The following is a 288,358-nucleotide window of genomic DNA, read 5'->3' on the forward strand; positions in this document are numbered from 1 at the left end:
GAGTTCGACCAATCATAGCACTGGATTAATTCCCCCAAAAAGCAAGCTTGAATAAACATGAGGTAAACTACCTGTGCTCATTGACTTTGCCAAAAAACACACGGCCGTTGAGAGACAGAAGGGATAGAGCGGTCAACTGGCGAGATTTCACACCACTTCTGGCCTTAGATGTATCCCTTCTATCCACATCCAGAAGATGCACAGTGACAACAGTGCACAATACGGTCACATAATATGATGGTCACAGAATTTGTTGCAAGGTAGCCAAATCTTGACAGGTATGTTATTTACCCACAAGCACAATGTCTTGCTTTTCCTGTTGCTGATTCATCTCTGTGCAGTGCCAGTGAGCGGTAGAGAGAAGCAGCACATTCTGTTGACCATACCGAAGCTGACTCGCAATTTAATGTGTACAAAACAGACTTTACTGTTATTGAACATGAATGAACAGAGTTCATCTGTAAATATAGACGTAGTTTGTTACTCAGACAGAGGCTTTGTGCTGCATGATACACAGGGGCACAAGGGGCTATGCATCATATGCAGTGCATTGGGGCGCTGGCCGCGCAAGGGGGTGCCATTGTGCTCAAATGTTCGAAATATATTCATAGATTATTCATGCGCACAAATGCTTCCTAAATGTGTGTTTTTCTTTGAGCTATTCTGAAAAATGTGACTGCATTGTTTTATTCACATTTTTAACCAATTTATATGTTGAATAATGTGAGTATATTGACCCCCCCTCAAACCCTGTGTCCCGTCACACTGATAGTATTTAAAAAACAAGATCCGAGGTTGGCAGATCTGCAATATACTTATCTGGAAAGATTTTAACACACCACAGAGTTTGTAAATGGACAGAAACATACTTTCCCAAAAGTTAGTGAAGTAAATGTGAAGCATCACTGCACACCTCTGGCAGATATGAATTGGCTCAGTCTTTGCTCTATAAGTGTGGAAGACCCTTTGTGAATAGAAAGTCATCTGTGATGTATTAATACATTGTCTTATTAACATCTTAATTTGAACTCCATATATGGACATTTTATTGATTGCAAGTTCCTAACATGAATGTTGAGTTTAAACTTTCAAATAAAGATCAGTTTTTGATAGTTGATTGAATATTAATGTAACACAAAGGTAATAGACACGCTAACAAAACATTCTATTCATGTTAAGATGTTAATTCACATGCAGTTTAATATCTTTTCATTCATTGAAAATAAGGCAACAAGACAGTTCCACTTTGACATTGGTCGTTGTGTTGTAGCTTTGTGTTCATCCAAATAAACTGCACTTGATGTATTGCATCCTAAAAGTCAACAACATTAGACGTAGAGTAAGAACTGAACATTCAGATTTGAGCTTATTTAAGTGAAATATGTTAAATTATGTAAATTCATCGTTTTCTTTTTCCTCCTCAAGCTGTCTGTTTCGGGGCAATGCCTCCAACAGTGAATCTGTTTGGTAAGCCATATACTATGATCAAAAATACAAAAGTAGTTCAGTAGAAGTTCAGTTGGCATCTCTACTGTGTCTTTGTTTAAATTGTCATTGTTCTGTTTCTTTTATCTTTCAGTGAGAGGAGGAGTCAGTGCGCTACTGGGTATGATATCAATGTTTTTCATTCCATTAATCTGTGCTATCAAAGGAAATTACTCACCAGAACATTGTTTCTCTGTTGGAATGTTAGGGTACGCTGCAAAGGAGGTCACCGTGGCTGTTATAGGAAAATTGTTTATAAAATAAATGTTTTTTTTTGTGTTTAATTTTTTAATCTAAATAAATAAAAATAAATTGTTAAAATTAAAGGAGGACATGAGTAGTTAATCAAAGTGTAAAACTTGACACTTCCTGTTGCCTGGATGTGGCGCTATAACTTACTGAATATTACCATGCAGATGTGTTCAGGCCGGGACTATGATCACACGTGTGATGTTTGGGGCAGGTCTGACATTGTATGCCTGAGTTATAACTTCCTGTTTCATGGTGAAATGCAAAACTTTGGAATGACGCCATGGAAACCCCTTTAACAAAAAGTCAATTTAGCATCGCAAACGCCTTAAGACTGAAAATATGATGTTGATCTTATCAGAACTCTAGGAAGAGAACTCCAGGCGTGGGCAGAACCGTAAGTATAGTGTAACCCAGTACATTAATTGAGGGTCACTGGTATTAATTAGAATTGGTTTATTCATATCGCTATGAAACTAAAAAGGAAAATAGAAAAACGGAAATAAAATGTATGTTGTTATAATTAAAACAATAGAAAATAGTTTTTGAATTGATTTCTGACTGGTGAGGGGAAAGGTTAGCTTCGCCCCGGTAGAGGATAAGTTTCCAGAAGGATCGGACATCAAGCTGAGACGAGACGACAGTCAAGTGTTGCCAACTTAGCGCGTTTGTCGCTATATTTAGCGAGTATTCAGACCCCTGAAGCGACACATTTTCAAAAAAGCGACAAATCTAACGACTTTTCTGATGTTATTGGAGACTTTTGGAGACTCTCTGAAGTGAAAGCACATATCGTTCTTACTCTTCACAACGAGCAGCGGTGCTGCCGTGAGCCGCGCGCCCGCACCAAAGCACTCACAGGCGGCTCAGTCCTCGTGAAGCAGCCCCTCCCCCAGCTGCAGTCAGAGCAGGAGATGTTCACCCCTCCGCGTCCAGACTGCAAATGATGGCGCGCATGCGCAGAAAGCCGCCGCCGGCTGATCCTGCCCGGGTTTACAATTCAGCATGAAATATAAAATGTTCTTTGTCTAAACTAATTAAATCACCGCAGAGAAATAAATCCTCACACAACCTCAGTCACTTTACTCTCGTCCACTGTGTGTGTGCCTCTCTGTGACATAAGACAAACTAGTTTGCTCACACAATATAGATTAACACAATTTAGACTAAGCGTTTCGTTTTTAAATGTTATGGTTAAAAATGTTCTTATTTTACTGTAAACCATAAGGTTGAAAACCAAACAAGGAAAATAAATTGTATACAAAAACATTTTACCGTTAAAAATGTTCATGTTTTGCTATGTCTTGTTGTGGGTTAAAAACAAAGTCAAAAATATAATAAAAAACGAAGAAGAAAAAACTAAACTCCCCAGAGTGTCTGTTTTACTTTGTTTATATTTTTCACTGTTTAATAAAATACGATTGTGATGGCTAAGAACACACTTATTTAGGTCAATTGATCAAAGTTTCCTTTATATATTATTTCTTAAGGAGAAATTGGGTTTTTGTCTTTAATATTTGGTTTCTGTGTGTTTATACAATTTTTATTTTTTTTCCGTTAATATACACCCAAAAGTATTGTGTAAATTGCATGTTGCTAGTGGGACAACATTTCAGTACTAGAGTGCACGCTAGTGTTTGAATAAATCACTACACAGATACGGGGTTAATATTCTTTATTTAGATATTTATTTAATAGTTTAAACAGTTATGTATCTTACCTGTGCTCCTGCCTGGTTCTGTGGCTGCAGCATGGAACAAAGGTTGGCTATTAAAGGGCGCGGCATTTCCTGATCACCATTATATCCTGGGGCAGGCATTATGGGAAATGTAGTTGGTACTACCCTATGGGTGGGGAGTGTTCATTTAAACTTCTCTGTTAGAATTCATTCTTGTGTTTATTGTAACTATTTGCTTTGTTGCATGTGATTCCATGTATGTGGGGTTTGGTTTGTGTATATTATATATTTTTATTGAGTTTATTTTCTGAACTGAGACCCATGCAATTAGCAAATGGTTTAGCCCATGTGTTCAAATAGGTTGTTCTGTTTTTGTGTGCACCGGTGGATAGTGCATGAGTTGGCGGTTAATAAAGAACCACTATGGTACATTATATGAATGCCTCCTGAAAATTTGTGGAAGAACCCTCACAATGATACTCAATTTACTTCGCTGCTGTCCACCTGGTCTCATTTCACTATGCGTTCTGTCAAGTCAGTTTGAAATTCTGTAATGTTTCCCCTGAATGTGTAGTTTGTAGTTCTTTCTTCATGTAAATTAATATAGTCTAGTTAGACATACGTGTTATGTTCCTTATTGGCTTCTGTAAACGCCATTGAAGGGATTATTTTACTAATTTAGATTAAATGGATGGATATATTAGCCCATATAGACCCATTCTAATAAATTACTACATTTAAAGTTAACTAATATTATCAGATTTTAATAAAAAGATAATTTGACAATACTACTGACCTCAGATCGAAACACGGTAAGGTAAATAGACATGATACAGCAATGAATCGCAAAATGGAGTTATGAGGAAACTGAAGATCTGCAGTCGATAAAAATACTTTATTCCACATGTAACCAATATCATCTATGTTCATGTAACAACTTTATTGTTTTGGATTGGCAACCACAAAAACGCATCGTAATGGTAACGTAAGCAACATTTAAAAACATAAAAACAGACTCGCTTAGCCTACAAAACAAAAATATGCCGCCAGTTGTGCCGCCTGGCCGTCAAAGTTTCATCGCCTGCGTGGTACCAATAGTGTAGGAAAACCATGACGTTTTCTAATACGTAATTACGCACATGCTCAGAACGGATCGTGCAGGTGGAACGGATCGTGTACTGACAGCGTCCATCACAATTACATGCACAATGCACATGGTCAATTATGCAATGTCATCAAGTATGTGATGACATCATTTGGCGACTTTTAGGACAGCCAATAGCAACTTTCCTTACTGAGGAGTTGGCAACCGTCTCAGACGAGAGATTGTGAACAACACGAGAGTGATATTAAATCGAATTAATGATTTAAGAGAGAATGAACAGTGATTATTTAGCGGTAAATGAACAAGCATAGTAGATTTATGAGGTAGCAGTTCTTTAGAGAGCTCGCGTGTGTAGGCCTGTCGCGATAACTACCTTTTGTTGTGCGATATATTGCACCTAAATCTATTGTGATAAGCGATTTTATTGCCATTTTAAGAGCACTGATTATATAATGACAGTATTACAATATAATTGCATACAAATGCAAGTACACTCTTTCAAAGAACAAAGAACGTTTTATTCTTACGAATATTTAGACATTGTCTAAAAATCTTAATTAAAGAAAATCAAATAAATAATAATAAATACACCCTTGTTGAAAAAAGTAGAACAAAACAAAGTTATATTTTTTACAAAGTCGGTTTAGACTTAAAGCATCTCAAAGAGGCACAGATGCCTCAACAGGCCATATCTGCAAATGTATTTTTAATTGTCCGCCAGATTCCGAGAAAGAAATACAGAGTTACGCTATCCGTGAGTGTGCGCCATTTCACACTGTCACGTTTGTATTTGCACTGACGGTCAAATGCATCTGTAACGGATAATTGACTAAATGGATATGATGGTTATATGTTTGGTGAGCTTTTAGGTTAGTTGTGTCGTCACTCTTTTTAAACAAATTCGACATCCTGGGTGCTTCTCATTTCTTATTTGTGCGTCCTCGCTTCCTTTCCTCGTGTCTTAGCTCCACCTCTTCAGGATGCGAGAGAAGGAAGCAAGGAAAAGACGCAAGGACGGAGGAATCGAAGCAAGTGAAATGATATATCCTCGCTCTTTAGCGTCACTTCAAAGCGTCGTCAACTAATGATGACTGTACACCGCTGGATTTAGCTTGCACATCGGGATTCTTGAACATAAGATATAATTATTTATATTGTAACCGTTTCAACCTCCACAAAATACCACATTTGTTCTTATTTTTTACCAGTTATTATTAATGAATTATTGTTGTTGTGATTTCACATACATTGTGTCTTGTACGTGTAAACAATAATGATAATGATTATAATAATAATAATTAAAAACTGTGGCAAGAACACACATTTACAATAACTTTATGCTCAATACTCTCATTTATGTGTGTTTGAATGTTCTGCCATGGTTAGCACTTGGTAGGGATCAGCGGATCGATCCTAAAGTATCGATACTTTCGATACTAGCGTTGTATCAAAAAGATCGATTCTCAATTAAAGTATCGATCCTATCTGTTTTTTTGGTGATTTTGTGATACTTTAATAACAGTAGTACGCCGTATATTATTGAAATATTTACTTAAATAGGAACTGCAATGGGAACTACTTCTTCCGTTGTATCTCCGCTTGTCAAGACAGTGTTCTGTTCGCTCACTCTGTTTAAGGCAAGCAAGCACGTGTGACGCGAAATTAAAGAGTGCGTGGCTGCGGTCATGACTGAAAGAAAAAGAAGTATAATCTGGAGATCATAATCATAATCTAACCCATGAAGAGGAGAATGTCAACATTTACTTGTTTCATCTCAAAAACATAAAGGGTAGAAAAAAGTCTGTGTGACGTGAATTTGTTATATAGCCTACAGTGTTCTCTTTGTTTATTTAATTAATAATGTTCAGTATTTTTTAATAAATGTAAAAAAAATGTCCATTGCAGTTTTATTTAATATGAATGATGATGGCTATCAAAAAACTATATAAAATCCCTCACATAAAAACATTTCATTCTAGTATCGGTATCGGTATCGATATCGACGATACTTGTCTTGAAAGTACTTGGTATCGGATCGGAAGGAAAAAAATTGGTATCGCCCATCCCTAACTTGGAGCAGATGTGAAGTGGGAGGAGAATTTATACGTGCGTCACGTTTAGGCAATAAAAAACTACCGCATATGATAAACCTGTGTATCCTCTCTCATGACTCCTCAGGAAGCCTCCTCGATCCTCGACTCCTCCCGGTGCAATTAGAGAATTGAGATGTCCTTCAATATGGCTGAGCTCGATCGGTTTCCGGGTCATAGGATGGAGGAGCGAGGAGGGATATTGAGAAGCACCCCTGACTCGTTCACGTTAATTGGCTCTCCGCTCTCATTCTGCTTAAAGCCAAAATGTTCCCACAGCGGAGCTGAAGATTGCGGCTTTAAAACCAAATCCATTGGGACTTGTTCTTCCTACTGTCTGTAGTTGCCATGAAACACTTTACAACGCAGTGGCTTCACTTCTCTTCGATAGACGCGCTGCCTGAAGCCACAGAGACCAGACGACGCAGCGCCATCGAGTCAAATGTTGGTGACATTTACTTTTATGTTAAGAATAATATAATAATTCTTATAAAACTCAATCGCAATATATCGCAGCACCAAAAATGATCGACGCATTTCCATATATTGCGCGATAAGTCTATATATATTGACTACAGGCCACCGTGTGAGAAGCGCCTCGTGAAGACTGAACGCGCCGTAGCAGAAACTGAAGAGATGACAGAAATATCGAAGCGTTTCTTTGGAGATTTGCTTTCTTTTGTTCCTTGATCTTTATTTCTCCTCGGTGAGTAATATTTCATTTATGAGAAGTGTTTAATTAATGAGAATCTGGATTTTGTAATTGTAATGTAAACGATACATCGGGAAAGTGAGTAATAATACGAAAATGTGATAAAATATACTATGTGATTGTATGTAGTGATGTTAAATACTGCAGAGGTGTTGAGATTGTGAGTTTTTCTATAATGTGAAGTGTGTGCCATGCGGTGCTAGCTTGCTAGCTCTGCATATAGATTTGTGCTAATCAAGCACGTGGTGATTAGCATGCGTATGTATTTTAATGATTGAAGAGTCATACTGATTGTTAAAAATGTTTATTTGAATGATACACTAATAATTGTGTTTGGCTTTGTTTTTAAGGCCGGGTTTGTTTTGTTTGGTATATTTAGATTTCTGTCCTTCTGTGGATTTCTTATCCCTGGTTGGACTGGCGAGCGCGAGCCATCATTCTGTTCCTGGAAGTCTGTAAAAACGGTTGTGCGAGTTTGTGAGTGGGTAGGACACAACTACACACATTACATTATTTTTTCCTTTTTTAGATTTAACTGGATTTCCCGAAGACGAGCATTTAAGTTTTTCCCTCTTCAAGGACTGAACTGTTTCAGTTGAGAATGAACATTCTTATTTCCTTTTCTTGAACTTGAGACAACAACTGTTGAAATTGAACTTGAAACATTGAGATGTGACATCGGGACATTTTGATTGTATGTCATTTCATTGAGATACTGTCTATTTTTGTCATTTGTGTATTTTATTTCATTTATATAATATCTTAACAACCAACAAAGTGAGAATACATTTAACTTTTATTTAATTAATCGCAGCCCAGTAATCTGAGTGATTTTTTTTATTTAGTTGAATAGATTATTACTATACATTTTGCTGGTTTTTCTTTAGTGAGTTGATACGGAAATCTTCTGAGTCTTGCCCATAGATCTAGAAACTGAGCCGTGTGCTACAATAGGGTATTAAATTAGCCTGTAGGCTAAAAGTGTGATTTATTGTCACAATCTTTATGGTATAACGGAAGCACAATTAGACTGCAAATGTGTATTTATTAGTGTTTATGAAACGGTCAGTTCTGGTCCGTGATTCTGATTGGCTGAGCCGAGTTCTAAGCCGAGATAAAATACCGCGATTTATAAAGACAATTGTTTTTTTCAATAATTATTTACAATCTCACACCGAAAGGCATCTGCATTGGTTTGGTTCGATCAGACGGTCAGTTGGAAAGCCGAGGACTAGTTCACGAAAGTAGGTTTTTGACATTATATGTGACAACTCGCAAACCATTCGATCGTCAGAAGTGGTTCCAGAGGCAAAGTTGTTCAGAATGCGGAGAGCAATCATAAGATATCAATAGTTTGGGTATGTCAAATATCACGTGATACACAATTGTTTATGCACTCCAAAAGCCTTATTTTCGCCCCTGCTACGCGCTTGAACCCTTATGATATTAAGGCTCTTTTGCTGACAAGCTGCACTATTTTAAAAGGTATGTTGGTGGGCCAGCACATAAGGACCTTGATGGCATCTTCTACAGGAATGATGATAAGGTTTATAAGGATAAATGGAACAAGCTGATCCAAAGGTATGGTCGGCCATTTGTTGTACAGAAGGCGCTTAGACTGAATCTTAAGCCATTTGGCTTGTTTTCCTCCAAGGACGCTGAAGGTTTCAGAGAATTCTCTGACTTCTTGAAGGCATGAAGTCATGAAGCTCTTCCTCATGTTAAAGGGCTTGAGACACTTAATGACTGTGATGAAAATCAGAAACTTACAACAAATGACCAGATTGGGCAGCAGAAAGGTGGAACCGTCAGGTCAAACGGACATTGATTGAGACTCGAGACTTTCCAAAGTTTATAGATTTTGTCAATGGAAGCAGATATTTCTTGTATCAATTTCAAACATCATATTTAATTTGACTTTCATTCAATCTGTGGCAAAATATCAATAAATTGAACTGTAGATCCATATAACCAATACGAGATTTCATTTAATGTGTAAACTTGAACATGTTGGACATATTGTTTTTTGAAGAGCCCTGTTGTTTTACGTTTGTTCGTTCGTTGTTATTATTCTCTTAAATTAATCACAATCTTGAAGACCTAAACAAGCTCAAACTCATGAAAATGTGCCCACGCCTGGAGTTCTCTTCCTAGAGTTCTGATAAGATCAACATCATATTTTCAGTCTTAAGGCGTTTGCGATGCTAAATTGACTTTTTGTTAAAGGGGTTTCCATGGCGTCATTCCAAAGTTTTGCATTTCACCATGAAACAGGAAGTTATAACTCAGGCATACAATGTCAGACCTGCCCCAAACATCACACGTTTGATCATAGTCCCGGCCTGAACACATCTGCATGGTCAAATTCAGTAAGTTATAGCGCCACATCCAGGCAACAGGAAGTGTCAAGTTTTACACTTTGATTAACTACTCATGTCCTCCTTTAATTTGAACAATTTATTTTTATTTATTTAGATTAAAAAATTAAACACACAAAAAAACATTTATTTTATAAACAATTTTCCTATAACAGCCACGGTGACCTCCTTTGCAGCGTACCCTAACATTCCAACAGAGAAACAATGTTCTGGTGAGTAATTTCTTTGATAGCGCAGATTAATGGAATGAAAAACATTAATATCATACCCAGTACCGCACTGACTCCTCCTCTCACAAACAGATTGACTGCGGTGGGCATTGCCTCGAAACAGACAGCTTGGGGAGGAAAAAGAACATGATGAATTTACGTAATTTAACTTAAATAAGCTCAAATCTGAATGTTAAGTTCTTGCTGCACCTGCTCCCACAAATGTGGCTATTGTCTTAATCACTTTGGAGGCTTATAAAGAAAAAGAAGAAAATTAACACATAAAACTAAAATGACATAATAACCAAAACAAAGCTCAGATATACTCACCCAAGGATTCATCTGCTTTTTCAATCTAAAAAATAATTAATTTGGCTTAGTGAACATCACAATAGTTGTAAGTTAATAACTTAATAAAATCATTTAATGGATTTTTTTCAGTGGGAAATAATTGATTAAAAATCCAACAGTTAATTACTCTAAAATGTACATACTTATTTTCTCATTAAATAAACTTAAATAATACATTCAATTAACAAATTATATTTTTAATAAACTCTTAATATTTTTCTAATAGTTCTAATATAAATATTTCAGTTAATCTGATTAAATTTTACTTACATTTACATTAATATTACACATGGATAAATTAGTGCCATATACGTTTGTTTTCTTCTGTTCTGTGTATTTAATTTTTTACTTTACAATAGAGTTATCGTATATTTGTCCACATAAATTACAGCAAATTTATAGTAATAAAGTTGTTACTACAGTAAACTGAAGTAAAATTCCTAGATACAATAGTGTTTCTGAACCTTACCACAGATTATCAATTTATTACAATTTCCTTTAGCAATTACTAAAGTTTTTTTTGTGTTCACGTTAACAGGACTTTGAATTTAACGTGTTGTCGGGGAGACGCTTTAGTTTTAGTGTGTCTGACGATAGCTTCACTCAAACAGTAAAATAATTGTAAAATAAACTCTTGATGAAGTTCATGAGTTTAGATCCTCATGTATCCTCAGACAAATCCTGGACCATCGCTCGTGTAATATTTTAAGCTGTGCACCTCATTCACGTATAACCGTCAGATGGCACATGAAATAACAGGATTCTGGGTACTCTGTCTAATGCACCTATTCGTATTATTCTTAGCCCAAACCGATTTTCCGTATCGCAATTATTTTTCAAGTTATGTTACTTGTCCAGTCGGGCAAGTAAAAGTCTCCCTCATTTGCCCAAACAAAACATTCACTTGCCCGGACAAGCGTTAATGTCGAGCCCTGCCTAGTATAATGCAATGCAAGTTGCTTTGGAAAAAGCACCTCAGTCATGACCTGCTGGCACTGAGATTCAAACTGGCAACCTTCTGATCACAAGCCCAACGCTCTAACCACTAGGAATATATATTATGAGATTATTGGAATAAAATAGTATAAATCAATTATAGATATCTTTAATTTCATAATTTCATTGTAGATATAATACATATTGAAAATATTTTCTAATGGAGGTGAACTGAAGAATATGACTAGTCAAAACAGCGTTGTTGATATCTCGAATGAACATCATGACTAGCCAAAATAAAATTGTAGATATCATCATTGCGTGTTATGACTTGTCACACCAATTACAAATACGACGAATCAAGATTACAGAAGAGATATCTGGAGTTTGACTTTTCAAAACTGAATTATGCTAAAAGAGGTTGCCATACTCACTGGTGGATTTGCCGCCGGCTCTTCGGTCACCTCGTAAGGCCAGAAGTCCTCTTCAATGTTATTCATTTTCTGTCATGGAAAAATGTGAACAATAATGTTAGATTGCACTTAATCGTGTGTTCTTAATTGGGAGTTTTACCTTTACAGTATGTCAAATAACACAATATCAACGAGAGGCATGAGAGAGCCTGTAATGTGTGCGGCTCTGGTTTTCACACATGATAGAGCTTGAAATGCACGCGGCTTGAGGAAGACTAGGTTATTGATCATTGTCTAAGGAATTCTGTGTTATTTGTGTTATAACAACGTTTAGCTTTATTGGTCCGGGAATCTATTATGAACCGCTCCATTATTAATGTACGGAGCGGGACAACAGGATGTTTGAATGTTTTGTGGAATACATTTGCGAGAGACTAAACTATTTCTTATACTAAATGAAAACAAAATGTAATATTTCTATTTGCCATAAGTCCTTTTCAGTTATCAAAAGGGTGAGGCAAACACGGACCTTTTCTACAGAAACTGATCCTGCTGTAGTGAGTGACAACAATGAAAAATAGTGTAGAAACCTACTTGACTTATTTAAACAATAATAATCTTACAATTCTTAAAATAAACTGCTCTACACTTTAGTGACAATGCAGCTCTGTAGACCAATTTTATGTCCCCATCAATGTCAAAATCTAATTTACACCCCTTGACCAAACAATTAACTTTAATTATGCAAGAAACCTTGTGCTTTGGTCACCGGAACCACTTGTATAGACTTTATTTATTTAATGACACACATTTTGATCAAACCTGTAATCATTATCAGTGCATCAGTCAATTCAAGCGAGCACAACACGATACGTAACTTGCATCGTGAGAAAATCCAGGCTAACTGCTAAAACTTGTTAGATGCGATTGATGATTATTATATAGCAGGAGCGCTTGTACTGGATTGAGCACTTGTGAAAACAAACAGCTCGTCTCACTTGCATTTGTATGATCGCTCCATTAGCGCAAATGGCGTCACGTCGACTTTAAGGGCCAACGGTCGTTACGGCGTTTAAAGACTTAATAAAAATACGGACAATTATTTTGTACGAAATGTAAACCTGGTATTTACCGGAAAAGACAGCACATAAATGTTATAGCCGTTTACTATGTTTCGGCGAAGAAACAAGGAACACTTCCCCTCAGACTTAAGGGGAAAACGAACAGTTCCCTTCTGTCCTGATATAAATTGATTGGATAATTTACAGTCTTGATATTTTTAATTGTCATTTTTAGTGGATTTATGTTTAATCCAGATAAAAGTGCTTAACCTCAAGTTAAAATAACCTTACCTCAACAATAGCGGTCACCTCTTTTTCAAATGTGAGAGCGCGTCTGTCTGTGCGCGTGTCCTGTAACGTTACGATAACGTTCTCCTTACCATGTTATGATGAATGAAATTGTCTAAAATCACGTGTTATAGATTGTTTGTTGCCCAGAGAACAAAAACTGGGGTTAAATAAATCACAATTTATTAAATTAAACTGCATAAACAACCTTAAACTACATACAAAGAGAAAGAAAATAATAATACCTTTAACACGTAAAACTAATTGGTAAAATTTAATTTTCAAATCATAATATAATTACTATATATTAAATGTAGAATGAGATATATATATATATATATATATATATAAAACTACATAAAAACCTTAAACAACATACAAGTTAAACAAATAGAAAGCAGAAGAATTACAGAAGAGATATCTGGAGTTTGACTTGTTAACACTGAATTATGCTAAAAGAGGTTACCATACTCACTGGTGGATTTGGCGCCGGCGTCTCCTTCACCACATCATATGGCCAGTGATCCTCCTTATTAGGTCAAAATTAAGAAAAAAAACAACAATGAAGATAAATCTCTCTTATACTATATTAATATTAGTATGTATACTGTAATATGAAAATGTTATTTTGTTTTCTTAATTTTGCTATGTCACACTATAGGACACATACAACTACAATACCAGTATATTTTCATGTTAGCTTTTTATTTTTGGCAATTGTATTTGGGTTTCATACATGTGGTGTTATACATCTCTTTCATACATGTGGTGTAAACTTGTAAAGATTATCTTGCATGTACGTGTCATAAACCTTTGTTAATCACAGATCTTATTTTTTGCAATCTTTCGTCATAATAATTCCATAATCCTGCAATCGAATGAGTACGCTGAGTGTTGTTACCTGTGACTTATATATTAAAGAATATGGATTTGTCAGAACAGGGTTCAATGAAAAACAAAAGGCGACACTGATAGTGGAATTTGTTTTCAATCCTCCCATGTTCTCCAATCCATATGAAGAATTCTGATGCAAAACACTCAAAGTCTGTCAAGTTTGCTTAAGTGTTTCACCTTGTGTGAAACTAGTAACTTTGTATTAGCACCTAATGTACTAAATAGGTTGCCATACTCACCGGTGGATTTGCCGCCGGCTTTGGAGGCTGCTCCTCATACGGCCAAAAATTTGTTGTTTTGTAACTTTTCATTATTGTTCACATTTTTCCATGACAGATAATGTTAGATTGCACTTAATCATGTGTTCTTAATTGGGAGTTTTACCTTTACAGTATGTCAAATAACACAATATCAACGAGAGGCATGAGAGAGTCTGTAATGTGTGCACAGATAAATAATTTCTAATAATCACTGCAACACTATCTCGAGCACCGAGAGCTCTTGGTTTACGAAAATAATAAAATATTGCAAGCTATGTTAGAAAAATATTTTATATAAATATAAAAAAAATTATACACATAGAAAACATTTATTTTTTATAACATTTATTTATCACTGCGGCGGTGACCTCCTACTCATGTCCTCCTTTAATTTGATCAATTTATTTTTTAATTACAAAAAATCACAAAAAAAACATTTATTTATTAACAATCTTTTTGATCACAGCGGCAGTGACCTCCTTTGCAGCGTACCCTAACATTCCTACAGAGAAACAATGTTCTGGTGAGTAATTTCCTTTGATAGCACAGATTAATGGAATGAAAAACATTGATATCATACCCAGTACCGCACTGACTCCTCCTCTCACTGAAAGATAAAAGAAACAGAACAATGACAATTTAGACAAAGACACAGTAGAGATGCCAACTAAACTTCTACTGAATCAAAGATCACGATTATTCCAAAGCGTAAATTCATTCATTTCCTTTTACTTTTGTATTTTTGATCATAGTATATGGCTTACCAAAAAGGTTCACCGCGGTGGGCATTGCCCCGAAACAGACAGCTTGAGGAGGAAAAAGAACATGATGAATTTATGTAATTTAAAATTTTTCACTTCAATAAGCTCAAATCTGAATGTTCAGTTCTTACTCTACGTCTAATGTTGTTGACTTTTAGGAAAATCTCGTCAGTTGAGCGCTCTATCCCTTCTGGCTCTCAACGGCTGTGTGTTTTTTGTCAATGAGCACAGGTAGTTTACCTCATGTTTATTCAAGCTTGCTTTTTGGGGGAATCAATCCAGCGCTATGATTGGTTGAACTCTGCTTTTGCTTGATTAGACTACTGCGTACTCCTGAGCTTTACCAGGTTTTTGTGTAGTGTAGAGTGAAAAATCAAAAGCCTACTTTGAGGTCAAAATGTGTACCTGCTACTCAAAATGCATGCAGGTTGTCAGGTCTGATATTGTAATATATTCTATATGATACCCTCACCGTACCATGGTATTGTGAAAACGTAAATACGTCCATGTTGTAAAACATGTTTTGTTCGTAACCTCATTGGATGCCTCTTATGGTGCAACTTGAGTAAAATCTTGGTACTAGTTTGGTAAATTACTCACCTGCGGTACCGAGTCCCATTAATGTGGCTACTGGCTCAACCACTTTGTGTTAATTTTCTTCTCTTTCTTTATAAGCCAAACTCAAATTACATCATAACCAAAACAAAGCTCAGATATACTCACCCAAGGAATTATTTTCTGCTCTTTTTTTTTCGATCTAAAAAAATTAATGTGGCTTAGTGAACATCACAATAGTTGTAAGTTATTAACTTAATAAAATCATTTAATGGATTTTTTTCAGTGGGAAATATATAAATAATTTTAAATATACTTAATAAACTTAAATAAATATAAATTGTTAATATGTGTGGTAAAATAATCTTTTGTTGTGATATAATGACTTCTTTCAACTTTTAATGATAAATTGTCTGCCTAAAACCCTAAAAAGATTCAACTTGAAATTTGTCACTTGAGAATTTAAATATAATTTTTAGGTAATTAACAGTGCTTTTACATTTAAGCATTTCAGAAAATAACCGTTAAATATCATCCAATCAAAATAGAGTTTGCGTCTTGGCTCCAGTAACAAAGGAATTGATTGGTTGGCTGAATATTTTTTTATTTTTATTTGAACAATACATTTTTTTATTTTAAGAAACAAAACTAAACTAAAAAGAAAAAAGAAAACACATCAGATCATTTTCTGGATCACTGCCGCGGTGACCTCCTGTACAACGAGGCCCAGTACCGCACAGCCGCCGCCTCTTACAAAGAGATTTATTGTAGGAGGCATTGCCTCGAAACAGACAGCTGCCGCACCCGCTCCCACAAAAAGGGCCATTGACTCAATTACTTTTGCAGCCAGGGAAGCCTTTTCTTCTGCTTTTGAATTAGGTGGATTTTCCACAGGTGCCTCCTCCTCCTTGTTGTTCTTCATTTTCTCAAGAATACCGAGACGGGTAGCTGCAGCCTAAATTAATGTGGCTTAGTGAACATCACAATAGTTGTAAGTTATTAACTTAATAAAATCATTTAATGGATTTTTTTCAGTGGGAAATATATAAATAACTTAAATAAATATAAATTGTTAATTAAATGTTTAATAAACTCTTAATATTTTTGTGAGTTCTAATATAAATATTTCAGTTAATCAAATTAAATGTTACTCACATTTACACAATTTAAACAGTATATTTAATTCATTTCACAGCTTTCAAATTAACAAATGTAATGAATGGGGCAATCTGCACATTCATACATACCACTAGGTGACGCCCCTTTTAGCTCATTGGCTGATCACATCCTCTCATTGTACACACACACTTCCTGTTTGTTTAGTATTGAAGTCTTTCCTATTTCATTTGTCCATGGTGAAGTATCGTCAGTTTATCAGCGTATGTTGAGGGTTCATGTCATTGTCTTGTTTCTGTTCTGTGTCATGATCATTGCTTGTTTATTGGATTACTGTTTTTTGAAATATCTTATTCTTGATTTCTAGTTTGGACTGCATATCTGATATTTTTACCTCTGTCTGTTAGTAATGTTCATTTTGCCTGCTGTTTTTGGATTGTTGTTAAATTGACATGTTGTGACTGTGTTTTTCTTCCTCATGGAGAAGATAATGTCATCCACCACATTTATTTCACATAGACGTCCAGGATTTCTTTGGAAAATTAGCTCAGCGTAAAATATTTTTCTCCGAATGTACCAAATTGTTCATTTGGCTGCTCTTAATGTTCCTGGCATCTTTCTGATGGATTTGTTGTGATTTCGCACATGGTCTGTTTCACTTTAAAGAAGATCTCCCTGAACCCCATGATGTGGGTTCACAGCAACAGCTTTCAAATGCAAACACCACATGTAGAATAAACTCCAGACCTTTAACATGCTTTATTTATGACGAACATTCAGGGCTTTACTGAAAGTAGTCTGTGTAAACTGAGGCTGCATTTTTCAAAATCGATGTCATACGCATTGGTATTATGCGTTTGTAACAGGTTTAAATTATAACTTGTGTTTTATTTTAAATTCACACAATATCCTTATATTTCTGCTGTATTTTTATGAGTTTTGCGTGACGTCATTGACGTGTTTTGTGCGCTCTAGCTTCAGTCTGCGGGAGATCTGAGCAGAGCGAGGTATGTATTGTGTGCACTCCTGTTCAAAAGAGTGTAAAATAATCACCAATTAAGTGATCGGTTTTGTTAAAATGTAGATGAGTATGTGATCTTCCCTCTTAAAGCTGTTTTTCCTGCACAAGTGAAAGTTTAACCGAGTGAATGCAGTATCACGTTGTGTTGTATGTTAGTGTAAAGTTGGCCTGTGAAGTGTGTCTGCTGATATTTTTTCTATGTTCGACTGTTTGAAGGCTGATAAAACTTGCACTACGTTGAATGCAACAAATATTTACTGTATTTTCATCTCATGCAGGTATGTTTATGAATTGTTTTTGTGATTTCTTTGTGTTCAACCGTATTGGTTCTATAAAATGCTGGAATGTGGGTGATTTAAAGACATATTATTTGAGCTTGGTTAGTGTTAATGTGTGTGTGTATATATATAAATGTATATTGTATTTCACTATTAAACCTGATGTGATATTCATTATTACCATTTTCTTTATTACTGTAAATGAGATTTATCCCTGTACATTGTGAGCTTGCTTCAGTCCACGGGAGGTCTGAGCAGAGCGAGGAGAAGGCTGATTAAACTTGCACTACATTGAATGCAACAAATATTTACTGTATTTTCATCTCATGCAGATAAAAAAACCCTGAACCAGCAATTGGACTCGAGTCTTTATTCATTACATCACACAACGCAGCGTCGTAGTAGCAGAGACATGCGAGTCAGGACCGGTTACACGTTCAGTCTGTAAATAATAAGCTAGTAATGCGGCCTCAATGCTTGATGTCTGTACTGTTTGCTCACCTTACTTGCGTATAGATGTGGGCAGTCTTGGTCAAATCATACCATGAAGTGACGTAGATTTGTGGGGGTTTCAGGCAGATCTGGGTGAGCATTCGCTTTTAGATGGAATGTGTCTTTTGTTCCGACACTAAGGTTTAGTCATTTTACGTGTCTAATACATGCATAGGCAACTTATAACACACCAAAGACACAGAAAAACACGTATTCGTGCCATATGACCCCTTGTTTAAAAAACTCATTTGTAGTATGTGCTTAATTGTTATTTAAGATGTTCAGTGTCAGTGCTAAAAATGTATATTCAAGCTTTTTACGGAACTGTAAAGAAAGGGTATTAAATTATGTAGATTAAAATTGTGGTTTATTGTCACAGTCTTTATGGCATAACGATAGTAAAATTAGACCAAGTGTGTATTTATTAGTGTATGTGTTTGTAACAGACATTTATATACAATTGAGTGTTTAGCCAGTAGCCGCTGTGATCCTGTTACTTTAGAGAGCTGCATCTTAAATCTGTGTTTGTGCCAATGAGCTGACAAAATCTTCAGCTTTTTGAATCAAACATCATATTCTCGCCCTTATGTTGCAGCTCGAGTAGCACCGGATAGACCCTGTGCTGCTGAATTAAACTCGTTTTCTTAGCCGTTGTGGTTGGACTAGTCAGGAAAAACAGCAACATGACGTTGTCCTGTGTATATTTAACCCGGTATGCCTGCGTTTAGCCCCACCAGTCGATCATTGTTCCTATAGGAAAACAACCTAATGAAAAAGATGATGTAGGAGTGTAATGGTGTGATGCAGTTATTAGATTAGATATTCGATGGATGTGGTGTTTGTTTACAAAGATAAATTTCATGCATCATATTTAATTTGACTTTCATTCAATCTGTGGCAAAATATCAATAAATTGAACTGTAGATCCATATAACAATACGAGATTTCATTTGATATATAACTTGAACATGTTGGACATATTGTTTTTTGAAGAGCCCTGTTGTTTTTCGTTCATTGTTATTATTCTCTTAAATTAATCACAATCTTGAAGACCTAAACATGCTCAAACTCATGAAAATGTGCCCACGCCTGGAGTTCTCTTCCTAGAGTTCTGATAAGATCAACATCATATTTTCGGTCTTGAGGCGTTTGTGTTGCTAAATTGACTTTTTGTTAAAGGGAGTTTTTTCTATGGCGTCATTCCAAAGTTTTGCATTTCACCATGAAACAGGAAGTTATAACTCAGGCATACAATGTCAGACCTGCCCCAAACATCACACGTTTGATCATAGTCCCGGCCTGAACACATCTGCATGGTAAAATTCAGTAAGTTATAGCGCCACATCCAGGCAACAGGAAGTGTCAAGTTTTACGCTTTGATTAACTACTCATGTCCTTCTTTAATTTGAACAATTTATTTTTGATAAAAAATGACTAAATAAAAAAATGTAACACTAAAAACAAAAAAAACATTTATTTTTTAAAACATTTATCGATCACTGCGGCGGTGACCTCCTTTGCGACGAAGCCTAACATCCCAACAGAGAAACAATGTTCTGGTGAGTAATTTCCTTTGATAGCACAGATTAATGGAATGAAAAACATTAATATCATACCCAGTACCGCACTGACTCCTCCTCGTACTGAAAGATAAAAGAAACAGAACAATGACAATTTAAACAAAGACACAGTAGAGATGCCAACTAAACTTCTACTGAACTACTTTTGTATTTTTAATCATAGTATATGGCTTACCAAACAGATTGAGGCATTGCCCTGAAACAGACAGCTTGAGGAGGAAAAAGAACATGATGAATTTACATAATTTAACATATTTCACTTCAAAAAGCTCAAATCTGAATGTTCAGTTCTTACTCTACGTCTAATGTTGTTGACTTTTAGGATGCAATACATCAAGTGCAGTTTATTTAGATAAACACAAAGCTACAACACAACGACCAATGTCAAAGTGGAACTGTCTTGTTGCCTTATTTTCAATGAATGAAAAGATATTAAACTGCATGTGAATTAACATCTTAACGTGAATAGAATGTTTTGTTAGCATGTCTATTACCTTTGTGTTACATAAATATAAAAATCAACTATCAAAAACTGATCTTTATTTGAAAGTTTAAACTCAACATTCATGTTAGGAACTTGCAATCAATAAAATGTCCATATATGGAGTTCAAATTAAGATGTTAATAAGACAATGTATTAATACATCACAGATGACTTTCTATTCACAAAGGGTCTTCCACACTTATAGAGCAAAGACTGAGCCAATTCATATCTGCCAGAGGTGTGCAGTGATGCTTCACATTTACTTCACTAACTTTTGGGAAAGTATGTTTCTGTCCATTTACAAACTCTGTGGTGTGTTAAAATCTTTCCAGATAAGTATATTGCAGATCTGCCAACCTCGGATCTTGTTTTTTAAATACTATCAGTGTGACGGGACACAGGGTTTGAGGGGGGGTCAATATACTCACATTATTCAACATATAAATTGGTTAAAAATGTGAATAAAACAATGCAGTCACATTTTTCAGAATAGCTCAAAGAAATAACATGACAACGCATGAATAATCTATGAATATATTTAGAATATTTGAGCACAATGGCACCCCCTTGCGCATCTAAGATACATCTAAGGCCAGAAGTGGTGCAAAATCTCCCAGTTGAGCGCTTTATCCCTTCTGTCTCTCAACTGCAGTGTGTTTTTGGCAAAGTCAATGAGCAAAGGTAGTTTAGATGGTTAGCATAAAGGTTTATTGAGACTTAAATCACCAAGGATTTAGTGACAGCCTAACAAAGAGCGCAACTGAACGAGTTGAAGTTGCATTGACAACAGAGTCTACCACCATCACAGAACACGATGTGTCATGATTCCGTTATTATGACACATGATATCATTATTTTTATTAATAGAAATCTTTGAAAATAACAATATTATATCAGACAAAAGACCACACAAAGAGGAAGAGAAAGAAGAAGAAAAAGCGAAAGAAAATATGTATTTCTCCTCCTCCCTATAAATACAAAATAAACTAAAGGAAAAGAGCATCCTTAAAAACACTGAATGGTTAAAAACAGGCGGGATATTAAGTTGAAAAAACGTCTGCAAACATTTAAACAACTTGACTTTTTTTTGGTTGTTTATTAGCAATACACTGTAAAAACAAACAAGTTAATTCAACTTGAAATAATTTGTAACCTGGCTGCCTTAAAATATTGAGTTGAGTATGCTAAAAGACTTTAGTTGTTGACACATATTAAGAGTTCTTTGAATTAAGAATCAATAGTCGGGGTTAAAATGGTTAAGTGTTATCAACTTCATATTTTTTTGACCAACAATTGTGGCAATTGGACCAACAAGAAAAGAAAGTTGCGCAAACCTTAATTGGAGTAAAAAGAACATCAAATTAGTAAAACCAACAAATGTTTAGTTGTTAAAACTAAGTATCTGGTTGCATACACTTATAATTATTAGTCGTGCAAACTAGATAAAAGAAACAGCTTGTTGAATTAACTTATCTTTTTAAGGCAGCCAGGTTACTTTTTCCAAAATTAGTTGATCTTACTTGGAATGTTAAGTTAATTCAACAGGTTGAACAGTACTGCATAAACATGACTTCCGGACATGGAATAACAAGCAGAATGTTATTTTATTTCATTTTAATTTCCTTTATAAAGTATATTTTAACATTGACATTTCATATGTGCATGTTATGGAAAAATTAAGTAACAAACGCATGTTAAACTACAGCATACGTAAATAAATTACTGCCTTTAAGTGCTGCTAAAAGTGAACACGTACTTTAAATATATGTTAGTCTTATATATGTTAGAAAAAAGATTAGTTTCCTTTACAAGGCAAAGTTTAACATTGACATTTCAAATTAAATTGACACTGCTTAAAAGGACAGTTAACAGACTCATTCTTCAAATGAGTTCCCAAATGTACAAAGTACATGGCTCAGAAAAATTACACAATTCACACTGTAACCTATGCGTTATTACATGAGATTTGTGGGTAACAGTTGGCTGAAACTGATGAAGCAGATATTTTTTGTGCTGTAACAAATGTTTTTTAAGGGCAACTTGTGTCTTAAAAGAACACAAACAGTCACTATAGATGCAAGGTAAGGGGCAAGATCTACTGAAGTGTCTGTTTTTTATCTTATAGTGCCTTATTATTTTGCGTTGGTTGGCAGAAGAATATGGGCAGAGCTTGCAGGTCTACTTCATACGAGTCACAAGATGCTCTGTTGAACTAGCCCAAATCTGAAGAAAAAGAAAAGTCAAAGTTAGACTAGTATATATTTACTTTTTGAGTTAGTGCATATATAACAGCTAAAGGGCTGTATGTAATGTAATATTGTCCTGTAGCTCAGTGGTAAGAGCATTGTGTTAACAATACAAGGTTGTGGGTGTGATCCCAGGGGATGGCAGATACCCACGTATAAATTTATAGAATAATGCAATGTAAGTCGCTTTGGATAAAAGCATCTGCCAAATGCATAAATGTAAATGTCTGCTGCACAGTATTGTCCTTTTGCTCAATTTCAGCCTTTTCAAACGGTTTAAATAAATATTTCGATAAACTCAAAGAGCTACCAATTTTTGCCTTCTGCCAGGAGTAGGCAAACAACATTGGATCACATAAAGTACAAGCGTTTTGTTATGAAAGTATGACTGCTTCGGGAGTGCCTTTAGTTTTACTAAATGAGCAAATCTCATTCATATCCTGCGTTCTCTTGTGGTTTACGGAGCTATAAATGATTCGCTGAAATCTTATATTCGCTAGTGACTGAATAGTTTTACCTGTTCAAACGAGTCATTCGTATCACATGCATGTGCATTTATACTGGCGAACACGTTGTGAACAGTATAACGCTAATTCAATGAAAAAACTGCACATTATGAAACGTTACAACGATGTACAGCACGTTTTACAATTTCAAGAAAATGAACGTACTTTGATGAAAAGGAATTCACATAAACTGCCGTGAAACAAAGCTACTTCTAGCTCTTGTTCTGCGACTCTTCAGCGCCTCACTGGTGCTGATAAAGAAACAGCGCCTCCATTGTGGCGCAACTACAGTTACAAATGACAGTCTGTCTGTTGATCGTCCCGAAATCATTTTCGCAAGAGTGTGAGACGGAGGCGGCTTCTTATTTTTTATGCAGGAAACCCGTGGATGACATATTTCAATAACAGGATGCCACGACCGTAAAATAACAGTGAGCATACACAAAGAAGCAAAACGATGAAGGCACTTCACGGAACTCTGCTCGTTAACTTGGCGAGGACAAGCGTATTTGTCAAACCCTGGAACATGTTCAGCGTTCTGTATACCTTAACAGTGACTTTTACAAATACTATCTGGATATACATTTTTCCTCAAGAACTCATATAGAAGTCAGCCACGGCGCATGGTCACCTGTGTTCTGTGTTGTGGTGAAGGCTCCGCGGGGTTTTTGCAGGGGCCGCTGACTGAGAAGATGTCCTCGTTATGATGACCTCATAAAATCACAAACAAATTGGCGAAAATGAAATACAAAGTTTTGTTCACTTCTCTTCTCTTCACTGTAACTAATATATATATATATATATATATATATATATATATATATATATATATATACTGCATGTGGCCACAACTGAATAAAAAATTAGGGGAACTCATTAACTAGTAAAATAATAGCTTATTCGTAAAACTAGGAACATACATGTGCAGGGTTCTGTAAACACTTTAACGGGAACTTTCACAAATAACAAGATATAAATTTGCACTTACCACGAAAAACCCTTGACCGAAAAAATGGAAGCTTCTCGTCAGTTATAGAGCGTTGTCGCCTGTGATCCGTGTGTATTTTTGATAGGGTTTCCTGACGCAATTATGCAGGGGTGAACGGTGAGTGACGCGCGCAGCTGACATGCTCGGTGGGCGGGGTTTCCATGCCACTCAGACAACTGAGAAATCTTTGTTGAATAAACTAGTCTGATTAAACGGATTAGTTGGACACAGGTAAACTTAATATCTTAAGTACACTCAGCATTTTAGTTGAATATACTTAGGAAAATAAGTTGAGTCAACTAAATCCTCAAATCCTTTTTTACAGTGTAGAGATTGTTTTTAAATCTCAAATTCTAACAAAAATAAATTGCAGTTAAGTGCAGATTTGACAAACTTTTGTTTATTATCGTACACAGCCTTTTATTTATTTATTTATTATTCAGAACATGTAAATAACATTACAGAAAAAACAGGCATGAGTAACATAAACTCCAAAGATGATTAAAGATAAAATATAAAATAAAATAAATGAAAATAAAAAGAGACATTCACAATACGCCGAATACAGATTCATAATATCTTACAATAGACATAGCTTTTGAGTTTTTAACAATTTTATGAGACTTCATTAACAGAATGAGTTCGTTAGAGAAAACCTTGTGTAAAGGAGGAGATTTTGACAATCTACATTTATGAATAAACAATTTGCCATTCAAGATGACGACATTTTGAATATTTTTATCATCATTCTGAAAATAGCAAATAATTTCTTTCACATTCAGTGATATCGTTAGAGTAATTTTTGTCGTACACAGCCTTTATTTTGAAAACGTTTCCTGGTGACGACACATTATCCCGCCTTCCGCTATTGATTGGCTCCTAGAGGCCTTTGTGGTTTAATAATAGAAGCTACAACTTTTTTACGACTTATTATTTTTGGAGTTTGCTATATTTGCTGCCTGCTGCGTAAAATTGTGTTAATGATGAGCCAAGAAATGGTTTTCTACAGGTAGGAAATATTTACTATACACGTTTCTATTGTTTCTGACAAACCAAACGCTATTTTGAACAAACACTATAATACACTAACGTTTATTATAACTCTAATGTTTTCTTTTGACGATCGTTGTTATATTTTTAGGGAAACAATAGCAGCCTTAAAACACATCTCAAGTTATTTGGTCATGATGTGAAAATCACTTGCCACTAGGTGGCGGTAAATAACTGTTTGTTATCTTACGATGGCGCAACATTCATCACAAAACAAACAGTTTGTTTCGTAGTAGTTGAATAAACCAGTGATGTTCTATATAAGGTCTTATATCTTAACGGGTATTTATTTATAACTCCACAGATTTGATTTATCTTGCAGAGGGGACAAACATAAACCCATCTGTAGGAGCCATGTAATGGGAAAGTCATGTGACCTAATGATAATGGGGTGTCATTAATTAAGTGGGGTTAAAACACCTGTTGTGTGTGTGTGTTCACATGGAAGAATGGGGATGAGTGCTGGAGCACATATTTTGTTGACCGTACAAACCTGAGCAAAATAAACCAACATACAAGCCTCAAGACGTGTCACAGAAGTTATTCCTGCACTCAGCTCCTTAGCGGTTTCTGGATTGTTTTTCGTTTGTGCCGCTACACCATCTGTAAAATTATAATTGTATTTTGTTTAGCAATGATGTATTTTTGTCATTGTCTGTGCATTGCACATAGAGTGATTCTCTTAAGACTTATGTGGACAGGTCTGATTTGGATGGATTTTGGTTCAAAGGTTTGTGATGACATAAGGCTTGAGTAGGATGAAAGAATCATTTTTGGGTGACATCTTTCTCGACAATGACTATTTTTAAAGTGGCATTGCACTTCCACCACCTTTATAATGTTTAACTCCTCCAAATCTTTTTTTTACATAAAGCATGAAATATCTAATTAACTGATATTGTATCACGTTGTGCATCTTTTTAAAATGAGTGTAAACAGACAAACAGCTTTTCAATGGAAACTGGTCACTTCACGCCTGGTTAGGACATTGTGTAGGGTCCTGGTGTAACTGGATTGTTCTGATTCTCATATTTCCCGTTTCATTTTAAGCAGAAGATGATGGCTGCCGATGAGGTGTGGAGTGTTGGCTCCCTCTCATTTTGGCAGAAAGGAGCCGTCCAAATAATGCAGCGCTGAAATGAAAATCAATGCCGGAAGAAATGAAACAAGCTGAAACATACATGAAGTCTTTTTGGAGGTAGAAAGTGCAGAATTACTATTTTAAAGGAAAGTTGTCAAGTGATCTGTCTGGCATCATCAAATATTAAGTAGCTATCACTCATACATGATCAACATCATGCGACCCTTTCAAATGTCTCCATGAAAAATAACCACAGATGGTTGGTCGACATCGATATAGGATGTAGCGTGATGTGATGAGGACCACAGGTTAAGAGCTTCTTCAAATAAAATAGCCCGTGTTCCCCTCGGCTCTTCCTGTTTGATGTGTGAAATACATCCACAACTCATCGTTCTCTGCAACGCCAGAGACAGTTCTGTAACGCCGGAGACGCTCTAACATAGTTACATTAATGCCATTATTGTTGTGAGATTACTGTTTTAAGCTTTGGGTGGCAGTTCATTGATGTGCTGGAGAAGGTTTGATGAATTGGCCCTTTGCTCTGTTCTGGTATCGAGGGACACCGTGGATCTCTCTTGATGTCAATCTGTTGTCACACTGAAATGAATGACTGGGGCATAAATGTTAAGGACACACACATGGTGACATGAGAGGCTTGAATTCAACAGCACATAATGTGAAATTATATTCACACGTCGTAGGAAAGAAAAACACCTCCAACACCTGTGAGCAGTGGCGAGTCGTTACTATAGTTTATATAGATCTTGTATTGTTTCAGAGGCCAATAAAATCCTGTCAAAAATAAAGAGAATAATTCAGCTCTGGGCGGTTAATGATATACTGTACTGGATGAGGACAGCCAGAGTGACCGAGTGGCCTTTAAAATGAAATGACAGTGACACAGATGTTCAGATAAAGCCATGACGATTTTCCTCAAGAGTTGAAGTTAATAAAAATCTAAATTAAGAAAATGTCACAGGAACAGATTTTATTTGAGAAAATTTAATTCAGATAAAATCATACGAAACCGGAGGTGATTTAAGAAAATACAGATACATTTTATTATTTAAAGTTTGCAAAATGATGTGGATTTTAAAGCAATGATAAAGTGATTTTTGAGATTACCATATTTGTAGTTTGTCAGTTTTGTATGATGACGTCATCTAGAGGTCATCTGAAGTCTTCATAAGAGTCTGGACGTAAACTGGAGCGGTTTCAATGATCTCTAGTTTCCTCAGGATGGGCAGCCGAGGTAGAAACAGATAAACAGATGAAAAATGGTCAGCGTAGCTGATGTTCTTAACATTTCATGCAAAGATATCATTTACGTGTAATCTGATCGAGACACGTTATGTGAAAGTTTGACTAAAGAGATGTGTCTTTACGTTATATTCAACAGGAAAAGTGTCCCAGACAGGTGCCAGATGTGAAAACGCTTAACCGCCTTAAGTGGATGTGACTAGAAGGACTACCAAAGAGCACAAGGAGTTATGTGATCTTAATGAGCGAGATGGACTGTAGCGTGTTAGAAGTTCGGTTTGGCATCCTGAAAAAGGGTTCATGCGAATAAATGGGAGATGGAAACGCATTTGCCGAATAAATTCCTCCAAAAAGTCATGTAACTGGCTAGTGTATAAATAAGATCCATGTCTGTGCAGAGCGTGTTGTATAAAGATATTGACAGAAACTGCGTGTGATTCCTCCGCTTTATACAGTAATAAAGTCAGGCGTCTGGCAGTTATCAAGTTAGGCGTGTGTCATGTCTGAGCTTCTCAGATATAAACTCAAGCACGTCTTCTTTATACAACGCGCGCCGCGCAGACACGCATCTTCTTTATACAGTAAAGTCAGGATGGTCTTTTTCATACAACGCGAGCTATTATAAAGTTAGGTGTGTGTCATCTGTACGCAAGCTTCTTCATACAGTTATGGTGGATTCACATGTGTAACTGGTCTGTTGTCTGCGTTGTGTATTAAGAAGAGCAGGACAGCATTCGCAGTTTCGCTGATCTTTTATTCCCTGATGTACACAAACAAATATAATCAGCCTCTTAGTGAGAGATGCCCTCGGTTACTCTATAAAACAAATGTGATATACACTTATCACATTCTCATATCACTTTTAGGCCCAGATGCAAAAATATAACTTAAACGGGATGAAATGACAAAAATAACCACACAGATAGGTAAAATAATATTATATACATAAATTAGAGTGAAAAAATAGACATAAAAGCAACAAAAAAAGTTAGGATTAATTAAGATTATCAGGAGCCCAAAATAACCTCACCGCTCCACTTTATAACCAATGCAAAGAGGAAGAGGAGGGGACAGAACAGGAAACTATATGGACTCACGACGTCACACCAATTAAAGGGGAAAGGCACTCACTTCACTTAGGCAGTCTTCAGGTGTATGTAGACAAACAATTTTGTGGGAATTCTCATTAATACGTATATTTAACAGTACACTTTCTGTACCTGTTACACATGGTACGCGGCAGATGCGTTTGTCCAGTTCATTTCCAAAGCAGAAGGGACATTGTTTCAAACCTGGGACAATATCAAGCAGGCTTCTCTCAGCGTTTTGATACTGATTTAAGAAGGGGGTAATTCTGACTATATTTCCATTAGAACGTCAACAATGCGCGTTCACTTTGCTTATTACACAAAGGGAAGCACAGCAGCACACAAACAATGTAAAAGATTATTATTTTGTACAAAAAGATAAAAATCCGGCTTGTCATGTAGATGATCTGCTCGCACGCTTTAACCTCACGCACGAGCAGATGATAAGACAAGAATCATAATCGCGATGATTTTAAGAAATAGCACTTCTGAACAACTGTAAAGGAAAGAAGTGCGCTGTGGATTTATACTAAAAGAAAAGAGAGGATCCTTGCAAAATCAAATGCGGCACAATAATCGTTTACCACGATTATTTAGTTTTTGTAATTGATGAAGGATAAATTTGACGATTATGATTTTTTTCGATTAAGTGCACAGCCCTACCTCGGTGTTACCTGGGACAGCAACCTGTCTTTAGAAAACGTGGAACAAAAGTCACAAAAACAGCCTTCTTCCATCTTAGAAACATTACCAAACTGCAGAATATTCGTTGTAATTCTGATGCAGAAAAAAGATGTCATGCATTTATGACTTAAATACTTGATTATTGTAATGCAACACTTAGTGGTTGTCCTGCTTCAACATTAAACCAGTTACAGTAAGTTCTAAATACACCTGCTAGAGTTCTTACAAGGTTGAGAATATTTGACCACATAACACCAATTCTATCAGCACTATACCGGCTAGCGATTAAATACCGTATATACTATAAAGTACTTCTAATTACCTACTGTATAAAGCATTAAACAGATTAGCTTAGAGATTCTATCACTCTACAAGCCATTACGCTCACTATGATCAGGGGGTAGAGCTTTCTCATATAGATCAATAATAGGTTAAACTATCTAAATTTGCCCCAACACTTTTAGAGTAGTGGTGCCACCTCTGCTTGTGAGTAATCCTAAAACCTTATTTTTTGCTTTGTGCGAGGGGTATAAACCACAGCTGAAGCAGATGCAAAGACAATAAAAAAGTTAAACACAAACAAAACAAACCTATCACAGTACCTCAAACCAAGCATGGTCAACGATGTTTCTCAGATGGAACATATCCTCCCTTACTGGCAAGGGGTTCAGGATAACCCCGCTAGGAAAAGGCCACGTTCTGCATGATTATTGTGTCAAACTCAGACTTTGTGTCAAATCTCAGACTGTCGGCCATTGACTTCAACTAAAAGAGAAGTACAGCAGACATGAATTACCCAACATAAGCAATACTTAAATAAACACAATTTAACAATGATTGTTTAACTAGGAAAATACATTATTGTTATAACCTGAATATTGTTGCTTAATATGTTACACATACACACATGCATATTACATAAACAGAATGTGTATATTGCACTTAATCTTTGTGTGAATAAAACATCTATTGACCAATCAGAATCAATGACTCAAACTATATCATGTTGGAATTAGTGAAGTTAACTCACTATAAAATGTCTTGTTGGGATCCTCATCATCCTCCTGCATCTCCTGACTGAGTAAAATTAAAGGCAAAGGCGGGATTAGATCCCCCCCATCATCAATCAAGTCAAACCCAGGATCATCTGCAGACTGAATATCATCATCGCTCCCGGAGTGGACTGGAGTCTGAAGGCCATCTGCAGGATCTTCCATCTGATATAAACAGTAATATAAGTGGTGTACTGTCTAAATATAAGATATTGACACCTATTGAATTGATAACTTCCAGATTCTACTGTCCCCACTGTCATCATTTAAACATTTGTGATCATTAATTTCCATTATTTTGGATAAAGGATGATTTTTAGATGATGTTGCTATCATTAGATAATTTACAGTTTCCCATAGACTATAAGGCTATGTATAAAATGATAGAATATTAGGGCCACAGAGGAAAAAAAAAAAATTCACAGACTTTGAGAATGAAGTCCTAATATTGTAACCCGTTGTTTTAGAGGACAGTTGTTAAAATGACAGCAATGGTTTCACAAACAAGGACATACTTATACTTATATATGTATATCAGGACTGTAAAAAGAATATGCATCTTTTCCGCAGAAAGAACCAGCCTCATATATGTATGACTTTTTTATTTTTCCTCAGTGTGGCCCTAATACTCTGTCGTATAAAATACACATTCCATATAAATATAAAAACACAAAGTGTAACATTATGTTCCTTTATTGAATAAGGATAAAACAAAGCAGGTAAACCATCAGCTCCTTTCGAAACCGAAGTCACACAGTGACACTACAAGATGGAAAGCACAGAAGCAAAACATATTACACAACTTAAGGATAAATACACATTAAAGGTCTGAATATAACACACCCGCATGTCTGCACACTGAAATAAATGCAGGACAAATCCATACACATCAACGGAACAGACAAATGAAGGGATGCAGAAGCCTCCCCGCAAGCTTGTATTACACACAGTATACAGCACAAACATCATAACAGGCCAAATCAATTCAAAGACAAATTCCTCTGCCACCGCAGGACATATTTAACCAAAATTGAAAGCACATATACTAACTAAAATAATTCAACACATATTGGTCCCTCAGCAGCCGACCACTGTCGTCATCAGGGAAGATTGCCGGATTGTCCCAGTCCATGGCCACATTGTGGAGGACAGCACAAGCCACAGTAATGTCACATGCCCTCACAGGGCTGACCCTTAATTTGTGAAAGCGTGCCTTCAGGAGGCCAAAGGTCATTTCAACTCTGACCCTGGTCCTGGCATGGTTGTAGGCCTGCTGTGCTTCCTGGGGGTCTGTGAAAGGTGTCAGGAGAAAAGGCTGGCAGCCATACCCCCTGTGTCCCACCAACATTCACCTGTCAACATAAAATCTCATCATTACTACCTCATAAACACAATGATATTCTTGACACGGCCATGATGTAAAAAGGGCTTATTAATAGGGGTTGTGTGGCTCACCTTGTGTGGCGCTGATAGATTTCAGAGGCCTGAAAGATTCTGGAGTCATGGACTGAGCCAGGCCATTTTGCCACAACATTGCCTGATCACACAGTCAGCATTGCAGACCATCTGAAATCATAAGATGAGGAATATTAAACCAATCAATGCACATCACTGGCAATGCACAGTGTTCATCAATGGGCAATATCAAAAAGTTATGTTCAGCTGAACATTAATGCTGTGAAAGGATTTCCTATTCACAAAATCCACCTCATGGGCACCTGAGGGGGCTTTTATCCTTACGTGTGTGCAGTCCAGTGCACCAATGACATTGGGGAAACCCGGTCACACAAAGTAATGAGTATCCTACTATGAGTGTTAACAGTTGTCCTGTAATTTGTAGATCCTCTTACCTGCAATCCTATAGAACTCCTCCTTCCCTTGCCACAGAAGACTCTGTGACATCAAAGAGATGAAGACATCTGCTTATGCTTTGATAGCAAGACACACACTCCTTATTGTTCGGCAAATTGTGGCCTCGTTCAGCTGTTCTGTATCAGTATCTCCATTAAAAAAACTTATTTGAAAAGCATTTGAGCAGATCTTTCCATTCTGGGGACAGAACGGATGACAAACCACATGAGAAATGACACCTTCACATTTAGTAAAAACTAACTCGTTTAGTAATTCATTATATTAATACTGAGCCACAGAACTGTGTTCGTTGTTCCAGCCATCTGGTAAAAGATAGTCTAGACAGTCCTGGAGCAGTCAGCTTCATGTGTTCATATGAGATTAAAGGGGTGATTCGCCGGAAATACGTGTTTTTCTTTTTCTTTGGTGTGCTATAAGTTGCCCATGCATGTATAAGACACGTAAAATTGCAAAAATAAAAAGTGTTGGAACAAAAGATGTATTTGATCTAGAAGCGAATGCTCACCCAGACCTGCCTGAAATGCCTTGTGTAACCACACCCCACAAATCTACGTCAGCTCGTGGTATGATTTGACTAAGACCGCCCAAATCTAAACTACCGTCGCCGGTGCAGCCATGTCACGGAGACGATGTGTGATTCATTGTGAAAAGAAATCCTCTTTTTTTGCCCTGCCAAAAGATCATACAACAAAAAACTAATGTTTACATTTGTATTTTCAACACCGTTCCAGAGAAGAGTGTTAATTAATCAGGAACGGTATAATGGTAACTATTAACAAATGTAATAACTAATCAATACAAGTGTTGTAAGGGCTGTTTTGATGACGAAAATCAGCTCCGTATATTTTAAGTTGTTTACGTACTTCGTGTTGGCCTCTAGTTAATTTAGGCTAGACAATTTACAAACATGAAATCGTGAATAAGTATAACGAAAGATATAATTAATTCATATGAATACCTAAACTGCTGGCCGGAAGTAGCACCATTTAACTCATGGGTACGTTGAACCTGATTTCTATGGGCGGAACAGTTGTGGTGACGTATTGGACATGAGCGTGGTTTACACGATCCGTTTCACCTGCACGATCCGTTCTGAGCATGCGCGTAATTACATATTAGAAAACGTCATGGTTTTCTTACATTTTTCTTAATTTTTTTATTGAAATTATCAAGATTTACAAACAAACATGGCTGCATAACATCCGATTCTTCATAATATAATACAGAAAAGACATAGCCTGAGGGAGCAGCTCTTAATACAAACAGGAAATATATATGCAGTCTTAGAAAAAGTAAATAAATAAATTAAATTAAGAAATTACAACATGACATAAGGGGAGAATTCCGTTATTGTTCAGCTATTAATCTCAGTTGGGAAGTATTTTAGGGTATCATATATTTTTTGTGCTTTAGGACCTTTCAACATTTTTAAAGACTTCATATACAGTTAAAATTCATTTAAGAAAAAAAAATTGGGAGAGGATGTCACAATTCTACATACGTGGATGAAGACTTTCGCTAGACATACAATTGTATAGAGAGCTCATCACCCTTGCTTTGCAATGACAATCCAAATGTTATATCGTCCCTAGAGAAAGAGGTTGGGAATGAAGACATCTGTTGCTTGACCCATTTATATACATCACACCAAAATGTCTGTGTCACATTACATGAGAAAAACACATGGTCCGTAGTTTCATCATCATTTTCACAGAATGTACATGTATTATCATCTATACCAAAGCGAAGACTCTTGCGAAGAATTTTTAGAGGGCTAAATATTGTTCATTACTTTGAAGTGTGTTTCTTTCACTTTAGGAGGTATAAGGAGTGTTAGATACATTGTTCTTAGTTTAGTGAATGAGTCTTTATCAAATTTTTGTAGGATGTTATTTTTATTTTGGCTTTTAGGGTAAAGATAATCAGTAAAACATTTTCTAATAGAGTCGGTCGTGCATTTTTTATCCAGAACAAAGATCCCTTGAATTGATAGTGGGGCCAATTGTGGTTGTATCGTATAATATGCCGTAATGTTTCTTGTTAGAAGGACAAAACCTTGGGGTAGTGCTTTATGTCATTTAGAAAAGTCTGATTTTGAGGGTATGAAATTATGTTTGATTCAAAAATTTTATGGTTTTCCTACACTATTGGTACCACGCAGGCGATGAAACATTTAACGGCCAGGCGGCACAACTGGTGGCATATTTTTGTTTTGTAGGCTAACGTTACATAGTTTATTGTTTTTATGTTTTTAAATGTTGCTTACGTTACCATTACGATGTGTTAATGTGGTTGCCAATCCAAAATAATAGAGTTGTTACATGAACATAGATGATTTTGGTTACATGTGGAATAAAGTATTTTTATCGACTTCAAATCTTCAGTTTCCTCAAAACTCCATTTTGTGATTCATTGCTGTATCATGTCTATTTACCTTACCGTGTTTCGATCTGAGGTCAGTAGTATTGTCAAAGACGGTTTGTGTCGTTTTTTTAATTAAAATCTGATAATACTATCCATCCATCCATTTTCTTCCGCTTATCCGGGGCTGGGTCGCGGGGGCAGCAGTCTAAGCAGAGATGCCCAGATATCCCTGACCCTAGACACTTCCCCGGGGTCTCCTCCCGGTCGGACGGGCCCGGCACACCTTTCGGGGAAGGCGTTCAGTAGGCATCCGGAACAGATTCCCAAGCCACCTCAGCTGACCCATCTCGATGAGGAGGAGCAGCGGCTCTACTCCGAGCTCCTCTCGGGTGACCGAGCTTCTCACCCCATCTCTAAGGGATCGCCCAGCCACCCTGCGGAGGAAGCTCATTTCGGCCGCCTGTATCCGGGATCATGTCCTTTCGGTCATGACCATAGGTGAGAGTAGCAACGTAGATTGACCGGTAAATCGAGAGCTTTCGCCACGACAGACCGGTACATCGACCGCATTACCGCAGAAGCTGCACCGATCCGTCTGTCAATCTCCCGTCCCATCCTTCCCTCACTCGTGAACAAGACCCCAAGATACTTAAACTCCTCCACTTGAGGCAGGAACTCTCCACCAACCTGAAGTGGGCAAGCCACCCTTTTCAGACTGAGGACCATGGCCTCGGATTTGGAGGTACTGATTTTTATTTCAGCCGCTTCACACTCGGCCGTGAACCGTCCCAGTGCATGCTGAACGTCCTGGTTTGAAGGGGCCAATATCAGGGGCCTGATAATACTAGTTAACTTTAAATGTAGTAATTTATTAGTATGGGTCTATGTAGGCTAATATATCTATCCATTTAATCTAAATTAGTAAAATAATCCCTTCAATGGCGTTTACAGAAGCCAATAAGGAACATAACACGTATGTCTAAATAGACTATTAATTTACATGAAGAAAGAACTACAAACTACAAAGTCAGGGGAAACATTACAGTATTTCAAACTGACTTGACAGAACGCATAGTGAAATGAGACCAGGTGGAACGAAGCGAAGTAAATTGAGTATTGTATTATATTTAACAGTAAAAATATAAATAAAGTAAAACAAAGCTGCGCAAGCGTGGAACAGATCGTGCAGTGTCGTAAATCGTCGCAAAACAAATTCATCATTTGCGCATGAGCGGTTTCTACAACGTCGTTGTGCGCATGCGCGAACGGATCGTGTACTGACAGTATCATTGCCCTCAGACCAACGGCAGTAATTGGTCCAACCCTACGCCTTTCACAGAAGATATATCATTATAAAAATATCAATGTTTTACTTCACTTATTGATCAGGATGTTAAGAGACTTCCAACCAGCATGACAAAAAACTTTCTGCACTACTCTGCCTTTAAATGCTCAAGTGACAAAAGGGCGCGAAACCTGGCAAGCGGACACGTGCACACGCGCTCTGACAGACTCCGAGGTTATTCTCAGTGGTGACTGTATTGTTGAGGTAAGGTTATTTTAACTTGAGGTTAAGCACTTTTATCTGGATTAAACATAAATCCACTAAAAATGACAATTAAAAATATCAAGACTGTAAATTATCCAATCAATTTATATCAGGACAGAACTGTTCGTTTTCCCCTTAAGTCTGAGGGGAAGTGTTCGTTGTTTCTTCGTCGAAACATAGTAAACGGCTATAACATTTATGTGCTGTCTTTTCCGGTAATTACCAGGTTTACATTTCGTACAAACATTCGTTTTTTTCGTAAGTCTTTAAACGCGACCGTTGGCCGCCATTTGCGCTAATGGAGCGATCATACAAATGCAAGTGAGACGAGCTGTTTGTTTTCACGAGTGCTCAATCCAGTACAAGCGCTCCTGCTATATAATAATCATCAATCGCATCTAACAAGTTTTAGCAGTTAGCCTGGATTTTCACACGATGCAAGTTACGTATCGTGTTGTGCTCGCTTGAATTGAGACAACCTACAATAAATAAAGAGATCAGTGTTTTTCCTACATTGCTCCGCCGAAGCTTTATCGGATCATTGAATGTGATTTATTGAATTTACGTGGATGACGCGCTTTGTGTTGAGTCTCCGAATTTACGTGAATGTTCGGACTTGATTTGGCGCTGCGCAGACCGATCGGCATATGATGTAGAAGTAGGGCGAGACCGTCTGCTTCACCGTATGCTTTTAAAACACACTCACGGAACTTGATGTCATGTGCCGTTCGTTGTGTGCAGCGAACACCGGTTAGTTTGGAGGCAGGAGGATGCCTGTGCACATGTGTGTCGTTCGTGATCGAGCCGGATCTAAGATCCGATTCTTTACAGCAAACGATAAGAGCCGACTCCCGTCGGGGAGAGCCGAATCTTTAGCCGCAGGTGGGGTGGGACACTGGAGGGGCCAATCACATGGGAGGACAGACTAGGATCATACCATTATGTGAACGGAAGGGAACACGTCACGCGCCGATGATAGCGAGTGTAGTGTGTACAGGCAGGTACAGCGCGCGCAAGAGAGAGGCGGGGGAGCCGGATTTAAGTGTAAGCGTGTTGGAAGAAATGAGCGAAAAATGAAAAAGCTGCAGCATCTGCATTTCAATAATATTGAAGATTGTAAAACCCAGTGCAGAATTTGTCAAATGAAAATATTCGTCAGTGCAGGGTCAACAACAAATCTGCGCAGACATCTAAGAACCTCCCACCCATCCGCGCAGCTGGAGAAATCGCATCAGCCCATCCAGGCTTCTTAATGCGAACCTGCACTAAAAAAGTGTCTTAATAGGACAGTTCACTCAAAAATGAAAGATGTGTCATCATTTACGCACCCTCCGGTTGTTACCTATATAAATGTCATTTTAATATTGTAAATATTGTTTATGTTTTTGTTCTGTTGAACACAAAGTAAGATATTTTGAAGAATTTATCAACACAAACAGTTCTGGGGCACCTTTGACTACCATTTAATTTTTCCTTAATTAAATTTCAAATAAATTATGTATTTTGCATTTATTTTATTTGTTTGCTGTGGTTCTGTGTTCAATTACAGTTTTATCCAAAATGTTAAATATAAGGAGTTTCTATAATACGTCAGCAGGTGGCGAAAAAGAGTTGTATTATGTCAACGAACATATTAATGAAGTTTACACAGATAATGATTACAGGCTTTATCAAAATGTGTGTCTCTAATCTACTCATTAAATAAATAAACTAAGTCTATATAAGTGGTTCAGATGACCAAAGCACAAGGTTTTCTTGCATCATAAAAAGTTTATTGTTTGGTGCAAGTTTGATTTTGACATTGATGGGGACATAAAATTGATCTACAGAGCTGCATTGTCACTGAAGTGTAGAGTAGTTTACTTGACTCATTTAAACAATATACTAATTTAACAATTCTTAAAATAGTTTTTTACACTGTTTTCACTCTCATTGTTACACTGTTTATTGCTGTCTACAGCAGGATCAGTTTCCGTAAAAATATACAAGAACATACAACTAGATACTTTTGATAACATACAGTAGTTTTAACAATGCAGGGATAAATGCGTACGACTGAGTGCGTAATAGACCTCTTAAACAGTGCGACCTTAATATAATGCACAACAAATAACATTATCATGTTTTAAAAGCCTAATCACCTGTGACTCTGCCTCTGTGTTTAAAATTAGAGCTTTAGATTGTTTAGATGTGTCATTTTACTTGGCAGCATATGCAGCTGTAGCTCAGACGGAAAGACACACTAAGAAACTATACTGTAGATTGTCAAGCTAACATTTGTCACAGTACCACTAACATCCTATTATATTGTTGGGTGCTTCTCGATTCTTATTTGTGCTTCCTTTTTTCCTTTCCTCGCCTCTTAGCTCCACCCCTTCAGGATGTGAGGGAAGGTAGCAAGGAAAAGACGCGGAATTAAAAGGAGTGAAATGGCATATCCTCGCTCCCTTTAACGTCGTTAATTAATGATGACTGTACAAATTGCATATTGAAATATAAAAAATAAAGTTAAATACTTACCTTAGACAGATGTTATAATCCCCACTACAATAAAATAAGTTAAAATCATGTCTTAAGTGTTCAGAAATGTATACAAGTTATGTCAAATAAATGTTATACATAAATATTAACTATATTAATAAATGATCTATATGAATATTAAATATACTGTCAGAAATAGGTCTACATTAACAATAATGTAATGCTTTATCATCACATTTATGCGTGTTTGAATATGATCTAAAGATGTGACTACGTGCAGGGGGAGGAGAATAATACGCGGGTCATATTTAGTCGATGAAAGACTCATTGCTGTACTATAACACAAACTGCGCTATTTTTCCAGAACACGGTTGTAAAAGATTTTTAATTTCAATTAAATTATTACTGGATAAATAAATGTTGAATAAAATAACTTGTATACATAAAAGCACTGATGTCAGTCTGTGTCTTGCACATATATCTGTGTCTCGCTCATGTCTCCTCAAAAAGCCTCCTCCAGGTGCAATTAAAGAATTGAGATGCCCTTAAAGATGGCTGAGCTCGATAGGTTTCCGGGTCATATGATGGAGGACGGAGGAGCGCGGAAAAGAGATGGCATATTGAGAAGCACCCATAGTTTAACCTCACCTGTGACCCTGCCACCTCTACAACATGACAGGCCTTCTTCTGTCACCTGACCTAACAAAATAATGGATTCCATATTCCAACGCATTTATGGCTTAGATATCTATAGCTTACTATAATCATTACAAATGCCATAAACAAAAGCAATTAAGATATTTTTTTTAAGTTGCCTACTTTGGTTTGTGTTATATTTATAAAAGGTTCATGATCTACATTTTATATAGCCCAAAACATTTAGTTAGACAGAAACATAATTTGGATCATTATTTGGATAAATATTTATTAAAAAAACTAACAGTCGGTTGTCATGATATTCAGCTATATTTAGTTAACCGCATAGATGTAAATAAGAACAGACACAGACTAACGTTTAAGTTTGGAACTCATCCGGGTAATAAGGGATTGTCATGCAATGGGAAAAACATGGTTCCGGAATCAAAATGTGACGCAACTTGTATCTTTTGTCAATAAACTCTTAGCAGGAAAGTTTTTTTACCGGGTAGCCTGATAATCATGCTCATTGTGAAATTGGTGCTTACAACCGAACCGAATCAGCCTACGTCACACGTTAACGAGAGAAAGCAGAACCAATCATAAAGCTACGTGGGTTAGAGAGGCAGGACTACACAAAGGCAGAGCCAATCCTATTAGAGACGTATGCTACGGAGGCGGGACTTATTGCTGTACTACCAAAAACTGCGCTATTTTTCCAGAACACGGTTGTAAAAGATTTTTAATTTCAATTAAATGATTACTGGATAAATAAATGTTGAATAAATTAACTTATACGTACAAGACACAAACGGACATCATTGGTTATATTCACATCTAGATTAATTGTTGGTTGAAATTATTTGTAGGGACAATGTAGTGTTCCCTGAGTATCGACGCCTTTGGTTTGGTAATTTACACATTCATATATTTGTGATTATGTTAAACGTAAAGTTTATGTATTTTAAATAAACAATAGTGCACAGTAGCCTACCTGTAACTGCGCTTTGCATCCGCTTTCTTCTGATTGCTGAACGAGACTCACATGCCTTTCTAGTCTAATCAGTATCATGAGACTCAACAGTGACGTCATGTGGTCAGTGTGGGCGTGTATGGGTTCAAGTAGAAGATCCAACCAATTACACGCCGGAACTGGAATTCTATTGTTGAAAGTCAAGTTTTTTTGCCTTTTTTCCATAATAATTTTTTTCGTGGTGCAAAAAATACAACACAACACAGTAGTTAAAAAAGACAAAATAAGGGCAATATTTAACAAGTAGGCTATAAAATAAAATAAAAACAGGTGAAGAGAAAAGTAAAAACAAGTGACAGTCAAGTAAAGAATGTATAAAGTATACACAAATACAATAAAAGTCTAAAACACAATGACAATGTTCATTTGTCTGTTACGTTCCAATTTTATTATTATTTTCGTAAGAATCTTTACATTGTTGCTAAAACACAACTACACATTATACAAGTACATTCATACTCTATACTTCAATTTAGACCATACATTTCAATGAATTATTTATTATTGAATTATAAATTAATTATATAGTGTTGCAGTGATTATTATAAATGATTTATCTGTGCACACCATTTTTTGTACCAGATCCGCACACATTACAGGCTCTCTCATGCCTCTCGTAGATATTGTGTTATTTGACATACTGTAAAGGTAAAACTCCCAATTAAGAACACATGATTAAGTGCAATCTAACATTATTGTTCACATTTTTCCATGACAGACAATGAATAACATTGAAGAGGACTTCTGGCCTTACGAGGTGACCAAAGAGCCGGCGCCAAATCTACTAGCGAGTATGGTAACTGCTTTTATACTATTTTATTCCAATAATCTCATAATATATATATTCCTAGTGGTTAGAGCGTTAGGCTTGTGATCAGAAGGTTGCCAGTTTGAATCTCAGTGCCAGCAGGTCATGACTGAAGTGCCCTTGAGCAAGACACCTTACCCCTGATTGCTCTGCAGTAATGTGTCACTGTAGAAAACTACTTGTAAGTCGCTTTGCATAAAAGCATCTGCCAAATGAATAAATGTAAAATGTAAATATATACAAGATATCCAAAACTACAATGTAATTTATTTCTAGTCAAATTACAATTGTAGATATCTTGAATTGGATTTTTGACTAGGCTAAACTTAACATTTACATGTATGCATTTGGCAAAGGCTTTTATCCAAAGCAACTTGCATTGCATTATACTAGGCAGGGCTCGACATTAACGCTTGTCTGGGACAAGTGAATGTTTTGTTTGGGCAAATGAGGGAGACCTGATTGCTCTGCAGTAATGTGTCACTGTAAAAAACTACTTGTAAGTCGCTTTGCATAAAAGCGTCTGCCAAATGAATAAATGTCAAATGTAAATATATACAAGATATCTTTAATTAATAATTTTTAAAGATATCCAAAAAAACATTTGTAGATATCTGAAAGTAATTTATTTCTAGTCAAATTACAATTGTAGATATCTTGATTTGGATTTTTGACTAGGCTAAACTTACAGTGCATTATACTAGGCAGGGCTCGACATGAACGCTTGTCCGGGACAAGTGAATGTTTTGTATGGGAAAATGAGGGAGACTTTTACTTGCCCGTCTGGACAAGTAACATAACTTGAAAAATTATTGTGATACGGAAACTCGGTCTGGGCTAAGAATAATACAATAGGTGCATTAGACAGAGTACCCAGAATCCTGTTATTTTCATGTGTCATCTGACTGTTATACGTGAATGAGGTGCACAGCTTAAAATATTACACGAGCGATGGTCCAGGATTTGTCTGAGGATACATGAGGATGTAAACTCATGAACTTCATCGAGAGTTTATTTTACAAGTATTTTACTGTTTGAGTGAAGCTATCGTTAACGTACAGCCCTGACACCAATACAAATCACTGCTTGCCCTTGTGCTATAGTTAATATTCTGTAGGTGGCAGCAGCAGATACTACATTTACATTTAGTCATTTAGCAGACGCTTTTATCCAAAGCCACTTACAAAGAGTTCAGGGAGAAATATGTGACATGTCTTAAAAGAGCAATAGTACATTAGGTGCTAATACAAAGTTACTATTTTCATACAAGGTGAAACACGTAAGCAAACTTGCCCATTCAGGTTTGAAGCTGGTTGACATGTTAATTGCTTAGTTTCATATCAAATCAGTTTGTGCAGGTCACTTTTCAGATAAAAGAACTGAAAATTTCTTATTGCGTTTGCCGTTCACATAAAAAATATTATGCTCCAAAAAATACCACACTGCCTGTTCTGAATGCTTTTGCTGGAAGTAAAGTTAAGTGGAGGAGCCTGATAAACATGCTTGTTTAAACAAAAAGTCATCTGACAGACTTTGAGTGTTTTGCATCAGAATTCTTGATATGGAACCGAGAACATGGGAGGATTGAAAACAAATTCCACTATCAGTGTCGCCTTTTGTTTTCATTGAACCCTGTTCTGACAAATCCATATTCTTTCAAATATAAGTCACATGTAACAACACTCAGCGTACTCATTCGATTGCAGGATTATGGAATGATTATTACGAAAGATTGCAAAAAATAAGATCTGTGATTAACAAAGGTTTATGACACGTACATGCAAGATAATCTTTACAAGTTTACACCACATGTATGAAAGAGATGTATAACACCACATGTATGAAACCCAAATACAATTGCCAAAAATAAAAAGCTAACATGAAAATATACTGGTACTGTAATTGTATGTGTCCTATGGTGTGACATAGCAAAATTTAGAAAACAAAATAATATTATTAATATTAGTATGTATACTGTAATATGAAATAGTATAAGAGAGATTTATCTTCATTGTTAGTTTTTTTCTTAATTTTGACCTAATAAGGAGGATGACTGGCCATATGATGTGGTGAAGGAGACGCCGGCGCCAAATCCACCAGTGAGTATGGCAACCTCTTTTAGCATAATTCAGTTTTGAAGTCAAACTCCAGATATCTCTTCTGTAATCTTGATTCGTCGTATTTGTAATTGGTATGACAAGTCATAACACGCAATGATGATATCTACAATTTTATTTTGGCTAGTCATAATGTTCATTCGAGATATCTACAACGCTGTTTTGACTAGTTATATTCTTCCGTTGACCTCCATTTGAAAATATTTTCAATATGTATTATATCTACAAACGAAATTAAGAAAATGCAGATACCTATAATTGATTTATACTAGGCATAATTCCAATAATCTCATAATATATATTCCTAGTGGTAAGAGCGTTGGGCTTGTGATCAGAAGGTTGCCAGTTTGAATCTCAGTGCCAGCAGGTCATGACTGAAGGGCCCTTGAGCAAGACACCTTACCCCTGATTGCTCTGCAGTAATGTGTCACTGTAGAAAACTACTTGTAAGTCGCTTTGCATAAAAGCATCTGCCAAATGAATAAATGTAAAATGTAAATATATACAAGATATCCAAAACTACAATGTAATTTATTTCTAGTCAAATTACAATTGTAGATATCTTGAATTGGATTTTTGACTAGGCTAAACTTAACATTTACATGTATGCATTTGGCAAAGGCTTTTATCCAAAGCAACTTACATTGCATTATACTAGGCAGGGCTCGACATTAACACTTGTCCGGGACAAGTGAATGTTTTGTTTGGGCAAATGAGGGAGACTTTTACTTGCCCGACTGAAAAAGTAACATAACTTGAAAAATAATTGTGATACGGAAAATCGGTTTGGGCTAAGAATAATACGAATAGGTGCATTAGACAGAGTACCCAGAATCCTGTTATTTTCATGAGTCATCTGACTGTTATACGTGAATGAGGTGCACAGTTTAAGTTTTAAAGAAAGATCAAGCATAACCACAAACTATTGTAAAAAAAAAATTAAAATAAAGGTGTCATGATGAGAAATGTCATGACAAATTAAGAGAATAACAAAAGTATTCAAGAAATAATAAACAAAAGATCCCAAACACACTGTAAAGAATTTCAGTAAAATATTGTTTCAACCTTACCTTAATGTAGGTTATGGTCAATGATAGCAAGTTTTACTATTTAAAGTGCCAAAAGTCCTATAAGAAAAAGAAAACCTTGACATTTTAATTGCGTTACATTTTCAAATTGTTCAGGGTTATGTGCTTAAAGATTTTTTGACAAAAAGAGCAGCATGTCCACTGTCTCTGGTTTAAAGCATGACCGTTGACATGTTACTATATTGCCTGTTGCACTGAAGAGCCTTTCTGACGGTGTGCTTGTGACAGGAACACACAAGTATCGGCGAGCCAACCTGCTTAATCTTGGAAAGTTATCCTGGTGCCGTTCCCACCAGGCCAGGGGATTCTCTTCTCCATCCATTAATGTTGCAGTTATGTAGCTGTTAAGCTCTTTGTTGAGACACTGAACTGATGCTCCTGCTTGCGCTCTTTTCCAAATGACGTTCTTTGCTCATTCAATACCATGTGCAGTGTTAAAATGCTCCCTATTGGTTAAATGTAAAATTGCAGAAACAAACTGTCAAAACATCTTAGTTGCATTTTATCATATTTAATGCCCTTAATCGAAATAAAAGCAGCTTTTGCCATTTGAAAATAACACAAATTGCGATTTCGGTTTTAAAAGGATTAATCGTGCAGGTAGCATCTTGACCACTCAATGAATAAAATTTCAACATCATATCGTAAAATATCCCCATCTCTCTACAATGGGAATCATCCTTTTTTTGGCGTTGCGGAATATCGTAATATAAAGTATTGTTACACCCCTACCTATTACTTACTTCGTACTATTACTTTGGATGTTTTCGAATGTAAAAGCCATGCATACGTCATAGGTAGACCTCATACAAAAGTATAAAATAATAAACAAGACCAGTTCATGACACCTTTAATAGAAGTTTGTATGTTTTCTGCAAGTCCCCACAAAGTTAATTACATTTACATTTAGTCATTTAGCAGACGCTTTTATCCAAAGCGACTTACAAAAAAAATTTGAGCAATAAGCGATATGTCATAAAAGAGCAGTAGTACGATCGATGCTAATACAAAGTTACTAGTTTCAACAAAAGCTGGACCACTACCTGTTTTTTCTCATTTTTTTCGTTTGTCTGTCACAGAAGAGATGGGTTTTAAGTTGTATAAACAGGTGGTGGTGTGGTGCAGGTAGGGAGGTCCATGTTGAAAGTGATGAAGAAGTGGTCAGAAATCTGAAGAGGGGTGACTTTAATGTTGTCTGTGGTGTAGTTACGGGTGTAGATGAGATCCAGCAGGTTTCCTAATCTGTGAGTACCGGCTGTGGCAAGGCGTGTGAGGTCGAATGAGGCGGTGAGAGTGTTGTACTTAGAAGCATAAGGTTTGTCCAGGCCACCATCCTCCGGATAGATGAGAGAAGCACATCTAACTCTTCAATGAAGTTGTGCAGAGGACCTGGGGGGCGGTAAACTACGACAATACTGAGCTGAGTAGGAGAAGTTATATTGACAGCGTGGTATTCAAATGAATAGTTGTTGCATAGGGAAGACAGTGTGGAATATTTTTCAATTATTGTTGATAAGCAAATCCCCCATAAGAGTTTACAGAGCCCTGTTTACAGTGCACTACAGAAAAGTATTTTGTGTTCACTATTATTGCTGACTAAGTTGATGTCCTTTAGTTTGAAAACAGGTGGTAAATAAAAAGTGTTTTATTATTAATAATACATTTGAATTGGAGGACCAGGTTTAAAGATAAAGATTCACAGCTCTACTATTTATTTAAGTGTTTATTCATATGATTTTCTATGGCGGTCATTGGGTGGTACTTGGAACAACTTTTATTAAAGGGGGTTGGTCCTTGATTTGAAAAGTTTGAGAACCACTGACCTAGATGGAATGTAAACATACTCATGAAATCGATCATTTATTTTGAAATATCACACAAAATAGATTTTTTGCATTCTCACAATATAAAATTGAATGTGTTTTTGCAACATTTATTGGGCATATGATGAAAACATTTACGCATACATACTGTACATAAACGTTGCGCTGTAAAGAAACACTGCGTGCCTGTGCACTTTGTTTTAAGCTAAAAGCGCTTTTAATACATTTTGTATTTGTTTAATACATCTATGTGTTAATCATTTGTATATATAAATACTATGTCGCCACTGTGACGTACTTATTATAATTTCTCCAGCAAACAGTATAGACATACTAAATGCAAACATGTGGTGTTTGCATTTGGAAGCTGTTGCTGTGAACCCACATCATGGGGTTCAGGGAGATCCTAATGCAAGTGAAACAGACCATGTGCGAAATCACAACAAATCCATCAGAAAGATGCCAGGAACATTAAGAGCAGCCAAATGAACAATTTGGTACATTCGGAGAAAAATATTTTACGCTAATTTACAAAAGAAATCCTGGACGTCTATGAAATAAATGTGGTGGATGACATTATCTTCTCCATGAGGAAGAAAAACACAGTCACAACATGTCAATTTAACAACAATCCAAAAACAGCAGGCAAAATGAACATAACTAACAGACAGAGGTAAAAATATCAGATATGCAGTCCAAACTGGAAAACAAGAATAAGATATTTCAAAAAACAGTAATCCAATAAACAAGCAATGATCATGACACAGAACAGAAACAAGACAATGACATGAACCCTCAACATACGCTGATAAACTGACGATACTTCACCATGGACAAATGAAATAGGAAAGACTTCAATACTAAACAAACAGGAAGTGTGTGTGTGTACAATGAGAGGATGTGATCAGCCAATGAGGTAAAAGGGGCGTCACCTAGTGGTATGTATGAATGTACGGATTGCCCCATTCATTACATTTGTAAATTTGAAAGCTGTGAAATGAATCAAGTATACTGTTTAAATTGTGTAAATGTGAGTAACATTTAATCTGATTAACTGAAATATTTATATTAGAATTCACAAAAATATTAAGAGTTTATTAAAAATATAATTTGTTAATTGAATGTATTATTTAAGTTTATTTAATGAGAAAATAAGTATTTACATTTTAGAATTTTTTAACTGTTGGATTTTTAATCAATAATTTAAATATTTCCCACTGAAAAAATCCATTAAATGATTTTATTAAGTTAATAACTTACAACTATTGTGATGTTCACTAAGCCACATTCATTATTTTCTAGATTGAAAAAGCTGATGACTCTTTGGGTGAGTATATATGAGCTTTGTTCTGGTTATGATGTAATTTGAGTTTTACGTGTTAATTTTCTTCTCTTTCTTTATAAGCCTCTAAATTAGTAGAGCCTCTGGCGACATTTGTCGGCGCGGGTACCACAGGTGAGTAATGTACCAAACTAGTATCAAAATTGTACTCAAGTTGCACCATAAGAGGCATCCAATGAGGTTACAAACAAAACATGTGTTACAACATGGACATATTTACATTTTCAGAATACCATGGTACGGTGAGGGTATCATATAGAATATATTATAATATCAGACCTGACAACCTGTATGCATTTTGCGTAGCAGGTACACATTTTGACCTCAAAGTAGGCTTGTATGATTTTTCACTCTACACTACACAAAAACCCGGTAAAGCTCCGGAGTACACGCAGTAGTCTTATCAAGCAACAGCAAAAGCAGAGTTCGACCAATCATAGCACTGGATTAATTCCCCCAAAAAGCAAGCTTGAATAAACATGAGGTAAACTACCTGTGCTCATTGACTTTGCCAAAAAACTCACGGCCGTTGAGAGACAGAAGGGATAGAGCGGTCAACTGGCGAGATTTCACACCACTTCTGGCCTTAGATGTATCCCTTCTATCCACATCCAGAAGATGCACAGTGACAACAGTGCACAATACGGTCACATAATATGATGGTCACAGAATTTGTTGCAAGGTAGCCAAATCTTGACAGGTATGTTATTTACCCACAAGCACAATGTCTTGCTTTTCCTGTTGCTGATTCATCTCTGTGCAGTGCCAGTGAGCGGTAGAGAGAAGCAGCACATTCTGTTGACCATACCGAAGCTGACTCGCAATTTAATGTGTACAAAACAGACTTTACTGTTATTGAACATGAATGAACAGAGTTCATCTGTAAATATAGACGTAGTTTGTTACTCAGACAGAGGCTTTGTGCTGCATGATACACAGGGGCACAAGGGGCTATGCATCATATGCAGTGCATTGGGGCGCTGGCCGCGCAAGGGGGTGCCATTGTGCTCAAATGTTCGAAATATATTCATAGATTATTCATGCGCACAAATGCTTCCTAAATGTGTGTTTTTCTTTGAGCTATTCTGAAAAATGTGACTGCATTGTTTTATTCACATTTTTAACCAATTTATATGTTGAATAATGTGAGTATATTGACCCCCCCTCAAACCCTGTGTCCCGTCACACTGATAGTATTTAAAAAACAAGATCCGAGGTTGGCAGATCTGCAATATACTTATCTGGAAAGATTTTAACACACCACAGAGTTTGTAAATGGACAGAAACATACTTTCCCAAAAGTTAGTGAAGTAAATGTGAAGCATCACTGCACACCTCTGGCAGATATGAATTGGCTCAGTCTTTGCTCTATAAGTGTGGAAGACCCTTTGTGAATAGAAAGTCATCTGTGATGTATTAATACATTGTCTTATTAACATCTTAATTTGAACTCCATATATGGACATTTTATTGATTGCAAGTTCCTAACATGAATGTTGAGTTTAAACTTTCAAATAAAGATCAGTTTTTGATAGTTGATTGAATATTAATGTAACACAAAGGTAATAGACACGCTAACAAAACATTCTATTCATGTTAAGATGTTAATTCACATGCAGTTTAATATCTTTTCATTCATTGAAAATAAGGCAACAAGACAGTTCCACTTTGACATTGGTCGTTGTGTTGTAGCTTTGTGTTCATCCAAATAAACTGCACTTGATGTATTGCATCCTAAAAGTCAACAACATTAGACGTAGAGTAAGAACTGAACATTCAGATTTGAGCTTATTTAAGTGAAATATGTTAAATTATGTAAATTCATCGTTTTCTTTTTCCTCCTCAAGCTGTCTGTTTCGGGGCAATGCCTCCAACAGTGAATCTGTTTGGTAAGCCATATACTATGATCAAAAATACAAAAGTAGTTCAGTAGAAGTTCAGTTGGCATCTCTACTGTGTCTTTGTTTAAATTGTCATTGTTCTGTTTCTTTTATCTTTCAGTGAGAGGAGGAGTCAGTGCGCTACTGGGTATGATATCAATGTTTTTCATTCCATTAATCTGTGCTATCAAAGGAAATTACTCACCAGAACATTGTTTCTCTGTTGGAATGTTAGGGTACGCTGCAAAGGAGGTCACCGTGGCTGTTATAGGAAAATTGTTTATAAAATAAATGTTTTTTTTTGTGTTTAATTTTTTAATCTAAATAAATAAAAATAAATTGTTAAAATTAAAGGAGGACATGAGTAGTTAATCAAAGTGTAAAACTTGACACTTCCTGTTGCCTGGATGTGGCGCTATAACTTACTGAATATTACCATGCAGATGTGTTCAGGCCGGGACTATGATCACACGTGTGATGTTTGGGGCAGGTCTGACATTGTATGCCTGAGTTATAACTTCCTGTTTCATGGTGAAATGCAAAACTTTGGAATGACGCCATGGAAACCCCTTTAACAAAAAGTCAATTTAGCATCGCAAACGCCTTAAGACTGAAAATATGATGTTGATCTTATCAGAACTCTAGGAAGAGAACTCCAGGCGTGGGCAGAACCGTAAGTATAGTGTAACCCAGTACATTAATTGAGGGTCACTGGTATTAATTAGAATTGGTTTATTCATATCGCTATGAAACTAAAAAGGAAAATAGAAAAACGGAAATAAAATGTATGTTGTTATAATTAAAACAATAGAAAATAGTTTTTGAATTGATTTCTGACTGGTGAGGGGAAAGGTTAGCTTCGCCCCGGTAGAGGATAAGTTTCCAGAAGGATCGGACATCAAGCTGAGACGAGACGACAGTCAAGTGTTGCCAACTTAGCGCGTTTGTCGCTATATTTAGCGAGTATTCAGACCCCTGAAGCGACACATTTTCAAAAAAGCGACAAATCTAACGACTTTTCTGATGTTATTGGAGACTTTTGGAGACTCTCTGAAGTGAAAGCACATATCGTTCTTACTCTTCACAACGAGCAGCGGTGCTGCCGTGAGCCGCGCGCCCGCACCAAAGCACTCACAGGCGGCTCAGTCCTCGTGAAGCAGCCCCTCCCCCAGCTGCAGTCAGAGCAGGAGATGTTCACCCCTCCGCGTCCAGACTGCAAATGATGGCGCGCATGCGCAGAAAGCCGCCGCCGGCTGATCCTGCCCGGGTTTACAATTCAGCATGAAATATAAAATGTTCTTTGTCTAAACTAATTAAATCACCGCAGAGAAATAAATCCTCACACAACCTCAGTCACTTTACTCTCGTCCACTGTGTGTGTGCCTCTCTGTGACATAAGACAAACTAGTTTGCTCACACAATATAGATTAACACAATTTAGACTAAGCGTTTCGTTTTTAAATGTTATGGTTAAAAATGTTCTTATTTTACTGTAAACCATAAGGTTGAAAACCAAACAAGGAAAATAAATTGTATACAAAAACATTTTACCGTTAAAAATGTTCATGTTTTGCTATGTCTTGTTGTGGGTTAAAAACAAAGTCAAAAATATAATAAAAAACGAAGAAGAAAAAACTAAACTCCCCAGAGTGTCTGTTTTACTTTGTTTATATTTTTCACTGTTTAATAAAATACGATTGTGATGGCTAAGAACACACTTATTTAGGTCAATTGATCAAAGTTTCCTTTATATATTATTTCTTAAGGAGAAATTGGGTTTTTGTCTTTAATATTTGGTTTCTGTGTGTTTATACAATTTTTATTTTTTTTCCGTTAATATACACCCAAAAGTATTGTGTAAATTGCATGTTGCTAGTGGGACAACATTTCAGTACTAGAGTGCACGCTAGTGTTTGAATAAATCACTACACAGATACGGGGTTAATATTCTTTATTTAGATATTTATTTAATAGTTTAAACAGTTATGTATCTTACCTGTGCTCCTGCCTGGTTCTGTGGCTGCAGCATGGAACAAAGGTTGGCTATTAAAGGGCGCGGCATTTCCTGATCACCATTATATCCTGGGGCAGGCATTATGGGAAATGTAGTTGGTACTACCCTATGGGTGGGGAGTGTTCATTTAAACTTCTCTGTTAGAATTCATTCTTGTGTTTATTGTAACTATTTGCTTTGTTGCATGTGATTCCATGTATGTGGGGTTTGGTTTGTGTATATTATATATTTTTATTGAGTTTATTTTCTGAACTGAGACCCATGCAATTAGCAAATGGTTTAGCCCATGTGTTCAAATAGGTTGTTCTGTTTTTGTGTGCACCGGTGGATAGTGCATGAGTTGGCGGTTAATAAAGAACCACTATGGTACATTATATGAATGCCTCCTGAAAATTTGTGGAAGAACCCTCACAATGATACTCAATTTACTTCGCTGCTGTCCACCTGGTCTCATTTCACTATGCGTTCTGTCAAGTCAGTTTGAAATTCTGTAATGTTTCCCCTGAATGTGTAGTTTGTAGTTCTTTCTTCATGTAAATTAATATAGTCTAGTTAGACATACGTGTTATGTTCCTTATTGGCTTCTGTAAACGCCATTGAAGGGATTATTTTACTAATTTAGATTAAATGGATGGATATATTAGCCCATATAGACCCATTCTAATAAATTACTACATTTAAAGTTAACTAATATTATCAGATTTTAATAAAAAGATAATTTGACAATACTACTGACCTCAGATCGAAACACGGTAAGGTAAATAGACATGATACAGCAATGAATCGCAAAATGGAGTTATGAGGAAACTGAAGATCTGCAGTCGATAAAAATACTTTATTCCACATGTAACCAATATCATCTATGTTCATGTAACAACTTTATTGTTTTGGATTGGCAACCACAAAAACGCATCGTAATGGTAACGTAAGCAACATTTAAAAACATAAAAACAGACTCGCTTAGCCTACAAAACAAAAATATGCCGCCAGTTGTGCCGCCTGGCCGTCAAAGTTTCATCGCCTGCGTGGTACCAATAGTGTAGGAAAACCATGACGTTTTCTAATACGTAATTACGCACATGCTCAGAACGGATCGTGCAGGTGGAACGGATCGTGTACTGACAGCGTCCATCACAATTACATGCACAATGCACATGGTCAATTATGCAATGTCATCAAGTATGTGATGACATCATTTGGCGACTTTTAGGACAGCCAATAGCAACTTTCCTTACTGAGGAGTTGGCAACCGTCTCAGACGAGAGATTGTGAACAACACGAGAGTGATATTAAATCGAATTAATGATTTAAGAGAGAATGAACAGTGATTATTTAGCGGTAAATGAACAAGCATAGTAGATTTATGAGGTAGCAGTTCTTTAGAGAGCTCGCGTGTGTAGGCCTGTCGCGATAACTACCTTTTGTTGTGCGATATATTGCACCTAAATCTATTGTGATAAGCGATTTTATTGCCATTTTAAGAGCACTGATTATATAATGACAGTATTACAATATAATTGCATACAAATGCAAGTACACTCTTTCAAAGAACAAAGAACGTTTTATTCTTACGAATATTTAGACATTGTCTAAAAATCTTAATTAAAGAAAATCAAATAAATAATAATAAATACACCCTTGTTGAAAAAAGTAGAACAAAACAAAGTTATATTTTTTACAAAGTCGGTTTAGACTTAAAGCATCTCAAAGAGGCACAGATGCCTCAACAGGCCATATCTGCAAATGTATTTTTAATTGTCCGCCAGATTCCGAGAAAGAAATACAGAGTTACGCTATCCGTGAGTGTGCGCCATTTCACACTGTCACGTTTGTATTTGCACTGACGGTCAAATGCATCTGTAACGGATAATTGACTAAATGGATATGATGGTTATATGTTTGGTGAGCTTTTAGGTTAGTTGTGTCGTCACTCTTTTTAAACAAATTCGACATCCTGGGTGCTTCTCATTTCTTATTTGTGCGTCCTCGCTTCCTTTCCTCGTGTCTTAGCTCCACCTCTTCAGGATGCGAGAGAAGGAAGCAAGGAAAAGACGCAAGGACGGAGGAATCGAAGCAAGTGAAATGATATATCCTCGCTCTTTAGCGTCACTTCAAAGCGTCGTCAACTAATGATGACTGTACACCGCTGGATTTAGCTTGCACATCGGGATTCTTGAACATAAGATATAATTATTTATATTGTAACCGTTTCAACCTCCACAAAATACCACATTTGTTCTTATTTTTTACCAGTTATTATTAATGAATTATTGTTGTTGTGATTTCACATACATTGTGTCTTGTACGTGTAAACAATAATGATAATGATTATAATAATAATAATTAAAAACTGTGGCAAGAACACACATTTACAATAACTTTATGCTCAATACTCTCATTTATGTGTGTTTGAATGTTCTGCCATGGTTAGCACTTGGTAGGGATCAGCGGATCGATCCTAAAGTATCGATACTTTCGATACTAGCGTTGTATCAAAAAGATCGATTCTCAATTAAAGTATCGATCCTATCTGTTTTTTTGGTGATTTTGTGATACTTTAATAACAGTAGTACGCCGTATATTATTGAAATATTTACTTAAATAGGAACTGCAATGGGAACTACTTCTTCCGTTGTATCTCCGCTTGTCAAGACAGTGTTCTGTTCGCTCACTCTGTTTAAGGCAAGCAAGCACGTGTGACGCGAAATTAAAGAGTGCGTGGCTGCGGTCATGACTGAAAGAAAAAGAAGTATAATCTGGAGATCATAATCATAATCTAACCCATGAAGAGGAGAATGTCAACATTTACTTGTTTCATCTCAAAAACATAAAGGGTAGAAAAAAGTCTGTGTGACGTGAATTTGTTATATAGCCTACAGTGTTCTCTTTGTTTATTTAATTAATAATGTTCAGTATTTTTTAATAAATGTAAAAAAAATGTCCATTGCAGTTTTATTTAATATGAATGATGATGGCTATCAAAAAACTATATAAAATCCCTCACATAAAAACATTTCATTCTAGTATCGGTATCGGTATCGATATCGACGATACTTGTCTTGAAAGTACTTGGTATCGGATCGGAAGGAAAAAAATTGGTATCGCCCATCCCTAACTTGGAGCAGATGTGAAGTGGGAGGAGAATTTATACGTGCGTCACGTTTAGGCAATAAAAAACTACCGCATATGATAAACCTGTGTATCCTCTCTCATGACTCCTCAGGAAGCCTCCTCGATCCTCGACTCCTCCCGGTGCAATTAGAGAATTGAGATGTCCTTCAATATGGCTGAGCTCGATCGGTTTCCGGGTCATAGGATGGAGGAGCGAGGAGGGATATTGAGAAGCACCCCTGACTCGTTCACGTTAATTGGCTCTCCGCTCTCATTCTGCTTAAAGCCAAAATGTTCCCACAGCGGAGCTGAAGATTGCGGCTTTAAAACCAAATCCATTGGGACTTGTTCTTCCTACTGTCTGTAGTTGCCATGAAACACTTTACAACGCAGTGGCTTCACTTCTCTTCGATAGACGCGCTGCCTGAAGCCACAGAGACCAGACGACGCAGCGCCATCGAGTCAAATGTTGGTGACATTTACTTTTATGTTAAGAATAATATAATAATTCTTATAAAACTCAATCGCAATATATCGCAGCACCAAAAATGATCGACGCATTTCCATATATTGCGCGATAAGTCTATATATATTGACTACAGGCCACCGTGTGAGAAGCGCCTCGTGAAGACTGAACGCGCCGTAGCAGAAACTGAAGAGATGACAGAAATATCGAAGCGTTTCTTTGGAGATTTGCTTTCTTTTGTTCCTTGATCTTTATTTCTCCTCGGTGAGTAATATTTCATTTATGAGAAGTGTTTAATTAATGAGAATCTGGATTTTGTAATTGTAATGTAAACGATACATCGGGAAAGTGAGTAATAATACGAAAATGTGATAAAATATACTATGTGATTGTATGTAGTGATGTTAAATACTGCAGAGGTGTTGAGATTGTGAGTTTTTCTATAATGTGAAGTGTGTGCCATGCGGTGCTAGCTTGCTAGCTCTGCATATAGATTTGTGCTAATCAAGCACGTGGTGATTAGCATGCGTATGTATTTTAATGATTGAAGAGTCATACTGATTGTTAAAAATGTTTATTTGAATGATACACTAATAATTGTGTTTGGCTTTGTTTTTAAGGCCGGGTTTGTTTTGTTTGGTATATTTAGATTTCTGTCCTTCTGTGGATTTCTTATCCCTGGTTGGACTGGCGAGCGCGAGCCATCATTCTGTTCCTGGAAGTCTGTAAAAACGGTTGTGCGAGTTTGTGAGTGGGTAGGACACAACTACACACATTACATTATTTTTTCCTTTTTTAGATTTAACTGGATTTCCCGAAGACGAGCATTTAAGTTTTTCCCTCTTCAAGGACTGAACTGTTTCAGTTGAGAATGAACATTCTTATTTCCTTTTCTTGAACTTGAGACAACAACTGTTGAAATTGAACTTGAAACATTGAGATGTGACATCGGGACATTTTGATTGTATGTCATTTCATTGAGATACTGTCTATTTTTGTCATTTGTGTATTTTATTTCATTTATATAATATCTTAACAACCAACAAAGTGAGAATACATTTAACTTTTATTTAATTAATCGCAGCCCAGTAATCTGAGTGATTTTTTTTATTTAGTTGAATAGATTATTACTATACATTTTGCTGGTTTTTCTTTAGTGAGTTGATACGGAAATCTTCTGAGTCTTGCCCATAGATCTAGAAACTGAGCCGTGTGCTACAATAGGGTATTAAATTAGCCTGTAGGCTAAAAGTGTGATTTATTGTCACAATCTTTATGGTATAACGGAAGCACAATTAGACTGCAAATGTGTATTTATTAGTGTTTATGAAACGGTCAGTTCTGGTCCGTGATTCTGATTGGCTGAGCCGAGTTCTAAGCCGAGATAAAATACCGCGATTTATAAAGACAATTGTTTTTTTCAATAATTATTTACAATCTCACACCGAAAGGCATCTGCATTGGTTTGGTTCGATCAGACGGTCAGTTGGAAAGCCGAGGACTAGTTCACGAAAGTAGGTTTTTGACATTATATGTGACAACTCGCAAACCATTCGATCGTCAGAAGTGGTTCCAGAGGCAAAGTTGTTCAGAATGCGGAGAGCAATCATAAGATATCAATAGTTTGGGTATGTCAAATATCACGTGATACACAATTGTTTATGCACTCCAAAAGCCTTATTTTCGCCCCTGCTACGCGCTTGAACCCTTATGATATTAAGGCTCTTTTGCTGACAAGCTGCACTATTTTAAAAGGTATGTTGGTGGGCCAGCACATAAGGACCTTGATGGCATCTTCTACAGGAATGATAATAAGGTTTATAAGGATAAATGGAACAAGCTGATCCAAAGGTATGGTCGGCCATTTGTTGTACAGAAGGCGCTTAGACTGAATCTTAAGCCATTTGGCTTGTTTTCCTCCAAGGACGCTGAAGGTTTCAGAGAATTCTCTGACTTCTTGAAGGCATGAAGTCATGAAGCTCTTCCTCATGTTAAAGGGCTTGAGACACTTAATGACTGTGATGAAAATCAGAAACTTACAACAAATGACCAGATTGGGCAGCAGAAAGGTGGAACCGTCAGGTCAAACGGACATTGATTGAGACTCGAGACTTTCCAAAGTTTATAGATTTTGTCAATGGAAGCAGATATTTCTTGTATCAATTTCAAACATCATATTTAATTTGACTTTCATTCAATCTGTGGCAAAATATCAATAAATTGAACTGTAGATCCATATAACCAATACGAGATTTCATTTAATGTGTAAACTTGAACATGTTGGACATATTGTTTTTTGAAGAGCCCTGTTGTTTTACGTTTGTTCGTTCGTTGTTATTATTCTCTTAAATTAATCACAATCTTGAAGACCTAAACAAGCTCAAACTCATGAAAATGTGCCCACGCCTGGAGTTCTCTTCCTAGAGTTCTGATAAGATCAACATCATATTTTCAGTCTTAAGGCGTTTGCGATGCTAAATTGACTTTTTGTTAAAGGGGTTTCCATGGCGTCATTCCAAAGTTTTGCATTTCACCATGAAACAGGAAGTTATAACTCAGGCATACAATGTCAGACCTGCCCCAAACATCACACGTTTGATCATAGTCCCGGCCTGAACACATCTGCATGGTCAAATTCAGTAAGTTATAGCGCCACATCCAGGCAACAGGAAGTGTCAAGTTTTACACTTTGATTAACTACTCATGTCCTCCTTTAATTTGAACAATTTATTTTTATTTATTTAGATTAAAAAATTAAACACACAAAAAAACATTTATTTTATAAACAATTTTCCTATAACAGCCACGGTGACCTCCTTTGCAGCGTACCCTAACATTCCAACAGAGAAACAATGTTCTGGTGAGTAATTTCTTTGATAGCGCAGATTAATGGAATGAAAAACATTAATATCATACCCAGTACCGCACTGACTCCTCCTCTCACAAACAGATTGACTGCGGTGGGCATTGCCTCGAAACAGACAGCTTGGGGAGGAAAAAGAACATGATGAATTTACGTAATTTAACTTAAATAAGCTCAAATCTGAATGTTAAGTTCTTGCTGCACCTGCTCCCACAAATGTGGCTATTGTCTTAATCACTTTGGAGGCTTATAAAGAAAAAGAAGAAAATTAACACATAAAACTAAAATGACATAATAACCAAAACAAAGCTCAGATATACTCACCCAAGGATTCATCTGCTTTTTCAATCTAAAAAATAATTAATTTGGCTTAGTGAACATCACAATAGTTGTAAGTTAATAACTTAATAAAATCATTTAATGGATTTTTTTCAGTGGGAAATAATTGATTAAAAATCCAACAGTTAATTACTCTAAAATGTACATACTTATTTTCTCATTAAATAAACTTAAATAATACATTCAATTAACAAATTATATTTTTAATAAACTCTTAATATTTTTCTAATAGTTCTAATATAAATATTTCAGTTAATCTGATTAAATTTTACTTACATTTACATTAATATTACACATGGATAAATTAGTGCCATATACGTTTGTTTTCTTCTGTTCTGTGTATTTAATTTTTTACTTTACAATAGAGTTATCGTATATTTGTCCACATAAATTACAGCAAATTTATAGTAATAAAGTTGTTACTACAGTAAACTGAAGTAAAATTCCTAGATACAATAGTGTTTCTGAACCTTACCACAGATTATCAATTTATTACAATTTCCTTTAGCAATTACTAAAGTTTTTTTTGTGTTCACGTTAACAGGACTTTGAATTTAACGTGTTGTCGGGGAGACGCTTTAGTTTTAGTGTGTCTGACGATAGCTTCACTCAAACAGTAAAATAATTGTAAAATAAACTCTTGATGAAGTTCATGAGTTTAGATCCTCATGTATCCTCAGACAAATCCTGGACCATCGCTCGTGTAATATTTTAAGCTGTGCACCTCATTCACGTATAACCGTCAGATGACACATGAAATAACAGGATTCTGGGTACTCTGTCTAATGCACCTATTCGTATTATTCTTAGCCCAAACCGATTTTCCGTATCGCAATTATTTTTCAAGTTATGTTACTTGTCCAGTCGGGCAAGTAAAAGTCTCCCTCATTTGCCCAAACAAAACATTCACTTGCCCGGACAAGCGTTAATGTCGAGCCCTGCCTAGTATAATGCAATGCAAGTTGCTTTGGAAAAAGCACCTCAGTCATGACCTGCTGGCACTGAGATTCAAACTGGCAACCTTCTGATCACAAGCCCAACGCTCTAACCACTAGGAATATATATTATGAGATTATTGGAATAAAATAGTATAAATCAATTATAGATATCTTTAATTTCATAATTTCATTGTAGATATAATACATATTGAAAATATTTTCTAATGGAGGTGAACTGAAGAATATGACTAGTCAAAACAGCGTTGTTGATATCTCGAATGAACATCATGACTAGCCAAAATAAAATTGTAGATATCATCATTGCGTGTTATGACTTGTCACACCAATTACAAATACGACGAATCAAGATTACAGAAGAGATATCTGGAGTTTGACTTTTCAAAACTGAATTATGCTAAAAGAGGTTGCCATACTCACTGGTGGATTTGCCGCCGGCTCTTCGGTCACCTCGTAAGGCCAGAAGTCCTCTTCAATGTTATTCATTTTCTGTCATGGAAAAATGTGAACAATAATGTTAGATTGCACTTAATCGTGTGTTCTTAATTGGGAGTTTTACCTTTACAGTATGTCAAATAACACAATATCAACGAGAGGCATGAGAGAGCCTGTAATGTGTGCGGCTCTGGTTTTCACACATGATAGAGCTTGAAATGCATGCGGCTTGAGGAAGACTAGGTTATTGATCATTGTCTAAGGAATTCTGTGTTATTTGTGTTATAACAACGTTTAGCTTTATTGGTCCGGGAATCTATTATGAACCGCTCCATTATTAATGTACGGAGCGGGACAACAGGATGTTTGAATGTTTTGTGGAATACATTTGCGAGAGACTAAACTATTTCTTATACTAAATGAAAACAAAATGTAATATTTCTATTTGCCATAAGTCCTTTTCAGTTATCAAAAGGGTGAGGCAAACACGGACCTTTTCTACAGAAACTGATCCTGCTGTAGTGAGTGACAACAATGAAAAATAGTGTAGAAACCTACTTGACTTATTTAAACAATAATAATCTTACAATTCTTAAAATAAACTGCTCTACACTTTAGTGACAATGCAGCTCTGTAGACCAATTTTATGTCCCCATCAATGTCAAAATCTAATTTACACCCCTTGACCAAACAATTAACTTTAATTATGCAAGAAACCTTGTGCTTTGGTCACCGGAACCACTTGTATAGACTTTATTTATTTAATGACACACATTTTGATCAAACCTGTAATCATTATCAGTGCATCAGTCAATTCAAGCGAGCACAACACGATACGTAACTTGCATCGTGAGAAAATCCAGGCTAACTGCTAAAACTTGTTAGATGCGATTGATGATTATTATATAGCAGGAGCGCTTGTACTGGATTGAGCACTTGTGAAAACAAACAGCTCGTCTCACTTGCATTTGTATGATCGCTCCATTAGCGCAAATGGCGTCACGTCGACTTTAAGGGCCAACGGTCGTTACGGCGTTTAAAGACTTAATAAAAATACGGACAATTATTTTGTACGAAATGTAAACCTGGTATTTACCGGAAAAGACAGCACATAAATGTTATAGCCGTTTACTATGTTTCGGCGAAGAAACAAGGAACACTTCCCCTCAGACTTAAGGGGAAAACGAACAGTTCCCTTCTGTCCTGATATAAATTGATTGGATAATTTACAGTCTTGATATTTTTAATTGTCATTTTTAGTGGATTTATGTTTAATCCAGATAAAAGTGCTTAACCTCAAGTTAAAATAACCTTACCTCAACAATAGCGGTCACCTCTTTTTCAAATGTGAGAGCGCGTCTGTCTGTGCGCGTGTCCTGTAACGTTACGATAACGTTCTCCTTACCATGTTATGATGAATGAAATTGTCTAAAATCACGTGTTATAGATTGTTTGTTGCCCAGAGAACAAAAACTGGGGTTAAATAAATCACAATTTATTAAATTAAACTGCATAAACAACCTTAAACTACATACAAAGAGAAAGAAAATAATAATACCTTTAACACGTAAAACTAATTGGTAAAATTTAATTTTCAAATCATAATATAATTACTATATATTAAATGTAGAATGAGATATATATATATATATATATATATATATAAACTACATAAAAACCTTAAACAACATACAAGTTAAACAAATAGAAAGCAGAAGAATTACAGAAGAGATATCTGGAGTTTGACTTGTTAACACTGAATTATGCTAAAAGAGGTTACCATACTCACTGGTGGATTTGGCGCCGGCGTCTCCTTCACCACATCATATGGCCAGTGATCCTCCTTATTAGGTCAAAATTAAGAAAAAAAACAACAATGAAGATAAATCTCTCTTATACTATATTAATATTAGTATGTATACTGTAATATGAAAATGTTATTTTGTTTTCTTAATTTTGCTATGTCACACTATAGGACACATACAACTACAATACCAGTATATTTTCATGTTAGCTTTTTATTTTTGGCAATTGTATTTGGGTTTCATACATGTGGTGTTATACATCTCTTTCATACATGTGGTGTAAACTTGTAAAGATTATCTTGCATGTACGTGTCATAAACCTTTGTTAATCACAGATCTTATTTTTTGCAATCTTTCGTCATAATAATTCCATAATCCTGCAATCGAATGAGTACGCTGAGTGTTGTTACCTGTGACTTATATATTAAAGAATATGGATTTGTCAGAACAGGGTTCAATGAAAAACAAAAGGCGACACTGATAGTGGAATTTGTTTTCAATCCTCCCATGTTCTCCAATCCATATGAAGAATTCTGATGCAAAACACTCAAAGTCTGTCAAGTTTGCTTAAGTGTTTCACCTTGTGTGAAACTAGTAACTTTGTATTAGCACCTAATGTACTAAATAGGTTGCCATACTCACCGGTGGATTTGCCGCCGGCTTTGGAGGCTGCTCCTCATACGGCCAAAAATTTGTTGTTTTGTAACTTTTCATTATTGTTCACATTTTTCCATGACAGATAATGTTAGATTGCACTTAATCATGTGTTCTTAATTGGGAGTTTTACCTTTACAGTATGTCAAATAACACAATATCAACGAGAGGCATGAGAGAGTCTGTAATGTGTGCACAGATAAATAATTTCTAATAATCACTGCAACACTATCTCGAGCACCGAGAGCTCTTGGTTTACGAAAATAATAAAATATTGCAAGCTATGTTAGAAAAATATTTTATATAAATATAAAAAAAATTATACACATAGAAAACATTTATTTTTTATAACATTTATTTATCACTGCGGCGGTGACCTCCTACTCATGTCCTCCTTTAATTTGATCAATTTATTTTTTAATTACAAAAAATCACAAAAAAAACATTTATTTATTAACAATCTTTTTGATCACAGCGGCAGTGACCTCCTTTGCAGCGTACCCTAACATTCCTACAGAGAAACAATGTTCTGGTGAGTAATTTCCTTTGATAGCACAGATTAATGGAATGAAAAACATTGATATCATACCCAGTACCGCACTGACTCCTCCTCTCACTGAAAGATAAAAGAAACAGAACAATGACAATTTAGACAAAGACACAGTAGAGATGCCAACTAAACTTCTACTGAATCAAAGATCACGATTATTCCAAAGCGTAAATTCATTCATTTCCTTTTACTTTTGTATTTTTGATCATAGTATATGGCTTACCAAAAAGGTTCACCGCGGTGGGCATTGCCCCGAAACAGACAGCTTGAGGAGGAAAAAGAACATGATGAATTTATGTAATTTAAAATTTTTCACTTCAATAAGCTCAAATCTGAATGTTCAGTTCTTACTCTACGTCTAATGTTGTTGACTTTTAGGAAAATCTCGTCAGTTGAGCGCTCTATCCCTTCTGGCTCTCAACGGCTGTGTGTTTTTTGTCAATGAGCACAGGTAGTTTACCTCATGTTTATTCAAGCTTGCTTTTTGGGGGAATCAATCCAGCGCTATGATTGGTTGAACTCTGCTTTTGCTTGATTAGACTACTGCGTACTCCTGAGCTTTACCAGGTTTTTGTGTAGTGTAGAGTGAAAAATCAAAAGCCTACTTTGAGGTCAAAATGTGTACCTGCTACGCAAAATGCATACAGGTTGTCAGGTCTGATATTGTAATATATTCTATATGATACCCTCACCGTACCATGGTATTGTGAAAACGTAAATACGTCCATGTTGTAAAACATGTTTTGTTCGTAACCTCATTGGATGCCTCTTATGGTGCAACTTGAGTAAAATCTTGGTACTAGTTTGGTAAATTACTCACCTGCGGTACCGAGTCCCATTAATGTGGCTACTGGCTCAACCACTTTGTGTTAATTTTCTTCTCTTTCTTTATAAGCCAAACTCAAATTACATCATAACCAAAACAAAGCTCAGATATACTCACCCAAGGAATTATTTTCTGCTCTTTTTTTTTTCGATCTAAAAAAATTAATGTGGCTTAGTGAACATCACAATAGTTGTAAGTTATTAACTTAATAAAATCATTTAATGGATTTTTTTCAGTGGGAAATATATAAATAATTTTAAATATACTTAATAAACTTAAATAAATATAAATTGTTAATATGTGTGGTAAAATAATCTTTTGTTGTGATATAATGACTTCTTTCAACTTTTAATGATAAATTGTCTGCCTAAAACCCTAAAAAGATTCAACTTGAAATTTGTCACTTGAGAATTTAAATATAATTTTTAGGTAATTAACAGTGCTTTTACATTTAAGCATTTCAGAAAATAACCGTTAAATATCATCCAATCAAAATAGAGTTTGCGTCTTGGCTCCAGTAACAAAGGAATTGATTGGTTGGCTGAATATTTTTTTATTTTTATTTGAACAATACATTTTTTTATTTTAAGAAACAAAACTAAACTAAAAAGAAAAAAGAAAACACATCAGATCATTTTCTGGATCACTGCCGCGGTGACCTCCTGTACAACGAGGCCCAGTACCGCACAGCCGCCGCCTCTTACAAAGAGATTTATTGTAGGAGGCATTGCCTCGAAACAGACAGCTGCCGCACCCGCTCCCACAAAAAGGGCCATTGACTCAATTACTTTTGCAGCCAGGGAAGCCTTTTCTTCTGCTTTTGAATTAGGTGGATTTTCCACAGGTGCCTCCTCCTCCTTGTTGTTCTTCATTTTCTCAAGAATACCGAGACGGGTAGCTGCAGCCTAAATTAATGTGGCTTAGTGAACATCACAATAGTTGTAAGTTATTAACTTAATAAAATCATTTAATGGATTTTTTTCAGTGGGAAATATATAAATAACTTAAATAAATATAAATTGTTAATTAAATGTTTAATAAACTCTTAATATTTTTGTGAGTTCTAATATAAATATTTCAGTTAATCAAATTAAATGTTACTCACATTTACACAATTTAAACAGTATATTTAATTCATTTCACAGCTTTCAAATTAACAAATGTAATGAATGGGGCAATCTGCACATTCATACATACCACTAGGTGACGCCCCTTTTAGCTCATTGGCTGATCACATCCTCTCATTGTACACACACACTTCCTGTTTGTTTAGTATTGAAGTCTTTCCTATTTCATTTGTCCATGGTGAAGTATCGTCAGTTTATCAGCGTATGTTGAGGGTTCATGTCATTGTCTTGTTTCTGTTCTGTGTCATGATCATTGCTTGTTTATTGGATTACTGTTTTTTGAAATATCTTATTCTTGATTTCTAGTTTGGACTGCATATCTGATATTTTTACCTCTGTCTGTTAGTAATGTTCATTTTGCCTGCTGTTTTTGGATTGTTGTTAAATTGACATGTTGTGACTGTGTTTTTCTTCCTCATGGAGAAGATAATGTCATCCACCACATTTATTTCACATAGACGTCCAGGATTTCTTTGGAAAATTAGCTCAGCGTAAAATATTTTTCTCCGAATGTACCAAATTGTTCATTTGGCTGCTCTTAATGTTCCTGGCATCTTTCTGATGGATTTGTTGTGATTTCGCACATGGTCTGTTTCACTTTAAAGAAGATCTCCCTGAACCCCATGATGTGGGTTCACAGCAACAGCTTTCAAATGCAAACACCACATGTAGAATAAACTCCAGACCTTTAACATGCTTTATTTATGACGAACATTCAGGGCTTTACTGAAAGTAGTCTGTGTAAACTGAGGCTGCATTTTTCAAAATCGATGTCATACGCATTGGTATTATGCGTTTGTAACAGGTTTAAATTATAACTTGTGTTTTATTTTAAATTCACACAATATCCTTATATTTCTGCTGTATTTTTATGAGTTTTGCGTGACGTCATTGACGTGTTTTGTGCGCTCTAGCTTCAGTCTGCGGGAGATCTGAGCAGAGCGAGGTATGTATTGTGTGCACTCCTGTTCAAAAGAGTGTAAAATAATCACCAATTAAGTGATCGGTTTTGTTAAAATGTAGATGAGTATGTGATCTTCCCTCTTAAAGCTGTTTTTCCTGCACAAGTGAAAGTTTAACCGAGTGAATGCAGTATCACGTTGTGTTGTATGTTAGTGTAAAGTTGGCCTGTGAAGTGTGTCTGCTGATATTTTTTCTATGTTCGACTGTTTGAAGGCTGATAAAACTTGCACTACGTTGAATGCAACAAATATTTACTGTATTTTCATCTCATGCAGGTATGTTTATGAATTGTTTTTGTGATTTCTTTGTGTTCAACCGTATTGGTTCTATAAAATGCTGGAATGTGGGTGATTTAAAGACATATTATTTGAGCTTGGTTAGTGTTAATGTGTGTGTGTATATATATAAATGTATATTGTATTTCACTATTAAACCTGATGTGATATTCATTATTACCATTTTCTTTATTACTGTAAATGAGATTTATCCCTGTACATTGTGAGCTTGCTTCAGTCCACGGGAGGTCTGAGCAGAGCGAGGAGAAGGCTGATTAAACTTGCACTACATTGAATGCAACAAATATTTACTGTATTTTCATCTCATGCAGATAAAAAAACCCTGAACCAGCAATTGGACTCGAGTCTTTATTCATTACATCACACAACGCAGCGTCGTAGTAGCAGAGACATGCGAGTCAGGACCGGTTACACGTTCAGTCTGTAAATAATAAGCTAGTAATGCGGCCTCAATGCTTGATGTCTGTACTGTTTGCTCACCTTACTTGCGTATAGATGTGGGCAGTCTTGGTCAAATCATACCATGAAGTGACGTAGATTTGTGGGGGTTTCAGGCAGATCTGGGTGAGCATTCGCTTTTAGATGGAATGTGTCTTTTGTTCCGACACTAAGGTTTAGTCATTTTACGTGTCTAATACATGCATAGGCAACTTATAACACACCAAAGACACAGAAAAACACGTATTCGTGCCATATGACCCCTTGTTTAAAAAACTCATTTGTAGTATGTGCTTAATTGTTATTTAAGATGTTCAGTGTCAGTGCTAAAAATGTATATTCAAGCTTTTTACGGAACTGTAAAGAAAGGGTATTAAATTATGTAGATTAAAATTGTGGTTTATTGTCACAGTCTTTATGGCATAACGATAGTAAAATTAGACCAAGTGTGTATTTATTAGTGTATGTGTTTGTAACAGACATTTATATACAATTGAGTGTTTAGCCAGTAGCCGCTGTGATCCTGTTACTTTAGAGAGCTGCATCTTAAATCTGTGTTTGTGCCAATGAGCTGACAAAATCTTCAGCTTTTTGAATCAAACATCATATTCTCGCCCTTATGTTGCAGCTCGAGTAGCACCGGATAGACCCTGTGCTGCTGAATTAAACTCGTTTTCTTAGCCGTTGTGGTTGGACTAGTCAGGAAAAACAGCAACATGACGTTGTCCTGTGTATATTTAACCCGGTATGCCTGCGTTTAGCCCCACCAGTCGATCATTGTTCCTATAGGAAAACAACCTAATGAAAAAGATGATGTAGGAGTGTAATGGTGTGATGCAGTTATTAGATTAGATATTCGATGGATGTGGTGTTTGTTTACAAAGATAAATTTCATGCATCATATTTAATTTGACTTTCATTCAATCTGTGGCAAAATATCAATAAATTGAACTGTAGATCCATATAACAATACGAGATTTCATTTGATATATAACTTGAACATGTTGGACATATTGTTTTTTGAAGAGCCCTGTTGTTTTTCGTTCATTGTTATTATTCTCTTAAATTAATCACAATCTTGAAGACCTAAACATGCTCAAACTCATGAAAATGTGCCCACGCCTGGAGTTCTCTTCCTAGAGTTCTGATAAGATCAACATCATATTTTCGGTCTTGAGGCGTTTGTGTTGCTAAATTGACTTTTTGTTAAAGGGAGTTTTTTCTATGGCGTCATTCCAAAGTTTTGCATTTCACCATGAAACAGGAAGTTATAACTCAGGCATACAATGTCAGACCTGCCCCAAACATCACACGTTTGATCATAGTCCCGGCCTGAACACATCTGCATGGTAAAATTCAGTAAGTTATAGCGCCACATCCAGGCAACAGGAAGTGTCAAGTTTTACGCTTTGATTAACTACTCATGTCCTTCTTTAATTTGAACAATTTATTTTTGATAAAAAATGACTAAATAAAAAAATGTAACACTAAAAACAAAAAAAACATTTATTTTTTAAAACATTTATCGATCACTGCGGCGGTGACCTCCTTTGCGACGAAGCCTAACATCCCAACAGAGAAACAATGTTCTGGTGAGTAATTTCCTTTGATAGCACAGATTAATGGAATGAAAAACATTAATATCATACCCAGTACCGCACTGACTCCTCCTCGTACTGAAAGATAAAAGAAACAGAACAATGACAATTTAAACAAAGACACAGTAGAGATGCCAACTAAACTTCTACTGAACTACTTTTGTATTTTTAATCATAGTATATGGCTTACCAAACAGATTGAGGCATTGCCCTGAAACAGACAGCTTGAGGAGAAAAAAGAACATGATGAATTTACATAATTTAACATATTTCACTTCAAAAAGCTCAAATCTGAATGTTCAGTTCTTACTCTACGTCTAATGTTGTTGACTTTTAGGATGCAATACATCAAGTGCAGTTTATTTAGATAAACACAAAGCTACAACACAACGACCAATGTCAAAGTGGAACTGTCTTGTTGCCTTATTTTCAATGAATGAAAAGATATTAAACTGCATGTGAATTAACATCTTAACGTGAATAGAATGTTTTGTTAGCGTGTCTATTACCTTTGTGTTACATAAATATAAAAATCAACTATCAAAAACTGATCTTTATTTGAAAGTTTAAACTCAACATTCATGTTAGGAACTTGCAATCAATAAAATGTCCATATATGGAGTTCAAATTAAGATGTTAATAAGACAATGTATTAATACATCACAGATGACTTTCTATTCACAAAGGGTCTTCCACACTTATAGAGCAAAGACTGAGCCAATTCATATCTGCCAGAGGTGTGCAGTGATGCTTCACATTTACTTCACTAACTTTTGGGAAAGTATGTTTCTGTCCATTTACAAACTCTGTGGTGTGTTAAAATCTTTCCAGATAAGTATATTGCAGATCTGCCAACCTCGGATCTTGTTTTTTAAATACTATCAGTGTGACGGGACACAGGGTTTGAGGGGGGGTCAATATACTCACATTATTCAACATATAAATTGGTTAAAAATGTGAATAAAACAATGCAGTCACATTTTTCAGAATAGCTCAAAGAAATAACATGACAACGCATGAATAATCTATGAATATATTTAGAATATTTGAGCACAATGGCACCCCCTTGCGCATCTAAGATACATCTAAGGCCAGAAGTGGTGCAAAATCTCCCAGTTGAGCGCTTTATCCCTTCTGTCTCTCAACTGCAGTGTGTTTTTGGCAAAGTCAATGAGCAAAGGTAGTTTAGATGGTTAGCATAAAGGTTTATTGAGACTTAAATCACCAAGGATTTAGTGACAGCCTAGCAAAGAGCGCAACTGAACGAGTTGAAGTTGCATTGACAACAGAGTCTACCACCATCACAGAACACGATGTGTCATGATTCCGTTATTATGACACATGATATCATTATTTTTATTAATAGAAATCTTTGAAAATAACAATATTATATCAGACAAAAGACCACACAAAGAGGAAGAGAAAGAAGAAGAAAAAGCGAAAGAAAATATGTATTTCTCCTCCTCCCTATAAATACAAAATAAACTAAAGGAAAAGAGCATCCTTAAAAACACTGAATGGTTAAAAACAGGCGGGATATTAAGTTGAAAAAACGTCTGCAAACATTTAAACAACTTGACTTTTTTTTGGTTGTTTATTAGCAATAGAGATTGTTTTTAAATCTCAAATTCTAACAAAAATAAATTGCAGTTAAGTGCAGATTTGACAAACTTTTGTTTATTATCGTACACAGCCTTTTATTTATTTATTTATTATTCAGAACATGTAAATAACATTACAGAAAAAACAGGCATGAGTAACATAAACTCCAAAGATGATTAAAGAAAAAATATAAAATAAAATAAATGAAAATAAAAAGAGACATTCACAATACGCCGAATACAGATTCATAATATCTTACAATAGACATAGCTTTTGAGTTTTTAACAATTTTATGAGACTTCATTAACAGAATGAGTTCGTTAGAGAAAACCTTGTGTAAAGGAGGAGATTTTGACAATCTACATTTATGAATAAACAATTTGCCATTCAAGATGACGACATTTTGAATATTTTTATCATCATTCTGAAAATAGCAAATAATTTCTTTCACATTCAGTGATATCGTTAGAGTAATTTTTGTCGTACACAGCCTTTATTTTGAAAACGTTTCCTGGTGACGACACATTATCCCGCCTCCCGCTATTGATTGGCTCCTAGAGGCCTTTGTGGTTTAATAATAGAAGCTACAACTTTTTTACGACTTATTATTTTTGGAGTTTGCTATATTTGCTGCCTGCTGCGTAAAATTGTGTTAATGATGAGCCAAGAAATGGTTTTCTACAGGTAGGAAATATTTACTATACACGTTTCTATTGTTTCTGACAAACCAAACGCTATTTTGAACAAACACTATAATACACTAACGTTTATTATAACTCTAATGTTTTCTTTTGACGATCGTTGTTATATTTTTAGGGAAACAATAGCAGCCTTAAAACACATCTCAAGTTATTTGGTCATGATGTGAAAATCACTTGCCACTAGGTGGCGGTAAATAACTGTTTGTTATCTTACGATGGCGCAACATTCATCACAAAACAAACAGTTTGTTTCGTAGTAGTTGAATAAACCAGTGATGTTCTATATAAGGTCTTATATCTTAACGGGTATTTATTTATAACTCCACAGATTTGATTTATCTTGCAGAGGGGACAAACATAAACCCATCTGTAGGAGCCATGTAATGGGAAAGTCATGTGACCTAATGATAATGGGGTGTCATTAATTAAGTGGGGTTAAAACACCTGTTGTGTGTGTGTGTTCACATGGAAGAATGGGGATGAGTGCTGGAGCACATATTTTGTTGACCGTACAAACCTGAGCAAAATAAACCAACATACAAGCCTCAAGACGTGTCACAGAAGTTATTCCTGCACTCAGCTCCTTAGCGGTTTCTGGATTGTTTTTCTTTTGTGCCGCTACACCATCTGTAAAATTATAATTGTATTTTGTTTAGCAATGATGTATTTTTGTCATTGTCTGTGCATTGCACATAGAGTGATTCTCTTAAGACTTATGTGGACAGGTCTGATTTGGATGGATTTTGGTTCAAAGGTTTGTGATGACATAAGGCTTGAGTAGGATGAAAGAATCATTTTTGGGTGACATCTTTCTCGACAATGACTATTTTTAAAGTGGCATTGCACTTCCACCACCTTTATAATGTTTAACTCCTCCAAATCTTTTTTTTACATAAAGCATGAAATATCTAATTAACTGATATTGTATCACGTTGTGCATCTTTTTAAAATGAGTGTAAACAGACAAACAGCTTTTCAATGGAAACTGGTCACTTCACGCCTGGTTAGGACATTGTGTAGGGTCCTGGTGTAACTGGATTGTTCTGATTCTCATATTTCCCGTTTCATTTTAAGCAGAAGATGATGGCTGCCGATGAGGTGTGGAGTGTTGGCTCCCTCTCATTTTGGCAGAAAGGAGCCGTCCAAATAATGCAGCGCTGAAATGAAAATCAATGCCGGAAGAAATGAAACAAGCTGAAACATACATGAAGTCTTTTTGGAGGTAGAAAGTGCAGAATTACTATTTTAAAGGAAAGTTGTCAAGTGATCTGTCTGGCATCATCAAATATTAAGTAGCTATCACTCATACATGATCAACATCATGCGACCCTTTCAAATGTCTCCATGAAAAATAACCACAGATGGTTGGTCGACATCGATATAGGATGTAGCGTGATGTGATGAGGACCACAGGTTAAGAGCTTCTTCAAATAAAATAGCCCCTCGGCTCTTCCTGTTTGATGTGTGAAATACATCCACAACTCATCGTTCTCTGTAACGCCAGAGACAGTTCTGTAACGCCGGAGACGCTCTAACATAGTTACATTAATGCCATTATTGTTGTGAGATTACTGTTTTAAGCTTTGGGTGGCAGTTCATTGATGTGCTGGAGAAGGTTTGATGAATTGGCCCTTTGCTCTGTTCTGGTATCGAGGGACACCGTGGATCTCTCTTGATGTCAATCTGTTGTCACACTGAAATGAATGACTGGGGCATAAATGTTAAGGACACACACATGGTGACATGAGAGGCTTGAATTCAACAGCACATAATGTGAAATTATATTCACACGTCGTAGGAAAGAAAAACACCTCCAACACCTGTGAGCAGTGGCGAGTCGTTACTATAGTTTATATAGATCTTGTATTGTTTCAGAGGCCAATAAAATCCTGTCAAAAATAAAGAGAATAATTCAGCTCTGGGCGGTTAATGATATACTGTACTGGATGAGGACAGCCAGAGTGACCGAGTGGCCTTTAAAATGAAATGACAGTGACACAGATGTTCAGATAAAGCCATGACGATTTTCCTCAAGAGTTGAAGTTAATAAAAATCTAAATTAAGAAAATGTCACAGGAACAGATTTTATTTGAGAAAATTTAATTCAGATAAAATCATACGAAACCGGAGGTGATTTAAGAAAATACAGATACATTTTATTATTTAAAGTTTGCAAAATGATGTGGATTTTAAAGCAATGATAAAGTGATTTTTGAGATTACCATATTTGTAGTTTGTCAGTTTTGTATGATGACGTCATCTAGAGGTCATCTGAAGTCTTCATAAGAGTCTGGACGTAAACTGGAGCGGTTTCAATGATCTCTAGTTTCCTCAGGATGGGCAGCCGAGGTAGAAACAGATAAACAGATGAAAAATGGTCAGCGTAGCTGATGTTCTTAACATTTCATGCAAAGATATCATTTACGTGTAATCTGATCGAGACACGTTATGTGAAAGTTTGACTAAAGAGATGTGTCTTTACGTTATATTCAACAGGAAAAGTGTCCCAGACACGTGCCAGATGTGAAAACGCTTAACCGCCTTAAGTGGATGTGACTAGAAGGACTACCAAAGAGCACAAGGAGTTATGTGATCTTAATGAGCGAGATGGACTGTAGCGTGTTAGAAGTTCGGTTCGGCATCCTGAAAAAGGGTTCATGCGAATAAATGGGAGATGGAAACGCATTTGCCGAATAAATTCCTCCAAAAAGTCATGTAACTGGCTAGTGTATAAATAAGATCCATGTCTGTGCAGAGCGTGTTGTATAAAGATATTGACAGAAACTGCGTGTGATTCCTCCGCTTTATACAGTAATAAAGTCAGGCGTCTGGCAGTTATCAAGTTAGGCGTGTGTCATGTCTGAGCTTCTCAGATATAAACTCAAGCACGTCTTCTTTATACAACGCGCGCCGCGCAGACACGCATCTTCTTTATACAGTAAAGTCAGGATGGTCTTTTTCATACAACGCGAGCTATTATAAAGTTAGGTGTGTGTCATCTGTACGCAAGCTTCTTCATACAGTTATGGTGGATTCACATGTGTAACTGGTCTGTTGTCTGCGTTGTGTATTAAGAAGAGCAGGACAGCATTCGCAGTTTCGCTGATCTTTTATTCCCTGATGTACACAAACAAATATAATCAGCCTCTTAGTGAGAGATGCCCTCGGTTACTCTATAAAACAAATGTGATATACACTTATCACATTCTCATATCACTTTTAGGCCCAGATGCAAAAATATAACTTAAACGGGATGAAATGACAAAAATAACCACACAGATAGGTAAAATAATATTATATACATAAATTAGAGTGAAAAAATAGACATAAAAGCAACAAAAAAAGTTAGGATTAATTAAGATTATCAGGAGCCCAAAATAACCTCACCGCTCCACTTTATAACCAATGCAAAGAGGAAGAGGAGGGGACAGAACAGGAAACTATATGGACTCACGACGTCACACCAATTAAAGGGGAAAGGCACTCACTTCACTTAGGCAGTCTTCAGGTGTATGTAGACAAACAATTTTGTGGGAATTCTCATTAATACGTATATTTAACAGTACACTTTCTGTACCTGTTACACATGGTACGCGGCAGATGCGTTTGTCCAGTTCATTTCCAAAGCAGAAGGGACATTGTTTCAAACCTGGGACAATATCAAGCAGGCTTCTCTCAGCGTTTTGATACTGATTTAAGAAGGGGGTAATTCTGACTATATTTCCATTAGAACGTCAACAATGCGCGTTCACTTTGCTTATTACACAAAGGGAAGCACAGCAGCACACAAACAATGTAAAAGATTATTATTTTGTACAAAAAGATAAAAATCCGGCTTGTCATGTAGATGATCTGCTCGCACGCTTTAACCTCACGCACGAGCAGATGATAAGACAAGAATCATAATCGCGATGATTTTAAGAAATAGCACTTCTGAACAACTGTAAAGGAAAGAAGTGCGCTGTGGATTTATACTAAAAGAAAAGAGAGGATCCTTGCAAAATCAAATGCGGCACAATAATCGTTTACCACGATTATTTAGTTTTTGTAATTGATGAAGGATAAATTTGACGATTATGATTTTTTTCGATTAAGTGCACAGCCCTACCTCGGTGTTACCTGGGACAGCAACCTGTCTTTAGAAAACGTGGAACAAAAGTCACAAAAACAGCCTTCTTCCATCTTAGAAACATTACCAAACTGCAGAATATTCGTTGTAATTCTGATGCAGAAAAAAGATGTCATGCATTTATGACTTAAATACTTGATTATTGTAATGCAACACTTAGTGGTCGTCCTGCTTCAACATTAAACCAGTTACAGTAAGTTCTAAATACACCTGCTAGAGTTCTTACAAGGTTGAGAATATTTGACCACATAACACCAATTCTATCAGCACTATACCGGCTAGCGATTAAATACCGTATATACTATAAAGTACTTCTAATTACCTACTGTATAAAGCATTAAACAGATAAGCTTAGAGATTATATCACTCTACAAGCCATTACGCTCACTATGATCAGGGGGTAGAGCTTTCTCATATAGATCAATAATAGGTTAAACTATCTAAATTTGCCCCAACACTTTTAGAGTAGTGGTGCCACCTCTGCTTGTGAGTAATCCTAAAACCTTATTTTTTGCTTTGTGCGAGGGGTATAAACCACAGCTGAAGCAGATGCAAAGACAATAAAAAAGTTAAACACAAACAAAACAAACCTAGCACAGTACCTCAAACCAAGCATGGTCAACGATGTTTCTCAGATGGAACATATCCTCCCTTACTGGCAAGGGGTTCAGGATAACCCCGCTAGGAAAAGGCCACGTTCTGCATGATTATTGTGTCAAACTCAGACTTTGTGTCAAATCTCAGACTGTCGGCCATTGACTTCAACTAAAAGAGAAGTACAGCAGACATGAATTACCCAACATAAGCAATACTTAAATAAACACAATTTAACAATGATTGTTTAACTAGGAAAATACATTATTGTTATAACCTGAATATTGTTGCTTAATATGTTACACATACACACATGCATATTACATAAACAGAATGTGTATATTGCACTTAATCTTTGTGTGAATAAAACATCTATTGACCAATCAGAATCAATGACTCAAACTATATCATGTTGGAATTAGTGAAGTTAACTCACTATAAAATGTCTTGTTGGGATCCTCATCATCCTCCTGCATCTCCTGACTGAGTAAAATTAAAGGCAAAGGCGGGATTAGATCCCCCCCATCATCAATCAAGTCAAACCCAGGATCATCTGCAGACTGAATATCATCATCGCTCCCGGAGTGGACTGGAGTCTGAAGGCCATCTGCAGGATCTTCCATCTGATATAAACAGTAATATAAGTGGTGTACTGTCTAAATATAAGATATTGACACCTATTGAATTGATAACTTCCAGATTCTACTGTCCCCACTGTCATCATTTAAACATTTGTGATCATTAATTTCCATTATTTTGGATAAAGGATGATTTTTAGATGATGTTGCTATCATTAGATAATTTACAGTTTCCCATAGACTATAAGGCTATGTATAAAATGATAGAATATTAGGGCCACAGAGGAAAAAAAAAAAATTCACAGACTTTGAGAATGAAGTCCTAATATTGTAACCCGTTGTTTTAGAGGACAGTTGTTAAAATGACAGCAATGGTTTCACAAACAAGGACATACTTATACTTATATATGTATATCAGGACTGTAAAAAGAATATGCATCTTTTCCGCAGAAAGAACCAGCCTCATATATGTATGACTTTTTTATTTTTCCTCAGTGTGGCCCTAATACTCTGTCGTATAAAATACACATTCCATATAAATATAAAAACACAAAGTGTAACATTATGTTCCTTTATTGAATAAGGATAAAACAAAGCAGGTAAACCATCAGCTCCTTTCGAAACCGAAGTCACACAGTGACACTACAAGATGGAAAGCACAGAAGCAAAACATATTACACAACTTAAGGATAAATACACATTAAAGGTCTGAATATAACACACCCGCATGTCTGCACACTGAAATAAATGCAGGACAAATCCATACACATCAACGGAACAGACAAATGAAGGGATGCAGAAGCCTCCCCGCAAGCTTGTATTACACACAGTATACAGCACAAACATCATAACAGGCCAAATCAATTCAAAGACAAATTCCTCTGCCACCGCAGGACATATTTAACCAAAATTGAAAGCACATATACTAACTAAAATAATTCAACACATATTGGTCCCTCAGCAGCCGACCACTGTCGTCATCAGGGAAGATTGCCGGATTGTCCCAGTCCATGGCCACATTGTGGAGGACAGCACAAGCCACAGTAATGTCACATGCCCTCACAGGGCTGACCCTTAATTTGTGAAAGCGTGCCTTCAGGAGGCCAAAGGTCATTTCAACTCTGACCCTGGTCCTGGCATGGTTGTAGGCCTGCTGTGCTTCCTGGGGGTCTGTGAAAGGTGTCAGGAGAAAAGGCTGGCAGCCATACCCCCTGTGTCCCACCAACATTCACCTGTCAACATAAAATCTCATCATTACTACCTCATAAACACAATGATATTCTTGACACGGCCATGATGTAAAAAGGGCTTATTAATAGGGGTTGTGTGGCTCACCTTGTGTGGCGCTGATAGATTTCAGAGGCCTGAAAGATTCTGGAGTCATGGACTGAGCCAGGCCATTTTGCCACAACATTGCCTGATCACACAGTCAGCATTGCAGACCATCTGAAATCATAAGATGAGGAATATTAAACCAATCAATGCACATCACTGGCAATGCACAGTGTTCATCAATGGGCAATATCAAAAAGTTATGTTCAGCTGAACATTAATGCTGTGAAAGGATTTCCTATTCACAAAATCCACCTCATGGGCACCTGAGGGGGCTTTTATCCTTACGTGTGTGCAGTCCAGTGCACCAATGACATTGGGGAAACCCGGTCACACAAAGTAATGAGTATCCTACTATGAGTGTTAACAGTTGTCCTGTAATTTGTAGATCCTCTTACCTGCAATCCTATAGAACTCCTCCTTCCCTTGCCACAGAAGACTCTGTGACATCAAAGAGATGAAGACATCTGCTTATGCTTTGATAGCAAGACACACACTCCTTATTGTTCGGCAAATTGTGGCCTCGTTCAGCTGTTCTGTATCAGTATCTCCATTAAAAAAACTTATTTGAAAAGCATTTGAGCAGATCTTTCCATTCTGGGGACAGAACGGATGACAAACCACATGAGAAATGACACCTTCACATTTAGTAAAAACTAACTCGTTTAGTAATTCATTATATTAATACTGAGCCACAGAACTGTGTTCGTTGTTCCAGCCATCTGGTAAAAGATAGTCTAGACAGTCCTGGAGCAGTCAGCTTCATGTGTTCATATGAGATTAAAGGGGTGATTCGCCGGAAATACGTGTTTTTCTTTTTCTTTGGTGTGCTATAAGTTGCCCATGCATGTATAAGACACGTAAAATTGCAAAAATAAAAAGTGTTGGAACAAAAGATGTATTTGATCTAGAAGCGAATGCTCACCCAGACCTGCCTGAAATGCCTTGTGTAACCACACCCCACAAATCTACGTCAGCTCGTGGTATGATTTGACTAAGACCGCCCAAATCTAAACTACCGTCGCCGGTGCAGCCATGTCACGGAGACGATGTGTGATTCATTGTGAAAAGAAATCCTCTTTTTTTGCCCTGCCAAAAGATCATACAACAAAAAACTAATGTTTACATTTGTATTTTCAACACCGTTCCAGAGAAGAGTGTTAATTAATCAGGAACGGTATAATGGTAACTATTAACAAATGTAATAACTAATCAATACAAGTGTTGTAAGGGCTGTTTTGATGACGAAAATCAGCTCCGTATATTTTAAGTTGTTTACGTACTTCGTGTTGGCCTCTAGTTAATTTAGGCTAGACAATTTACAAACATGAAATCGTGAATAAGTATAACGAAAGATATAATTAATTCATATGAATACCTAAACTGCTGGCCGGAAGTAGCACCATTTAACTCATGGGTACGTTGAACCTGATTTCTATGGGCGGAACAGTTGTGGTGACGTATTGGACATGAGCGTGGTTTACACGATCCGTTTCACCTGCACGATCCGTTCTGAGCATGCGCGTAATTACATATTAGAAAACGTCATGGTTTTCTTACATTTTTCTTAATTTTTTTATTGAAATTATCAAGATTTACAAACAAACATGGCTGCATAACATCCGATTCTTCATAATATAATACAGAAAAGACATAGCCTGAGGGAGCAGCTCTTAATACAAACAGGAAATATATATGCAGTCTTAGAAAAAGTAAATAAATAAATTAAATTAAGAAATTACAACATGACATAAGGGGAGAATTCCGTTATTGTTCAGCTATTAATCTCAGTTGGGAAGTATTTTAGGGTATCATATATTTTTTGTGCTTTAGGACCTTTCAACATTTTTAAAGACTTCATATACAGTTAAAATTCATTTAAGAAAAAAAAATTGGGAGAGGATGTCACAATTCTACATACGTGGATGAAGACTTTCGCTAGACATACAATTGTATAGAGAGCTCATCACCCTTGCTTTGCAATGACAATCCAAATGTTATATCGTCCCTAGAGAAAGAGGTTGGGAATGAAGACATCTGTTGCTTGACCCATTTATATACATCACACCAAAATGTCTGTGTCACATTACATGAGAAAAACACATGGTCCGTAGTTTCATCATCATTTTCACAGAATGTACATGTATTATCATCTATACCAAAGCGAAGACTCTTGCGAAGAATTTTTAGAGGGCTAAATATTGTTCATTACTTTGAAGTGTGTTTCTTTCACTTTAGGAGGTATAAGGAGTGTTAGATACATTGTTCTTAGTTTAGTGAATGAGTCTTTATCAAATTTTTGTAGGATGTTATTTTTATTTTGGCTTTTAGGGTAAAGATAATCAGTAAAACATTTTCTAATAGAGTCGGTCGTGCATTTTTTATCCAGAACAAAGATCCCTTGAATTGATAGTGGGGCCAATTGTGGTTGTATCGTATAATATGCCGTAATGTTTCTTGTTAGAAGGACAAAACCTTGGGGTAGTGCTTTATGTCATTTAGAAAAGTCTGATTTTGAGGGTATGAAATTATGTTTGATTCAAAAATTTTATGGTTTTCCTACACTATTGGTACCACGCAGGCGATGAAACATTTAACGGCCAGGCGGCACAACTGGTGGCATATTTTTGTTTTGTAGGCTAACGTTACATAGTTTATTGTTTTTATGTTTTTAAATGTTGCTTACGTTACCATTACGATGTGTTAATGTGGTTGCCAATCCAAAATAATAGAGTTGTTACATGAACATAGATGATTTTGGTTACATGTGGAATAAAGTATTTTTATCGACTTCAAATCTTCAGTTTCCTCAAAACTCCATTTTGTGATTCATTGCTGTATCATGTCTATTTACCTTACCGTGTTTCGATCTGAGGTCAGTAGTATTGTCAAAGACGGTTTGTGTCGTTTTTTTAATTAAAATCTGATAATACTATCCATCCATCCATTTTCTTCCGCTTATCCGGGGCTGGGTCGCGGGGGCAGCAGTCTAAGCAGAGATGCCCAGATATCCCTGACCCTAGACACTTCCCCGGGGTCTCCTCCCGGTCGGACGGGCCCGGCACACCTTTCGGGGAAGGCGTTCAGTAGGCATCCGGAACAGATTCCCAAGCCACCTCAGCTGACCCATCTCGATGAGGAGGAGCAGCGGCTCTACTCCGAGCTCCTCTCGGGTGACCGAGCTTCTCACCCCATCTCTAAGGGATCGCCCAGCCACCCTGCGGAGGAAGCTCATTTCGGCCGCCTGTATCCGGGATCATGTCCTTTCGGTCATGACCATAGGTGAGAGTAGCAACGTAGATTGACCGGTAAATCGAGAGCTTTCGCCACGACAGACCGGTACATCGACCGCATTACCGCAGAAGCTGCACCGATCCGTCTGTCAATCTCCCGTCCCATCCTTCCCTCACTCGTGAACAAGACCCCAAGATACTTAAACTCCTCCACTTGAGGCAGGAACTCTCCACCAACCTGAAGTGGGCAAGCCACCCTTTTCAGACTGAGGACCATGGCCTCGGATTTGGAGGTACTGATTTTTATTTCAGCCGCTTCACACTCGGCCGTGAACCGTCCCAGTGCATGCTGAACGTCCTGGTTTGAAGGGGCCAATATCAGGGGCCTGATAATACTAGTTAACTTTAAATGTAGTAATTTATTAGTATGGGTCTATGTAGGCTAATATATCTATCCATTTAATCTAAATTAGTAAAATAATCCCTTCAATGGCGTTTACAGAAGCCAATAAGGAACATAACACGTATGTCTAAATAGACTATTAATTTACATGAAGAAAGAACTACAAACTACAAAGTCAGGGGAAACATTACAGTATTTCAAACTGACTTGACAGAACGCATAGTGAAATGAGACCAGGTGGAACGAAGCGAAGTAAATTGAGTATTGTATTATATTTAACAGTAAAAATATAAATAAAGTAAAACAAAGCTGCGCAAGCGTGGAACAGATCGTGCAGTGTCGTAAATCGTCGCAAAACAAATTCATCATTTGCGCATGAGCGGTTTCTACAACGTCGTTGTGCGCATGCGCGAACGGATCGTGTACTGACAGTATCATTGCCCTCAGACCAACGGCAGTAATTGGTCCAACCCTACGCCTTTCACAGAAGATATATCATTATAAAAATATCAATGTTTTACTTCACTTATTGATCAGGATGTTAAGAGACTTCCAACCAGCATGACAAAAAACTTTCTGCACTACTCTGCCTTTAAATGCTCAAGTGACAAAAGGGCGCGAAACCTGGCAAGCGGACACGTGCACACGCGCTCTGACAGACTCCGAGGTTATTCTCAGTGGTGACTGTATTGTTGAGGTAAGGTTATTTTAACTTGAGGTTAAGCACTTTTATCTGGATTAAACATAAATCCACTAAAAATGACAATTAAAAATATCAAGACTGTAAATTATCCAATCAATTTATATCAGGACAGAACTGTTCGTTTTCCCCTTAAGTCTGAGGGGAAGTGTTCGTTGTTTCTTCGTCGAAACATAGTAAACGGCTATAACATTTATGTGCTGTCTTTTCCGGTAATTACCAGGTTTACATTTCGTACAAACATTCGTTTTTTTCGTAAGTCTTTAAACGCGACCGTTGGCCGCCATTTGCGCTAATGGAGCGATCATACAAATGCAAGTGAGACGAGCTGTTTGTTTTCACGAGTGCTCAATCCAGTACAAGCGCTCCTGCTATATAATAATCATCAATCGCATCTAACAAGTTTTAGCAGTTAGCCTGGATTTTCACACGATGCAAGTTACGTATCGTGTTGTGCTCGCTTGAATTGAGACAACCTACAATAAATAAAGAGATCAGTGTTTTTCCTACATTGCTCCGCCGAAGCTTTATCGGATCATTGAATGTGATTTATTGAATTTACGTGGATGACGCGCTTTGTGTTGAGTCTCCGAATTTACGTGAATGTTCGGACTTGATTTGGCGCTGCGCAGATCGATCGGCATATGATGTAGAAGTAGGGCGAGACCGTCTGCTTCACCGTATGCTTTTAAAACACACTCACGGAACTTGATGTCATGTGCCGTTCGTTGTGTGCAGCGAACACCGGTTAGTTTGGAGGCAGGAGGATGCCTGTGCACATGTGTGTCGTTCGTGATCGAGCCGGATCTAAGATCCGATTCTTTACAGCAAACGATAAGAGCCGACTCCCGTCGGGGAGAGCCGAATCTTTAGCCGCAGGTGGGGTGGGACACTGGAGGGGCCAATCACATGGGAGGACAGACTAGGATCATACCATTATGTGAACGGAAGGGAACACGTCACGCGCCGATGATAGCGAGTGTAGTGTGTACAGGCAGGTACAGCGCGCGCAAGAGAGAGGCGGGGGAGCCGGATTTAAGTGTAAGCGTGTTGGAAGAAATGAGCGAAAAATGAAAAAGCTGCAGCATCTGCATTTCAATAATATTGAAGATTGTAAAACCCAGTGCAGAATTTGTCAAATGAAAATATTCGTCAGTGCAGGGTCAACAACAAATCTGCGCAGACATCTAAGAACCTCCCACCCATCCGCGCAGCTGGAGAAATCGCATCAGCCCATCCAGGCTTCTTAATGCGAACCTGCACTAAAAAAGTGTCTTAATAGGACAGTTCACTCAAAAATGAAAGATGTGTCATCATTTACGCACCCTCCGGTTGTTACCTATATAAATGTCATTTTAATATTGTAAATATTGTTTATGTTTTTGTTCTGTTGAACACAAAGTAAGATATTTTGAAGAATTTATCAACACAAACAGTTCTGGGGCACCTTTGACTACCATTTAATTTTTCCTTAATTAAATTTCAAATAAATTATGTATTTTGCATTTATTTTATTTGTTTGCTGTGGTTCTGTGTTCAATTACAGTTTTATCCAAAATGTTAAATATAAGGAGTTTCTATAATACGTCAGCAGGTGGCGAAAAAGAGTTGTATTATGTCAACGAACATATTAATGAAGTTTACACAGATAATGATTACAGGCTTTATCAAAATGTGTGTCTCTAATCTACTCATTAAATAAATAAACTAAGTCTATATAAGTGGTTCAGATGACCAAAGCACAAGGTTTTCTTGCATCATAAAAAGTTTATTGTTTGGTGCAAGTTTGATTTTGACATTGATGGGGACATAAAATTGATCTACAGAGCTGCATTGTCACTGAAGTGTAGAGTAGTTTACTTGACTCATTTAAACAATATACTAATTTAACAATTCTTAAAATAGTTTTTTACACTGTTTTCACTCTCATTGTTACACTGTTTATTGCTGTCTACAGCAGGATCAGTTTCCGTAAAAATATACAAGAACATACAACTAGATACTTTTGATAACATACAGTAGTTTTAACAATGCAGGGATAAATGCGTACGACTGAGTGCGTAATAGACCTCTAAAACAGTGCGACCTTAATATAATGCACAACAAATAACATTATCATGTTTTAAAAGCCTAATCACCTGTGACTCTGCCTCTGTGTTTAAAATTAGAGCTTTAGATTGTTTAGATGTGTCATTTTACTTGGCAGCATATGCAGCTGTAGCTCAGACGGAAAGACACACTAAGAAACTATACTGTAGATTGTCAAGCTAACATTTGTCACAGTACCACTAACATCCTATTATATTGTTGGGTGCTTCTCGATTCTTATTTGTGCTTCCTTTTTTCCTTTCCTCGCCTCTTAGCTCCACCCCTTCAGGATGTGAGGGAAGGTAGCAAGGAAAAGACGCGGAATTAAAAGGAGTGAAATGGCATATCCTCGCTCCCTTTAACGTCGTTAATTAATGATGACTGTACAAATTGCATATTGAAATATAAAAAATAAAGTTAAATACTTACCTTAGACAGATGTTATAATCCCCACTACAATAAAATAAGTTAAAATCATGTCTTAAGTGTTCAGAAATGTATACAAGTTATGTCAAATAAATGTTATACATAAATATTAACTATATTAATAAATGATCTATATGAATATTAAATATACTGTCAGAAATAGGTCTACATTAACAATAATGTAATGCTTTATCATCACATTTATGCGTGTTTGAATATGATCTAAAGATGTGACTACGTGCAGGGGGAGGAGAATAATACGCGGGTCATATTTAGTCGATGAAAGACTCATTGCTGTACTATAACACAAACTGCGCTATTTTTCCAGAACACGGTTGTAAAAGATTTTTAATTTCAATTAAATTATTACTGGATAAATAAATGTTGAATAAAATAACTTGTATACATAAAAGCACTGATGTCAGTCTGTGTCTTGCACATATATCTGTGTCTCGCTCATGTCTCCTCAAAAAGCCTCCTCCAGGTGCAATTAAAGAATTGAGATGCCCTTAAAGATGGCTGAGCTCGATAGGTTTCCGGGTCATATGATGGAGGACGGAGGAGCGCGGAAAAGAGATGGCATATTGAGAAGCACCCATAGTTTAACCTCACCTGTGACCCTGTCACCTCTACAACATGACAGGCCTTCTTCTGTCACCTGACCTAACAAAATAATGGATTCCATATTCCAACGCATTTATGGCTTAGATATCTATAGCTTACTATAATCATTACAAATGCCATAAACAAAAGCAATTAAGATATTTTTTTTAAGTTGCCTACTTTGGTTTGTGTTATATTTATAAAAGGTTCATGATCTACATTTTATATAGCCCAAAACATTTAGTTAGACAGAAACATAATTTGGATCATTATTTGGATAAATATTTATTAAAAAAACTAACAGTCGGTTGTCATGATATTCAGCTATATTTAGTTAACCGCATAGATGTAAATAAGAACAGACACAGACTAACGTTTAAGTTTGGAACTCATCCGGGTAATAAGGGATTGTCATGCAATGGGAAAAACATGGTTCCGGAATCAAAATGTGACGCAACTTGTATCTTTTGTCAATAAACTCTTAGCAGGAAAGTTTTTTTACCGGGTAGCCTGATAATCATGCTCATTGTGAAATTGGTGCTTACAACCGAACCGAATCAGCCTACGTCACACGTTAACGAGAGAAAGCAGAACCAATCATAAAGCTACGTGGGTTAGAGAGGCAGGACTACACAAAGGCAGAGCCAATCCTATTAGAGACGTATGCTACGGAGGCGGGACTTATTGCTGTACTACCAAAAACTGCGCTATTTTTCCAGAACACGGTTGTAAAAGATTTTTAATTTCAATTAAATGATTACTGGATAAATAAATGTTGAATAAATTAACTTATACGTACAAGACACAAACGGACATCATTGGTTATATTCACATCTAGATTAATTGTTGGTTGAAATTATTTGTAGGGACAATGTAGTGTTCCCTGAGTATCGACGCCTTTGGTTTGGTAATTTACACATTCATATATTTGTGATTATGTTAAACGTAAAGTTTATGTATTTTAAATAAACAATAGTGCACAGTAGCCTACCTGTAACTGCGCTTTGCATCCGCTTTCTTCTGATTGCTGAACGAGACTCACATGCCTTTCTAGTCTAATCAGTATCATGAGACTCAACAGTGACGTCATGTGGTCAGTGTGGGCGTGTATGGGTTCAAGTAGAAGATCCAACCAATTACACGCCGGAACTGGAATTCTATTGTTGAAAGTCAAGTTTTTTTGCCTTTTTTCCATAATAATTTTTTTCGTGGTGCAAAAAATACAACACAACACAGTAGTTAAAAAAGACAAAATAAGGGCAATATTTAACAAGTAGGCTATAAAATAAAATAAAAACAGGTGAAGAGAAAAGTAAAAACAAGTGACAGTCAAGTAAAGAATGTATAAAGTATACACAAATACAATAAAAGTCTAAAACACAATGACAATGTTCATTTGTCTGTTACGTTCCAATTTTATTATTATTTTCGTAAGAATCTTTACATTGTTGCTAAAACACAACTACACATTATACAAGTACATTCATACTCTATACTTCAATTTAGACCATACATTTCAATGAATTATTTATTATTGAATTATAAATTAATTATATAGTGTTGCAGTGATTATTATAAATGATTTATCTGTGCACACCATTTTTTGTACCAGATCCGCACACATTACAGGCTCTCTCATGCCTCTCGTAGATATTGTGTTATTTGACATACTGTAAAGGTAAAACTCCCAATTAAGAACACATGATTAAGTGCAATCTAACATTATTGTTCACATTTTTCCATGACAGACAATGAATAACATTGAAGAGGACTTCTGGCCTTACGAGGTGACCAAAGAGCCGGCGCCAAATCTACTAGCGAGTATGGTAACTGCTTTTATACTATTTTATTCCAATAATCTCATAATATATATATTCCTAGTGGTTAGAGCGTTAGGCTTGTGATCAGAAGGTTGCCAGTTTGAATCTCAGTGCCAGCAGGTCATGACTGAAGTGCCCTTGAGCAAGACACCTTACCCCTGATTGCTCTGCAGTAATGTGTCACTGTAGAAAACTACTTGTAAGTCGCTTTGCATAAAAGCATCTGCCAAATGAATAAATGTAAAATGTAAATATATACAAGATATCCAAAACTACAATGTAATTTATTTCTAGTCAAATTACAATTGTAGATATCTTGAATTGGATTTTTGACTAGGCTAAACTTAACATTTACATGTATGCATTTGGCAAAGGCTTTTATCCAAAGCAACTTGCATTGCATTATACTAGGCAGGGCTCGACATTAACGCTTGTCTGGGACAAGTGAATGTTTTGTTTGGGCAAATGAGGGAGACCTGATTGCTCTGCAGTAATGTGTCACTGTAAAAAACTACTTGTAAGTCGCTTTGCATAAAAGCGTCTGCCAAATGAATAAATGTCAAATGTAAATATATACAAGATATCTTTAATTAATAATTTTTAAAGATATCCAAAAAAACATTTGTAGATATCTGAAAGTAATTTATTTCTAGTCAAATTACAATTGTAGATATCTTGATTTGGATTTTTGACTAGGCTAAACTTACAGTGCATTATACTAGGCAGGGCTCGACATGAACGCTTGTCCGGGACAAGTGAATGTTTTGTATGGGAAAATGAGGGAGACTTTTACTTGCCCGTCTGGACAAGTAACATAACTTGAAAAATTATTGTGATACGGAAACTCGGTCTGGGCTAAGAATAATACAATAGGTGCATTAGACAGAGTACCCAGAATCCTGTTATTTTCATGTGTCATCTGACTGTTATACGTGAATGAGGTGCACAGCTTAAAATATTACACGAGCGATGGTCCAGGATTTGTCTGAGGATACATGAGGATGTAAACTCATGAACTTCATCGAGAGTTTATTTTACAAGTATTTTACTGTTTGAGTGAAGCTATCGTTAACGTACAGCCCTGACACCAATACAAATCACTGCTTGCCCTTGTGCTATAGTTAATATTCTGTAGGTGGCAGCAGCAGATACTACATTTACATTTAGTCATTTAGCAGACGCTTTTATCCAAAGCCACTTACAAAGAGTTCAGGGAGAAATATGTGACATGTCTTAAAAGAGCAATAGTACATTAGGTGCTAATACAAAGTTACTATTTTCATACAAGGTGAAACACGTAAGCAAACTTGCCCATTCAGGTTTGAAGCTGGTTGACATGTTAATTGCTTAGTTTCATATCAAATCAGTTTGTGCAGGTCACTTTTCAGATAAAAGAACTGAAAATTTCTTATTGCGTTTGCCGTTCACATAAAAAATATTATGCTCCAAAAAATACCACACTGCCTGTTCTGAATGCTTTTGCTGGAAGTAAAGTTAAGTGGAGGAGCCTGATAAACATGCTTGTTTAAACAAAAAGTCATCTGACAGACTTTGAGTGTTTTGCATCAGAATTCTTGATATGGAACCGAGAACATGGGAGGATTGAAAACAAATTCCACTATCAGTGTCGCCTTTTGTTTTCATTGAACCCTGTTCTGACAAATCCATATTCTTTCAAATATAAGTCACATGTAACAACACTCAGCGTACTCATTCGATTGCAGGATTATGGAATGATTATTACGAAAGATTGCAAAAAATAAGATCTGTGATTAACAAAGGTTTATGACACGTACATGCAAGATAATCTTTACAAGTTTACACCACATGTATGAAAGAGATGTATAACACCACATGTATGAAACCCAAATACAATTGCCAAAAATAAAAAGCTAACATGAAAATATACTGGTACTGTAATTGTATGTGTCCTATGGTGTGACATAGCAAAATTTAGAAAACAAAATAATATTATTAATATTAGTATGTATACTGTAATATGAAATAGTATAAGAGAGATTTATCTTCATTGTTAGTTTTTTTCTTAATTTTGACCTAATAAGGAGGATGACTGGCCATATGATGTGGTGAAGGAGACGCCGGCGCCAAATCCACCGGTGAGTATGGCAACCTCTTTTAGCATAATTCAGTTTTGAAGTCAAACTCCAGATATCTCTTCTGTAATCTTGATTCGTCGTATTTGTAATTGGTATGACAAGTCATAACACGCAATGATGATATCTACAATTTTATTTTGGCTAGTCATAATGTTCATCGAGATATCTACAACGCTGTTTTGACTAGTTATATTCTTCCGTTGACCTCCATTTGAAAATATTTTCAATATGTATTATATCTACAAACGAAATTAAGAAAATGCAGATACCTATAATTGATTTATACTAGGCATAATTCCAATAATCTCATAATATATATTCCTAGTGGTAAGAGCGTTGGGCTTGTGATCAGAAGGTTGCCAGTTTGAATCTCAGTGCCAGCAGGTCATGACTGAAGTGCCCTTGAGCAAGACACCTTACCCCTGATTGCTCTGCAGTAATGTGTCACTGTAGAAAACTACTTGTAAGTCGCTTTGCATAAAAGCATCTGCCAAATGAATAAATGTAAAATGTAAATATATACAAGATATCCAAAACTACAATGTAATTTATTTCTAGTCAAATTACAATTGTAGATATCTTGAATTGGATTTTTGACTAGGCTAAACTTAACATTTACATGTATGCATTTGGCAAAGGCTTTTATCCAAAGCAACTTACATTGCATTATACTAGGCAGGGCACGACATTAACACTTGTCCGGGACAAGTGAATGTTTTGTTTGGGCAAATGAGGGAGACTTTTACTTGCCCGACTGAAAAAGTAACATAACTTGAAAAATAATTGTGATACGGAAAATCGGTTTGGGCTAAGAATAATACGAATAGGTGCATTAGACAGAGTACCCAGAATCCTGTTATTTTCATGAGTCATCTGACTGTTATACGTGAATGAGGTGCACAGTTTAAGTTTTAAAGAAAGATCAAGCATAACCACAAACTATTGTAAAAAAAAAATTAAAATAAAGGTGTCATGATGAGAAATGTCATGACAAATTAAGAGAATAACAAAAGTATTCAAGAAATAATAAACAAAAGATCCCAAACACACTGTAAAGAATTTCAGTAAAATATTGTTTCAACCTTACCTTAATGTAGGTTATGGTCAATGATAGCAAGTTTTACTATTTAAAGTGCCAAAAGTCCTATAAGAAAAAGAAAACCTTGACATTTTAATTGCGTTACATTTTCAAATTGTTCAGGGTTATGTGCTTAAAGATTTTTTGACAAAAAGAGCAGCATGTCCACTGTCTCTGGTTTAAAGCATGACCGTTGACATGTTACTATATTGCCTGTTGCACTGAAGAGCCTTTCTGACGGTGTGCTTGTGACAGGAACACACAAGTATCGGCGAGCCAACCTGCTTAATCTTGGAAAGTTATCCTGGTGCCGTTCCCACCAGGCCAGGGGATTCTCTTCTCCATCCATTAATGTTGCAGTTATGTAGCTGTTAAGCTCTTTGTTGAGACACTGAACTGATGCTCCTGCTTGCGCTCTTTTCCAAATGACGTTCTTTGCTCATTCAATACCATGTGCAGTGTTAAAATGCTCCCTATTGGTTAAATGTAAAATTGCAGAAACAAACTGTCAAAACATCTTAGTTGCATTTTATCATATTTAATGCCCTTAATCGAAATAAAAGCAGCTTTTGCCATTTGAAAATAACACAAATTGCGATTTCGGTTTTAAAAGGATTAATCGTGCAGGTAGCATCTTGACCACTCAATGAATAAAATTTCAACATCATATCGTAAAATATCCCCATCTCTCTACAATGGGAATCATCCTTTTTTTGGCGTTGCGGAATATCGTAATATAAAGTATTGTTACACCCCTACCTATTACTTACTTAGTACTATTACTTTGGATGTTTTCGAATGTAAAAGCCATGCATACGTCATAGGTAGACCTCATACAAAAGTATAAAATAATAAACAAGACCAGTTCATGACACCTTTAATAGAAGTTTGTATGTTTTCTGCAAGTCCCCACAAAGTTAATTACATTTACATTTAGTCATTTAGCAGACGCTTTTATCCAAAGCGACTTACAAAAAAAATTTGAGCAATAAGCGATATGTCATAAAAGAGCAGTAGTACGATCGATGCTAATACAAAGTTACTAGTTTCAACAAAAGCTGGACCACTACCTGTTTTTTCTCATTTTTTTCGTTTGTCTGTCACAGAAGAGATGGGTTTTAAGTTGTATAAACAGGTGGTGGTGTGGTGCAGGTAGGGAGGTCCATGTTGAAAGTGATGAAGAAGTGGTCAGAAATCTGAAGAGGGGTGACTTTAATGTTGTCTGTGGTGTAGTTACGGGTGTAGATGAGATCCAGCAGGTTTCCTAATCTGTGAGTACCGGCTGTGGCAAGGCGTGTGAGGTCGAATGAGGCGGTGAGAGTGTTGTACTTAGAAGCATAAGGTTTGTCCAGGCCACCATCCTCCGGATAGATGAGAGAAGCACATCTAACTCTTCAATGAAGTTGTGCAGAGGACCTGGGGGGCGGTAAACTACGACAATACTGAGCTGAGTAGGAGAAGTTATATTGACAGCGTGGTATTCAAATGAATAGTTGTTGCATAGGGAAGACAGTGTGGAATATTTTTCAATTATTGTTGATAAGCAAATCCCCCATAAGAGTTTACAGAGCCCTGTTTACAGTGCACTACAGAAAAGTATTTTGTGTTCACTATTATTGCTGACTAAGTTGATGTCCTTTAGTTTGAAAACAGGTGGTAAATAAAAAGTGTTTTATTATTAATAATACATTTGAATTGGAGGACCAGGTTTAAAGATAAAGATTCACAGCTCTACTATTTATTTAAGTGTTTATTCATATGATTTTCTATGGCGGTCATTGGGTGGTACTTGGAACAACTTTTATTAAAGGGGGTTGGTCCTTGATTTGAAAAGTTTGAGAACCACTGACCTAGATGGAATGTAAACATACTCATGAAATCGATCATTTATTTTGAAATATCACACAAAATAGATTTTTTGCATTCTCACAATATAAAATTGAATGTGTTTTTGCAACATTTATTGGGCATATGATGAAAACATTTACGCATACATACTGTACATAAACGTTGCGCTGTAAAGAAACACTGCGTGCCTGTGCACTTTGTTTTAAGCTAAAAGCGCTTTTAATACATTTTGTATTTGTTTAATACATCTATGTGTTAATCATTTGTATATATAAATACTATGTCGCCACTGTGACGTACTTATTATAATTTCTCCAGCAAACAGTATAGACATACTAAATGCAAACATGTGGTGTTTGCATTTGGAAGCTGTTGCTGTGAACCCACATCATGGGGTTCAGGGAGATCCTAATGCAAGTGAAACAGACCATGTGCGAAATCACAACAAATCCATCAGAAAGATGCCAGGAACATTAAGAGCAGCCAAATGAACAATTTGGTACATTCGGAGAAAAATATTTTACGCTAATTTACAAAAGAAATCCTGGACGTCTATGAAATAAATGTGGTGGATGACATTATCTTCTCCATGAGGAAGAAAAACACAGTCACAACATGTCAATTTAACAACAATCCAAAAACAGCAGGCAAAATGAACATAACTAACAGACAGAGGTAAAAATATCAGATATGCAGTCCAAACTGGAAAACAAGAATAAGATATTTCAAAAAACAGTAATCCAATAAACAAGCAATGATCATGACACAGAACAGAAACAAGACAATGACATGAACCCTCAACATACGCTGATAAACTGACGATACTTCACCATGGACAAATGAAATAGGAAAGACTTCAATACTAAACAAACAGGAAGTGTGTGTGTGTACAATGAGAGGATGTGATCAGCCAATGAGGTAAAAGGGGCGTCACCTAGTGGTATGTATGAATGTACGGATTGCCCCATTCATTACATTTGTAAATTTGAAAGCTGTGAAATGAATCAAGTATACTGTTTAAATTGTGTAAATGTGAGTAACATTTAATCTGATTAACTGAAATATTTATATTAGAATTCACAAAAATATTAAGAGTTTATTAAAAATATAATTTGTTAATTGAATGTATTATTTAAGTTTATTTAATGAGAAAATAAGTATTTACATTTTAGAATTTTTTAACTGTTGGATTTTTAATCAATAATTTAAATATTTCCCACTGAAAAAATCCATTAAATGATTTTATTAAGTTAATAACTTACAACTATTGTGATGTTCACTAAGCCACATTCATTATTTTCTAGATTGAAAAAGCTGATGACTCTTTGGGTGAGTATATATGAGCTTTGTTCTGGTTATGATGTAATTTGAGTTTTACGTGTTAATTTTCTTCTCTTTCTTTATAAGCCTCTAAATTAGTAGAGCCTCTGGCGACATTTGTCGGCGCGGGTACCACAGGTGAGTAATGTACCAAACTAGTATCAAAATTGTACTCAAGTTGCACCATAAGAGGCATCCAATGAGGTTACAAACAAAACATGTGTTACAACATGGACATATTTACATTTTCAGAATACCATGGTACGGTGAGGGTATCATATAGAATATATTATAATATCAGACCTGACAACCTGTATGCATTTTGCGTAGCAGGTACACATTTTGACCTCAAAGTAGGCTTGTATGATTTTTCACTCTACACTACACAAAAACCCGGTAAAGCTCCGGAGTACACGCAGTAGTCTTATCAAGCAACAGCAAAAGCAGAGTTCGACCAATCATAGCACTGGATTAATTCCCCCAAAAAGCAAGCTTGAATAAACATGAGGTAAACTACCTGTGCTCATTGACTTTGCCAAAAAACACACGGCCGTTGAGAGACAGAAGGGATAGAGCGGTCAACTGGCGAGATTTCACACCACTTCTGGCCTTAGATGTATCCCTTCTATCCACATCCAGAAGATGCACAGTGACAACAGTGCACAATACGGTCACATAATATGATGGTCACAGAATTTGTTGCAAGGTAGCCAAATCTTGACAGGTATGTTATTTACCCACAAGCACAATGTCTTGCTTTTCCTGTTGCTGATTCATCTCTGTGCAGTGCCAGTGAGCGGTAGAGAGAAGCAGCACATTCTGTTGACCATACCGAAGCTGACTCGCAATTTAATGTGTACAAAACAGACTTTACTGTTATTGAACATGAATGAACAGAGTTCATCTGTAAATATAGACGTAGTTTGTTACTCAGACAGAGGCTTTGTGCTGCATGATACACAGGGGCACAAGGGGCTATGCATCATATGCAGTGCATTGGGGCGCTGGCCGCGCAAGGGGGTGCCATTGTGCTCAAATGTTCGAAATATATTCATAGATTATTCATGCGCACAAATGCTTCCTAAATGTGTGTTTTTCTTTGAGCTATTCTGAAAAATGTGACTGCATTGTTTTATTCACATTTTTAACCAATTTATATGTTGAATAATGTGAGTATATTGACCCCCCCTCAAACCCTGTGTCCCGTCACACTGATAGTATTTAAAAAACAAGATCCGAGGTTGGCAGATCTGCAATATACTTATCTGGAAAGATTTTAACACACCACAGAGTTTGTAAATGGACAGAAACATACTTTCCCAAAAGTTAGTGAAGTAAATGTGAAGCATCACTGCACACCTCTGGCAGATATGAATTGGCTCAGTCTTTGCTCTATAAGTGTGGAAGACCCTTTGTGAATAGAAAGTCATCTGTGATGTATTAATACATTGTCTTATTAACATCTTAATTTGAACTCCATATATGGACATTTTATTGATTGCAAGTTCCTAACATGAATGTTGAGTTTAAACTTTCAAATAAAGATCAGTTTTTGATAGTTGATTGAATATTAATGTAACACAAAGGTAATAGACACGCTAACAAAACATTCTATTCATGTTAAGATGTTAATTCACATGCAGTTTAATATCTTTTCATTCATTGAAAATAAGGCAACAAGACAGTTCCACTTTGACATTGGTCGTTGTGTTGTAGCTTTGTGTTCATCCAAATAAACTGCACTTGATGTATTGCATCCTAAAAGTCAACAACATTAGACGTAGAGTAAGAACTGAACATTCAGATTTGAGCTTATTTAAGTGAAATATGTTAAATTATGTAAATTCATCGTTTTCTTTTTCCTCCTCAAGCTGTCTGTTTCGGGGCAATGCCTCCAACAGTGAATCTGTTTGGTAAGCCATATACTATGATCAAAAATACAAAAGTAGTTCAGTAGAAGTTCAGTTGGCATCTCTACTGTGTCTTTGTTTAAATTGTCATTGTTCTGTTTCTTTTATCTTTCAGTGAGAGGAGGAGTCAGTGCGCTACTGGGTATGATATCAATGTTTTTCATTCCATTAATCTGTGCTATCAAAGGAAATTACTCACCAGAACATTGTTTCTCTGTTGGAATGTTAGGGTACGCTGCAAAGGAGGTCACCGTGGCTGTTATAGGAAAATTGTTTATAAAATAAATGTTTTTTTTTGTGTTTAATTTTTTAATCTAAATAAATAAAAATAAATTGTTAAAATTAAAGGAGGACATGAGTAGTTAATCAAAGTGTAAAACTTGACACTTCCTGTTGCCTGGATGTGGCGCTATAACTTACTGAATATTACCATGCAGATGTGTTCAGGCCGGGACTATGATCACACGTGTGATGTTTGGGGCAGGTCTGACATTGTATGCCTGAGTTATAACTTCCTGTTTCATGGTGAAATGCAAAACTTTGGAATGACGCCATAGAAAAAACTCCCTTTAACAAAAAGTCAATTTAGCATCGCAAACGCCTTAAGACTGAAAATATGATGTTGATCTTATCAGAACTCTAGGAAGAGAACTCCAGGCGTGGGCAGAACCGTAAGTATAGTGTAACCCAGTACATTAATTGAGGGTCACTGGTATTAATTAGAATTGGTTTATTCATATCGCTATGAAACTAAAAAGGAAAATAGAAAAACGGAAATAAAATGTATGTTGTTATAATTAAAACAATAGAAAATAGTTTTTGAATTGATTTCTGACTGGTGAGGGGAAAGGTTAGCTTCGCCCCGGTAGAGGATAAGTTTCCAGAAGGATCGGACATCAAGCTGAGACGAGACGACAGTCAAGTGTTGCCAACTTAGCGCGTTTGTCGCTATATTTAGCGAGTATTCAGACCCCTGAAGCGACACATTTTCAAAAAAGCGACAAATCTAACGACTTTTCTGATGTTATTGGAGACTTTTGGAGACTCTCTGAAGTGAAAGCACATATCGTTCTTACTCTTCACAACGAGCAGCGGTGCTGCCGTGAGCCGCGCGCCCGCACCAAAGCACTCACAGGCGGCTCAGTCCTCGTGAAGCAGCCCCTCCCCCAGCTGCAGTCAGAGCAGGAGATGTTCACCCCTCCGCGTCCAGACTGCAAATGATGGCGCGCATGCGCAGAAAGCCGCCGCCGGCTGATCCTGCCCGGGTTTACAATTCAGCATGAAATATAAAATGTTCTTTGTCTAAACTAATTAAATCACCGCAGAGAAATAAATCCTCACACAACCTCAGTCACTTTACTCTCGTCCACTGTGTGTGTGCCTCTCTGTGACATAAGACAAACTAGTTTGCTCACACAATATAGATTAACACAATTTAGACTAAGCGTTTCGTTTTTAAATGTTATGGTTAAAAATGTTCTTATTTTACTGTAAACCATAAGGTTGAAAACCAAACAAGGAAAATAAATTGTATACAAAAACATTTTACCGTTAAAAATGTTCATGTTTTGCTATGTCTTGTTGTGGGTTAAAAACAAAGTCAAAAATATAATAAAAAACGAAGAAGAAAAAACTAAACTCCCCAGAGTGTCTGTTTTACTTTGTTTATATTTTTCACTGTTTAATAAAATACGATTGTGATGGCTAAGAACACACTTATTTAGGTCAATTGATCAAAGTTTCCTTTATATATTATTTCTTAAGGAGAAATTGGGTTTTTGTCTTTAATATTTGGTTTCTGTGTGTTTATACAATTTTTATTTTTTTTCCGTTAATATACACCCAAAAGTATTGTGTAAATTGCATGTTGCTAGTGGGACAACATTTCAGTACTAGAGTGCACGCTAGTGTTTGAATAAATCACTACACAGATACGGGGTTAATATTCTTTATTTAGATATTTATTTAATAGTTTAAACAGTTATGTATCTTACCTGTGCTCCTGCCTGGTTCTGTGGCTGCAGCATGGAACAAAGGTTGGCTATTAAAGGGCGCGGCATTTCCTGATCACCATTATATCCTGGGGCAGGCATTATGGGAAATGTAGTTGGTACTACCCTATGGGTGGGGAGTGTTCATTTAAACTTCTCTGTTAGAATTCATTCTTGTGTTTATTGTAACTATTTGCTTTGTTGCATGTGATTCCATGTATGTGGGGTTTGGTTTGTGTATATTATATATTTTTATTGAGTTTATTTTCTGAACTGAGACCCATGCAATTAGCAAATGGTTTAGCCCATGTGTTCAAATAGGTTGTTCTGTTTTTGTGTGCACCGGTGGATAGTGCATGAGTTGGCGGTTAATAAAGAACCACTATGGTACATTATATGAATGCCTCCTGAAAATTTGTGGAAGAACCCTCACAATGATACTCAATTTACTTCGCTGCTGTCCACCTGGTCTCATTTCACTATGCGTTCTGTCAAGTCAGTTTGAAATTCTGTAATGTTTCCCCTGAATGTGTAGTTTGTAGTTCTTTCTTCATGTAAATTAATATAGTCTAGTTAGACATACGTGTTATGTTCCTTATTGGCTTCTGTAAACGCCATTGAAGGGATTATTTTACTAATTTAGATTAAATTGATGGATATATTAGCCCATATAGACCCATTCTAATAAATTACTACATTTAAAGTTAACTAATATTATCAGATTTTAATAAAAAGATAATTTGACAATACTACTGACCTCAGATCGAAACACGGTAAGGTAAATAGACATGATACAGCAATGAATCGCAAAATGGAGTTATGAGGAAACTGAAGATCTGCAGTCGATAAAAATACTTTATTCCACATGTAACCAATATCATCTATGTTCATGTAACAACTTTATTGTTTTGGATTGGCAACCACAAAAACGCATCGTAATGGTAACGTAAGCAACATTTAAAAACATAAAAACAGACTCGCTTAGCCTACAAAACAAAAATATGCCGCCAGTTGTGCCGCCTGGCCGTCAAAGTTTCATCGCCTGCGTGGTACCAATAGTGTAGGAAAACCATGACGTTTTCTAATACGTAATTACGCACATGCTCAGAACGGATCGTGCAGGTGGAACGGATCGTGTACTGACAGCGTCCATCACAATTACATGCACAATGCACATGGTCAATTATGCAATGTCATCAAGTATGTGATGACATCATTTGGCGACTTTTAGGACAGCCAATAGCAACTTTCCTTACTGAGGAGTTGGCAACCGTCTCAGACGAGAGATTGTGAACAACACGAGAGTGATATTAAATCGAATTAATGATTTAAGAGAGAATGAACAGTGATTATTTAGCGGTAAATGAACAAGCATAGTAGATTTATGAGGTAGCAGTTCTTTAGAGAGCTCGCGTGTGTAGGCCTGTCGCGATAACTACCTTTTGTTGTGCGATATATTGCACCTAAATCTATTGTGATAAGCGATTTTATTGCCATTTTAAGAGCACTGATTATATAATGACAGTATTACAATATAATTGCATACAAATGCAAGTACACTCTTTCAAAGAACAAAGAACGTTTTATTCTTACGAATATTTAGACATTGTCTAAAAATCTTAATTAAAGAAAATCAAATAAATAATAATAAATACACCCTTGTTGAAAAAAGTAGAACAAAACAAAGTTATATTTTTTACAAAGTCGGTTTAGACTTAAAGCATCTCAAAGAGGCACAGATGCCTCAACAGGCCATATCTGCAAATGTATTTTTAATTGTCCGCCAGATTCCGAGAAAGAAATACAGAGTTACGCTATCCGTGAGTGTGCGCCATTTCACACTGTCACGTTTGTATTTGCACTGACGGTCAAATGCATCTGTAACGGATAATTGACTAAATGGATATGATGGTTATATGTTTGGTGAGCTTTTAGGTTAGTTGTGTCGTCACTCTTTTTAAACAAATTCGACATCCTGGGTGCTTCTCATTTCTTATTTGTGCGTCCTCGCTTCCTTTCCTCGTGTCTTAGCTCCACCTCTTCAGGATGCGAGAGAAGGAAGCAAGGAAAAGACGCAAGGACGGAGGAATCGAAGCAAGTGAAATGATATATCCTCGCTCTTTAGCGTCACTTCAAAGCGTCGTCAACTAATGATGACTGTACACCGCTGGATTTAGCTTGCACATCGGGATTCTTGAACATAAGATATAATTATTTATATTGTAACCGTTTCAACCTCCACAAAATACCACATTTGTTCTTATTTTTTACCAGTTATTATTAATGAATTATTGTTGTTGTGATTTCACATACATTGTGTCTTGTACGTGTAAACAATAATGATAATGATTATAATAATAATAATTAAAAACTGTGGCAAGAACACACATTTACAATAACTTTATGCTCAATACTCTCATTTATGTGTGTTTGAATGTTCTGCCATGGTTAGCACTTGGTAGGGATCAGCGGATCGATCCTAAAGTATCGATACTTTCGATACTAGCGTTGTATCAAAAAGATCGATTCTCAATTAAAGTATCGATCCTATCTGTTTTTTTGGTGATTTTGTGATACTTTAATAACAGTAGTACGCCGTATATTATTGAAATATTTACTTAAATAGGAACTGCAATGGGAACTACTTCTTCCGTTGTATCTCCGCTTGTCAAGACAGTGTTCTGTTCGCTCACTCTGTTTAAGGCAAGCAAGCACGTGTGACGCGAAATTAAAGAGTGCGTGGCTGCGGTCATGACTGAAAGAAAAAGAAGTATAATCTGGAGATCATAATCATAATCTAACCCATGAAGAGGAGAATGTCAACATTTACTTGTTTCATCTCAAAAACATAAAGGGTAGAAAAAAGTCTGTGTGACGTGAATTTGTTATATAGCCTACAGTGTTCTCTTTGTTTATTTAATTAATAATGTTCAGTATTTTTTAATAAATGTAAAAAAAATGTCCATTGCAGTTTTATTTAATATGAATGATGATGGCTATCAAAAAACTATATAAAATCCCTCACATAAAAACATTTCATTCTAGTATCGGTATCGGTATCGATATCGACGATACTTGTCTTGAAAGTACTTGGTATCGGATCGGAAGGAAAAAAATTGGTATCGCCCATCCCTAACTTGGAGCAGATGTGAAGTGGGAGGAGAATTTATACGTGCGTCACGTTTAGGCAATAAAAAACTACCGCATATGATAAACCTGTGTATCCTCTCTCATGACTCCTCAGGAAGCCTCCTCGATCCTCGACTCCTCCCGGTGCAATTAGAGAATTGAGATGTCCTTCAATATGGCTGAGCTCGATCGGTTTCCGGGTCATAGGATGGAGGAGCGAGGAGGGATATTGAGAAGCACCCCTGACTCGTTCACGTTAATTGGCTCTCCGCTCTCATTCTGCTTAAAGCCAAAATGTTCCCACAGCGGAGCTGAAGATTGCGGCTTTAAAACCAAATCCATTGGGACTTGTTCTTCCTACTGTCTGTAGTTGCCATGAAACACTTTACAACGCAGTGGCTTCACTTCTCTTCGATAGACGCGCTGCCTGAAGCCACAGAGACCAGACGACGCAGCGCCATCGAGTCAAATGTTGGTGACATTTACTTTTATGTTAAGAATAATATAATAATTCTTATAAAACTCAATCGCAATATATCGCAGCACCAAAAATGATCGACGCATTTCCATATATTGCGCGATAAGTCTATATATATTGACTACAGGCCACCGTGTGAGAAGCGCCTCGTGAAGACTGAACGCGCCGTAGCAGAAACTGAAGAGATGACAGAAATATCGAAGCGTTTCTTTGGAGATTTGCTTTCTTTTGTTCCTTGATCTTTATTTCTCCTCGGTGAGTAATATTTCATTTATGAGAAGTGTTTAATTAATGAGAATCTGGATTTTGTAATTGTAATGTAAACGATACATCGGGAAAGTGAGTAATAATACGAAAATGTGATAAAATATACTATGTGATTGTATGTAGTGATGTTAAATACTGCAGAGGTGTTGAGATTGTGAGTTTTTCTATAATGTGAAGTGTGTGCCATGCGGTGCTAGCTTGCTAGCTCTGCATATAGATTTGTGCTAATCAAGCACGTGGTGATTAGCATGCGTATGTATTTTAATGATTGAAGAGTCATACTGATTGTTAAAAATGTTTATTTGAATGATACACTAATAATTGTGTTTGGCTTTGTTTTTAAGGCCGGGTTTGTTTTGTTTGGTATATTTAGATTTCTGTCCTTCTGTGGATTTCTTATCCCTGGTTGGACTGGCGAGCGCGAGCCATCATTCTGTTCCTGGAAGTCTGTAAAAACGGTTGTGCGAGTTTGTGAGTGGGTAGGACACAACTACACACATTACATTATTTTTTCCTTTTTTAGATTTAACTGGATTTCCCGAAGACGAGCATTTAAGTTTTTCCCTCTTCAAGGACTGAACTGTTTCAGTTGAGAATGAACATTCTTATTTCCTTTTCTTGAACTTGAGACAACAACTGTTGAAATTGAACTTGAAACATTGAGATGTGACATCGGGACATTTTGATTGTATGTCATTTCATTGAGATACTGTCTATTTTTGTCATTTGTGTATTTTATTTCATTTATATAATATCTTAACAACCAACAAAGTGAGAATACATTTAACTTTTATTTAATTAATCGCAGCCCAGTAATCTGAGTGATTTTTTTTATTTAGTTGAATAGATTATTACTATACATTTTGCTGGTTTTTCTTTAGTGAGTTGATACGGAAATCTTCTGAGTCTTGCCCATAGATCTAGAAACTGAGCCGTGTGCTACAATAGGGTATTAAATTAGCCTGTAGGCTAAAAGTGTGATTTATTGTCACAATCTTTATGGTATAACGGAAGCACAATTAGACTGCAAATGTGTATTTATTAGTGTTTATGAAACGGTCAGTTCTGGTCCGTGATTCTGATTGGCTGAGCCGAGTTCTAAGCCGAGATAAAATACCGCGATTTATAAAGACAATTGTTTTTTTCAATAATTATTTACAATCTCACACCGAAAGGCATCTGCATTGGTTTGGTTCGATCAGACGGTCAGTTGGAAAGCCGAGGACTAGTTCACGAAAGTAGGTTTTTGACATTATATGTGACAACTCGCAAACCATTCGATCGTCAGAAGTGGTTCCAGAGGCAAAGTTGTTCAGAATGCGGAGAGCAATCATAAGATATCAATAGTTTGGGTATGTCAAATATCACGTGATACACAATTGTTTATGCACTCCAAAAGCCTTATTTTCGCCCCTGCTACGCGCTTGAACCCTTATGATATTAAGGCTCTTTTGCTGACAAGCTGCACTATTTTAAAAGGTATGTTGGTGGGCCAGCACATAAGGACCTTGATGGCATCTTCTACAGGAATGATGATAAGGTTTATAAGGATAAATGGAACAAGCTGATCCAAAGGTATGGTCGGCCATTTGTTGTACAGAAGGCGCTTAGACTGAATCTTAAGCCATTTGGCTTGTTTTCCTCCAAGGACGCTGAAGGTTTCAGAGAATTCTCTGACTTCTTGAAGGCATGAAGTCATGAAGCTCTTCCTCATGTTAAAGGGCTTGAGACACTTAATGACTGTGATGAAAATCAGAAACTTACAACAAATGACCAGATTGGGCAGCAGAAAGGTGGAACCGTCAGGTCAAACGGACATTGATTGAGACTCGAGACTTTCCAAAGTTTATAGATTTTGTCAATGGAAGCAGATATTTCTTGTATCAATTTCAAACATCATATTTAATTTGACTTTCATTCAATCTGTGGCAAAATATCAATAAATTGAACTGTAGATCCATATAACCAATACGAGATTTCATTTAATGTGTACACTTGAACATGTTGGACATATTGTTTTTTGAAGAGCCCTGTTGTTTTACGTTTGTTCGTTCGTTGTTATTATTCTCTTAAATTAATCACAATCTTGAAGACCTAAACAAGCTCAAACTCATGAAAATGTGCCCACGCCTGGAGTTCTCTTCCTAGAGTTCTGATAAGATCAACATCATATTTTCAGTCTTAAGGCGTTTGCGATGCTAAATTGACTTTTTGTTAAAGGGGTTTCCATGGCGTCATTCCAAAGTTTTGCATTTCACCATGAAACAGGAAGTTATAACTCAGGCATACAATGTCAGACCTGCCCCAAACATCACACGTTTGATCATAGTCCCGGCCTGAACACATCTGCATGGTCAAATTCAGTAAGTTATAGCGCCACATCCAGGCAACAGGAAGTGTCAAGTTTTACACTTTGATTAACTACTCATGTCCTCCTTTAATTTGAACAATTTATTTTTATTTATTTAGATTAAAAAATTAAACACACAAAAAAACATTTATTTTATAAACAATTTTCCTATAACAGCCACGGTGACCTCCTTTGCAGCGTACCCTAACATTCCAACAGAGAAACAATGTTCTGGTGAGTAATTTCTTTGATAGCGCAGATTAATGGAATGAAAAACATTAATATCATACCCAGTACCGCACTGACTCCTCCTCTCACAAACAGATTGACTGCGGTGGGCATTGCCTCGAAACAGACAGCTTGGGGAGGAAAAAGAACATGATGAATTTACGTAATTTAACTTAAATAAGCTCAAATCTGAATGTTAAGTTCTTGCTGCACCTGCTCCCACAAATGTGGCTATTGTCTTAATCACTTTGGAGGCTTATAAAGAAAAAGAAGAAAATTAACACATAAAACTAAAATGACATAATAACCAAAACAAAGCTCAGATATACTCACCCAAGGATTCATCTGCTTTTTCAATCTAAAAAATAATTAATTTGGCTTAGTGAACATCACAATAGTTGTAAGTTAATAACTTAATAAAATCATTTAATGGATTTTTTTCAGTGGGAAATAATTGATTAAAAATCCAACAGTTAATTACTCTAAAATGTACATACTTATTTTCTCATTAAATAAACTTAAATAATACATTCAATTAACAAATTATATTTTTAATAAACTCTTAATATTTTTCTAATACGTCTAATATAAATATTTCAGTTAATCTGATTAAATTTTACTTACATTTACATTAATATTACACATGGATAAATTAGTGCCATATACGTTTGTTTTCTTCTGTTCTGTGTATTTAATTTTTTACTTTACAATAGAGTTATCGTATATTTGTCCACATAAATTACAGCAAATTTATAGTAATAAAGTTGTTACTACAGTAAACTGAAGTAAAATTCCTAGATACAATAGTGTTTCTGAACCTTACCACAGATTATCAATTTATTACAATTTCCTTTAGCAATTACTAAAGTTTTTTTTGTGTTCACGTTAACAGGACTTTGAATTTAACGTGTTGTCGGGGAGACGCTTTAGTTTTAGTGTGTCTGACGATAGCTTCACTCAAACAGTAAAATAATTGTAAAATAAACTCTTGATGAAGTTCATGAGTTTAGATCCTCATGTATCCTCAGACAAATCCTGGACCATCGCTCGTGTAATATTTTAAGCTGTGCACCTCATTCACGTATAACCGTCAGATGACACATGAAATAACAGGATTCTGGGTACTCTGTCTAATGCACCTATTCGTATTATTCTTAGCCCAAACCGATTTTCCGTATCGCAATTATTTTTCAAGTTATGTTACTTGTCCAGTCGGGCAAGTAAAAGTCTCCCTCATTTGCCCAAACAAAACATTCACTTGCCCGGACAAGCGTTAATGTCGAGCCCTGCCTAGTATAATGCAATGCAAGTTGCTTTGGAAAAAGCACCTCAGTCATGACCTGCTGGCACTGAGATTCAAACTGGCAACCTTCTGATCACAAGCCCAACGCTCTAACCACTAGGAATATATATTATGAGATTATTGGAATAAAATAGTATAAATCAATTATAGATATCTTTAATTTCATAATTTCATTGTAGATATAATACATATTGAAAATATTTTCTAATGGAGGTGAACTGAAGAATATGACTAGTCAAAACAGCGTTGTTGATATCTCGAATGAACATCATGACTAGCCAAAATAAAATTGTAGATATCATCATTGCGTGTTATGACTTGTCACACCAATTACAAATACGACGAATCAAGATTACAGAAGAGATATCTGGAGTTTGACTTTTCAAAACTGAATTATGCTAAAAGAGGTTGCCATACTCACTGGTGGATTTGCCGCCGGCTCTTCGGTCACCTCGTAAGGCCAGAAGTCCTCTTCAATGTTATTCATTTTCTGTCATGGAAAAATGTGAACAATAATGTTAGATTGCACTTAATCATGTGTTCTTAATTGGGAGTTTTACCTTTACAGTATGTCAAATAACACAATATCAACGAGAGGCATGAGAGAGCCTGTAATGTGTGCGGCTCTGGTTTTCACACATGATAGAGCTTGAAATGCACGCGGCTTGAGGAAGACTAGGTTATTGATCATTGTCTAAGGAATTCTGTGTTATTTGTGTTATAACAACGTTTAGCTTTATTGGTCCGGGAATCTATTATGAACCGCTCCATTATTAATGTACGGAGCGGGACAACAGGATGTTTGAATGTTTTGTGGAATACATTTGCGAGAGACTAAACTATTTCTTATACTAAATGAAAACAAAATGTAATATTTCTATTTGCCATAAGTCCTTTTCAGTTATCAAAAGGGTGAGGCAAACACGGACCTTTTCTACAGAAACTGATCCTGCTGTAGTGAGTGACAACAATGAAAAATAGTGTAGAAACCTACTTGACTTATTTAAACAATAATAATCTTACAATTCTTAAAATAAACTGCTCTACACTTTAGTGACAATGCAGCTCTGTAGACCAATTTTATGTCCCCATCAATGTCAAAATCTAATTTACACCCCTTGACCAAACAATTAACTTTAATTATGCAAGAAACCTTGTGCTTTGGTCACCGGAACCACTTGTATAGACTTTATTTATTTAATGACACACATTTTGATCAAACCTGTAATCATTATCAGTGCATCAGTCAATTCAAGCGAGCACAACACGATACGTAACTTGCATCGTGAGAAAATCCAGGCTAACTGCTAAAACTTGTTAGATGCGATTGATGATTATTATATAGCAGGAGCGCTTGTACTGGATTGAGCACTTGTGAAAACAAACAGCTCGTCTCACTTGCATTTGTATGATCGCTCCATTAGCGCAAATGGCGTCACGTCGACTTTAAGGGCCAACGGTCGTTACGGCGTTTAAAGACTTAATAAAAATACGGACAATTATTTTGTACGAAATGTAAACCTGGTATTTACCGGAAAAGACAGCACATAAATGTTATAGCCGTTTACTATGTTTCGGCGAAGAAACAAGGAACACTTCCCCTCGGACTTAAGGGGAAAACGAACAGTTCCCTTCTGTCCTGATATAAATTGATTGGATAATTTACAGTCTTGATATTTTTAATTGTCATTTTTAGTGGATTTATGTTTAATCCAGATAAAAGTGCTTAACCTCAAGTTAAAATAACCTTACCTCAACAATAGCGGTCACCTCTTTTTCAAATGTGAGAGCGCGTCTGTCTGTGCGCGTGTCCTGTAACGTTACGATAACGTTCTCCTTACCATGTTATGATGAATGAAATTGTCTAAAATCACGTGTTATAGATTGTTTGTTGCCCAGAGAACAAAAACTGGGGTTAAATAAATCACAATTTATTAAATTAAACTGCATAAACAACCTTAAACTACATACAAAGAGAAAGAAAATAATAATACCTTTAACACGTAAAACTAATTGGTAAAATTTAATTTTCAAATCATAATATAATTACTATATATTAAATGTAGAATGAGATATATATATATATATAAAACTACATAAAAACCTTAAACAACATACAAGTTAAACAAATAGAAAGCAGAAGAATTACAGAAGAGATATCTGGAGTTTGACTTGTTAACACTGAATTATGCTAAAGGAGGTTACCATACTCACTGGTGGATTTGGCGCCGGCGTCTCCTTCACCACATCATATGGCCAGTGATCCTCCTTATTAGGTCAAAATTAAGAAAAAAAACAACAATGAAGATAAATCTCTCTTATACTATTTCATATTACAGTATACATACTAATATTAATAATGTTATTTTGTTTTCTTAATTTTGCTATGTCACACTATAGGACACATACAACTACAATACCAGTATATTTTCATGTTAGCTTTTTATTTTTGGCAATTGTATTTGGGTTTCATACATGTGGTGTTATACATCTCTTTCATACATGTGGTGTAAACTTGTAAAGATTATCTTGCATGTACGTGTCATAAACCTTTGTTAATCACAGATCTTATTTTTTGCAATCTTTCGTCATAATAATTCCATAATCCTGCAATCGAATGAGTACGCTGAGTGTTGTTACCTGTGACTTATATATTAAAGAATATGGATTTGTCAGAACAGGGTTCAATGAAAAACAAAAGGCGACACTGATAGTGGAATTTGTTTTCAATCCTCCCATGTTCTCCAATCCATATGAAGAATTCTGATGCAAAACACTCAAAGTCTGTCAAGTTTGCTTAAGTGTTTCACCTTGTGTGAAACTAGTAACTTTGTATTAGCACCTAATGTACTAAATAGGTTGCCATACTCACCGGTGGATTTGCCGCCGGCTTTGGAGGCTGCTCCTCATACGGCCAAAAATTTGTTGTTTTGTAACTTTTCATTATTGTTCACATTTTTCCATGACAGATAATGTTAGATTGCACTTAATCATGTGTTCTTAATTGGGAGTTTTACCTTTACAGTATGTCAAATAACACAATATCAACGAGAGGCATGAGAGAGTCTGTAATGTGTGCACAGATAAATAATTTCTAATAATCACTGCAACACTATCTCGAGCACCGAGAGCTCTTGGTTTACGAAAATAATAAAATATTGCAAGCTATGTTAGAAAAATATTTTATATAAATATAAAAAAAATTATACACATAGAAAACATTTATTTTTTATAACATTTATTTATCACTGCGGCGGTGACCTCCTACTCATGTCCTCCTTTAATTTGATCAATTTATTTTTTAATTACAAAAAATCACAAAAAAAACATTTATTTATTAACAATCTTTTTGATCACAGCGGCAGTGACCTCCTTTGCAGCGTACCCTAACATTCCTACAGAGAAACAATGTTCTGGTGAGTAATTTCCTTTGATAGCACAGATTAATGGAATGAAAAACATTGATATCATACCCAGTACCGCACTGACTCCTCCTCTCACTGAAAGATAAAAGAAACAGAACAATGACAATTTAGACAAAGACACAGTAGAGATGCCAACTAAACTTCTACTGAATCAAAGATCACGATTATTCCAAAGCGTAAATTCATTCATTTCCTTTTACTTTTGTATTTTTGATCATAGTATATGGCTTACCAAAAAGGTTCACCGCGGTGGGCATTGCCCCGAAACAGACAGCTTGAGGAGGAAAAAGAACATGATGAATTTATGTAATTTAAAATTTTTCACTTCAATAAGCTCAAATCTGAATGTTCAGTTCTTACTCTACGTCTAATGTTGTTGACTTTTAGGAAAATCTCGTCAGTTGAGCGCTCTATCCCTTCTGGCTCTCAACGGCTGTGTGTTTTTTGTCAATGAGCACAGGTAGTTTACCTCATGTTTATTCAAGCTTGCTTTTTGGGGGAATCAATCCAGCGCTATGATTGGTTGAACTCTGCTTTTGCTTGATTAGACTACTGCGTACTCCTGAGCTTTACCAGGTTTTTGTGTAGTGTAGAGTGAAAAATCAAAAGCCTACTTTGAGGTCAAAATGTGTACCTGCTACGCAAAATGCATACAGGTTGTCAGGTCTGATATTGTAATATATTCTATATGATACCCTCACCGTACCATGGTATTGTGAAAACGTAAATACGTCCATGTTGTAAAACATGTTTTGTTCGTAACCTCATTGGATGCCTCTTATGGTGCAACTTGAGTAAAATCTTGGTACTAGTTTGGTAAATTACTCACCTGCGGTACCGAGTCCCATTAATGTGGCTACTGGCTCAACCACTTTGTGTTAATTTTCTTCTCTTTCTTTATAAGCCAAACTCAAATTACATCATAACCAAAACAAAGCTCAGATATACTCACCCAAGGAATTATTTTCTGCTCTTTTTTTTTTCGATCTAAAAAAATTAATGTGGCTTAGTGAACATCACAATAGTTGTAAGTTATTAACTTAATAAAATCATTTAATGGATTTTTTTCAGTGGGAAATATATAAATAATTTTAAATATACTTAATAAACTTAAATAAATATAAATTGTTAATATGTGTGGTAAAATAATCTTTTGTTGTGATATAATGACTTCTTTCAACTTTTAATGATAAATTGTCTGCCTAAAACCCTAAAAAGATTCAACTTGAAATTTGTCACTTGAGAATTTAAATATAATTTTTAGGTAATTAACAGTGCTTTTACATTTAAGCATTTCAGAAAATAACCGTTAAATATCATCCAATCAAAATAGAGTTTGCGTCTTGGCTCCAGTAACAAAGGAATTGATTGGTTGGCTGAATATTTTTTTATTTTTATTTGAACAATACATTTTTTTATTTTAAGAAACTAAACTAAAAAGAAAAAAGAAAACACATCAGATCATTTTCTGGATCACTGCCGCGGTGACCTCCTGTACAACGAGGCCCAGTACCGCACAGCCGCCGCCTCTTACAAAGAGATTTATTGTAGGAGGCATTGCCTCGAAACAGACAGCTGCCGCACCCGCTCCCACAAAAAGGGCCATTGACTCAATTACTTTTGCAGCCAGGGAAGCCTTTTCTTCTGCTTTTGAATTAGGTGGATTTTCCACAGGTGCCTCCTCCTCCTTGTTGTTCTTCATTTTCTCAAGAATACCGAGACGGGTAGCTGCAGCCTAAATTAATGTGGCTTAGTGAACATCACAATAGTTGTAAGTTATTAACTTAATAAAATCATTTAATGGATTTTTTTCAGTGGGAAATATATAAATAACTTAAATAAATATAAATTGTTAATTAAATGTTTAATAAACTCTTAATATTTTTGTGAGTTCTAATATAAATATTTCAGTTAATCAAATTAAATGTTACTCACATTTACACAATTTAAACAGTATATTTAATTCATTTCACAGCTTTCAAATTAACAAATGTAATGAATGGGGCAATCTGCACATTCATACATACCACTAGGTGACGCCCCTTTTAGCTCATTGGCTGATCACATCCTCTCATTGTACACACACACTTCCTGTTTGTTTAGTATTGAAGTCTTTCCTATTTCATTTGTCCATGGTGAAGTATCGTCAGTTTATCAGCGTATGTTGAGGGTTCATGTCATTGTCTTGTTTCTGTTCTGTGTCATGATCATTGCTTGTTTATTGGATTACTGTTTTTTGAAATATCTTATTCTTGATTTCTAGTTTGGACTGCATATCTGATATTTTTACCTCTGTCTGTTAGTAATGTTCATTTTGCCTGCTGTTTTTGGATTGTTGTTAAATTGACATGTTGTGACTGTGTTTTTCTTCCTCATGGAGAAGATAATGTCATCCACCACATTTATTTCACATAGACGTCCAGGATTTCTTTGGAAAATTAGCTCAGCGTAAAATATTTTTCTCCGAATGTACCAAATTGTTCATTTGGCTGCTCTTAATGTTCCTGGCATCTTTCTGATGGATTTGTTGTGATTTCGCACATGGTCTGTTTCACTTTAAAGAAGATCTCCCTGAACCCCATGATGTGGGTTCACAGCAACAGCTTTCAAATGCAAACACCACATGTAGAATAAACTCCAGACCTTTAACATGCTTTATTTATGACGAACATTCAGGGCTTTACTGAAAGTAGTCTGTGTAAACTGAGGCTGCATTTTTCAAAATCGATGTCATACGCATTGGTATTATGCGTTTGTAACAGGTTTAAATTATAACTTGTTTTATTTTAAATTCACACAATATCCTTATATTTCTGCTGTATTTTTATGAGTTTTGCGTGACGTCATTGACGTGTTTTGTGCGCTCTAGCTTCAGTCTGCGGGAGATCTGAGCAGAGCGAGGTATGTATTGTGTGCACTCCTGTTCAAAAGAGTGTAAAATAATCACCAATTAAGTGATCGGTTTTGTTAAAATGTAGATGAGTATGTGATCTTCCCTCTTAAAGCTGTTTTTCCTGCACAAGTGAAAGTTTAACCGAGTGAATGCAGTATCACGTTGTGTTGTATGTTAGTGTAAAGTTGGCCTGTGAAGTAGGGATGCTCCGATCCGATATTTGTATCGGGTATCGGCGTCGATACGTCATAAAATTCTAGATCGGGTATCGGTGCAATTTGTCACCGATACCCGATCTGACATAAAATTTGTGCTAGACGATGTAAAAGTTCATGGAGACACCGGCGCTTAAACTCTCTCGTGGGCGGCTGCGCATTGCGCAACGTGCGACATCATACGCTAGCAACGTGTGACATCATACGCTAGCAACGTGCGACATCATACGCTAGCAACGTGCTCTGTACGTAGTGCACGTGAACAAGTGAACATATAGCAGCGAACAGCATGGAGCGAGCCAAAATATCTGTCATTTGGAGTTATTTTACAACAGCTACGCCAATAAGTTCCACCGCTTTCATTGTTATGGATGGGCAACCGCTGTCCGTCGTTGCGAATAATGGCTTCAGACTCCTTATAAACCACCTGGAGCCGCAGTACGACACGCCGAAGCGTAAATATTTATCTGATATTTATCTCTACCTGAACTGTACCGAAAAGTCTGCAAACACATATCCGAAAAAATTAAAGATGTCAATGCGGTGAGTTTTACAACAGATATCTGGAGCTGCGACGTGTCCACCGTGTCGCTTTTAAGTTTAACCGCACAATGGTTGGATGAGAATTTTGATGCCACAAAATGCCACGTTAAATGCAACAAACATGTGCAGTTTTACTCAGCTAGGGAAGCTAGTGTTTTATTCATCTGTTTCTGTGTTGGATGTTAAATTTTATTTTCACTAAACTTTAGTTTAGTTAAGTGGACTTTGCTTTACTGACTAAAGCATTAAAAAGATCTGATTCATGTTACTTTGAATATCTAAAGCAGTAAAGCTATTACTTTTTTGCTCAATTTCAGCAGCTTTTTTTTTGCGAATTGATTTTTTAATTATTTTTGCACTTTCTTAAAAATTATTAAGAGATTTTGTTTCCATTTATTTATACCCGTTTATCAAGCTAGTGAAGCTGTTGTTATATTCAGCTGCTTAATTTGCACTTTAATTTTGAATGTCTTGTCCAAAGATAGTGAACACTTTTGTGTTATTTTTCATTTGTTTTGCTGGTTTAATAAACTATTTACTAAATTTGTGAATCATTAGTTTGTTATTTTGTTTTACGGGGTCAGGAAATTTATGTTAAGTCGAGCCTGATGTCTTGCACAGCAAATTTTTACCTTAGTATCGGATCGGTACTCGGTATCGGCCGATACTGAATCTCAGGTATCGGAATCGGTATCGGAAGCAAAAAAGGTGGATCGGAGCATCCCTACTGTGAAGTGTGTCTGCTGATATTTTTTCTATGTTCGACTGTTTGAAGGCTGATAAAACTTGCACTACGTTGAATGCAACAAATATTTACTGTATTTTCATCTCATGCAGGTATGTTTATGAATTGTTTTTGTGATTTCTTTGTGTTCAACCGTATTGGTTCTATAAAATGCTGGAATGTGGGTGATTTAAAGACATATTATTTGAGCTTGGTTAGTGTTAATGTGTGTGTGTATATATATAAATGTATATTGTATTTCACTATTAAACCTGATGTGATATTCATTATTACCATTTTCTTTATTACTGTAAATGAGATTTATCCCTGTACATTGTGAGCTTGCTTCAGTCCACGGGAGGTCTGAGCAGAGCGAGGAGAAGGCTGATTAAACTTGCACTACATTGAATGCAACAAATATTTACTGTATTTTCATCTCATGCAGATAAAAAAACCCTGAACCAGCAATTGGACTCGAGTCTTTATTCATTACATCACACAACGCAGCGTCGTAGTAGCAGAGACATGCGAGTCAGGACCGGTTACACGTTCAGTCTGTAAATAATAAGCTAGTAATGCGGCCTCAATGCTTGATGTCTGTACTGTTTGCTCACCTTACTTGCGTATAGATGTGGGCAGTCTTGGTCAAATCATACCATGAAGTGACGTAGATTTGTGGGGGTTTCAGGCAGATCTGGGTGAGCATTCGCTTTTAGATGGAATGTGTCTTTTGTTCCGACACTAAGGTTTAGTCATTTTACGTGTCTAATACATGCATAGGCAACTTATAACACACCAAAGACACAGAAAAACACGTATTCGTGCCATATGACCCCTTGTTTAAAAAACTCATTTGTAGTATGTGCTTAATTGTTATTTAAGATGTTCAGTGTCAGTGCTAAAAATGTATATTCAAGCTTTTTACGGAACTGTAAAGAAAGGGTATTAAATTATGTAGATTAAAATTGTGGTTTATTGTCACAGTCTTTATGGCATAACGATAGTAAAATTAGACCAAGTGTGTATTTATTAGTGTATGTGTTTGTAACAGACATTTATATACAATTGAGTGTTTAGCCAGTAGCCGCTGTGATCCTGTTACTTTAGAGAGCTGCATCTTAAATCTGTGTTTGTGCCAATGAGCTGACAAAATCTTCAGCTTTTTGAATCAAACATCATATTCTCGCCCTTATGTTGCAGCTCGAGTAGCACCGGATAGACCCTGTGCTGCTGAATTAAACTCGTTTTCTTAGCCGTTGTGGTTGGACTAGTCAGGAAAAACAGCAACATGACGTTGTCCTGTGTATATTTAACCCGGTATGCCTGCGTTTAGCCCCACCAGTCGATCATTGTTCCTATAGGAAAACAACCTAATGAAAAAGATGATGTAGGAGTGTAATGGTGTGATGCAGTTATTAGATTAGATATTCGATGGATGTGGTGTTTGTTTACAAAGATAAATTTCATGCATCATATTTAATTTGACTTTCATTCAATCTGTGGCAAAATATCAATAAATTGAACTGTAGATCCATATAACAATACGAGATTTCATTTGATATATAACTTGAACATGTTGGACATATTGTTTTTTGAAGAGCCCTGTTGTTTTTCGTTCATTGTTATTATTCTCTTAAATTAATCACAATCTTGAAGACCTAAACATGCTCAAACTCATGAAAATGTGCCCACGCCTGGAGTTCTCTTCCTAGAGTTCTGATAAGATCAACATCATATTTTCAGTCTTGAGGCGTTTGTGTTGCTAAATTGACTTTTTGTTAAAGGGAGTTTTTTCTATGGCGTCATTCCAAAGTTTTGCATTTCACCATGAAACAGGAAGTTATAACTCAGGCATACAATGTCAGACCTGCCCCAAACATCACACGTTTGATCATAGTCCCGGCCTGAACACATCTGCATGGTAAAATTCAGTAAGTTATAGCGCCACATCCAGGCAACAGGAAGTGTCAAGTTTTACGCTTTGATTAACTACTCATGTCCTTCTTTAATTTGAACAATTTATTTTTGATAAAAAATGACTAAATAAAAAAATGTAACACTAAAAACAAAAAAAACATTTATTTTTTAAAACATTTATCGATCACTGCGGCGGTGACCTCCTTTGCGACGAAGCCTAACATCCCAACAGAGAAACAATTTTCTGGTGAGTAATTTCCTTTGATAGCACAGATTAATGGAATGAAAAACATTAATATCATACCCAGTACCGCACTGACTCCTCCTCGTACTGAAAGATAAAAGAAACAGAACAATGACAATTTAAACAAAGACACAGTAGAGATGCCAACTAAACTTCTACTGAACTACTTTTGTATTTTTAATCATAGTATATGGCTTACCAAACAGATTGAGGCATTGCCCTGAAACAGACAGCTTGAGGAGAAAAAAGAACATGATGAATTTACATAATTTAACATATTTCACTTCAAAAAGCTCAAATCTGAATGTTCAGTTCTTACTCTACGTCTAATGTTGTTGACTTTTAGGATGCAATACATCAAGTGCAGTTTATTTAGATAAACACAAAGCTACAACACAACGACCAATGTCAAAGTGGAACTGTCTTGTTGCCTTATTTTCAATGAATGAAAAGATATTAAACTGCATGTGAATTAACATCTTAACGTGAATAGAATGTTTTGTTAGCGTGTCTATTACCTTTGTGTTACATAAATATAAAAATCAACTATCAAAAACTGATCTTTATTTGAAAGTTTAAACTCAACATTCATGTTAGGAACTTGCAATCAATAAAATGTCCATATATGGAGTTCAAATTAAGATGTTAATAAGACAATGTATTAATACATCACAGATGACTTTCTATTCACAAAGGGTCTTCCACACTTATAGAGCAAAGACTGAGCCAATTCATATCTGCCAGAGGTGTGCAGTGATGCTTCACATTTACTTCACTAACTTTTGGGAAAGTATGTTTCTGTCCATTTACAAACTCTGTGGTGTGTTAAAATCTTTCCAGATAAGTATATTGCAGATCTGCCAACCTCGGATCTTGTTTTTTAAATACTATCAGTGTGACGGGACACAGGGTTTGAGGGGGGGTCAATATACTCACATTATTCAACATATAAATTGGTTAAAAATGTGAATAAAACAATGCAGTCACATTTTTCAGAATAGCTCAAAGAAATAACATGACAACGCATGAATAATCTATGAATATATTTAGAATATTTGAGCACAATGGCACCCCCTTGCGCATCTAAGATACATCTAAGGCCAGAAGTGGTGCAAAATCTCCCAGTTGAGCGCTTTATCCCTTCTGTCTCTCAACTGCAGTGTGTTTTTGGCAAAGTCAATGAGCAAAGGTAGTTTAGATGGTTAGCATAAAGGTTTATTGAGACTTAAATCACCAAGGATTTAGTGACAGCCTAGCAAAGAGCGCAACTGAACGAGTTGAAGTTGCATTGACAACAGAGTCTACCACCATCACAGAACACGATGTGTCATGATTCCGTTATTATGACACATGATATCATTATTTTTATTAATAGAAATCTTTAAAAATAACAATATTACATCAGACAAAAGACCACACAAAGAGGAAGAGAAAGAAGAAGAAAAGGCGAAAGAAAACATGTATTTCTCCTCCTCCCTATAAATACAAAATAAACTAAAGGAAAAGAGCATCCTTAAAAACACTGAATGGTTAAAAACAGGCGGGATATTAAGTTGAAAAAACGTCTGCAAACATTTAAACAACTTGACTTTTTTTTGGTTGTTTATTAGCAATAGAGATTGTTTTTAAATCTCAAATTCTAACAAAAATAAATTGCAGTTAAGTGCAGATTTGACAAACTTTTGTTTATTATCGTACACAGCCTTTTATTTATTTATTTATTTATTATTCAGAACATGTAAATAACATTACAGAAAAAACAGGCATGAGTAACATAAACTCCAAAGATGATTAAAGATAAAATATAAAATAAAATAAATGAAAATAAAAAGAGACATTCACAATACGCCGAATACAGATTCATAATATCTTACAATAGACATAGCTTTTGAGTTTTTAACAATTTTATGAGACTTCATTAACAGAATGAGTTCGTTAGAGAAAACCTTGTGTAAAGGAGGAGATTTTGACAATCTACATTTATGAATAAACAATTTGCCATTCAAGATGACGACATTTTGAATATTTTTATCATCATTCTGAAAATAGCAAATAATTTCTTTCACATTCAGTGATATCGTTAGATTAATTTTTGTCGTACACAGCCTTTATTTTGAAAACGTTTCCTGGTGACGACACATTATCCCGCCTCCCGCTATTGATTGGCTCCTAGAGGCCTTTGTGGTTTAATAATAGAAGCTACAACTTTTTTACGACTTATTATTTTTGGAGTTTGCTATATTTGCTGCCTGCTGCGTAAAATTGTGTTAATGATGAGCCAAGAAATGGTTTTCTACAGGTAGGAAATATTTACTATACACGTTTCTATTGTTTCTGACAAACCAAACGCTATTTTGAACAAACACTATAATACACTAACGTTTATTATAACTCTAATGTTTTCTTTTGACGATCGTTGTTATATTTTTAGGGAAACAATAGCAGCCTTAAAACACATCTCAAGTTATTTGGTCATGATGTGAAAATCACTTGCCACTAGGTGGCGGTAAATAACTGTTTGTTATCTTACGATGGCGCAACATTCATCACAAAACAAACAGTTTGTTTCGTAGTAGTTGAATAAACCAGTGATGTTCTATATAAGGTCTTATATCTTAACGGGTATTTATTTATAACTCCACAGATTTGATTTATCTTGCAGAGGGGACAAACATAAACCCATCTGTAGGAGCCATGTAATGGGAAAGTCATGTGACCTAATGATAATGGGGTGTCATTAATTAAGTGGGGTTAAAACACCTGTTGTGTGTGTGTGTTCACATGGAAGAATGGGGATGAGTGCTGGAGCACATATTTTGTTGACCGTACAAACCTGAGCAAAATAAACCAACATACAAGCCTCAAGACGTGTCACAGAAGTTATTCCTGCACTCAGCTCCTTAGCGGTTTCTGGATTGTTTTTCTTTTGTGCCGCTACACCATCTGTAAAATTATAATTGTATTTTGTTTAGCAATGATGTATTTTTGTCATTGTCTGTGCATTGCACATAGAGTGATTCTCTTAAGACTTATGTGGACAGGTCTGATTTGGATGGATTTTGGTTCAAAGGTTTGTGATGACATAAGGCTTGAGTAGGATGAAAGAATCATTTTTGGGTGACATCTTTCTCGACAATGACTATTTTTAAAGTGGCATTGCACTTCCACCACCTTTATAATGTTTAACTCCTCCAAATCTTTTTTTTACATAAAGCATGAAATATCTAATTAACTGATATTGTATCACGTTGTGCATCTTTTTAAAATGAGTGTAAACAGACAAACAGCTTTTCAATGGAAACTGGTCACTTCACGCCTGGTTAGGACATTGTCTAGGGTCCTGGTGTAACTGGATTGTTCTGATTCTCATATTTCCCGTTTCATTTTAAGCAGAAGATGATGGATGCCGATGAGGTGTGGAGTGTTGGCTCCCTCTCATTTTGGCAGAAAGGAGCCGTCCAAATAATGCAGCGCTGAAATGAAAATCAATGCCGGAAGAAATGAAACAAGCTGAAACAAACATGAAGTCTTTTTGGAGGTAGAAAGTGCAGAATTACTATTTTAAAGGAAAGTTGTCAAGTGATCTGTCTGGCATCATCAAATATTAAGTAGCTATCACTCATACATGATCAACATCATGCGACCCTTTCAAATGTCTCCATGAAAAATAACCACAGATGGTTGGTCGACATCGATATAGGATGTAGCGTGATGTGATGAGGACCACAGGTTAAGAGCTTCTTCAAATAAAATAGCCCGTGTTCCCCTCGGCTCTTCCTGTTTGATGTGTGAAATACATCCACAACTCATCGTTCTCTGTAACGCCAGAGACAGTTCTGTAACGCCAGAGACGCTCTAACATAGTTACATTAATGCCATTATTGTTGTGAGATTACTGTTTTAAGCTTTGGGTGGCAGTTCATTGATGTGCTGGAGAAGGTTTGATGAATTGGCCCTTTGCTCTGTTCTGGTATCGAGGGACACCGTGGATCTCTCTTGATGTCAATCTGTTGTCACACTGAAATGAATGACTGGGGCATAAATGTTAAGGACACACACATGGTGACATGAGAGGCTTGAATTCAACAGCACATAATGTGAAATTATATTCACACGTCGTAGGAAAGAAAAACACCTCCAACACCTGTGAGCAGTGGCGAGTCGTTACTATAGTTTATATAGATCTTGTATTGTTTCAGAGGCCAATAAAATCCTGTCAAAAATAAAGAGAATAATTCAGCTCTGGGCGGTTAATGATATACTGTACTGGATGAGGACAGCCAGAGTGACCGAGTGGCCTTTAAAATGAAATGACAGTGACACAGATGTTCAGATAAAGCCATGACGATTTTCCTCAAGAGTTGAAGTTAATAAAAATCTAAATTAAGAAAATGTCACAGGAACAGATTTTATTTGAGAAAATTTAATTCAGATAAAATCATACGAAACCGGAGGTGATTTAAGAAAATACAGATACATTTTATTATTTAAAGTTTGCAAAATGATGTGGATTTTAAAGCAATGATAAAGTGATTTTTGAGATTACCATATTTGTAGTTTGTCAGTTTTGTATGATGACGTCATCTAGAGGTCATCTGAAGTCTTCATAAGAGTCTGGACGTAAACTGGAGCGGTTTCAATGATCTCTAGTTTCCTCAGGATGGGCAGCCGAGGTAGAAACAGATAAACAGATGAAAAATGGTCAGCGTAGCTGATGTTCTTAACATTTCATGCAAAGATATCATTTACGTGTAATCTGATCGAGACACGTTATGTGAAAGTTTGACTAAAGAGATGTGTCTTTACGTTATATTCAACAGGAAAAGTGTCCCAGACAGGTGCCAGAAGTGAAAACGCTTTACCGCCTTAAGTGGATGTGACTAGAAGGACTACCAAAGAGCACAAGGAGTTATGTGATCTTAATGAGCGAGATGGACTGTAGCGTGTTAGAAGTTCGGTTCGGCATCCTGAAAAAGGGTTCATGCGAATAAATGGGAGATGGAAACGCATTTGCCGAATAAATTCCTCCAAAAAGTCATGTAACTGGCTAGTGTATAAATAAGATCCATGTCTGTGCAGAGCGTGTTGTATAAAGATATTGACAGAAACTGCGTGTGATTCCTCCGCTTTATACAGTAATAAAGTCAGGCGTCTGGCAGTTATCAAGTTAGGCGTGTGTCATGTCTGAGCTTCTCAGATATAAGCTCAAGCACGTCTTCTTTATACAACGCGCGCCGCACAGACAAGCATCTTCTTTATACAGTTATAAAGTCAGGATGCTCTTTTTCATACAACGCGAGCTATTATAAAGTTAGGTGTGTGTCATCTGTACGCAAGCTTCTTCATACAGTTATGGTGGATTCACATGTGTAACTGGTATGTTGTCTGCGTTGTGTATTTAGAAGAGCAGGACAGCATTCGCAGTTTCGCTGATCTTTTATTCCCTGATGTACACAAACAAATATAATCAGCCTCTTAGTGAGAGATGCCCTCGGTTACTCTATAAAACAAATGTGATATACACTTATCACATGCTCATATCACTTTTAGGCCCACATGCAAAAATATAACTTAAACGGGATGAAATGACAAAAATAACCACACAGATAGGTAAAATAATATTATATACATAAATTAGAGTGAAAAAATAGACATAAAAGCAACAAAAAAAGTTAGGATTAATTAAGATTATCAGGAGCCCAAAATAACCTCACCGCTCCACTTTATAACCAATGCAAAGAGGAAGAGGAGGGGACAGAACAGGAAACTATATGGACTCACGACGTCACACCAATTAAAGGGGAAAGGCACTCACTTCACTTAGGCAGTCATCAGGTGTATGTAGACAAACAATTTTGTGGGAATTCTCATTAATACATATATTTAACAGTACACTTTCTGTACCTGTTTCACATGGTACGCGGCAGTTGTGCGTTTGTCCAGTTCATTTCCAAAGCAGAAGGGACAGTTTCGAACCTGGGACAATATCAAGCAGGCTTCTCTCTGCGTTTTGATACTGATTTAAGAAGGGGGTAATTCTGACTATATTTCCATTAGAACTTAAACAATGCGCGTTCACTTTGCTTATAACACAAAGGGAAGCACAGCAGCACACAAACAATGTAAAAGATTATTATTTTGTACAAAAAGATAAAAATCCGGCTTGTCATGTAGATGATCTGCTCGCACGCTTTAACCTCACGCACGAACAGATGATAAGACAAGAATCATAATCGCGATGATTTTAAGAAATAGCACTTCTGAACAACTGTAAAGAAAAGAAGTGCGCTGTGGATTTATGCTAAAAGAAAAGAGAGGATCCTTGCAAAATCAAATGCGGTACAATAATCGTTTACCACGATTATTTAGTTTTTGTAATTGATGAAGGATAAATTTGACGATTATAATTAATTTTCGATTAAGTGCACAGCCCTACCTCGGTGTTACCTGGGACAGCAACCTGTCTTTAGAAAACGTGGAACAAAAGTCACAAAAACAGCCTTCTTCCATCTTAGAAACATTACCAAACTGCAGAATATTCGTTGTAATTCTGATGCAGAAAAAAGATTTCATGCATTTATGACTTAAATACTTGATTATTGTAAGGCACTACTTAGTGGTCGTCCTGCTTCATCATTAAACCAGTTACAGTAAGTTCTAAATACACCTGCTAGAGTTCTTACAAGGTTGAGAATATTTGACCACATAACACCAATTCTATCAGCACTATACCGGCTACCGATTAAATACCGTATATACTATAAAGTACTTCTAATTACCTACTGTATAAAGCATTAAACAGATTAGCTTAGAGATTCTATCACTCTACAAGCCATTACGCTCACTATGATCAGGGGGTAGAGCTTTCTCATATAGATCAATAATAGGTTAAACTATCTAAATTTGCCCCAACACTTTTAGAGTAGTGGTGCCACCTCTGCTTGTGAGTAATCCTAAAACCTTATTTTTTGCTTTGTGCGAGGGGTATAAACCACAGCTGAAGCAGATGCAAAGACAATAAAAAAGTTAAACACAAACAAAACAAACCTATCACAGTACCTCAAACCAAGCATGGTCAACGATGTTTCTCAGATGGAACATATCCTCCCTTACTGGCAAGGGGTTCAGGATAACCCCGCTAGGAAAAGGCCACGTTTTGCATGATTATTGTGTCAAACTCAGACTTTGTGTCAAATCTCAGACTGTCGGCCATTGACTTCAACTAAAAGAGAAGTACAGCAGACATGAATCACCCAACATAAGCAATACTTAAATAAACACAATTTAACAATGATTGTTTAACTAGGAAAATACATTATTGTTATAACCTGAATATTGTTGCTTAATATGTTACACATACACACATGCATATTACAGAAACAGAATGTGTATATTGCACTTAATCTTTGTGTGAATAAAACATCTATTGACCAATCAGAATCAATGACTCAGACTATATCATGTTGGAATTAGTGAAGATAACTCACTATAAAATGTCTTGTTGGGATCCTCATCATCCTCCTGCATCTCCTGACTGAGTAAAATTAAAGGCAAAGGCGGGATTAGATCCCCCCCATCATCAATCAAGTCAAACCCAGGATCATCTGCAGACTGAATATCATCATCGCTCCCGGAGTGGACTGGAGTCTGAAGGCCATCTGCAGGATCTTCCACCTGAAATAAACAGTAATATAAGTGGTGTACTGTCTAAATATAAGATATTGACACCTATTGAATTGATAACTTCCAGATTCTACTGTCCCCACTGTCATCATTTAAACATTTGTGATCATTCATTTCAATTATTTTGGATAAAGGATGATTTTAAGATGATGTTGCTATCATTAGATAATTTACAGTTTCCCATAGACTATAAGGCTATGTATAAAATGATAGAATATTAGGGCCACAGAGGAAAAAAAAGAAAATTCACAGACTTTGAGAATGAAGTCCTAATATTGTAACCCGTTGTTTTAGAGGACAGTTGTTAAAATGACAGCTGTGGGGCATTTCGTGGAAATGTTCTTCAGTATGGATTCACAAACAAGGACATACTTATGTATATATATCAGGACTGTAAAAAGAATATGGATCTTTTCCACAGAAAGAACCAGCCTCATATATGTATGACTTTTTTATTTTTCCTCAGTGTGGCCCTAATACTCTGTCGTATAAAATACACATTCCATATAAATATAAAAACACAAAGTGTAACATTATGTTCCTTTATTGAATAAGGATGAAACAAAGCAGGTAAACCATCAGCTCCTTTCGAAACCGAAGTCACACAGTGACTCTACAAGATGGAAAGCACAGAAGCAAAACATATTACACAACTTAAGGATAAATACACATTAAAGGTCTGAATATAACACACCCTGTTTGTCTGCACACTGAAATAAATGCAGGACAAATCCATACACATCAACGGAACAGACAAATGAAGGGATGCAGAAGCCTCCCTGCAAGCTTGTATTACACACAGTATACAGCACAAACATCATAACAGGCCAAATCAATTCAAAGACAAATTCCTCTGCCACCGCAGGACATATTTAACCAAAATTGAAAGCACATATACTGACTAAAATAATTCAACACATATTGGTCCCTCAGCAGCAGACCACTGTCGTCATCATGGTAGCACTCTGGGGGCCCTCTCCTCCTCAGGCAGGCCACATTGTGGAGGACAGCACAAGCCACAGTAATGTCACATGCCCTCACAGGGCTGACCCTTAATTTGTGAAAGCGTGCCTTCAGGAGGCCAAAGGTCATTTCAACTCTGACCCTGGTCCTGGCATGGTTGTAGGCCTGCTGTGCTTCCTGGGGGTCTGTGAAAGGTGTCAGGAGAAAAGGCTGACAGCCATACCCCCTGTGTCCCACCAACATTCACCTGTCAACATAAAATCTCATCATTACTACCTCATAAACACAATGATATTCTTGACACGGCCATGATGTAAAAAGGGCTTATTAATAGGGGTTGTGTGGCTCACCTTGTGTGGCGCTGATAGATTTCAGAGGCCCGAAAGATTCTGGAGTCATGGACTGAGCCAGGCCATTTTGCCACAACATTGCCTGATCACACAGTCAGCATTGCAGACCATCTGAAATCATAAGATGAGGAATATTAAACCAATCAATGCACATCACTGGCAATGCACAGTGTTCATCAATGGGCAATATCAAAAAGTTATGTTCACCTGAACATTAATGCTGTGAAAGGATTTCCTATTCACAAAATCCACCTCATGGGCACCTGAGGGGGCTTTTATCCTTACGTGTGTGCAGTCCAGTGCACCAATGACATTGGGGAAACCGGTCACACAAAGTAATGAGTATCCTACTATGAGTGTTAACAGTTGTCCTGTAATTTGTAGATCCTCTTACCTGCAATCCTATAGAACTCCTTCTTCCCTTGCCACAGAAGACTCTGTGACATCAAAGAGATGAAGTCATGTGCTTATGCTTTGATAGCAAGACACACACTCCTTATTGTTCGGCAAATTGTGGCCTCGTTCAGCTGTTCTGTATCAGTATCTCCATAAAAAAAAAACTTATTTGAAAAGCATTTGAGCAGATCTTTCCATTCTGGGGACAGAACGGATGACAAACTGTCTGTGTTCGTTGTTCCAGCAATCTGGTAAAAGATAGTCTAGACAGTCCTGGAGCAGCTTCATGTGTTCATATGAGATTAAAGGGGTGATTCGCCGGAAATACGTGTTTTTCTTTGTCTTTGGTGTGCTATAAGTTGCCCATGCATGTATAAGACACGTAAAATTGCAAAAATAAAAAGTGTTGGAACAAAAGATGTGTTTGATCTAGAAGCGAATGCTCACCCAGACCTGCCTGAAATGCCTTGTGTAACCACACCCCACAAATCTACGTCAGCTCGTGGTATGATTTGACTAAGACCGCCCAAATCTAAACTACCGTCGCCGGTGCAGCCATGTCACGGAGACGATGTGTGATTCATTGCGAAAAGAAATCCTCTTTGTTTGCCCTGCCAAAAGATCATACAACAAAAAACTAATGTTTACATTTGTATTTTCAACACCGTTCCAGAGAAGAGTGTTAATTAATCAGGAACGGTATAATGGTAACTATTAACAAATGTAATAACTAATCAATACAAGTGTTGTAAGGGCTGTTTTGATGATGAAAATCAGCTCCGTATATTTTAAGTTGTTTACGTACTTCGTGTTGGCCTCTAGTTAATTTAGGCTAGACAATTTACAAACATGAAATCGTGAATAAGTATAACGAAAGATATAATTAATTCATATGAATACCTAAACTGCTGGCCGGAAGTAGCACCATTTAACTCATGGGTACGTTGAACCTGATTTCTATGGGCGGAACAGTTGTGGTGACGTATTGGACATGAGCGTGGTTTACACGATCCGTTTCACCTGCACGATCCGTTCTGAGCATGCGCGTAATTACATATTAGAAAACGTCACGGTTTTCTTACATTTTTCTTAATTTTTTTATTGAAATTATCAAGATTTACAAACAAACATGGCTGCATAACATCCGATTCTTCATAATATAATACAGAAAAGACATAGCCTGAGGGAGCAGCTCTTAATACAAACAGGAAATATATATGCAGTCTTAGAAAAAGTTAATAAATAAATTAAGAAATTACAACATGACATAAGGGGAGAATTCCGTTATTGTTCAGCTATTAACCTCAGTTGGGAAGTATTTTAGGGTATCATATATTTTTTGTGCTTTAGGACCTTTCAACATTTTAAAGACTTCATATACAGTTAAAATTCATTTAAAAAACAAATTTGGGAGAGGATTTCACATACGTGGATGAAGACTTACATACAATTGTATACAGAATACTATAGCTAGACATACAATTGTATACAGAGCTCATCACCCTTGCTTTGCAATGACAATCCAAATGTTATATCGTCCCTAGAGAAAGAGGTTGGGAATGAAGACATCTGTTGCTTGACCCATTTATATACATCACACCAAAATGTCTGTGTCACATTACATGAGAAAAACACATGGTCCGTAGTTTCATCATCATTTTCACAGAATGTACATGTATTATCATCTATACCAAAGCGAAGACTCTTGCGAAGAATTTTTAGAGGGCTAAATATTGTTCATTACTTTGAAGTGTGTTTCTTTCACTTTAGGAGGTATAAGGAGTGTTAGATACATTGTTCTTAGGTTAGTGAATGAGTCTTTATCAAATTTTTGTAGGATGTTATTTTTATTTTGGCTTTTAGGGTAAAGATAATCAGTAAAACATTTTCTAATAAAGTCGTTCGTGCATTTTTTATCCAGAACAAAGATCCCTTGAATTGATAGTGGGGCCAATTGTGGTTGTATCGTATAATATGCCCTAATGTTTCTTGTTAGAAGGACAAAACCTTGGGGTAGTGCTTTATGTCATTTAGAAAAGTCTAATTTTGAGGGTATGAAATTATGTTTGATTAAAAATGTCATGGTTTTCCTACACTATTGGTACCACGCAGGCGATGAAACATTTAACGGCCAGGCGGCACAACTGGCGGCATATTTTTGTTTTGTAGGCTAACGTTACATAATTTATTGTTTTTGTTTTTAAATGTTGCTTACGTTACCATTACGATGTGTTTATGTGGTTGCCAATCCAAAACAATAGAGTTGTTACATGAACATGGATGATATTGGTTACATGTGGAATAAAGTATTTTTATCGACAGCAAATCTTCAGTTTCCTCAAAACTCCATTTTGCGATTCATTGCTGTATCATGTCTATTTACCTTACCGTGTTTCGATCTGAGGTCAGTAGTATTGTCAAAGACGGTTTGTGTCGTTTTTTTAATTAAAATCTGATAATACTATCCATCCATCCATTTTCTTCCGCTTATCCGGGGCTGGGTCGTGGGGGCAGCAGTCTAAGCAGAGATGCCCAGATATCCCTCACCCTAGACACATTTCCGGGGGGACATCGAGGCATTCCCAGGCCAGCCTTGAGACATAGTCCCTCCAGCGTCTTCCCCGGGGTCTCCTCCCGGTCGGACGGGCCCGGCACACCTTCCGGGGAAGGCGTTCAGTAGGCATCCGGAACAGATGCCCAAGCCACCTCAGCTGACCCCTCTCGATGAGGAGGAGCAGCGGCTCTACTCCGAGCTCCTCTCGGGTGTATTGGGATTATGATGTTTTATGTATTATAAATTCATGTTTACTGTTGTTTTACTGTTAAATATAATGATATGAGTATGTCCATGCTGTGCTGGGTTCTTTGTCTTGAAAGCTAGTTGGCAGAAGTGTGTAACATGAGCTCTGAGGAATGCAGAAGCAGGGTCTCAGATAACAAGTGTGTGAGTGTACGTGTGTGTGTGTGTCAATCGCATCTCCCGGCAGGACCGGCTATTTTCAAAATGTTTTGCAGGAACCAATGGTTGGGGGAGAATGGAGTCAGATTTACATGTCCCGAGGTGATTGGTTCCGGAGGATTCAACGCCCGCCCGATGAAGGGGAGGAGCCCGAAGAGAGAATCGACGTCACATATTTTATAAATACTTGTAACCCAGAAGTGTGTATTCAGTTGTTCGGCTCATTATATATGTTTGAGTGACAGCCCCAGCTGGAAGAAGCTTTTACATCTGATAATAAATTCTACTTAAACTTATTGGGAAAACGATCTCTTTGACTTTTCTTCAAATTTTGAACACGCAGGACTCTAGTTTAAAAAGTCCGATAGTTGGTGACCCGTCGACGTGGTTTGTAGACAAAGAGAAGTTTTGGCGCCACATTTCGGCGGACCCTGTGGGGGAGGAAAAGATATCGAGACGATTCAGATTTAACACAAAAGGCCGGCTAAAATACATAAGGTAAGCAGAAAACCTGTTATTTCGAATTCTGCTATTGGATATACTAAATTTCTGTGTTAAATTTGATGAACATCTCGATGAATAGACGAGTAAAATTGAAGTAAGGAAAATCAGATTTAAAAGCTTCTTAATAAGGGTTAGAGTCCCTGGAATTAAAACAAGTTGGAATCTTGTCTAATAAGGGTTAGAGTCCCTGAAATTAAAACAGTTAAAGTCTGTTGGGAAAGAAATCCCGTGATCGGCGTATCACAAATTCATTTAGGTTAAAGTCCTTCGGAGAAGAGATCCGTAAATTATTTACTAGTTTGATTTTATTTGTATGAATGGTATTGGTGATGAAAGTATTTAGACGTGGTGTTTAGTTGAATGCATAAGTGAACGGAAAATTTGCACGTGGTGTGTGTGGGCTTTGTGTATGTGTATAATTTAAGTTGGGGTAAGGAGACGATCGTAAAGAAACTAGTAGGAAAGTTATATTGAATACATATATATATATATACAAGTAAATAAATATAATAAGAATGGCAGAGTTTCAAAAGGAGTGTGATGAACACGAATGTCCGACCGTATTAGCGCAATGGCAGAGTATCGCTGAGATGATGATAGCACAGGCTGAACCAAAATCCAGGAAAGCGAGACAAAGAGAAGTTGAGGAATGTTGGATAGAATTGTGTGATAATTATGCATGGACGAAAGAGGCAGAGACATTTAAAGTGCCCCTGGCCCCGAAAATAAGAAATATGGAGAAAAAGGCTCATTGTAGGTTAGTCAGACATAAAGGTGATGAAAAAACGATTAAATGGTATAATGCAAGTAGATATAAAAGTAAAGGGTGTGACTTAGAAAAACATTTAAGAAAATGGAGTCGTCTTGCCCTCGTGGCGACAGCTTTATCACCTATTAGACAAAGGAAAGAAGGGAAAGCTACAGACGATGATGTTAGACTGAAAGTGAAGGATGGAAACAGAGAGACCCAGTCACTAGCACCGCCCCCTGAACAGTACCGCCCATTGTATCCGCCTCTTGCTCCGCCTCTTGCTCCGCCTCTTGCTCAGCCCCCACCCTACATCTCACCAAATACGACTCACAGCAAACAACAGGTCGTGCTTGAGGTACGAGAGGGAGTTTTAGACTGTAATTTAAAAGAATTAGAAGAACTTCGACAGGAAGTACAACATCTGGGCAAGGTAGTGACAGAACAGGTACATGCGGCACAAGCTCAGGTGAATGAGACAATGCGCCACATGGCAGAAAATATGGAACTTCCAGAGGGAAGTGATGGTAGTGAGAACGGAGTAGGAAGTGAAGATGAAAGGGGAAGTTGTAGAGCAGCTGGCCCTATAGAAACAACAGGTCAGGCCCAGGGCACGATGCATACAGTATGTATTAAGGGAACGATGGTAATGGATGAGGAGCCAATAGCAAAACGAACTAGGGGAAGGGAAAAAGAACAGCAGCTGTCTAATTTTTCAATTGATCATTGCCCCCCTAACGTACCAGAGCAGAGAGAGCAGGCAATGAGTCATCATACTAATCAATTATATCCAGGCGTACAAGCCCCATTGTTAGCAAAGAGCACTGGGGTGCAGTACCAGCCCTGGTCACACAGTGACATGACTGCTATTTCCAGTAAACTTCCTCCAATTACATCAGGGGGCTCTAAGTGGTTGAGTAAATTAACGGCCTTGAGTCATGGTACCGTTTTGGCTTTGGGTGACATAAGGTGTCTGTTGGGTCAGATTTTGACAGCCTCTCAGATGGGGAGTTTTGAACTCGAAGCCCAAACATTACAATATCCAAATGATCTTGATTTTTCAAAAGTAATCACAATGGTGGGCAGGGCACTCGGTCGATTGTACCCATTGCCACCCACCGTATACCAAAACATAAAGTTTCGCATAAAACCAGGTGAGACAGGTGCAGCATATTATTTCAGGTGCGCTGCTGAGTGGGAACAGATGGTGGAAGAAAATAGTTTAACCAACCCAATTACACGAGACATATTCAGAGCAGCAGTCATGGCAGGTGCCCCTAGTGGTGTTAAACAAATAATGGAAAATAACCCTGACATTCCAATTGCTAGTAACGAAATATGGGAAAGGCATTTAGTCCACCACACAGATAGGGCTGTAGAGAAAACAGGAAAAGAGGAAGAACAATTAGAAAAGATAAAAATAGAGTTGTTAAAACTACAGTTAGAACAAGCAAAAAATGAGGGAGGGACAAAAAAGAGTAAGCAGATGCCACAACAATCCTATCAGCCACCCCCTTACCAATATAACGGCCCACCCTATGGTACAGACGCCCATGCAGCAGGTGGGAGGGGAAATAGACAAAGGAGCAATTGGAGGGGTAGTAATAGAGGGAGGGGGTCTTATGGAGGGAGGCAGCAGGGCGAGGGAAATTGTTACGTGTGTGGTGAGGCAGGCCACTGGATGAGAGAGTGTCCACAGCTTTCAGGTCAGTTTAACGGACCACCTGCGGAGGGATGGGGTCCTCGAAGAGGTGGTGCCGGTGGTCGCGGCAGGGAACCACAAACCCCATACAACCCGGGGCAATACCCTCCACCACCCTCCAACCTACAGGTGCCGATGTTCCCGCCATCGGGCCCGGAGGATGGAGCGAGCAGTTATTGAAGGGGCCCCCAGAGAACTGAAATGAGGGCTAGGGCCGAACCTCTCATTTCGTTAATGGTAAACAACAAACCATTAAAAGCTCTGGTAGACACCGGAGCCACCTATTCGACTGTCACAGGCGGCATAAAACAATCTGATCTGAGTGACAAAACTGTGACAATAATCGGGTTCTCTGGGGGAAGTGAAAGCTTGAAAATGACACAACCATTCAAAGTAGAAGTGGCAAATCAATGTTTATCACACTCGTTCCTTTTCTCCAGCAATGCTCCCATTCCTCTTTTGGGTAGAGATTTATTAATAAAATTAGGGGCTAGCATTTTGTGCTCAGCAGAAGGGGTAATAGTTACATTTCCAGATGGTACAACCATTAACTGTTCCCTATCAGGTAATACGACAGACAGCCAGTGGATGCTGACCTCGTGTGGGGAGGAGGAGGCAGCTGATCTTTACTGGGTAAAATTAGATGATGACGCACAGTGGGGCACCACAATGGAACTGTATAACAAATACCGTTCATGGATTTCAAATTTAGATATCTATTTACCCCCCATAGACCCATTGCATTGTACATTGTTTTATGACAGAAATGACATAACCATTTATGAAGACATGTTTCAGGAAGTGGAGGGAGACAGATGGGTGTTGGAGGGAGCTGGAATTTTTGTGAGTAAAGAAGGAGTGATGGCTCCAGTGAAGCTGACAGAAGAGCAGTTAAAATGGTATGAGATGGCAGACACAGCAGCACCTCACATATCGTTAGCCTTACACCCAAGCCATGAAGCCAGGGAGCTAGGTAAGATTACAAAAACACTGTTGGCCACCCAGGATTGGGAGCCCACGGAAAAAACAGATGTTAAATATTCACCTAAACACAAAGCCTATTGGATAGAAGGTGCCACACGAGACACTGGAGCTCTAGAGCATGTGCAGGTTTCTAGATTCCATGGCAGGGAGCTGTCAGATAGTGTAGGAGCACCAGACATCATAAAAAATTTACCTGAGGATCTTTGGTCTCAGGGCCCAACAGATGTAGGTTTTTGTAACATGTCTCCAGTTTACTTTCAGTTAAGCACACCTGACCCCATCTGGATTCCACAATACCGCAACAAACCTGAGGCGGACGAGGGTGTGGCCGCAACAGTAAAAGGTCTCCTAGAGAGGGGTGTTATTACACCATACAAATCTAGGTGGAACACACCTATTTTTCCGGTGCCGAAACCAGGCACGAATAAGTACAGGTTGGTACATGATTTGAGAGCAATCAATGCTGTTGTGGCTACACCATCGTTAACAGTGCCTAATCCGTATACTGCACTCTCTGTGATAACACCTGAGCACAAGTGGTTTACATGTATTGATTTGGCTAACGCATTTTTCTGTATCCCTTTAGCAGAGGAATGCAAGGCGTGTGTGGCTTTTACATACAAAGGTTGTCAATATTCTTACAACAGATTACCCCAGGGGTTTGTTTTATCACCAGGAATTTTTAACCATGCATTAAAACAACAATTACAGGACTGTAGTTTGCCTGGAGACTGTGTGTTGATCATGTATGTTGATGACCTCCTTTTAGCAGCCAAAACAGAGCAAGGATGCCTGGAGGGGAGCGAAGCTGTGTTAAGACAATTACACAAAAGTGGCTTCAAGGTAAGCAAGGAAAAGCTGCAATTTTGCAGACCTTGTGTTACATTTCTAGGTCGCATGATCACCCCAGAGGGCTCCACGCTAACTGTAGCCCATAGACGAGGAATTTTGAGTCATCCAAAACCAACCACGGTTAAAGAGATGTTGTCATTTCTAGGCCTAACAGGGTATAGTAGACACTATATTCCAATGTATGTTTCATTAACAGCCCCTTTGAGAGATCTTGTAAAACAACAGGGTATGAAGAATTTGAGAGCAGACATTGAGTGGACACAGGAAGCTGAACGGACGTTCATTAACCTGAAACAACAGATGGCACATGCAGCTAATCTCAGCAGTGCCGATTACAGATCACCATTTCACTTAGACGTCTCTGAGACAGGGTCAAGTGCACATGGGGTACTTTATCAAAAAGACCAGGGGGGCAGAAAAGTGTTGATGTATGTTAGCATGTTGTTGGACAGTGTAGAACAAAGACAGCCACCATGCAGCAGGTTTGTCGCAGGATTGGCAAAGATAGTGAAGAAAACGTCTCACATCGTTATGGGCCACCACCTAATTGTTTTAACCACGCATTCAATCGCATCTTTTGTTAATTCTGAATCATTCACATTTTCCCCTTTACGACAGCGACGCATTGCAGCAATTTTGCTCGCCGACCATATCATATACACGCATGAGGGCATTAACATGGCAGATTTGGTGGAGGAGGGAGAACCACACGACTGTGCACCGATCACAGAGAGGGCATCAGTGGTCAGACCAGGTTTGTTTGCAAAACCATTGACTGGCCCCGAGCCAGTCATGATTTTGTTCACTGACGGGTGCTGTTTCAGGGCGGAGGACGGAAGTTTGAAAGCGGCTTATGCAGTGGTAGAGCAGGTAGGACAGGAGATGATTACGAGGGATGCAGCAAGGTTAGAGGGGAAGCAGTCAGCACAGAGGGCAGAAATGATAGCAGTGATCAAAGCCTTGCGACATACTGGTGGACACCGTGTAAACATCTATACTGACTCTGCTTATGTTGTTACAGCTATACACGTAGAAATGCCGTTGTGGAAACGTTGTGGCTTTATCACTTCGTCAGGTCGACCAATAACACATGCATGTGAAGCCAGAGACCTTTTAGAGGCTCTGATGATCCCCTCAGAGGTGGCAGTGATTAAATGCGCTGGTCACTCTAAGGTGGATAGCTCTTTGAGCAGAGGCAATGACGCAGCAGACTTGGCGGCAAAAGCTGCTGCTGGTTATGTGTCCTCGCAGATGATGTGCACATCAGAGAGAACATCTAATGATTTATTGCCGAGATTCACAAGGGAATACCTTTGTAAAGAGCATCAGCGCTGTACCCCTGAAGAAGTCTCTGTGTGGGCACAACATGGAGCTGTTCGTGCCTCTGACGGACTGTGGCAAGCTCCGGATGGACGTCCGGCGCTCCCAGCGAGTCTGTGTCATTCCATCATGGTAGAGGTTCATGGAGTGAGCCATGTCGGGGACAAACAGATGATGAGAGCGCTTGAATATTGGTGGCATCCTTTTTTAAAAGCTATGGTCTCAGCACATGTGAGCACGTGTGAAGTTTGTCAGGGATATAACGTTAAACCCACGATTAAACCAACAAGGGGTTCGTTTCCTTTGACCGGTGGTCCGGGGGATGAAATCGTGATTGATTTCACAGACATGATCACGAGGATACAGGGTAAGCGTTATCTTCTGGTAATCGTAGACTATTTCACTGGATGGCCTGAAGCTTATCCTGTAGGCAGAGAAGACAGTACGGCGGTGATAAAATGTTTAATAAATCATTATATACCTCGTTATGGCTTCGCCCGGCGTTTACGATCGGATAATGGCAGTCATTTCAAGAATGAACATTTGCGAGTCGTCGAAAAGGCCCTAGGCCTCAAACATGCATTTGGTGCAGTCTGGCATCCTGCCAGCCAAGGTAAGGTCGAACGAATGAATCTCACCCTAAAACTCAAATTGGCTAAAATCTGTGCACAGACAAAACTAAATTGGTTGTCAGCTTTGCCATTGGCCTTAATGTCAGTAAGATCATCTGTTAACCGAATCACAGGATTCACCCCTTTTGAATTGTTTACAGGTCGGCAGTTTCCAGGGCCACGGAATGCACTGTCGGATGCCATTGTGACACCATTATCTCACGCTGTCTATTTTGATAAACTGACTGCTCTCATTAAGACTTTTTCATGCCAGGTCAATCCATCTCCAGCAGCAGACCCCGCTCCTACGACGGTACAGTGGGTGAGGCTGAGGACGTTCAGGAGAAAGTGGAATGAGCCGAGGTGGTCGAAACCCCATAGGGTGACAGCAAGGACATCACACTGTGTTCGATTGCAGGGCAAGGGTGACACTTGGTTTCATTTAACCTCATGTGTAGCTTGTGACCCCCCCTCAAGGGATCTTGCAGAGACACGGGTGGACCTGCGTAGACAGGTCCAAGAGAGGGAAGGAGAATCAGAGGCTGAAGAAGCCACAGGTGAAATCACAACACCACCAGTACAATAACAATTGCAAATCGTTCACAAGACAGGTGTTCCAGGTGAATGTGCTGTGACCAAAGAGAAGGACAGTAGAATCATTTTCCAGTGCAATAAATTTTGAGTGAATACTCACGGAGGTGGAAATACGTATTACCATATATTCTTTATAACCATATTATATATTGTTCTTATTGTGATTCTCATATTTATTATTTTCATATATCTATTGTTTTTCATATTTTTTAATATTTACTATTTTTTATACCTTTATATTACTATTGTGATTTTTATATTGTCATTCCTTACTATTTTATTTTGTGTGATTTTAACCATTTATATTTTTCCTTAATTGCATATTCCCATTAAGTATACTGTGTGTTTAACCATTTTAATTTCCAAGAGTGTGTTTATTATTCCTTTAAAGTCCAAGAGAGGGCAACAAAATGAAGCTGTGGGAAAACTGTAAGCTGTCGGGGATCCTATTAATAATTTCAGGAGTTATAGTAGGAATAATTTTTAGCCTAACTAAGGGTCAGGAAGGCAACAACACCATATCAAAATCGAGACACAAAAAAGCCATAGCCGATACGAGGTTACCATGTGAACAACTCGTAATTAACTATGTTTGGGGTAAGACTACATCATTTACTTTCGACCTATGCGCTGTCATAAATTGTGGGGGAAAAAATAGCTCATGGAGGGGGTACAATATATATATATGTATGGATGGGAATATGGACAGTGTTTGTAAGGTGTCCCAGTCTAGGCAAACCTATAGGGGTGAATGGTGTCCATCATGGAATAAGGTAATCGCATATACAGGTGCTTGGACTCCGGAACAACCTAGCCTTTGGACCCGTACCTCGGCAAAATTTGATTTAAAAATGCAGAGAGATTACAGTGCAAGTCAAAATCCACTCACCCTTTCAATATCCACCAGAACGGGATCAGCCAATTATACAGGGGAGTTTTTCCTTATAATGGGGGTGCACAGCCCAGGAACAGATAAAAAAGCAGTAATAAAATTTGTTATAGACAGTTCACCTGAGGAGGAAAGAAATGAGACCGTAGCTGAGCCATTATCGGTAGGACAAAAGAATGGAGTGGTGGAAATAGATTACACCATGTTAAAACCAGAAGATATGATAGAGAGAGCTACAGGATATGGGGAAAATAATTTGTGGCTGGAATGGATAATTACCACAGCCAGAGAACAGAGGTTAGACGATTGTGTTGGATGTGCTAATGCAAGACCACATTTATATATTGAACCAGCCCCGTTGTACCAAAATGATACGTGGGGCTATGAGTGTATGCTGGCATTGACACGGATGGCCAGTCCAAAAAATTGTACCACATTGGCAGCAATATTCCCACCAATAACCAACCTTTCACGGGCAGGTCCATTTACACCGAAGAAAGCAAATTATACCTGTTTTGATATTAAACGTCTATCACCAACCAGCAACCTGGGGGAGATAAATAAGGAGTGGTGTGATCACATCATAGTGGATAATGGGACTGAAATAGGTACGTGGGCTAGAGCAGGTTTGTATTATTATTGTGGAGATCGAAGATTGTTTACTAGGATACCTGAGAAGGCAAAGGGAGTGTGTGCTTTGGTAAGACTGGGAGCCCCAATAACTCTGATAGGTGACAGAGCAGTCAGAACGGAAACCATAAATTCAGCAACATTGACAAGAAGACGTAGGAGACACATCATAAAACAGAGAGCAATAGGTTCAAGTGTAGATTTATCATTAAATAGCCCGACATACATTGATGCGATAGGCATTCCACGAGGTGTGCCGGATGAGTATAAACTAGCAAACCAAGTGGCAGCAGGTTTTGAGAATATACCCATAATAGCTGCCCTTTTTCCAGTCACCCCAAACAAGAATGTAGATAGGATTAATTATGTACATTATAATGTGATGAGGTTAGCGAATATGACAAGGGATGCCGTAGATGGTTTAGCGGAGCAGCTAGCACCAACTTCACTGATGGCTATACAGAACCGTATGGCTCTGGACATGCTGTTGGCAGAGAAGGGAGGAGTATGTGTAATGTTTGGTGATCTATGTTGTACGTACATTCCCAATAATACTGCCCCAGATGGAACAGTGACGAGGGCATTGGAAGGTTTGAAAACTTTGTCTATAGAAATGAAGGAACATTCAGGAGTAAATAATCCTATAGGAGATTGGCTAGACAAAACATTGGGAAGATGGAAAGCAATAGTAATGTCTATTGTGATGTCTATAGGGGTATTCATAGCAATTTTGATTACGTGTGGTTGTTGTTGCATTCCTTGCCTTAGATCACTGTGTAATCGTTTAATAGTTTCAGCTATTGAGAGACCGGAAAGCCCCAAACCATTTAATATGCCGTTGTTATCCAGCTATACTGACGACCCAGAGGACCAAGAATTTTGACCTCTGTCGAGGTCAAGAGAGGGATTATTGGGATTATGATGTTTTATGTATTATAAATTCATGTTTACTGTTGTTTTACTGTTAAATATAATGATATGAGTATGTCCATGCTGTGCTGGGTTCTTTGTCTTGAAAGCTAGTTGGCAGAAGTGTGTAACATGAGCTCTGAGGAATGCAGAAGCAGGGTCTCAGATAACAAGTGTGTGAGTGTATGTGTGTGTGTGTGTCAATCGCATCTCCCGGCAGGACCGGCTATTTTCAAAATGTTTTGCAGGAACCAATGGTTGGGGGAGAATGGAGTCAGATTTACATGTCCCGAGGTGATTGGTTCCGGAGGATTCAACGCCCGCCCGATGAAGGGGAGGAGCCCGAAGAGAGAATCGACGTCACATATTTTATAAATACTTGTAACCCAGAAGTGTGTATTCAGTTGTTCGGCTCATTATATATGTTTGAGTGACAGCCCCAGCTGGAAGAAGCTTTTACATCTGATAATAAATTCTACTTAAACTTATTGGGAAAACGATCTCTTTGACTTTTCTTCAAATTTTGAACACGCAGGACTCTAGTTTAAAAAGTCCGATAGTTGACCGAGCTTCTGACCTCATCGCTAAGGGATCGCCCAGCTACCCTGCGGAGGAAGCTCATTTCGGCTGCCTGTATCCGGGATCTTGTCCTTTCGGTCATGACCCAAAGCTCATGACCATAGGTGAGAGTAGGAACGTAGATTGACCGGTAAATCGAGAGCTTTCGCCACGACAGACCGGTACATCGACCGCATTACTGCAGAAGCTGCACCGATCCGTCTGTCAATCTCCCGTTCCATCCTTCCCTCACTCGTGAACAAGACCCCAAGATACTTAAACTCCTCCACTTGAGGCAGGAACTCTCCACCAACCTGAAGTGGGCAAGCCACCATTTTCAGGCTGAGGACCATGGCCTCGGATTTGGAGGTACTGATTTTTATTCCAGCCGCTTCACACTCGGCCGTGAACCGTCCCAGTGCATGCTGAACGTCCTGGTTTGAAGGCGCCAATATCAGGGGCCTGATAATACTAGTTAACTTTAAATGTAGTAATTTATTAGTATGGGTCTATGTAGGCTAATATATCTATCCATTTAATCTAAATTAGTAAAATAATCCCTTCAATGGCGTTTACAGAAGCCAATAAGGAACATAACACGTATGTCTAACTAGACTGTAGTTTGTAGTTCTTTCTTCATGTAAATTATAAAGTCAGGGGAAACATTACAGTATTTCAAACTGACTTGACAGAACGCATAGTGAAATGAGACCAGGTGGAACGAAGCGAAGTAAATTGAGTATTGTATTTTATTTAACAGTTAAAAATATAAATAAAGTAAAACAAAGCTGCGCAAGCGTGGAGCAGATCGTGCAGTGTCGTAAATCGTCGCAAAACAAATTCATCATTTGCGCATGAGCGGTTTCTACAACCTCGTTGTGCGCATGCGCGAACGGATCGTGTACTGCAGTATCATTGCTCTCAGACCAACGGCAGTAATTGGTCCAACCCTACGCCTTTCACAGAAGATATATCATTATAAAAATATCAATGTTTTACTTCACTTATTGATCAGGATGTTAAGAGACTTCCAACCAGCATGACAAAAAACTTTCTGCACTACTCTGCCTTTAAATGCTCAAGTGACAAAGGGGCGCGAAACCTGGCAAGCGGACACGTGCACAGACAGACGCGCTCTGACAGACTCCGAGGTTTTTCTCAGTGGTGACTGTATTGTTGAGGTAAGGTTATTTTAACTTGAGGTTAAGCACTTTTATCTGGATTAAACATAAATCCACTAAAAATGACAATTAAAAATATCAAGACTGTAAATTATCCAATCAATTTATATCAGGACAGAAGGGAACTGTTCGTTTTCCCCTTAAGTCTGAGGGGAAGTGTTCCTTGTTTCTTCGTCGAAACATAGTAAACGGCTATAACATTTATGTGCTGTCTTTTCCGGGAAATACCAGGTTTACATTTCGTACAAAATAATTGTCCGTATTTTTATTAAGTCTTTAAACGCCGTAACGACCGTTGGCCCTTAAAGTCGACGTGACGCCATTTGCGCTAATGGAGCGATCATACAAATGCAAGTGAGACGAGCTGTTTGTTTTCACAAGTGCTCAATCCAGTACAAGCGCTCCTGCTATATAATAATCATCAATCGCATATAACAAGTTTTAGCAGTTAGCCTGGATTTTCTCACGATGCAAGTTACGTATCGTGTTGTGCTCGCTTGAATTGAGACAACCTACAATAAATAAAGAGATCAGTGTTTTTCCTATATTGCTCCGCCGAAGCTTTATCGGATCATTGAATGTGATTTATTGAATTGACGTGGATGACGCGCTTTGTGTTGAATTTCCGAATTGACGTGAATGTTCGGACTTGATTTGGCGCTGCGCAGACCGATCGGCATATGATGTAGAAGTAGGGCGAGACCGTCTGCTTCACCGTATGCTTTTAAAACACACTCACGGAACTTGATGTTATGTGCCGGTCGTTGTGTGCAGCGAACACCGGTTAGTTTGGAGGCAGGAGGATGCCTGTGCACATGTGTGTCGTTCGTGATCGAGCAGGATCTAAGATCCGATTCTTTACAGCAAACGATAAGAGCCGACTCCCGTCGGGGAGAGCCGAATCTTTAGCCGCAGGTGGGGTGGGACACTGGAGGGGCCAATCACATGGGAGGACAGACTAGGATCATACCATTATGTGAACGGAAGGGAACACGTCACGCGCCGATGATAGCGAGTGTAGTGTGTACAGGCAGGTACAGCGCGCGCAAGAGAGAGGCGGGGGAGCCGGATTTAAGTGTAAGCGTGTTGGAAGAAATGAGCGAAAAATGAAAAAGCTGCAGCATCTGCATTTCAATAATATTGAAGATTGTAAAACCCAGTGCAGAATTTGTCAAATGAAAATATTCGTCAGTGCAGGGTCAACAACAAATCTGCGCAGACATCTAAGAACCTCCCACCCATCCGCGCAGCTGGAGAAATCGCATCAGCCAATCCAGACTTCTTAATGCGAACCTGCACTAAAAAAGTGTCTTAATAGGACAGTTCACTCAAAAATGAAAAATGTGTCATCATTTACGCACCCTCCGGTATTATAAATGTCATTTTAATATTGTAAATATTGTTTATGTTTTTGTTCTGTTGAACACAAAGTAAGATATATTTTGAAGAATTTATTAACACAAACAGTTCTGGGGCACCTTTGACTACCATTTAATTTTTCCTTAATTAAATTTCAAATAAATTAACTATTTTACATTTATTTGATTTATTTGCTGTGGTTCTGTGTTCAACTACAGTTTTAACCAAAATGTTAAATATAAAAAACATTCTATACTACGTCAGCAGGTGGCGAAAAAAAGTTGTATTATGTCAACGACCGTATTAATGAAGTTTACACTGATAATGATTACAGGCTTTATCAAAATGTGTATCTCTAATCTACTCATTAAATAAATAAACTAAGTCTATATAAGTGGTTCAGATGACCAAAGCACAAGGTTTTCTTGCATAATAAAAAGTTTATTGTTTGGTGCAAGTTTGATTTTGACATTGATGGGGACATAAAATTGGTCTACAGAGCTGCATTGTCACTGAAGTGTAGAGTAGTTTACTTGACTCATTTAAACAATATACTAATTTAACAATTCTTAAAATAGTTTTCTACACTGTTTTCACTCTCATTGTTACGCTGTTTATTGTGGTCTACAGCGGGATCAGTTTCCGTAAAAATATACAAGAACATACAACTAGATACTTTTGATAACATACAGTAGTTTAACAATGCAGGGATAAATGCGTACGACTGAGTGCTTAATAGACCTCTAAAACAGTGCGACCTTAATATAATGAACAACAAATAACATAATCATGTTTTAAAAGCCTATAATCACCTGTGACCCTGCCTCTGTGTTTAAAATTAGAGCTTTAGATTGTTTAGATGTGTCATTTTACTAGGCAGCATATGCAGCTGTAGCTCAGACGGAAAGACACACTAAGAAACTATACTGTAGATTGTCAAGCTAACATTTGTCACAGTACCACTAACATCCTATTATATTGTTGGGTGCTTCTCGATTCTTATTTGTGCTTCCTTTTTTCCTTTCCTCGCCTCTTAGCTCCACCCCTTCAGGATGTGAGGGAAGGTAGCAAGGAAAAGACGTGGAATTAAAAGGAGTGAAATGGCATATCCTCGCTCCCTTTAGCGTCGTCAATTAATGATGACTGTACAAAATGCATATTGAAATATAAAAAATAAAGTTAAATACATACCTTAGACAGATGTTATAATCCCCACTACAATAAAATAAGTTAAAATCATGTCTTAAGTCTTCAGAAATGTATACAAGTTATGTCAAATAAATGTTATACATAAATATTAACTATATTAATAAATGATCTATATGAATATTAAATATACTGTCAGAAATAGGTCTACATTAACAATAATGTAATGCTTTATTATCACATTTATGCGTGTTTGAATATGATCTAAAGATGTGACTACGTGCAGGGGGAGGAGAATAATACGCGGGTCATATTTAGTCGATGAAAGACTCATTGCTGTACTATAACACAAACTGCGCTATTTTTCCAGAACACGGTTGTAAAAGATTTTTTATTTCAATTAAATGATTACTGGATAAATAAATGTTGAATAAAATAACTTGTATACATAAAACCACTGATGTCCGTCTGTGTCTTGCACATATATCTGTGTCTCGCTCATGTCTCCTCAAAAAGCCTCCTACAGGTGCAATTAAAGAATTGAGATGCCCTTAAAGATGGCTGAGCTCGATAGGTTTCCGGGTCATATGATGGAGGACGGAGGAGCGCGGAAAAGAGATGGCATTTTGAGAAGCACCCATAGTTTAACCTCACCTGTGACCCTGCCACCTCTACAACATGACAGGCCTTCTTCTGTCACCTGACCTAACAAAATAATGCATTCCATATTCCAACGCATTTATGGCTTAGATATCTATAGCTTACTATAATCATTACAAATGCCATAAACAAAAGCAATTAAGATTTTTTTTTAAGTTGCCTACTTTGGTTTGTGTTATATTTATATAAGGTTCATGATCTACATTTTAAATAGCCCAAAACATTTAGTTAGACAGAAACATAATTTGGATCATTATTTGGATAAATGTTTATTAAAAAAACTAACAGTCGGTTGTCATGATATTCAGCTATATTTAGTTAACCGCATAGATGTAAATAAGAACAGACACAGACTAACGTTTAAGTTTGGAACTCATCCGGGTAATAAGGGATTGTCATGCAATGGGAAAAACATGGTTCCGGAATCAAAATGTTACGCAACTTGTATCTTTTGTCAATAAACTCTTAGCAGGAAAGTTTTTTTACCGGGTAACCTGATAATCATGCTCATTGTGACTTGTTGACAGAGCTTTGGCGAAATTGGACCTTACAACCGAACCTAATCAGCCTACATCACACGTTAGCGAGAGAAAGCAGAACCAATCATAAAGCTACGTGGGTTAGAGAGGCGGGACTACACAAAGGCAGAGCCAATCCTATTAGAGACGTAAACTACGGAGGCGGGACTTATTGCTGTACTACCAAAAACTGCGCTATTTTTCCAGAACACGGTTGTAAAAGAATTTTAATTTCAATTAAATTATTACTGGATAAATAAATGTTGAATAAATTAACTTATACGTACAAGACACAAACGCACATCAGTGGTTATATTCGCATCTAGATTAATTGTTGGTCGAAATTATTGGTAGGGACAATGTAGTGTTCCCTGAATATCGACGTCTTTGGTTTGGTAATTTACACATTCATATATTTGTGATTATGTTAAAAGTAAAGTTTATGTATTTTAAATAAACAATAGTGCACAGTAGCCTACCTGTAACTGCGCTTTGCATCCGCTTTCTTCTGATTGCTGAACGAGACTCACATGCCTTTCTAGTCTAATCAGTATCATGAGACTCAACAGTGACGTCATGTGGTCAGTGTGGGCGTGTATGCGTTCAAGTAGAAGATCCAACCAATTACACGCCGGAACTGGAATTCTATTTGTTACCGTCACTTTTTTGTTCTACAGTTTTTAGAGAAATGCATGACATGAATTAAACGTAATAAAGTCGTTTTTCAAACATAAACCAACAACAAATAATATTGAAATAAATGATACAAAATGCACACAAAACACACGCGCTTGCATATACAGTTTAATAAGTATTTGCACTGTACTGTATTTGTTGAAAGTCAAGTATTTTTGCCTTTTTTCCATAAAAATTTTTTTTCGTAGTACAAAAACACAACACAGTAGTGAAAAAAGACAAAATAAGGGCAATATTTAACAAGTAGGCTATAAAATAAAATAAAACCGGGTGAAGAGTAAAGTAAAAACAAGTGACAGTCAAGTAAAGAATGTATAAAGTATACACAAATACAATAAAAGTAAGTCTAAAACACAATGACAATGTTCATTTGTCTGTTACGTTCCAATTTTATTATTATTTTCGTAAGAATCTTTACATTGTTGCTAAAACACAACAACACATTTAAATACAAGTACATTCATACTCTCTACTTCAATTTAGACCATACATTCAATGAATTATTTATTATTGAATTATAAATTAATTATATAGTGTTGCGGTGATTATTATAAATCATTTATCTGTGCACACCATTTTTTCCCAAAATTCATTTGCACTTGTAATCTAATCAAAAACATTAGTCCCTAAGTTTTATTGCTAATTTTGTTGTGACTTCTGTCTTGTCTGGTCGCTGTCTGACAGTAGAGGTGTGTGGATGTTTTGTCGAGCACGTGCTCACCGTTGTTTGATGGCAGGTCACATGCTCAGTGTCTACATCATTCGCCCGCCCTTGTGTTTCCCTGTTAGGGCTTTCCCCTCACCGGTGATTCACTTAGTTTTCACTCGCTCACCTGCTGCTGCCCATTTTCATACCAGTAATCATTTCACACCGGTTCCCTATTATCACTCAGTAGTTTTTCTCTTTATTACCCTTCTGTGTCTCTCGTCCTGTGTCTGACCGTTGCATGATAACTGGCCAGTTCAGACTGCCGTAGGTCTAGCGTGGCTAGTTTATTACACATTGTCAAAGCCTTAGTTCTTGTCCTAGTCAAAGCCAGGTCTTGCGCTCGTCTTGGTATTTCCCTCCCGTGCATCTCGAGGAAGTACTTACCTTTAGTCTCCACTGCTCTGTCACTCCTCTCCATAGTTCCCAGCGGGTGTCCAGAACCGCTCTCGCTGCTCTATCAGTGAAAACTCAAGCCCCGCCGCACATGATGAACTCTCTGGCACGAGGGGAAACCAGAGCCGCACACATTACAGACTCTCTCATGCCTCTCGTTGATATTGTGTTATTTGACATACTGTAAAGGTAAAACTCCCAATTAAGAACACATGATTAAGTGCAATCTTACATTATTGTTCACATTTTTCCATGACAGATAATGAAAAGTTACAAAACAACAAATTTTTGGCCGTATGAGGAGCAGCCTCCAAAGCCGGCGGCAAATCCACCGGTGAGTATGGCAACCTATTTAGTACATTAGGTGCTAATACAAAGTTACTAGTTTCACACAAGGTGAAACACTTAAGCAAACTTGACAGACTTTGAGTGTTTTGCATCAGAATTCTTCATATGGATTGGAGAACATGGGAGGATTGAAAACAAATTCCACTATCAGCGCTCGCCTTTTGTTTTTCATTGAACCCTGTTCTGACAAATCCATATTCTTTAATATATAAGTCACATGTAATAACACTCAGCGTACTCATTCGATTGCAGGATTATGCAATTATTATGACGAAAGATTGCAAAAAATAAGATCTGTGATTAACAAAGGTTTATGACACGTACATGCAAGATAATCTTTACAAGTTTACACCACATGTATGAAAGAGATGTATAACACCACATGTATGAAACCCAAATACAATTGCCAAAAATAAAAAGCTAACGAAGATATACTGGTACTGTAGTTATATGTGTCCTATAGTGTGACATAGCAAAATTAAGAGAACAAAATAACATTATTAATATTAGTATGTATACTGTAATATGAAATAGTGTAAGAGAGATTTATCTTCATTGTTGTTTTTTTCTTAATTTTGACCTAATAAGGAGGATTACTGGCCATATGAGGAGGTGAAGGAGACGCCGGCGCCAAATCCACCTGTGAGTATGGCAACCTCTTTTAGCATAATTCAGTTTTGAAAAGTCAAACTCCAGATATCTCTTCTGTAATTTTGATTTGTCGTATTTGTAATTGGTATGACAAGTCATAACACGCAATGATGATATCTACAATTTTATTTTGGCTAGTCATAATGTTCATTCGAGATATCAACAACGCTGTTTAGACTAGTCATATTCTTTCGTTGACCTCCATTTGAAATTAAGAAAATGCAGATACCTATAATTGATTTATACTAGGCATAATTCCAATAATCTCATAATATATATTCCTAGTGGTTAGAGCGTTGGGCTTGTGATCAGAAGGTTGCCAGTTTGAATCTCAGTGCCAGCAGGTCATGACTGAGGTGCCCTTGAGCAAGACACCTTACCCTGATTATTCTGCAGTAATGTGCCACTGTAAAAAACTACTTGTAAGTCGCTTTGCATTAAAGCGTCTGCCAAATGAATAAATGTAAAATGTAAATATATAAAGATATCTTTAATGAATCATTTTTAAAGATATACAAAAATACATTTGTAGATATCTGAAAGTAATTTATTTCTAGTCAAATTACAATTGTAGATATCTTGAATTGGATTTTTGACTAGGCTAAACTTAACATTTACATGTATGCATTTGGCAAAGGCTTTTATCCAAAGCAACTTACATTGCATTATACTAGGCAGGGCTCGACATTAACGCTTGTCCGGGACAAGTGAATGTTTTGTTTGGGCAAATGAGGGAGACTTTTACTTGCCCGACTGGACACGTAACATAACTTGAAAAATAATTGTGATACGGAAAATCGGTCTGGGCTAAGAATAATACAATAGGTGCATTCGACAGAGTACACAGAATCCTGTTATTTCATGTGTCATCTGACTGTTAAACGTGAATGAGGTGCACAGCTTAAAATATTACACGAGCGATTTGTCTGAGGATACATGAGGATGTAAACTCATGAACTTCATCGAGAGTTTATTTTACTGTTTGAGTGAAGCTATCGTCAGACACACTAAAACTCAAGCATCTCCCCGACGACCCGTCAAAATAAAAGTCCTGTTAACTTGAACACTCAGACGAAAAAATACTGTAGTATTTGATAAAGGAAATTGTAGTAAATTGATCATCTGTAGTAAGGTTCAGAAACACTATTGTATCTATGAATTTACTTCAGTTTACTGTAGTAACAACTTTATTAGTATAAATTTACTGTAATTTGTGGACAAATATACGGTACCTCTATTGTATAGTAGAAAATTAAATGCACAGAACGTAGAAAAAAATAAAACAAATTTAGGTAAACAAAAACGTATATGGCACTAATTTATCCATGTGTATGTAATATTAATGTCGTTAGTCAGTTTCCTGCCTATAAATGTGGTGGATGACATTATCCTCTCCATGAGTGACATGTCAATTTAACAACAATCCAAAAACAGCAGGCAACATGAACATAAATAAAAGGCAGAGGTAAAAAAATCCAATATGCAGTCTAAACTGGAAAACATATTAAGAGTTTATTAAAAATAAATTGTTAATTAAATGTATTATTTAAGTTTATTTAATGAGAAAATATGTACATTTTAGAGTAATTAACTGTTGGATTTTTAATCAATTATTTTAATATTTCCCACTGAAACAATCCATTAAATGATTTTATTAAGTTAATAACTTACAACTATTGTGATGTTCACTAAGCCACATTCATTATTTTTTAGAATTCAAAAGCAGAAGAAACAGCTTCCCTGGGTGAGTATATCTGAGCTTTGTCTTGGTTATGTAATTTGAGTTTTATGTGTTAATTTTCTTCTCTTTCTTTATAAGCTGCAAAAGTAATCGAGCCAGTGGCCCTTTTTGTGGGAGCGGGTGCGGCAGGTGAGTAATGTACCAAACTAGTACTCAAGTAGAACCATATGAGCAAAACATGTGTTACAACATGGAGGTATAAACATTGTCACAGTACCATAGTACAGTGGTGGTATCATATAGAATACATTACAATATATTACAATATCAGACCTGACAACCTGTATGCATTTTGAGTAGCAGGTACGCATTTTGACCTCAAAGTAGGCTTTTGATTTTTCACTCTACACTACACAAAAACCTGGTAAAGCTCCGGAGTACACAGTAGTCTTATCAAGCAACAGCAGAGTTCAACCAATCATAGCACTGGATTAATTCCCCCAAAAAGCAAGCTTGAATAAACATTCACTCTCATTTTGTCCTGTATTACAATAATTCTGTGACCATCGTATTCTGTGACCGTGGTAGGCTCTGTTTTTAATGCAACTTCAACTCGTTCAGTTGCGCTCTTTGCTAGGCTGTCACTAAATTCTTGGTGATTTAAGTCTCAATAAACCTTTATGCTAACCATCTAAACTACCTTTGCTCATTGACCTTGCCAAAAACACACTGCAGTTGAGAGACAGAAGGGATAAAGCGCTCAACTGACGAGATTTCACACCACTTCTGGCCTTAGATGTATCCCTTCTATCCACAACCAGAAGATGCACAGTGACAACAGTGCGAAATACGGTCACATAATATGATGGTCACAGAATTTGTTGCAAGGTAGCCAAATCTTGACAGGTATGTTATTTCCCCACAAGCACAATGTCTTGCTTCTCCTGTTGCAGCAGATTCGTCTCTGTGCAGTGCCCGTGAGCGGCAGAGAGAAGCAGCACATTCTGTTGACCATACCGAAGCAATTGAATGTGTACAAAACAGACTTTACTGTTACTGAACATGAATGAACAGAGTTCATCTGTAAATATAGACGTAGTTTGTTACTCAGACAGAGGCTTTGTGCTGCATGATACACAGGGGCACAAGGGGCTATGCATCATATGCAGTGCATTGGGGCGCTGGCCGCGCAAGGGGGTGCCATTGTGCTAAAATATTCTAAATATATTCATAGATTATTCATGCGTTGTCATGTTTTTTTCTTTGAGCTATTCTGAAAAATGTGACTGCATTGTTTTATTCACATTTTTAACCAATTTATATGTTGAATAATGTGAGTATATTGACCCCCCCCCCCCCCCTTAATTCACATGCAGTTTAATGTCTTTTCATTCATTGAAAATAAGGCAACAAGACAGTTCCACTTTGACATTGGTCGTTGTGTTGTAGCTTTGTGTTTATCTAAATAAACTGCACTTGATGTATTGCATCCTAAAAGTCAACAACATTAGACGTAGAGTAAGAACTGAACATTCAGATTTGAGCTTATTTAAGTGAAATATGTAAAATTACGTAAATTCATCATGTTCTTTTTCCTCCTCAAGCGGTCTGTTTCGGGGCAATGCCCACCGCGGTGAATCTGTTTGGTAAGCCATATACTATGATCAAAAATACAAAAGTGAAAGGAAATGAATGAATTTACGCTTTGGAATAATCATGATTTTGGATTCAGTAGAAGTTTAGTTGGCATCTCTACTGTGTCTTTGTCTAAATTGTCATTGTTGTGTTTCTTTTATCTTTCAGTACGAGGAGGAGTCAGTGCGGTATGTGGGGATTTTAATGTGTTTTAGAAGTGCTATTACATTTAATATGTTTCATATGCATTATTACTTTTATTCATTCATATGCTTCATATGCAGTATTATTCTATATGCATCATTACTTTTAGAAGTGTTTTATTATTCTATTACTTGCGTATAATAACCCTTAACCTCAAATAATGTGTTGGAGTTAACCATGAAAACTTAAGAGTTGATACTGAGTGTACTCTGAGAGGAAGTGTGGGTTTCGAGAGCATGCAAAAGGGGAAGTAACAGGAGACAGCTGAGGTCTCAGAATATATGCATGCAACTGTGAAACGCCAAAAAAGGAGAAAATGTACACACACACATATTCTATTGTCTGACCTTTTAAACTATGTTGTTGCTGGGTAGAATTGGGCTGTGTAGGTTGTCATTTAATGTTTTGCAGACATTCTGAGAACGATGGGGTGAGAGCTGATTGGACTAATACCAGGCAACACGTCACCGGTCCACAGAGAAGATAGACGGCGTGAAATAACTATAAATATGATGCGGAACTGTTTTCCGGGGTTGTTTTTTCTGTAAAGACACTTTGTCTAAGGCAACCCAACGGCTGTTGTATTTTTTGAATCTTCTGATCAATAAAACTTCAAGATTTACTTTGACTGGCCTCCCTCCAATTTTGAACACGCAAGAACACATTTAGAATGTTCTATAGGTGGTGACATCCGACGTGATTGGAGAAAAGGGGCATTTAGAAGAATTGTAAAAGTCGGGGATTGACCGAGAACTGGGACGAGATAACTTTGAGTCCAACACACGGCCGACAATATAAAAGGTAAGCAGAAAACCTGTTTAAACTAATTTCTGCAAATTGAATATTCCAAATTCATGTGTTGAATTTAAAAGTATATCCGTGTCATTGATTACAAAATAGAAATTGTTGATATTTGTTGATCAGAATAAAAGGAGGGTTTTAAACATTTGAAGACGAGGTTAGATTCCTGCGTCACAATAGTTAAGAAGAGAACTATTGTTGGTTTTGAATATTTGAAGACGAGGTTAGATTCCTGCGTCACAATAGTTAAGAAGAGAACTATTGTTGGTTTTGAAGACGGGGTGAGAGGCCCGCGTCACAATAGTTAAAGATAAAACTATTGTTGGAAAATACTTTTGGGACGCCTACACGTAACCAGTCGTGAGTACGCCAAAAGATAAAATTATTGTTGGGAAATACTTTTGGGACGCCTACACGTAACCAGTCGTGAGTACGCCAAAAGATAAAATTATTGTTGGAAAATACTTTTGGGACGCCTACACGTAACCAGTCGTGAGTACGCCAAAAATAAGTAAACTGTATATATATATTGAGAGTTTATTCTGTAATGAATATTATTATACAAAAAGTATAGTAAAACATAAGTAAATTGTGTATATTTAGAGTGTATTGTGCATTGAATATTATTTTAAAAGAATAGTGAAAGACAATTACAGTGTATATATTGCTTGTGTATTGTGCAGTGAATATCAGTTTGTAGAATGTTTGAGTTTGAGAAAGAATGTGAGAGAGACGGGTGTGTCCCGATAACTACACAATGGGGGAGAGTAGTGGATATGTTGATGGCTCAAACGGAACCAAAAAATCATAAGAAAGAAAATAAGATTTGGGAATGTAAATGGAGTCAGATGTGTTTGGAAAATTTATGGCAGGAACCAGATAAATTATCAATCAGATTAGCGCCAAAGGTCAGAGAAATGGAAAAGAGAGCGCATTTAAAATTGGCTAGACATGTTGAAGAGGCAAAACATGTGAAGTGGGTAGGAAAGAACAAACACAAAAATGAGGAAGTAAAACTAAGAGAAGATTTACGTTTGTGGACACGTGTTGCTCTCACAGCAACTGCTCTGAGTCCCAAGAATAGCACAGACCGTGTGCACTCGGCAAAGTCACAGAAAGAACTGGTGAGGAAGTCAGGAAGTGAAAGTGCCAGTATCTCATGTCGTGTAGCCTCCGCCCCCTTATATCCTGATCTGAGCAAACTGCAGCCTCCGCCCTATGCACCAGCAACACAACAAGTTCAAGTTAATGTGAAAGAATCAGTGGTAGAGGCAGACATAGCTGAGTTTGAGGAGTTGCAAAGCCAAATTAAGAGATTGACTGCACAGGTAGAACAAGTAACGAGCAGACAGGAAGCATCTCAACACAATGATGAAGAAGATGAGGATAGAGAGGAAAAGGGCTCGTGTAAAAATAGCAACATTGAGTCACCATCAAAGGAATGTAACATAGTCATTAAAGGGACTATGACGGCCACACCTGTGGCGCATAGAACAAGAAGCCACCACCAGCCCACTAGTAGCCAACACACCCCACCCAGAGATAGAGAGTGGGATGCTGAGCATCCAGTAGGGGGCCAGCCAAAAAGGACGGGTGGATATGACCTCAGTGCCCTCTCACCACTCCCAATTAACAGAGCAGCAGCACAGTATGACGACGAGAATGAAGAAAGCGATATGGCACGCGCACAACTGATGGCAGGGAACGCACTAAACATGCCCCTAGTACATGGTACTGGTGGTGTACAAAAGTATCAACCTTGGAATCACAGTGACATGACGGCTGTGTTGGCAAAGTTGCCCCCCATTACGTCAGGGGGAGGTAGATGGCTTACAAAATTGATGGCATTATGTCATGGCACCACCTTGGCGGTAGGGGACTTACGATGCCTTTTGGGTCAAATTTTCACTGTCTCACAGATGGCAGATTTTGAAAACGACGCAGATATAGAAGCATGTAAAAACGACACATTGTTTGTGACCGTCAGCACATCAATCTCCAAGGCCCTGAGGGCAAAGTTTCCAACTCCCCCAACAGTGTACCAAAATATTAAATTTCGCATTAAACCTGGTGAGACCGGAGCAAGTTATTATTTCAGATGTGCAGCAGAATGGGAACAGATGGTCGAAGAAAATAGTTTAAACAATCCAATCACTCGTGACATATTCAGAACTGCAGTAATGACCGGGGCTCCCAATGGTGTTAGGCAGGCAATGGAAAACAATCCTGACATTCCTGTAGCGAGTAATGAAGTGTGGGAAAGACATCTAGTTTTCCACATTGACAAGGCAGTAGAGAAACAGGATCAAGAGGAGGAGGAGTTAGAAAAAACAAAACACCAATTGCTAAAAATACAATTAGAATTGGCGAAGGCCAGTAACAAAAAACCAAAACAAATGCCACAACGTCCTGTGAACAGTGACTCTGCCGTGCAGACTGGTACACAGGCCCAGCAGGGGCTTCAACCCATTCCCCAGTTCCAAACTTATGGTCAGGGCAGTGTCCAGCCATTCAAACCAGGCCCCGAGCCTATGAGACCGTGGGGAGGGTATAGGCCACGGGGTAATAGTGGATGGGGTAGGGGAAGATCTAACAGGAGAGAAGTGCGCCAGAGGGGTGCATGTTTTCAGTGTGGTGGGACTGATCACTGGATGAGAGAATGCCCAATGCTCGGGGATAGCCAGTTTACGGGACCACCTGCGGGGGGATGGGATCCTCATAGAGGTGGTACCGGTGGTCGTACCAGGGGACCACAGACCCCACGAAACCCGGGGCAACAGCACCCGTCTCCCCACTCGATTCAGGCGCCCATGTACCCGACCTGGGGCCAGGGGGAAGGCGCGGGGGATTGTTGACGGGGCCCACAGAGAACAATCATGAGGGGTTTGGCTGAGCCTCTCATGAAAATAGTGGTTAACAACAGACCACTAACAGCTCTGGTGGATACCGGAGCAACATACTCCACAGTAACGAGGGGCACAATCACTGACAAAGACGTAAGTGATAAAACTGTCGGAGTTATGGGGTTCTCTGGTGGGTTCGAACACTGGCCTCTAACTTTTCCCCTTACCACAAAAGTGGCAAATCAGTGCCTCTCACACTCATTTCTGTACTCCACAAATGCACCTGTTCCCCTGTTAGGTAGAGATTTGTTGATAAAATTGGGGGCAAACATCTTATGTTCACCGGAGGGTGTTACTGTCACATTCCCAGACGGCGCCAGAGTCGACTGTTCGCAGGCACAGAGTAGGCACGGCCACCAGCAGGTCCTGTTGGGAGGGCCTCTAAAGGAAATGGCCGATATATATTGGGTTGAATTACATGACTCTCCAGCAGGGGCCAAAGCAATGTACGCCACTAATTTACCCTGGATCAAAGATTTGGCCGTCTATTTGCCACCCATTGATCCCCTACATTGTACCCTATTTTATGATCGAAATGACAATGTCACATATCAGGAAATGTTCCAGGATATTGAGGGACAGATGTGGACACTTAATGGGGATGGGCTGTATGTGGGAAAAGAGGGGGTAGTAGTCAAGATTGCATTAACTGAAAAACAACAGAAATGGTATGAAATGACACAAACAGCAGCACCTCACATTTCCATGGCACTGCATCCAGGCCATGAGGCCAGAGAACTAGGAGCCATGACTAAAAGGTTAGCATCAGTTACCGATTGGGAGCCCTATGACATTCCTGGGGTTTGGGTGTCGAACACATCTAACTCGTATTGGGTACCTGGGAAAACCACAGATATGGGCGTGTTAACACATCTCCAAATTAAAAGAAGCCACGGTCGCGAACTAACGGACGGTCCCGGTGCTGAGCAGCTAATCAGCCGCCAGCCCGTTGGCCTCTGGTCACAAGGCCCAACGGATGTTGGCCTTTGTAAGATAGAGCCAGTCACATTTCAGTTAACGTCACCGGAGCCTATTTGGGTTCCACAGTATCCTAACAAAAGAGAAAGCGAAGAAGGCATTGCCCCAACTGTTAAAGGGTTGGTGGAAAAAGGTGTCTTGACTCCATGGCATTCGCCATGGAACACCCCAATTTTCCCTGTTAGAAAACCAGGCACCGACAAATACAGACTGGTACATGACTTGCGTAGAGTAAACAGCATAGTTGCCACGCCAACAATGCCTGTGCCAAACCCGTACACCGCAATCTCAAACTTGACCCCGGCTCACCAATGGTTTACATGCATTGACCTGGCCAACGCCTTTTTCTGTATTCCCATCGCCGAAGACTGTAAATCGTGTCTTGCTTTTACATACCGAGGGTGTCAATACTCTTATAATCGACTGCCGCAGGGTTTCATTTTGTCGCCAGGGATCTTTAACCAAGTTCTTAAAGACCAATTACAACAGTGTGCGTTACCTGACGATTGTGTTCTCATAATGTACGTTGACGACCTTTTGCTGGCGGCCACAACCAATGAAGATTGTTTGAACGCCACAGATGTTATTTTGAAACAGTTACATGTCTCCGGATTTAAAGTCAGCAAAGAAAAGTTACAGGTTAGCAGACCGTCTGTTACCTTTATGGGCCGTTCAATCACAGGCCAGGGCACGACTCTATCCGACCGCCAACGTGACGGCATTCTGTCACATCCAAAACCGCAGACTGTAAAGGACATGCTATCCTTTCTGGGCTTGACTGGGTTTAGCAGAAATTACATACCAATGTATGTAGCAGTCACCCAACCATTACGTGACATGGTGAAAGAGCAAGGTATGCGCAATGTTCAAGCAAAGTTGACATGGACCCCAGACGCTGAAGCAGCATTCATTAAGTTGAAAGGGGAGCTTTCACATGCTGCATATCTACACAACCCTGAATACAGTAAGGGTTTCTTTCTTGATGTATCTGAAACAGGAAACAGCGCACATGGTGTACTTTTCCAGAAGATGCCAGGCACCAGACGCGTACTCATGTACATCAGCGTTCTCATGGACACGATTGAGCGACGCCAGCCGGCCTGTGCCAGGTTCGCAGCTGGTTTGGCAAAGATCATTGAAAAGACGTCACATCTTGTGATGGGTCATCAACTGACAGTCCTGACCACACATTCTGTCATGTCATTTGTCAATTCCGCATCTTTCACATTTTCGCCCTTGAGACAGAGAAAACTGTCGAAATGTTTGACAGCGCCAAACATCACTTACACACATGACGGCATCAACATGGCTGATCTGTTCACCACGGGAGAGCCACATGACTGTGCACCCATCACTGACCTGGCGTGCCGTGTCCGTGAAAATCTGACCGCCACGCCGATTGTTGGACACTCGGACGTGATCACATTGTTTACGGATGGTTGTTGTTTCAGAGCTCATGATGGCTCTTTGGTCTCAGCTTATTCAGTAGTGCAGCAAACAGATGACGGGTATATAACCAGACAAGCCGAAAAGATAACAGGGAAACAATCAGCACAGAGAGCGGAGCTTGTCGCTGTTACACAGGCATTGAAAATCGCAGGCCAAGGCAAAGTCAATATTTACAGTGACTCAGCGTATGTTGTTGGTGCAGTCCATGTCGAGCTTGCTGTTTGGCAAAGGTGTGGCTTCGTCACCAGCTCTGGCAGACCAATAGCACACGACCTCGAAGCACGTGCTCTGTTGGAGGCATTGCAAATCCCAGAAGCAGTCGCCGTCATAAAGTGTCAAGGCCATTGCAAAACTGACAGTGTAATAGCAAGGGGTAATGAGGCTGCTGACTTGGCTGCCAAAACAGCTGCAGGCTATCAGGTGACCATGATGGTACAGACTGACAGTTCATATGTGAAATTGTTACCATCTTTCAGCAGAGAAACACTTGTGGCCGAACATGGCAAATGCACACCAGAAGAACTGTCAACGTGGACAGAGTATGGGGCCCTGTGCGCACCAGATGGTCTGTGGCAGGCCCCAGATGGCAGACCGGCATTGCCCATGAGCCTGTCACGCTCAATCATGACCCAAGCACACACTATGTCGCACGTGAGTTCAAAACAGATGATGAAAACATTGCAGTATTGGTGGCATCCCTTTCTCACTCAAATGGTATCAGGTTTTGTACTCTCATGTGAAATTTGTCAAGAGCATAACGTCAAGCCATCGCTAAAACAGCTGAGGGGTGTATTTTCACCGGTGCATGGCCCAGGGGAGGAGATTGTTATTGATTTCACAGACATGGTAGAGAGGGTGCAAGGGAAAAGATATCTGTTGGTGATGGTTGACCAATTCACGGGTTGGCCTGAGGCTTTTCCCACGGGAAGGGAAGACAGCACTGCAGTCATTAAGTGTCTCATCAATCAGTACATCCCGCACCACGGTTTTCCTCGGCATATCCGTTCGGATAATGGATCACACTTTAAAAATGAGCACCTACAAGTTGTGGAAAAGGCACTGGGCCTAACGCATGCATTTGGGGCCGTTTATCATCCAGAATCGCAAGGGAAGGTGGAACGCATGAACTTAACACTGAAACTTAAATTGGCTAAAATCTGTGCACAGACCAAATTGACATGGCTCGCAGCTCTTCCATTGGCTTTAATGTCTGTACGTTCGTCTGTCAACAGAATCACTGGCTTTACACCCTTTGAATTGCTTACAGGTCGCTCATTTCCAGGACCATCGACGCCGCTGAAGCCAGAAGCCTGTGCACCAATTTCACACTGTGTTTATTATGACAAACTGACTGCTATGATTAAACATTTCTCCCAGCAGGCTCCAGTTGACATTGCCGAAGGGCCCATTCCGGCCCCGTCAGAGTGGGTTCGCCTAAAGAAGTTTCGCAGGAAGTGGAATGAGCCACGCTGGACTGAACCCCTGAAAGTCACAGCAAGGACGTCACATTGTGTTCGCCTATTGGGGAAAGGCGACACCTGGTATCATTTGTCATCTTGTGTTAATTGTGATCCACCAAACAGGTCGTTGGCTGAAACTGCGGTGGACCTGAGGATTCAGGTCCAAGAGAGGGAGGGTAACAGCGAAGCAGAACCAACCACAGGGCCATTACAAATTCTGTGTAAAAAAGGTGACATTTTTTCAAGCCCACAGGGTGAACCTCTAGCACATTGTGTGAGTGAGGATTGTGCATACGGAGCAGGTATTGCAGTGACATTTAAAAACAGGTACGGAGTGGAGAAAGTGAAGCAGCAAAACAAAAGAACAGGTGATTGTGCAGTAACTCACGAGGAAGACGGTAGAACTATTTTCCACTTAGTCACTAAAGCAAAATGCACGGACAAACCAACCTATGACAATCTCAAAAAAAGCTTAACACAGATGAGAAATTGGTGTGTCGAACATAAGGTGAAGAGTGTGTCCGTACCCCGGCTGGGGTGTGGATTGGACAAACTAGATTTTCAAAAAGTCCAGAACATACTGAAACAGGTGTTCGAAGGAGTACAGATAGTGATAACTATATACTCATTATAATCAAGAGGTACGAATATTTTAATCATTTATACAATCATTTTTCATATTCAATCATTTTATGCAATTATTTTTCATACTCATTATTGCTGTTGTGATTTTTATATTCTCATATTCATTAACGCATGACCACTTATTCCTTACAGTCAAGTACATTTTGTGTGATTTTAACTATACATATATTTTCTTAATCGCATATTTTCATTAAGTATACTGTGTGTTTAACCATTTCAATATTCAAGAGTGTTTTATTGTTCCTTTAAAGTCCAAAAGAGGGTAACGAGATGAGGCTGTGGGAAAATGGGAAGTGTGCGGGAGTACTCCTTGTCATCACCATCATCATAGTAGGAATAATTTTTAGCCTAACTGAGGGTCAGGAAAGCAACAACACCACATCGAAACCGAGACATAAAAGAGCCAGAGCCGATATGAGGTTACCATGTGAACAACTCGTACTTAACTATGTTTGGGGCAAGACCACATCATTTACTTTCGACCTATGCGCTGTCATAAATTGTGGGGGAAAAAATAGTTCATGGAGAGGGTACGAGGTATATGTGTGTATGGACGGGAATATGGACAGTGTTTGTAAGGCGTACAAGTCTAGGCAAACCCATAGGGGTGAATGGTGTCCGTCATGGAATAGTGTAATAGCATATACCGGTGGTTGGGCCCCGAAAGAACCCAGTCTTTGGACCCGTACCTCGGCAAAATTTGATTTTAAAATGCAAAGAGATTACAGTGCAAGCCAAAATCCACTCACCCTTTCAATATCCACCAGAACGGGATCAGTAAATTATACAGGGGAATTTTTCCTTATAATGGGGGTGCACAGCCCAGGAACAGATAAAAAAGCAGTAATAAAATTTGTTGTGAAGAACTCACATGAGGAAGAAAGAAATGAGACTGTAGCTGAGCCATTATCGGTAGAACAAAAGAATGGAGTAGTAGAAATAGATTACACCATGTTAAAACCAGAAGATATGATAGAAAGAGCCACAGGGTATGGAGAAAATAATTTGTGGCTGGAATGGATAATTACCACAGCCAGAGAACAGAGAATAGATGATTGTGTAGGATGTGCTAATGCAAGACCCCATTTATATACTGAACCAGCACCGTTGTACCAAAACGATAAATGGGGGTATGAGTGTATGCTGGCACTGACAAGAATGGCCAGTCCAAAAAATTGTAGTACACTAGCAGCAATATTCCCACCAATAACCAACCGTTCAAAGACAGGTCCATTTACACCACAGAAAGCAAATTATACATGTTATGATATTACACGTCAAATACCAACCATCAACCTGGGGGAGATAAACAAGGAGTGGTGTGATCAGATAATAGAAGATAATGGGACAAAAATAGGAACCTGGGCTAGAGCTGGATTGTATTATTATTGTGGCGATCGAAGATTGTTTACTAGGATACCCGAGGGAGGAAAGGGAGTGTGTGCTATGGTAAGATTGGGAGCCCCGATAACCCTGATAGGTGACAGAGCAGTCAGAACGGAAACCATGAATTCAGCAACTTTGGCTAGAAGACGTAGGAGACACATCCTCAAAAAGAGAGCAACAGATTCAATTATTGATTTATCATTGAATAGTCCAACGTATATCGACGCGATTGGAATTCCACGAGGAGTGCCAAATGAATATAAATTAGCGAACCAAGTGGCAGCAGGTTTTGAGAATATACCAATAATAGCTGCTATTTTTCCAGTCACCCCAAACAAGAATGTAGATAGGATTAATTATGTGCATTATAATGTGATGAGATTAGCAAATATGACAAGGGATGCCGTTGATGGTTTAGCAGAGCAACTAGCGCCAACTTCCCTGATGGCCATCCAGAACCGTATGGCTCTGGACATGCTGCTGGCAGAGAAGGGAGGCGTGTGTTTTATGTTTGGTGATCTTTGTTGTACTTACATCCCTAATAATACCGCTCCAGACGGATCAGTGACCAGGGCATTGGAAGGATTGAAAACTTTGTCTATAGAAATGAAAGAACACTCTGGAGTTGACAGTCCGATTGGGGACTGGCTAGATAAGGCGCTGGGTAAATGGAAATCACTAATGATGTCAATTGTTGTATCAATAGCTGTGCTCGTGGGAATTTTGGTAACCTGTGGATGTTGTTGTATTCCCTGTATCAGATCATTATGTAATCGATTAATCGTAGCGGCTATAGAAAAAAAAGATCTCGCTCCTCCCCCTTACAGTATGCCATTGCTGTCTGGCGACCAATTAATAGACGACGATGAGGGTGATGACAACGATGAATGCAATTATGTGTGACCTTTTTTTTTTAAAGGTCAAGAGAGGGACACTGTGGGGATTTTAATGTGTTTTAGAAGTGCTATTACATTTAATATGTTTCATATGCATTATTACTTTTATTCATTCATATGCTTCATATGCAGTATTATTCTATATGCATCATTACTTTTAGAAGTGTTTTATTATTCTATTACTTGCGTATAATAACCCTTAACCTCAAATAATGTGTTGGAGTTAACCATGAAAACTTAAGAGTTGATACTGAGTGTACTCTGAGAGGAAGTGTGGGTTTCGAGAGCATGCAAAAGGGGAAGTAACAGGAGACAGCTGAGGTCTCAGAATATATGCATGCAACTGTGAAACGCCAAAAAAGGAGAAAATGTACACACACACATATTCTATTGTCTGACCTTTTAAACTATGTTGTTGCTGGGTAGAATTGGGCTGTGTAGGTTGTCATTTAATGTTTTGCAGACATTCTGAGAACGATGGGGTGAGAGCTGATTGGACTAATACCAGGCAACACGTCACCGGTCCACAGAGAAGATAGACGGCGTGAAATAACTATAAATATGATGCGGAACTGTTTTCCGGGGTTGTTTTTTCTGTAAAGACACTTTGTCTAAGGCAACCCAACGGCTGTTGTATTTTTTGAATCTTCTGATCAATAAAACTTCAAGATTTACTTTGACTGGCCTCCCTCCAATTTTGAACACGCAAGAACACATTTAGAATGTTCTATAGGTACTGGGTATGATATTAATGTTTTTAATTCCATTAATCTGCGCTATCAAAGGAAATTACTCACCAGAACATTGTTTCTCTTTTGGAATGTTAGGGAACGCTGCAAAGGAGGTCACCGCCGCTGTGATCAAAAAGATTGTTAATAAATAAATGTTTTTTTTTGTGGTTTTAATTTTTGTAATTAAAAAAATAAATCGTTCAAATTAAAGGAGGACATGAGTAGTTAATCAAAGTGTAAAACTTGACACTTCCTGTTGCCTGGATGTGGCGCTATAACTTACTGAATTTTACCATGCAGATGTGTTCAGGCCGGGACTATGATCAAACGTGTGATGTTTGGGGCAGGTCTGACATTGTATGCCTGAGTTATAACTTCCTGTTTAATGGTGAAATGCAAAACTTTGGAATGACGCCATGGAAACCCCTTTAACAAAAACTCAATTTAGCAACACAAACGCCTTAAGACTGAAAATATGATGTTGATCTTATCAGAACTCTAGGAAGAGAACTCCAGGCGTGGGCACATTTTCATGAGTTTGAGCATGTTTAGGTCTTCAAGATTGTGATTAATTTAAGAGAATAACAACAACGAACGAACAAACGTAAAACAACAGGGCTCTTCAAAAAACAATATGTCCAACATGTTCAAGTTTATACATCAAATGAAATCTCGTATTGGTTATATGGATCTACAGTTCAATTTATTGATATTTTGCCACAGATTGAATTAGTCAAATTAAATATGATGTATGAAATTGATACAAGAAATATCTGCTTCCATTGACAAAATCTATAAACTTTGGAAAGTCTTGAGTCTCATTCAATGTCCGTTTGACCTGACGGTTCCACCTTTCTGCTGCCCAATCTGGTCATTTGTTGTAAGTTTTTGATTTTCATCACAGTCATTTAGTGTCTCAAGCCCTTTAACATGAGGAATAGCTTCATGACTTCATGCCTTCAAGAAGTCAGAGAATTCTCTGAAACCTTCAGCGTCCTTAGAGGAAAACAAGCCAAATGGCTTAAGATTCAGTCTAAGCGCCTTCTGTACAACAAATGGCCGACAATACCTTTGGATCAGCTTGTTCCATTTATCCTTATAAGCCTTATCGTCATTCCTGTAGAAGATGCCATCAAGGCACTTATGTGCTGGCCCACCAACATACCTTTTTAAATAGTGCAGCTTGTCAGCAAAAGAGCCTTAATATCATAAGGGTTCAAGCGCGTAGCAGGGGCGAAAATAAGGCTTTGAGTGCATAACAATTGTGTATCAGGTGATATTTGACATTCCCAAACTATTGATATCTTATGATTGCTCTCCGCATTCTGAACAACTTTGCCTCTGGAACAGTGCCGCCTCTCCCACCACGCAAATCACGCGCTGTGCGTAGGGCACCAAGTGCTGAGGGGGCACCAAACATAGCCTAATTAAAATTTTTTTTATCTAATATTATTTCATAAGGCTATAGAAAAATTATTAGGCAGGCACATGTATATGTAAAAAAAACACGGCCGAACAATCCCATATCACCCCACAGCACCACCCACCCATGTACGGTCGCGCGGCAGTGCAGGTTGATCGCGCGTGCGCCTGACCGAGTTTGACAGACGGTAGCCTAGGCAACTTATTTGGAAATGGCCCCGAAAAGACAGCAGGAGTCAGGATCAGAGAAAAGAAAGAAGAATCTGCGAGATGATGCCCGTGCATCACTTGCAGGTAAGTCCATGTTTAATCAAATTAAATTCCGGGAATTGTGCATGAAGTGCTCTTCGTTAGAGCGCCCGTCTCCCATTCGCACCGACGTAGGTTCGAGGCCTGTGCAGAGCGGGGCGAGCAACTTTAATTTCGGTGCAGCTTGCAATCTGAATTGAGATTTTACTGTTAAACATTGATAGTTGTTTGTTTTGCTATTCTGTTTACTGAAGAAAAGTTTGCACCTTTAAGGGGGGGGGCATCATAATGGAATTTTGCTTAGGGCACCAAAATGGCTAGCAGGGGCCCTGCTCTTGTTGTGGAAAATTGATCTTGTAGTTTAAAAAAATTGCTCAAACAAAGAAGGTCCAGGTGTCAAAGAGTAAACTTTATTTGTTCGAATCAAACAAAGTGAGATCTTCCCAAAGAATCCAAAGTTACAGTGTTTTCAAGCCCATATTTATAGTAAAACTGGTGCAGGGGGGTTTGTCTGTTACACCAATCAGGCAAATTCCCATTATCTCTTATTTTTAATGACCAATAACCCTATCTCTGCCACCAATAGATCCCAGGCGACAGGATATGTTTTTAATCGTGGAATCTTGGTTGGTGCATAAACAAATAATTCATGTGCCCATATTTGGACACTTTTCCGGTTCTCTTCCGGGAAAACAACTTGGTGAACTCATAATGCATCCTTGGCCATATGCAATAACTCATGAGGCGTCCTTGGCCATATGCAATAAACTGGACTTGTTTAACAAAATGTGTGTGTGGTACGTGCAGGTGTTCTATGTAAAAAGTGTTTTCTGCATGTCACCCTCTAAACTTTATTTGAACCTTAGGCCTCACAGACGTCACTGGATTTTATATTGCTGTAAAACGTTGAAAAGTATTCTTAAACATGCTATATAAGTCAATAATCATTAAACAGGTATACTGATTGTAACATTAGGTCATTAAAACATTTTGGTCATTTGCTCACAACCATCTTGAATTAAATGTGGTTAAATCTGGTTTCTGATTATATCACTAATAAGTAATGTTCTATTCTATTGTTCCTATGAATACTTCTTAATGTGAAACGAAATGATATGTAGATGTAGATTAATATTCAAATGCATGCATAAATGAAGATATATCATTGTGGTTAAATCATTGTGGGTAAATAAGAAACTACTCAATAAAATACTTAATACTCTGGAACCACTTCTGACGATCGAATGGTTTGCGAGTTGTCACATATAATGTCAAAAACCTACTTTCGTGAACTAGTCCTCGGCTTTCCAACTGACAGACTGATCGAACCAAACCAATGCAGATGCCTTTCGGTGTGAGATTGTCAATAATTATTGAAAAAAAACAATTGTCTTTATAAATCGCGGTATTTCATCTCGGCTTAGAATTTGGCTCAGCCAATCAGAATCACGGACCAGAACTGACCGTTTTATAAAAACACTAATAAATACACATTTGCAATCCTCCTTTACTAATAAATTACTAAAATAATCCCTTCAATGGCGTTTACAGAAGCCAATAAGGAGCATTTACTAATAAATTACTAAAATAATCCCTTCAATGGCGTTTACAGAAGCCAATAAGGAACATAACACGTATGTCTAACTAGACTGTAGTTTGTAGTTCTTTCTTCATGTAAATTATAAAGTCAGGGGAAACATTACAGTATTTCAAACTGACTTGACAGAACGCATAGTGAAATGAGACCAGGTGGAACGAAGCGAAGTAAATTGAGTATCGTTGTGGGGGTTCTTCCACAAAAGTTTTTTATTATATTTTTGACTTGGTTTTTAACCTACAACAAGACATAGCAAAACATGAACATTTTTAACAGTAAAAGAGTTTTTGTATACTTTTTATTTTCCTTGTTTGGTTTTTAACCTTATGGTTTACAGTAAAATAAGAACATTTTTTGCCATAACATTTAAAGTCTACATTTTGTTAATCTAGATTGTGTGAGTGAGCTAGCAAACTAGTTTGTCTTATGTCACAGAGAGGCACACACACAGTGGACGAGAGTAAAGTGACTGAGGTTGTGTGAGGATTTATTTCTCTGCGGTGATTTAATTAGTTTAGACAAAGAACATTTTATATTTCATGCTGAATTGTAAACCCGGGCAGGATCAGCCGGCGGCGGCTTTCTGCGCATGCGCGCCATCATTTGCAGTCTGGACGCGGAGGGGTGAACATCTCCTGCTCTGACTGCAGCTGGGGGAGGGGCTGCTTCACGAGGACTGAGCCGCCTGTGAGTGCTTTGGTGCGGGCGCGCGGCTCACGGCAGCACCGCTGCTCGTTGTGAAGAGTAAGAACGATATGCGCTTTCACTTCAGAGAGTCTCCAATAACATCAGAAAAGTCGTTAGATTTGTCGCTTTTTTGAAAATGTGTCGCTTGAGGGGTCTGAATACTTGCTAAATATAGCGACAAACGCGCTCTGAGACCCAGAGCCCAATGTGGAGGGTTCCACTGTTATATCTTATCCTTCCAATTTTATTTTGTTCTGTTTTTGTGTGCACCGGTGGATAGTGCATGAGTTGGCGGTTAATAAAGAACCACTATTGTACATTATATGAATGCCTCCTGAAAATTTGTGGAAGAACCCTCACAATCATACTCAATTTACTTCGCTGCTGTCCACCTGGTCTCATTTCACCATGCGTTCTGTCAAGTCAGTTTGAAATACTGTAATGTTTCCCCTGACTGTGTAGTTTGTAGTTCTTTCTTCATGTAAATTAATATAGTCTTGTTAGACATACGTGTTATGTTCCTTATTGGCTTCTGTAAACGCCATTGAAGGGATTATTTTACTAATTTAGATTAAACGGATGGATATATTAGCCGATATAGACCCATACTAATAAATTACTACATTTAAAGTTAACTAGTATTATCAGATTTTAATAAAAAAATAATTTGACAATACTACTGACCTCAGATCGAAACACGGTAAGGTAAATAGACATGATACAGCAATGAATCGCAAAATGGAGTTTTGAGGAAACTGAAGATTTGCAGTCGATAAAAATACTTTATTCCACATGTAACCAATATCATCTATGTTCATGTGACAACTCTATTGTTTTGGATTGGCAACCACATAAACGCATCGTAATGGTAACGTAAGCAACATTTAAAAACAGACTCGCCCGTGAACGGTTAAACTATGTAACGTTAGCCTACAAAACAAAAATATGCCGCCAGTTGTGCCGCCTGGCCGTTAAATGTTTCATCGCCTGCGTGGTACCAATAGTGTAGTAAAACCATGACGTTTTCTAATACGTAATTACGCGCATGCTCAGAACGGATCGTGCAGGTGGAACGGATCGTGTACTGACAGCGTCCATCACAATTACATGCACAATGCACATGGTCAATTATGCGATGTCATCAAGTATGTGATGACATCATTTGGCGACTTCTAGCGACTTTTAGGACAGCCAATAGCAACTTTCCTTACTGAGGAGTTGGCAACCGTCTCAGACGAGAGATTGTGAACAACACGAGAGTGATATTAAATCGAATTAATGAGTTAAGAGAGAATGAACACTGATCATTTAGCGGTAAATGAACAAGCATAGTAGATTTATGAGTTAGCAGTTCTTTAGAGAGCTCGCGTGTGTAGGCCTGTCGCGATAACTACCTTTTGTTGTGCGATATATTGCACCTAAATCTATTGTGATTAGCGATTTTATTGCCATTTTAAGACTACTGATTATATAATGACAGTATTACAATATAATTGCATACAAATGCAAGTACACTCTTTCAAAGAACAAAGAACGTTTTATTCTTACGAATATTTAGACATTGTCTAAAAATCTTAATTAAAGAAAACCAAATAAATTATAATAAATACACCCTTGTTGAAAAGAGTACAACAAAACAAAGTTATATTTTTTACAAAGTCGGTTTAGACTTAAAGCATCTCAAAGAGGCACAGATGCCTCAACAGGCCATATCTGCAAATGTATTTTTAATTGTCAGCCAGATTCCGAGAAAGAAATACAGAGTTACGCTATCCGTGAGTGTGCGCCATTTCACACTGTCACGTTTGTATTTGCACTGACGGTCAAATGCATCTGTAACGGATAATTGACTAAATGGATAGGATGGTTATATGCAGGGCCGGCCCGAGGCATAAGCGAACTTAGCGGCTGCTTGGGGCCCCCTGGTCAATCGTTTATTTTATTTATTTATTTTTACAATTAAATAACTTAAACAAGTGATATAAATGAATGAACGAATGAATATGAATGAATAAATAATTGAATAATTCAAGACAAGAAAATTCAGATTTCCCGACAACTGCTGCTGTGTCTGCTAGCGTTTGAGTCATGCGCAATAGACATCTCGCGTGCATTGACAATTAGCGCCGGTGCGCAAGTGCGCGTCACTGTAATAAATGGTAAGCCATGTAACAAAAAAGGATGTATCCTCTGGTGCCGAAAAGAGAAAGAAGAAAAGGACAGAAAATGAGAAAAATGAGCAAGATTAGCGGTAGCACAAAGTTTGCTCACGTCACTTCAGGTACCATGATCTTTTATAAGCCATCACCAGAGCTAACGTAAACGTCCCCGCCATCAAAAGTAAAATGTCTCGCATTATTAATATACATTTATCTCGGTGTAGTTCATATATATCATATATATATATATATCAGTTTAAGTTGGTGAAAACAGCCGAAGGGGAACTTAACCTTCTCGGTGAAAGCGATGCCAGCTAGCATTGCTGTGTGTGTTGAAGTGAACGTTAGAAAATATACCTATACCGTGGGGAGACTTCTGTGATGAAAATAGACTTCAATTTTATTAATATGGTGGCGAGTGTTGTAGCAGGGCTATCCTCATATTTATAGGCTGCAGTTATGCGATTTTGAGGTCATTGTTGTACAATTGTCATTGTTGAACCGCTTGCTGTTCTTATGTTTGTGTAGTGGAATAGAAATCTCCCTATAACTCCCCCTGGTGGAGAACTGGCAGTATCTGCCCAGTAAATTTAGTGGTGTCAGGTAACCGGCTGGTGACGAATTACCATGATTGCGCTCTACACTGAAAAAAATAACTTGTAGGATTTACTTAATTTTTTTATCGCAAGTTTTTGCATTCACTTTTGTAAAGTAAATTTTACTCTTGAAACTAAGTAAAAGTTATTTTGAAATTGTGAATAAATCTAAATTCTTTTTTTTAGCTGTATATAATAAGAAGGTTGTGTAAATCTAACTTGATTATTTTAAGTAAAATCTACTCAGTTTTTTTTTTGTAAATTTAATTTGAAATCTAACTTATATTCTTGACCTGTATGTTATAAGAAAGTTATGAAACTAAAAATTGATTTGTTTTGTTGCTGATAACAAAAATAATAATTGGACTCAACTGTATCAAAAAGTATTTAATAAATGCTTTAATTAAATACCATTGCAGCATTTAGTAAAATTTACAAAAAAATTAGCAAAAACATAAAAAAAATTACAAACAAACAACATCAAGAATGTTTTCTATAGCATAATCATGTAACCAATTAAATCAATCTGAATACTGTAAGTATAAGCATCAACACTGGTGGGTATTATAATGCTTCAAAAGTTGCAAACGTTTTGATGCATCTAAAGGACGTGTTTTGCAAGGCCACCTCAGGCAAAAAGAAAATTTAAGGTTACAAATTGATTCCTGAATTCCACCTATTACAGTCTTCCAATCTTATGTGTACAACTGACAGCTCTCTATCAATCTTCAGTCCTTTTGAACTCCTCCCCCTCAATTTCCTGCAATTAGACAAAAAATATTGAGTACACCATATTGTCCTTGCATACATACACACACAATTAAACCGTAACTATAAATAAAGAGAATACATGTGAACTACTATTGACCTCTTTATTATATATTTTAGTTTTTTTAACCCCAATCAATACTTTCCCTTAAGGCAAGAAAATTAGACTTCATATCATAGCAGGTTATTTTTGCAGTATATAAAAAGACGTATGCAAGATCATTTAATAGCTAAAGTATATTAATGATAGATAATCCGTGCAAGAATTAATACATGAGTATACATAAACATGTAAAGAGGCAGATCTGTGCAGATTACAGAACTTCAGATGTGCTAGAAGTTTCAAACTAGGCCTATGTCTCTCTGCACTTTCTATTTTAAAACGTTTACTTCCAGCATTTTAAATGGCGTGGTCAATAGCTTAGTTTTATTCACAGGGCAGCTAAAACTCTGCAAACCAACGATGTGCGTTGTGTACCAATGCACGGCAACGTAAACGTACCCTATATGTGAAGAAACATTTTGTTGCTGCCAAGGACTATTTATTCCAGCAGAAGGATCGCCATTAGTTATTTTACTAACTGAGAAAGCAAAGAAGGAGTTGCAGGCACAACGCGAAGCGCGAAAAGCGCTTCAAACATGATTTATTCACCATACAACAGAGCCTCTCATAACTTATTTGCTTATTTTAATGCTCCTTACCTGATCAAATGTATTACTGGATGATCGATCAGACGCTGTGGAGGCCGTAGCCTTGTTTTAAATGCGAGCGGAAACAGTTAAGCAGCGCAGTCAAGTTCAGAAACATGTCAGAATATCCCTACACGCGGGTTATTGCGCAAGCCACACCGAATTAACATTAATCGGTTAAACGGCATCACCTAGCCTAGCACACCCAAGTACCGGTAATAAGGAGCGAGAGGACGCGGAAGATAAAATGTCACACATAAAAGTTAGCCTATCGTCAATTTTCGTATTAAAAAATACAAATGTGACGCAAAATATAACGTTACTGTTGCTCATCACTGCTGTTGTTCATTCAGTTTTCCGAGTGAAAATAAAGAAATGCTTGTGAAAAACATTGTCGAATACTTATATGTCGAAAAAGACAACATGTCTAGAAATACACGACAACCTAGTAAATTAGGCTACTGAACGCTACAAAACAGTTCTAAAATACAGTGACATGGGCCCTAACATTACCTAAACATATATGAATAATAATAAATATATACTATAAAACATTTAGAAGACAATTAACTTTAAACATACCTGCTTGTGTGGATGATATCCGCGCCCTCAGAAACGATCCCTCATAAACGACCCCTGAAATGGCGGGAGTTACGCGCATGCGCATTGATGAATCCTTAGCCAATAGTCTTCTGTAATATATCTCTCTAGAAAATATCGAACTAAATATAACAAAATAATTTGCCATTCACTCGTCTGACCAAAAATGTTAAAGTACATCGAAAAATATTTCTAAATGACACCATTATGATTTGTTCAGGTGCGCTGAACTCTACAACGTTTTTTTACGTTCTTATAAATACTTGAGTAATCAGTGTTAATGCAACAAACATTACATCTTAGTATTTATTTATCTTAATCAATACATGCACGACATAAACACCATTGTAGGTTTTACTCAACATTTTAAAGTTCACACATCAACTAACTTTTTTATGTAGAAATACTTTAGTTTTTTAAATAAAGTCTACTACCCCAAAAAATCATTTTTATCAGTGTAAATAAAAAGGCAGTATTCAAATGGCTGGGTGTGCGTTACTCTTTGCATCCTGGTCGCCTGTTCCTAGTGGAGTCGTGTGGTTCGGGGCATTTAGTCTGGGTATTGGTCAATCAGGTATGTGAGTGAGTGATATGTGGGTTGTTGTCATATATTAGTGTATAATTTAAAGTTTGTTTCAGGCAGTCATTACACAGTGCTAGTGCAGCTAGAACCTGTACAGATGTGTTAGACTGGTTGAGAACGCAGTCAGAGGGACATGCATAACAGGCTTGCGTCCAGCTGAGCCGTGTAAGCATATCTACCCATTCATTGTTTGATCAGGTACGTGAATCAGTGTGAATGTGATCTTACGAGTGATATGTAGAATGTGATTTTATAATATTAGTGTATAATGTAAGGTTTGTGTCCTGCAGTCATTACACCTTTCAAGTGCAGCTAGACGGATCGTGAACGCAGTCGGAGGGAGGTGTATAACAGGCTTGCATCCAGTTCTGACTGTGCAAGCGTATCTTTAATGGCAAGACGCACTGCCCCGGATTACGCTGCTGTTTTGTTTCTATTTTACACGTTTTGTTTCAATTTTGAATGTTTTCTTTTCATTAATGTTTTTGTTTTGTGACAATTTCTCTCGGTGATTGTTATAATTTGGGTGTTTTGGTTTTCGTCCTTTGCTTACCACATCTGTGTTTGTAGACGAAGTGCTTCCCATTGAGGAAGTTCACTGAAGAACCAGTAACTATTGATTTATTTATTTTTGTTTGTGGTTAACTGTACTTATTGTAAGTGCTCGGGGCTCCTGTGGCCACTCGTAGAAAGGGTATTTTACCCACCTCTTGTTGGGGTGCAGTGTTTAACACGAGTGAGTTTCTCATTCCCTGTTGTTCAGGGGCAACACCAGTGTGTGTGGTTGGTTGTAGTGAGGGATTACTGTTTTAGGTGGGGCAATATTCTTTTTCCCTGTTTGTGCCTTTTTACGATCCAAGGCTGCCCGTAGTGTTTACATTGTTTGTTCTTTTACGTACCTTTTCTTGGCCCGTGTTGGTAACTGTATTGGAAGGTACCTTTTAGTGACTGTCAGAGGAATTGTATTTTAATAAAATAAACATTTGTGTTAATTGGCAGAACTGTCTCAGTCCTCTCTGGAAAGAACGAACCTGGGGTTTAGATTTCCTCTGAACACTAGTATATCCTGGGGTGAAAGTCCTTAGGTGGCGTAGTTGGCTACAGTGAGTTTATTTTAGTTATCTTGCTCTCCGCCTTACCATCCCGCCACAATCGCTTTCATTATTTAAGTATCTATTTTTTGTAACATTCTGTGGTATTGTAAAGATGATTTAAGAATAATCCAGGCAACACGAGTAGTGAATCCGTAACTTTCTTTACTCAACTTTCTTCTTCTTTCGTGCGTCATTACGTACGTAAGTCACATCTCATCACGTGACAACAGCAAGCGTTACTATTTACAAACAGTATACACAAATAGTAATATTGCACATTTCTCATGAACACGAAACATTATATTTTTGATTATATTAATGTTTGTCTATTTTTGTTTTATTTTTAAGATTGCAAATTATTTATTTCATGTTTTGTGACAGTTTGTATTCAGAAGTTTAAGAGTAAAGTATTTTATTTAAGTATCGATTTTGTATTATTTATTTTGTATTAATACATAACCTCACTATATAAATTTATAATGTTACATTATAGCATGACATTTATGTCAATAATCTTCAAGCAAATGGTGACTCCGCGTGGTGGGAGGGGGGCCCCCAAATCAAATTCTGCTTAGGGCCCCCAAGAGGCTCGGGCCGGCACTGGTTATATGTTTGGTGAGCTTTTAGGTTAGTTGTGTCGTCACTCTTTTTAAACAAAGTCGACATCCTGGGTGCTTCTCATTTCTTATTTGTGCGTCCTCGCTTCCTTTCCTCGTGTCTTAGCTCCACCTCTTCAGGATGCGAGAGAAGGAAGCAAGGAAAAGACGCAAGGATGGAGGAATCGAAGCTAGTGAAATGATATATCCTCGCTCTTAAGCCTCACTTCAAAGCGTCGTCAACTAATGATGACTGTACACCGCTGGATTTAGCTTGCACATCGGGATTCTTGAACATAAGATATAATTATTTATATTGTAACCGTTTCAACCTCCACAAAATACCACATTTGTTCTTATTTTTTACCAGTTATTATTAATGAATTATTGTTGTTGTGATTTCACATACATTGTGTCTTGTACATGTAAACAATAATGATAATGATTATAATATTAATAATTAAAAATTGTGGCAAGAACACACATTTATAATAACTTTATGCTCAATACTCTCATTTATGTGTGTTTGAATGTTCTGCCATGGTTAGCACTTGGAGCAGATGTGAAGTGGGAGGAGAATTTATACGTGCGTCACGTTTAGGCAATAAAAAACTACCGCATATGATAAACCTGTGTATCCTCTCTCATGACTCCTCAGGAAGCCTCCTCGATCCTCGACTCCTCCCGGTGCAATTAGAGAATTGAGATGTCCTTCAATATGGCTGAGCTCGATCGGTTTCCGGGTCATAGGATGGAGGAGCGAGGAGGGATATTGAGAAGCACCCCTGACTCGTTCACGTTAATTGGCTCTCCGCTCTCATTCTGCTTAAAGCCAAAATGTTCCCACAGCGGAGCTGAAGATTGCGGCTTTAAAACCAAATCCATTGGGACTTGTTCTTCCTACTGTCTGTAGTTGCCATGAAACACTTTACAACGCAGTGGCTTCACTTCTCTTCGATAGACGCGCTGCCTGAAGCCACAGAGACCAGACGACGCAGCGCCATCGAGTCAAATGTTGGTGACATTTACTTTTATGTTAAGAATAATATAATAATTCTTATAAAAATCAATCGCAATATATCGCAGCACCAAAAATGATCGACGCATTTCCATATATTGCGCGATAAGTCTATATATATTGACTACAGGCCACCGTGTGAGAAGCGCCTCGTGAAGACTGAACGCGCCGTAGCAGAAACTGAAGAGATGAGAGAAATATCGAAGCGTTTCTTTGGAGAATTGCTTTCTTTTGTTCCTTGATCTTTATTTCTCCTCGGTGAGTAATATTTCATTTATGAGAAGTGTTTAATTAATGAGAATCTGGATTTTGTAATTGTAATGTAAACGATACATCGGGAAAGTGAGTAATAATACGAAAATGTGTTAAAATATACTATGTGATTGTATGTAGTGACGTTAAATACTGCAGAGGTGTTGAGATTGTGAGTTTTTCTATAATGTGAAGTGTGTGCCATGCGGTGCTAGCTTGCTAGCTCTGCATATAGATTTGTGTTAATCAAGCACGTGGTGATTAGCATGCGTATGTATTTTAATGATTGAAGAGTCATACTGATTGTTAAAAATGTTTATTTGAATGATACACTAATAATTGTGTTTGGCTTTGTTTTTAAGGCCGGGTTTGTTTTGTTTGGTATATTTAGATTTCTGTCCTTCTGTGGATTTCTTATCCCTGGTTGGACTGGCGAGCGCGAGCCATCATTCTGTTCCTGGAAGTCTGTAAAAACGGTTGTGTGAGTTTGTGAGTGGGTAGGACACAACTACACACATTACATTATTTTTTCCTTTTTTAGATTTAACTGGATTTCCCGAAGACGAGCATTTAAGTTTTTCCCTCTTCAAGGACTGAACTGTTTCAGTTGAGAATGAACATTCTTATTTCCTTTTCTTGAACTTGAGACAACAACTGTTGAAATTGAACTTGAAACATTGAGATGTGACATTGGGACATTTTGATTGTGTATGTCATTTCATTGAGATACTGTCTATTTTTGTCATTTGTGTATTTTATTTCATTTATATATCATCTCAACAACCAACAAAGTGAGAATACATTTAACTTTTATTTAATTAATCGCAGCCCAGTAATCGGAGTGATTTTTTTTATTTATTTAGTTGAATAGATTATTACTATACGTTTTGCTAGTTTTTCTTTAGTGAGTTGATGCGGAAATCTTCTGAGTCTTGCCCATAGATCTAGAAACTGAGCCGTGTGCTACAATAGGGTATTAAATTAGCCTGTAGGCTAAAAGTATGATTTATTGTCACACTCTTTATGGTATAACGGAAGTACAATTAGACTGCAAATGTGTATTTATTAGTGTTTATAAAACGGTCAGTTCTGGTCCGTGATTCTGATTGGCTGAGCCGAGTTCTAAGCCGAGATAAAATACCATGATTTATAAAGACAATTGTTTTTTTCAATAATTATTTACAATCTCACACTGAAAGGCATCTGCATTGGTTTGGTTCGGTCAGTCGGTCAGTTGGAAAGCCGAGGACTAGTTCACGAAAGTAGGTTTTTGACATTATATGTGACAACTCGCAAACCATTCGATCGTCAGAAGTGGTTCCAGAGGCAAAGTTGTTCAGAATGAGCAATCAGAAGATATCAATAGTTTGGTTATGTCAAATATCACGTGATACACAATTGTTTATGCACTCCAAAAGCCTTATTTTCGCCCCTGCTACGTGCTTGAACACTTATGATATTAAGGCTCTTTTGCTGACAAGCTGCACTATTTTAAAAGGTATGTTGGTGGGCCAGCACATAAGGACCTTCATGGCATCTTCTACAGGAATGATGATAAGGCTTATAAGGATAAATGGAACAAGCTGATCCAAAGGTATTGTCGGCCATTTGTTGTACAGAAGGCGCTTAGACTGACTCTTAGGCCATTCGGCTTGTTTTCCTCTAAGGACGCTGAAGGTTTCAGAGAATTCTCTGACTTCTTGAAGGCATGTCATGAAGCTATTCCTCATGTTAAAGGGCTTGAGACACTTAATGACTGTGATGAAAATCAAAAACTTACAACATATTACCAGATTGGGCAGCAGAAAGGTGGAACCGTCAGGTCAAACTGACAATGAATGAGACTCAAGACTTTCCAAAGTTTATAGATTTTGTCAATGGAAGCAGATATTTCTTGTATCAATTTCAAACATCATATTTAATTTGACTTTCATTCAATCTGTGGCAAAATATCAATAAATTGAACTGTAGATCCATATAACCAATACGAGATTTCATTTGATGTATAACTTGAACATGTTGGACATATTGTTTTTTGAAGAGCCCTGTTGTTTTACGTTCGTTCGTTCGTTGTTATTCTCTTAAATTAATCACAATCTTGAAGACCTAAACAAGCTCAAACTCATGAAAATGTGCCCACGCCTGGAGTTCTCTTCCTAGAGTTCTGATAAGATCAACATCATATTTTCAGTCTTGAGGTGTTTGCGATGCTAAATTGACTTTTTGTTAAAGGGGTTTCCATGGCGTCATTCCAAAGTTTTGCATTTCACCATGAAACAGGAAGTTATAACTCAGGCATACAATGTCAGACCTGCCCCAAACATCACACGTTTGATCATAGTCCCGGCCTGAACACATCTGCATGGTAAAATTCAGTAAGTTATAGCGCCACATCCAGGCAACAGGAAGTGTCAAGTTTTACACTTTGATTAACTACTCATGTCCTCCTTTAATTTGAACAATTTATTTTTGATAAAAAATGACTAAATAAAAAAATGTAACACTAAAAACACAAAAAAAAAATATTTTTTAAAACATTTATCGATCACAGCGGCGGTGACCTCCTTTGCGACGAAGCCTAACATCCCAACAGAGAAACAATGTTCTGGTGAGTAATTTCCTTTGATAGCACAGATTAATGGAATGAAAAACATTAATATCATACCCAGTACCGCACTGACTCCTCCTCGTACTGAAAGATAAAAGAAACACAACAATGACAATTTAAACAAAGACACAGTAGAGATGCCAACTAAACTTCCACTGAACTACTTTTGTATTTTTGATCATAGTATATGGCTTACCAAACAGATTCACTGTTGGAGGCATTGCCCTGAAACAGACAGCTTGAGGAGAAAAAAGAACATGATGAATTTACATAATTTAACATATCTCACTTAAATAAACTCAAATCTGAATGTTCAGTTCTTACTCTACGTCTAATGTTGTTGACTTTTAGGATGCAATACATCAAGTGCAGTTTATTTGGATAAACACAAAGCTACAACACAACGACCAATGTCAAAGTGGAACTGTCTTGTTGCCTTATTTTCAATGAATGAAAAGATATTAAACTGCATGTAAATTAACATCTTAATGTGAATAGAATGTTTTGTTAGCGTGTCTATTACCTTTGTGTTACATAAATATTCAATCAACTATCAAAAACTGATCTTTATTTGAAAGTTTAAACTCAACATTCATGTTAGGAACTTGCAATCAATAAAATGTCCATATATGGAGTTCAAATTAAGATGTTAATAAGACAATGTATTAATACATCACAGATGACTTTCTATTCACAAAGGGTCTTCCACACTTATAGAGCAAAGACTGAGCCAATTCATATCTGCCAGAGGTGTGCAGTGATGCTTCACATTTACTTCACTAACTTTTGGGAAAGTATGTTTCTGTCCATTTACAAACTCTGTGGTGTGTTAAAATCTTTCCAGATAAGTATATTGCAGATCTGCCAACCTCGGATCTTGTTTTTTAAATACTATCAGTGTGACGGGACACAGGGTTTGAGGGGGGGGGTCAATATACTCACATTATTCAACATATAAATTGGTTAAAAATGTGAATAAAACAATGCAGTCATATTTTTCAGAATAGCTCAAAGAAATAACATGACAACGCATGAATAATCTATGAATATATTTAGAATATTTGAGCACAATGGCACCCCCTTGCGCATCTAAGATACATCTAAGGCCAGAAGTGGTGCAAAATCTCGTCAGTTGAGCGCTTTATCGCTTCTGTCTCTCAACTGCAGTGTGTTTTTCGCAAAGTCAATGAGCAAAGGTAGTTTAGATGGTTAGCATAAAGGTTTATTGAGACTTAAATCACCAAGGATTTAGTGACAGCCTAGCAAAGAGCGCAACTGAACGAGTTGAAGTTGCATTGACAACAGAGTCTACCACCATCACAGAACACGATGTGTCATGATTCCGTTATTATGACACATGATATCATTATTTTTATTAATAGAAATCTTTGAAAATAACAATATTATATCAGACAAAAGACCACACAAAGAGGAAGAGAAAGAAGAAGAAAAAGCGAAAGAAAATATGTATTTCTCCTCCTCCCTATAAATACAAAATAAACTAAAGGAAAAGAGCATCCTTACAAACACTGTATGGTTAAAAACAGGCGGGATATTAAGTTGACAAAACGTCTGCAAACATTTAAACAACTTGACATTTTTTTGGTTGTTTATTAGCAATAGAGATTGTTTTTAAATCTCAAATTCTAACAAAAATAAATTGCAGTTAAGTGCAGATTTGACAAACTTTTGTTTATTATCGTACACAGCCTTTTATTTATTTATTTATTATTCAGAACATGTAAATAACATTACAGAAAAAACAGGCATGAGTAACATAAACTCCAAAGATGATTAAAGAAAAAATATAAAATAAAATAAATGAAAATAAAAAGAGACATTCACAATACGCCGAATACAGATTCATAATATCTTACAATAGACATAGCTTTTGAGTTTTTAACAATTTTATGAGACTTCATTAACAGAATGAGTTCGTTAGAGAAAACCTTGTGTAAAGGAGGAGATTTTGACAATCTACATTTATGAATAAAAAATTTGCCATTCAAGATGACGAGATTTTGAATATTTTTATCATCATTCTGAAAATAGCAAATAATTTCTTTCACATTCAGTGATATCGTTAGATTAATTTTTGTCGTACACAGCCTTTATTTTGAAAACGTTTCCTGGTGACGACACATTATCCCGCCTCCCGCTATTGATTGGCTCCTAGAGGCCTTTGTGGTTTAATAATAGAAGCTACAACTTTTTTACGACTTATTATTTTTGGAGTTTGCTATATTTGCTGCCTGCTGCGTAAAATTGTGTTAATGATGAGCCAAGAAATGGTTTTCTACAGGTAGGAAATATTTACTATACACGTTTCTATTGTTTCTGACAAACCAAACGCTATTTTGAACAAACACTATAATACACTAACGTTTATTATAACTCTAATGTTTTCCTTTGACGATCGTTGTTATATTTTTAGGGAAACAATAGCAGCCTTAAAACACATCTCAAGTTATTTGGTCATGATGTGAAAATCACTTGCCACTAGGTGGCGGTAAATAACTGTTTGTTATCTTACGATGGCGCAACATTCATCACAAAACAAACGGTTTGTTTCGTCTAGTAGTTGAATAAACCAGTGATGTTCTATATAAGGTCTTATATCTTAACGGGTATTTATTTATAACTCCACAGATTTGATTTATCTTGCAGAGGGGACAAACATAAACCCATCTGTAGGAGCCATGTAATGGGAAAGTCATGTGACCTAATGATAATGGGGTGTCATTAATTAAGTGGGGTTAAAACACCTGTTGTGTGTGTGTGTTCACATGGAAGAATGGGGATGAGTGCTGGAGCACATATTTTGTTGACCGTACAAACCTGAGCAAAATAAACCAACATACAAGCCTCAAGACGTGTCACAGAAGTTATTCCTGCACTCAGCTCCTTAGCGGTTTCTGGATTGTTTTTCTTTTGTGCCGCTACACCATCTGTAAAATTATAATTGTATTTTGTTTAGCAATGATGTATTTTTGTCATTGTCTGTGCATTGCACATAGAGTGATTCTCTTAAGACTTATGTGGACAGGTCTGATTTGGATGGATTTTGGTTCAAAGGTTTGTGATGACATAAGGCTTGAGTAGGATGAAAGAATCATTTTTGGGTGACATCTTTCTCGACAATGACTATTTTTAAAGTGGCATTGCACTTCCACCACCTTTATAATGTTTAACTCCTCCAAATCTTTTTTTTACATAAAGCATGAAATATCTAATTAACTGATATTGTATCACGTTGTGCATCTTTTTAAAATGAGTGTAAACAGACAAACAGCTTTTCAATGGAAACTGGTCACTTCACGCCTGGTTAGGACATTGTGTAGGGTCCTGGTGTAACTGGATTGTTCTGATTCTCATATTTCCCGTTTCATTTTAAGCAGTAGATGATGGATGCCGATGAGGTGTGGAGTGTTGGCTCCCTCTCATTTTGGCAGAAAGGAGCCGTCCAAATAATGCAGCGCTGAAATGAAAATCAATGCTGGAGGAAATGAAACAAGCTGAAACATACATGAAGTCTTTTTGGAGGTAGAAAGTGCAGAATTACTATTTTAAGGAAAGTTGTCAAGTGATCTGTCTGGCATCATCAAATATTAAGTAGCTATCACTCATACATGATCAACATCATGCGACCCTTTCAAATGTCTCCATGCAAAATAACCACAGATGGTTGGTCGACATCGATATAGGATGTAGCGTGATGTGATGAGGACCACAGGTTAAGAGCTTATTCAAATAAAATAGCCCGTGTTCCCCTCGGCTCTTCCTGTTTATGTGTGAAATATGTGTTTTGGCCTTGGTCCAGCATTGATGTAACAGGATTACGAGCACATCCACAACTCATCGTTCTCTGTAACGCCAGAGACAGTTCTGTAACGCCAGAGACGCTCTAACATAGTTACATTAATGCCATTATTGTTGTGAGATTACTGTTTTAAGCTTTGGGTGGCAGTTCATTGATGTGCTGGAGAAGGTTTGATGAATTGGCCCTTTGCTCTGTTCTGGTATCGAGGGACACCGTGGATCTCTCTTGATGTCAATCTGTTGTCACACTGAAATGAATGACTGGGGCATAACTGTTAAGGACACACACATGGTGACATGAGAGGCTTGAATTCAACAGCACATAATGTGAAATTATATTCACACGTCGTAGGAAAGAAAAACACCTCCAACCTCAAACACCTGTGAGCAGTGGCGAGTCGTTACTATAGTTTATATAGATCTTGTATTGTTTCAGAGGCCAATAAAATCCTGTCAAAAATAAAGAGAATAATTCAGCTCTGGGCGGTTAATGATATACTGTACTGGATGAGGACAGCCAGAGTGACCGAGTGGCCTTTAAAATGAAATGACAGTGACACAGATGTTCAGATAAAGCCATGACGATTTTCCTCAAGAGTTGAAGTTAATAAAAATCAAAATGAAGAAAATGTCACAGGAACAGATTTTATTTGAGAAAATTTAATTCAGATAAAATCATACAAAACCGGAGGTGATTTAAGAAAATACAGATACATTTTATTATTTAAAGTTTGCAAAATGATGTGGATTTTAAAGCAATGATAAAGTGATTTTTGAGATTACCATATTTGTAGTTTGTCAGTTTTGTATGATGACGTCATCTAGAGGTCATCTGAAGTCTTCATAAGAGTCTGGACGTAAACTGGAGCGGTTTCAATGATCTCTAGTTTCCTCAGGATGGGCAGCCGAGGTAGAAACAGATAAACAGATGAAAAATGGTCAGCGTAGCTGATGTTCTTAACATTTCATGCAAAGATATCATTTACATGTAATCTGATCGAGACACGTTATGTGAAAGTTTGACTAAAGAGATGTGTCTTTACGTTATATTCAACAGGAAAAGTGTCCCAGACAGGTGCCAGATGTGAAAACGCTTTACCGCCTTAAGTGGATGTGACTAGAAAGACTACCAAAGAGCACAAGGAGTTATGTGATCTTAATGAGCGAGATGGACTGTAGCGTGTTAGAAGTTCGGTTCGGCATCCTGAAAAAGGGTTCATGCGAATAAATGGGAGATGGAAACGCATTTGCTGAATAAATTCCTCCAAAAAGTCATGTAACTGGCTTGTGTATAAATAAGATCCATGTCTGTGCAGAGCGTGTTGTATAAAGAAGACCCGCCTGACTGGTCTTTTTCATACAACGAGAGCTGGGCAATTATAAAGTTTGGCGTGTGTCATCTGTACGCAAGCTTCTTCATACAGTTATGGTGGATTCACATGTGTAACTGGTCTGTTGTCTGCGTTGTGTATTTAGAAGAGCAGGACAGCATTCGCAGTTTCGCTGATCTTTTATTCCCTGATGTACACAAACAAATATAATCAGCCTCTTAGTGAGAGATGCCCTCGGTTACTCTATAAAACAAATGTGATATACACTTATCACATGCTCATATCACTTTTAGGCCCAGATGCAAAAATATAACTTAAACGGGATGAAATGACAAAAATAACCACACAGATACGTAAAATAATATTATATACATAAATTAGAGTGAAAATATAGCCATAAAAGCAACAAAAAAGTTAGGATTAATTAAGATTATCAGGAGCCCAAAATAACCTCACCTCTCCACTGCATAACCAATGCAAAGAGGAAGAGGAGGGGACAGAACAGGAAACTATATGGACTCACGACGTCACACCAATTAAAGGGGAAAGGCACTCACTTCACTTAGGCAGTCTTCAGGTTACCTGGGACAGCAACCTGTCTTTAGAAAACGTGGAACAAACGTCACAAAAACAGCCTTCTTCCATCTTAGAAACATTACCAAACTGCAGAATATTCGTTGTAATTCTGATGCAGAAAAACGATTTCATGCATTTATGACTTAAATACTTGATTATTGTAAGGCACTACTTAGTGGTCGTCCTGCTTCAACATTAAACCAGTTACAGTAAGTTCTAAATACACCTGCTAGAGTTCTTACAAGGTTGAGAATATTTGACCACATAACACCAATTCTATCAGCACTATACCGGCTACCGATTAAATACCGTATATACTATAAAGTACTTCTAATTACCTACTGTATAAAGCATTAAACAGATTAGCTTAGAGATTCTATCACTCTACAAGCCATTACGCTCACTATGATCAGGGGGTAGAGCTTTCTCATATAGATCAATAATAGGTTAAACTATCTATTTGCCCCAACACTTTTAGAGTAGTGGTGCCACCTCTGCTTGTGAGTAATCCTAAAACCTTATTTTTTGCTTTGTGCGAGGGGTATAAACCACAGCTGAAGCAGATGCAAAGACAATAAAAAAGTTAAACACAAACAAAACAAACCTAGCACAGTACCTCAAACCAAGCATGGTCAACGATGTTTCTCAGATGGAACATATCCTCCCTTACTGGCAAGGGGTTCAGGATAACCCCGCTAGGAAAAGGCCACCTTCTGCTTGATTATTGTGTCAAACTCAGAATTTGTGTCAAATCTCAGACTGTCGGCCATTGCTTTCAACTAAAAGAGAAGTGCATCAGACATGAATCACCAAACATAAGCAATACTTAAATAAACACAATTTAACAATATTTATCAGATATATTTGTAGTAAGGTCGGCGGGACGAGAGCCGGTCTTGTATCACAGAGGAGATCGGGAGCATAAGAGGACGAGCGACCGGACTGCCAATTATGGAAGGGCACTCACTTTCAGTTGTCACATTGGGATCCTCATCATCCTCCATCCTCTTGTGACTGAGTAAAATTAAAGGCAAAGGCGGGATTTGAACGTCCCCGTCATCACAGACGTCAGATCCAGAATCATCTGGATACTGAATGACATCATCGCTCCCAGAGTAGACAGGAATCTGTAGGCCCTCTGCGGGATCTTTGTCCTGAAATATACAGTAATGCAAGTATTGTCTAAATACATGAAACTGACACATATTGACTTGCCAACTTCAGATTTGAGAAAAAAACACAAGAAAAAACAAAACCCTTTTTGCTGCCTGTCAGGTGTATAAAACGATCTGAAGCAGATGCTAAGAAAGCTGAAACAAAAACACTTGCACAGTACCTTAAACCATGCATGGTCAAGGATCTTCTCCAGATGGATCCGCTCATCTGGATTCGGCTCCAGACAGGCTTGAATCAAATCGCAGCATCTGTGCAAAAAAAATCATTCCAATGTTGTAATTGATTGTGTTTTTCAAAAGTTCTGAATCACAGTTGCCCTGATGAATATCGCACCTTTAGTCAAGCCGTCTTTTCTCCATGTCTTCTCTTCAAACTGGCACAGGTCAGTGGCGGTGGGATATCCCCGGCACAACATGGAAAACAACAGTACGCCCAGTGAGTACACCGTCGCCGTCTCGCAATGGTACTCGCCTGTTTTAGTGAATTCAGGGTAAACGCCCTCTATAATGCCTGTAGAAAAGTATGCAACAATGAGACGTCTCAAAACTACGCAAAGACACTATCTGAAAATATCATCTTTGTATTTATGTGTAAATGACTGTTTATAAAGTACAGTGATAAAACATACCTATATACTCCGTGTAAGCAGATGATTTACGCAGTTCACTGCCCCCAAAGTCGATCAATTTGACCTCCAGCGTGTTCGGGTTAATCAGGAGGTTTTCGAGACTTACGTCTCTATGGAAAACCCCCCGTTTCAGGCAGATTGCAGAGGCTTCGGTCGCTTGCCACAAGATAGCCTTCGGTATGTTCTCAGTGAGGTTTCCTCCACTGAGATTCACAAAACTCAACACGTCCTCGCAGGGAGAAGGGTACTCTAGGATAATGACTAAGAAACCACAAAGATCCTGCCAGTCCAGAAGCTCGATGATCACAGGAACATGTTCTCCAGTGGTGGCAAGCATATGAAGTCCAATCTCTTGAGGGACGCGTTCAGGATAACCCGGCTAGAAGAAAGACCATTTTTAGAATGATTACAGAATTAACAAACAAGGATTTAGTTCAGTCTCAGACACACATTATACAATTGAATAATAATACTAGCTACTTACAATCTTGATATAACCATCGTTGACTGACTCTGTCTTCTCAATGACTTTTATTCCACCTGATATAAACAGTAATATAAGTGGTGTACTGTCTAAATATAAGATATTGACACCTATTGAATTGCTAACTTCCAGATTCTTCTGTCCCCACTGTCATCATTTAAACATTTGTGATCATTCATTTAAATTATTTTGGATAAAGGATGATTCGCCGGAAATACGCGTTTTTCTTTGGTGTGTTATAAGTTGCCCATGCATGTATAAGACACGTAAAATTGCAAAAATAAAAAGTGTTGGAACAAAAGATGTATTTGATCTAGAAGCGAATGCTCACCCAGACCTGCCTGAAATGCCTTGTGTAACCACATCCCACAAATCTACGTCAACTCGTGGTATGATTTGACTAAGACGGCCCAAATCTAAACTACCGTCGCCGGTGCAGCCATGTCACGGAGACGATGTGTGATTCATTGCGAAAAGAAATCCTCTTTGTTTGCCCTGCCAAAAGATCATACAACAAAAAACTAATGTTTACATTTGTATCTTCAACACCGTTCCAGAGAAGAGTGTTAATTAATCAGGAACGGTATAATGGTAACTATTAACAAATGTAATAACTAATCAATACAAGTGTTGTAAGGGCTGTTTTGATGACGAAAATCAGCTCCGTATATTTTAAGTTGTTTACGTACTTCGTGTTGGCCTCTAGTTAATTTAGGCTAGACAATTTACAAACATGAAATCGTGAATAAGTATAACGAAAGATATAATTAATTCATATGAATACCTAAACTGCTAGCCGGAAGTAGCACCATTTAACTCATGGGTACATTGAACCTGATTTCTATGGGCGGAACAGTTGTGGTGACGTATTGGACATGAGCGTGGTTTACACGATCCGTTTCACCTGCACGATCCGTTCTGAGCATGCGCGTAATTACATATTAGAAAACATCATGGTTTTCCTACACTTTTTTTATAAAAATTTTTATTGAAATTATCAAGATTTATAAACAAACATGGCTGCATAACATCCGATTCTTCATAATATAATACAGAAAAGACATAGCCTGAGGGAGCAGCTCTTAATACAAACAGGAAATATATATGCAGTCTTAGAAAAAGTAAATAAATAAATTAAATTAAGAAATTACAACATGACATAAGGGGAGAATTCCATTATTGTTCAGCTATTAATCTCAGTTGGGAAGTATTTTAGGGTATCATATATTTTTTGTGCTTTAGGACCTTTCAACATTTTTAAAGACTTCATATACAGTTTAAATTTATTTAAAAAAACAATTTGGGAGAGGATTTCACATACGTGGATGAAGACTTTAGCTAGACATGATGAGAACGGGTTGTAAATTGACATGTTGTGACTGTGTTTTTCTTCCACCACATTTATTTCATAGACGTCCAGGATTTCTTTGGAAAATTAGCTCAGCGTAAAATATTTTTCTCCGAATGTACCAAATTGTTCATTTGGCTGCTCTTAATGTTCCTGGCATCTTTCTGATGGATTTGTTTTTTTTCCGCACATGGTCTGTTTCACTTGCATGAAGATCTCCCTGAACCCCATGATGTGGGGGCATTTTAACACTGCACATGCTATTGAATGAGCAAAGAACGTCATTTGGAAAAGAGCGCAAGCAGGAGCATCAGTTCAAAGTCTCAACAAAGAGCTTAACAGCTACATAACTGCAACATTAATGGATGGAGAAGAGAATCCCCTGGCCTGGTGGGAACGGCACCAGGATAACTTTCCAAGATTAAGCAGGTTGGCTCGCCGATACTTGTGTGTTCCTGTCACAAGCACACCGTCAGAAAGGCTCTTCAGTGCAACAGGCAATATAGTAACATGTCAACGGTCATGCTTTAAACCAGAGACAGTGGACATGCTGCTCTTTTTGTCAAAAAATCTTTAAGCACATAACCCTGAACAATTTGAAAATGTAACGCAATTAAAATGTCAAGGTTTTCTTTTTCTTATAGGACTTTTGGCACTTTAAATAGTAACACTTGCTATCATTGACCATAACCTACATTAAGGTAAGGTTGAAACAATATTTTACTGAAATTCTTTACAGTGTGTTTGGGATCTTTTGTTTATTATTTCTTGAATACTTTTGTTATTCTCTTAATTTGTCATGACATTTCTCATCATGACACCTTTAGTTTTAAAAAATGGCCGCAGTGTTTAAGTGGTTTGATATAAACAGTGGCATAATGTTCAAATAGTTTGTGGTTATGCTTGGTCTTTCTTTAAAACTTAAACTGTGCACCTCATTCACGTATAACAGTCAGATGCCAATGAAAATAACAGGATTCTGTGCACTCTGTCTAATGCACCTATTCGTATTATTCTTAGCCCAAACCGATTTTCCGTATCACAATTATTTTTCAAGTTACGTTACTTGTCCAGTCGGGCAAGTAAAAGTGTCCCTCATTTGCCCATACAAAATATTCACTTGCCCGGACAAGCGTTCATGTCGAGCCCTGCCTAGTATAATGCACTGTAAGTTTAGCCTAGTCAAAAATCCAAATCAAGATATCTACAATTGTAATTTGACTAGAAATAAATTACTTTCAGATATCTACAATACAAATGTATTTTTGGATATCTTTAAAAATGATTAATTAAAGATATCTTGTATATATTTACATTTGACATTTATTCATTTGGCAGACGCTTTTATGCAAAGCGACTTACAAGTAGTTTTTTACAGTGACACATTACTGCAGAGCAATCAGGGTAAGGTGTCTTGCTCAAGGGCACTTCAGTCATGACCTGCTGGCACTGAGATTCAAACTGGCAACCTTCTGATCACAAGCCTAACGCTCTAACCACTAGGAATATATATTATGAGATTATTGGAATAAAATATTATAAATCAATTATAGATATCTTTAATTTCATAATTTCGTTTGTAGATATAATACATATTGAAAATATTTTCTAATGGAGGTCAACGGAAGAATATAACTAGTCAAAACAGCGTTGTAGATATCTCGAATGAACATTATGACTAGCCAAATTAAAAATTGTAGATATCATCATTGCGTGTTATGACTTGTCATATCAATTACAAATACGACAAATCAAAATTACAGAAGAGATATCTGGAGTTTGACTTCAAAACTGAATTATGCTAAAAGCGGTTTCCATACTCACCGGTGGATTTTCCACAGGCGCCTCTGTGGCCTCCTCATACGGCCAGTGATCCTCCTTATTAGGTCAAAATTAAGAAAAAAACAACAATGAAGATAAATCTCTCTTATACTATTTCATATTACAGTATACATACTAATATTAATAATAATATTTTGTTTTCCAAATTTTGCTATGTCACACTATAGGACACATACAACTACAGTACCAGTATATCTTCGTTAGGTTTTTATTTTTGGCAATTGTATTTGGGTTTCATACATGTGTTGTTATACATCTCTTTCATACATGTGGTGTAAACTTGTAAAGATTATCTTGCATGTACGTGTCATAAACCTTTGTTAATCACAGATCTTATTTTTGCAATCTTTCGTAATAATCATTCCATAATCCTGCAATCGAATGAGTACGCTGAGTGTTGTTACATGTGACTTATATTTGAAAGAATATGGATTTGTCTGAACAGGGTTCAATGAAAACAAAAGGCGAGCGCTGATAGTGGAATTTGTTTTCAATCCTCCCATGTTCTCGGTTCCATAGGAAGAATTCTGATGCAAAACACTCAAAGTCTGTCAGATGACTTCTTGTTTAAACAAGCATTTTTATCAGGCTCCTCCACTTAACTTTACTTCCAGCAAAAGCATTCAGAACAGGCAGTGTGGTATTTTTTGGAGCATAATATTTTAATGTGAACGGCAAAAGCAATAAGAACTTTTCAGTTCTTTTATCTGAAAAGTGAACTGCACAAACTGATTTGATATGAAACTAAGCAATTAACATGTCAAGCAGCTTCAAACCTGAATGGACAAGTTTGCTTAAGTGTTTCACCTTGTGTAACTTTGTATTAGCACCTAATGTTCTATTTCTCTTTTACGAGATATCGCTTATTTCTCCCCGAACTCTTTGTAAGTGGCTTTGGATAAAAGCATCTGCTAAATGACTAAATGTAAATGTAAATGTAGTGTCTGCTGCTACCACCTACAGAATATTAACTATAGCACAAAGGCAAGCAGTGATTTGTATTGGTGTCAGGGCTGTACGTTAACGATAGCTTCACTCAAACAGTAAAATACTTGTAAAATAAACTCTCGATGAAGTTCATGAGTTTACATCCTCATGTATCCTCAGACAAATCCTGGACCATCGCTCGTGTAATATTTTAAGCTGTGCACCTCATTCACGTATAACAGTCAGATGACACATGAAAATAACAGGATTCTGGGTACTCTGTCTAATGCACCTATTCGTATTATTCTTAGCCCAAACCGAGTTTCCGTATCACAATTATTTTTCAAGTTATGTTACTTGTCCAGTCGGGCAAGTAAAAGTCTCCCTCATTTGCCCAAACAAAACATTCACTTGTCCCGGACAAGCGTTCATGTCGAGCCCTGCCTAGTATAATGCACTGTAAGTTTAGCCTAGTCAAAAATCCAATTCAAGATATCTACAATTGTAATTTGACTAGAAATAAATTACTTTCAGATATCTACAAATGTATTTTTGATATCTTTAAAAATGATTAATTAAAGATATCTTGTATATATTTACATTTGACATTTATTCATTTGGCAGACGCTTTTATGCAAAGCGACTTACAAGTAGTTTTTTACAGTGACACATTACTGCAGAGCATTCAGGGTAAGGTGTCTTGCTCAAGGGCACTTCAGTCATGACCTGCTGCCACTGAGATTCAAACTGGCAACCTTCTGATCACAAGCCCAACGCTCTAACCACTAGGAATATATATTATGAGATTATTGGAATAAAATAGTATAAAAGCAGTTGCCATACTCACTGGTAGATTTGGCGCGGGCTCTTCGGTCACCTCGTAAGGCCAGAAGTCACTGTTATTCATTGTCTGTCATGGAAAAATGTGAACAATAATGTTAGATTGCACTTAATCATGTGTTCTTAATTGGGAGTTTTACCTTTACAGTATGTCAAATAACACAATATCAACGAGAGGCATGAGAGAGTCTGTAATGTGTGCGGCTCTGGTACAAAAAATGGTGTGCACAGATAAATCATTTATAATAATCACTGAAACACTATATAATTAATTTATAATTCAATAATAAATAATTCATTGAAATGTATGGTCTAAATTGAAGTATAGAGTATGAATGTACTTGTATTTAAATGTGTAGTTGTGTTTTAGCAACAATGTAAAGATTCTTACGAAAATAATAATAAAATTGGAACGTAACAGACAAATGAACATTGTCATTGTGTTTTAGACTTTTATTGTATTTGTGTATACTTTATACATTCTTTACTTGACTGTCACTTGTTTTTACTTTACTCTTCACCTGTTTTTATTTTATTTTATAGCCTACTTGTTAAATATTGCCCTTATTTTGTCTTTTTTAACTACTGTGCTGTGTTGTATTTTTTGCACCACGAAAAAAATTATTATGGAAAAAAGGCAAAAAAACTTGAATTTCAACAAATACAGTACAGTGCAAATACTTATTAAACTGTATATGCAAGCACTTGTGTTTTGTTTGCATTTTGTATCATTTATTTTTTTATATTTTTTGTTGTTGGTTTATGTTTGAAAAACCAATTCCAGTTCCGGCGTGTAATTGGTTGGATCTTCTACTTGAAGGAATACGCCCACACTGACCACATGACGTCACTGTTGAGTCTCATGATGCTGATTAGACTAAAACTGCGGCTCTCCATGCAGATCCAACAGGTTGCACCGAAAGATGGCGTCCTGCTAAGTTTACATTTATCGGGCTCCGCTGACAAATCTAATTTTAACAGTCAAACTACACTACGTACAATCTTGTTACGTGTTTATGTTTACATAAATACCTCACAGTGCTCCTTGATAACTTAAAGATGAAATCTGCTGCTGACAAAAGGAAGGAAAAAGAGATGTCGCGTGCTACACGTGTGTCCGAGAGCTTCCACAGCTATTCGTCTCCCGGTGAAATCCTATCTACCCCGCTTCCAGAGAGCCCAGGTAAGCCCCCATCAAAGAAAGGCAAAGCAGAAGACGATGCCGTGGTTTCCACTCTCTCACAGCTCATAAATAGTCGCTCGGATGCCCTGGAGAAAATGGTGGGCGACAACGCGCTTAAAATTGAAGGGCTAAAAAAGACGGTGGACTTTGTATGTGCTGAGTTGAATGATATTAAGGGGAAAGTCGGACACATCGAAGTTAGACTAAATACTGAAGAAAAAAAGATGGAGCTCTGCGAAATCAGAATTGCAGACATGGAACGATACTCTCGCCGTTGGAACCTGCGCTTGCATGGAGTACCTGAGAAGGAAAATGAAAATGCAAGAACCGAATCTATCCGCATCTGTACAGCCATTTTTCCAGAGTGCAAAAGTCTTCCAGATAAGATCGACACTGTTCACCGCATAGGGAAAAGGATTCTGAATACTTCAAGGCCGCGCGCGATCATCATTCAGTTTTCCTCACGTATGATGAGAGATGGCGTGTGGAGAGCGGCGAAATCGTCAGAGTTCCTGAGGGCGAACGGTCTTCGATTCACTGAGGATCTTACTGCTTTTGACCGAGAAAGGAGGGTGTTGCTGTGGCCGGCTGTTGAAAAGGCCTGAAAGGAGGGGAAAAAGGCTCATTTTGTCGGACACCGTGCATTCATTGAAGGCTCTGAAATTAACCCCGTGTAAACCTGTTCAGACAGTTAATCTCTTTCCAATTACATTGAGCTTTTTTGAGCTCTTCCTTTTCGTTATGGAGCAGTTCTATTGATGGCTTTAAGCGTGCTTGATATGGCCTTGTCGTCAGCTGCTTTTGCGTTTCCAACCTCAGTAAGCTCGGTTATTTGCTGTTCATTGTTCAAAGAGTTATTTTTGTATGTCTATTTCTATTATTTCTCTCAATGCCAGGGGTCTAAGAGACATTACTAAACGGAAGGCTTTGTTTCTGTATGCCAAATCGTTCAGGACTGATTTTTGTTTTTTTCAAGAGTCCCACTCCGTTGCCAGCGATACTGCTTTTTGGAAAAATCAGTGGAACAATGATGTTTGGATGGCTCACGGTTCGGAGCGTTCAGCTGGTGTTCTGACTTTGAAAAACCTCTTTGCAGGGGACGTTCTGCACTACTTTAGCGACCCGAATGGACATTTTTTGCTTATGGTCATCTGTGTAAATAATACTGTGGTAATACTAATTAACATCTATGGGTATAATAGTTCTCGTGAGAATGATCTACTGATTGATGCGATAGAAGGGAAAATTCTGCTGTGGCTTAATGCTTACCCAAATGCCTTAGTTTTCATCGGTGGGGACTTTAATATTGTACCTGACAATAATCTCGATAGACTGCCACCTAAACAGTCTGCCTTTCCTAATCCTAAATTAAAAATATTAATGGATAAATTTGATATTATTGATATTTGGAGGGAAAAGTTTCCGAATATTAAATCCTATACTTGGAGTAATAAAAATTGTTCTAGACAAAAAAATAAAAAATAAAATAGACTAAAACTGCATGTGAGTCTCGTTCAGCAATCAGAAGAAAGCGGATGCAAAGCGCAGTTACAGGTAGGCTATTGTGCACTATTGTTTATTTAAAATACATAAACTTTACGTTTAACATAATCACAGATTTATGAATGTGTAAATTACCAAACCAAAGACGTCGATATTCAGGGAACACTACATTGTTCCTACCAATAATTTCGACCAACAATTAATCTAGATGTGAATATAACCACTGATGTGCGTTTGTGTCTTGTACGTATAAGTTAATTTATTCAACATTTATTTATCCAGTAATCATTTAATTGAAATTAAAAATCTTTTACAACCGTGTTCTGGAAAAATAGCGCAGTTTTTGGTAGTACAGCAATAAGTCCCGACTCCGTAGTTTACGTCTCTAATAGGATTGGCTCTGCCTTTGTGTAGTCCCGCCTCTCTAACCCACGTAGCTTTATGATTGGTTCTGCTTTCTCTCGCTAACGTGTGATGTAGGCTGATTAAGTTCGGTTGTGAGCTCCAATTTCGCCAAAGCTCTGTCAACAAGTCACAATGAGCATGATTATCAGGCTACCCGGTAAAAAAACTTTCCTGCTAAGAGTTTATTGACAAAAGATACAAGTTGCGTAACATTTTGATTCCGGAACCATGTTTTTCCCATTGCATGACAATCCCTTATTACCCGGATGAGTTCCAAACTTAAACGTTAGTCTGTGTCTGTTCTTATTTACATCTATGCGGTTAACTAAATATAGCTGAATATCATGACAACCGACTGTTAGTTTTTTTAATAAACATTTATCCAAATAATGATCCAAATTATGTTTCTGTCTAACTAAATGTTTTGGGCTATTTAAAATGTAGATCATGAACCTTATATAAATATAACACAAACCAAAGTAGGCAACTTAAAAAAAAATCTTAATTGCTTTTGTTTATGGCATTTGTAATGATTATAGTAAGCTATAGATATCTAAGCCATAAATGCGTTGGAATATGGAATGCATTATTTTGTTAGGTCAGGTGACAGAAGAAGGCCTGTCATGTTGTAGAGGTGGCAGGGTCACAGGTGAGGTTAAACTATGGGTGCTTCTCAAAATGCCATCTCTTTTCCGCGCTCCTCCGTCCTCCATCATATGACCCGGAAACCTATCGAGCTCAGCCATCTTTAAGGGCATCTCAATTCTTTAATTGCACCTGGAGGAGGCTTTTTGAGGAGACATGAGCGAGACACAGAGATATGTGCAAGACACAGACGGACATCAGTGCTTTTATGTATACAAGTTATTTTATTCAACATTTAGTTATCCAGTAATCATTTAATATAAATAAAAAATCTTTTACAACCGTGTTCTGGAAAAATAGCGCAGTTTGTGGTAGTACAGCAATGAGTCTTTCATCGACTAAATATGACCCGCGTATTATTCTCCTCCCCTGCACGTAGTCACATCTTTAGATCATATTCAAACACGCATAAATGTGATGATAAAGCATTACATTATTGTTAATGTAGACCTATTTCTGACAGTATTGTTATGTTTTAATCCAGATGATTAAAAGCAGAAGAACACAAACTTCTTAATTCCTTAAGGTCTTTTATTCAACAAGCCAACGAAGCTAGGCGTTACATGATTGCCTGCAGGTGCCACCTTCTGTTCTTACTCTGCACCCTTTTATTGACCACAACATGTGACTACAGCGCCATCTTCTGGCAAATACACAACACAACATTTTCCCAATACTTGAAGCAAAATACAACAACTTCAATTAGTTCAACCCATATATATCACATTCTGTATCCATGCATATTTAACAATGAATTCTCATTTAGCACACAAGAGTCAATGTCTTTAGTACTAAGTAACATAATCATGCAACCAACGAGGAGGACGTTTTACTCGTGATGAAGACCTTTCAGGAGCAGATGCAGATGGAACAACCACTTGAGTAGGTAAGTTCACAAGTTCATTTTTAGGCAACCCAGTAGATGAAGAACCAGATTGGAGAGGCAAGGGCACCAGTTCATTCTCACTCACATTTTCCATCGGTGCACAAGCTGGAGAAAGATGAGAAGCATGCCAAGCTTTCGCATCTGACAACTGGTAAGTACATGAACCAAGCTGACGTACAACTTTTAAAGGGTTTGAAAATCTGGGATGCCCTTTTGGAACATGAACTGGACTTTGTATACGCACCCAGTCTCCAGGTTTAAACGTAGGAGTACAAGCTCTTCGTCTTTGATCTGTGTATAATTTCATCTTCTTTTGAGCCAATACCACTTTTTGCCTCACAGCAGTAGCCTTGCAACCATTAGGAAGAGGGAGAACATTTAGGCGAGTACGCATTTTCCTACCACTAAGTAACTCTGAAGGAGACTGTCCAGTAGTAGCATGTGGAGTAGCACGGTAGGTTTGGAGAAACCCTGTTACTGTTGATTTCCAGGCCTTTCCAGATAGTATAGCAGTTTGAATACAACTTTTCAATACTCTGTGAAATCTTTCAATAGCTCCATTTGCAGCAGGATGATATACTGATGTATGTATATGTTGGATATCTCTAGCTTTCAAAAATGCAGCAAACTCCACTGACTTGAATTGACATCCATTGTCAGAAACAATGTAATGAGGATTTCCATATCTGCTGAAAACTGATGTCAAGAAGTCGATTACATTTTTACTTGTGATTGAAGCAGTGAATGCTACTTCTGGCCATTTACTATGATAGTCAATTAGTGTCATAATATAACGACAATCCCAGGTCCCAGTTTCAAATGGACCAACAATGTCAACAGCCACTTTTTCCCATGGTGCACACTCGTAGATTGTATTGCTTGAACAGGTACTGTAGTCTGGTCTGAGAATAATTTAGCCTGTTCACCAGCAGCCTCCATTTGTGTAGCAATAGTAATAGCTTTGCAAAGAGTCAAATCAGTCTCCAATAACAAACGTTCTCTAACACGATGACTGCTTACATGCTCCACTAATTGATCACGCAACATTTCATCATTATTAGATGCAAACTCACATGTGGCTGCTAGTTCCCGAAGAGAAGCAACATACTGCAAGATGGTTTCCCCCAGTGCTTGACTTCGTCTTCTAAATGCATGCCGTTCAACAACAACATTACGTCGAGGAATAAAGTACAGTTTTAGACACTCCATAGCATCCTCCATTGAGTCTCCTTGATCTGGCAATGTATAGAACAGTCTCTGACCCTCTGTTCCTAAACAATGAAGAAACAAAGCTCGCTTTCTTGCAACTGGCCAGTCATCCCCTGATGCATTTACAACAAGTAAATAGTTCTCAAACATCTTTAGCCAGACATCCAAAGGTATAGAAGGTTCACCCGGGCATGGTAGGAATGGTGTGGGAAAAGAAGCAACAGCAGACATATTTCCTATGTAGAACAGCAAAATCCTCGTCGCCAATTTGTTATGTTTTAATCCAGATGATTAAAAGCAGAAGAACACAAACTTCTTAATTCCTTAAGGTCTTTTATTCAACAAGCCAACGAAGCTAGGCGTTACATGATTGCCTGCAGGTGCCACCTTCTGTTCTTACTCTGCACCCTTTTATTGACCACAACATGTGACTACAGTGCCATCTTCTGGCAAATACACAACACAACAAGTATATTTAATATTCATATAGATCATTTATTAATATAGTTAATATTTATGTATAACATTTATTTGACATAACTTGTATACATTTCTGAACACTTAAGACATGATTTTAACTTATTTTATTGTAGTGGGGATTATAACATCTGTCTAAGGTATGTATTTAACTTTATTTTTTATATTTCAATATGCAATTTGTACAGTCATCATTAATTGACGACGCTAAAGGGAGCGAGGATATGCCATTTCACTCCTTTTAATTCCGCGTCTTTTCCTTGCTACCTTCCCTCACATCCTGAAGGGGTGGAGCTAAGAGGCGAGGAAAGGAAAAAAGGAAGCACAAATAAGAATCGAGAAGCACCCAACAATATAATAGGATGTTAGTGGTACTGTGACAAATGTTAGCTTGACAATCTACAGTATAGTTTCTTAGTGTGTCTTTCCGTCTGAGCTACAGCTGCATATGCTGCCTAGTAAAATGACATCTAAACAATCTAAAGCTCTAATTTTAAACACAGAGGCAGAGTCACAGGTGATTAGGCTTTTAAAACATGATTATGTTATTTGTTGTGCATTATATTAAGGTCGCACTGTTTTAGTGGTCTATTAAGCACTCAGTCGTACGCATTTATCCCTGCATTGTTAAAACTACTGTATGTTATCAAAAGTATCTAGTTGTATGTTCTTGTATATTTTTACGGAAACTGATCCTGCTGTAGACCGCAATAAACAGCGTAACAGTGAGAGAGAAAACAGTGTAGAAAACTATTTTAAGAATTGTTAAATTAGTATATTGTTTAAATGAGTGAAGTAAACTACTCTACACTTCAGTGACAATGCAGCTCTGTAGACCAATTTTATGTCCCCATCAATGTCTGACTCAAACTTGCACCAAACAATAAACTTTTTATTATGCAAGAAAACCTTGTGCTTTGGTCATCTGAACCACTTATATAGACTTAGTTTATTTATTTAATGAGTAGATTAGAGATACACATTTTGATAAAGCCTGTAATCATTATCAGTGTAAACTTCATTAATACGTTCGTTGACATAATACAACTTTTTTTCGCCCCCTGTTGACGTAGTATAGAATGTTTTTATATTTAACATTTTGGTTAAAACTGTAGTTGAACACAGAACCACAGCAAACAAATCAAATAAATGTAAAATACTTAATTTATTTGAAATTTAATTAAGGAAAAATTAAATGGTAGTCAAAGGTGCCCCAGAACTGTTTGTGTTAATAAATTCTTCAAAATATATCTTACTTTGTGTTCAACAGAACAAAAACATAAACAATATTTACAATATTAAAATGACATTTATAATACCGGAGGGTGCGTAAATGATGACACATTTTTCATTTTTGAGTGAACTGTCCTATTAAGACACTTTTTTAGTGCAGGTTCGCATTAAGAAGTCTGGATGGGCTGATGCGATTTCTCCAGCTGCGCGGATGGGTGGGAGGTTCTTAGATGTCTGCGCAGATTTGTTGTTGACCCTGCACTGACGAATATTTTCATTTGACAAATTCTGCACTGGGTTTTACAATCTTCAATATTATTGAAATGCAGATGCTGCAGCTTTTTCATTTTTCGCTCATTTCTTCCAACACGCTTTATTAGATCTTTATGATACAAACAGTAAAACACACAAATACAGTCATTAATACAAAACAACAAATAGTAGACAAGAGCAGAGCCAGGGGGAATTTCAAATGAAAACATCAAAGATAGAGCATAACTGAATGGTTTTAGCAGCTTTCTTATTCCTTGAATCATAAATGGATTTGATGTACTGTTCCGTCTCCTTACCAAAAGCAATAAAAGAAGGTTTAGAATGACTAAATTTGGCTTTGTGAATATGATATTTCCCTAAAATGATCAAGAGATTAATTAGGTACATTTCTTTCTTCTTTTTATTTTGGTTATCATGGAAACCAAAGAGTACATTCTTCCAAAACAAAGAAAAATCAGCGATAAGTTTACTCGTAATGTATCGGGACAGGTCTTTCCAGAAAGTGATAGTGTAGGGACATTGCCAGAACAGGTGTATCATTGTTTCTGGACATATTCCACATAGAGAACAGTTAACACATATGTCAAGCTTAAATCTAAGGAGATATTGCTTAGCAGGATAATACCTATGTATAATTTTGAAAGAAACTTCTCTTATTTTATTCGTAAGGAGGTATTTGTAAGGAAGGTTCCAAATATTCCCCCAATTCAGGTTGTCAACAAAATTAGACCAGTAAGGTACAACATTAGGGATGCTAGTTACATCTCTCTGGAATAAAGAGCGAATATTACAATTATTATTCCTCGTTGTAGTTACGAAACATATATTACCAACTGAGGTCAACTTAGGGTCCAAGGCTGGTAGGCAATCTGGTTTTCCAGCCCCTTTTAAGAGAGTTAAAATACCAGAAGGGATGGCATCCATAACGATTGCAAACTCTCTTGGGGTAATTGGAATGCCAAAAGTGTGAAGGAGTTCAGAATAATTCAGTAATGACCCGTTATCATTCAATAATTGGGATACAAGTAAAATATTATTATTGAACCAATTTTTATAAAATAAGGATTTATTCTTGAATTTAATAAGATGATTATTCCAGATGAAGCACCTATGTGGGGAGAAATTATGTTTGTAGATTAATGACCATGCTAAAAGCATTTGTTTATGGAAATTAGATAATATTAAGGGAATTTTTTCTATTTTATAATCACATAAAAGTAAAAACTCTAGCCCCCCAACCTTAGAGAAAATATAATTAGGTATAAAACTCCATGTAGAAGTGGGATTTTTTAGAAAATGTTTTATCCAATTTATTTTAAACGTATTATTAAGGGTTGTAAAATCAAGAAAGTTTAGACCACTCAAAGGTGTTCATAATAACAGACTTTTTCACATAATGCGTCTTGTTTTACCAAATAAAATTGAAAAGATACTTATCAATGGAATCACAGAGCTTTTTGTTGACAAACAGGGGGATAGCTGCATATGTAAGACGAGATAAACCTTCTGCCTTTGTCAACAATACTCGACCTTTCAAGGATAAATCCCTCTGCAGCCATTGATTTAGCTTTTTCTTTGTCTTATCACTAATCAAATTAAAGTTAACAGAGCATCTCTCCTCCTCATTTTTCATTATAGTAATCCCTAGATAAGTGATCTTATCTTTGATTGGTATGCAACAGACCTGGGAGATGTCGCATTCTTTAAGGGAAAAAAGTTCACATTTCTTCAGATTTAAGCAGAGTCCAGAGGCTGCGGAAAATAATTCTATTGTTTTGATAGCGATTGGCACTTGGCTGGCATTCTTTAAAAATAACGTAGTATCATCTGCTAGTTGGGTGAGGATAACTTCTTTTTCTGCAATTGAAATTCCTTTTATAGCACTACTTTTAATGTGAGTGGAAAGAAGTTGAGTACATAAAATGAATAGGTACGGGGAGGCAGGGCAGCCCTGACGGATGCCTCTTTGCAGCTCAAATCTTGGCGAGGTCCCGTTTTTAAGTCTAATAGAGCTATTGCCTTTACAGTACATTGTTCTAACAGCTTTACAAAAGAAATCACCAAAACCAAATTTCTCAATAGTTTGAAATATAAAGTTGTGTTCTACTGTGTCAAAGGCTTTATAGAAGTCCAAAAACAAGATAAAGCTATCATCAGGACATAAAAATGAATAATCAATTATATCTAAGACAAGCCGAATATTGTTCGAGATGTGTCTATTTCTCATGAAACCTGATTGCACTTCATCAATAATAGGGTCTAAAACATTCTTTAATCGTTTCGCAATAATTGAGGCAAAAATTTTGTAGTCAGTATTAAGCAATGAAATGGGACGCCAATTATCTATAAACAGAAGATCCTTTTTAGGTTTGGGGATTAACGTAATTAAGCCTTGTGTCAGCGAAGAAGGTAGAGAACCATTATCAACACTTTCAAATATTACTTCAAGTAGAAAGGGAGCTAAGTCTTGTGTAAAAGCCTGATAAAACTCTGCAGAGAGGCCATCAACTCCAGGAGATTTGTTAGTTTTACAATGACCAATTGCAAATGTAATTTCCTGCAAGGTTATAAGGTCATCGCAGTGTTTCTTATCATCTTGAGAAATTGGAGTGACGAAAAGGGAGTCTAAGAAAGCAGCAGTTGATTGATGGCAATATTTGGATTTGTATAGATTTCTATAGAAGTCCGCACAGAAAACAGCTATACTCTTCGGATTATCAGTTATAGTATTATTAATATTAAGTTGCTGGATTAAATTAGATTTCCCTTGATATCTTTCTAATCTGAAAAAATAGGCCGAGTTCTGCTCCCCTTCTTCAATCCATCTTTTTCTTGACCTTATAAAGGCACCTTTTGCTTTGTTGGAGTAAATCTCATTAAGTTTAAGTTGTTCCGAAATTAAAGTTAGTCGTTCCTCTTCTGCTAAATCTGCAGGGTCCTTTTGGTACAAGGAGATAATTTTAGAAACCACTCTTTCTTCCTCCAATTTACGATTTTTGGATAAGATACTACCATAATTCCTCAAATATTGTCCAGCTTTAAATTTCAAAAGTTCCCAATTGCTACCAAAAGCACCCTCTGACTTTGCCTTATTCCAAAATTTCAATATTAGATTTTTAATGACTGAATTTACCTCAACGTGTTTTAGAAGTGAACTGTTTAGCTTCCAGTAAGCATTTCTGCATCTAGTGGAGGGGGCAGAGTGCAAGGGGATAAAGATGGAGACTGCATTATGATCTGTTAATGGGGTTGTGATGATATTGACTGATATTTTATCAATATTCAAATGATCAGAAACTAACCAATAATCCAATCGTGAACGTCTGGTGGCATTTTTATTACTCCAAGTAAAAGCACTTATGTTAGGATTGTTTAATCTCCAAACATCAATCAAGTTAAAATTTTTGCATAAATAATGTGAGGTTAATATTTACTGCAGTGGAAGCACGTGGAGGCCAACAGTCAATATTGTGATCCAGAATCATGTTAAAATCCCCCCCTATTACTATACCTGAATTTGGAAAATTATTAAGGGCATTTAGTATATGCTTCTCTAAAGTTTCAAGCATTATGTCGTTCTCATGGTTAGAATTATAGCCATATATGTTAATAACTATCAAAGTAGAATTTTCAATGGTTAATACTTGAAAAATAAAATGACCTGATGTATCATTGACAGAAATAAGAATAGTCCCTGGAAAATTATATTTTAGAGTCGCAACACCAGCAGAGTGTTCAGACCCATGAGCCTGCCATAGATCATTTCCCCATTGGGATCTCCATAATCTACCATCGTCCGGAACGGTGTGCGACTCTTGAATGAAACAGAAATCGGATTTGTGCTGCTTGACAAACAAAAATAACGCCTTGCGCTTAACAATATTCCTTATTCCCCTGGCATTGAGAGTAACGATAGATAAAGACGTATTAACAACAACGGATAGAACAATGTAAGAAGTAAAGTCTGGATGAGATTAGAGTTTAACATTACTGTACGGAGCTGCACAGAGTAACTACAATAGAAGGTGCATAGCGAATCTTAGTGAAACAGTAAAAATTAGAAGATACCTAGGTTCTCAGTCGACAACTTAACACATACCAGTTATTAGCGATAAGAAGACATAAAATGTTAGCCTATAGACATTGCACAAAATTGAACAGAATGTAACATTAATTGTCTTGTAAACATATTCAGTTGTGTTATTAAAGTGCTCAACAACCCTTGGAAAAAAAGGAGAACATTAAGGCTATTATAACTTAACTCGGCTTAAGGCACATGTTGACATGTGTGACGTTTACCACTTTCAGTCTGGAAACAGTTCAGTCCCGTTGGCAAAGGCTCGACCTCCCACGAAGTAAGCAATAATGGTATGATCCTAGTCTGTCCTCCCATGTGATTGGCCCCTCCAGTGTCCCACCCCACCTGCGGCTAAAGATTCGGCTCTCCCCGACGGGAGTCGGCTCTTATCGTTTGCTGTAAAGAATCGGATCTTAGATCCGGCTCGATCACGAACGACACACATGTGCACAGGCATCCTCCTGCCTCCAAACTAACCGGTGTTCGCTGCACACAACATCAAGTTCCGTGAGTGTGTTTTAAAAGCATACGGTGAAGCAGACGGTCTCGCCCTACTTCTACATCATATGCCGATCGGTCTGCGCAGCGCCAAATCAAGTCCGAACATTCACGTAAATTCGGAGACTCAACACAAAGCGCGTCATCCACGTCAATTCAATAAATCACATTCAATGATCCGATAAAGCTTCGGCGGAGCAATATAGGAAAAACACCGATCTCTTTATTTATTGTAGGTTGTCTCAATTCAAGCGAGCACAACACGATACGTAACTTGAATCGTGAGAAAGTCCAGGCTAACTGCTAAAACTTGTTAGATGCGATTGATGATTATTATATAGCAGGAGCGCGCTTGTACTGGATTGAGCACTTGTGAAAACAAACAGCTCGTCTCACTTGCATTTGTATGATCGCTCCATTAGCGCAAATGGCGGCCAACGGTCGTTACGGCGTTTAAAGGCTTACGAAAAATACGCACAATTCGTTTGTACGAAAAGTAAACCTGGTATTTACCGGAAAAGACAGCACATACATGTTATAGCCGTTTACTATGTTTCGGCGAAGAAACAACGAACACTTCCCCTCAGGCTTAAGGGGAAAACGAACAGTTCCCTTCTGTCCTGATATAAATTGATTGGATAATTTACAGTCTTGATATTTTTAGTGGATTTATGTTTAATCCAGATAAAAGTGCTTAACCTCAATGTAGCACGAGGGCACTATAAACACTCGAAGATTAAGATGCCCAATCAACATCGCCTGACTACGCCACCCTGAATCCCTCTCAGGGAGAGTTAAGTTAAATTATGGACACAGATTCATTGTGTGCCTTATAAACAGAAAGAATAGAGACGAGTTTCTCAAAAATAGTACAAATGTCACCATTTATTGACAAACATCTTATAAAAAAAGGACACGCCCTATTAAAAGGCCTAACCAGGATAATCACAAATGGGAGCGGTAATCTTAAAATAGAGAACACCAACTTTAAGAGACAGAACAAACCCAAAGAAAACAAACTAGCGGATACTCGAGGAGGACTGACCGGCCACTATGGGCCCACACTATTGCCCCTGTGATATTCACCCGTACACGTGCCTAACAAAAAGGAAACACACACACACACGCACTCAAACACACACGCAAAGACACACGCAAAGAGAAATAATTGTGAACAACAGTGTACATGCAGCACCACAGGATAGTATCCACCAAAGAGACCACACCCGTGTTCCAGCCAGCACTCCCCAGTGATCCGCTAAACAAAAGACAAAGATAAAACAAATTAGTTGGTTCTCGGAGTAAAACAGATGTTCAGGAAGCTAACAATTGTGGTTTAAACAGCCCTGATGCAGACTAAGAGCAAACATATCCAGCCGTATTAGACATGTCACAAAATAGGCAATTATCCAACGAACCCCACAAAAAGAAAAGGTTACATAAAACCAAAAGGGGAGAAAAGATAGCAGCGGCAAAGAAATTGGAAATCCTACGGAGAACAAATAAACCAAATGTTACATCAAATAAATATAACATCATCTACACAAATAAATATATTGCCACTGCCGCAGCTAAAATCACTCCCAAAACACAAAATCCTACCGATGCTCTAAAAGGATGAACAGTACCACTTTCCCGGGTCACTAACGTGCATCCACCAGCCCCACGACCATCAAGGAGCCTAACCAGCCTAAAACACATCCCCAAAACAAGGTTAAGAGCAAATTCCCACATTCAATTAAAATCAAATTCTAACTATATACACACGAGCATAGAGGAAAGCAGCCTACAAATAAGGCACACAGGTGTACGTCACTTTAGAGGCAATAAATACAGAATGAGTGAAAACGGCCACAATTACCTTCTTGAGTCTCAACCAGCAAACAAAGCCAGTGCAAACAACTGCTTCTCTGGTCTTATAAAGCACCTGGGAACCTAATCATGTGCACAACTCCGCCCCTAAGGAAATGCTCTTAAAGGGGAAATGCTCTTAAGGGGGAAATGCTCTTAAGGGGGAAATGCTCTTAAGGGGGAAATGCTCTTAAGGGGGAAATGCCACTTTTCCCCCTGCTACATCAAGTTAAAATAACCTTACCTCAACAATACAGGCACCACTGAGAAAAACCTCTGAGTCTGTCAGAGCGCGTCTGTCTGTGCACGTGTCCGCTTGCCAGGTTTCGCGCCCCTTTGTCACTTGAGCATTTAAAGGCAGAGTAGTGCAGAAAGTTTTTTGTCATGCTGGTTGGAAGTCTCTTAACATCCTGATCAATAAGTGAAGTAAAACATTGATATTTTTATAATGATATATCTTCTGTGAAAGGCGTAGGGTTGGACCAATTACTGCCGTTGGTCCGAGGGCAACGATACTGTCAGTACACGATCCGTTCGCGCATGCGCACAACGACGTTGTAGAAACCGCTCATGCGCAAATGATGAATTTGTTTTGCGACGATTTACGACACTGCACGATCTGTTCCACGCTTGCGCAGCTTTGTTTTACTTTCTTTATATTTTTACTGTTAAATAAAATAAAATACTCAATTTACTTCGCTTCGTTCCACCTGGTCTCATTTCACTATGCGTTCTGTCAAGTCAGTTTGAAATACTGTAATGTTTCCCCTGACTTTGTAGTTTGTAGTTCTTTCTTCATGTAAATTAATAGTCTAGTTAGACATACGTGTTATGTTCCTTATTGGCTTCTGTAAACGCCATTGAAGGGATTATTTTACTAATTTAGATTAAATGGATAGATATATTAGCCTACATAGACCCATACTAATAAATTACTACATTTAAAGTTAACTAGTATTATCAGGCCCCTGATATTGGCCCCTTCAAACCAGGACGTTCAGCATGCACTGGGACGGTTCACGGCCGAGTGTGAAGCGGCTGGAATAAAAATCAGTACCTCCAAATCCGAGGCCATGGTCCTCAGTCGGAAAATGGTGGCTTGCCCACTTCAGGTTGGTGGAGAGTTCCTGCCTCAAGTGGAGGAGTTTAAGTATCTTGGGGTCTTGTTCACGAGTGAGGGAAGGATGGAACGGGAGATTGACAGACGGATCGGTGCAGCTTCTGCAGTAATGCGGTCGATGTACCGGTCTGTCGTGGCGAAAGCTCTCGATTTACCGGTCAATCTACGTTCCTACTCTCACCTATGGTCATGAGCTTTGGGTCATGACCGAAAGGACAAGATCCCGGATACAGGCGGCCGAAATGAGCTTCCTCCGCAGGGTGGCTGGGCGATCCCTTAGAGATGGGGTGAGAAGCTCGGTCACCCGAGAGGAGCTCGGAGTAGAGCCGCTGCTCCTCCTCATCGAGAGGGGTCAGCTGAGGTGGCTTGGGAATCTGTTCCGGATGCCTACTGAACGCTTTCCCCGAAAGGTGTGCCGGGCCCGTCCGACCGGGAGGAGACCCCGGGGAAGACGCTGGAGGGACTATGTCTCAAGGCTGGCCTGGGAATGCCTCGATGTCTCCCCGGAAATGTGTCTAGGGTGAGGGATATCTGGGCATCTCTGCTTAGACTGCTGCCCCCGCGACCCAGCCCCGGATAAGCGGAAGAAAATGGATGGGTGGATAGTATTATCAGATTTTAATTAAAAAAACGACACAAACTGTCTTTGACAATACTACTGACCTCAGATCGAAACACGGTAAGGTAAATAGACATTATACAGCAATGAATCACAAAATGGAGTTTGAGGAAACTGAAGATTTGCAGTCGATAAAATACTTTATTCCGCATGTAACCAATATCATCTATGTTCATGTAACAACTCTATTGTTTTGGATTGGCAACCACATAAACACATCGTAATGGTAACGTAAGCAACATTTAAAAACATAAAAACAATAAACTATGTAACGTTAGCCTACAAAACAAAAATACGCCGCCAGTTGTGCCGCCTGGCCGTTAAATGTTTCATCACCTGCGTGGTGCCAATAGTGTAGGAAAACCATAATTTTTTTGAATCAAACATAATTTCATACCCTCAAAATTAAACTTTTCTAAATGACATAAAGCACTACCCCAAGGTTTTGTCCTTCTAACAAGAAACATTACGGCATATTATACGATACAACCACAATTGGCCCCACTATCAATTCAAGGGATCTTTGTTCTGGATAAAAAATGCACGAACGACTTTATTAGAAAATGTTTTACTGATTATCTTTACCCTAAAAGCCAAAATAAAAATAACATCCTACAAAAATTTGATAAAGACTCATTCACTAAACTAAGAACAATGTATCTAACACTCCTTATACCTCCTAAAGTGAAAGAAACACACTTCAAAGTAATGAACAATATTTAGCCCTCTAAAAATTCTTCGCAAGAGTCTTCGCTTTGGTATAGATGATAATACATGTACATTCTGTGAAAATGATGATGAAACTACGGACCATGTGTTTTTCTCATGTAATGTGACACAGACATTTTGGTGTGATGTATATAAATGGGTCAAGCAACAGATGTCTTCATTCCCAACCTCTTTCTCTAGGGACGATATAACATTTGTCATTGCAAAGCAAGGGTGATGAGCTCTGTATACAATTGTATGTCTAGCTAAAGTCTTCATCCACGTATGTAGAATTGTGAAATCCTCTCCCAAATTGTTTTTTTAAATGAATTTTAACTGTATATGAAGTCTTTAAAAATGTTGAAAGGTCCTAAAGCACAAAAAATATTTGATACCCTAAAATACTTCCCAACTGAGATTAATAGCTGAACAATAACGGAATTCTCCCCTTATGTCATGTTGTAATTTCTTAATTTAATTTATTTATTAACTTTTTCTAAGACTGCATATATATTTCCTGTTTGTATGAAGAGCTGCTCCCTCAGGCTATGTCTTTGCTGTATTATATTATGAAGAATCGGATGTTATGCAGCCATGTTTGTTTGTAAATCTTGATAATTTCAATAAAAAAATTAAGAAAAATGTAAGAAAACCATGACGTTTTCTAATATGTAATTACGCGCATGCTCAGTAGCTTAATAGTTACCATTATACCGTTCCTGATTAATTAACACTCTTCTCTGGAACGGTGTTGAAAATACAAGTGTAAACATTCGTTTTTTGTTGTATGATCTTTTGGCAGGGCAAACAAAGAGGATTTCTTTTCGCAATGAATCACACATCGTCTCCGTGACATGGCTGCACCGGCGACGGTAGTTTAGATTTGGGCGGTCTTAGTCAAATCATACCACGAGCTGACGTAGATTTGTGGGGGTGTGGTTACACAAGACATTTCAGGCAGGTCTGGGTGAGCATTCGCTTCTAGATCAAATACATCTTTTGTTCCAACACTTTTTATTTTTGCAATTTTACGTGTCTTTTACATGCATGGGCAACTTATAACACACCAAAGAAAAAGAAAAACACATATTTCCGGCGAATCACCCCTTTAATCTCATATGAACACATGAAGCTGCTCCAGGACTGTCTAGACTATCTTTTACCAGATTGCTGGAACAACGAACACAGTACTTTGGCTCAGTATTCATATAATGAATTACTAAACGAGTTAGTTTTTACTAAATGTGAAGGTGTCATTTCTCATGTGGTTTGTCATCCGTTCTGTCCCCAGAATGGAAAGATCTGCTCAAATGCTTTTCAAATAAGTTTTTTTTAATGGAGATACTGATACAGAACAGCTGAACGAGGCCACAATTTGCCGAACAATAAGGAGTGTGTGCCTTGCTTTCAAAGCATAAGCAGATGACTTCATCTCTTTGATGTCACAGAGTCTTCTGTGGCAAGGGAAGGAGGAGTTCTATAGGATTGCAGGTAAGAGGATCTACAAATTACAGGACAACTGTTAACACTCATAGTAGGATACTCATTACTTTGTGTGACCGGTTTCCCCAATGTCATTGGTGCACTGGACTGCACACGCGTAAGGATAAAAGCCCCCTCAGGTGCCCATGAGGTGGATTTTGTGAATAGGAAATCCTTTCACAGCATTAATGTTCAGGTGAACATAACTTTTTGATATTGCCCATTGATGAACACTGTGCATTGCCAGTGATGTGCATTGATTGGTTTAATATTCCTCATCTTATGATTTCAGATGGTCTGCAATGCTGACTGTGTGATCAGGCAATGTTGTGGCAAAATGGCCTGGCTCAGTCCATGACTCCAGAATCTTTCAGGCCTCTGAAATCTATCAGCGCCACACAAGGTGAGCCACACAACCCCTATTAATAAGCCCTTTTTACATCATGGCCGTGTCAAGAATATCATTGTGTTTATGAGGTAGTTATGATGAGATTTTATGTTGACAGGTGAATGTTGCTGGGACACAGGGGTTATGGCTGCCAGCCTTTTCTCCTGACACCTTTCACAGACCCCCAGGAAGCACAGCAGGCCTACAACCATGCCAGGACCAGGGTCAGAGTTGAAATGACCTTTGGCCTCCTGAAGGCACGCTTTCACAAATTAAGGGTCAGCCCTGTGAGGGCATGTGACATTACTGTGGCTTGTGCTGTCCTCCACAATGTGGCCATGGACTGGGACAATCCGGCAATCTTCCCTGATGACGACAGTGGTCGGCTGCTGAGGGACCAATATGTGTTGAATTATTTTAGTTAGTATATGTGCTTTCAATTTTGGTTAAATATGTCCTGCGGTGGCAGAGGAATTTGTCTTTGAATTGATTTGGCCTGTTATGATGTTTGTGCTGTATACTGTGTGTAATACAAGCTTGCGGGGAGGCTTCTGCATCCCTTCATTTGTCTGTTCCGTTGATGTGTATGGATTTGTCCTGCATTTATTTCAGTGTGCAGACAAACAGGGTGTGTTATATTCAGACCTTTAATGTGTATTTATCCTTAAGTTGTGTAATATGTTTTGCTTCTGTGCTTTCCATCTTGTACAGTCACTGTGTGACTTCGGTTTCGAAAGGAGCTGATGGTTTACCTGCTTTGTTTCATCCTTATTCAATAAAGGAACATAATGTTACCCTTTGTGTTTTTATATTTATATGGAATGTGTATTTTATACGACAGAGTATTAGGGCCACACTGAGGAAAAATAAAAAAGTCATACATATATGAGGCTGGTTCTTTCTGCGGAAAAGATGCATATTCTTTTTACAGTCCTGATATACATATATAAGTATAAGTATGTCCTTGTTTGTGAAACCATTGCTGTCATTTTAACAACTGTCCTCTAAAACAACGGGTTACAATATTAGGACTTCATTCTCAAAGTCTGTGAATTTTCTTTTTTTTCCTCTGTGGCCCTAATATTCTATCATTTTATACATAGCCTTATAGTCTATAGGAAACTGTAAATTATCTTATGATAGCAACATCATCTAAAAATCATCCTTTATCCAAAATAATGGAAATTAATGATCACAAATGTTTAAATGATGACAGTGGGGACAGTAGAATCTGGAAGTTATCAATTGAATAGGTGTAAATATCTTATATTTAGACAGTACACCACTTATATTACTGTTTATTTCAGGTGGAAGATCCTGCAGATGGCCTTCAGACTCCAGTCCACTCCGGGAGCGATGATGATATTCAGTCTGCAGATGATCCTGGGTTTGACTTGATTGATGATGGGGGGGATCTAATCCCGCCTTTGCCTTTAATTTTACTCAGTCAGGAGATGCAGGAGGATGATGAGGATCCCAACAAGACATTTTATAGTGAGTTAACTTCACTAATTCCAACATGATATAGTCTGAGTCATTGATTCTGATTGGTCAATAGATGTTTTATTCACACAAAGATTAAGTGCAATATACACATTCTGTTTCTGTAATATGCATGTGTGTATGTGTAACATATTAAGCAACAATATTCAGGTTATAACAATAATGTATTTTCCTAGTTAAACAATCATTGTTAAATTGTGTTTATTTAAGTATTGCTTATGTTGGGTGATTCATGTCTGCTGTACTTCTCTTTTAGTTGAAAGCAATGGCCGACAGTCTGAGATTTGACACAAAGTCTGAGTTTGACACAATAATCATGCAAAACGTGGCCGTTTCCTAGCGGGGTTATCCTGAACCCCTTGCCAGTAAGGGAGGATATGTTCCATCTGAGAAACATTGTTGACCATGCTTGGTTTGAGGTACTGTGCTAGGTTTGTTTTGTTTGTGTTTAACTTTTTTATTGTCTTTGCATCTGCTTCAGCTGTGGTTTATACCCCTCGCACAAAGCAAAAAATAAGGTTTTAGGATTACTCACAAGCAGAGGTGGCACCACTACTCTAAAAGTGTTGGGGCAAATTTAGATAGTTTAACCTATTATTGATCTATATGAGAAAGCTCTACCCCTGATCATAGTGAGCGTAATGGCTTGTAGAGTGATAGAATCTCTAAGCTAATCTGTTTAATGCTTTATACAGTAGGTAATTAGAAGTACTTTATAGTATATACGGTATTTAATCGGTAGCCGGTATAGTGCTGATAGAATTGGTGTTATGTGGTCAAATATTCTCAACCTTGTAAGAACTCTAGCAGGTGTATTTAGAACTTACTGTAACTGGTTTAATGTTGAAGCAGGACAACCACTAAGTAGTGCCTTACAATAATCAAGTATTTAAGTCATAAATGCATGAAATCGTTTTTCTGCATCAGAATTACAACGAATATTCTGCAGTTTGGTAATGTTTCTAAGATGGAAGAAGGCTGTTTTTGTGACTTTTGTTCCACGTTTTCTAAAGACAGGTTGCTGTCCCAGGTTACCTGATGACTGCCTAAGTGAAGTGAGTGCCTTTCCCCTTTAATTGGTGTGACGTCGTGAGTCCATATAGTTTCCTGTTCTGTCCCCTCCTCTTCCTCTTTGCATTGGTTATGCAGTGGAGAGGTGAGGTTATTTTCTTATATCACCTAATAAATATGCATTTATAGATCCACGGTGTCCCTCGATACCAGAACAGAGCAAAGGGCCAATTCATCAAACCTTCTCCAGCACAGCAATGAACTGCCACCCAAAGCTTAAAACAGTAATCTCACAACAATAATGGCATTAATGTAACTATTTTAGAGCGGAATCAGAACCGTGTCATTCAGGGACGTCTTTGCAGCTTCATTCATTTGTCTCTGGCGTTACTGAGAAAGATTAGTTGTGGATGTGCTTGTAATCCTGTTACATCAATGCTGGACCAAGGCCAAAACACATATTTCACACATCAAACAGGAAGAGCCGAGTGGAACACGGGCTATTTTATTTGAAGAAGCTCTTAACCTGTCGTGTAAACGGATTAGTTTAAATTGTTGAAGCTTCATTCCCTAGCGAATGTAAAAGATCAGTGAATTTTTCCCGTGTCACAATAAATTCCCCTCCAGGGTTGTTTATACCTGCCGTTTTGTGTCTGTAGTGTCACTTACCCTGACACACTTAAAGGTACAGTAGGCCTACACGTGCGTGCGTGTATAAGATCAGGTTGGCACCACATCCGCCATATTTTAAGCCAGGAAAACCGTTAGCAGGTCTCAACAAATAGAGGAAATCTTTTTTTCTCCATCATGTGGAATTCAATTATCATTCTAATGCAACTCAAGTGTCATCGTTTCATAATTTCGACCTGAATTTGGCATACTCAATTTTAAACACACCCTATAACCACATACAGTTGTGTATATGTAACATTTTTGTGACATTTCACAGTAAACCTCTATCACTTGTAGTACACTTGAACCCATCTTTCATACACTAGTGTGTTCAAGTGTACTACAAGTGGTAACAAATTTATTTTAATATATAGAGATGGTATGTTAAAAGCACATTTAAGTTCATCTTTGTGTTGAGTACCCTTAAATGATCTTACGATCATCTTAACAAGTATTAAAGATGAATCTTTTTTATATTAAATACAAAATTATTGTGTGAAAGTAGAGCACTTTAAGTACATTATGGAAGTGCACTAATTTTCACCTGGGGATCGCCAATTTGGACAAATCAGGGGTCTACGTAAATGTCAGAGGCTGAGCTTCGTTTATTATGTATCTTATGTGGATAGACTGGGGTTCAGATATTCTACAGAAATGTTTGTGATACATTTTTTATTGGCTCAAAATATAACAAAAAGACATAATAGACACCAACAACAAAAAAACAAACAGAAAAAAACCCATCCAAACAGAGAACAACAGACCTGCTTCCTGCTTTGTGATGAAACAAGAATGAAAAAAATCAATAACTATAATTTACTCATGTAGTCTAGTATATCGGACGGAAAGCTGTGCCAGGCATCAATAGTAGCAGGTTTAACCTTATTAAGACCTGCTGTTGTATATTCATAGAACACTTTATGTTCAGGAGTAATATGGGACCAGTAGTATAGTTCATCATTTGGCACGGCCAATCCCGCAGAGTTTACAGAATGCTGCTGTGTGGCAAAAAAAATGTCTAGGTTGTTTACCATTCCATATAAATTTTGGAATTAAAGTTTTTACCTCCCTAGTCCTGTAAGCAAGCATCTGTGACTTGAATCTAATATGGGCTTCAACCGGTAGCCAGTGGAGAAAGATGAAAAGGGGTGTCACCTGAGGCGTGCTGCTGCATTTTGAACCAGCTGGAGTGGTTTGCAGTAAGACCAGAAGGAGAGCTTTGCAGTAGAGCCTGGACAAGGAGTTGTGCCGCATGCTCGGTGAGGTAGGGTCTGTCCTTTCGAATGTTGAATAAGGCATATCGACAGGATCGCGTTGTCTTTGCAATGTGATCATTGAAGGACAGCTGTTCATATTTTGACAAAGGGAGCAGAGCAAATAACTTCATGTGTATTGTTGCCGCAGGGTCACGTGATTCCACTTCTACTGTTTTTTTTTGTCACATTGCTGATGCAGCACATTGAACGGAGAGCTGGAAGTAGGTATTTAACCCTTAAAGAGGGAGCAAAGGACTTCTTTTAAAAAAAAAACCTAACGAAAAGGATTATGTAGGATTTTTGGCTAAGTGTAATGGTGTGATTCAGTTATTAGGTTAGATATTTGTAAACAAACATCACATCCATCGAATATCAATTTCATACATCATATTTAATTTGACTTTCATTCAATCTGTGGCAAAATATCAATAAATTGAACTGTAGATCCATATAACCAATACGAGATTTCATTTGATATATAAACTTGAACATGTTGGACGTATTGTTTTTTGAAGAGCCCTGTTGTTTTACGTTCGTTCGTTGTTATTATTCTCTTAAATTAATCACAATCTTGAAGACCTAAACCTGCTCAAACTCATGAAAATGTGCCCACGCCTGGAGTTCTCTTCCTAGAGTTCTGATAAGATCAACATCATAGTTTCAGTCTTAAGGCGTTTGTGTTGCTAAATTGACTTTTTGTTAAAGGGGTTTCCATGGCGTCATTCCAAAGTTTTGCATTTCACCATGAAACAGGAAGTTATAACTCAGGCATACAATGTCAGACCTGCCCCAAACATCACATGTGTGATCATAGTCCCGGCCTGAACACATCTGCATGGTAAAATTCAGTAAGTTATAGCGCCACATCCAGGCAACAGGAAGTGTCAAGTTTTACACTTTGATTAACTACTCATGTCCTCCTTTAATTTTAACAATTTATTTTGATTTATTTAAATAAAAAATATAAACACAAAAAAAACATTTATTTTTTAAAAATATGTTGGAGGACCTCCACTGCAACCACCTTTGCAGCGACGCCTAACATTCCAACAGAGAAACAATGTTCTGGTGAGTAATTTCCTTTGATAGCACAGATTAATGGAATGAAAAACATTGATATCATACCCAGTAGCGCACTTGCTCCTCCTCTCACTGAAAGATAAAAGAAACAGAACAATGACAATTTAGACAAAGACACAGTAGAGATGCCAACTAAACTTCTACTGAATCCAAAATCACGATTATTCCAAAGCGCAAATTCATTCATTTCCTTTCACTTTTGTATTTTTGATCATAGTATATGGCTTACCAAAAAGATTCACCGGGGCGGGCAGTGCTTTGAAAAAGACCGCTTGTGGAGGAAAAAGAACATGATGAATTTAATTAATTTAACATAATTCACTTCAATAAGCTCAAATCTGAATGTTCAGTTCTTACTCTACGTCTAATGTTGTTGACTTTTAGGATGCAATACATCAAGTGCAGTTTATTTGGATGAACACAAAGCTACAACACAACGACCAATGTCAAAGTGGAACTGTCTTGTTGCCTTATTTTCAATGAATGAAAAGACATTAAACTGCATGTGAATTAACATCTTAACGTGAATAGAATGTTTTGTTAGCGTGTCTATTATCTTTGTGTTACATAAATATAAAAATCAACTATCAAAAACTGATCTTTATTTGAAAGTTTAAACTCAACATTCATGTTAGGAACTTGCAATCAATAAAATGTCCATATATGGAGTTCAAATTAAGAGGTTAATAAGACAATGTATTAATACATCACAGATGACTTTCTATTCACAAAGGGTCTTCCACACTTATAGAGCAAAGACTGAGCCAATTCATATCTGCCAGAGATGTGCAGTGATGCTTCACATTTACTTCACTAACTTTTGGGAAAGAATGTTTCTGTCCATTTACAAACTCTGTGGTGTGTTAAAATTTTTCCAGATAAGTATATTGCAGATCTGCCAACCTCGGATCTTGTTTTTTAAATACTATCAGTGTGACGGGACACAGGGTTTGAGGGGGGGGGGTCAATATACTCACATTATTCAACATATAAATTGGTTAAAAATGTGAATAAAACAATGCAGTCACATTTTTCAGAATAGCTCAAAGAAATAACATGATAACGCATGAATAATCTATGAATATATTTAGAATATTTGAGCACAATGGCACCCCCTTGCGCGGCCATCGCCCCAATGCACTGCATATGATGCATAGCCCCTTGTGCCCCTGTGTATCATGCAGCACAAAGCCTCTGTCTGAGTAACAAACTACGTCTATATTTACAGATGAACTCTGTTCATTCATGTTCAGTAACAGTAAAGTCTGTTTTGTACACATTCAATTGCGAGTCAGCTTCGGTATGGTCAACAGAATGTGCTGCTTCTCTCTGCCGCTCACGGGCACTGCACAGAGATGAATCAGCAACAGGAGAAGCAAGACATTGTGCTTGTGGATAAATAGCATACCTGTCAAGATTTGGCTACCTTGCAACAAATTCTGTGACCATCATATTATGTGACCGTATTGTGCACTGTTGTCACTGTGCATCTTCTGGTTGTGGATAGAAGGGATACATCTAAGGCCAGAAGTGGTGTGAAATCTCACCAGTTGAGCGCTTTATCCCTTCTGGCTCTCAACGGCCGTGTGTTTTTTGGCAAAGTCAATGAGCACAGGTAGTTTACCTCATGTTTATTCAAGCTTGCTTTTTGGGGGAATTAATCCAGCGCTATGATTGGTCGAACTCTGCTTTTGCTTTTGCTTGATAAGACTACTGTGTACTCCGGAGCTTTACCAGGTTTTTGTGTAGTGTAGAGTGAAAAATCATTCAAGCCTACTTTGAGGTCAAAATGTGTACCTGCTACGCAAAATGCATACAGGTTGTCAGGTCTGATATTATAATATATTCTATATGATACCCTCACCGTACCATGGTATTGTGAAAATGTAAATACGTCCATGTTGTAACACATGTTTTGTTTGTAACCTCATTGGATGCCTCTTATGGTGCTACATGAGTACAATTTTGATACTAGTTTGGTAAATTACTCACCTGCAGTACCCGCCCCAACAAAGGTGGCCACAGGCTCCACCACTTTAGACGCTTATAAAGAAAGAGAAGAAAATTAACACATAAAACTCAAATTACATCATAACCAAAACAAAGCTCATATATACTCACCCAAGGAGTCATCAGCTTTTTCAATCTAAAAAAAATAATAATGTGGCTTAGTGAACATCACAATAGTTGTAAATTAATAAAATAATTTAAAGGATTTTTTCAGTGGGAAATATTAAAATAATTGAAACAGTTAATTATTCTAAAATGTACATACTTATTTTCTCATTAAATAAACTTAAATTATACATTTAATTAACAATTTATAATTTTAATAAACTCTTAATATTTTTGTGAATTCTAATATAAATATTTCAGTTAATCAGATTAAATGTTACTCACATTTACACAATTTAAACAGTATATTTAATTCATTTCACAGCTTTCAAATTTACAAATGTAATGAATGGGGCAATATGCACATTCATACATACCACTAGGTGACGCCCCTTTTACCTCATTGGCTGATCACATCCTCTCATTGTACACACACACACTTCCTGTTTGTTTAGTATTGAAGTCTTTCCTATTTCATTTGTCCATGGTGAAGTATCGTCAGTTTATCAGCGTATGTTGAGGGTTCATGTCATTGTCTTGTTTCTGTTCTGTGTCATGATCATTGCTTGTTTATTGGATTACTGTTTTTTGAAATACCTTATTCTTGATTTCTAGTTTGGACTGCATATCTGATATTTTTACCTCTGTCTGTTATTTATGTTCATTTTGCCTGCTGTTTTTGGATTGTTGTTAAATTGACATGTTGTGACTGTGTTTTTCTTCCTCATGGAGAAGATAATGTCATCCACCACATTTATTTCATAGACGTCCAGGATTTCTTTTGTAAATTAGTGTAAAATATTTTTCTCCGAATGTACCAAATTGTTCATTTGGCTGCTCTTAATGTTCCTGGCATCTTTCTGATGGATTTGTTGTGATTTCGCACATGGTCTGTTTCACTTGCATGAAGATCTTCCTGAACACCGTAAGTCAAAACACTGACTAAAACTAAATCAAAATTGACACTGATCTTAATTCTAATTTCAGTTAAGCTTTAAAATTTTTGAATTCTTTAAGTTGTATGTGCTACAAAAAAGTTACTAAATTGTTAATATTTTGAAAATAAATGTTATTTGAATTTGTTTAATTTTTAAATTTTGCTCAAAATATCGAGATGTGTATCGTTTTGTGAACCCAGCATCGAGATAAGTTCCGAATATGGAGCGGAGTATATTGTTCTCATGCGAGGTATGAAAATGTGTTTATTGTGATAGTATGTTGTAATGTATGTAATTCCATAAATTAGCTGATGTTTTTATTTCATGTTGTATTTTGATTTCAGGATGGTCAGCACTGAGGGCTTAGGTCTTCTATGAAACTTTCCCTCGATGTTTTCGTCAGTGCTTTTGCCGTCTTTTTGTCTCTGTTTGTGTTCATCTGGAGTAATTTAGGGTTTTACATTACTTGCTTATTAGGGAACATGTCATTTTTGTTGTTAAGTTTGAAATTCCGGAGGAAGCGACAGATCTATTTGGCAACGAACCTGACATCTTTTGCTGCGCTACAAACCCACCAGAGAGAATCGCTGGCTACAGACACTGACCCTTCTGGATTTATATACAGCGGAAGACTTTACAGAAACGTCTCACTCAAACCAACGTGTTAATACTCACCTGAGAATATTTACGGGCTACAGACACTGACCTTTCTGGATTTGTACACAGCGGAGGACTCTACAGAACTTCTTGCCCAAACCTCAGCGTGTGAATTTCCATCCTAGCTCTTTCTGCCTTGGATTCATTGGATTTTTCTGTTCTTGTTTACTGGAGGAGTTTTCAGTTCAGTTTTTTTACTTTCAGTCCCGGGACTTTAGTGACGGTAGCTCCGTCAGAGGTTTATTAATCTCTCTGCATGTGAACGAATTATTGCTAGTTGCAGTGTTTGTTGCTACGAATGCTCTATTCTCCTGTTTGTAATAAACCTGTCAAATCCTGCGTCTGACTCCTGTAGTCATCATGACACTTTGTAAATCGCTTTGGATAAAAGCGTCTGCTAAATGACTAAATGTAAATGTAGTATCTACTGCCGCCACCTACAGAATATTAACTATAGCACAAAGGCAAGCAGTGATTTGTATTGGTGTCAGGGCTGCACGTTAAAGGCGCCGTGTCTAAGTTCCAAAACAACCTTGTAGCCAATCAGCAATCGCTCGTGTAATATTTTAAGCTGTGCACCTCATTCACGTATAACAGCCAGATGACACATGAAAATAACAGGATTCTGGGTACTCTGTCTAATGCACCTATTCGTATTCGATAGAGATATCTCGAATGAACATTATGACTAGCCAAGATAAAATAGTAGATATCATCATTGCGTGTTATGACTTGTCATACCAATTACAAATACGATGAGTCAAAATTACAGAAGAGATATCTGGAGTTTGACTTGTCAAAACTGAATTATGCTAAAAGAGGTTACCATACTCACAGGTGGATTTTCCACAGGCGCCTTCCTCTCCACGTCATATGGCCAATAATCCTCCTTATTAGGTCAAAATTAAGAAAAAAAACAACAATTAAGATAAATCTCTCTTATACTATTTCATATTACAGTATACATACTAATATTAATAATGTTATTTTGTTTTCTTAATTTTGCTATGTCACACTATAGGACACATACAACTACAGTACCAGTATATCTTCATGTTAGCTTTTTATTTTTGGCAATTGTATCTGGGTTTCATACATGTGGTGTAAACTTGTAAAGATTATCTTGCATGTACGTGTCATAAACCTTTGTTAATCACAGATCTTATTTTTTGCAATCTTTCGTCATAATAATTGCATAATCCTGCAATCGAATGAGTACGCTGAGTGTTATTACATGTGACTTATATTTTAAAGAATATGGATTTGTCAGAACAGGTTTCAATGAAAAACAAAAGGCGACACTGATAGTGGAATTTGTTTTCAATCCTCCCATGTTCTCGAATCCATATGAAGAATTCTGACGCAAAACACTCAAAGTCTGTCAAGTTTGCTTAAGTGTTTCACCTTGTGTGAAACTAGTAACTTTGTATTAGCACCTAATGTACTAAATACGTTGCCATACTCACCGGTGGATTTGCCGCCGGCTTTTGAGGCTCCTCCTCATACGGCCAAATGACTCTAGTTTTGAATCTTTTAATTTTCTGTCATGGAAAAATGTGAACAATAATGTAAGATTGCACTTAATCATGTGTTCTTAATTGGGAGTTTTACCTTTACAGTATGTCAAATAACACAATATCAACGAGAGGCATGAGAGAGTCTGTAATGTGTGCGGCTCTGGTTTCCCCTCGTGCCAGAGAGTTCATCATGTGCGGCGGGGCTTGAGTTTTCACTGATAGAGCAGCGAGAGCGGTTCTGGACACCCGCTGGGAACTATGGAGAGGAGTGACAGAGCAGTGGAGACTAAAGGTAAGTACTTCCTCGAGATGCACGGGAGGGAAATACCAAGACGAGCGCAAGACCTGGCTTTGACTAGGACAAGAACTAAGGCTTTGACAATGTGTAATAAACTAGCCACGCTAGACCTACGGCAGTCTGAACTGGCCAGTTATCATGCAACGGTCAGACACAGGACGAGAGACACAGAAGGGTAATAAAGAGAAAAACTACTGAGTGATAATAGGGAACCGGTGTGAAATGATTACTGGTATGAAAATGGGCAGCAGCAGGTGAGCGAGTGAAAACTAAGTGAATCACCGGTGAGGGGAAAGCCCTAACAGGGAAACACAAGGGAGGGCGAATGATGTAGACACTGAGCATGTGACCTGCCATCAAACAACGGTGAGCACGTGCTCGACAAAACATCCACACACCTCTACTGTCAGACAGCGACCAGACAAGACAGAAGTCACAACAAAATTAGCAATAAAACTTAGGGCGGGACTAATGTTTTTGATTAGATTACAAGTGCAAATGAATTTTGGGAAAAAATGGTGTGCACAGATAAATTATTTATAATAATCACCGCAACACTATATAATTAATTTATAATTCAATAATAAATAATTCATTGAAATGTATGGTCTAAATTGAAGTATAGAGTATGAATGTACTTGTATTTAAATGTGTTGTTGTGTTTTAGCAACAATGTAAAGATTCTTACGAAAATAATAATAAAATTGGAACGTAACAGACAAATGAACATTGTCATTGTGTTTTAGACTTACTTTTATTGTATTTGTGTATACTTTATACATTCTTTACTTGACTGTCACTTGTTTTTACTTTACTCTTCACCCGGTTTTATTTTATTTTATAGCCTACTTGTTAAATATTGCCCTTATTTTGTCTTTTTTCACTACTGTGTTGTGTTTTTGTACTACGAAAAAAAAAATTTATGGAAAAAAGGCAAAAATACTTGACTTTCAACAAATACAGTACAGTGCAAATACTTATTAAACTGTATATGCAAGCGCGTGTGTTTTGTGTGCATTTTGTATCATTTATTTCAATATTTTTTGTTGTTGGTTTATGTTTGAAAAACGACTTTATTACGTTTAATTCATGTCATGCATTTCTCTAAAAACTGTAGAACAAAAAAGTGACGGTAACAAATAGAATTCCAGTTCCGGCGTGTAATTGGTTGGATCTTCTACTTGAACGCATACACGCCCACACTGACCACATGACGTCACTGTTGAGTCTCATGATACTGATTAGACTAGAAAGGCATGTGAGTCTCGTTCAGCAATCAGAAGAAAGCGGATGCAAAGCGCAGTTACAGGTAGGCTACTGTGCACTATTGTTTATTTAAAATACATAAACTTTACGTTTAACATAATCACAAATATATGAATGTGTAAATTACCAAACCAAAGACGTCGATATTCAGGGAACACTACATTGTTCCTACCAATAATTTCAACCAACAATTAATCTAGATGTACACAATTATTTTTCAAGTTACGTTACTTGTCCAGTCGGGCAAGTAAAAGTCTCCCTCATTTGCCCATACAAAACGTTAATGTCAAGCCCTGCCTAGTATAATACAATGTAAGTTGCTTTGGATAAAAGCCTTTGCCAAATGCATACATGTAAATGTTAAGTTTAGCCTAGTCAAAAATCCAATTCAAGATATCTACAATTGTAATTTGACTAGAAATAAATTACTTTCAGATATCTACAAATGTATTTTTGGATATCTTTAAAAATGATTCATTAAAGATATCTTGTATATATTTACATTTTACATTTATTCATTTGGCAAATGCTTTAATGCAAAGCGACTTACAAGTAGTTTTTTACAGTGACAGATTACTGCAGAGCATTCAGGGTAAGGTGTCTTGCTCAAGGGCACTTCAGTCATGACCTGCTGGCACTGAGATTCAAACTGGCAACCTTCTGATCACAAGCCCAACGCTCTAACCACTAGGAATATATATTATGAGATTATTGGAATTATGCCTAGTATAAATCAATTATAGGTATCTGCATTTTCTTAATTTCAAATGGAGGTCAACGAAAGAATATAACAAGTCTAAACAGCGTTGCAGATATCTCGAATGAACATTATGACTAGCCAAAATAAAATTGTAGATATCATCATTGCGTGTTATGACTTGTCATACCAATTACAAACACGACAAATCAAAATGACAGAAGAGATATCTGGAGTTTGACTTTTCAAAACTGAATTATGCTAAAAGAGGTTGCCATACTCACCAGTGGTTTTTCCACAGGCGCCTTCCTCTCCACGTCATATGGCCAATAATCCTCCTTATTAGGTCAAAATTAAGAAAAAAACAACAATGAAGATAAATCTCTCTTACACTATTTCATATTACAGTATACATACTAATATTAATAATGTTATTTTGTTCTCTTAATTTTGCTATGTCACACTATAGGACACATATAACTACAGTACCAGTATATCTTCGTTAGCTTTTTATTTTTGGCAATTGTATTTGGGTTTCATACATGTGGTGTTATACATCTCTTTCATGCATGTGGTGTAAACTTGTAAAGATTATCTTGCATGTACGTGTCATAAACCTTTGTTAATCACAGATCTTATTTTTTGCAATCTTTCGTCATAATAATTGCATAATCCTGCAATCGAATGAGTACGCTGAGTGTTATTACATGTGACTTATATTTTAAAGAATATGGATTTGTCAGAACAGGTTTCAATGAAAAACAAAAGGCGACACTGATAGTGGAATTTGTTTTCAATCCTCCCATGTTCTCGAATCCATATGAAGAATTCTGACGCAAAACACTCAAAGTCTGTCAAGTTTGCTTAAGTGTTTCACCTTGTGTGAAACTAGTAACTTTGTATTAGCACCTAATGTACTAAATACGTTGCCATACTCACCAGTGGATTTGCCGCCGGCTTTTGAGGCTCCTCCTCATACGGCCAAATGACTCTAGTTTTGAATCTTTGAATTTTCTGTCATGGAAAAATGTGAACAATAATGTTAGATTGCACTTAATCATGTGTTCTTAATTGGGAGTTTTACCTTTACAGTATGTCAAATAACACAATATCAACGAGAGGCATGAGAGAGTCTGTAATGTGTGCGGCTCTGGTTTCCCCTCGTGTCAGAGAGTTCATCATGTGCGGCGGGGCTTGAGTTTTCACTGATAGAGCAGCGAGAGCGGTTCTGGACACCCGCTGGGAACTATGGAGAGGAGTGACAGAGCAGTGGAGACTAAAGGTAAGTACTTCCTCGAGATGCACGGGAGGGAAATACCAAGACGAGCGCAAGACCTGGCTTTGACTAGGACAAGAACTAAGGCTTTGACAATGTGTAATAAACTAGCCACGCTAGACCTACGGCAGTCTGAACTGGCCAGTTATCATGCAACGGTCAGACACAGGACGAGAGACACAGAAGGGTAATAAAGAGAAAAACTACTGAGTGATAATAGGGAACCGGTGTGAAATGATTACTGGTATGAAAATGGGCAGCAGCAGGTGAGCGAGTGAAAACTAAGTGAATCACCGGTGAGGGGAAAGCCCTAACAGGGAAACACAAGGGCGGGCGAATGATGTAGACACTGAGCATGTGACCTGCCATCAAACAACGGTGAGCACGTGCTCGACAAAACATCCACACACCTCTACTGTCAGACAGCGACCAGACAAGACAGAAGTCACAACAAAATTAGCAATAAAACTTAGGGCGGGACTAATGTTTTTGATTAGATTACAAGTGCAAATGAATTTTGGGAAAAAATGGTGTGCACAGATAAATCATTTATAATAATCACCGCAACACTATATAATTAATTTATAATTCAATAATAAATAATTCATTGAAATGTATGGTCTAAATTGAAGTATAGAGTATGAATGTACTTGTATTTAAATGTGTTGTTGTGTTTTAGCAACAATGTAAAGATTCTTACGAAAATAATAATAAAATTGGAACGTAACAGACAAATGAACATTGTCATTGTGTTTTAGACTTACTTTTATTGTATTTGTGTATACTTTATACATTCTTTACTTGACTGTCACTTGTTTTTACTTTACTCTTCACCCGGTTTTATTTTATTTTATAGCCTACTTGTTAAATATTGCCCTTATTTTGTCTTTTTTCACTACTGTGTTGTGTTTTTGTACTACGAAAAAAAAAAATTATGGAAAAAAGGCAAAAATACTTGACTTTCAACAAATACAGTACAGTGCAAATACTTATTAAACTGTATATGCAAGCGCGTGTGTTTTGTGTGCATTTTGTATCATTTATTTCAATATTTTTTGTTGTTGGTTTATGTTTGAAAAACGACTTTATTACGTTTAATTCATGTCATGCATTTCTCTAAAAACTGTAGAACAAAAAAGTGACGGTAACAAATAGAATTCCAGTTCCGGCGTGTAATTGGTTGGATCTTCTACTTGAACGCATACACGCCCACACTGACCACATGACGTCACTGTTGAGTCTCATGATACTGATTAGACTAAAACTGCATGTGAGTCTCGTTCAGCAATCAGAAGAAAGCGGATGCAAAGCGCAGTTACAGGTAGGCTACTGTGCACTATTGTTAATTTAAAATACATAAACTTTACTTTTAACATAATCACAAATATATGAATGTGTAAATTACCAAACCAAAGACGTCGATATTCAGGGAACACTACATTGTTCCTACCAATAATTTCAACCAACAATTAATCTAGATGTACACAATTATTTTTCAAGTTACGTTACTTGTCCAGTCGGGCAAGTAAAAGTCTCCCTCATTTGCCCATACAAAACGTTAATGTCAAGCCCTGCCTAGTATAATACAATGTAAGTTGCTTTGGATAAAAGCCTTTGCCAAATGCATACATGTAAATGTTAAGTTTAGCCTAGTCAAAAATCCAATTCAAGATATCTACAATTGTAATTTGACTAGAAATAAATTACTTTCAGATATCTACAAATGTATTTTTGGATATCTTTAAAAATGATTCATTAAAGATATCTTGTATATATTTACATTTTACATTTATTCATTTGGCAGATGCTTTAATGCAAAGCGACTTACAAGTAGTTTTTTACAGTGACACATTACTGCAGAGCATTCAGGGTAAGGTGTCTTGCTCAAGGGCACTTCAGTCATGACCTGCTGGCACTGAGATTCAAACTGGCAACCTTCTGATCACAAGCCCAACGCTCTAACCACTAGGAATATATATTATGAGATTATTGGAATTATGCCTAGTATAAATCAATTATAGGTATCTGCATTTTCTTAATTTCAAATGGAGGTCAACGAAAGAATATAACAAGTCTAAACAGCGTTGTTGATATCTCGAATGAACATTATGACTAGCCAAAATAAAATTGTAGATATCATCATTGCGTGTTATGACTTGTCATACCAATTACAAATACGACAAATCAAAATGACAGAAGAGATATCTGGAGTTTGACTTTTCAAAACTGAATTATGCTAAAAGAGGTTGCCATACTCACCAGTGGATTTTCCACAGGCGCCTTCCTCTCCACGTCATATGGCCAATAATCCTCCTTATTAGGTCAAAATTAAGAAAAAAACAACAATGAAGATAAATCTCTCTTACACTATTTCATATTACAGTATACATACTAATATTAATAATGTTATTTTGTTCTCTTAATTTTGCTATGTCACACTATAGGACACATACAACTACAGTACCAGTATATCTTCATGTTAGCTTTTTATTTTTGGCAATTGTATCTGGGTTTCATACATGTGGTGTAAACTTGTAAAGATTATCTTGCATGTACGTGTCATAAACCTTTGTTAATCACAGATCTTATTTTTTGCAATCTTTCGTCATAATAATTGCATAATCCTGCAATCGAATGAGTACGCTGAGTGTTATTACCTGTGACTTATATTTTAAAGAATATGGATTTGTCAGAACAGGTTTCAATGAAAAACAAAAGGCGACACTGATAGTGGAATTTGTTTTCAATCCTCCCATGTTCTCGAATCCATATGAAGAATTCTGACGCAAAACACTCAAAGTCTGTCAAGTTTGCTTAAGTGTTTCACCTTGTGTGAAACTAGTAACTTTGTATTAGCACCTAATGTACTAAATACGTTGCCATACTCACTGGTGGATTTGCCGCCGGCTTTTGAGGCTCCTCCTCATACGGCCAAATGACTCTAGTTTTGAATTGTTTCATTTTCTGTCATGGAAAAATGTGAACAATAATGTTAGATTGCACTTAATCATGTGTTCTTAATTGGGAGTTTTACCTTTACAGTATGTCAAATAACACAATATCAACGAGAGGCATGAGAGAGTCTGTAATGTGTGCGGCTCTGGTTTCCCCTCGTGCCAGAGAGTTCATCATGTGCGGCGGGGCTTGAGTTTTCACTGATAGAGCAGCGAGAGCGGTTCTGGACACCCGCTGGGAACTATGGAGAGGAGTGACAGAGCAGTGGAGACTAAAGGTAAGTACTTCCTCGAGATGCACGGGAGGGAAATACCAAGACGAGCGCAAGACCTGGCTTTGACTAGGACAAGAACTAAGGCTTTGACAATGTGTAATAAACTAGCCACGCTAGACCTACGGCAGTCTGAACTGGCCAGTTATCATGCAACGGTCAGACACAGGACGAGAGACACAGAAGGGTAATAAAGAGAAAAACTACTGAGTGATAATAGGGAACCGGTGTGAAATGATTACTGGTATGAAAATGGGCAGCAGCAGGTGAGCGAGTGAAAACTAAGTGAATCACCGGTGAGGGGAAAGCCCTAACAGGGAAACACAAGGGCGGGCGAATGACGTAGACACTGAGCATGTGACCTGCCATCAAACAACGGTGAGCACGTGCTCGACAAAACATCCACACACCTCTACTGTCAGACAGCGACCAGACAAGACAGAAGTCACAACAAAATTAGCAATAAAACTTAGGGCGGGACTAATGTTTTTGATTAGATTACAAGTGCAAATGAATTTTGGGAAAAAATGGTGTGCACAGATAAATCATTTATAATTAAAGCTGCAAGCAGCATTTATCGGGTTTCGAGTTTTAAGGCAGTCAAAAGCAGTCATGCATTCATGAACATTTTAGGGGGTCACACCACAACAAACGCATGAAGGATCAAAGTCCAACACACACACGCACAGAAAAATGACAGGTATGAACTCATAGAAACTATGCATTCTTACAGAAACATGCACATATACTACAAGAATGTTATTTTTCTGACTGTCAAATCATTTGGACAATTTGTTAATGAGTATCCGATTTTCATTGTTGTTGGCTTTTAAATTGAAGCGAAGGTGCTTTCAAACTCAAGAGGTCTGCAGTTCCTGGGCCGAGACGTCTGTTTTCAAAGCGTATCAGAACCTGTAGATGTATGTCACGTTATACACAATTGTTTCGCCCCCAGTGGCCAAATGAGTTCATATTTCTTACAGACCTTCAGGACCGGGACACGAAAAAATTTCATTGGCCGATGGCGGCCATGTTTTTTGAGAAACGCCGAAGTCCTTTTATACAGTCAGGGTGCATGACACAAAGACACACCATACCAAATAATAAGTCGATCGGGCAAACGGTTGCGTAGTTCTAGCACTTTTCGAGTTCTTTGCTATTATAGCGCCACCTAGTGGCCAAACACCGAGTTATTTTTATTGTGACCCCGGACTGAGGGTCTACATATACGGTCTAAGCCCCGTGAAGATAGCTCAAACCGTTCTCTAGATATAGCCATTTTAGTGAAATAGGCAACTATCGGTTCACACGTTTTAGAGCCCCCTAGCGACTCTGAATCGAAATTTCAACTTTTTTTCAACGAATATTTACCTTCACACTCCACAGAATTCATCAGCGTTGGTTTGGTTCCGATCGGGCAAAAATCCAGGGAGTAGTTCATTTTTGTTTTTTTTTATAAAATGCAAATTAGCGATAAAATTTCCATACCGGAAATGAAATCGCCATTTTTTAAGTTTTGAGCCAATGATTACAATGATATAAAACACTTGGGTGTGCGACAAACGGTTTAGGAGTAATGAGCGTAAAGGCGCTTTTCATCGCTGTAGCGCCACCTATGGGCCGATTTGGCTGGGTCACTGTATCTGAGTAACCTGCACAGATACAACCAACTGACAAAGTCTCAAGTTTCTACGATTTACGGTTTGGGCTGGGCGACGCGTTTTATGGCGGAATAATAATAATAATAATAAAAATCCTTACAAAAACAATAGGTTTTCAGCACTTCGTGCTCGAAACCCTAATAATCACCGCAACACTATATAATTAATTTATAATTCAATAATAAATAATTCATTGAAATGTATGGTCTAAATTGAAGTAGAGAGTATGAATGTACTTGTATTTAAATGTGTTGTTGTGTTTTAGCAACAATGTAAAGATTCTTACGAAAATAATAATAAAATTGGAACGTAACAGACAAATGAACATTGTCATTGTGTTTTAGACTTTTATTGTATTTGTGTATACTTTATACATTCTTTACTTGACTGTCACTTTACTTTACTCTTCACCTGTTTTTATTTTATTTTATAGCCTACTTGTTAAATATTGCCCTTATTTTGTCTTTTTTCACTACTGTGTTGTGTTTTTGTACTACGAAAAAAAAAATTTATGGAAAAAAGGCAAAAATACTTGACTTTCAACAAATACAGTACAGTACAAATACTTATTAAACTGTATATGCAAGCGCGTGTGTTTTGTGTGCATTTTGTATCATTTATTTCAATATTTTTTGTTGTTGGTTTATGTTTGAAAAACGACTTTATTACGTTTAATTCATGTCATGCATTTCTCTAAAAACTGTAGAACAAAAAAGTGACGGTAACAAATAGAATTCCAGTTCCGGCGTGTAATTGGTTGGATCTTCTACTTGAACGCATACACGCCCACACTGAACACGTCACTGTTGAGTCTCATGATACTGATTAGACTAGAAAGGCATGCGAGTCTCGTTCAGCAATCAGAAGAAAGCGGATGCAAAGCGCAGTTACAGGTAGGCTACTGTGCACTATTGTTTATTTAAAATACATAAACTTTACGTTTAACATAATCACAAATATATGAATGTGTAAATTACCAAACCAAAGGCGTCGATATTCAGGGAACACTACATTGTCCCTACCAATAATTTCGACCAACAATTAATCTAGATGTGTATATAACCACTGATGTGCGTTTGTGTCTTGTACGTATAAGTTAATTTATTCAACATTTATTTATCCAGTAATCATTTAATTGAAATTAAAATTCTTTTACAACCGTGTTCTGGAAAAATAGCGCAGTTTTTGGTAGTACAGCAATAAGTCCCGCCTCCGTAGCTTACGTCTCTAATAGGATTGGCTCTGCCTTTGTGTAGTCCCGCCTCTCTAACCCACGTAGCTTTATGATTGGTTCTGCTTTCTCTCGCTAACGTGTGATGTAGGCTGATTAGGTTCGGTTGTGAGCTCCAATTTCGCCAAAGCTCTGTCAACAAGTCACAATGAGCATGATTATCAGGTTACCCGGTAAAAAAACTTTCCTGCTAAGAGTTTATTGACAAAAGATACAAGTTGCGTAACATTTTGATTCCGGAACCATGTTTTTCCCATTGCATGACAATCCCTTATTACCCGGATGAGTTCCAAACTTAAACGTTAGTCTGTGTCTGTTCTTATTTACATCTATGCGGTTAACTAAATATAGCTGAATATCATGACAACCGACTGTTAGTTTTTTTAATAAACATTTATCCAAATAATGATCCAAATTATGTTTCTGTCTAACTAAATGTTTTGGGCTATTTAAAATGTAGATCATGAACCTTATATAAATATAACACAAACCAAAGTAGGCAACTTAAAAAAAATCTTAATTGCTTTTGTTTATGGCATTTGTAATGATTATAGTAAGCTATAGATATCTAAGCCATAAATGCGTTGGAATATGGAATGCATTATTTTGTTAGGTCAGGTGACAGAAGAAGGCCTGTCATGTTGTAGAGGTGGCAGGGTCACAGGTGAGGTTAAACTATGGGTGCTTCTCAAAATGCCATCTCTTTTCCGCGCTCCTCCGTCCTCCATCATATGACCCGGAAACGTATCGAGCTCAGCCATCTTTAAGGGCATCTCAATTCTTTAATTGCACCTGGAAAAGGCGAAGAGTGAGGAGGCTTTTTGAGGGGACATGAGCGAGACACAGATATATGTGCAAGACACAGACGGACATCAGTGGTTTTATGTATACAAGTTATTTTATTCAACATTTATTTATCCAGTAATAATTTAATTGAAATTAAAAATCTTTTACAACCGTGTTCTAGAAAAATAGCGCAGTTTGTGGTAGTACAGCAATGAGTCTTTCATCGACTAAATCTGACCCGCGTATTATTCTCCTCCCCCTGCACGTAGTCACATCTTTAGATCATATTCAAACACGCATAAATGTGATAATAAAGCATTACATTATTGTTAATGTAGACCTATTTCTGACAGTATATTTAATATTCATATAGATCATTTATTAATATAGTTAATATTTATGTATAACATTTATTTGACATAACTTGTATACATTTCTGAAGACTTAAGACATGATTTTAACTTATTTTATTGTAGTGGGGATTATAACATCTGTCTAAGGTATGTATTTAACTTTATTTTTAATATTTCAATATGCAATTTGTACAGTCATCATTAATTGACGACGCTAAAGGGAGCGAGGATATGCCATTTCACTCCTTTTAATTCCACGTCTTTTCCTTGCTACCTTCCCTCACATCCTGAAGGGGTGGAGCTAAGAGGCGAGGAAAGGAAAAAAGGATGCACAAATAAGAATCGAGAAGCACCCAACAATATAATAGGATGTTAGTGGTACTGTGACAAATGTTAGCTTGACAATCTACAGTATAGTTTCTTAGTGTGTCTTTCCGTCTGAGCTACAGCTGCATATGCTGCCAGGGTAAAATGACATCTAAACAATCTAAAGCTCTAATTTTAAACACAGAGGCAGGGTCACGGGTGATTAGGCTTTTAAAACATGATTATGTTATTTGTTGTGCATTATATTAAGGTCGCACTGTTTTAGAGGTCTATTAAGCACTCAGTCGTACGCATTTATCCCTGCATTGTTTAAACTACTGTATGTTATCAAAAGTATCTAGTTGTATGTTCTTGTATATTTTTACGGAAACTGATCCTGCTGTAGACCGCAATAAACAGTGTAACAATGAGAGTGAAAACAGTGTAGAAAACTATTTTAAGAATTGTTAAATGAGTATATTGTTTAAATGAGTGAAGTAAACTACTCTACACTTCAGTGACAATGCAGCTCTGTAGACCAATTTTATGTCCCCATCAATGTCAAAATCAAACTTGCACCAAACAATAAACTTTTTATTATGCAAGAAAACCTTGTGCTTTGGTCATCTGAACCACTTATATAGACTTAGTTTATTTATTTAATGAGTAGATTAGAGACACACATTTTGATAAAGCCTGTAATCATTATCAGTGTAAACTTCATTAATATGTTCGTTGACATAATACAACTTTTTTTCGCCCCCTGCTGACGTAGTATAGAATGTTTTTTATATTTAACATTTTGGTTAAAACTGTAGTTGAACACAGAACCACAGCAAACAAATAAAATAAATGCAAAAGACTTAATTAAATTTCAAATTAATTAAGGAAAAATTAAATGGTAGTCAAAGGTGCCCCAGAACTGTTTGTGTTGCTAAATTCTTCAAAATATATCTTACTTTGTGTTCAACAAAACAAAAACATATACAATATTTACAATATCAAAATGGCATTTATATAACCGGAGGGTGCGTAAATGATGACACATTTTTCATTTTTGAGTGAACTGTCCTATTAAGACACTTTTTTTAGTGCAGGTTAGAATTAAGAAATATTAGATGCCTCAGCCTGGATGGGCTGATGCGATTCGCTATCATCGGAGCGTGTTTCCCCCTTCCTTTCACATAATGGTATGGTCCTAGTCTGTCCCTGCGTTCAGCAAAAGAGCGGCGCCTTGTATTGCCTTCTCATAAAGGCGTTTAATCGCTTTCCCATTCATTCTCCTTCACAACTCCTTCATGGTGGTATATTCTTCCTAACTCAGTCCGGTCAACCACAGCTCTCACAACCTTCAAAAAACGACTTAAAGCCCATCTCTTCTGTGAATACTTGACAGACAATTAACTTTGTATTAGCACCTATCGTACTATTGCTCTTTTACGACATATCGCTTATTGCTCCCTGAACTCTTTGTAAGTCGCTTTGGATAAAAGCGTCTGCTAAATGGCTAAATGTAAATGTCCTCCCGTGTGACTGGCAGCATGGTGTGCCCATCCCGTGTCCCACATATACCTGCGGCTAAAGATTCGGCTCTCCCCGACGGGAGTCGGCTCTTATCTTTTGCTATAAAGAATCGGCTCTTAGAGCAGGCTCGTTCGCGAAAGTGCCCGTGCATCCTCTCTGCCTCCAAACTAACGGGTGTTCGACTTCATTTACATTAATTTTAGGCATTTGGCAGATGCTTTTATCCAAAGCGACTAACACAGCATTATCCTATACATTTATACATATACATAGGTATCTGCAATCGCCTGGAAACAAACCCACAACCTTGCGTTGTGAACGCAATGCTCTTACCACTGAGCTACAGGAAAGCTAATTTGGCGATGCACACAACGAACGGCACATGACATCAACGTTCCGTTAGTGTGTTTTAAAGCATACGGAACAGTGAAGAAGACTGTCTCGCCCTACTTCTACATCATATGCCGATCGGTCTGCGCACTGCGCAGCGCCAAATCAAGTCCGAACACTCGCGTAAGTTCGGAGACTCAACACAAGCGCGTCATCCAGATAAATCACATTCAATGATCCGATAAAGCTTCGGCGGAAGACAAATTTAAGTTTCAATGCAGGAAAAACACTGATCTCTTTATTTATAGTAGGTTGTCTCGATTCAAACGTGACCAAGCACAACACGATACGTAAACTTGAATCGTGAGAAAGTCCAGGCTAACTGCTAGGACTTGTTGGACGCGATTGGTGATTTATTTTATAGCAGGAGCGCGCTTATACTGGATTGAGCACTTTGATTGACAGGTCTGTTTTGAAAACAAACAGCTCGTCTCACTTGCATTTGTATGATCGCTCCATTAGCGCAAATGGCGTCACATCGACTTTAACGGCCAACGGTCGTTACGGCGTTTAAAGGCATACGAAAAATACGGACAATTCGTTTGTACGAAAAGTAAACCTGGTATTTACCGGAAAAGACAGCACATAAATGTTATAGCCGTTTACTATGTTTCGGCGAAGAAACAACGAACACTTCCCCTCAGACTTAAGGGGAAAACGAACAGTTCCCTTCTGTCCTGATATAAATTGATTTGATCATTTACAGTCTTGATATTTTTAATTGTCATTTTTAGTGGATTTATGTTTAATCCAGATAAAAGTGCTTAACGTCAAGTTAAAATAACCTTACCTCAAGAAGCTGCAGCCTAGAGCAATGGGCGTGCCGAAGTAAGGGTCGTGTCAAAAGGTAGAGGCGTGGCAAAAGGTTTCTGATTGGTGAAAGGAGTTTTACTGTATTGGCCAATCAGCGTTAAACTTTTGTTCCACACTCCAGTCCAGCAGTAAAATGAATGTATTAATTAAAGTTTACTATGAGCAATGCATTTGTTACAGTATTTGTTTTCAGCTTTGTTAGTATTCCTTAATAAAATACAGCTGTTCATTGTTTGTTCACTTCAAAGTGCTTTAATGTTAACGAATACAACTTTTAAATGACTTCTATCTAAGAACAGATAGTGCGACTGTGTTAAGAGGTTTTTGTACCCTAAAATAGTTGTAATTTGTTTTGATTGCTATATTTACTATTTATTAAGTTTTGTAAACTTTTTTTTAATCGTAAAAGACTACAATATGTAAAAATGAGAATATACAATGAAATGTTGAAACAAAATAATAGTAATGAAAGAGAGAAAAAAGATAAAGGGAAATATATATCATTTATATTTACTGCTTGCAGGTTTCGCAAACTTTAACCTAAACTTGCCGTGGTGATGACGTCAGTCAAAGGCGCCCCTTTGTCACTTGAGCATTTAAAGGCAGAGTAGTCCAGAAAGTTTTTGTCATGGTGGTTGGAAGTCTCTTAACATCCTGATCAATAAGTGAAGTAAAACATTGATATTTTTATAATGATATATCCTCTGTGAAAGGCGTAGGGTTGGACCAATTACTGCCCTTGGTCCGAGGGCAATGATACATCATAAAAAAGTAAAGTATTATTTATCAATATGAAATTGAGAAACAGCCATTTGCAAACAAAACTGGCAATGTTTTTTTAAGCCACCTTTCTGCCACCTTGTGTTTCATGCTGTCATTATCAACCATGAAAATTTAATTCCAACAGTACAGAGGACGCATGAAAGTAGAAATAAGTAAAAAAGTTATCATGTGTTGTTTTACTTTAAGGAAATATAATAGTCACAGAGTCTTGGAGAATGGCTACAAGACGTTTTATTGACATAAAGAATCTTAACGTTGACAAAGCATTAGTATCATTAAATACTCTTAAAATACAATATATACAATAATATAATGTAAACAATGATGTAATCAAATGATTAATACATATGTAAAGTAAAATGTTTATTGTGCATTGGGTGGTGTTGTCCCACTACTTCAAATGTGGGAGGACGGTAAATTGAGCAACAAGGTCACAATGCATCTCAGTTCTGACAAAGGTGTGTTCTGTGCGTCTGTGTCCATCTGAGTATGCTCTTTAAAGTCAGACTGGTCTCCGCAGAAATGTAAGTCTCTTGTTATTTTAAGAATTTAAACATTTTGAATGTTCCTCAATTTTATGTCTTTATTAGGAAATCCTCGACATCAGGGCACACATATACATTGGACATGGAGTTGGAGCTCTGCACATGTCCAGTTGGCCAGCATGCGGCACCACGCAAACACCAGGCAGAAATGGTGCAAAATTTCAACATCACCTCTGTCAACTTTCTCCCAACAACAGCTGAAATGAGCTGCTAAAATCGACAGCCTAAGTTGTCGCACATGGGCTGACATTGTTTTAAAGAACTTCTTTCTTCATCTTCACAGCCTCAATTTCTCTCGACTTCCTGAGCTCTTTACGGCAAAATGACTAATCCAAGCACATCAGCTCCAGGTCAGAAAGTTACAGTGGGATATAGATTAGGGTGACCATACGTGCCATTTTCACCGGACACATCTTGGCGAGGATTTCTATAGCTGCGTCTCAATTATAAGGCTGCGTCCTCCTGAGGTCCCATTTGTCTCATTTGAGTTAAGAGATATAAATGTTGATTTTATATATTTTTTTAAAGACTAAATCATTGCAGTTTCATTCTTACCTTTAAATGTAACGCTGGCTAACCTGAAATAATAAATCTCAGTGACGTTTTCGCAAATGGCACGTATGGTCACCCTAACATAGAGCCTTCTTAAAAATACTAAATTCCTAACAAAACCTGGTACAGCAGTGTCACATTAGTATGCGATTGTTACAGACATGCCACCGAGGCAAGAAACCTACAATACTGATCATCAGTACCATCTCGGGGCTCAATATGATGGTCAGTATCAAGGGAGGGATGGTGATGTTATTAATGTATTGTATTCTTTTTCTTTCTTATGATACAATCTGTTGCACAACATTTTATTTTGTCTCTGTGTCTATGAACCGTATACTGGCATCACCTGGACCTGTCTTCCCCGAACTCTACAGAATTGCATCAAACATCACCTGCTCCAGAGGATTCAATCTCAAACCATTGCTGTGTGCCAAGTATCCCAGAGGGAGGTGAGTCCAAGAAGCTTAGTTGCATTGAATGATGCACTGGGACAAAGAACCTTTTCCTAAGGCAGGGGTCTGCAAGTTCTGTTCTACGGAGTCCTGCGGAGTTTAGCTCCAACCCTAAGAAAATACTCAGCTGTTTGAGAGTGCATTGATCTACACTTTCTCCAAAATAAGTAGACCCTCAGGGAACTTTATGGATACTCATTGTAGCAAAGTTCGTAAGATGGGAAGGAAGGAGGCGGGAACCGGCGAACATTCAAATAATAAAACTTTAATTAAACAAACAATAAACACGGAAGTTGCCGACAGCCACCTCACGGTAGACTGCCGGCCATAAAACATACATAAACTAAACACAGTTCCGGGCCCGGTCCTCTCTCGTCAACAGTCCTGCCGAACATCCTTTTAAGCTCCCAATCTCCTCCGTGATAAGATGCGGGACCGGTGCGCGCACAGCTGCTTCCATTTATCACTCACGCCACCGGCCCCGCGTCACGGCTCTCGTCCCGCCTTCCTCACCACATACCCCCATCACCCCTTACAGGCCGGGGGGCACCACCGAGACTGTACCTACTCCCCCCCCCGGGAGCCAGTCTCGGAGTCCGCGGCGCCTGGGGGTATGCACCGGCGAGACGAAAGAACGGAGACGGGAGCCCCCGGAGCGACAGGGACGAGAGAGGGGAGAGAGGAAAAGAAAAAACAATTGTCCGGTTCCCTGACAAGCTGTCGCTCGGTCCTCAGCCAGCCGAGAAACTCTTCCTCGCGGTGCCATGCGATGGTACTGGACGCTCGGTGGACGGCTCGAGCCTCCTCCGCCCCCTGGCGGCCGGCGATGGCCCTCCAGCTGAGGGCAGCTGGTCATCCGTTCCCTGCTCCTCCCCATCATGGCGGCTGGCAGCAGGCTCGGCTCACGGCGAACGGGCCTTGGCTCCCTCCTGGACGGCAGCCACCCCACCTCGACCCAGGAGCACGGCAGCGAGGTCCTCGTCCCATCCGACTTCTTGATCCAGCACCACCGCCTCGGGCAGCCACTCGCGGACTTTCCTCGTCCGCGCTGCCCGAACTCCTCAGCACCGCGATCACCCTCGGCAGCGAGGGCTCTTTGACAGCATGTCCCTCCTTCCTCCCGGGTTTCGGCACCAATGTAGCAAAGTTCGTAAGATGGGAAGGAAGGAGGCGGGAACCGGCGAACATTCAAATAATAAAACTTTAATTAAACAAACAATAAACACGGAAGTTGCCGACAGCCACCTCACGGTAGACTGCCGGCCATAAAACATACATAAACTAAACACAGTTCCGGGCCCGGTCCTCTCTCGTCAACAGTCCTGCCGAACATCCTTTTAAGCTCCCAATCTCCTCCGTGATAAGATGCGGGACCGGTGCGCGCACAGCTGCTTCCATTTATCACTCACGCCACCGGCCCCGCGTCACGGCTCTCGTCCCGCCTTCCTCACCACACTCATCTTCACAGACACAAATTTGGGAGGCACCAATACAATTTTATTTGTGTATTTTGTAACTTGTACCCCTTAAAAGGTTCTGTACATATGCATTTTCCCTTATGGATTTTTACCACCTTTTTGATATTGGTAGTTGAAACATGCCGCACTCACCATGCTTTTACTACGGTAAACAAGTTGTTCTGTGGTATTTGTAGTTACGGCACAGTACCCACCACGACCATTACCATTTTTTTACCACAGGCGCAGCAGTTTAATCTTGTCATGTTTAGTAAAAGCACTATATAAAAAGCATGATAAGTGTTACAAAAAAATAGAATTACAATTTTTGTTAGTCTTGCAGCTACTTGCAGATCATACACTCCTCGATCTACACCGGCTACAAAAATCTTTAAACCAACGGTTCTTTTAAGAGTCATCTCTTCTCTTTCCTAAACCCCTACTCTCACTGTCTCGCTCTCTCGCACACGCATTTATTCTCTCTCTTTCAAAGACATTATACATATTACTTGTTTCTTCTCTTGTTCACCGTGGCATTTTGGCAAATGTCAGATTTTGATCAACTATGTAAGGAAGCTGATAGATAAAAAAAAATACAAAGCCACCAGGGAGGCTGAATAGTTTCTTCCAACACTCACCCCTCCACAGGTATTGTTGAAAACATTCAGTTAGATTTCTGATGTAATATATCATTTTTTCTTATTAATTTACTTTAATACATGTATCCTTACTTAATACGTGAATATATTTCCTTGCCCAATGGCCTTTCTCGAAGATAATTTGGTCACAGATTATTTTTAACCTTTTCTTTTAATAATTTGTTTTTCTTTTTGCTGAAAAGGAAGACCAGAAGGGCTTTGTGGAACTCATGTCAAAGCACATGGATTTGTTCAGAGGGATGGATTTGTGCATCTTGTGCCTAAACGGAGAAGAAAAAACTGCAAAGCTAGTCACTTCTGATGGTATGTCTTGGTACCCCTGAAAAACATGCTGTTGTATATTTCATACCTTAACAGTTTAGACAAATTTCTCCTCTGATAATGTATATCACATTTTCTACTTCTAGTGTATATGTATATGAATCTCTTATTTATTTATAGCGGCTACTATCAACAAACCAGCTATGCTTTCTAGGCAAGAAGACTTTGACTAGAGTGAGTATTTACACCAACTGTTCCCTTTCTGTCGGTCTCTCGACGTTGTGTCGACAGAATGGGGTTTGACTTGAGAACCTACCTTCTCTGACTGACTTGAACAGGCCAATGAAAATTGGCGAATGAAATTTGCATGCCGGACTCCGCCCCCGGATATCCGGGTATAAAAGGGAGCCGGCGTGCCGCATTCATTCACCTTTTGTTCTTCAGAGCCTTCGCATCCTGATGCTGACGACTCTGCAGATACTATCTACGTGTTGCTGGTCTTACGACGTGGTGCAGCGGACTGTCCCTTTTCCTGTGACTTCCCCTGAGCGTCTCGGCAACTTCCAAGGCATCTCTCTAAAGAGCGAGCCCTTTTCAGGGCTTAGTGTTTCTTCAGCGCGGCATGTCCCGCTGTGCTCGTGGGTGCGGCGCACTCATCGAGGAAGGGGACGGACACGATGTCTGCCTCGTGTGTCTGGGACTCCAGCACGCTGAGGCAGCGTTTGTGGATACATCTTGCCCGCACTGCGGGCGGATGGTGATTCAGACGTTGCGGTCACGGGTAGCTGCGTTCTTCCGAGAATCAGCCGCCACCTCGAGTGCTTCCCGTTCTGCGGCAGCAGCGGCATCAGCCCTGCCGTCCGCCTCGGCGAGCACCGAGGGTGATCGGGGAATTACCGTGAGCCTCAATCCGTCAGCCACCGGCTCGCGGACCGTTCACGCCCCGCCTCGCTCGTCTGACCGTCCCGGAAAAGGCGGTACGCCGCCTTGTTCCTCCGTCACGTACTCGGACACGGGGCGTGACGACGATGAGATGTCGCTCGCAGCATCGGAGGGCGACCTCCTGGCATCCGACATCGACGATTCCTTGGAGCTTCCTCCCCCGGGGGGTCGAGCTCAGGATGAAGCGGGCGTCGAGATGTCAGCCATGCTTTCCCGGGCCGCTGCGAGTATTGGGCGGCAGTGCACCGCACCGCCTCTTCCCCAACGCTCGCGGTTGGTTCCCGGAAGTGCATGAGGAGCTCAGTCGGACCTGGAACGCCCCCTTCGCGGCGCGTGCACGTCAGACTAGCTCGGTCGCCCTGACTTCCCTCGATGACGGGGCAGCTAAGGGCTATGTCGACCTCCCTCAGGTGGAACGTGCAGTCGCGGTGCACCTGTGCCCGCAGACAGCTGCCACTTGGAGAGATCGACCAAGGCTCCCTTCCAAGGCGTGTAAGTTTTCGGCATCTCTGGTGTCGAAGGCTTACAACGCTGCGGGTCAAGCTGCCTCGGCTCTTCACGCTATGGCCATCAGGCCAAGGCGTTGAAGGAGTTGCACGAGGGAAAGTCCGACCCGGGGCTTATGCAGGTCCGCACTGCCACTGACCTCGCTCTTCGGGCGACGAAGGTGACGGCGCGAGCCCTGGGTCGTACGATGTCCACACTAGTGGTCCGGGAGAGACACCTTTGGCTGAACCTTGCGCAGATGCGGGACGCTGAGAAGGTTCGCTTTCTCGACGCTCCCATCGCGCAGGGTGGGCTGTTTGGTGATACGGTCGAGGACTCTAAGCAGTTCTCGACTGTAAGGAAGCAGACGGAGGCGATCCTGCCCCGCCGCGACCCGGCCGCCTATCGTCCGCCGAGGTCCCGCGCGGTGTCTGCTCCCCAGCAGCCCCGCCCCTCTCCGACTCAGACTCCGGCTCCAGCGCCCCCTGCACAGGCGGCCTCCCGGAGAGGGATGTCGAAGAGGAGAGCACCATCCCGTCACCGACCTCCGCAGAAGCAGAAGCGTTCCTGACGGGGTGAACCCAGGGAGATCGAGTTCACCGGGCCCGACCCAAGCAACTACATTGCTAGAGGGTCGGACTGGGACGGTGCCTGCCCCGTCCCAGCAACACCAGCCGGGCCCCTTCCAGGGCCTGGTGCCCACATTCTCGCGAAAAGAGCTTTCTCTCTCCCTGGGTCTTTCTCACAGCCGCTCTCACCCTCCGCAGGACGGTGCTCGGCAACCCCACGTTGTGTTTCGGCGAGACACACGGTTGGGTATACTCTCAGTGGCCACCAGCACCCTCAGTCAGACGGTGCGGTATGCCGCGATATCGCCCGACAGGCACCTCGGCAGAGCCGCTCTCCTCCCCGGGGTCCCCCCCGCGTCGAGGGAGCCGTACTGCCAGCCATCGAACCACCCCCCACGGGGGCAATGAATCAGATCGAACCTTTGGTCCCCCTGTCTCGGTTCCTGGGAGCCTGGTTGGCTCTTCCCAGACCAGCACGGTGGCTAGAGAGAACGATCCGTCTCGGCTATGCGATTCAGTTCGCCAAACGCCCACCCAAGTTTCGGGGCATCCTCTTCACATCAGTGGGAGTAGATGCTCCCGTGCTTCGGGCCGAGGTCGCTACCCTTCTGGCGAAGGGGGCGGTCGAGCTCGTCCCTCTGGCCGAGATGTACTCCGGGTTTTACAGCCCGTATTTCATTGTCCCCAAGAAAAGTGGCGGGTTGCGCCCCATCTTGGACCTGCGTACCCTGAACAAGCACCTACACAAGCTGCCGTTCAGGATGCTAACGCAGAAGCGCATTCTGACGTCCGTCAGGCGTCAGGATTGGTTCATGGCGATCGACCTGAAGGACGCGTACTTCCATGTGTCCATCCTCCCTCGTCACCGGCCGTTCCTACGGTTCGCTTTCGAGGGACAGGCATATCAGTACCGCGTCCTCCCATTTGGTCTGTCCCTGTCTCCTCGAGTCTTTACGAAGGTCGTGGAGGCCGCCCTCACTCCCCTCAGGGAGCAGGGGGTGCGCATACTCAACTATCTCGACGACTGGCTCATCTTGGCGCACTCGCGAGATCTGTTGTGTACACACAGGGACCTGGTGCTCCGGCACCTAGACCATTTGGGGTTACAGGTCAACCGAGAGAAGAGCAAGCTCTCCCCTGTGCAGAGCATCCTCTTCCTCGGGATGGAACTCGACTCTGTCTCCATGACTGCACGTCTTTCTTCCGAGCGTGCCCAGTCAGTGCTGACCTGCCTGAGGAACTTCAGGCAGCAGCCAGCGGTCCCGCTGAAACTTTTTCAGAGGCTCCTGGGAGCACATGGCGTCCTCGGCGGGGGTAGTCCCCCTCGGGTTGATGCACATGAGACCGCTACAGCACTGGCTACAGAGCAGAGTTCCTTGGAGTGCGTGGCACACCGGCAACAGGCGCGTCGCGATCACGCCCTTCTGCCGGCGCACCCTAACCCCATGGTCTTCAATGACCTTTCTGCGGACAGGGGTCCCTCTTGGGCAGGTTTCGAGGCGCGTCGTGGTGACGACAGACGCCTCCCTGCAGGGTTGGGGTGCTGTGTGCAACGGGCACGCAGTGTCGGGTCTCTGGACGGGCCCCCGCCTGCGCTGGCATATCAATCGCCTAGAGTTGTTGGCGGTGCTACTTGCACTGAGGAGGTTCCTTCCCCTCGTGCAAGACAAGCACGTGCTGGTCCGGTCGGACAGCACGACTGCCGTGGCATATATCAACCGACAGGGTGGTATTCGTTCACGGCAGCTATCGCAACTCGCCCGACGCCTCCTCCTGTGGAGCCAGCAGGTGACGAAGTCTCTGTTAGCCACGCACATCCCGGGCGACCTGAACCAGATAGCCGATGCGCTCTCTCGTCAGTCGACGCCCCGCGGAGAGTGGCGGCTCCACCCCCGCGCAGTCCAGCTCATTTGGGTGCAGTTCGGGCAGGCACAGGTGGACCTGTTCGCCTCCCTGGACACCACCCATTGCCCGCTTTGGTACTCCCTGACCGAGGCCCCCCTCGGCACGGATGCCTTGGCGCACAGCTGGCCGCGGGACAAGCGGAAGTACGCCTTCCCCCCAGTGAGCCTCATTGCACACGTCCTGTGCAAGGTCAGGGAAGAGGAGCATCAAGTGCTACTAGTTGCGCCTTACTGGCCCAACCGGACTTGGTTCTCGGAGCTAATGCTCCTGACGACAACTCCCCCCTGGCCGATTCCCCTGACGAAGGACCTTCTTTCTCAGGGGAAGGGCACGTTGTGGCATCCGAGACCAGACCTCTGGAACCTCCATGTCTGGCACCTGGACGGGACGAGGAGATCCTGAGTGGTCTACCCCCAGCGGTGGTAGAGACCATTGTTCAGGCTAGGGCCCCGGCCACGAGGCGGTTATACGCTTTTAAGTGGCGCCTCTTCTCGTCCTGGTGTTCTTCTCGTGGAGAAGACCCACGGATATGCTCGATCGGGAGCGTGCTGTCCTTCCTGCAGGCGAGACTCGAGAACAATCTCTCCCCTTCCACGCTGAAAGTGTATGTAGCCGCAATTGCCGCTCATCACGAACCAGTTAGTGGGAAGTCTCTGGGACAGCACGACCTGGTCATTAGGTTCCTGAGGGGCGCGAGAAGGCTGAATCCGGCCCGTCCGCGCTCCGTTCCCTCTTGGGACCTCAATGTGGTCCTGGCGGGCCTCCAGAGGCCCCCCTTCGAGCCCCTCGGAGATGCCGCTCTTTCTCATCTCTCGATGAAGACGGCTCTCCTAGTGGCGCTCGCTTCCATCAAGAGGGTAGGGGACCTACAAGCATTTTCCGTGGCCACGGATTGCCTAGAGTTCGGGCCCGGTCAATCTCACGTTATCCTGAGACCCCGGCCTGGCTACGTGCCCAAAGTTCCCACCACTCCCTTCCGGGACCAGGTGGTGAACCTGCAGGCGCTCCCTTCTGGGGAGGAAGACCCAACCCCTTCCGTGTTGTGTCCAGTACGCGCGCTGCGCCTCTACTTGGGCCGCACGCAGAGCTTCAGGAGCTCTGACCAGCTCTTTGTCTGTTTTGGAGGTCAGCACAAGGGGAGGGCTGTCTCCAAACAGAGGTTGGCGCACTGGATTGTGGACGCCATCACTATGGCCTACCGATCGCAGGATCTCCCGTGCCCGCTTGCAGTGAGGGCACACTCCACCAGGGGTGTGGCTTCCTCGTGGGCACTGGCGCAGGGCGCCCCTCTGGCAGACATATGTAGAGCTGCGGGTTGGGCTACGCCCAGCACCTTCGCGAGGTTCTACAGCCTCCGCGTGGAACCGGTATCAGCCAGAGTCTTACGAGACACCGCCAGGTAAGTCCGGCAGCCGGTGGGCGTACGCCTGCGATAGCACTCCTCCATAGGTGAGACGTGGTGCTATCCAGCCTCCCCTCTTCCCCCCACGTGGGCGAAGAGTAGGCATTCCATCCATCACTAAGCACTCCTCGGCGGCGGGCTCGGCGGAGCAGCCCTGCCTCCCTTGGCCTGTTTCTGAGCTCTAGTAGTGACTCAAACAGGGCCTAGTGCTCCACACGTAGTAACCCCCCCACAGGGCGGTTCCGTCTGTTGTCTTCTCATGAATGGCTCTCAATCGATGGCCCATGACCTCTCCCAGGTGCACTTCACCTGCTCGCGACACCATCTCGTGTCTGCATGTCTCCCACGTGCTCTCCCCTGTCCGGTGAGACCGTGTGTGAATCTCCACTAAGCTCCTCCCTGCGGTAGGAAGTGGTCTCCGTAGCGCGTTCCCTCAGGGGGGAATGACGCTTCCCAGTGGCCTTACGGTGCCGGGCGGCTTCTCGCTGTTAAGAGAACTAGGCCGCCGTCCGTGACGGCCGGTGGAAGGGGCTCCCATCTTTTTTGAAAGCTCTGGACTCCTTCCCTTCCGCTGGAAGGTTGCAATTCATGCTAAGCGCTCACGTCTGACACGCCCAGGCCAGTCAGCGTCGCTTCGCGAGGAATTGTGACGCGGCACAGCGCTGTGGCGTTTTCCGAGGAACCCCATTCTGTCGACACAACGTCGAGAGACCGACAGAAAGGGAACGTCTCGGTTACGTATGTAACCTCCGTTCCCTGATGGAGGGAACGAGACGTTGTGTCCTTCATGCCACAACACTGGCCGACGCTGCAGCAGTCGGGGCAAGATCCTCAGGCTCCTCAGCACAAAAGGTGAATGAATGCGGCACGCCGGCTCCCTTTTATACCCGGATATCCGGGGGCGGAGTCCGGCATGCAAATTTCATTCGCCAATTTTCATTGGCCTGTTCAAGTCAGTCAGAGAAGGTAGGTTCTCAAGTCAAACCCCATTCTGTCGACACAACGTCTCGTTCCCTCCATCAGGGAACGGAGGTTACATACGTAACCGAGACGTTTTCAGGCTGCAGCCTCAAACCATCAGTTATCCGATGTAAAGACTGCATTCCAAAACGGCTGTACTGTGGAGACGTTATGGCACATCAATGCAAACTTCACAATCGAGAGACACTTTTTTTGTAGGAATATTTTTTAATCCATATCCCCAACAACTTTGGTGACGTTGGATGTTGATGGCCAGTTCCATTTCGAGGAACAGTGAATGTATTTTAACCTTTTATATTATAAGACTTCATTGTGGCAGAAACAACAGCATCCCACTTTTAATCAAGTCTGGTTACTGGGCTGCAACAGCAAGCTGTGACACTATATAGAATCGATGTGTTAAAGGGGTCATTTGACACGGCTAAAACAAATAGTATTGCTTGCTTTAGATGTAATACAATGTGTATACACGATTTAAGGTTTAAAAACGCTGTAATTTCCACATACCGGGCATGTTTGTATATCCTCTTGCTCCGCCGCTCTGAAACGTGCTGATATTTTTCAAAGCTCATCGCTCTGAAAATCAAGGAGCTCACTAGTGTAGTGATTGATCGAATACTGCACGGAAATGTAACGCCTCTTATAAACAAACAACCATATACATCATACAGAGTTTGTGTGAGATAGAAACAAGCTTGCATTACAGCAGGGAATGGTAACATAATAAGCCAGTGTTACGCCATGTCTCGTTGCAACTCGACAAAGACAATAAACCCCATTATAAACACGACATTTGTTGCCTCTAGTTGGAACAGAATTACTGATTATTAGGACTTATGTTGTCCTGTTTTCCACGTTGCGCGCGTGTCTGCATTTGCAGATCACACAAAGAAACAACAACATCAAACTGAACTTGTGTGAGTCCGTAACAAAGTCTTTAACAATGAAAATATACTTACAGGCTGCGAATCTGAAGCGCCAGACAGGCCTTGCGAAGTTTTAACTGTTGGAACTGCCTCACTTTTTAACAAAAAGCTTCCGTGCATAGCAGGTCTTCATCTCTTCCAGATTTGTGAAGCAATCGTTGGTGAATTGCTCTGCATAAACCTGAACATTTGGATTGGACTTCTCTGGAACAGTGTAGAAAATAAAAAGGTAACCATTCGTTTTTTGTCGTATGATCTTTTGGCAGGGCAAACAAAGAGGATCTCACTTTCTCTTGACATGGCTGCACCGGCGATGGTACAATGAGATTTACAAGACCCATCTTACTTGAGTGTAGATTTGGGCGGTCTTAGTCAAATCATGCCACGAGCTGACGTAGATTTGTGGGGGTGTGGTTACACAAGGCATTTCAGGCAGGTCTGGGTGAGCATTCGCTTCTAAATAAAATACATCTTTTGTTCCAACACTTTTTATTTTTGCAATTCTACTGTCTTATACATGCATGGGCAACTTATAACACACCAAAGAAAAAGAAAAACACGTATTTCCGGCGAATCACCCCTTTAATCTCACATGAACACATGAAGCTGCTCCAGGACTGTCTAGACTATCTTTTACCAGATTGCTGGAACAACGAACACAGACAGTTCTTTGGCTCAGTATTAATATAATGAATTTCTAAACGAGCACATTTTACTAAATGTGAAGGTGTCATTTCTCATGTGGTTTGTCATCCGTTCTGTCCCCAGAATGGAAAGATCTGCTCAAATGCTTTTCAAATAAGTTTTTTTAATGGAGATACTGATACAGAACAGCTGAATGAGGCCACAATTTGCCGCACAATAAGGAGTGTGTGCCTTGCTATCAAAGCATTACCAGATGTCTTCATCTCCTTCCCTTGCCACAGAAGACTCTGTGACATCAAAGAGGAGTTCTATAGGATTGCAGGTAAGAGGATCTACAAATTACAGGACAACTGTTAACACTCATAGTAGGATACTCATTACTTTGTGTTTCCCCAATGTCATTGGTGCACTGGACTGCACACACGTAAGGATAAAAGCCCCCTCAGGTGCCCATGAGGTGGATTTTGTGAATAGGAAATCCTTTCACAGCATTAATGTTCAGGTGAACATAACTTTTTGATATTGCCCATTGATGAACACTGTGCATTGCCAGTGATGTGCATTGATTGGTTTAATATTCCTCATCTTATGATTTCAGATGGTCTGCAATGCTGACTGTGTGATCAGACAATGTTGTGGCAAAATGGCCTGGCTCAGTCCATGACTCCAGAATCTTTCGGGCCTCTGAAATCTATCAGCGCCACACAAGGTGAGCCACACAACCCCTATTAATAAGCCCTTTTTACATCATGGCCGTGTCAAGAATATCATTGTGTTTATGAGGTAGTTATGATGAGATTTTATGTTGACAGGTGAATGTTGCTGGGACACAGGGGGTATGGCTGCCAGCCTTTTCTCCTGACACCTTTCACAGACCCCCAGGAAGCACAGCAGGCCTACAACCATGCCAGGACCAGGGTCAGAGTTGAAATGACCTTTGGCCTCCTGAAGGCACGCTTTCACAAATTAAGGGTCAGCCCTGTGAGGGCATGTGACATTACTGTGGCTTGTGCTGTCCTCCACAATGTGGCCTGCCCGAGGAGGAGAGGGCCCCCAGAGTGCTACCATGATGACGACAGTGGTCTGCTGCTGAGGGACGAATATGTGTTGAATTATTTTAGTCAGTATATGTGCTTTCAATTTTGGTTAAATATGTCCTGCGGTGGCAGAGGAATTTAGGGTTTTTTGTTCAAATTATTTTTTAATTGATGTTATGTGTTATGATGTTTGTGCTGAATACTGTGGGGAATACAAGCTTGCAGGGAGGCTTCTGCATCCCTTCATTTGTCTGTTCCGTTGATGTGTATGGATTTTGTGATGTTTATTGGATGTGTTTTTTAATAACTCATGGAGACACGGTTCCATGCGACTTGTTGTTCTACTGAACTCTTGTTTTATTATTCTCTTGCAGGTTCCAACCTAACACATCCTAGACCGAGAGCGCCATCCTCAGGTAAGGAATAATAACACAATTAACATACATCACATCTCCTCTCTTAAGAAATAGATTACACAACACAACTGCTATTATCAATTTCTCAATTAACACTTTAACTTAGATAAATCAGTGTTGTTTCCATAACCCATTAACTATAAACATCTCTTTACTATTTAAGTCCTCTTCAATGCTGTCATGGAGAATAGAGTTTTGGTTGCCTAATCAGTCTACCCCAGCTTGACCTTTTGACCTGTTCTTTCTTGTTGGTGTTACAGGACTTTTCACTGGTGACGGTGCAGGTGACTGCACTCGTGTACTACTCTCTTCACTCTCACTGTTTGCTGAAGAATATTCATCCAACTCTATAGAGATTGGTTGTGAAAACATTGTTTCTCTGGTTTTAAGCAGGTGTCTTCGATTTCTTCTGAAGGTGTTTCCGTCAGGCCTTTGAATCACATATGATCTTGGTTGTTCATGACTCCTCAACACCATTGCTGGTTGCCAGTTGATTTTGACTTTTACTCTCACTTTCTCTCCTTCTGCTATAGGTGGTAATTGTTTTGCTCCACAGTCAAAGTAACTTTTCTGTTTCAGCTGTCTGGCCTTGATGTCTTTATGTACATTTCTGTACAGTTGTGGTCCCAACAGCTGTGTTGTGATGTAGGTAATTTTGTTTTCAGTCTTTGACCCATAAGCATCTGTGCAGGAGATAGTTTCACACCATCCAAAGGAGCATTTCTGTACTCCAATAGAGCAGTATAAAGATCTCTTTGGCCTCCTCTGTGTGAGTTTAGCAATCTCTGGAAACTTTGAAAAGGAATGAACACACATCAAATACTCCCCTCTGTCGAAATGAAACAAGTCTACTCCTACTTTGGACTAGGAGTAGACTTGGCGTTGCTCACAAGTGACTTCAGTCTTTCAAAGCTCTTCTGTTGTTCTAACTCCCAATGCCATGCTTCATCTCCCTCTAGCAGTTTCCTCAACTGAGCATTGATGTCTGACATGTTTGGAACGAACTTGGACAGATACTGAAGCAGTCCTAAAAACCTCATAAGTGCAGCTTTGTCCTCAGAACATGCCAGAGCCAGGTTCTGTATCGCTCTGACTTTCTCTTTGTCTGGCTTCAACCCCTCTGTTGTTCAACTTTAGATTGATGTTTCTGACTCTTTCTAACAGTTGTCTTAGTCTCTTGTCGTGTTGTTCTATGTCTTCACCCCACACCAGAATGTCATTCACTATGTTTACAACTCCATCTAAGCCTCAAAAGGAGTGTTGAAAGTGCATAGTTTGGAGCTCTCATCATCCAGCTGTACTTGCCAAAATCCATGATTGGCATCAAGCACTGAGAATACTTTAGCATTTTGCATCTCCGCTACTATTTCTTCAATTGTACACAATGGATAATGTTCTCTTTTGATGGCTTTGTTAAGATCTTGTATATCGATGCAGATCCTGAGTTTCTCTGGCTTTACCACTGTAACCATACTATTAACCCAATTAGTGGGCTCGGTTTGCTTCACTATGACTCCAATATCTTCCATTCGGTTCAGTTCCATTTTGACTTTGTCCTTTAACGCTATGGGGAGCATTCTTCGTACGTCGCTTATTACGAGATCAAAAGACATCTCCAAGATAATATCATCGTGCTAATCATGTTCTGTCTAATTGGGTTCTTCGAACACACCTGCCACTTATGATTAGTATCGCTGGATTGAGTTATCTGAGATCATTGCGCGGTCTTGCTTTGGTTTAAAAGGGGATATGTATCGATAGCAGAAACAATGATCAGCAACGCTGTGATTGGCTGTTCAGCATGGCTAAAGAACGCGCCCAGTTTTTCTCACAAGCAGAACAAGAGCTTTTAATGGAAGGTCATGCCCAATTTGAACATCTAATTCAAACAAATTAAATGCGTAAGTGGTGTCAAGTTAGATGTTTCTATCACTTTCTACAGTATTTATATTTACTTATGTCAGAGCCACCACGGACCCACTAGAAGATGGGAACAAGTAAAAGTACAAGAATATTCTACAAAATGGTAGCCTTTACTTCTTATACGGTCCTTATTTTAAAAGCCACTGTTAAACGATGAGTCTATTTATGACAGCCACCGAGAAAAAGGCTGTTTTTACAGGTGGTGGTCCTGCACCCCCACAATATACCCAGCAGAAGAGCTGGCCCTTGGGTTGAATTCAAACCGACCCATTGTGGAGGGCATCCCTGGGGGCAGCTCTTCCTTAGACCCAAAGCCAGGGACCAGTAGCAGCAACACCTTCATTACTGTTAGGCTAAATGAGCTTTCAATTCTCTTAGTACACTGTTGAAATGGTTTGTTGCTGCATTAAATGAAGTATAATCCAAATGGCTGGTACAGTCATATCAAATGTTTGTGAAAGTGAAAACTTCTAAACTTTTAGTTCATATAAAATAAACTAGGATAAGGGATTAAGCCGGGATATCTTGGTGATCCTGGCTCAATTTATCCGTGATCCGGTTGCACTAAAGCTGGATAGGGGCAGCAGTATATGTTATGGTATAAGTTACCATGGAGATTTATTCTGTGGAGCCAGCCTGCTCTAGACCTGGGGCTTTGCCTTAAATGTGACCAGTGGACATGCATTTAACATAAAGAATAATTGCAAACACTTACCCACTTTGTGCATCTATTTGATCTATTTAGTTTCTTTTATGTCTAATCTTTTTACTCTTATCTATTTGTAATCTTTTTTTTTTTGCTCTTTTTATCCATCTAATCTATTTAATAATTTGTATCTATTCATTCCTCTTAAAGAACAAACACGTCTGGCCAAAAAAGGACTTGGCAGCAAGTCAAGATTAAATACAAGAATATTTTGCAGGCTGGTAAGTGACTTGTTTGCAAAGAACATAGGTGACATGTTGGCTGACATTTTATTGTCTGATTTTAGCAATAACAAAAAGTCATATATCTGGTACGAGGGTGGCCCTCCAACCCAAGACTTCACCACAGCAGAGGAGCTGGGCCTGGACTTAAATAAAGGGAAGCCAGTGATTGAAGGGATCCAGGGAGGGACAGCCACTGACTCTGGCCCAGCAAGGGATACTGACCTCTTCATACAAGGTACATTATTGCCATACTACTGCACATGGAAAATATTTAAATCCATATATATTTATGTGGACTCTGCGACTTTGCCTTACCTTGCAGTGGCTGGTAACACCTTTACACTTTTGGAGCCACCAGATTTGCCGGTGAGTACTCTTTATTGAATCATAAGCTTTGCATGTCCTGTCAAAAATATCATTACAAGTATTGAATATGGCAGAGGGAAGCCACATCTACAGCAGTGGAGTGCACTTCTGCCGATGATGAGACCGTGTCGCTGGACTCCAGAAGCCTCGAGGTATCATGTCAATTTTGTGGCAATAGACACATTTTTCATAAGTTCATAATAGATAAAAAGTCAGGGAAGTGGTACTAATAGAAAATATAATTTGTTACAGGATCCTGACATTGGGCAGCCTGGTAACATAGTGAGTATTGCCTAAAGTAAATTTACATTATACAAAATTCTGCTATGCTAACTAAAAGGTGTTCACAGAATTCACAAACTGTCAGATATCTCTACACAACGCATCTTGAGAAACAGATCGAGCTGACAGAAGTCAAGATTGATGTGAACAAAAGAAAGCTGCAGGACATGGTCCTTGAGATGCAAATTAAATGCAAGACACTGAGGAAACTAGAACTGGAAATCCAGAAACTAGAAAGAGAAGTAAGTGACTTCAGTTCATACTGTAACCATGACTGTAACACAATGTATTAATAATCATAATTTTTTCTCTCCAAAGCTCCAAGCTGACAAGTGATGACACCAAAATAATAAAAGAAAAATATTCCAAAACCATTGTGGTCTTGTAACTTTTTTATGAATGTCAAGTACACTTTAGTTATTGATCCAGTGAAGTGGAACTAAAATTTGGGAAGATGACCACAGTGTGTGCTACCGATGCCAAATATAATGAATACACATGAAAAAGTTATATAGCCTACATTATCCTCTATTAATGGATGGGCTAAATCAAAACTAAATTAACTGAAATAATTTGCAATGTATTGTTCTCTAACAAGTCTACCATTTCTGTTATCTGGGAATATGGCACCATTGTCCCAATCAACATCCAAAGCAACTCTGGGAGCCCTTTCTTTTCTTAGGCTGGCAATATTGTGCAGGCAACAGTCACGTCACATGCTCTGTCTGGGGAGACCCTCAGGTGGTGCAGGCACTGAAATCGTGATTTCAGGAGGCCGAAGGTCATTTCAATTCGAGCTCTGGTTTTGGCATGGGGATGGCTGTAAGCTTGCTGTGCTGGGGTTTGGGGGTCTGTAAGGGGAGTCATCAGAAATGTCTCACAGGCATAGCCTTTGTCCCCCAGCAGCACACCAGAGAACTCCCCTGCGAATGCAAAACATAATTCTTACATGTACTGTACTCTTGATGTTCAAGGTGCTTAAAAAAATGGGGTGGCTTACCTAGAGAGAGTCTCTGGTAAATTCTACTGGTCCGAAAGATTCTGGAGTCATGGACTGAGCCAGGCCACTTTGCCTCTAAATTTGTGATAAGGCAGTCAGCATCACAGATCATCTGTAAAAATATATATAGCCTATTAAGGTCATTTAATGCACAGAATAATTATGTAGCTGACAGTAACCATAACTCATTCTTACCTGAACATTGACACTGTGGAAGGATTTCCTGTTAACATAATCTCCCTCATGTGCCCCTGAGGGGCGTTGGATACGAATATGGGTGCAATCCACTGTCCCAATTCCATTAGGAAAAGCTGTAACACAAAATAATGAGTGTCATACTGTGACTGTGCTAATGTAACATTTTGTAGTAATGTTATTATTTGTGTTACCTGCAATCTTGTAGAAATCCTCCTTGATGTGGATGAATCTTCTGTGACCAGGGAAGGTGATAAATATGTGCACAAGAGATTTCAATGCCAGACTTACATTTCTTATTGTGCGGCAAATAGTGGCTTTATTGAGGTTTTCTGCATCACAGACAGAATACAGAAACATGCCACTTGCAAAGAATCGCAGTGCTACGCAGACCAGCTGTGGGACAGTGAGAGCATGGCTCCGTGATGTCCTGTGCTGTATGTTTGGACCCAGCAGCCTACACAAATATCTGATGCCATCACCTGAGAATCTGTACCTCTCAGTCAGATATTGGTCTGAAAAGGCCAATGGGTCTGCCCTATCTCGGAAGACTCTTTCATGCCTGAATGCTCGTCTGAGTATTAAAACTTCCTCATCAACTACATCATTCAACAAAGGGCAAGCCATTGTGAATCGGAGAAACACAAATCTTTAGTCTATATATCGTTACGGACTTAATTGAAACCACATTTGCAACTTCATGAGCCATTTCTTATTATCTCATCAACTGCTATAATATATTGATATTTTTTCTCATTCAACAGTACATATACTCTATACTTGCATATACATAGTCTATATTCTATTTCTCATATAGTATAGTATAGTTCTTTTGCACTGTGTTGGCATTCATTGTGGACAGCAAAGTAATAATTGCTCAAAAAATCTGCTTTCCTCACTGGGTGTATGACAATAAACGCTTTAAATCTCGAATAATATATATATATATATATATATATTGTAGCAGGGTGGAAGGATCACACGACAAGGAGAGCTAAAAAAATCAAGATTCCCCGAAGGGTGGATTTATTAAAGGTATGTGGTGATGGGGAAATCACGGCCTTTCCCTCCAGGGGGCGGTGGTGACCACCGTTGGTGGTGTCCACGGCTTCTTCCTCCCAAGTGTGGTGATGAAGACGATCCGTCCTCCCGGTGGCTGTGGTTCTCCCAAGTGCTCTCCTGAGTTCCCTCGTGTCCTGAGTGGGGTAACCGTGCAGTGCTCGTGGTGGCGCTGATCGGACTACACGCTGCTCTCTGCAAAAGGGAAGACAAAGTTAGTCCTGCTCTCAGAGAGTTCACCTCTCCCCTTTCCTCCTGAGTCAGCGGCTTATGAGCTGCTCTTCTGATTCCCCGCAGCTGTGCCCGATCAGCCTGTGACGAGGTGAAACAGGTGCTCCTTGTTTGTTTCCAGGGCAACGCTGATCTGATCTCAGGATGCTTGTCACACTCCCCCCCCCTAAGCGTTGTCCTCGGTCTGTTGGTAAAAAATGGAGTCAATAGTGGGGATATATTGAGTGGGTGGGGAGTGACCCCTGACAGACCTGCATAAGCTGACCATATACGAGAGAGACCGTTGGAGTTGGCCACCCCAGCCCTATGCTGTAGGAGAAAGTGAAAGTCCTGGAGCGCGAGGAACCATCGTGTCACCCTGGCATTGGTGTCCTTGGCTCGTGCCATCCATTGTAGGGGCGCGTGGTCTGTTACCAGGGTGAACTTCCGGCCCAGGAGGTAGTACCGGAGCTCCAGGACTGCCCACTTGATGGCTAGGGCTTCCTTTTCCACCGTGGCGTAGTTTCTCTCGGCTGGGGTCAGCTTCCTGCTAATGAACAGTATCGGATGCTCCTCACCTTCCTGTACCTGGGACAGGACGGCCCCTATTCCTGTGTCGGAGGCATCAGTTTGTAGCAGGAAGGGGCAGCTGAAGTCCGGTGCTCGTAGGACGGGTTCGGAAGTCAGTGCTGTCTTCACCGTCCGGAACGCCTCTTCGGCTTCGGGAGTCCACCTTACGATGTCCGGCTGCCCCTTCCTGGTCAGGTCTGTCAGGGGGGCGGCTAGAGAGGAAAAGTTCGGGATAAAGCAACGATAATACCCCGCCAACCCCAGAAAGGCTCGTACCTGGGTCTTTGTCGTAGGTACCGGGGCATTTCGAACCGCCTCCACTTTTTTTTCCTGGGGCCGAATTAGTCCACGTCCCACCTCGAACCCTAGGTATTTCGCCTCTGATAGACCCAGGTGACATTTTCGGGGGTTGGCGGTGAGTCCAGCCCTACGCAGTTCGGTCAGCACCCTCCGCAACCGGTCCAGGTGCTCCTCCCAATGCTCTGAGTGAATGACTACGTCATCGATGTAGGCTGCAGCGTAGGACTGATGGGGCCTCAGCAGGATGTCCATCATCCGTTGGAAGGTGGCTGGGGCCCCATGCAGTCCGAAGGGGAGGGTTCGGTACTGCCAGTGGCCGTTAGGAGTGCTGAAAGCGGTCTTTGGCTTGGCCGCCTCCGAAAGCGGCACTTGCCAGTACCCCTTAGTGAGATCCAGCGTGGAGATATAACGGGCCTTCCCCAGACGATCCAGAAGCTCATCCACCCGAGGCATTGGGTATCCGTCGAACTCTGAGACTTCGTTGAGGCGTCTGAAGTCATTGCAGAAACGGAGGGTGCCATCTGGTTTCGGAACCATTACTATAGGGCTGGACCACGGGCTGCGGGATGGTTCAATTACCCCTAACTTCAGCATCTGTTGGATCTCCATCTCAATAGCCTGCCGACGAGCCTCTGGGATCCGGTAGGGTCGTTGGCGTACTATGACTCCTGGTGCTGTCCGGATCTCGTGCTGTACCACGCGGGTCTGCCCAGGATCCGTGGAGAACACATCCTGGAACTGACCGACCAGGTGCCGCAGCTCGGTCTTCTGCATGGGTGAGAGGTGGGGGTCGATATCCACCACAACGGGGTCCGTGGTGGTAAGGGCGACGAGTTGGTCTCTGGTTCCCTTCCATTTCTTGAGGAGGTTAATATGGTAAAGTTGCTCCGCCTTCCTCTTTCCTGGTTGTCTTATCCGGTAAGTCACTGGACCGATCTTTTCGACTACTGTAAATGGTCCCTGCCAGCTCGCCAGGAATTTGCAGGCCGAATTGGGTACCAGGACCATCACTCTGTCGCCCGTCTGGAACTCCCGAGGCTGGGCAGCCCGATTGTACAGTCTTTGCTGGGCCTGCTGGGCCTTACTGAGATGCTCCCGGACTAATGGCATGACCCTGTCAATACGTTCTCTCATCGTCTTAACATGCTCTATTACAGAGCGGTGAGGAGAAGGTTTCTGTTCCCAGGCTTCCCTTGCGACATCCAGTAGTCCCCGGGGTTGCCGTCCAAAGAGGAGCTCAAAGGGAGTGAAACCAGTAGAAGCTTGGGGGACCTCACGTATACCGAACAGGACATAGGGGAGCATGAGGTCCCAGTCTCGCTTGTCGTCTGCTGCCACCCGTCGCAGCATCTGTTTCAGAGTTTTGTTGAAGCGTTCGACCAGGCCATCTGTCTGTGGGTGGTATACGGAGGTCCTCAGCTGTTTTACCTTCAGGATCTTACAGAGGTCAGCCATTAGCCGGGACATAAACGGGGTCCCCTGGTCCGTCAGGATCTCTGTGGGTATGCCAACCCGACTGGACAACACGAATAGCTCCTGAGCGATGGCCTTGGCGGTGGCTTTCCGCAGCTTCCGGGTACCGGGTGGCATAGTCGACGATGACCAGGATGTGTTCGTGACCCCGGGCCGACTTAGGCAACGGCCCTACCAGATCCATCCCGATGCGCTCGAAGGGCACCCCTATGATGGGTAGCGGAATCAACGGGCTGGGGGGAGGAGTATTGGGAGATGTTTTCTGGCACGTGGGGCAGGCCTGACAGAATCCCTTCACGTCGGCATCCAATCCAGGCCAATGGAACCGATCCCTGATGCGTTGGGTGGTATTGGCGGCTCCAAGGTGGCCAGCTAACGGATGTGAATGCGCCAGTTCCAACACCATCTCCGTTTTGGACCTAGGAACTACCAGTAATGTTTTCTCCTCCCCCCTCCGCTGAGCGACACAGTATAGCAGGCCGTTTTGGACAATGAAGTGCGGGAGGGGATGGGGGCCAGGTTGCGTCTCTTTCCCGTCTATCCTCTTCACTTGGGTCCAACAGTGCTTCAGTCGGTCATCTTCTCGTTGTTCTCTGGCAAATGAGCCCCCGCTCGTGACTTGCTGAAACACATCAAAGAAGAGGTTATGGTTAGGAGGGGACTCACCCTCTCTCCCGCTGTCCGGAACCAGCAGGGCCGGGCGTCGACGGGTTCCTTTTCCTGGATTCCTGTGTCGGCGGCTGCCCTTGATGTTGGCAGGCTGCACGGCGGCGGTCAGCAGGCGGTCAAATCCGGGCCAATCTCTCCCCAGAAGCACCGGAATCGGCAGGTCCTTCATAAGGCCCACCTCCACCGGCCAGGTGCCGGGTTCAGCCGAGATAGTTACCCTTCGGACCGGGACCTGTCTGGTGTCTCCATGTACGCATGTGATGGGTATCGCCGCCCGAGACTCGTTGCGGGGTGAGAGGAGGTGGGCCTGGACCAAACTGACCGCACTGCCGGAGTCCAGCAAGGCGGTCATTGGGCGGCCATTTATCCTCACCTGCACTTTTGGTGCCCTTGCAGGAATGTCGTGATGGACAATGCAGCCTGCCAGCCACGTTCGAGCCGGAGGCGTTGAGACTTCCGTTGGCATGGGTTCATCCCGTATGGTGGGAACCCCCGGCCTGCTAACTGATCGGAAGGTGCCCTCCGGCGAGCGTTGCTCCTGGACCACCCTCCGGGGAAATGGCGGCGCTCGCTCCCCCGCCTCTCGATGTTGGGCAGCATCCGCCAGCTCCATGGCTTCTACCAGTTCTGCGACAGTCCCCGGGTTTCGCATCCCAACAGCATGACGGTGCGAGCGAGGAAGGACTCTGAGCATTCGGTCGATCACGACACGCAACAGCCAGTGTTGGGCGAGGCGGGATAACTCGGCGGCCTGAATTCGGGCTGGGAGACGGGGCTTGTATTCCCAGTTGTGGAAGTGTTGGGCCGCGCAGACGGGAGAAAGCCCCACCCGGGCTAGGATCTCTCTCTTTAGCTCTGTGTAGGAGTTTGCAGCCGCGGTGGGAAGACTGAAGTACGCTCTTTGCGTCTCCCCCGTGAGGAGAGGTGCCAACAGCTGAGCCCATTCTTCACTCTCCCAGCCTTCCCTCACCGCTGTAGTTTCGAACATTTGGAGGAAGGCCTCTATGTCATCGTGTGCCGTCAATTTGGGGAGCAACTGCGTGACTTGAGATCGTGGGTCAGGTATGGGTAGCCGACGAGCGGGAGAGGTGTGCCTGGCACTGAGCTCCTGCTCGGTCTGACTCTGTCGAGAGGCTAGGTGCTCAGAGATCTGTTGCTGGCGGATGCTAACCTCCGTCAGTCGTTGAAGAAGTTCTTCCATGATGGGGGAGGAGCGTCCGCCTGTCCAGAGAAGAGAGAAAAAAAAAATTATAATAATATATATAGATCTGTATTGTTCAGGGATGCACTCGTCGGTTTTCCTTCCAGTCCTATGCCCGCATTCTCCACCAGTGTAGCAGGGTGGAAGGATCACACGAGAAGGAGAGCTCAAAAAATCAAGATTCCCCGAAGGGTGGATTTATTAAAGGTATGTGGTGATGGGGAAATCACGGCCTTTCCCTCCAGGGGGCGGTGGTGACCACCGTTGGTGGTGTCCACGGCTTCTTCCTCCCAAGTGTGGTGATGAAGACGATCCGTCCTCCCGGTGGCTGTGGTTCTCCCAAGTGCTCTCCTGAGTTCCCTCGTGTCCTGAGTGGGGTAACCGTGCAGTGCTCGTGGTGGCGCTGATCGGACTACACGCTGCTCTCTGCAAAAGGGCAGAAGACAAAGTTAGTCCTGCTCTCAGAGAGTTCACCTCTCCCCTTTCCTCCTGAGTCAGCGGCTTATGAGCTGCTCTTCTGATTCCCCGCAGCTGTGCACGATCAGCCTGTGACGAGGTGAAACAGGTGCTCCTTGTTCGTTTCCAGGGCAACGCTGATCTGATCTCAGGATGCTTGTCACAATATATATATATTCATCAAACCTCTGACAGTGAAATGAACAGCAGTTTTCAATAATAACTAAAATAACAGTACGCATACTTATATGAATGATTGTATATCTAGTATTTTAGAAGTGACTAAAACACATTAATATCTAGTAGGATTTAGGCAGGAACTAGCCGATAAATCACTAGGATTAATCTTAGCCTGGTTGTTAGCCTGCTCCGGAGCAGGCTAGCTGCAACGTGTAAATCTCCATGGTAACTTATACCACAACATCCTACAAATCACGTGACGTATCAAGTTTGATACGCGCTTCGAAGCACCGATTCGATAAAACCGATTCGACACGGGTTTCTAAGCTTCATGAAGCTCGTATGGAAAGGCCCCATCACTACTTAAACAACACAACAACTGGCAGTCACGTTTGTCTACTCACCCACTTTCAAATATAAACAATGAAACCTTCGACTATGACGTATAACGGGGATTTCTGAGCGGTCTATCTAAGCTTTTAAATAGAGGCTGAAGCCAGTCGTTTGGCTCATTCTGCGACTTACTGCTGTTGACTAAAAGTGAAAATGGGTCAAAAGACGGACAAGTTCGTCCAACATGACAGCTTTGAAGATCGGAGCGGGGTGTACAAACAAAGTACGACCGCGAATACAGATCTCTCACCTGTGAGCTGTAAAACGGACGGAAAGATGAAGAACAAGAGTTTTTGGAGACGGCTTGCAGGTCAGGATGACAGCAAATCATATCATCACTTTATGTACAATTGCTTTCAAATGTTTAGCGTCAACTCACTTATAAATACTTTTTCGTTCCCAGTTAGATGCTTTTAAACGTTAAATTAAGTCTGGCCTATGTTTGTATTTGCCGTTTCATCTAAAGCTATACAAGGTCAAAATAAATCTGTTGCTCAAGTGACCCTTAACGTTTGAACATAGATTCTCGACACATGAATCTGTTAATTCATTTGACTCATTAAAATGTGTTCTGTAGATATCTCCTGACATTTGACAATATCCTGCTATCAATCGAGTCGATAAATAATGTAGATGTTCATTATTACATGTATTTGATCTTGTTCTCCTCTACAGATGACATTTTAGGACAGGATGTCACTCCAGAGTTCCAGAAACATCATATGTTCACCACTTTGTGTCACCCCCTTTTCCCCATGTTGTTTGATTTGGAGCCGAACAATGATGCCGTTCAGAATCCAGTCGCTGGAGAGTTGGACCGGGATTTGGACATCCAGCTGGAGTATAATGAGAATCCCAGTGTGTTCGGTCTCGGTTAGTTTTACCAACAGAACACAATGTACACCAACACAATTTTGGTCATTTCTATCTTCAACAAGGACAAATATTGTTAAAATACTTTGGATTCATTTTTGCTAATGCTTGGTGTTTTCTATTGACAGGGCTCAACTTCGGCATGTATGAGACGGATGAAATGTTTGGTAAAGCAAAGTACGGTTTGACTAATCGGGAGGACCTGGAAGTTTCCCGGTGGGCCAGTTTGTTTTTTGGCCGCGAGCGCCGGTGTTGTTGGCCATGGGCCAAACCGCAAATGCAGACAGACGGACGGATTGGACACGCGAACAGAAACCTGTGTTGGTCAAGAATGCCACAGCCAATTTTAATTCCCAATCCACCGCTGGTTAAAGCTGCTTTTCTAGCTGCCGGATTTGCAGGGACCAGTGATCAGGATGACTTTAAGGTACTTACAGTAACTACTCAGCAAATAGTTTTTCTTATGTCGTGTGCTCATCTCACTCTGTGCTTTATAAAAAAATGGCTTTAGTATTTGTCACCATTTGGTTTCCAGAGCACGATCCACATGCACGTCCACTATAGAGGCTAGTTATTGAAAATGGTTTTTAATATTGTTTTTAGATGTTGGTTTATTTTAAAATCTGGAAGTTAGCAATTCAATAGGTGTCAATATCTTATATTTAGACAGTACACCACTTATATTACTGTTTATTTCAGATGGAAGATCCTGCAGATGGCCTTCAGACTCCAGTCCACTCCGGGAGCGATGATGATATTCAGTCTGCAGATGATCCTGGGTTTGACTTGATTGATGATGGGGGGGATCTAATCCCGCCTTTGCCTTTAATTTTACTCAGTCAGGAGATGCAGGAGGATGATGAGGATCCCAACAAGACATTTTATAGTGAGTTAACTTCACTAATTCCAACATGATATAGTTTGAGTCATTGATTCTGATTGGTCAATAGATGTTTTATTCACACAAAGATTAAGTGCAATATACACATTCTGTTTCTGTAATATGCATGTGTGTATGTGTAACATATTAAGCAACAATATTCAGGTTATAACAATAATGTATTTTCCTAGTTAAACAATCATTGTTAAATTGTGTTTATTTAAGTATTGCTTATGTTGGGGGATTCATGTCTGCTGTACTTCTCTTTTAGTGGAAGTCAATGGTTGCTTGTATAAGATCTGCAGAATGCTGGGTAAAGGCAGTTTTGGGTACGTCTATGAAGGGACCTGTGATGCGGATGACTTGAAGGTTTGATGTTTTTACTCTCTTTTTTTTTTTATCTTTCGAAAGCTGATCAAACATCCTCTTTAATGTTGTAAATGTATTATAGCACAGTTCTGTTCAGGATGAATGCTTACACAAATCGATTGTTGATTTTGTTGATCAGGTGGCAATAAAAGTCATCGAGAAGACAGAGTCAGTCAACGATGGCTATATCAAGATTGTAAGTAGCTAGTGTTATTATGCAATTGTATAATGTGTGTTTGAGACTGAACTAAATCCATGTTTGTTAATTCTGTAATCATTCTAAAAATGGTCTTTCTTCTAGCCGGGTTGTCCTGAACGCGTCCCTCAAGAGATTGGACTTCATTTGCTTGCCAACACTGGAGAACATGTTCCTGTGATCATCGAGCTTCTGGACTGGCAGGATCTTTGTGGTTTCTTAGTCATTATCCTAGAGTACCCTTCTCCCTGCGAGGACGTGATGAGTTTTGTGAATCGCAGTGGAGGAAACCTCACTGAGAACATAGCGAAGGCTATCTTGTGGCAAGCGACCGAAGCCTCTGAAATCTGCTTGAAACGGAGGGTTTTCCATAGAGACTTAAGTATCGCAAACCTCCTGATTAACCCGAACACGCTGGAGGTCAAATTGATCGACTTTGGGGGCAGTGAACTGCGTAAATCATCTGCTTACACGGAGTATTTAGGTATGTTTTATCACTGTACTTTATAAACAGTCATTTACACATAAATACAAAGATGATATTTTCAGATAGTGTCTTTGCGCCGTTTTGAGACGTCACATTGTTGCATACTTTTCTACAGGCATTATAGCTGGCGTTTACCCTGAATTCACTAAAACAGGCGAGTACCATTGCGAGCCGGCGACGGTGTACGCACTGGGCGTACTGTTGTTTTCCATGTTGTGCCGGGATTATCCCACCGCCACTGACCTGTGCCAGTTTGAAGAGAAGACATGGAGAAAAGACGGCTTGACTAAAGGTGCGATCTTCATCAGGGCAACTGTGATTCAGAACTTTTGAAAAACACAATCAATTACAACATTGAAATTAATTTACTGTTTACATTTTTTTTTGCACAGAATGCTGCGATTTGATTCAAGCCTGTCTGGAGCCGAATCCAGATGAGCGGATCCACCTGGAGAAGATCCTTGACCATGAATGGTTTAAGGTACTGTGCAAGTGGGTTTTTGTTTCAGCTTCCTTAGCATCTGATCAGCTCGTTTTAGAACACCTGACAGGCAGCAAAAAGGGTTTTTTTTTTCTTGTGTTTTTTTTTTCTCAAATCTGAAGTTGGCAAGTCAATATGTGTCAGTTTCATGTATTTAGACAATACTTGCATATCATGTATTTAGACAATACTTGCATTACTGTATATTTCAGGACAAAGATCCCGCAGAGGGCCTACAGATTCCTGTCTACTCTGGGAGCGATGATGTCATTCAGTATCCAGATGATTCTGGATCTGACGTCTGTGATGACGGGGATGTTCAAATCCCGCCTTTGCCTTTAATTTTACTCAGTCACAAGAGTATGGAGGATGATGAGGATCCCAATGTGACAACTGAAAGTGAGTGCCCTTCCATAATTGGCGGTCCGGTCGCTCGTCCTCTTATGCTCCCGATCTCCTCTGTGATACAAGACCGGCTCTCGTCCCGCCTACCTTAATACAAATATATTTGATAAATATTGTTAAATTGTGTTTATTTAAGTATTGCTTATGTTTGGTGATTCATGTCTGCTGCACTTCTCTTTTAGTTGAAAGCAATGGCCGACAGTCTGAGATTGACAGAATAGGGGATGACGGGGGTTTTGGAGCCGTCATTGTAGGGACCTGCGTGAAGGATTGCTTGAAGGTTGGATTCTTTTTACTTTTTTTTGTACCCATCTTTATGATATCTCACTCGATCCTCTTCAAACGTTAATGTAGCCAGTGTCCTCTACTTTAGTGCTTGATCTATCTTAACCTGTAAATGTATTATAGCACAGTTCTGTTCAGGATGAATGTTTACACAAATCCAAATTGTTGTTTTGTTGATCAGACGGCGTTGAAAGTTGCAGGGAAGACTATAATCAGGCTCTTACCAGACCTCCTCAGGATGATATAAATCCTATATTTAGGATTATATATATCAACATTGTAAGTAGCTTGTGTCATGTTCAGTTGGAAACATCATCATAGTTTTTTCAGTACAAACTTAAGGTTGTTTGACACAATAATCATGCAAAACGTGGCCTTTTCCTAGCGGGGTTATCCTGAACCCCTTGCCAGTAAGGGAGGATATGTTCCATCTGAGAAACATCGTTGACCATGCTTGGTTTGAGGTACTGTGATAGGTTTGTTTTGTTTGTGTTTAACTTTTTTATTGTCTTTGCATCTGCTTCAGCTGTGGTTTATACCCCTCGCACAAAGCAAAAAATAAGGTTTTAGGATTACTCACAAGCAGAGGTGGCACCACTACTCTAAAAGTGTTGGGGCAAATTTAGATAGTTTAACCTATTATTGATCTATATGAGAAAGCTCTACCCCCTGATCATAGTGAGCGTAATGGCTTGTAGAGTGATAGAATCTCTAAGCTAATCTGTTTAATGCTTTATACAGTAGGTATTTAGAAGTACTTTATAGTATATACGGTATTTAATCGGTAGCCGGTATAGTGCTGATAGAATTGGTGTTATGTGGTCAAATATTCTCAACCTTGTAAGAACTCTAGCAGGTGTATTTAGAACTTACTGTAATTGGTTTAATGTTGAAGCAGGACAACCACTAAGTAGTGCCTTACAATAATCAAGTATTTAAGTCATAAATGCATGAAATCTTTTTTCTGCATCAGAATTACAACGAATATTCTGCAGTTTGGTAATGTTTCTAAGATGGAAGAAGGCTGTTTTTGTGACTTTTGTTCCACGTTTTCTAAAGATAGGTTGCTGTCCCAGGTAACACCGAGGTAGGGCTGTGCACTTAATCGAAAATTAATCATAATCGTCAAATTTATCCTTCATCAATTACAAAAACTAAATAATCGTGGTAAAAGATTATTGTGCCGCATTTGATTTTGCAAGGATCCTCTCTTTTCTTTTAGCATAAATCCACAGCGCACTTCTTTTCTTTACAGTTGTTCAGAAGTGCTATTTCTTAAAATCATCGCGATAATGATTCTTGTCTTATCATCTGTTCGTGCGTGAGGTTAAAGCGTGCGAGCAGATCATCTACATGACAAGCCGGATTTTTATCTTTTTGTACACAATAATAATCTTTTACATTGTTTGTGTGCTGCTGTGCTTCCCTTTGTGTAATAAGCAAAGTGAACGCGCATTGTTGATGCGCCCAGAGGCGAATTTTCTACTTGAGTCGACCGTCAAACAAAGTACGACCGCGAATACAGATCTCTCACCTGTGTGTCACCCCCTTTTCCCCATGTTGTTTGATTTGGAGTCGAACAATGATGCCGTTCAGAATCCAGTCGCTGGAGAGTTGGACCGGGATTTGGACATCCAGCTGGAGTATAATGAGAATCCCAGTGTGTTCGGTCTCGGTTAGTTTTACCAACAGAACACAATGTACACCAACACAATTTTGGTCATTTCTATCTTCAACAAGGACAAATATTGTTAAAAGACTTTGGATTCATTTTTGCTAATGCTTGGTCTTGTATATTTCAGGACAAAGATCCCGCAGAGGGCCTACAGATTCCTGTCTACTCTGCGAGCGATGATGTCATTCAGTATCCAGATGATTCTGGATCTGACATCTGTGATGACGGGGATGTTCAAATCCCGCCTTTGCCTTTAATTTTACTCAGTCACAAGAGGATGGAGGATGATGAGGATCCCAATGTGACAACTGAAAGTGAGTGCCCTTCCATAATTGGCGGTCCGGTCGCTCGTCCTCTTATGCTCCCGATCTCCTCTGTGATACAAGACCGGCTCTCGTCCCGCCTACCTTAATACAAATATATTTGATAAATATTGTTAAATTGTGTTTATTTAAGTATTGCTTATGTTTGGTGATTCATGTCTGCTGCACTTCTCTTTTAGTTGAAAGCAATGGCCGACAGTCTGAGATTGACAGAATAGGGGATGACGGGGGTTTTGGAGCCGTCATTGAAGGGACCTGCGTGAAGGATTGCTTGAAGGTTGGATTCTTTTTACTTTTTTTTGTACCCATCTTTATGATATCTCACTCGATCCTCTTCAAACGTTAATGTAGCCAGTGTCCTCTACTTTAGTGCTTGATCTATCTTAACCTGTAAATGTATTATAGCACAGTTCTGTTCAGGATGAATGTTTACACAAATCCAAATTGTTGTTTTGTTGATCAGACGGCGTTGAAAGTTGCAGGGAAGACTATAATCAGGCTCTTACCAGACCTCCTCAGGATGATATAATTAGATTAGATTAGATTCAACTTTATTGTCATTACACATATACAAGTACAGTGTAACGAAACGTAGTTTAGGTCTAACCAGAAGTGCAGTTAGCAAGTGCAGGATATACAGTTAGAATAAATACAGAATACAATATGAAAAATATAATACAGTGGGCATGGACTATAAAAATATTTTGCAGTCGGTGTGTTCTATGAAAATATGACAGTAACTATGAACAATATATACAGATGACTATATACTATGAGCATTAATGTAAAGGTGGATATGAACAGATAATAATTTAGACTAAAAATAGTGCAAGTGACTTAGGTATGCATAAATTATTGACATTAGCTATTAAAGTTGCAGTGCAATAGGTGAGTTAATGCAGTTGTAGAAGTTGATGCAGTTATTAAAGTTACGGTGCAGTATACGAATTAATGTAGTTAATAGGTTGCAGTCCAGAAGATGAGTTAATGCAGTTAATAAGGTTACAGAGCAGTAGATTAGTTAATGCAGTTATTGAAGTTACAGTGCAATTGATGACTAGATGCAGTTAATAGAATTACCGTGCAGTTGATTAGTTAATGCAGTTATTGAAGTTACAGTGCAATTGATGACTAGATGCAGTTAATAGAATTACCGTGCAGTTGATTAGTTAATGCAGTTATTGAAGTTACAGTGCAATTGATGACTAGATGCAGTTAATAGAATTACCGTGCAGTTGATTAGTTAATGCAGTTATTGAAGTTACAGTGCAATAGATGACTAGATGCAGTTAATAGAATTACAGTGCAGTATATAGGTTAATGCAGTTATGGAAGTGGTCCATTAGTGCAAATGAGCATTCAGTTAAATATTCCTGGTGTGCAAGTGAGCAGTATAGAGTGCAAATGGTGCTGTGTGTGTGTAAACAGTCCGGTAGAGCAGATACATGAAGTACTGGTGTGTACAGTTCAGTCATGCATGCAGCCCTGTAGTGCAATGTAAACAATGTTGTAGCAGCATTGGAGTTAAAGGTATGAGAGGTAGTGGAATCAGTGGGGGGCAGAGTTCAATGATGAAACAGCTCTGGGAAAAAAGCTGTTTCTTAGTCTGCTGGTTCTTGTCCGGAGGCACCGGAAGCGCCTACCAGAAGGCAGGAGAGTAAACAGTCTATGAGCGGGGTGAGAGGAGTCCTTGAGAATGCTGCGAGCTCGACGCAGACAGCGTTTCTTCTGGATGTCCTCAATGGCAGAAAGTGTAGTCCCTGTGATGCGCTGGGCTGTTTTCACCACCCGCTGCAATGCCTTGCGCTCAGCAACAGAACAGTTCCCGTACCAGACTGTGACACAGTTGGTCAGGATGCTCTCTATCGTGCAGCGATAGAAGTTCACCAGGATAGTTGAAGACAGTTGGTTCTTCTTCAGTGTCCTCAGAAAGAAGAGACGCTGGTGAGCCTTCTTGACCAGGCATGAGGTGTTGGTGGTCCAGGACAGATCCTCCGAAATGTGGGTCCCCAGGAACTTAAAACTGGAAACACGTTCAACAGCCATTCCATTAATGTGGATGGGGTCGTGTGTGTCTCCTTTCGCCTTCCTGAAGTCCACGATGATCTCCTTTGTCTTGGAGGTGTTAAGGAGCAGATTGTTGGCTGAGCACCATGTGGCCAGGTGCCGGACCTCCTCCCTGTACGCAGTCTCATCGTTGTTGCTGATGAGACCAATCACTGTTGTATCGTCTGCAAACTTGATGAAGGAGTTAGATCCGTTCACAGGCCTGCAGTCGAGTGTGAAAAGGGAGTAGAGGAAGGGGCTCAGTACGCAGCCCTGTGGTACACCAGTGTTGAGGGTGGTGGTGGTGGAGCAGATGGGGCCTAACCTAACAAGCTGAGGCCTGTTCGTCAGGAAGTCCATAATCCAATTGCATGTAGGGTTGTTGATGCCTAGGTTTCCAAGTTTGACGATTAGCTTGGAAGGGATGACGGTATTGAACGCAGAACTGAAGTCTACGAACAGCATACGTGCATAAGTGTCCTTGTTGTCCAGATGTGTGAGCACAGAGTGCAGCGCCATGGACACTGCATCATCTGTGCTCCTATTGTTGCGATAGGCAAATTGGTATGGGTCCAGTGTGGGTGGTAAAGAGTCCTTTAGGTGTGCCAGGACCAGCCGCTCAAAGCACTTCATGACAATTGGTGTGAGTGCTACCGGGCGGTAGTCGTTCAGGCACGTCGGGTTTGAATGTTTTGGGATGGGCACAATGGAGGTGGATTTAAAACATGCTGGAACCACTGCTTGGGCGAGGGACATATTGAATATGTCCGTGAAGACCCCAGCGAGCTGCTCTGAACATGCCCGGAGTACGCGACCAGGGATGCCATCTGGGCCAGCAGCCTTGCGCGCGTTGATCCGACTTAGTGCATTGTGAACATCAGTGGAGTTAAGTGTGATGATTGGGTGGTCAGCAGAGGGTGTGAGCTTGGTAGCTGTTTCCTTATTGTCTCTCTCAAAGCGAGCATAAAAGTCATTAAGCTCGTTCAGGAAGACGGCATCTGTGGCTATGGGGGTGGAGTGGTTAGGTTTGTAATCACTGATGGCCTGGATGCCCTGCCACATGCGTCGAGGGTCAGAATTGGAAAAATGCTCCTATAAAAAAAAAAATAAATCCTATATTTAGGATTATATATATCAACATTGTAAGTAGCTTGTGTCATGTTCAGTTGGAAACATCATCATAGTTTTTTCAGTACAAACTTAAGGTTGTTTGACACAATAATCATGCAAAACGTGGCCTTTTCCTAGCGGGGTTATCCTGAACCCCTTGCCAGTAAGGGAGGATATGTTCCATCTGAGAAACATCGTTGACCATGCTTGGTTTGAGGTACTGTGCTAGGTTTGTTTTGTTTGTGTTTAACTTTTTTATTGTCTTTGCATCTGCTTCAGCTGTGGTTTATACCCCTCGCACAAAGCAAAAAATAAGGTTTTAGGATTACTCACAAGCAGAGGTGGCACCACTACTCTAAAAGTGTTGGGGCAAATTTAGATAGTTTAACCTATTATTGATCTATATGAGAAAGCTCTACCCCCTGATCATAGTGAGCGTAATGGCTTGTAGAGTGATAGAATCTCTAAGCTAATCTGTTTAATGCTTTATACAGTAGGTAATTAGAAGTACTTTATAGTATATACGGTATTTAATCGGTAGCCGGTATAGTGCTGATAGAATTGGTGTTATGTGGTCAAATATTCTCAACCTTGTAAGAACTCTAGCAGGTGTATTTAGAACTTACTGTAACTGGTTTAATGTTGAAGCAGGACAACCACTAAGTAGTGCCTTACAATAATCAAGTATTTAAGTCATAAATGCATGAAATCTTTTTTCTGCATCAGAATTACAACGAATATTCTGCAGTTTGGTAATGTTTCTAAGATGGAAGAAGGCTGTTTTTGTGACTTTTGTTCCACGTTTTCTAAAGATAGGTTGCTGTCCCAGGTAACACCGAGGTAGGGCTGTGCACTTAATCGAAAATTAATCATAATCGTCAAATTTATCCTTCATCAATTACAAAAACTAAATAATCGTGGTAAACGATTATTATGCCGCATTTGATTTTGCAAGGATCCTCTCTTTTCTTTTAGCATAAATCCACAGCGCACTTCTTTTCTTTACAGTTGTTCAGAAGTGCTATTTCTTAAAATCATCACGATTATGATTCTGGTCTTATCATCTGCTCGTGCGTGAGGTTAAAGCGTGCGAGCAGATCATCTACATGACAAGCCGGATTTTAATCTTTTTGTACAAAATAATAATCTTTTACATTGTTTGTGTGCTGCTGTGCTTCCCTTTGTGTAATAAGAAAAGTGAACGCGCATTGTTGATGCGCCCAGAGGCGAATTTTCTACTTGAGTCGACCGTCAAACAAAGTACGACCGCGAATACAGATCTCTCACCTGTGTGTCACCCCCTTTTCCCCATGTTGTTTGATTTGGAGTCGAACAATGATGCCGTTCAGAATCCAGTCGCTGGAGAGTTGGACCGGGATTTGGACATCCAGCTGGAGTATAATGAGAATCCCAGCAGTCTTGTATAAAGTACTTGAAAGCGATACTTGAGTAAAAGTACAAGTATCTTACCAGAAAATGACTTTGGTAGAAGTTAAAGTCACCCTTCAAAATTTTACTTGAGTAAAAGTCTTAAAGTATCCGACATTTATTGTACTTAAGTATTAAAAGTAAAAGTATTTCAAAAAAAGTGAACGGTTGGAATCAACAATAACAGTCACATGAGCATTTTATTATATTATATTTTCCTAACTGCAAGACCAACACTATTAGCTTGGATTCATTGCTGTTGTTGGTGTTGTGTAGCCTGTACTGTATTGTGTTAACTGGTCGTTTGTCTCCTGTCTATTACTAGCTGACCTATGTTATGTGGCAATAAAAGCACTTTGACTTTGATCAATATGTAAGCCTACATTCACAATATATAACATTAGCCGATAACAAGTTTTGAGGTAATTAAATCAAAGCAAATCTCAAGTTTAACTAAATGCATGGTGCTTTAGAAGACACGAGTAATCCTGAACGCTCCTCTGGAAGCTGCCATATGAAGTTGCCTAATGTGCTCTTAAAAAACCCCTTCACCGGTGTAACGCTAATTTACCGAAGGAAATATTCGGCCGCTATACCAGAAACCGCTATTAACCCTTTCAGTATTATGGACATCTCTTCAAGAGTTAAATGTGGAATTATTTCGCAGGAAAATCATTTGTGTTGTTAAATATCTGCACATTGGCTAATCAGAAAAGTTAACTAGCACACATTAGCCTGGCCATCACGTTAGCCAGATATCAGAACAGGCTTATATGATAACTAATTCATGTAAAATAGCGTTGACATTACGGCTTCATTGAATGAAAATGTATTTAACCTACCTAATTTAAACTGCGATGTGCTTCTTCATGTTGGACGGGGAGTTTTTGAATGCCAATATTTCAGTGAGTCTCGGTACGAATAACAGGCACTTAATCCGGTAGAAAGAATTCTCTCTCGAATGTACGAAAATATTTCTTGCAAATACGGCCACGGGTGTGTCACGTTATCTTCGTCACCACCACCAAGTTCACAAAGTTCACGACTGTAGTCGAGATGCCCGTCAGTGGTAACGTGCTTGGCGCTTGACATGACTTCGAACAGGCATTACGTCACGTCACCAACACAAATTTCTTCTAATTTGTAGTAACGAGTAACGAAGATGGTTAGGAGAAATGTATCGGAGTAAAAGTACACGATTTATTTCGGAAATGTAGTGGAGTAAAAGTGAAAGTTGTCAGAAAAATAAATAACGAAGTAAAGTACAGATATGTGAAAATTCTACTTAAGTACAGTAACGAAGTATTTGTACTTCGTTACATTACAACACTGAATCCCAGTGTGTTCGGTCTCGGTTAGTTTTACCAACAGAACACAATGTACACCAACACAATTTTGGTCATTTCTATCTTCAACAAGGACAAATATTGTTAAAAGACTTTGGATTCATTTTTGCTAATGCTTGGTCTTGTATATTTCAGGACAAAGATCCCGCAGAGGGCCTACAGATTCCTGTCTACTCTGGGAGCGATGATGTCATTCAGTATCCAGATGATTCTGGATCTGACGTCTGTGATGACGGGGATGTTCAAATCCCGCCTTTGCCTTTAATTTTACTCAGTCACAAGAGGATGGAGGATGATGAGGATCCCAATGTGACAACTGAAAGTGAGTGCCCTTCCATAATTGGCAGTCCGGTCGCTCGTCCTCTTATGCTCCCGATCTCCTCTGTGATACAAGAGCGGCTCTCGTCCCGCCTACCTTAATACAAATATATTTGATAAATATTGTTAAATTGTGTTGAGTTAAGTATTGCTTATGTTTGGTGATTCATGTCTGCTGCACTTCTCTTTTAGTTGAAAGCAATGGCCGACAGTCTGAGATTGACAGAACAGGGGATGACGGGGGTTTTGGAGCCGTCAATGAAGGGACCTGCGTGAAGGATTGCTTGAAGGTTGGATTCTTTTTACTCTTTCTTTTTTTCTGTCTTGTACCCATCTTTATGATATCTCACTCGATCCTCTTCAAACGTTAATGTAGCCAGTGTCCTCTACTTTAGTGCTTGATCTATCTTAACCTGTAAATGTATTATAGCACAGTTCTGTTCAGGATGAATGTTTACACAAATCCAAATTGTTGTTTTGTTGATCAGACGGCGTTGAAAGTTGCAGGGAAGACTATAATCAGGCTCTTACCAGACCTCCTCAGGATGATATAAATCCTATATTTAGGATTATATATATCAACATTGTAAGTAGCTTGTGTCATGTTCAGTTGGAAACATCATCATAGTTTTTTCAGTACAAACTTAAGGTTGTTTGACACAATAATCATGCAAAACGTGGCCTTTTCCTAGCGGGGTTATCCTGAACCCCTTGCCAGTAAGGGAGGATATGTTCCATCTGAGAAACATCGTTGACCATGCTTGGTTTGAGGTACTGTGCTAGGTTTGTTTTGTTTGTGTTTAACTTTTTTATTGTCTTTGCATCTGCTTCAGCTGTGGTTTATACCCCTCGCACAAAGCAAAAAATAAGGCTTTAGGATTACTCACAAGCAGAGGTGGCACCACTACTCTAAAAGTGTTGGGGCAAATTTAGATAGTTTAACCTATTATTGATCTATATGAGAAAGCTCTACCCCCTGATCATAGTGAGCGTAATGGCTTGTAGAGTGATAGAATTTCTAAGCTAATCTGTTTAATGCTTTATACAGTAGGTAATTAGAAGTACTTTATAGTATATACAGTATTTAATCGGTAGCCGGTATAGTGCTGATAGAATTGGTGTTATGTGGTCAAATATTCTCAACCTTGTAAGAACTCTAGCAGGTGTATTTAGAACTTACTGTAACTGGTTTAATGTTGAAGCAGGACAACCACTAAGTAGTGCCTTACAATAATCAAGTATTTAAGTCATAAATGCATGAAATCTTTTTTCTGCATCAGAATTACAAAGAAACATTACCAAACTGCAGAATATTCGAAGATGGAAGAAGGCTGTTTTTGTGGCGTTTGTTCCACGTTTTCTAAAGACAGGTTGCTGTCCCAGGTAACACCGAGGTAGGGCTGTGCACTTAATCGAAAATTAATCATAATCGTCAAATTTATCCTTCATCAATTACAAAAACTAAATAATCGTGGTAAACGATTATTGTGCCGCATTTGATTTTGCAAGGATCCTCTCTTTTCTTTTAGTATAAATCCACAGCGCACTTCTTTCCTTTACAGTTGTTCAGAAGTGCTATTTCTTAAAATCATCGCGATTATGATTCTTGTCTTATCATCTTAGCATTTTCTACTAACGCGCTCTTTTTAAATAACAAGAAATCGAATATTATAATATAATAATTTTAGTTACTCAAAATAGCAACAATGGGCCTGAGCACACCTCTTTTTTAGACCAACACGGCCATGGGTGCAAAAACTGAGTGCAAATGCATTTGCTATTTAAACAACGCGGGCAGGACGGGCAAATGAGAACTGCATTGAGAAGAAACTTGCATTGCACCGGGTGTACAATAGGGCCCAATATGTTAAATTGTTCACTGATATTTATTACTTCATTTGGGAAAATCATGAATATACATTTTGAGGTTTCGTCCGGTCTAGATGATATGTACAGGTGCTGGTCAGGTGTTATGAGAGCCCAGGTTGCTCTGATAGTGGCATTCAGCTCTTCTGCATTGTTGAGTCTGGCATATCGCATCTTCCTCTTCACAATACCATCTAGATTTTCTATGGAGTAAAGGTCAGGTGAGTTTGCTGGCCGATAAAGAACAGGGATACCATGGTCCTTTGGCACAGTGTGCAGGTGCAAAGTCCTGTTGGAAAATGAAACGTGCATCTCCATAAAGTGGGTCAGCAGCAGGAAACATGAAGTGCTCTAAAGCTTCCTGGTATACGGCTGCGTTGACCTTGGACCTCAGAAAACACAGTGGACCAACACCAGCAGATGACATTGCACCCCAAACCATTGTGGACTGTGGAAATTTTACACTGGACCTCAAGCAACGTGGATTGTGAGCCTCTCCTCTCTTCCTCCAGACTCTGGGACCCTGATTTCCAAAGGAAATGCAAAATTTACTTTCATCAGTTGTGTCATCTGCTTGTGTTGGTCCACTGTGTTTTCTGAGGTCCAAGGTCAACGCAGCCGTATACCAGGAAGTTTTAGAGCACTTAATGCTTCCTGCTGCTGACCAACTTTATGGAGATGCACATTTCATTTTCCAGCAGGATTTGGCACCTGCACACTGTGCCAAAGCAACCAGTACCTGGTTTAAGGACCATGGTATCCCTGTTCTTAATTGGCCAGCAAACTTGCCTCACCTTAACCCCATAGGAAATCTAGATGGTATTGTGAAGAGGAAGATGCGATATGCCAGACTCAACAATGCAGAAGAGCTGAATGCCACTATCAGAGCATCCTGGGCTCTCATAACACCTGAGCAGTGCCACAGAATGATCGACTCCATGCCACGCCGCATTGCTGCAGTAATTCAGGCAAAAGGAGCCCCAACTAAGTATTGAGTGCTGTACATGTTCATACTTTTCAGTTGGCCAAGATTTCTAAAAATCCTTTTGTTGTATTGGTCTTAAGTAATATTCTAATTTTCTGAGAAAGTGAATTTGGGATTTTTCTTAGTTGTCAGTTATAATCATCAAAATTAAAAGAAATAAACATTTGAAATATATCAGTCTGTGTTTCACGTTTTGAATGGAATTAGTGAAATAAAACAACTTTTTGATGATATTCTAATTATATGACCAGTACCTGTATAATTTAGTATAATTTTCATAGCTATGAAAACTAATTCCATGTTTTCCAATAATGTTACCTAGGGGCAGCATGTATATAGAGAATAGCAAGTGTCCTAACACGATCCTTGAGGTTATCCATAGTTTACTGGCATTTGATTTGATGATTCCCCATTTAAATGAAGAAACTAATATCGGTCAGATAAATATGATCTGAACCGGTGCTTAATTTCAAAATTCCAAGTGGTTGGAGGGTGTGACAGATCCGGGAAGTTAGTGTGGTGGTGAGAAGTAATGGAATTTGCAATATCTGAGGGGTTTTCTATCCAACAATTTGGATGTTTTGAAAATGCACATAAAAAAGTAAATGGAAACGGTCATGTAAAGATAATCTCATATTTATCAAAGTTCAAAATCTTTGTGCAAATATGTGTTAAGGTGATGGAAACAGTAAGAAATGTAAGAGAAGTCACTGATTATAATAATTTACATATATAATAATACTTGTGCAAGCAGACGATTACGAAACACAATAAATGCAGTGCTTTAGTGGATACCTGCTGTTTAGGAAATACATGCTCGGGCATTTAAGAATTACCATAACAACGTTTCTAATGCTGTGTAACAAGATCAGTCCTCTGCAGTATGAGATGGTGTAACCTGACTAGCCAGTTAAATTACTTTTTGGAGGAATTTATTTGGCAAATGCGTTTCCATCTCCCATTTATTCGCATGAACCCTTTTTCAGGATGCCGAACCGAACTTCTAACACGCTACACGCCATCTCGCTCATTAAGATCACATAACTCCTTGTGCTCTTTGGTAGTCCTTCTAGTCACATCCACTTAAGGCGGTAAAGCGTTTTCACTTCTGGCACCTGTCTGGGACACTTTTCCTGTTGAATATAACGTAAAGACACATCTCTTTAGTCAAACTTTCACATAACGTGTCTCGATCAGATTACATGTAAATGATATCTTTGCATGAAATGTTAAGAACATCAGCTACGCTGACCATTTTTCATCTGTTTATCTGTTTCTACCTCGGCTGCCCATCCTGAGGAAACTAGAGCTGTGGTTGCCAGAATTTTACCGTCAAAAAGACGGTTGCACTGTTATCAGAAGTACGGGATTTCAGCCACTTTTACAGTTCTTAATTGTCTTACAAAACGGCATAACTGCCTGATTTACTTGTTTATGCCGTTATAAAAACTGTTTATTCCGGCAAATTCCAGGGTTTACACTGTATTAATTACAGTTCATGACCATCTTTTTTACAGTTCATAACAGTCCAATTTACTTGTTTATGCTGTTCTTAAAACAGCTTATAACTGTCAATTACAGGGTTTAGATGGTTTTAATTACGGTTCATAACCATCTTTTTTACAGTTCAGCACAGTCTAATTTAAAGTTTGTTGTTATAATTACAGTGAAACCCTATAATTATTTGCTAAACATTCAGATTTAACCTTTAAGAAACTAGTATATAACTAGTATATACTAGTATATATTACATTTGCAAACCTAAATCAAATCATCAAAACTCATCAAAATCTATAAAAGACAAAGACATCAGTGTGGTCCCGTGTATTTTTAATAAAGACTGGCAGGCATTTAAGACAACAAATGATGGCCTTTTCTGTTAATGGTTGGTTCAATTAAGGTCAGTCAGTCCAATGAATTAAAATCATTTACCTAACTAAGCTCAGGTTAAAATGACCATGTTTCAGCAAAGTTAACATGAACATTTACAGTATAAAAAAGTAGAATGCAGCACAACACAAGCGCTTACAGGGTAGATTGTACCACTTAACTTGCATTAACAATAAACATTCCGATGTTAAAGTGACAGTAATCCAAAAATAAAAATTATGTCATTTACTCACCCCTCTTGCCATGTCAAACCTGTATATATTGCTTTGTTCTGCTAAACACAAAGGAATATATTTGTAAGAATGTCAGTAACCAAACTGATCTGCTCCACCATTGACTCCTATAGTATTTATTTTCCCTGTCATGGCAATAAATGAGGGATAAAATCAGTTTGGTTCCTTACATTCTTACAAATATAGCTTCCTTTTGTTCAACCGAACAAAGAAATTTATACAGATTTGGGACAACCTGAGGGTGAGTAAATGATGGAAGAATTTCGGTGTGAAGTATCCGTTAAGAGAGTATCAACTTGGAAACAGTCTGAAGACCACCTTTACGGAGTCTCTCGCCATTCATGGTCAGAAGCGTCAGAGATTAGGGTGAATACTCTTGGGTTGACTGGGAGTCGCCTGTTGTTTTTCTTTTCCACCACCTTTGTTCCCTTCTCCGGATTAATGAGGAAAAAACACCTTGAAAAAAAAAAGAACATTTGTAACTCTGTAAATGAAGCCACACTGAAATGAATCTACTCCCCCGAGTCTCTTTATATACCTTTGCAGGAATTCGAGAACTTACGCCAGTTCAGTAGGGTAGTGAATGTTGAAGCTTTAATAACTGCCCAACATTAGGCAAACAGCAGAGATGAAAGAAGTGATGTCATCATTCACAATCTCGCGGTCCACAGCAAGCATGAAATGGACAGCAGCATAGCAGGAGGGTCCTGTAGATAAATGTAATATACATAGTTATGAACATGTAAGATTATTCAGTATTTACATATTTGGCAAGAATATCATACAAAATGTTGTTTCTGTAGTACTGCCCTGAAACAACTATTTCACATAATATATTTTATAAATATTTTAAATAACCCAGTTCTATAGTTTAGATTTATTTAAACCAAGTTATTAATCTGTGTTGTTGAATATATGTAAAAAATATATTATGTGAAACAGTCTGCTCTGTGCAGAACTAATTAAAAACTGAAATTTCTATGGTTTGTCTCATTTCTTAAATTGACTGATCAACAAAAATAAAAAAATTGTCCAATTTCCTCACCCTCTTGTAATTTCTAACCTATATGACTTTCTTTTGCTGTAAACTATTTTAAAGAATGTTGTCAACTGGACCCCATTCACGTGCGTTTGTTTTGTGCCATACAATAGAAATGAATGGGCACCACAGCCGTTACTAGCATTTTTTAAATTTCTCGTTTTGTGTTCTACAGAGCAAAGTTATTACATAAAATGATAAGAGGGTGAGTAAATGATGGTAGAATTTTCTTTTGTGGGTGAACTATCACTTTTAGGGGAATGTCAATTTATAAACTTTATAGTTCAACCTTTAATCTTTAAAGCTTAAGGGTTCTACTGTATATTAATAAAAGTTTTACCTACCACACACAATAATGCAAGGCATCACAGGCAGGTTTTCCAACTTCCTTTGCAAGGCTCTCTGTGGGGCCTGTAACTAGAGGTTCAGTTTCAAAAGACTGAGGAACTGTCTCTCTATAAAGATCACGTGTACTGCTCAACGACGACTTTACAAAGAAAGTATGATTACATCCTGATACCGGACATGTCACGATACGTCCTTCGGCGATATGTTCCTTTAAGTGAGCGATTAGTGCTTTGACGTCACTATATATATATATATATAGACATAGAAATATTACATCTTAACACCACAAGGGTATGTGTAGTAGCAACACGTGAATCTATATTGTTTACGTTAAAAAATAGCCTTAAATGCTCCGTGTGAACACTTGAACACGCACCGTGGCTCATTAAGGTGAAGTTTGATATGTAAAACATGATCCCTAAGGGTTTGCACTGATATCCCACAGAACTGACAGAAACATTTCAACTTCGTTAACAAAAACACGCTGGACATCGTGAAATCAGGGCGGATGCTCACTTACTCGTATTCAAAACGACACATTGCTAAACTGCTTGACTCTACTTAGCAATGTGTGAAGTACTTAACAAACATATATTCACAGAGTATTTCTGCTGATCGAGAGTTCTCGCGCTCTCACGTTTGCAAGTCTGCCAACATGCGCCGGCTAGTTAGATTCGTTTATGCGCCATGAAAAGAATGTGCATTCGACTCGTGTTTAAAATTGCATCCTGCTAAAGCTGTTTAATCCAATTTACCAATGTGCCCATATATATATTTATATAAATATATACACAAAATTTGAAGTTCAGCTCCTACGATACTTCACCAACCAACCGTCACTGATGAAATGAGGGGGAACGCAAACATTACGTTACGCTGCGCTCCGCGCCAACGAGTATTCAGCCAACCGACGCCCATTGCTCTAGGCTGCAGCTACCCGTCTCGGTATTCTTGAGAAAATGAAGAACAACAAGGAGGAGGAGGCACCTGTGGAAAATCCACCTAATTCAAAAGCAGAAGAAAAGGCTTCCCTGGCTGCAAAAGTAATTGAGCCAATGGCCCTTTTTGTGGGAGCGGGTGCGGCAGCTGTCTGTTTCGAGGCAATGCCTCCTACAATAAATCTCTTTGTAAGAGGCGGCGGCTGTGCGGTACTGGGCCTCGTTGTACAGCAGGTCACCGCGGCAGTGATCCAGAAAATGATCTGATGTGTTTTCTTTTTTCTTTTTAGTTTAGTTTTGTTTCTTAAAATAAAAAAATTTATTGTTCAAATAAAAATAAAAAATATTCAGCCAACCAATCACTTCCTTTGTTACTGGAGCCAAGACGCAAACTCTATTTTGATTGGATGATATTTAACGGTTATTTTCTGAAATGCTTAAATGTAAAAGCACTGTTAATTACCTAAAAATTATATTTAAATTCTCAAAAGTGACAAATTTCAAGTTGAATCTTTTTAGGGTTTTAGGCAGACAATTTATCATTAAAAGTTGAAAGAAGTCATTATATCACAACAAAAAAATTATTTTACCACACATATTAACAATTTATATTTATTTAAGTTTATTAAGTATATTTAAAATTATTTATATATTTCCCACTGAAAAAAATCCATTAAATGATTTTATTAAGTTAATAACTTACAACTATTGTGATGTTCACTAAGCCACATTAATTATTTTTTTAGATCGAAAAAAAAAAGAGCAGAAAATAATTCCTTGGGTGAGTATATCTGAGCTTTGTTTTGGTTATGATGTAATTTGAGTTTGTGTTAATTTTCTTCTCTTTCTTTATAAGCCAAAGTGGTTGAGCCAGTTACAACCTTTATGGGAGTCGGTGCCGCAGGTGAGTAATGTACCAAACTAGTACCAAGATTTTACTCAAGTTGCACCATAAGAGGCATCCAATGAGGTTACGAACAAAACATGTGTTACAACATGGACATATTTACATTTTCACAATACCATTGTACAGTGATGGTATCATATAGAATATATTACAATATCATACCTGACAACCTGTATGCATTTTGCGTAGCAGGTACACATTTTGATCTCAAAGTAGGCTTTTGATTTTTCACTCTACACTACACAAAAACCTGGTAAAGCTCCGGAGTACACAGTAGTCTTATCAAGCAAAAGCAAAAGCAGAGTTCGACCGATCATAGCGCTGGATTAATTCCCCCAAAAAGCAAGCTTGAATAAACATGAGGTAAACTACCTGTGCTCATTGACTTTGCCGAAAAACACACGGCCGTTGAGAGACAGAAGGGATAGAGCGCTCAACTGGTGAGATTTCACACCACTTCTGGCCTTAGATGTATCCCTTCTATCCACAACCAGAAGATGCACAGTGACAACAGTGCACAATACGGTCACATAATATGATGGTCACAGAATTTGTTGCAAGGTAGCCAAATCTTGACAGGTATGCTATTTACCCACAAGCACAATGTCTAGCTTCTCCTGTTGCAGCAGATTCGTCTCTGTGCAGTGCCCGTGAGCGGCAGAGAGAAGCAGCACATTCTGTTGACCATACCGAAGCAATTGAATGTGTACAAAACACAGTTTACTGTTACTGAACATGAATGAACAGAGTTCATCTGTAAATATAGACGTAGTTTGTTACTCAGACAGAGGCTTAGTGCTGCATGATACACAGGGGCACAAGGGGCTATGCATCATATGCAGTGCATTGGGGCGATGGCCGCGCAAGAGGGTGCCATTGTGCTAAAATATTCTAAATATATTCATGACTTGTCATGTTTTTTCTTTGAGCTATTCTGAAAAATGTGACTGCATTGTTTTATTCACATTTTTAACCAATTTATATGTTGAATAATGTGAGTATATTGACCCCCCCTCAAACCCTGTGTCCCGTCACACTGTATTAATACACATTGTCTTATTAACCTCTTCATTTGAACTCCATATATGGACATTTTATTGATTGCAAGTTCCTAACATGAATGTTGAGTTTAAACTTTCAAATAAAGATCAGTTTTTGATAGTTGATTGAATATTTATGTAACACAAAGTTAATAGACACGCTAAAAAAACATTCTAGTTTATTTAAATTACATAAATTCATCACGCTCTTTTTCCTCCTCAAGCTGTCTGTTTCGGGGCATTGCCGGCGGTGAATCTTTTTGGTAAGCCATATAACATGATCAAAAATACAAAAGTAAAAGGAAATGAATGAATTTGCGCTTTGGAATAATCGTAATTTTTGATTCAGTAGAAGTTTAGTTGACATCTCTACGGTGTCTTTGTCTAAATTTTCATTGTTCTGTTTCTTTTATCTTTCAGTGAGAGGAGGAGTCAGTGCGGTACTGGGTATGATATCAATGTTTTTAATTCCATTAATCTGTGCTATCAAAGGAAATTAGTCACCAGAACATTGTTTCTCTTTTGGAATGTTAGGGAACGCTGCAAAGGAGGTCACTGCGGCAGTTATCAAAAAAATTGTTAATAAATAAATGTTTTTTTTTGTATGTTTAATTTTTGTAATTAAAAAATAAATTGTTCAAATTAAAGGAGGACATGAGTAGTTAATCAAAGTGTAAAACTTGACACTTCCTGTTGCCTGGATGTGGCGCTATAACTTACTGAATTTTACCATGCAGATGTCTTCAGGCCGGGACTATGATCACACATGTGATGTTTGGGGCAGGTCTGACATTGTATGCCTGAGTTATAACTTCCTGTTTCATGGCAAATGCAAAACTTTGGAATGACGCCATAGAAACTCCTTTAACAAAAAGTCAATTTAGCATCGCAAACGCCTAAAGACTGAAAATATGATGTTGATCTTATCAGAACTCTAGGAAGAGAACTCCAGTTTAGGTCTTCAAGATTGTGATTAATTTAAGAGAATAATAACAACGAACGAACGTAAAACAACAGGGCTCTTCAAAAAACAATATGTCCAACATGTTCAAGTTTATATATCAAATGAAATCTCGTATTGGTTATATGGATCTACAGTTCAATTTATTGATATTTTGCCACAGATTGAATGAAAGTCATATTAAATATGATACAAGAAATGTCTGCTTCCATTGACAAAATCTATAAACTTTGGAAAGTCTCGAGTCTCATTCATTGTCAGTTTGACCTGACGGTTCCACCTTTCTGCTGCCCAATCTGGTCATTTGTTTTAAGTTTTTGATTTTCATCACAGTCATTAAGTATCTCAAGCCCTTTAACATGAGGAAGAGCTTCATGACATGCCTTCAAGAAGTCAGAGAATTCTCTGAAACCTTCAGCGTTCTTAGAGGAAAACAAGCCAAATGGCCTAAGATTCAGTCTAAGCGCCTTCTGTACAACAAATGGCCGACCATACCTTTGGATCAGCTTTTGTTCCATTTATCCTTATGTAACACACTTGAAGGAATGAACAAGCGTGTGATTTGGTTGGGTTCTTTTATTCAGCCCGCATCATTCGCAACAGCTCCGTAGTACACAGTACAATACAACTCGCTAACACTCGCGCGAACGAACTCTTCTTCTCCTCTTTTAGGTTTTCCTCCGGCTTACTGCCACCAACTGGACACTCAACACATAGCTGTATATTACAAATTGGCATGCATGTACTGAATAATTAAATTACCATTATTAATAAAATAACTGAAATGACAAAAACTATTACATGGGGGGGGTCTAACTTTTAACTCACAATTATATTATAACAATTATACTCTTCTATCAATATATATATATTCTAGATTTCCCCACATTCTCCCCTACAAAACAGAATGTAGTCCCGACATTCTCAAAATAAATTACAGGTTATCTACCCGTAGATCATTTCTTTGGCAGGAGTCAGTGATATAACAGTTTTAGTACTCGTGCTATACTGTCACACGACACACAACATGTATCTCCTTTTCCATGCAGTGTGTTTGTAGCAGACATCATTGTGCACCATGATTTTCTACCACCATCGCTGTTTATCAACAGGAATCTGTACTTTCACTGAAGGAATCTAACCTTACACCATTAAAACAATTTACATTTGTTTCTGGAATGTTATGGTAACTATTTTCTCGTTAAAACCAAAAATATGAACTCAATATTATTCTGGTCATTATTTAGCTTCTTAACATTTAAACTAGAACTTATTACTGTGATTTAATTCAGTAGTTTACCCATCTACAATACTAGGCTGACCTAGAGAATGGTAAGTAAACAATCTTGTTAGTTTTCTGTTTCTCAAAGGATATACTCTTTTGCAGGCTGGTTGTGAAGGAGTCTCCCCATCACTATCATTGGGATCATCAGTTTCACCCGCCTCGTCTCTGGATGATGATAAATCATCTTCTCCCCGTCTTGGTGCTTGCTCGTGTTCAACCTCTGGTTCTACATCGTTCAGCGTCACTGTGTCTTCTGAATGAGGTTCTGGAGGTTCTCTGACACTCTGACTCTCCTTTTCGACTGGTACTCCAACCAGGCATTTCCAATCATCCTCACCATCTGAACTGTCACAGTATGTTCGATTTTGCTGTGTCGATGTTTTTCCAGTCTTGGCTTTTTTCTTGTTTTCTTTTTCAGGTCTTCCAGGTAAACATTCTCTCTCTGCAGGTAAGTAGTCACAAGGTAGCAATAGGTTCCTGTGTAGTATTCTTGTTTTCCCTTTGCCTTGTTCAGGCCGGACTTCATATACTGGACTATCCTGGTGCTTCCTCTTGGTGACGACATAGACTTGTTCTTCCCAAAATGATCGAAGCTTCCCAGGTCCACCTTTTTCCTTGAAATTCCGAACAAGTACTCTGTTCCCAGGGATCAGTTCAGCTCCGTGTATTTTCTTATCGTACAAAGCTTTACCTCTTTCCTTCTCTTTGTGTGACACTCTTGAGGCTAACTTGTAAGCTTCTGTCATTCTCATTCTCCAGTCCTCAGCATAGTCATGGTAAGATGAGCTTTGGTTCTTTGCTGGTACACCGAACATGATATCAATGGGAAGTCTGGGGGTGCGGCCAAACAGGAGATAATACGGAGCAAACCCTGTTGCCTCACTTTTCGTACAGTTGTATGCATTCACAACTTTTGCAAGTGACGTCTTCCAGTCGGCTTTTGCGGTTTCTGGTAAGGTCCTCAGCATTGCTAGCAAAGTTCGGTTAAAACGCTCAACTTGACCATTGCCCTGCGGGTGATATGGGGTCGTGTGGGAGCCTTGCACGCCACTGTACTCTTGCAGCCTTGAAAACAGCTTGTTATCAAACTCCCTGCCTTGGTCGTGGTGCAGTTTTGTCGGGAACCCAAATTTCAAAACAAAGTCCCCGAACACCTTCTCAGCCGCTGTCTTGGCGCTCTTGTTTCTGCATGCATACGCCTGTGCGAATCGTGTAAAGTGGTCCATCACAACTAAAATGTACTCATAACCCCCCTTACTCTTTTCTAGGTGCCGGAAATCAATAGAGACAAGCTCAAACGGGTAAGTGGTGGTGATGTTTACCAGAGGGGCTCGGGTCGGTCTGTTTGGACGCTTGCTTCTCAAGCAACTACAAACACGTGTGACATAGTGTTCCACGTCCTTTTGCATGTGGGGCCAATAAAACCGATCTCTGATTAAGTTCAGCACCCTTTCTGCTCCCAGGTGGCCCATGTCTTGATGCAACTCCTTATAAACGAGCTCATGGTATATCCTAGGCAAAACCAACTGATGACGAATTACTGTTTTCCTAAACAAGAGACCATGTTCATCCAGGTATAACTTTGCTCTTTCCCTCATCAGTCCAAGAGCCTCTCTACCCTGACTTCTGATCACAGGCCGCGGTTTCATTTTTAGGTATGTGACAGCTTCTCTGATTTCAGGGTCTTCCTCTTGGGCTTTTCTCAGTACATCCTTGGGGATCTCCGCAACTGAAGTGAACAGCTCCTCCTCCTGTTCTCCTGACAACGCAGTTTCAATTGTAAGTGGACACAACCACGGCCCTCTCTCCTGACTCTGTACAACCGCTGCCTGAGATACGCTGACCATGACTTCAGGGTGCACCTCCTCTGAACAGGTTTTCATGTACTGTTCCATATGCAGCGGCATACGTGACAAGCCATCTGCGTCCCCATTTGACTTTCCTGGGCGGTATTTGATGGTAAATCGGAAGTCAGCAAGTTCCGCTACCCATCTGTACGTTGTGGCATTTAACTTGGCTGTCGACATCACATATGTGAGAGGGTTATTGTCCGTGTACACGATGAATGAAGGTGCATGATAAACATAGTCCCTGAACCGCTCGCATATAGCCCACTTCATGGCCAAGAACTCCAACTTTCCTGAGTGAAGATGGTAGTTTTTCTCAGGAGGGGTTAGGGTTCTTGATCCGTACGCTATTACCACTAACTTGCCTCTTTGCCTTTGATAAAGCACCGCACCAAGGCCTTCCTGTGAAGCATCGCAATGGAGTACAAAAGGTTCATCCAGATCTGGATATCCCAGCACCGGTGGGTTAGATAAATAATCAATTAACTCACAGAGGGCCTTTTGATGTTCATCTGTCCAGATAACTGGGTGTGCTGACGCAAGCTGTCCTTGGCTATGTTTCACTTTTCCTTTCCGCTTCATCTGTACTTTCCCTGTCGGTGTCTTTTTTTCGGCGAGCAGCAAATAAAGAGATGCGGCCTTGCGGGAAAAGTTTTCAATGTATGACCGGTAGTAGGAAATAAATCCTAACAACTTTCTCACCTCACCAACTGTCTTAGGGGTCCTTTCTTTCAGTGCTTGGACAGGAGCAACGTCAGCCGGGTCCATCGTGTACCCATCTTTTGTCACCAGCCTCCCTAGGAATCGTACCTGATTCCGGAACACTTCACATTTTCGAGGCGTTAGTTTGACACCATGATTTTGATAACACTGCAGCACTTTTCTAATGTCCTGAAGATGATCATCAAAAGTTTTAGAATGAACCAAGTTATCATCCAAATATGGTTGACATACCTCATCACGCAATTCTCTCAGACACTCCTCCATGCTCCTTTGGAATTCAGCAGGTGCATTTGACAATCCAAAAGGGACCCTCACCCATTCATATAATCCCCACGGTGTAATGAACGCAGTGAGAGGTCGGCTGGATTCATCTACAAAACCCTGGTGATAGGCTTTACCTTGATCAAGGACTGAAAACCAGGTGTTGCCTGCCAAGCTGTCGAGCATGTCCTGTATGCGGGGAATAGGATGTCTATCTGGAATGGATTTCTTGTTCAACTCCCGATAGTCACAGCAGAGGCGGAGAGTTCCATCTTTCTTACGCACACAGACTACTGGTGAAGAATATGGTGACTTAGATTTAGTAATCCACCCCTTATTTAACAGATCCTCCAGGTATTCTTTAACCTCTCTGCGAAGTGGCTTCGGGACAGACATGTATGTGTGCTTCACGAAGGTGGTATCATGTAGGCGGATTTTTAGCTGGAGAGATGGAATGCATCCCACATCACTGTCATCGCGAGCAAAAGCACCACTCTCCTCCCTTAGAAGCTGCTTCACCTTCTGCTGCTGTTCAGGTTTTAGGTGATCAACGCATACAGGAGGGTCCCATAGATTTTCTTTTTGACCAGTTAACATTGTATTAGTGTTTTCTGTAGATTGACTGACTTGTTCACCGTCTTTTTGGAACGGGCTTTGACTGGCGTGTGTAACAGTCGCACATGCAACCTCTTTCTGAGCGGTCACCGGTCTCACCTCAGCAGGGTAAATGGATTTCACTCGCTGTATATGGCCCAGAACTGCCCGTGGAGGCAGGTCGATGTCATGGTTGGTATCATTGATCACAGGAATACAGATGCGTGAACAGGTCCCTCTCTTGAGGCAAACGATGTTTTCCTCCACCCTCAATCCATCTGGCCACTTCACGAACTCATCCGGTTCAAACAGAGCATCTTGATCAGATAGCAACGGGCCCGTTCTAATGTAACATTTGACAGCTCTAGCCTGTTGGGCAGGAATTCTTGTTACTGACCTTCCTACTTTCACTACTCCATCACTGAACCCTTCGTTTTGGCTTCTTACTAAGTCCAGCAATACCTCTGCTTTTTTACAGTCACAGGACAGTGCAGTACTCATGGCTTTGGTCTTTACATTGGTAGGGCGCTCTACACCACTGTTCAACAGGTACTCAATGACATTGTAACCAATGATGGGCTCCTCTGCCACTTCATCGTCACCACATATCAATACCGGTACCTCCAGTTCTAACGGTGTGGTTTTGTCTGTTCCCAGCTTGAATGTCACTTCGACCCAGCTTTCGAACGGGATCACTGTTTGATTCACTGCTCGACCGGTGAGGGTTCCAGGGCCTAGGATCTCTTCAAGACCACGTAGTGTTGTGTGTGGGAGATGTTCTTTTCGCCACTTTTCATTCATGAGACAGACTTGTGAGCCAGTATCCCACAGCGCTTTTGTTGCTACACCATCAAAGAAACAGTTCACCATACATTTTTCTCCGATCAAATTCAATAACTGTGCATGATGTTTGGTGGACAACTGATTAGTAGTTATGGATCTGATATGCTGCAGAGGACACTCCTTCCGTTTCGCTGCTTCATGAGCTTCCAGCTGCTCAATTCTGTCACCCAGGATGTCATGGTGATTGTCTAGGCTCAGTGAGGATGTGGTATGAGTTGTGACTGCCATACTGCTCGCTGAGTGCCCTCTTTCCGTTCTTCCTGCAGGTGGTCCCCTGCACCCTCTGGAAAGATGTCCACTTTGCCCACAACTAAAGCAATGATCACACTGATCACCTCTGCCTTCATTTTGACATCCACGGCATCCTCGCTTCCTTTCCCTGGGCTGCGTGGAACGGTAAGTACTCATCGCTTTCCTCATTTCTCCGATCTCCTCTCTCAGCTGTTTAACGACCTCATAGAGCTCAGAGTCTTTCTTGTCCATGACTTGTGGAGTTTTCAAAGCTTTTAATTGTGTATATTTGGACTGTTCTTTACCTCCAACAGCATAACCAATTTTCTCTTGACTTTGGCGTAGTTCCACTGGAACCTCACTGACTTTAGTTTCTTTGATGTGGGCATTTTTCTTGAACTTTTGCTGTCGTTCGCACTCAAGACTTGCAGCTTCGTTCATAGCTGTGATGAGAACCTCATCTGTGATTTTAGGATCATCAAGGCAGGTTTTAAGCTGATACTTAATGTGATCGTTTGATAACCCTGTTCCTAGTGCGCGCAGGAATCTTCTCTGTATGAGATCAGGGCTATACGGTTCTTCTCCATCTGGTTCTCGAGCAGCAGCTAAAAGTCTTTCCTTCAACTCAATGGCACGGAATAGGAAGTTTTGTGGTGACTCACGGCTCTCTTGAGTGATGTTTATCAGTCGATGATACAGGTCTGTTGAGCTTTCTTCCTTATAATGGCCTTTCAGAATTGTGCGCAGCTGAGAAAGGGTTAAATCTGTCTTGATCTCCAGCATATCGCGCAGGCTCATACCTGGACTCACTGCTCTTATCACCGCATCAAGTATTTCAGACTCTCTGTGTCCCTTGTTCACTCCAGCCTCAATTTGGTGCATCAAGTTGTTGTATGAAAGCTTATCTTTCTGACCTCGTTCTCCAATTTGGCCATTAATCTTAAAATCACGCCGGATAGTGACTTCAGAAACTTCATGATGACGTTGGGAAAACGCCGGGAGGCCGGACACAACAGGAACTTTCAAACTCAGGCGTTGGATTTCGTTTTTTAGCGCATCTGTTGACAACTCAAACTGATGCTGCAATTCGGTGTACTGTCTCTTTAAATGCGCGAGCTCCGCCGAATTTCTGTCTGCGTCAACACCGCCATCTTGTACCACGCGGTTACTGCTTTGCATCATCTTGCTAGAAAACTCTAACAAATCTTCCACATGTTGACGGGCTACATCGTCATCTTCCGTCTCAATCACCTTCTCTACTGATTCATTAATTAATCTGATCAGCGAGTGCCGTTTGGTTTGTCCCTCCTCCACTGACAGTTTCGCATACACACTCACCTCGTGCAGCTGATCGAGCCGCAGCCGGAGCAACGCCGCGCTCAGCTGATCTTGCAGTTGCTCAAAGTCCATGCTCAGCCTCTTCGTAGACAACTCACTCAAAACGGCACCGCCGATCCCATCCATCCTCGTCGCCAATATTTTGTAACACACTTGAAGGAATGAACAAGCGTGTGATTTGGTTGGGTTCTTTTATTCAGCCCGCATCATTCGCAACAGCTCCGTAGCACACAGTACAATACAACTCGCTAACACTCGCGCGAACGAACTCTTCTTCTCCTCTTTTAGGTTTTCCTCCGGCTTACTGCCACCAACTGGACACTCAACACATAGCTGTATATTACAAATTGGCATGCATGTACTGAATAATTAAATTACCATTATTAATAAAATAACTGAAATGACAAAAACTATTACATGGGGGGGGTCTAACTTTTAACTCACAATTATATTATAACAATTATACTCTTCTATCAATATATATATATTCTAGATTTCCCCACACTTATAAGCCTTATCATCATTCCTGTAGAAGATGCCATGAAGGTCCTTATGTGCTGGCCCACCAACATACCTTTTTAAATAGTGCAGCTTGTCAGCAAAAGAGCCTTAATATCATAAGGGTTCAAGCGCGTAGCAGGGGCGAAAATAAGGCTTTTGGAGTGCATAAACAATTGTGTATCACGTGATATTTGACATAACCAAACTATTGATATCTTATGATTCCTCTCCGCATTCTGAACAACTTTGCCTCTGGAACCACTTCTGACGATCGAATGGTTTGCGAGTTGTCACATATGATGTCAAAAACCTACTTTCGTGAACTAGTCCTCGGCTTTCCAACTGACCGACTGATCGAACCAAACCAATGCAGATGCCTTTCGGTGTGAGATTGTAAATAATTATTGAAAAAAAAACCCAATTGTCTTTATAAATCATGGTATTTTATGACGGCTTAGCATTCGGATCAGCCAATCAGAACCACGAACCAGAACTGACCGTTTTATAAACACTAATAAATACACATTTGCAATCCTCCTTTACTAATAAATTACTAAAATAATCCCTTCAATGGAAATATAAAGTAAAACAAAGCTGCGCAAGCGTGGAACAGATCGTGCAGTGTCGTAAATCGTCGCAAAACAAATTCATCATTTGCGCATGAGCGGTTTCTACAACGTCGTTGTGCGCATGTGCGAACGGATCGTGTACTGACAGTATCATTGCCCTCGGACCAACGGCAGTAATTGGTCCAACCCTACGCCTTTCACAGAAGATATATCATTATAAAAATATCAATGTTTTACTTCACTTATTGATCAGGATGTTAAGAGACTTCCAACCAGCATGACAAAAAACTTTCTGCACTACTCTGCCTTTAAATGCTCAAGTGACAAAGGGGCGCGAAACCTGACAAGCCGACACGTGCACAGACAGACGCGCTCTGACAGTTATTCGTGACTGTATTCTATAGGTTGACAGGAATTAGAGACGCTGCCTATATTCGCTAGGTAAGGTCATTTTAACTTGAGGTTAAGCACTTTTATCTGGATTAAACATAAATCCACTAAAAATGACAATTAAAAATATCAAGACTGTAAACTAACATTATTGTTAAAATGTTTCCATGACAGATAATGAATAATAGGGAAGATTTCTGGCCTTACGAGGCGACTAAGGAGCCGGCGGCAAATCCACCAGTGAGTATGGCAACCTATTTAGTACATTAGGTGCTAATACAAAGTTACTAGTTTCACACAAGGTGAAACACTTAAGCAAACTTGACAGACTTTGAGTGTTTTGCATCAGAATTCTTCATATGGATTGGAGAACATGGGAGGATTGAAAACAAATTCCACTATCAGCGCTGGCCTTTTGTTTTTAATTGAAACAAATCCATATTCTTTAAAATATAAGTCACATGTAATAACACTCAGCGTACTCATTCGATTGCAGGATTATGCAATTATTATTACGAAAGATTGCAAAAATAAGATCTGTGATTAACAAAGGTTTATGACACGTACATGCAAGATAATCTTTACAAGTTTACACCACATGTATGAAAGAGATGTATAACAACACATGTATGAAACCCAAATACAATTGCCAAAAATAAAAAGCTAACATGAAGATATACTGGTACTGTAGTTGTATGTGTCCTATATTATTAATATTAGTATGTATACTGTAATATGAAATAGTATAAGAGAGATTTATCTTCATTGTTAGTTTTTGTCTTAATTTTGACCTATTAAGGAGGATTACTGGCCATATGAGGAGGTGACCGAGGAGATGCCGGCGCCAAATCCACCAGTGAGTATGGAAACCTCTTTTAGCATAATTCAGTGTTAACAGGTCAAACTCCAGATATCTCTTCTGTTATTTGGACTCGTTGTATTTGTAATTGGTATAACAACTCATAACAGGCAATGATGATATCTAATATTATTTTGGCTAGTCATAATGTTCATTCCAGATATCTACAACGCTGTTTTGACTAGTTATATTCTTCTGTTGACCTCCATTTGAAAATATTTTCAATATGTATTATATCTACAAACGACATCATGAAATTAAAGATATCTATAATTGATTTATACTAGGCATAATTCCAATAATCTCATAATATATATATTCCTAGTGGTTAGAGCGTTGGGCTTGTGATCAGAAGGTTGCCAGTTTGAATCTCAGTGCCAGCAGGTCATGACTGAGGTGCTTTTTCCAAAGCAACTTACATTGCATTATACTAGGCAGGGCTCGACATGAACGCTTGTCTGGGACAAGTGAATGTTTTGTTTGGGCAAATGAGGGAGACTTTTACTTGCCCGACTGGACAAGTAACATAACTTGAAAAATAATTGTGATACGGAAACTCGGTTTGGGCTAAGAATAATACGAATAGGTGCACTAGACAGAGTACCCAGAATCCTGTTATTTTCATGTGTCATCTGACTGTTATACGTGAATGAGGTGCACAGCTTAAAATATTACACGAGCGATGCTCCTATTGATAACTATTGATATCTTATGATTGCTCTCCGCATTCTGAACAACTTTGCCTCTGGAACCACTTCTGACGATCGAATGGTTTGCGAGTTGTCACATATGATGTCAAAAACCTACTTTCGTGAACTAGTCATCGGCTTTCCAACTGACCGACTGATCGAACCAAACCAATGCAGATGCCTTTCGGTGTGAGATTGTAAATAATTATTTAAAAAAACAATTGTCTTTATAAATCATGGTATTTCATCTCGGCTTAGAATTCGGCTCAGCCAATCAGAATCACGGACCAGAACTGACCGTTTCATAAACACTAATAAATACACATTTGCAGTCTAATTGTACTTCCGTTATACCATAAAGAGTGTGACAATAAATCACACTTTTAGCCTACAGCAGGGTTCCTCAATTAGTTTTCACCAAGGGCCAAATTCTACTAACAATAGCAAGTCAAGGGCCACCGACTATAATTGGATAACTACAATGTTTGTTC

The sequence above is a fragment of the Barbatula barbatula genome (assembly GCF_947034865.1).
Source record: "Barbatula barbatula genome assembly, chromosome: 7".
NCBI lineage: Eukaryota > Metazoa > Chordata > Actinopteri > Cypriniformes > Nemacheilidae > Barbatula > Barbatula barbatula.